This window comes from Notamacropus eugenii, chromosome 5 (assembly GCF_028372415.1).
Source record: "Notamacropus eugenii isolate mMacEug1 chromosome 5, mMacEug1.pri_v2, whole genome shotgun sequence".
Classification (NCBI taxonomy): domain Eukaryota; kingdom Metazoa; phylum Chordata; class Mammalia; order Diprotodontia; family Macropodidae; genus Notamacropus; species Notamacropus eugenii.
Genome location: NC_092876.1, coordinates 226,634,715 through 226,923,072, shown reverse-complemented (window position 1 = coordinate 226,923,072; position 288,358 = coordinate 226,634,715). Strand labels below are relative to the sequence as shown.

Here is a 288,358-nt window from a genome sequence, read left to right as displayed (position 1 = left end):
CATTGTAATATTCATTCTCTCATTAATTATTAACCAATCCGAGTTGATTGCCACCCTCAGGATCACCCCTCTTCCAAGGGCACATATGCCTTGAGCCTGCCACTATGATTCCCTTTGGCATCCATGAGTGTCACAGACCTCTTTTATTAAAATACTAGCATTAGTAATACAATGACTAATTACTCAGAAATTATGTCTCTCAAACTTTTTAAATGCCACAAATGTTTTGATTAATTGATGACGTAGTCATAAAATACACATGAAAGTTAGCATTAACCCAAAATGTCAAATTAAGGGAGATTTCTTCTGGGGCCCTCTCTTTCTTCCCTCCCATACCTTATGTCTCTGTGGCATGTCCAGGGTCCCCTGTTTCAATATTCTTTCCAGACCTTTGCTCCTTGTCTCCTTTACTCTGACTCATTTTATCTAACCTCATCTAATCAACACTTACTATGGTGCTTCTGCAGGGCACTGCTAACAGTATTGAAAGCTGCCCAGCACTATGAAAAAAGCACTGGATTCAGTCAGAAGACCTAAATTCAAACCCTAGTTCTGCCAGTTATTCCTTATGTAACCTTAGGCAAGTCACTTTACCTCTTCGGACCTCAGTTTTGCTATTTATAAAATGAGGGGAGCTGGCCTACATGACCTCTGAAGTTCCCTCTTAGCTCTAAATAAATCATAACCTAAGACAAACGTGACTTCAGAAGAAGAAGTCTCTTCCTCATTAGAGAGACCCTGGGTATGAAACAAGAGTAATGGCCATCAGAGGACAATGGAGAGATGGCCTCCTTTGAGAGTGGTGATGATGTAGAACGTAAGTGCCCTGAAGTAACTGGAATATGTGTAGACATGCTATAACTGGTTCTGGGAACTCAACCAAGCAGTAAAGAAGATGTTCTTTGATTGGTCATTTTTGTTGCCATTGTTGTTTAGTCTTCAGTCTTGTCCAATTTTTCTTGACCTTACGGACTATAATATCATCCATGGGGTTTTCTTGGCAGAGATACTGGAGTAGTTGATTCACTGAGGAGTCATTCAAAAAAGGCTCATCACCTTCATTTTCTATCTTTATTTCACAGGAGCTACATGACTAGTGAAGAGAATGCAATTTATGACCATGTGAGTTCAAAAATATCTAGTGGACTCTTTGACATGCTTTCATTCTAGAGTATCAGTCTGTAGCCTACTCAGCATTGATACCCTGAGGAACAAGGAGCAACCTTTGGGGGTGACTGTTGGACCCATAGTGCAGCAATAGCTGAGATTTGGATTTATTCAGCAATCATGTCACATCTGGAGATGAATTTGATGGGACTGAAATTACATAGGAAATGAGCTAAGTTAAACCTATTCCACCTAGAAACCCAGGTCATACAGGAGAAAATGCTCCCAAGGTGTTGGGGAAAGATTTGGATATTTGCTCTTCCTATATCTGAAGAAAATATCCCTTTGTCAAAGTCAATCAATAAGTAACTAAATGGAACTGGGCTACCAGTTACTAACTTCTTGACAGGAGATCAAAACATGATAGTAGAAAAAAATCCACTCACCATGATACCCATGCAACATAGCAGGCCTTTCTCTGGGAGATAGGGTCAGAGTGTAAATGTTACAGAAGCCAAATCACACTGAAGAGTTGTGAGGAGCAGCAGCCTGACACTTTGTCAAGCACCATTTTGAAGTGTCCTTATTATTCACTTGACACTTAACTGTTATGTGTCAGAGGCAGGATTCGATACCAGGTCTTTCTGGTCCCAAGACCAGGAATCTCTATACCACACCAAGCTATCTCTGTGTTCACACTCAGTAAAATGTAGAAAAAGCAGAAGTAAAATACAGTTTAGTAATATTTGGTTTTGTTTTCTTTTCCACCCCATTAACCTTTTATGTAATAGCCCCATCTACTGGCAACCAAAATAAATACTTTTCAGCCAATTTTTCAAACCAGCCTCAATCAAATTATACTCCATTCCTATGTAAACGTTTAATGTGTTCTGAAAGACGTAAATATGATTTCTCAATGGTTGCACAAAATATCTTCCTTTAAAAAACTCTCCTGTGGCATTCTTCAACTTAAAGACTTTGGTCAATGTGGACTGATTCCAGTGGACTAACGATGAACATTACCTACCTTATGACAGAAAGGATGGATAAAAATGTGAATGAAAAACACATTTTTGGACATGATGAGTGTGGGAATTCATTTTACTTGGATATCCTTTTATAATAATTTTTTTCTTCCCTTGTATTTTTTTCTAGCAGGAGAAAAGTTATTGATAATGGAAAAAATAAGGAAAAATTGTTTATGGGAAGAACACTGGATTTGGTCTCAAGTGACTTGATTTCCAATCCTAATAAATCCACCTGCTAGCTGTTTGATTCTGGGAAAGTCAGTTAATTTCTCATTTAAAGTTGTGATGATATTTATACATACTACTTCACAGAGTTCTTATGTAATAAAATAGGGTCAATAAAGATAAATTATACTATTCTACTGTATAAGGTACTATAGAAATGTGATTTACTATTATTGTTGTTGTTTTCTTATAGATTTTTTCATTGTTGTGGTGCAAATTTACTTAATCTCTGTAAGTTATGTAATTTATTAATAGCTACCATTTATGGAGAGCTTTAAACATTCAAAGCAGGACAGGCAAGCGAGGCTAGTTGAAACAAGAATGTCCCCTGAGGGAGAAACAGGAGGGAGAATGTGCCAGGCAAGTCAAAACACCACCACCTTGACTACCATCTTATCTCAGACTCTGATGGAGACAGGTCAGGGCCCTGGACCTGAGAACCTTAGGAACAACAATGCTTCCAGCCCAATGCCCTCAGCCTTCAACCTGGAAAGCAACCCTGATGGAGATGCAGCTGGGAAGCTGCTACCGTAGGTGCTCCAGCCCACAGCTAACTAAGATCCACAAAGGAAGTTCTGGCCACTAGAATCCTTTGCTGTGCTAGGTCCTTCACCATCGGAAAGTGATATAATATTTATCAGTGGGAATACCATTAAAGAATTGGCATTGATCTGCCTTGCTGCTGAGCCCCAAGTTACTGTGGAACCTCTCCATCTGATTCCATTTGGTAGTTACTAGCAGAAGCTCAACCCTTCCATATGTGGTCTTCCCCATTAGAATGTAGGATCCTTATGAACAGGAACTGGCTCCCTTTTCTACTTGTACTCCCCGTACTTAATGCAGTACTTTGCACATAGTAAGCACCTATTAAATGCTTTATTCTGTTGTAGTCATTCATATACAATTATCTTACATGAACCTTACAATAATCCTGGGAGGTAATTGCGACAAGGATTTTTATCCCCATTTTACAGATGAGAAGAACAAAGCTCTAAGTCTGTAACAGTAAGCACCCCAACATACACAGTGGGGCCTGCTACCACAGGTTCTTTGATCTGCTTCTCTAAAAGGAAAGGCAGCTTTTGAGGAGTTAACAATCATTTTAATCAAGCACAGGTTATCAGAGAAAATCAAAATCAAAATTTCAGAGAAATCAAAAATCAACAGACAGTACTTCCAAACTGCTTGACCATTAACATATATACATCTTTACCAGGGAAGGAAGCACTAACATCTGAGTTTTCAAAGCTGGGAGGGCTGCTTAGCAGCTTCCCAGAGTCTCATCTGGCACACAGACTTTCTTCCAAAAACTAAGCTCCAAAGTAAAACCTCAAAGTATTTATATACTTTTCAGAGCCAGAGGGCATGACCCTCTGACCCAGTGCCTCAGTAGAAAAAACAAAAGATACTTGGGACCCTCCTACAAAACGACTGTCCTAAACAAGCATCCCTCAATAGGTAGGCCCATCAATGACTGGGGAAGATATTTAATCACATCCAAATAGAGGAGTTATACTTCTTAATTATACTAAAACAAAAACAGTAAAATATCCTATTTTGCTTGGCGTCACAAAGTATTCTGCTATCCATCAGTGCTAGATATAGGTAAATTTCGAAAGTGGATAAATATGTCTTTGGTGTTTCTCTTTCACCTCCCTTTCACAGTTACCCTGCCCATTCACTGAACCCCATATGTGCCCTTCCCCCTACTCTGCCCAGTCCCCAGCACCAGGAGTTTCAGTACATTTTCATGACATACTTTTTATTTGATTTATTGTCTCTAACCAATAAATTGGGAGAACTTCAGTATTTGGTACACCTCTCCTCTCAACAAGAGCAAGCAGATTTCCTTACAAGTGTTTAAGCTCACAAAGCTTCAAAAGATACAAGTTCTATTTACACAGTGAAGGACACAAGAAGAACTCTCATCTAAGTCTAAATAGAGTTTAGAGATCCTTCAGTGGGCCACCCTACTCCCAGTTACAATCTCCATAACTTAGAGTATCCCCCTATATGGGAAAAATCCCTGGAAGTATAGCCAAGGGATCGGTGTTCACTCTCCTATGCCAGTGGGGTTCTACTGCCCTGCAAGTGACCTCAAATCTTCTAGCCTTGGTTACTTTATTGCTCCCCAATGTTTTGTTTTCCTCTAGCTGACTGTGCTTGTTACTTTTTCACCAAAGATTGGGGGAGCTGGCCTGTGAAAAAACTATCTTGACATGTTACACACATGTAGGATCTTCTTGCTCCTTCCTCCAGCAACTAGACATTTTGCAGACCATTCAGTCTGCAAAGTCTGAGCCTGCTACTTTGGAAGGGTCCTTGTTCTAATTCCTCTTTGTTCCATTTCCCTCTTCTTTCTATCTCCCCACCTTGCCCTGGGGTAGTTTGACTGGATTATGAAAATCACCAGGAATTAATTCTCAAAAAAATCTCTAAAAGTGGGAGCAAAGCCCTGGGCTCCTTGAGTCTCAAAGTCAAAAGCACAAAGCTGCCCCCAAAGATTTGTGCTCTATTTGTACTTCTCTTTCTCCCTTCTCATCAGAACTTAGATTCCTGATTTCTACAGGCCCTACTTTCAACTATCATTTAACTGATGAAGGAAAACCTTCCATAACATTGCTGCTAAAATGGCAATGAGAAAGTAATACATAAACCTTCTCAGGGATATTTGCATGCTATCATGGAACTCTCAAAGTCACCAAATGATGAACATTTCAAGTGTCATGGCATACCACTGATAGAGATCTTTAGGGCTAAAGGGAAGGGAATTAAGCTAGCAGCAAAGATGAGTTAGTTAAAAATTAGTTAACCATTATTAAATTATTTTAACTTAATTTTAAGTGAATAAAAATAAGCAAATCCAAAATTTAGTATATTCTTATCTTCAATAAGGGAAATTAGAGAAGGTATTTCTATCCCTAGCAACCCTACTTAATTATGACAGTAACCAACCTGTTGGTACATGTAATTCCTGCAACTTTCCTATGCTCATTTTCCCACCATGCTCCTATAACCTTTGGATTATGTAGTACTTGCTGCTAAAATATTCATTATTTTGTGCAATTATTCAATAGTTTGGGAATATAAAACTAGATAGTGGAATTAAATCAAATGGGAGACAGAAAATAATTTTTAACCCAACCACCAGATGAGAACAGACACTTAACAAAAAGGCTTATGAGAAACTGTATCTCCTAGCTATGTGTAATTGGTGTATGTAGATATCTGGTCTTTAAAAGGAGTTATATTCCACAAGTGTAGAACATTGCACACATTGTCAGAATTTTTTTCTATATATTGACCAGTTTTATGAATTAATTTTTCTCTTCCTCTTTAAAAAGTTCTTTATTTTAAGGGATGGCTCCTTGAAAGGAGAAAGTAAAGAATGTAGGTGGAAATCCAGCCAATGCCAAAACAAAATATATAAATAAAATATATTGTTTTTAAAAGACATCATACTTCTCTAAATAAGACATCTCTCAAAGAGGGTACACATAATGTGGAAGTATAGAAGTCAATCCACTGAGATACATGAAGATGCAAGCATTGAGGGGAGCAGCAGAGTTAGCACTACACAGGACTGTGTAGGCACTGCTTGCCTGTGCCATTCTCTGTCCCTGCCCTGAGCCTAGTACCTTTGTTCGGAATATTCTGTTATCTCATACTTCTTTGAAGACAGGCAGCCAAGAGGACATGTAATCCTTCCACACCTGCTCTACTCTCCCCACCCCACCCCAACCTCTCAATTTAACACCATTCTTCTTTTACCCTTTACCTCAGGAAGGGTGCACACCTTATAAAAACTCTAAACTTGGGCAAAAATGTGTTTTTGTACAATAAACTAAATTAAAAATACCTCTCCTCTATTATCTCTTCTATACACTCTCTTTAAATTTTTTCTATTTTGTTTATGTTTATTTCATAATGGTTGATTATTGTCCTTTGTTCTTGAGGAGGACCAAAATGATATCATTATGTTGGGGTCAAGGTATAGTGTGTCTGATTGTGGCTGATCAGACCAACATGAGTTCAGAAGATTCTACCACAGTGGGAACCCAAATAGTCCAGATGAACATTTGGAGTGAAGATGTCTCTAAATTGGCATATCTCACATTTCTTCTGAACTACTGTATGCAGGCACACCATGCTGGGCAGTCCTGTGCCAGTGTCTCCCATGTCAATTCCAAAGTTCTTCAGATAGACCTTGAGAAATGATTGTTTCCTAGCATGGCGCTGCATATTACCCAGGTTTCACAGGCATACAACAATGAGGTCAGAACAACAGCTCTGTAGACCTTCATTTTGGTAAGCAATATAATCCCTCTTCTCTCCCATGCTTTCCTTCAGAGTATCTCAAACACTGAGCTAGCTCTGTCAATGCATGCATCACCCTCATTATCTATGCATACATCCCTGGAAAGCATACTGCCAAGGTAAATGAACTTATCCACAGGATTTAAAATCTTTCCATTTGATGTAACCAATAGTTCCAGTGCTGGCTGGTGGAGAAACTGTTTCTTGGTGTTAGTTGCCATACCAAAATTAACACAAGTAGCAGAGAATCAAGCCATATTCTGTTGCATCTCAGCCTCAGAAACTGCACTGAGTACACAATCATCTGTGAACAAAAAGTTCCTCACCAACTCTCCCTTCACTTTAGTTTTGACTTTTTCAAGTTAAATAATTTACTATCAGTTTGGTAGCTGTCCTTGATGTTTTCATCCTTGTTGAAGGTTTCTGATAACATTGCTGAAAACATCATGGTAAAAAGCATGAGAACAAATACATAGCCTTGCTTCACTCCATTGGTGAATGGGAAAGCATGAGAGCATCATTATCCAGAACCCATGTAAGTATGTGGTCATGCAATTTACATCTAACACTGATGAGCTTCTCTAGGCAATCAAATTTTGTCATGATTTTCGACAAGATCTTATGACTGACAGTATCAAAGGTCTTGGTCAAATACCATATCTACCATTCTTTGGCTAATTCTGTCCACTGTTCAAGTAATAAAAGTAGGTCCATTGTAAAGATGTACTTCCAAGTATGAGCTACACTTTTGAGGGGATTCCAATCCAAAGAATTTTCAATACAGGATAGACTTCAATGTGGGAAACACAAGGGAGCAGGAGTGATCTTGGATCAATTAAGGAGAATAGTGTATTCCTTGAAAGCAACTTTGTATCCCTAGAGGAAATTTTACAATTAGATTTGTAAAATAATGTGATTAATAGAAAATATGAATTTTCTATTTGCATAATAATGCAATATGACAACAGAATGTCTTAAATCCATATTCAGAATTTGTCTTTGAATCAGAAACTGGCCAGTGTTTTACAAGCCACTGAGAAGCAGAGCTACCAAGTTAGATGTTATTCATAATGTAAAAACTACACACACACATATGAATATCCAGTTGATTATCTCAGTTAAGTACTCAAAGATTTCTAAACCAAATGGTAAATAATAAATAAAAAAAGAAGCTGAAAGGATCACTACCTGAGTTGTGATTGAAGCACGCTGCCCAGTTATTCATCAGAAATTTAAAACTCAGTTTCCTCATCCGTAAAATGGATATAATAATTTTAACAACCTACTTACTAAGATTCTTATGAGATAATCATGAAAGCTGCTATAGAAATGTGAACACATTTTTTTAAACTAGAGCAATAAATTGGCAAAAATATTTCATAAGTTCCTTAATTATCATATTAAAATCACAGTTCTCTCAAACCAAGAAAAATTAATGAAGGGGCAGGTAAATTATATATTCCTTTTTTTGCATATTAATTTCATTGCTTCTTTTGTCCCAAGAAATGATCAGTGCCAAGTTCACTGTGTAATAAATATATCCCTGACTGCAGGCTTCTCAGCCTGCGTGCCAAGAGCTCTCATGTCTTATTTAGAACCAGCAAGATCAGATTTTAAGTTGTTTCCTTGAGTTGGAGTCTTCTGACTGAGCCCACTTCAAAGACTGCACCCACTGTTCAGATACGGCTCAGTCAAGGGTATTTTATTTTACTTTTGAGAACAATAAGTATAAGTCAGAGAACAAAAATGCTTGATCACAAAGCAGTGCTGACAGGGAAATCAGAACTGCTGAAATGTGGATGCTTTATTGGCCCTGCCTGTGGTCAGTATCACCACAGAAAGACCTGTGTTCAAACTGGGCATCAGCTGCATAGGTAGGTGATCCTAGGTGAGTCACTTAAGCTCTCTTAGCCTCATTTCTTAGTCTTTAAAATGAGAGAGGCTCAGTGAGGAAATGCATGTCTGTCCATTTAAGACCAGTCCACCTGAGAATGAAGACTCTCCACCAGGTTAGCCACCCATCTGTGGATTCCTTTTGTCAATTTTAATTTAAGTGATGCATGAAGGAGCTGAGATCAGCACAGAGAGGACAGTCACACCGATCAAATCTCTTGAAGTCTAGAATTAAGATATATGCAACATAAGACTTTGCCTTAAATGCCTGCATTTGAAGGTTCTTTTTTTAACTTACAGCTTTACAATACCGAATCCTTTACAATTTTTTTGCTTCCACAAAATGAATACACTGAAATACTTTAAATATTTTCCTCAAAAGACTTTTCTCTCTTTCTCTTTTTTCTCTTAATATAGGTACTGAAATGTCAGTGTACTTCTTGACTAGCTATGATTTATTGGTTAAAAAAATCCCCACTGACTTCTAACAGGTTTCCTTCCTTCATTTGTGAGAACAAGTGAATGGTAGCTATTAAATTTGATAGCCTCTACTTTCATTGAACACTATTTCCTTAGAGGTTTTTAGATCATCTTAAAAACCATTTTAATAGTTCCAGAGGGGATAAGCTTGTATTGAAGAGCATTTTCAAGTTTAATTCCACGTAAAAACATTAACTAAAGTGTAGGCTAATGATTTCGCAACTCCCAATCACCTTCCTATAAATAAACAAAATTAATTCCACTGTGAGAAGTCTGTAGGGATGTTTAAAAATTCTGATATTCTGGGGTGCAAAGGATTTGCCAATTTTGTATCCAATTTCAAGGAAAACATGGTAGTGTTAGGGAATAAATCACTGGATTTTTCCCCCTTTTTAGGTTTAGTTCCAGAATATGCTGGAGTATAGGGAGGTAGATAAATAATGAAATTAAAATGTTTTTATAAGTGGTAACAGGTTTTTCCTCAATATTTATTTATTGTGGATGATATCTGCATGGATTTCTGAAACACTATGTTGCCATCTCAGTAGGATTCATAATCCTTCAATAAAAATCAGTTCATCAGAATAACAAAAAAGAGAAAAAGTAGATGACAAATGCATTGTCTAATTTATGATATTTAGTTGGCTGGTAGCTTGTTAAGTTATTTCATCAGTATACATTTCTTGGACAGGCAGTGTATATGGCCAATGATCTAAGTTTATAATGCAACAGGAATAAGGGGAGCAATCTGAATTATATTTGGGAAGTGGCACAAAGCTTTAAATGATCCCAAACAGTTGTTGATATGGTTCATGTTCCCAATACCAACATTTTCCAAGTAATGGCTACAAGGCATGGAATACCACGATCTAAGAAGAATCAAATTTGCAAGATACTAAAAAAAAAGTGGGAAAAATGCAAGGTAGCTACAAGTAGGCAGCAGAACGCTTGTGATGACAAGCACAATACCTGAAATATAGCCTGCCCTTAATAAATGCTGAGTAACTGAATTAATGAACAAATAGACAAGAGATGACTTACACGTGAGAAGTAGTATAAAAGGCATCATCAAGAAGTCATAACTGGACAAAGAGTTTGACTAATGGTGTAGCAAGAGTGAACAAACGATTAGCTTGAATACTGTCATAGGTTAAAAGTCATAGAGGAAATGGAAAGACATATGAACTGATACTGAGTGAAGCAAACAGAACCAGGAGAACACTGTTCACAGAAACAGTCAGTGCATGATGAGTGATTTGGATAGACTTAGTCGTTCTCAGCAATGCAAGGACCTAAAATAGTTCCAAAGGACTCATAATAGTAAATGCGATACACATCCAGAGAAAGAACTATGGAACCCGAATGCAGAAGGAAGCAGACTATTTTCTTTTTTATTTTGCTTTTTCTTTCTCATATTCTCTCCTATTTCTTGTAATTCTTCTATGCAACATGACTAATGTGAAAATGTGTCTAACAAGAATATATGTGTAGAGCCATATCAGATTGCATGCTGTCTTGGGAAAGGAGGGAGTAAGGAGGGGAAGAAAATTTAAAACTTATGGAAATGAATGTTGAAAACTAAAAATAAATAAGTTAATAAATTTTTAAAATTTTTAAAAGTCATAGAGGAAAGTTTCTTGATAGTTGGGTAGATCCTCTATCAAAGATTTATGGAAGGACATGGAGAAGGATTATATCTTACAAGATACATTGGTAGAAGTACTTACATATAATCAATGAATAATTGCAATAACATTTTCCCAAAGCTCCAAGCAAAAAAAAAGTGAATGTGCTGTAGCATCATGTCTTTTCTTCTAGTTTAATAATGTGGTAAGATCACAAAGTCTCTTAACAGTGAGGTGTAGCCCAAAGAACATTTGATTTAGAGTCAGAAGGACCAGAGTTTGAGTCTTGGTTCAATGAAGTTCATTAAGTTACATAACCTCTCTCAGTCTCAATTTCCCTATCTGTAGTTTAAGAGTATTAATATTTACACTACAGACCTGACAAGAGAGTTGTTATGGCGGGGGGTGGGGGGTGGGGGTGGAGGATGAGATTATATATGTAAAGAGTTTTATAAAAAACAAAAGGTTATGAATATTTCAGTTGTTATTTTAACATTACAACAACTAAAGTACATGTGATTTCATCTGCTGTATTCTTCTGGCACAGCCCACAAGGACTCACAGTCATCTCAATGAGACATTAGAGTAGGTCTTTACTGGACCGTTAAGATTATTATCACCAATGATACCCTCAAGTCCATCATATCAATAAAAATTCCCCACCATCTTATTTCTTCTTTAATTGGTTGGTTCACCTTTCATGACTCTTTGCATTCTCTCACACCTATAAATTCTGAAAGTTCTAGGTTCAGTCCCTTTTTTTCTATAATCTTCTCAATGAGACTCTGGTAATGATGTATTGGTCAATTAACATTTATTAGGTACCTATTATGTGCCAGACTTTGTGCTAAGCACTGAGTATATAATGAAAAGTTAAGAAAAAGGCCCTGTTCTCAAGGAGCTTACAGTCTCTCATGGGGGAGACAACACATAAGCATCCAGGAATAAACAAAATATATACAGAATAAATGTGGGAGGGTAGTCTCAGAGGGAAGGCACTAAGATTACAGAGGATCAAGAAATGTATCTTGCATGAATTGTATTGCAGGAATGGGAGAAAGTCAATAAAAAAATCTCAGGGTTAGGAGATAGAATGTCCTATTCTAGAAACAAGGAGGTCAGTGTCACTGGATCACAGATTTCAGAGAGAAGTGAGTATAAGAAGACTGGAAAGATAGGAAAAGGTAAGGTTATGAAGGGTTTTAAAAGACATATTTGATCTTGGAGGTAATAGCCACTGGATAAATTAAATTGGGGGGTAGAGTTTAGTGACATAGTCAGACTTGCACTTTAGGAAGATCACTTTGGTAGCTGAGAGGAGAATGGACTGGATCAGGAAGAGACTTGAGGCAGAAAGAACAGCAGACCATTATAATAGTCTAGGAGTTGAGGTAATGAGGTCCTGGACCAGGGTGATGGCAGTGTCAGAGGAGAAAAGAGGAAATGTATGAAAGATGTTAGAATGGGACTTCACAACTGATATGTAAATAGCACTAGTAGGAAAGAAAATCTCTATTTCAGTGCATCTGGAGATGGACATGGGAGAGAGTTAATTTGGTTGCCATTTACATATTTGCTGCCTAGACAAAGTATAGTTTTAGCTTTCTCTTCCACTGCTTAGCTTATTGACCCATCTGAGTTTTTTTCAGGAAGTACCATTTACATTTTCAAGGGGAAAAGTAGTCTTTCAAGTCTTTGATGACTATTTGAGCTTATCAATATGGGTATTCCCTTTACTGGTACAGAAGCTGAGAAACTCCTGTATGAATCCTCCTGAAATCCTTCATGGGCAAGTCACCGACAAAACACTGTTTCCACATGAACTCACTTGATTCTCATATTAAACAAATGAGGAAAGTGGTCTACAAATTATTATTCCCACCTTGGAGATTAGAAAACTGAGGCTCAAAGAGGCTGAGTGATTTTGCCCAAGGTCACATAGCAAGTTAAAGATAGAGCTGAAACTTGGACTTAAAATTTAACTTCTATGACACTTCTAAACATTTTTATGACAATCTTGCAATTTTAGGAGATTCTTAGGTAATTGGGAATGGGTAATCCAAGAGATTGTTACCTATAAAAGTTCTGAAACTTAACATGTATTTCTAACCCCAGGGTAGTGGAAAGGGCCTTTGAAAGCCCAATGCATTTAAATTTCAGCTTTGTCTCTAAGAACTGTGTGAACTTGAATAAGTCACAATGTTTCAACTTGCTAAATTTTAATATGAGAGGATTGAAACAGATAATTTTTAAGGTCCCTTCCAACTGTAATATTTTCTAATATTGGGTGTTTCACAGCCAGGAATTTTAGTAAGGGTTTTTTGTGATGATAGTCACGGAAAATCTCTTTTATAAAAATAAGACAAGACTGGGTTGAAATCTATAATATCTTCTGATGTCATTTTCCTTCTTGTAGAATATCAGATGATGTCAAATTACTGATGACGACGTGAGAACAAGGGTAATATTTTAGACTTCAATCTAAGGAGAGCAATTGACTTCCGAATACTTCTTTGGGTTAAAGGCAGTCTTATTTTTTGTGAGAAAATACCTCAAGAAAGTAGAAACTGATTTTAAAGAAGGTCAAAATGACAATTTGAACAAAAGTATAATAAAATCTTTCAAACTTCAATAATTGCTTATATATATTAAAAGTCAACATGTTTTAAGTAGATGAGTCATTTTGGAAATATTAAAATATTCTCTATTATGAGCAGAAAAAGATTAAAGCATATATTAAAATTGTATTATGAGGTAACAACAGGCTTTTAAGCATTAGAGAATTCTCAGAATCCTATTGCACTAATTTTTCAAGAAAATATGCAGATATTTAATTGCTTGATAGAATACTTTGAAGAAGTTATTATCTCCAAATGATTATATGTGTCATCTAATGATTATTCTCTCATAGGCAAATTCTTCCCATAATTTTAAATATTATTATTTTAAAAGAACTAAGGCATATGTGTATAGGTTCCCTGTTCTAAAAAAAATAAAAAGCCTCACTTGAACACCCATCCCTCCTAGCTATCAAATATTTCCTCCTTTTTGTGAACTTTTCCTTGAGGTCATCTACAGTCAGTGCCTTCACTCTCTTTCCTCCCATTTTCTTCTTCATCTCTCTACAATCCAATTTCCAATTTCATCATTCAAACTGTTCTCTCCAAAGTTACCAATGATTTTTTAATTGTCAAATGTACTAGCCATTTCTCAGTATTCGTCCTTCTTGATCTCTCTTTAGCCTTTGATGCTGTTGATCATTATTTTCTCTTTGGTATTCTCTTCTCTCTCAGATTCCATGACGCCAATCTATTTTGGTTCTCCTCCTACCTATTTGACAGTCCTTTTCAGTCTTCTTTGCTGGAACTTCATCAAGGTCATGTCCATTAAATATTCATGTCCTAAGGAGCTCCTTCATAAGCCCTCTTCTCTTCTTCCTCTATATTATTTCATTTAGCTCTCTCATTAACTCCCATGGATTTAACCATCATCTCTCTTCTACTCTGTTACTGTCTTCCCAAGCACCCAGGCTTGCAATATAGGTGTCATCCTTATATCCTTATTCTCTCTCATCCTCATATCCAATTTTTTTCCAAGTCCTGTCAATTTTACCACCATAACATGTCTTGTATATGCCTCCTTTTCTGCTCTGGCACTACTAACACCCTGGCCTAGGTTCTCATCACTGCACACCTACACTACTTCAAAGACCTTCTGGTCAGTCCCTTCCTCAACTCGCTTCCCATTCCAGTCCATCCTCCACTCAGCTGACAAGTTGCTCTTCATAAAACGTAAATCTAACCATGTCACATTGTATTCAGTAAACTCCAGTCATCCCCTGTTACTTTGAGTATCAAATATAAAATCTTCTATTTGGTTCTTCATAATCTTATATTCTTTTACCTTATTCCTCTCATACCAGGAATTCTCTCCTTCCTCTTCTCTATCATCTGACCTCCCTAGATTCCTTCAAGTCCAAACTAAAATTCCAACATTTACAATAAGCCTCCCTTGATCCCTTTTAATGCTAGCATCTTCCCTCTGATGACTATCCCCAATTTATCTTATATATCTTGCTTATGTATAGTTGTTTGTATAGCTCTCCTGCCCCATTAGACTCTGATCTTCAAGATCAGGGATGGTCTTTGCACCTGGAAGCTGATAATGCTTTGGACAGAGCACTGGGCTGGGAGTCAGGAAAACCTGAGTTCAAATCTGGCCTCAAACACTACCTATGTGACCCTGGTCAAGTCATTTAAATTATGTTTACTTCAATTTCCTTAACTATAAAATGACAATAATAAGCCCCTATCTTGCAGAGTTGTTGTGAGAATCAAATGAGATAATATTTATGAAAAAAAAGCCCTTGGTACAGTACCTGGAATATAGTGGGCACTATATAAATACTTATCTCCCCAACACACACATTTTCTTTGTGTCCTCTATGCTTAGCAGAGTGCCTGGAAATAGTAGATGCTTAATAAATGCTTGTTGAGTGACTGACAAAATTCCACTGCTCATTTTACAGAATACCAACTCTATCCTTAAAGTAGTTCTACATTTTTATTTGGAGTAAGAGTACAGTAACCTATTACCTATGGTAATATGTAGGATTCTTTTATTACAAACATCATTTTTTTTTTCTTTTCACCATTGCCTTTTCAAATCTTCAGAAGGTCCATAGGGAATGGGTCAATTTAATCATTCTCCTCTTTAATGATAAAATCTTGGGATTTTGGTCTTAAAGGGGTTAGACTTCTGGTAAACCACTAAAATGCATATTATCCTATAATTTCTTTTATCAAATAGTTAAGAAATTCTAGTTTCAGAACCATTTTAGGGAGCATTTTACAGCAAAAGGCTAGAAGCACAGTTGGTCAGGCTCTGGAAATTTTTAGATGTAGCCCTGCTTAGCTTGAGCCAAGATTGTAAGCCCTGACTCTTCTTCTCAACCTAACTAGGGAGAATTTCAGGCAGGGGAAGGGAAGTGAATGGAGGGGAGGAAATGGATGGGGAGGAGTTTGAATGCTGCTTTATGAGTTGTTGATAACAGAATATTTTAGGACCTTGACTATACTAGGTACAATGTTTGTTGAGTTGGATGTTATCTAGAATAGGTATCATAACAAGAATTTTGAATTGTCTTAGTGATCTGATGATTCTTGCCTATATAGAGAGACTATAAATTGGGCAAATAAACTGGGTGACAACTGGGGTACTCTGTTTGTTGGAGAAAGAATGAGTAGTTCTAGTATTGAGGTAGGATGGATTCCAGAATTAAGATATTTCTGTTACACTTTGAAAAATAGATTCATTGCCAGGGTTCTACTGTAACTCATTATTGAAAGAGCACTAGAAACTTAAAGAAGGGTTAACATATTGTAAGAAAACAGATCATAATTCCATCTCTGGGATCTCTGAGATCTACATCTCTGTGAGTACAAGGGGTGTTGCTCTTTAAATAGAGGGCATAAACTTCATCAAAAAAAATTCCTTGTCTACACATGAAAAATATCAAAGAGTGAGAAAAAGGATCCATAGTAGACAGCATCTGGGCAAGTCAATTGGAGGCTCTTAGCCACAGCACAGATCAACAACCTAGAACTCTTGGTCTTGACTCAGCAGGTAAGAGGCACAGCAGGCCAGCTTGGAAACCTCCAGCATGAGCACATAAGGCAAATTGGCAGTCTCAGAACCCTGACACAACAGGTACAATTAGGCCAGGTCACCTCAGTGCAGTGGATGTGCCACAAGCAACTGAAGTCTCAACGTGAAAAGCCAATATCCAGGCCCCTGGTCAGCTGCATAAGAATCTTGGGACAGTGCCCCCTGTGCCTCAGGAGTAGAGCAAAACTTTTTAAAATGAGCAAACAAACTAAAAGAGCCCTGAACATAGAAAGCTAGTATGATGACAGAAGATCAAAACAGAAACTCAGAAGAAGACAACAATGTCAAAATAAATGTTTACACATGAAGCCTCAAAGAGGAATATGAATTGGTCTTAAGCCCAAAAAGTCCTCTTAGAAGAGATCAAAAAGGATTTTAAAAATCAAATAAGAGAGGAAGAAAAAGTGGAAAAAGAAATGAGAATTGGGGGGGTGGGAGGAAAGACTCAAAAGGTTGTAAAAGGAAACACAAAAATTAACTGAAGAAAACAACTCCTTAAAAATAAAATTGGCCAAATGAGGAAAAAAATCCACTGAAAAAAAAAACTCCTTTAAAAGTAGAATTGGCCAAGAAGGTACAAAAGCTAACTGAAGAAAATAATTCTTTAAAAATTTCTTAAAAATTAGAATTGGGCAAGTGGAAGCCAATGACTCTTTCAGACATCAAGAATCAGTCAAACAAAATCAAAAGAATAGAAGAAAATGTAAAATACCTCATTGGAAAAACAACTGACCTGGAAAATAGATTCAGGAGAGATAATTTAAGAATTATTGGACTACTTAAAAGCCATGATAAAATGATGTCTGGCAGTATCTTTCAAGAAATTATCAGGGAAAACTGCCTTGATATACTTGAACCAAAGGATAAAAAAGTCATTGAAAGAATCCATCAATCACCTCCTGAGAGAGATACCAAAATGAAAACTCCAAGACACATTGTAGCCAAATTTCAGAACTGATAGGTCAGGGAGAAAATACTTAAAGTAGCCCCCAAAAAGCCCAATTAAAATATTAAGGAACTACAGTTAGTATTACACAGGACTTATCAGCTCCTACATAAAAGGACTGAAGAACTTGGAATATGATATTCTGGAAGCAAAAGGAGGTTGGATTGCAACCAAGAATCAACTACCCAGAAAAACTGAGCATAGTCCTTTGGTCAAAAAGATGGACATTCAATGAAATGGGACACTCTCGACCTTTCCTAATGAAAAGACCAGAGTTGAATAGAAAATACAACCTTCAAATTCAAGACTCAAGCATAAAAAGATAAACAGGTAAGAAAAAAATAACGTTATTAAATAATATTAAACTATTTATGTCTATACATGGGAAAATGATACTAGCAACTCTTAAAAACTGCATCTCTATTAGGACAGTTAGAAGAAGTATGGTATGAGGGTATGGGTATAACTTGACTTTGAAGAGATGATATAAAAAAATGAAAATTTGAAAAAAAAAAGGATTGCACTGGGAGAGGAGGAAAGGAAAAGGAAGAATAGGGCAAATTATCACATGAAGAGGTGTAAAAAACCTATTACATTCGAGGAAAAGAAGGGAGGGAACATTGTTTGAATCTTAGTCTCATCAGGTTTCACTCAAAGAGGATAACATTCACACTTAATTGGGTATAGAAATTTATCTTACCCTATATGGAAGTAGGAGGGGAAAGGAGAAAGAAAAGAGAAATGGGCTGATAAAATGGAAGGCAGATTTAAGGAGGTGGTGGTCAAAAGCAAAACATTGGTGAGGAAGGACAGGGTAAAAGGAGAAAGAAAAGTATGAATGCGGGGTGAGGAATAGGATAGAGGAAAATACACAGCTAATACTCACAACTGTGAATATGAATGAGATGAACTCTCCCATAAAATGGAAGTGGATAGCAGAGTGGATTAAAAACCAGAATCCTATAATGTATTGCTTATAAGAAACACATATGAAATAGAGAGATACACACAGAATAAAGGTAAAAGGCTGAGCAGAATCTATTATGCTTCGGCTGAAGTAGAAAACAGCAAGGGTAGCAATCATAATCTCAGGTGAAGCAAAAGCAAAAATAGATCTAATTAAAAAAGATAAGGAAGGAAACTACACCATGCTAAAAAGTACCATAGTCAATGAATTACTATCAGTACTAAGCATATATGCACCAAGTGGTATGGAATCCAAATTCTTAGAGAAGTTAAGTGAGTTACAGGAAGAAATGGATAGAAAAGCTATACTAGTAGGGGACCTTAACCTCACACCCACCCTCAGAACTAGATAAATATAACCACAAAATAAAGAAGTTAAGGAGGTGAATAGAATTTTTAAAAAGTTAGATATGATAAACCTCAGGATAAAACTGAAGGGGGATAGAAAGGAATATACCTTTTACTCAGCAGTACATGGCACCTAGACAAAAACTGACCATGTATTTAGGGCATAAAATCCTCACAATCCAATGCAGCAAGGCAGAAATATTAAATGGATTCTTTTCAGATCATAATGCCATAAAAATTACATGTAAGAAAGGGCCATGGAAAGATACACTACAAATTAATTAGAAACTGAATAATATAATGCTAAAGAATGAGTGGGTCTAACAACAAATCATGGAAATGATTAATAATTTCCTCAAAGAGAATGAGAATAATGAGACAACATACCAAAGCTTATGGGATGCAGCCAAAACAGTTCTTAGGAAATTTTATATTTCTAAATGCTTATATTAATAAAACAGAGAAAGAGGAGATCAATGAATTGGGTATGCAATTGGGCAGCTTTCTAGTTTTTTTTACAAATTAAAATCTCCAATTCAATACAAAATTAGAAATTCTGAAAATCAAAGGAGAGAGTAATAAAATTCAAAGTAAGAAAATAATTGAACTAATAAACAAAACTAAGAGCTGTTTTTTAATGAAAAGCCAATGAAATAGATAAAAGTTTGGTTAATTTGATTAAAAGAAGGAAGAAAATCAATTACCAGTATCAAAGATGAAAAGGGTGGATTTCACCACCAATAAAGAAGAAACTAAAGCAATGGTTAGGAACTATTTTGCTCAGCTGTATCCAATTACTCTAACAATCTAAGTGAAATGAATGAATATTTACAAAAATATAAATTGCCCAGATTCACAGAAAAGGAAATAAAACACATAAATAATCTCATTTCAGAAAAAAGAAATTGGACAAGCCAGCAATGAACCCCCTAAGAAAACAATCTCCAGGGCCAGATGGATTTACAAGTGAATTTTACCAAACATTTAAAGAACAATTAATTCTAATGCCATATAAATTATTTGAAAAAAATAGGCAGAGGAGCCAAGATGGTGGAGTAGAAAGATACACATATGATAGCTCCAAACCCACAGCCCATAAAATACCTGTAAAGAAGAACTCCCAACAAATTCTGGAGCAGCAGAAGCCACAGAACAATGGAGTGGAGGAGATTTCTGTTCCAGAGAGACCTGAAAAACCAACACCAAAGGTCCCTCCTGCCCCAGACCCAGAGCAGAGCCCAGCCCTCCTTGGCTGCTAGGCACCAAGAGGAGCAGATACCAGCAGGCTTCAGGGACAGAATCTCCAGAAGCCACGCAGGTCCCTCCACCCACAGGCACCAAAGGTCAGTGAGAGAGTCGTTTTGGCTGGCCCACAGAGGAGTGGGGTGTCCCCATAACTAAGGCCCCCTTGGCAGACAGCAGCAGAGGTGGCAGCAGACAAGGGTTCCCAAAGCAGGCAGGAGCTCGGATCCATTGTGGAAGGTCTCAACATAAATCCCCTGAGGGAACTGAGCCCCATAAGGAGGCCCTGCCCCCACCTGAGCACCTAAACTTAATCCCACACTGAATAGCAGCCCCACCCCCTCCGAAAGCCCTAAGGCTGGGGAGCAGCATTTGAATCTCACATCCCAAGTACTAGCTGGGCAGATCTGGAGGAGAGGTGGGTGTGGAGAAGACACTCAGTAGTCAAGTCACTGGCTGGGAAAATGCCCAGAAAAGGGAAAAAAATAAGACCATAGAAGGTTACTTTCTGGGTGAACAGATATCTCCTCCCATCCTTTCAGAAGAGGAAGAACAATGCTTACCATCAAAGAAAGACATAGAATTCAAGGCTTCTGTATCCCAAACATCCAAAATAAATATTCAATAGGCTCAGGCCATGGAAGAGCTCAAAAGATTTTGAAAATCAAGTTAGAGAGGTGGAGGAAAAACTGGGAAGAGAAATGAGAAAGATGCAAGAAAAGCATGAAAAGCAGGTCAATACCTTGCTAAAGGAGACCCAAAAAAATGCTGAAGAAAATAACACCTTGAAAAGTAGGCTAACTCAATTGGCAAAAGAGGTTCAAAAAGACAATGAGGAGAAGAATGCTTTAAAAAGAAGAATTAGTCAAATGGAAAAGGAGGTTCAAAAGCTTACTGAAGAAAATAGTTCTTTCCAAATTGGAATGGAACAGATGGAGGCTAATGACTTTATGAGAAAAAAGAAATCACAAAACAAAACCAAAAGAATGAAAAAATGGAAGATAATGTGAAATATCTCATTGGAAAAACAACTGACCTGGAAAATAGATCCAGGGGAGACAATTTAAAAATTATGGGACTACCTGAAAGCCATGATCAAAAAAAGAGCCTAGACATCATCTTTCATGAAATTATCAAGGAAAACTGCCCTGAGATTCTATAACCAGAGGGCAAAATAAGTATTCAAGGAATCCACCGATCACCACCTGAAAGAGATCCAAAAAGAGAAACTCCCAGGAACATTGTGGCCAAATTCCAGAGTTCCCTGGTCAAGGAGAAAATATCGCAAGCAGCTAGAAAGAAACAATTCAAGTATTGTGGAAATACAATCAGGATAACACTAGCAGCTTCTACATTAAGGGATTGTAGGGTGTGGAATATGATATTCCAGAAGTCAAAGGAACTAGGACTAAAACCAAGAATCACCTACCCAACAAAACTGAGTATAATACTTCAGGGGAAAAAATGGTCTTTCAATGAAATAGAGGACTTTCAAGCATTCTTGATGAAAAGACCAGAGCTGAAAAGAAAATTTGACTTTCAAACACAAGAATGAAGAGAAGCATGAAAAGGTAAACAGCAAACAGAAATCATAAGAGACTTACAAAAGATGAACTGTTTACATTCCTACATGGAAAGACAATATTTGTAACTCTTGAAACTATTCAATATCTGGGTACTGGGTGGGTTTACATACACACACATGCACATGCACACACACACACACACACACACACATAGAGACAGAGTGTACAGAGTGAATAGAAGAAGATGGGATCATATCTTAAAAAAAATGAAATTAAGTGGTGAGAGAGAAATATATTGGGAGGAAAAAGGGAGAAATGGAATGGGGCAAATTATCTCTCATAAAAGAGGTAAGCACAAGACTTTTTAGTGGAGGGAAAAAGAGGGGAGGTGAGAGAAAAACATGAAGTTTACTCTCATTACATTCAACTAAAGGAAGGAATGAAATGCACGCTCATTTTGGAATGAAAACCTATCTTACAATACAGGAAAGTTGGGGAAAAGGTGATAAGCAGGGTGAGGGGGGGATGATGGAAGGGAGGGCAGTGGGAGGAGGGAGCAATTTGAAGTCAACACTCTTGGGGAGAGACAGGATCCAAAGAAAGAACAGAAGCAATGGGGGGCAGGATAGGATGGAGGGAAATATAGTTAGTCTTACACAACATGACTGTTATGGAAGTCATTTGCAAAACTACACAGATATGGCCTATACTGAATTACTTGCCTTCCCAAAGGGAATGGATGGGGAGGGAGGAGTGAAGAGAAGTTGGAACTCAAAGTTTTAGGAACAACTGTTGAGTACTGTTCTTGCTACTAGGAAATAAGAAATACAGGTAATGGGGTATAGAAAGTTATCTGGCCCTACAGGACAAAAGAGAAGATGGGGACAAGGGAAGGGAGGGATGATAGAAGAGAGGGCAGATTGGTGATAGGGGCAATTAGAATGTTCAGTGTTTTGGGGTGGGGGTTGGGAACAAATGGGGAGAAAATTTGGAACCCAAAATTTTGTGAAAATGAATGTTAAAAGTTAAATAAATAAATTTTAAAAAAAAAGAAAAAATAGACAAAGAAAGAGTCCTGCCAAATTCTTTTTATGACACAAATATGGCACTTATGCCTAAACCAGGAAGAGTCAAAACAGAGAAAGAAAGTTATAAACCAATTTCCCTAAAGGATATTGATGCATTAAAAAAAAAAAATATTAGCAAAGAGATTACAACTCATCATGAGAATAATACACTGTGACAAGGTCGGATTTATACCAGAAATGCAGGGCTGGTTCAATATCAGGAAAATTATCAGCATAATTGACCATATAAATAACAAAACTAACAGAAATGATGTGATTATCTTAATACATACAGAAAAAACTTGACAAAATATAGCACTGATTCCTATTAAAAACACTAGAGAGCATAGGGATAAAAGGAGTTTTCCTTAAAATGACAAACAGTTACTATCTAAAACCATCAGCAAGCATGGTATGTAAAGGAGATAAGCTAGAAGCAATCCTAATAAGACCTGGGGTGAAACAAAGAAGGCCATTACCACCACTGTTATTCAGTATTGTACTAGAAATGTTAGTTTTAGCAATAAGAGAAGAAAAAGAAGCTGAGGGAATTAGAAAAGACAATGAGGAAACAAAACTATCATTCTTTGCAGATGATATGATGATATACTTAGAGTATCCTAGAGAATTAATTTAAAAACTACTCAAAAAAAATTAACAACTTTAGCAAAGTTGTAGAACATAAAATAAACCCAGATCAATCACCAACACTTCTATATATTACAAAAAAAAAAAGAAAAGCCCAGCAGCAAGTGATAGAAAGATAAATTCCATTTAAATCACTATAGACAATATAAACTATTTGGGAGTCCACCTGCCAAGACAAACCCAGGAAGTATATGAGCACAATTACAAAATGTTTTTCACATAAATAAAATCAGATCTAAACTGGAAAATATAAAAATTGCTCATGGATAGGTCAAGCTACTACAATAAAAATGACAATTCTACCTAAATTAATTTACTTATTCATGCCATACCAATCAAACTACCAAAATAAATTTTTGTAGAGCCAGAAAAATAATAACAAATTCACCTGGAAAAACAAGAGGTCAAGAATATCGAGGGAATTAGTGAAAAAAAATGCAAAGGAAGGTGACCTAGCTCTACTAGATCTAAAATTGTATTATAAAGTGACCATTATTAAAACTCTCTGGGCCTGGCTAAGAAACAGAAGGATGAATCAGTAGAATAAGTTTGGTACACAAGACACAGTAATAGATGACCATAGTATTTACTTTTTCATAAACCCAAAGACTCCAGCACCTGTGCTAATAACTATTTGACAAAAAATCATCTGGGAAAACTGGAATACAGTATGGCAGAAACTAGACATGTACCAACCTGTCACACCCTATACCAAGATAAGGTCAAAATGGGCACATGATTTAGATATAAAGAGTGATACTATAAGCAAATTAGATGAGCAAGGAATAGTTTACCTGTCAGATCTATGGAGAGTTGAAGAGTTCATGACCAAAGAAGAGACACAGAACATTATGAAATGCAAAATGGATAATTTTGATTACATTCAAGTAAAAAGGTTTTGCACAAACAAAGCCAATGCAACCAAGATTAGAAAGAAAGCAGAAAGCTTGGAAACAATTTTTGCAGCTAGTATTTTTAATAAACGCCTTATTTCTCAACTATATAGAGAAATGAGTCAAAGTGGTAAGAATAAAAGTCATGCCCCCAAATGATAAATGATCAAGGATATGAATACACCATTTTCAGATGAAGAAATTAAAGCTATCTATACTCATATAAATAATGCTCTAAATCACTATTAATTAGAGAAATGCAAACTCTGAGGTACCACCTTACATTTATCAAATTGGATAATATGACAGAAAAGGAAAATGACAAATGTTGGTGATGTGGGAAAATTGGAACATCAAGGCATTGTTGGTGAAGTTGTGAACTGATTCAACCATTTTGGAGAACAATTTGGAACTCTGCTGAAAGAGCTATAAACCTATGTACACCTTTCAATCCAGCAATACCACTACTGGGTCCGTATCCCAAAGAGATCACAAAGAAGGAAAAGGACCCATGTGTACAAAATTATTAATAGCAGTTCTTTTTGTGGTTTCAAAGAATTGGAAACTGAGGGAATTCAATCAATTGGGGAATAAGCTGTGGTATGCTATTGTTCTATACAAAATGATGAACAGGTGGATTTAAGAAAAACCTGTAAAGACATACATGAACTGATTCAGAGTGAAGTGAGCAGAACCAGGAGAACATTGTACACAGTCACAGCAACATTGTGCAGTGATCGACTCTTCAATACAATGATCCAAGACAATTCTAAAAGACTCATGATGGAAAATACTGTCTACATCCAGGGAAAGAACTACAGTGTCTGAATGCAGATTGAAGCATACTGTTTTCACTTCTTTTTTTCCTGTTTTTTTTTCCTTCTCATGGTATTCTCTTTTATTCCGATTCTTCTTTTACAACATGACAAATAAGGAAATATGTTTAACATGATTGCATGTGTATAACCTATATCAGATTGTTTGTTGTCCTGTGGACAGGGGAAGGAGGAGGGAAGGGAGGAAAATTTAGAACTCAAAATCCTACCAAAATGAATGCTGAATACTATCTTTACATGTAATTGGAAAAAATGAAACACAATTCAGTGAAAAAAAGTATCCTCTGATTTTTATTATAGATAATATTATTACTTCTATTATATTAAGTTTAATAATAACAGTTAACATTTATAGTGTTTCACAGTTCATAAAGTACTTTGCAAATATGATCTCATTCTGTCCTCACAACAACCCTGGGAGGAAGATGATATTATTATTTCCATTTTAAAGAAGAGGACACTGAGGCAAACAGATTAAGTGACTTGCACAGGGTATACAGCTAGTATCTGAATCTACATTTGACCTAAAGTCTTCCACTTACTGGCTTGTCTAACTGTAAACAGTGTTGACTGATAACTGAAAACATTATATTTTGCTCATTTTTTTTTGCAGTACTTTCATTTTTTTAGAAGAGTTCTGGAGTTCATAGAGAAATTATTCTATCAAAACTGGGTTACTACACCAATTGTTTTTCTGAACAGACTTGGGGCACATCAACCAGTTAGTTTGGTAAGTATAACACACAATGTCATTCATCTTCATTTTCCCAACTGTTACATCATGAGTAGTGTACATTTTAGTGTGTGTGTGTGTGTGTGTGTGTGTTTGTGTGTGTATTTAGGGATAATGGTATATTTTCTGAAATAAGTATTTAGAGAGTGTGTATTTATTGGAGAACACACCAGAAACGCCAATAACCTATGCATATTCTTTGATCTAATAAACCTACTGCTGAGCAAATGTACTCAAGAAAGATAAGAGTATAAGGAAGGGTTCCATACAAATAAAAATATTTATAGCAACCCTGAGTAGTAGCAAAAATAAAAGTGAATATTCAATCAATTTGAGACTGTGAATAAATTGTGGTGTATATGAATATCATATGGTGGTACATGAACTCATGTACCATATAAGTCACAGAGGAGTTAAAGATGTGCATAGTACGGTAAGTTTCCTTGCTGATAGTTCTTTACACCACTAAATAACAGGATGAGATCAAAAAAATATAAAACCTCAAACTACTCACTTTTTCTCTTGCTCTCACTACTGACACATATAATCTCTCACAATATAGCTAATGACCTCACTTTTTGCTGAAACTGCCTGCTCTAGGGTTATAAAAAATCTTAAGTGCTAAATGTAACAACCTTTACTCAGCCCTCATCTTTGTTGACCTCTCCATAGATAATAGGCACTGCTGATTTCTTGAATAGAAAATGACCTGGGTAGTGTAATGGATGGAGTGTTTATTTTAGAGTGAGGAAGCCCCAGGTCTGAATCCCACCTCAGATACTAGCTACGTGATCCTACACAAATCACTTAAACTTAAACAGCCACAGTTGCCTGATATGTACAATGGGGATAATAATAACACTTACCTCACAATGCTGTGAGAATCAAATCAAGAGAAAATATACATAACGTGCTTTGTATACCTTAAAGCGCTACACAAATGTTAGGTATCATTATTAGTCTTACTTTGCCTTCATTTTCTTCTTCAGAAATAGTCCGTGGCCCTTTATTGCCTTTATTTTTTTCTTTTTTGGAATAAAACAAGCATTTCCATAACAGTACAGTATAAAGATGATTGCACATGAAATTGCAAATCCATTATGTACAACTTGCTATTCCCTTCAAATATATGATAAAACTATCGTGTGAATTTTCCTTTCTTTCTTCACTTCCCTCACCCCCACCACAGAGATGGCTACCATTAGACACAAATTGGTATAAATATGTAAAATTATTTTAGACATACTTCTATTTATCAGTTCTTTCTCTGGATGTAAATAGTGTCTTTCTTCATATGTCCTTTACAATTAATCTTTATTACTTTTAGAAAAAAATTCAAACTTTCTTAGATTGGCATTTAAGGATCTTCATAATCTTCCCAGACATTTCATATCATTATCCTTTACATATTCTATATTCCTGATAGATTACACATTATGAACTGTTCTTCTGACTTAGTACTCTATCTTTTGCATAGCTATATTCATTTAACCGGTTTCCCCTACCTAGAAAGTAGTTCCTTCTTTTCTCAGTTAACTTCATTGTAAACTGTCCTTCCTCATGTTACCTTGTACTGATTTTTGTTACATATTGTATCTCCCAAGTGAATGTAAGTCTCTTGGATACAGGAACTATTTAATTTTTGTCTTTGCATGAAACTTGATAAATTAAATTTAACTAAAAAGTCATTTTATTTAGCATTTGCAAGGACAAAACTATAAAGGCCTTCCTATCAATCAATCAGTCAACATTTATTAAATACCTGCTATGTACTAAGTACTGTGTTAAGTTCTGGAATTACAAAAATATACTTTCTATCCTCAAGGTCCTCAAGGACCTTACAATCTAATTGGAGAAGCAACAAGCAAAGAAATATGTACAAATAAGTTTGTTACAGGAAAAAATTGGAAATAATCAAATTAAAAGAGATTGAGAAAAGTTTCCAATAGAAGATGAGATTTTAGATGAGACTTAATGGAATCCAAGGAAGTCAGTAGGTGGAGATGTGAGAGTACAGCATTCCAGGCAAGAGGGACATCCAGAGAAAGTGCCCAAAGGCAAGATATTTGAGTGTCTTATTTATGCAGCAGCTGGGAGACCAATGTCACTGGAATGAAGAGTATATGGCAAGGAGTAAGGTGTAAAAAGACTGGAAAGGTAGGAGGTGGCTAGATTATGAAGCACTTTGAAAGCCAAACAAAGAATTTTTTGTATTTGATTCTGGAGACAATAGAGAACAAATAGTTTTGTTGGTGTTGTTTTATTTTTGTTTGTTTGTTTGTTTTAGGGAGGTGATGGGATTGGACATGTACTTTAGAAAAATCACTTGGGTGGAAAAATGGATTATAGTTTGGAGTAGGGAAAGACTTGAAGCAGGCAGACACATTATCCCTTCACAGTAGTCTAATCATGAGAATCCTGGGAAGTAGGAGCTATTATAATTCCTATTTTCCAGATAAGAAACTGAGTTAGAGATCAAATGACTTGCCCAAAGTCACACAACTTGTAAGTGTACAAGGAAAGATGTGAATTTGAGTCTTCTGGATTTCACGTTGAGTGTTCTAGCCACTGTACCACATAACTGTTTGATAGCACTGTCTCAGGGCATTCTTTGTCCCTCAGCAGACACGTATCAGGTGAGTTTCTTCCTTTTCAAGTCTGGCCACCTTGTCCCATGATTCTTCTCCATTTGTGTCTTCCCACATATTCCTGGAATTCTCATTTACTCACTGAGAGTGGTCTGTTCTTTGGCATCACAGAAACCTCAAGATGTCTTGGGAATATGTTTTCTCCTCTTGATGTCCATGCCTCAAGTGTGTTGTCTATCTCAGATGTAAAGGACTGGTTATGACTCTGTTGGCTGAGACCTGTGATTTCATCAAGATAGAGAATTCCTGGTATGAAAATTCTATCAAAGCAAAACAGTAATGGTACTACGATTTAGAGAGGTGTCTGGGACACTGAGATTAAGTGACTCAGTCATGGCCATATTACTAAATGTTAGTACATGTCAATTGTTGGACTTGGAAACAGGAATGGATGACTCCAGGGTTGGTCTTTCATGGGTCCAGACTGTGAGCATCACTAAATGGACTCATTAACAAGCTGACCAGATTGTCAAGCCCTGGGAAACAAGACTCTGAGGCAATAGGAAATAGAATACAAAAATTTGATAGCAAGAAGAACAAAGGATATAGACCATGGGATACTTCCGGAGGAGAGAAGAAAAGGTCCTGGTAGGACTTCACAGTAGAAGGATCTAGTGGGCAGCATGGATACATTGGGAACCTAGAGAAAAGCAGAGTGGAGGGGAGAGAGGAAAAGGAGTGATGGGGAAGCATGAAAGCCCACCTTCATCTACCTTTAAGTTTTGCCTGGAACCAGGTTTAAAGACTATGGTCATATAATACATAATATTACTCCAACAAAGAAATTTCATGATAAAAATCTTTAATTATATTTTTTAAAAATCACAAGTAACATTGGAGAACCTTTGTTGGGATTCTATTTAGCTCACTATCCATTTATAATATTTATCCAGTTCAATAAAGTGCCTTCTGTATTGTCATTTTGTCTATTGTTTTATAACAGGGACTCTTTCTTTTATTTTTTTCTTCCTTCCTCTACCCCCTTACAGAATACAGGAAGAGAATATGGCTCCTTTCACTCATGCTACTTTACCCTGGATTTAGAAGGAATCAACCCCTAGTAATTTGAATAATTATGCCCACTTCATCCTCAGGGAGACTCAAGGGGTTTGAATGACAGTTGAAAAGAAAAATTTTTTCAAGTTTCTAAGCAAAAAAGAGGGCGGCTAGGTGGCACAGTAGATAGAGCCCTGGGCTTGGAATCAGAAAGTCATCTTCATAAGTCCAAATCTAGCCTCAGACACCTACTAGTTGTATCACTCTACACAAGTAACTGAACTCTGCCTCAGTTTCCTTATCTGTAAAATGAACTGGAGAAGGAAATGGACAACCACTCTACTGTCTTTACTACAGAAACCACAAAAAGAATCAGAAAAACAAAACAAAAGGGAAGTGCTCACTCATATAAAATATACCATCTTGATACATAAGGAAGAGATTTTCAGTTATCAATGGCTCCATCAAAAAGCCTTTTTATGTGGCTACTATGGATCTGCCTAGGTAGGGGATACAGAGACAGAGTCAAGAGAGAGCCAAACTGCCCAAAGACAATGAAGTATAGAGGAAGACAGCCTGTTCAGTGATATCAATATTGCAAAGAAGTCAAGAAGGATAATGATTGAGAAAATGCTATTAGATTTGACAATGAAGATATCTTTTGGTAACTATTGTATTGCCAATGGTCATCCTGGTTGGTAAGGGTGATAGAAATCCTTGGAGATACAAATTATGCTGTGTTACTACCCTCCAGATGAACTTCAGTGAATTCAGAGGCTGGTAGGTACCATAGTGAATGGTAGAGCCTCCAGAGTGAAGGTCTGCTAGTGTGGTACTGCATTAGAGTTATAACACAGAACTGGGCTTTTTAGCAACACAGGGAAACTCCAAAGTATGAATTCTGTAGTGGTGGAATGGCAAAGGAAGGCTGGTAGAATCATACTGCAAAGGACCAGTGCAGAATTTGTGACAAAAAACATGGAGAAGTGCCAATGATGAATAAAACTGAGAATTATTTACTGACAGAAAAGTCTAGGGAGCCTAATAGAGAATGACAGTAGGCACTAAATGGTCGGAGCTTGTGGTTGTTATTATTGCTGTGTTTGCCCTTCATTCTTGAAGAGGACCATGACATCCAGATGATGACATGACTTGCAGTTGACGTTGATTCAAGTGAGGGAAGGCTGTGCAAGGTCACCAGCTTCACTTTCTTCTCCTGAGCCATCTGGGTCCAGTGACCTGATATTCACTTAGCCTTTCAGGCTAAGGTCTTATCATATTCTCACTTTGAATGAAACACACTCATTCAATGAATAGGCTTCTTTAAGTAGTTGCTGAAGGGATGGCCCCTTTAATTTAAAAAAGAAAAAATCAAACTGACAGGAGAAGACAGTCAGGGTTCCTGGGTAAAAGAGAAACAATTAGTATTTAGTATTTAAATCCACTCTGTGCTAGGTGGGTGGGGACATGTGGGAGTTACTAACAACTACAGGAAGAGCTTCATGGCAAAGAACTATAATAAGAAATATTTCCTGGGAGCCCCACCTGGTTCATAGCTGTTAATAACTGGAGATATGTAAGTCTCTGGAAGAATACTGCTCATGGGTAGATATCTTTGTTTTCCATGAGGTCATATGGTTTCCCAAAAATCTTAGTGTAGTTTGAAGTTTTCACAGTAATAAAATACCTATTTAGTACCTATCAAAATTTAAAACTGCACTAAAATTTTGGGAACATGCTCTATTATCTACTGACCTCAATTTACTTTTTAATTTTTTTAAATTTTAGACAAATACTAAAACTTAAAAACATAAGAAGAAAAGAAAAAAAGAAACATTATAAACTTAAATATAAAAAAAGGAAAAAATATCGCGTGCACAGCAGAACATAGGAGAGGATTCAAAATATATAGCAATAACTTATCATTTCAAGAAAGTCTATGGATTAAATACTGTGTGTTAAGTTGAAAGCTCTCCATCTTTGCTTCCTTGTAGGTTTCCTTTTGTTCTCTGCTGAACACATTTTCCCCCACTTCTTCCCCCCACATGCCACCTCAAGGCTACAATTGAATATGGATATATTTATATATAGATATTAATATATACATAAACATATATGCACATACATACATACATATATACACACACAAAAATACACATATTAACATGTACTTTCCCTAAGAGATTCTACTCCTAATCTTGTTTTTATATTGTCCATGCTTCTTTTTTCTATCTCTCCTAACTCCTTTACTTCAATCTGCAACCTTGCCCTCTTATTACTTAACCTACCCCCACCTCAGCAATCCCTGCTTTATCCTCCCATTCCCCTAAATCTAAACACCCTTTTATACACCCCTTTGACCTATTCCATACCTCTCCCCTCTAAAGCTCCCTTCCTAATCCTCTCATTCCTCTAAATCTAAAGACCCTTCTAAGTCCCTCTTTTAACCTATTTCCCTACCCTCCCTTCTAAAGGTCTCTCCTTTATCCTCCCCTTCCCTCCCTATCCCCTTAGATTTGTATTTCTTTTTGAAATTTAGAAGACTTTTATACTCTTCTAGATGTATATGTATTTTCCCCTCTTAAACCCATTCTCAATGAAAGTAGGTTTCCAGAACTAACAGCTCCCTCTCCCATCTAATTCCTTTGTATTTGTTCTTCCTCTGGTCCTTCATTTGTGTAAGATAACTACTCTTTTAGTTGTTCTTGAACGGTTTTACTTTTTAAAGTCTTATCATATTCATGTCTACCCCAATCTTTCTTATAAACTACCTAACTACTAGTAACAATCTTAGACAAAGATTTTACATTTTCCATACATAAAAGGTAAACATTCTATACTTATTTAGTCCCTTGTAATTGGTCATTGGTACATACTTTATATCTCTGTTGGTTCTCATATGTCAAATCTTCTATTGAGTACAGGTTTTTTTTGTTTTTTTTTTAACAGAGTCCTAAAAAGTCTGACAGTTGATCAAATGTCCATTTTTTTTCCATTTAAAATTATGCTTAGCTTTCCTGTGTGTATAATTTGGCCAGAGGCCCAGTTCTTTTGCTCTTTGATATATGGTGTTCCAAGACCTGTGATCTTTCAGGGTCTCCAACTCTAGAGTGATTCCAATTGTGGTACTATCATATGTACATTGTTTTTTTCTTGTTGCTCATAATATTTTGTCCTTCCTAAAACATTTTCAAGGGACTCATGAGGCAAAATGCCATCCACATCCAGAGAAAAAACTATGGAGTCAAAACGCAGAATGAAGCAGACTATTTTCTCTTTTGTTACATTTTGTTTGGTTTCGTGTCTCTCATGCTTTCTCCCATTCACTATAATTCTTCTATGCAGCATGACTAATGGGAAAATGTGTTTAATGGGAATGTATGTATAGGGTCCATGCAAGATTGCATACCATCTTGGGGAGGGGGGGGAAATTTGAAACTTATGGAAATGAATGTTGAAAACTGGAAACAAATAAATTAATAAATTTGGGGGGAAATAATATTTTGTCCTTGATCTGGGAGTTTCAGAATTTAAGTAATATTCCTGTGAGTTTTCCTTGTAGGATCTCTTTCAGGTAGTGATTGATGGATTTTTTTTTTCCTATTTCTACTTTCCCCTCTTGTTCTAATGTTTCAGGACAGTTTTCTTTAAATCTTTCCTTATTATTTTATCAAGATTCTTTCTTTGATCAGAACTTTCAGGTAATTCAATTATTCTTATGTTTTCTCTTCTTGATTTGTTCTCTAGATCCATTGTTTTTCTTATATGTCACATTGTTTTCTATTTTTTCATTATAAATACATATATATCTGTATGGATACACACACACATTTTTATTTCTTCATCTCATAACAACACTGAATTGCTTTTGCTCAATTCTGATTTTCTTCCCTAAAATTCTATATCTCTTTCTCTAATTGGCTGACTTTCTTGTCACAATCTTGTTTTTTCTTGTATTATTCTTATTTTTCTTTTTAATTTTTCCTCAATCTCTCTCATTCTATTTTTCAAGTCTTTTTTAAGTTCTTCAATGAATTGTTTTCAGCAGGTCACCATTTGACATTACTCTTTGGAGTAGAAGAGGATTCTTTGCTTCAGCATCTAGGAAATAGAAACTTGGTCTTCCCTATTCCCATAGTAGTTCTCTATGGTGGTACTCTTTCTCCTTTGCCTGTACTTTTTGGTAATAATTTAGTTTTTATAATCACCTCTAGTCCTGGAGTACGGGGTATGGTGTTTGTGGCCTCGAATCCTCTTCAGCCATGAACTCAAAACAAGACTCCAGGCTCCTGTCAGTGCCCACAAGCCAGCAGTTTCCCTACCACACTGCTTCTGCACTCACCGGGAATGTGCTGGTTGCTTCTCCCCATCACCAACACCCCTGCTTTCCACAGCACAGCTGGGTCTGACGTTCCTTGTCAGAAGAGGTTTCCTAGATTTTGCCCAGGTCAGATGCCCAAATGCCCTCACTTGTCCCACGGTTAAAAGTTCCTGTGGCCAGGCTAAGGCAGTCAACCTCAGGACTTGCCACTTGCAGTTTAAGCAGCTTGAGACTTGTTGTTAAAGCTGACCCTACCCCTGGAGGTGTTTACTCTTCCCAGACAGGAAATCTCTGGGATTTTTCTTCTGGTGCTCTCCAATTGTCCCAAGAGAACCCCTGTTCTGTTTGTCCAAAGACACTCTTTTGTGAAGGAAAATCTTGAGAGCTTGAAATTTTCTGACCACCATCTTCCCAGAATCCTCTCCCTCAATCTACTTTTTAAAAAAGGTTTGTTTTTTTTTTAATTTTGTAAACTTTGTTCCTAGATTTTCTGGATATATATAACAAGCCAAAGAGATGAGAAATCCCCCAAGGTATACCTGATCTTTCCATGCAGTGTGGGATAAAAAGACCTTTACTCAAAATTGTAAATAAATAAAGAGGCTTGTCAATAAGAACAGAAAGAAGATTTATTACAATTCTCGAGAAAGGGACATCCTTCCACCAAGTCGGGGAACCTGATAGAAGGAGGCAACTTACAGAATTTGAAGCACAATTTTTACCCTAACGCAGAGAATCCCACCTCACCACTATCCCACCTCTCCATTGGCTGGGAGGCGGGCTCACAATCTAAGAAAGGAGAGGAGGGGGAGAAGCAGGAACTGGTAGTGTTGATGTGGCAATAGTACAACAAACAAAGGGGAGATTTGAGTAACTTCCAAGTTTCCGCTACAGTCCACAGCACTTTCACAAAGAAAGCTGGTAGCTGGTAAGGAGGAGGAGGGGCAACTGACCATCCACAAGCCCTGGATACCTGAAACTCAGGTATCCAGGGAGAGAGGCCTTATGGAAGAGAAATTTTATTTAGAAAATCCAATATTCCCCATATTTTTATTATGAAAAGCCTTCACAATCCCCTCATCACACTTAATGTCATGAAAAAAGCCTTTCTCACAAGGGTTAAAATGTGTTTCCATGCAACTAGAGCTACCATGGTAAAGTAAAAAGAGTGAGAGATTTGAAGTTGAAGAACCTTTATGACCTTGAGAAAATTGCTTCCCCTTTTTGGGGCCCTAATTTCCTTATCTATAAAGTGAATGGATTGAACCAGGCAATCTCTGAGGTCCTTTCCAGTTCTGAATCCTAGGTGGGTTTTGCTGATATGGGACCCATTTGGGGTTTCCTCCTACTCTGTTCAGAAAAATAAGTTTGCCGTTGCTGATCTCAACTTATGATTTATTTATTTATAGTGTCTTAAAGCTGGGATGAATAGATATGAAATTGTACTGCTTAGTCAATCATGCTGACCAAGCAGGTTTTGCTTTAAAAAAAAAATCTCTTTGCACTGAGAGTGTGGCTGCAAAGAAAACAGCATTTTTAAATCCAGAGAAATGTGCAGCTGTTTGGCTAGTTGACTAATCACTTCTGAGACTTTCAACCCTCCAGCATAAGTCATTTTGGGAATGATAGCTATTTAAAAGAATTGCAAGGCTGCGCACTTCTGAAGACCTTTTCATCATTGAATTTTAAAGAGCAGAACAATTATTCACTCATCCTAATCTCAGCTCTGGGGGAAACAATGGCATGGTATTTTTAGAAGAGCCAAATGTTGTACCAGAATGTTGAGTAAGACAAAGGTTTCATGGCAAGTTTGTGGTTAACAAGCAGCTCTTCCACAGGCCACATGCATAACGTTTGAATATTTGACAGAGGCTTTGTTTCTAAGCATGGTATTGTACTTCTCATCATTTTCTTCAGATGCGTAAAAAGTGTACTAAGAGGATAATTTACCATATCTATGGTCACTGTGGGGGAAAAATTGTTATGTTTAAATTTTCACTAAATACAGCATATTTGCATTCTGAAGTTGCATGAACCAGCTGTGTAAAGCCTGCAGCTAACTGAATACGGGAGTTCTAGTGGGACATCAGAAAGTAGGGGGAAATGGAGCTAGAAATTAGAACAAAGCTGGCATACGAGGAACAAGTAAATCCTATAGATTCTGCTGTTTGCTTCTACTGAATTCTAGTTCTGGTTTCTGAAGTGTCTGAGTTCTCTCTGTTGCTCTTTCACCTAGACTCAACTTGGTTGACAGCTTCTGATCATGGGGAATGACTTATTTATTGAACTGGATTCTGCATTCCCACTTAATGTGTTATTGTTAAATTAGTTAAATTATCCTTAATCTAATCCAGTTTAGGAAGCCATTTGTTTTTTCATTTGCATTTTATGGTTAACATCTCCATTTCATGACTGGGATACCCTTTAGAGTATGATTTGTGGATGACAAATTATGGTGTCTTCCGATTGTAATTTCAATCATGGTCTCTTTCAGTGCTAATGACTTTTGACAAGTTACATCTATACAGAAGTATTAAATTGATTATTTTAAATAAATGAATTATTTTTGTTAAATTAAAAAGGAATCTTGATCTGCAAATAGCTGCTAAATGCAATGGAACAAAATCTGAAAGGAGAATAGAAACTTAAATTAGTGGATAAGAGTGTGATGAGAGTGAAAAGAACACTGCATGAGGGCACAAGACCAAGATTTTAATTTTGCTTTTACTTTGATGTCTGGGTTTGATGACTCAGTTTCCTTATCTATACACAAGGAGTCAGAGGATAATCAATCAATAAACATTTATAAAACAGCTACAATGTGTGCTGAGTGCTGGGAATACACAAAGAGGCTAGGGATAGTTCCTTTTTTCAAGGAGCTTAAAATCTAATGGAAGAGACAATGTGCAAATAAGTATGTACAAACTATATAGGTAATAAATAGGAAATGATGAATAGAGAGAAGGCACTAGAATTTAGAGGGGTTGGGAAAGGTTTCTGGAAAAGAAAGGATATAAGGTGGGACTTAACAAAAGTTAGGGAAGTCAGTAGACAAAGATGAGAAGGGAGATCATTCCAGGCAAGGAGGACAACTAGTGAAAATATCTGGAGCTAAGAGATGAAGTGTCTTGTTCAGTCCAGAGTCCAAGGTCACTGGATCAAAGAGTATGTAGTAGTGAATAAAGCGTAATAAGACTAGAAAAAAGGTGTGGAGAGGAGCAAAGCTATGAACAGTTTAGAACACCAAACAGGGTTTTTATTTTATTTGGGAGAGAAGATGGAGACTAGTGTTTGCGTAGGAAGGTGACATGGTCAGCCTTGTACTTTAGGAAAATCACTTTGCTGGCTAACTGGAGAAGGAAAGACTTGAGGCAAGCAGAGGAACGCACTAGGTGGTGCAGTGGTGCAGTAGTCTAGGTGTGAGGTGATGAGAGCCTACACCAGCGTGGTGGTGGTGTCATAGAAGAGAAGGGGGGCATATTTGAGAGATATAGCAAAGGTGAAATTAACAGGCTTTGGCAACAGATTAGATATGAGGGGTTGGTGTGTGTGTGAAACAGTGAAGATCAAGGATGACTCCTAGGTCAGCCTGACAGACTGAGAGGATGGTTTCCCTTCTAATAAACTTAGAGCATAGTTGGTCTAATAAGCTTATACCCTTACGGGTTATGTAGTATAACTCCCTGTTTTCCTCATTTTACAGAAAAAGAAATGAAACCCCAGAGAAATGTAGACTTTCCCGAGGTCACATAAGTAGTAATTAGTCAAGAAAGGAAAAGAAGAAAAGAGAACAAATTTGGTGACCATGCAGGTGATTATGCAGGTGTATCTTGTCTCCCCTCATAGATTTTGAGCTCCCAGAAGGTAAGGAACATGTCTACTATCCACTTTCTTGAAGAAATTGAAATCTCTTAAGTGCATTTTTACCTTTGATTTCCTTTCCTTTCCTTCCCTTGCCTTGTCTTTCCTTGCCTTTTCGTTTCCCTTTCCTTTTTTCTTCTTTTTTTCCTTTCTTTTCTTTTCTTTGGAGTGGTTAAAGCCCAATCTCTGGAATAAGCAAAATTTGAGTTCAAATATGACTTCAGATATCTACTATGCACAAGTGACTTAATCTCTGTCTACCTCAATTTTTTCATCCGTAAATTGGGAGTAATAATAGTGCCTTCTTCCCAGGTTATCATGAAGATAAAATGAGATATTTGTAAAGCACTTTGTGTCCCTTAAAGTGCTGTATAAATAGCAGAAATTTTATTATTAATTACAGCACTATGCAAAAACAAGAGTAGCTCTCTAATTCATTGCCCTCTCCTCCTACTATTACAATATCTTCACACTTTTCAATCATAGGCTAACAATTGTGAATAGAAAGTTGAATTTCGAATAGTGAGTTCTAAGCTTCAATAACAAGGTGGAATACTGACTTAAACTGTTTAAGGATTTTTCAGAAACAATAAATTAAGGATGATGCCCAATAAATATTTCTTGATGATTGATTGGTTGATTGACCAAAAATCCATGGACCTCATAAATGAGACTAATGTCCTGGTTTGGAAAAAACTGTAGTGTAGTGGGGGGAGAGAGAGAGACAGAGACAGAGACAGAGAGAGAGAGAGAGAGAGAGAGAGACAGAGAGAGAGAGAGAAAGAGGAAGGGAGGGAGACAGAGACAGAGAGACAGAGACAGAGACAGAGAAAGAGAGAGGGAGAGAAAGAGAGACGGAGAGAGAGAAAGAGAGAGAGAGGGAGAGAGAGAGAAGAATAGTCCATATTCATCTAATACTTTCAGGGTTAGTAGGCTCTTTGTTCACCATAGTCTCATAAGGTATTATAATTATTATCCACAGTTTACAAATGAAGAAACTGAAATTCAGTGAAGTTAAGGGACTTGTCCAAGATCACATAAGAGGTGTGGTGTGTGTGTGTGTGTGTGTGTGTGTGTGTGTGTGTGTGTGTATCAATGAGGTGGGTACAGTGGAGAGAGTACCAGGCTAGAAGTCAGAAAGACATCTTTGAGTTCAAATCTGGTCTCAGACATCTACTGGGTGACCCTGGGTAAATCAATTAACCTTGTTTGCCTCAGTTCCTCATCTGTAAAATGAGCTGGAGAAGGAAACGGCAAACCACTAAAGCATCTTTGCCAGCTTTTTTTTTTCTTGGCAAAGATACTGTCATTACTTTCTCCAGCTCATTTTAGAGATGAGGAACTGAGGCAAAAAAGGTACACACACACACACACACACACACACACAAATGCACATGCATGCACACATGTGTACATATATTTTATTTTATATGTGTGTATATACACATATATGTATGTATATATACGTGTGTGTGTGTGTGTGTGTGTGTGTGTGTATTCCCTGTGAGGCCTCTCTTGGAACAATAGTTAAGTGAAACAAAAGACCATGACTTCATCTGATAGCATATAACACGTTCAACAGCCGTAGACTCTAGTCTCTTGTCTGAGCTGACCTAAGCTTACCTAAGACTGGTCATTTTTACCATTTATATAAATTCAACTGATTTTTAACATTATTTCATTTTATGCTGTTGTCATTTTATATATTGTTCTCATCATTCTGCTCACTTCACTGTATATCATGTCATACAAATCATCACATGTTTCTCTGGAGGAATTCACCAATGGAAGCAAGAGAGGGACCTTATAGAGGGATGCTTCGTGTTGGGAAGATCACAGGAATAGTTGGATATTCTAGGATGAGGAGACCTCAGCAACTGAGAGAAGTTCAGGATGAGAAAATATGGTTTTGAATTCAAGAAGCCAGGAACAGAGCCAGAAAGAGGGAAGAGGGATGAGTATCTAAAAGAAAATTTCTCCTTAATGTAATCAATCTCCTTGATGTGATCTTAATGTGAAAGGACACTGAAAAGGAGGAATTATGGAGAGCAATAAGGTTTTTGTGCCAGAATATTTTAAACACTAATGTCCACATTGTGGACCCACAAATTCTGTGTTTCCTGTATAATAACATTATTTGTCTAGGTATATCTATGTGGGAGGGAAGGAAAGTGAAGGTGCATGATGGAAGGATCATGTGATTGGATGGGTGAACCTAAGAAATCTGTGAGAGACTAAAAATGTGGATAAACACAGCTATAAATCTACAAACAATTTGTTGGCTTGGATCCAGGCTTACCAAATGAAGCTACTTCTGGGTTAGTTTTGTGATTTTTCCCCTACCACCATTATCATAGCCCACCACAGTCTACCACCAGAGGTTCAAGTCATACTAATAAGTACATTCAGGAGTTTTTAAGGATTAACTCTACCCTAGAAGAACCCAGGACTAAATCTGGCTGGTCATATCAATCAGTTTAATTGGACTTAAAAACGTTAATCAAATTTTAATTTTTTCATAAATTGATTATTCATCTTAGCATTCTACCAACAAAACCTTCAATCTGCCACTATTCCCTGGGTCTAAAACTGACATGAGAACAAAATGATTCCACAGAGGGTCAGAATTAGAAATTATTTCAATAAGCCAGTAGAAGTTTGTCAAAATCAGACACTTAAGTAACGTAACATATCTTTCTCCAAATTTGGATTTTTCTGTTTAGAGCTCATGCATTGTCCACATATTCCATTCATCCCCAGTTTCATTGGTCTTTTTTCTGTTTCTTGAAAAATGTTATCCATATCCTGACTTTATGCATTTTCAGTGGCTATCCTCCTTACCTGAAGTGCTCTCCCTCCTCATCTCAGGTAAAATCCTACCTTCTGCAAAAAAGACATTCCTAACGCCTCTTAGCTCTACTACCTTGTGTATCAGCAAGGATCCCAGCATACATAGGAGAGCCTGCTATCACAGGTTCTTAGGTCCTCATTTTTAAAAGGAAAGAAACTTTTGAGGGTCAACAATCACTTTAATCAAGCACATATATATCATTCACTTAGTTCAGAGGAAAACTTCAACACCCTGAACTTCAGAGAAAATACAAAGAAATAATAATCAACAGACAGGGCTTCCAGCTGTCTGACCATAAGCAATACATACATCACAGATCAACAGACAGATCCACCTGTCTGACCATTATATACATACATAGTTACCAGAGAAAGAACACCAACATCTAGGTTTTCAAAGTAGGGGGTGGGGGTTCTTAGTTGCTACCCAGAGTCTCATCTGGCCAAACAAATATCTCCAATGAGTAAGCCTCAAAGTAAAACCTCACCTCAGAAGATTTATACACTTTTTCAGAGCCAGAGAGCATCACAACCCTTGAGAATTAGTGCTTCATTAGAAAACTAACAAAAGGTCCTTAAGGCCTATTAATGAGTAGGGAAGATCTAATTAACATTACATCTTCCCTCTGACATCATGCCCAATTAATCCTGGATATATCTTGTTTATACCTAGTTGTTTACATGCTTTCTTCCCCATTATACTGTGAGCTTCCTGAGAACAAGAGTATTTTTGCCTTTCTTTGCATCTTAGCACAATTCCTGGCACATAGTAGGTAGTTGATAAATGTTGTTGATATATTGACTTGCAAATGGTTCCTAATTTTGAATAATGAAAACTGTCTATTTTGTTTTTTATGATCACTCATTCCATTTATGGTCAAGAATATTCCTCCTAGCCATGGCTGTGAATGGCACCTCCACATAACCTACTATAAAGTCAGCAGGGTGATGCAGTGGGCAGAATACCACATATGGAGTCAGAAAGACCTGAATCAAATACAGTAACACATATGATCCATGTGACGCTGGGCAAATCACTCAACCTCTGCCTCAGTTTCCTCAACTGTCAAATGACAATAATAATAGTACCTACCTGAGGTGTTTCTGATCATGAGTATGTGCTGAATAAACATGCTCATTTTACCTGTGCACAAGTAGCCTCACAGGAATTCCCTGAAACATACCTGAACTTTGACAGTGGCAGACTCCTTTGAAATTTGACCGAAACTGAATTCAGTTTGAAATTCTGAAAAATAGGAGTCTGAAACTCCCAGTAACTGTCCCTGCCTCCCAAGACTTCTCTCAGGGGGACTACACAACAAGATCTGGGAGTGTGAACTCTGTGACCAAGGGTCTGTCCATCCTCTGTCAGATACCTACCTAATGACTAGGGAGCTTACCCTGACCCTTATGTCTCTTGGTTCTACTGACCCTTGACCTCATCAGCAGAGCCACCAGGCATACCTTCTGATCCACATTGATTTGTGGTGAAAAATTACTTATAAAAAACCTTGAACTCCATCTATTTAGTCAATGCAACAAATTGTGGTAGAACCACTTTAGTTCGGAGCAGAAATGAGTATAAAATATGGATTCCTTCTATTAAAAAGGTTATTTCTACTCAATTCATCAAATAGCATTAAGTGGCTACTATGTATAGAAATTGTACTTATTTCTGAGGAGATAAAATTATCATCTAACACATTTTCCTTGCCTTCATGGAGTTTACTGTCAAGGGTATAGGTTTAAATTGGATTCTAAAGTCCTCGACTAACTTCTATAGGAAACAAAGTTTTACCACTTTACCGGTCTCCCTCCCCCTCTCTTTCTCTCCCTCCCCTCTCCCCTCACTTCTCCCTTCTTCTCTCCTCCCCTCCCCTTTTCTCTCTTTCTTTTCCCACACATTCCCAGGTTAGCATTGAGTAGAACAACAGGTCTGCATTCTGAAAGATGGGAAACTTGTGATAGTCAACCAATCAAGAGTTCTATGAACTCTCAGCAAAGCAGGCCAGGCTTATACTCTCATGAGGATGTGCCCCTTCACATATCTCCAAATAAAATCTCATGCTCTTCAACAGAATCAGGTTGGTTGGGGAACTCATTCATTAAGAATGTTCTTGCACTAGTGATACTCAGATTAAAATTGGACTAAATAGTCTCTAAGACAACATCAAAGTCCAAGATTTGTGTGGATCTTCAAATATGGAGTGGGTGGAATGAACACTGGCTTTGGAGTCAAACAACCTGGGTGTGGGGCAGGAGGGGAAACTAGGTATGATGGAAAAGAACTTGATTTGGAGCCAAAGGATTTAAATTTGACTTGTAACCATTCAACTCTTTGTTTGTGTGGTCTTTAGTAAGTCTCTTAACCTCTCCAGGTGTCGGTTTCTTCTTTTGTAAAAATAAAGAAGCTGGATTAGGTAACCTCTAATTCTAAACCCTATTTTTTTCTAATCCTGTCTCCACTACTTATATTCTGTAAAATCTTCAACAATCCACTTAACTTCTGATAACTAGTTGGTTTGCTGAGGTTCAGTCTACGTCCAACTCTTCATGACCCCATTTTGGGTTTTCTTGGCAAAGATACTGGAGTGATTTGCCATTACCTTCTACAGCCTGTTTTATAGATGAGAAAACTGAGGGAAACAGGATTAAGTGACTTGACCAGGATCACACAGCTAATAAGTATCTGAGGCTAAATTTTAACTCAGGTCTTCCTGACTCCAGACCCAGCACTGTATCTACTGTGCCATCAACTGCCCACTTGTTGGTTTATTCCCTCCAAAAACAGGATAATGGACAAAATATACTATATTCCTCAGAAGATTGTTATAATGAAAATTCATTGTCATGCTTATGGAGCTAATCTAAATATGAGTTCCTATTACTCAGGTAACCTATTGAAAATGATTCCACTGTGGGAACCAAATTTGAAAAAATCTATATCTCAATCATTGAATTCTGAAGTTAGTGGTATAGTCTGAAATATGATACAGAAAATTTTATAAAGTTGTCAGTGTTAGAATTCATGTTAAGAAAAAGTAAAAACTAGAGAAAAGGGAAGTATGCATATACCATTTATTATGATTCTATATAATCAATGGTAATAATATTTATGTAGCATCTTATATCTTTATATTATGTATGTATATTAATTATTATTTAACATATTCAGGTTTACCTGACTCCAAGTCCTATGCTGTATTTACTATATCACCTAGCCTCCCCAGTACTAATCCTACCTGTGGAATCTAATTTTTTAAATTGACATTTAAATATATGTATGTGTTATTGATGAGTTCCATTTAGTGATGGCAGAGAGGCAGATCTGATGGTCCCTTGGATTCCTCTACAAACTTATCACCTTCTGATTTTATAATTTCATTGTATAAACATGTCAAATAACTATAATGTAACATTTTGAAGAATGAAAAACATCATCTCTGTGCAACTGTGCTTCATATGAATATATAATAATAGCACTCTCTGATGGGTTTATGGGACCTGGACCCCTAAAGGAAAAGACTATGGCACTGGAAGTAAGCCAGTCCCTGAACTTTCCTATTCATTTTCAGCTGCTCAGTGCATCTGGCCCACTCCAGGCCACCTTCAATACTTAATTAGCTTACTTGATACTCCTTAATCCCACCTAAATCATCTAATTAGCCTAGTTGATCACCTTTCACTGTTGTACCTGATCTACCCTAGGTTATTCACCACTCTTTAATCTCATCCAGATCTTCTCATTATCTTTTTTTGTATATAAGTATTAGTCCCATTCTCATCAAACTGGAAGACTCACTAGGAATCTCTGTCCCCCTCCTTAATGGTTTTACAATAAACCTTGCCACCTTGACTGAAAGAAGGTTTGAGTGCATGGATTCATGCCAAGTAGACTCGCCCTCTACCTTTTACATTTTGCAGTTCCCAGAATCCCAAACTGCATCATATCCTCACAAGAGTTCTGTGAAGGCAGGTAGCACAAATATCATCATCTAATTTTTCAAATTATAAAACTGAGGATTAGAAAACTTAAGTACATGTCCAGTGATCACAGTCAATAAGTGGCAGAATTTAGCTTTATCTCATGTTTCCTTATATCAGATCTAGCACTTTTTCAATTATACCACAAGTATACTTCTTACAATAACTCCATGAGGTAGGTAGGAGAAATTGTCTCATTTTTATGCATGAAGAAACTGATACCTAGAGGAATCAGGTAATTTACCCATGACAGCAGTGAATTCAAATCCATGTGTGCTGATCCCAAGCTTTCTACTACACCATGGTGCTAAAAGTTACTGTATACCAGACTACTTGGTTGGCCTCAAATGATACATATTCATTGTGGTGTGGTCGGAAAAGATCCTCATTGGGGCAGCAGATATTGATGTATTCAAATCTCCATTGTCCCATAATGTATTGATGAATATGTTACTTAATATCTTTTTGCCTAATTTACTTTCAGTATAAAATGACCAAGTTGAATAATATAGTTTCTTCCATTCCTCAGATCTTATGATTCTATTTCCATTTACTTATGATAATATTTCCATTTGGCCAGATTATAGGGGAATTTCCAGAGGGAATAACAATACACTACCACTATTTTTAAATGGTTCATGGCTCCTTCTGAACATCTGTTGACTCATAAATTATAAATATGATACAATATCCATATTAAACTACAGTTGCTTTATGTATCAAGGAAAATATAATTCCTTCGCATATCAGGGTATCATATCAAAAACTATTCTCACAAGCTATTTTTTTCACATCCTTTCATTGAATAAATTAGATATAATGAAGTGGGAAAATCAGTGGATGAGAGCCTGCATGTCAATCTGTCATCAGTCAGTATTCTCTAGGGATGAACACACTGATTTCAACGAAGGGGATCTATAAGTTTTGCTTCTTCTCCCTCCCACGCCCCACAAAATACTTTTAATGCACGAAAAATGCCTATTATAATTACAAATTTAAATATTGAAGCATTCTGAGTAGATGCAGCATAGGCTAAGGATGCAAGCAATGCTTGGGACAGTACTCTAATACAAATGCATAGTTGGGGGTTTTTTGGGGGGGTAGAAGTTTTGGTTCTTTTTCTGTTTGCTTTTGCCATTAACCACATAGGAGTGTTAGCCTACCTACTTCTGGATCTGATCCAAAAGCTCGCAAACACTATTGTCTTGCATTCGACAAGATAATTTACTCAAGAAAAGTGAAGTAAACCTTTAGGAAAGTGTACTTCTTGGGAATGGTTCCTTGCCCCTGTCTCCCCAGTACTCACCATGAGGAGTTAAATGTAGACAAAACCGTGCAGCCGCAGGAGTCTGTGTGTCTGAGCCAATACTGTGCCCCTTCCTTTGAGGTGTGGATGCTAAGCCCTTTCGAAGCAATCGTGTTAGCTTTCCTTACCCAGCTGCTCAGAACTTGCTGACAGCTTTACCTTTTTGCGGCTTCCGGTAATTCGGACCAAAAGAATGAGAACAGCCCCTCTGAGCTGTTATTCTTAGCGCTCCTTCCAGAACAGAGAAGAGGAAAAAGAGTCCGTGATCTCCACGCAAAGTAGCAGCCTGCCTGCGTGCTCGCCCGCTGTCAATACCCCTTATTCCTGCCAGTGATGACATTCAGCTAGCTGTACCGCACAGGAGCCAGCACTGATTTCTCCTTATGTAAGGCGGGCTAGGTCAAGTGTAGGAGATACGCGCTGCTGACCTGCACGAGCTAGTAGGACTGTTCCTTTCTAGTCACACTGGGCTATGGAAACTGGAGGAGACTGATTTTTTTTTTTGCTACATCTTTTGAAGGTAAATATGTGTTTGCATGATTCCATGATTAATATACTAGAGTCCTGGCAGATGACTGTCAGCCATGCTGCGAGCTGCAGGAGAAATGACCAGGAGAAACCAATAGTGTCAGCATACTTCAGTAAGCATATTCATTCTTCTAGCAAACCAGCTTTAAGTCACTTCATGAATAAATAAACTGCAAATTAGAGTTTGCTTAACAAACGTCTCTGTCCATCTGGGATTATTGCTGAATTGACTGATTAAAATGTGAGTGAAATGCATTTGCTTGAAGGTGTTGTGGGAGAGCATTAGTAGATGTGACTATTAACTCCAAAGGATTCACTGCAGCTCTTGGCTGTTGAATTGCCTTTTCCTTTGGACTACAGATATTCTTTCTTTAAAAATGGGCTATTTGTTTTCATGTGTTTGGTTTTCTTATTATGTCGTGTCAATTTGGTAATAAAGAGCACAGAACTTGACTATTGAGTGACTTCATAAATTGAGGAATACTCAGTAATATTTATAGTGAGCACTGCAGTAGAGCTACATTTCATGGAAGCTCTGAATTAATTTTGGTTTAACTGCAGTGACCAAAAGCTTGCAATGGTCTAAGTTGTTAGAGAAAAAAAATTCAAAGAGAAATTATGAGATGGAATTAATTTTAGCAATGAGTGAGAAATCATAGAAATTATTCTTTTATAAATCATCATCATAAAAATTGATCAGGGGGTATGGGGAGGAAGGGAATTACTGATGGAATGTGTTTTTTTTTTTTAAAAGCTGTAAGAAATATCAGAGCCATGTTACTGCAGAAGTCTGATTTTGTCAAGAAATTATAAGAAGATCCAACTAGAGGAGATAGTGCATGATTGTGACAATACATGACTATTCAAAGTGTGTGTGCAGCACATTTGAAAGTGTTTTGGCTTGCCTAGAGTCCTTTGCAAATTAAGTTAAAGTTGAGTACCCTGGATAGAATTGAGGCATTCTGACTGAAATTAAGCAATGCAGAGGTGGAACTAGTTGAGAGAATGTGATAAAAATCGAAGATCATTTTAAATATGATGTCATTTCTGGTAAAAAACAACGACAACAACAAAATTTTGTCTAACCTCTAGACATTTCTAAATATTTAGGTTATTTCATGTTAATTAGCTTTACTATATGGTCTGCTACCCAAATTGAGAAGAAACTTTTAGAATATGAACTTTTAAAAGACACTTCTGTATATGCTTTTATTCATGTTAATACAAGTAATGAATAATGTATTGGTATACATTGATGTAGACAAAACATTCTTTTCTTGGGGGGGTAAATTTAATATTAGAACAAGATTAAAATGGAATTAATTATTTATGAGGAAAATGTATTGCTTATCATTTTGTGTTTCACTTCATTGATTAAAATATACATGTTTCCTCAAATAGTTTGATTAGGCAATTACAGTCCACTGGGATCTTATTTTATGCTGTTGATGTCAGAAGGAATTTGCCCTACAGAAGGAGATAGCTGTAAGGGTCCTGGTTAAGCAGGTTTTGAAAAGTTAGGCATTTAATATTTTCCTCATAATATCTTGATGGAAAGTAATGAAAAATACCTTAATTGACATTTATAATCTTTAAGAGTTTCAGTTCCCTTGAGATAACGTTGTCAGGCTTTTATGATGATCCCTATTGAATGATGTGGTTCCTGTCACGTCTTTTGTTATACAGAATTTGTTCTTATGGTGACACATGAGGCGTGGCAGGTTATCAAAATCTTTCCTGATTATACTTTGTTAGAGTGAGATTGTTTCCTCCAAAACACTGCTCAAGTTTAATACTGCAAAATATGCGTACATATGTGTGTGTGTGTGTGTGTGTGTGTGTGTGTGTGTGTGTGGTTAACTCTAATACATTCATAATAATCCAACCAAATTTTATTCTTCTCAATACCCAGGTAGTAATTAATTAAGCTGTATGGATTCATTAGGATTTATTTTATTATCATATTTTACCATATGAAATACAGTTGCACAGAAATATTTTACATTCCCTAAAATATTACAATATATTTATTTGCTATATACAGTAGAATTGCACATTCACAAGGTGATAAGTCCAGAGGGGAATTCAGGGGGCCATCAACCTTGTCTTCATATCATCACTGCATTGAACCTAACCCCAAAATACAATTGTGTATAATTTTCCAAAAAACATCTAGAAAATGAGATTCCATATGTAGGCTTAGCATTGGGGAAGCTAGGTGGCACAGTGAATAGAGAACAGGTCTTGGACTCAGAGATCCATATTCTGTCTGGGGCATTTAACTCCCTGTGTGACACTGACCAAGTCACGTAACCTTTTTCAGCCTCAGTTTCTAATAGCAGCTACCTCATAGGATTATTGTGAGGATCAAATGAGTTGCTATATATACAGCATTTTGCAAACTTTAAAGTGCTAAATAAATGTTAGCTATTATTATTATTGTATTTTCACACCTCAAAACCCATAGTCTATGTCTACCAGTGCTAACTGGCTTAAATGTTCCTATGGAAAACTTTATATATATATATATTCTTCCACACAGAAGGAAAAAAAAAATTTGAGCTGTATTATTCTGCACAATTAAAAAAATAGATTTCTCCCTCCTTGGGCCTTGAGTTAATTGTAAAACTATAAGACACAACCTTGGATATAATAAATTATGTTAATATAGCAGCATGTGGCTGGCAGTGTATTTTATTATTTGAAGTTTATATATAATTTACATTAAGTTCTAGTTTTTCATAGTTATAGTTTTCAAGTTATCTCATAATATCTCAATAAGATTAATGTAAATTATATGCAAATATTATTTCACTATATTTACAGTGGACCTCAGAGAAATGAAGTGATTATGCTAGCATCCATTTCAGAAAATATTGATAGTAATTGGGAGAATGGGCATTGTGAATCCCTCCCATCTATTATATGTCTATGCACGTATACTATCTAATATAGTATAGTATAACTCTTGATATAATCATTGGGATTTGAAAGATCTTTGTCTTAGGGATTATAGGTAATAGATAACTATGAAAATATTGTACTTAGATGTTTAAATGCATTTTAAAGTATTTAATTTTAGTACAGGTACTAAATTTTCATAGCCACCACATGACCTTTGACCAAATCGCTCCCTTCATCACCACCATAATTTTTGGCCTAGAACTGTGATTTCTTCTGTGCAAAGAATTCCCTGATGTAGACACTCCCTCCACAAGTGCAAATAAGCAGCTTTTCTCTAACTTCCAGTTTTAGACAGTTCACTTTTCAGTAAAATGGCATGGACAGGATGACTAGCTATTGGTTACACAGTTAGTAGGTCTTCCGGACTTCAACTCCAGCCCTTTATCTACTAAGTCAAATTCCCTCTCACCACAGCTTACCCCATATAAATATTCTATTAGCATAGTCATGATATTCCATAACAAGGATTTGAGTAGACTTTGTTCATCATTTACATGACTATCATTAGTCAGTCAGTTGCCATTATAGCAACAAATTCTGAAGCTAAGCAGTAGAATAAGTATGATCTTAACAGTCTAGAACATTGGGCTAAACTGAATAAGATGTAATTTGATATGGACAAATGTAGAGTCATGCAATTGAGTTTTAAAAAATTACTTCACACACATAAGATAGAATAATTGTGGTTAGATGATAACTTCTCTGAAAAGTGCCTGGTGTTTTAGTGGACTGAAAACCCAGGGTGAGTCAAGTGAGATATGGCATTCAGGAAAGCTGTGATCTTGGACTACATTGAAATGGGCAAAATTTCTGGAAATATTCTGGTTAGCATACAAGTAGGATATTACGATTAGTTCCAGGAACTACATTTTCTTTTCAGTTTAAAGAGCCATGTGAGATATCCCAGTTTAGTGAGCAGGATTCAGATGAAGATACACAAAAGGGAATGAGAATGGGTCATCTAATGTGAAAGAGGAAAACCAGTAGAGAGTAGTATTCCAAAAACCTAGAGAGAATATTAATGTTATTTTCATGAGTGGTCAACAGTGTCAAAAGCCATAGAAAAGTCAAGAAGAATGGGCACTGAGAAAAGACCCATTAGTTTTGGCCATTAAGATATCACTGGTAATTTTGGAGAGAACAACTGGAAGAGGTTTGCAAGTCAGATTGTAAGAAGTTAGGAAGACAGTGAGAGGAGAGAAAATGGAGGGGCCTATTGTAGATGACCTTTTCAAGTTTAGTCAGGCAGAAGATATATAGAATAATAGTTAGCAGGGGTGGAAGGATCAAGTTAGGAGTTTTTGAGAATGGTATGGAAAGGAGGGCATGTTTGTAGGCAGTAGGGAAGCAGCTAGTATATTAGAAAGAGACTGAAAATGAGTAATAAAATGGAGGTGACAGGGGGGCAATCTGTTGGAGGAAATGGTGTGTAGGTTGAAGCATTAGTCTTGGTAAGAAGTAAAGTCACCTCTTCATGTGAAATGGAAGTGAAGGAGGAGATAGTAGAAAGCCTCTGAATAACATGAGATGAGGAAGAGTGGATAAAAGGGAGTTCATAGCAAATGACCTCAATTCATTCTGTAAAATATGAGTCAAGACTCCCAGATGAGAGTGTGGAGGAAGGGAAAGCAATGGGAGATTTGAAGAGGGATGATTATATTTGGAAAGGCTACTGTGGTCAGTGATATAATGAGTTAATAAGAGAGGCCTAGAAGGATTGCCTAGCAGTGCGAGCCCAGCTGAGGCTGAGAAAAATAAATTATTAGTGGATTCAGTCAGGAGAGTTGTGTGATTTTCTCCAATTTCATGCAGTGGCATGTATTTAGGAATAAAGTAGTGGATAGGGGGAATGATCCAAGGCTGAGGCTTGGCAGGTCACAATCAGTAAGATGATAAAGTGGCTAAACAGACTAACCAGGTCAGTATAAATTTGAACTAATTCATCAAAGGCCCAAAGATGGAGAAAAGAGCAGAGAACGCCTAGTGTAAGACAGATAGCCTAAAATGGAACTGAGGGTTTGAGAGTGATTAATGTGTGGATCTTGAAGAGAATGTTTGGTAAAGGGAATTCACAGGAAGACATGGAGAACCAATATATTATGGTCAGATAAGGGAATTTTTGAATTCTAGAATCCAAACGTGGTGCATTTTTTATCTTAAATCCCTTCTCACCCATTACAGATTATATTGCTAACCTGCTTTCATGGGAGTGTACTTCAGTGGCCCCTTCACACCACCGAATTTGAAGATTTTCTCCTTTTCCCATAATTTCAATCCTTTTCTTTACTTTCTCACATATTCTCCTATAGAGCCTACTTCTTCCTGAGAGGTTATTTAGTTCCCTTTCACTGTTTATCATTGACTTGATAAGAGTATCCTTTTTCCTCTCCTCTTCTCTTCTATGTTTACTCTCATTCTTCAGGTTAGGTTCACAAAAAAAATTAATTTACATGTAGGTAGAGTATTGTGAAGTTTAATACATGGCTTTTCAAACCTGTTTTTCCACAGTCCCTTCTATTTAAGTTCCATTTTTATTTTTATCTCCTCTACTTTTAAAGAGAAATTTCTTACTGGTCTCTCTGTTGTTATTTTGTTGGTTTCTGCCCCACTGGTGTCTTTCTCTTTCTAGCATTTTTCCTCTTTTTTTCTGGGGTAGTTCATTTCATTACTTGTGCCTTTCTTGGTAGCTATATTTATCTTTCTGCTATCTAGGATTTTGCAAGAGAATAATCTTCATGCATTTGTTAATCTGTCTGCATATCTACACACATATACACACATATGAATGCTTCATATGACTCTTTTTATTGAACATACATCTTTTTTTTTTCCCACTGATAATTAGATTCTAATTTATGTCATTGTTACCTGAGGTTGTATTATGACTTCCTTTGCTTTTTGGAACATTTTATCAAATTATCTTTTGCAGTTTTTATTGGATGCAGAATGGTCTTGATTATTCAAATTTGCTTACCTTTATAACTGAAGGTCTTTCTCCTGGTTACTTGTAAATTTAATTGTTCATCTTCAGAATTGTCCAACTATTCAATCAACTCTCTGACTCAGTGTTTGCAGCATAAGATGTTTGGGGTTTTGGATTTAGATTTTGTTTATAGATTCTTTTCATTGACACTTTGTTTTCTGCATCAAAAGTTCTAAGTAGGTCTCACATTATTTCCTACATTATGGTATTCAGTTTATTTTACTTAACATGTTCTCTTGGGAAATGTATGACCCTTAAGTTATGTTAATGCATGATGTCTTCAAGATAAATGTGTCTTGCATGTATAGAAAACATTCTTTTAATACTATTGCCTTTTACCTTTCTTCTTCCAAATTTTGCTTCACGTCTGTGTATTTGTATTCCCCTTGAAGAGATTTGCTCTGATGGACTAAAGTTTTACTATTTCACTAATTACTTCTGTGCAGGCCATAAATTCTGCTTTTATCATTTTTATTTCACTCCCAAACCATTCTCTGTGGAGAATTCAAAGGGTCTTCTGCCTCACCAAGTGTTGGTTCAATTTCCTTTGTTCTGCAATGTTTATTTAGAGATGTTTGGACTTGCTTAGACATCCTAGTAACCATCTTCCCTTCTCTTTTAACATCTCCCCTTATTGTTTCTCTCCTTGTGCTCCAGGTTTTTAACTGAGTTTTCTTCATCCTGAGATATTTGCTAACTTCAGTGGGTTTTTTTTTTGCTTATATCCCCCTACTGCTCACTTTCTGCCTTTTTCCTTCTTAGATGGCAGATACCCATGAAAGATGGACCTCAGTACTATCTTATCCCTCTCCACCTTGAGGGGAATTCACTTTTCATCAACCTTAGTCACTGCCCCAAGTGACTTCTTACTGGACAGAACTGATCCCAGGTACAGGTCAGTTCCTTTTCCTTCAGCCCCAATGTAGCACTGTACACATTTTGGTCCCCTGCCTCAGTTTCCTCTGTTCTTTAATTCTCTGACTGAGCCATGCTTCTGCTTTTCTGCACCTCTCCTCTGCGCAGTAGACAGGAGTGGAGTGCAGGTTGAGGTCCAGTGTTTGTTGCCAAAAAATGCTACCATGAGGACAAGGGTCAGCTGACAGAGACAGCAGCATCAGCAAGGGAGTTGCTTAGTGGATTCCTGAGAACAAGTTTCTGGTTTATGTCAGAGTAAGGGGGTTAATGCAGAAAAGGTGCTGATTTAGTGTGTTAGAAATTAGGAATTAACCTTCTAATCTGTTATTTTATCAGCTTTTTATGTCATTAGATTTATTGGTTTCCTAGCCTGAGGAGATAGATACCCTTACCCTACTTCTTGTGCATGATTCTTATCTGGGAGAGTACTGAGAGTTCATGAAGATTAGAGAAAATGTCTAGTCCTCCACCACATTGGTCATATCAGTTTTGACTGGTGTCAAGCATGTCTTTTCCTTCACTATTCTTTGCTGTTCTGTGAGAAAATACTACTCACAGTCTTCTACCTCACACTTCCATAATGTTTTGCCAATATTATTTGCTTATATTCTAAAACAGTGTGTCCTTGGTGTCTATGCCTCTCTGTTTAGCAAAGGAATCAAAAGTTTTTTGGCTTGAGCAATTGTGGGAGTTCTTTTGATCTTTTAACTGTAGTGGATATTTTTTTTATTGTTCAGACAGGTTAGATTTACTACTTTATTTCAGATGAAGCAATCCTTTCAGATTCCATCACTAAACAAAAAAATTATATTGATCAATTTGGTCAAAAGGTATGGAGCGAATAGTTCTTGAAAGAATGATGTCATCATACAAAGTTAATTTTTTTCCAAGAAAAGGAAATAACAAGCATCAATATCTGTATCTTTTGTCATTTTTCATTGTCAATAGTCATTTTAAATAGTTTGGTTTAGTGTTTAATCATATGAAGTGTCCCCTTCATATCTTTCCTTCTAATTTGACATTAATTTTGGCCTTTGCCCTAACTAGTTAATTTCACATAGACAGATGAGTCTGAAATGACACCCATATCGGTTGCCAGCTATGTCTGGTCTGTTGGAGGTTTTCTGATCTTGTTCCTTGCCAACCAAATCTATTGTCATAAAATCTCTTCTTCAAGAAATTATTCATGGTATACAGGCATTGGTCTTTTGAGAAATATATACACTTTTAGACTCATTTATTTCCTTATCCTGAAACATATTTTGCAACATTTTCTATTGTTCTCCTCTTTCCCAACTTCACATTGAAATTGTTGAGCATCAAAGAATTATTTTTGAATGCATTAGAAAGATTTTGTCCAATTTTTATAAAATACTTCTAATTTATCTTCTCCACCAGAGAATATTACAATGTTCATTTTAGAACATTGATACCATAGACTAAAATTATATAGCGTACAGTATTTCTACTATATACTTTATCCATTTTACTTATCTGTTATTTTATGGATCTTTCAAATATGGAAATTCTTTAACTTTATTTAATAACTATAAGCCAAAAATATCAAAGAAACATTCAAAATAGGAGCAAAAATTATGCTTCCAGTTCTCTAATAACAAGGCAGAACCAGAATATGACCATTCTGTTCATGGTTGAAGGTATCTAGAGACAAAGGTCATGAGAGTTGAAGAGAATCTGAAGAATAAAATATTTGTAGCCATAGTTAAGGTGGCAAAAACTGTGTCCAGTAGTAACTTTCAAAGGGAGAAAGGAAAGTGACCTAGATGTCTATTGATGACAAGAACACGATAGTTGGGTTACTGAACAAGGATGGCAAAGGGAAGGTTTAAAAACAATATCATCAGCTTTTCTTCCTGGCTCTGTGCAACAAGTAATGTCACAGAAGGAGCTGCCATCTTGGAAAGGGTGTCAAGAGAAGCAAGAGACCTAGTATCTTCAGGACAAGCTTAGTTTCAATGAGCACCAGAGGATGGAAGGAATATGGTAGGAAGAAACCTAGGATAAAGGAGAGTTTGTTAGAAATAAAGGAAAGTTCTGCAGGGCCCAATAGATAGAAAAGTCAAAGAAGAGGAACTTAGGAGGGGCTAACCCTGAGTTAGCTAAGGAGATAGTCAATGTCTAGTAGGTTCTAATTTTGCTTTTATTGATGCCAATTATGGCATAGGTTCTTAGGCTAAGGAGTGTAATGTGGACATTTAGCCTCAGTGAGAAGGTAGGCCCCAGGAGAAGATCAGGACAGAGATACATGTGACATGAAGGCCTGGGTCCCTGAAGGCTGGGAAGGTGTCAGCCTTGAGGGTAAGCTAGGTAGCAGTCTGGTTAGGTTCTCAGGAGATGAGGAGATATGGGAAAAGAAATGCATCCGTACCATGGGTAAAACCTCAGTTTCACAGTGCTAGATCTAGTTCTGCTTTATTGACAGTATATAGTTCCTCTGCGATAAATTTTCTGTTAAAATATTTTGACCATTCCTCCACTGGATACTGTATATAATTCCTCTAAAAAATATATCATTTTCTTACAGATTCTGTATTTAAGGCCTTAAGTGATATATTCTTTGTAAATATTTTCCTAGTTTTTTATTTGAGTATTTTAATGCACATAATTAATATACTCTTTATTAAAATCACTACTTTAACACTATGGCTTCAAAGACAAAAATTTTTGTATTTTTTTAATTGAATGCAGTATATTGACTACTTAGGAGAAAAAGAAAGGATTTTGATGAATTTAACCAATAACAAGCTATATTGATGGATCTATTTAATTGTCAACTAGTTTGGGTGGGAGTGTACAGAACCTGAAAAGCATTTGTTATTAGAATTTAACATTATTTCCCCTTCCCTTTCACATAGAAACATTTTGTCTATACAGTCACCCTACATAAATGTAAAATGGGTCACCTTCCTCAGCATTCTTCTCTCTGTCAGGATGGTATTCAATAAAAGGAAGAATAAAACTGGAGCTAAAGTCTAAATTTAAACATGGAGGTTATTTAGGAAGCAGAAATTCCCCCCAATACAATGTAAGCTCTTTCAGGTCTGTGGTGGGTGAATTCATGTTTTTTGTATCCCATGAGCCCACCATAGTGCCTGACATATAGTAGACATTTAATAAATGCTTGATGATTTGTTGATTAATTGATTGATTGATACTCCAGTCAAAGCCTAGATGCTGGCTCAAAAGATCTTCAGAATCAGGATGCTTGGTTGGTTGCTAACTTCATTTCTTCTTGATTACTGGCAATAAGGGTGAGCATTAATAATGATAATAACCAATATTATATAACACTGTATGCTAGGCACTATGCTAGGAACTTGACAATTTTCGTTTCATTTGATTCTCTCAACAATTCGGTGACATTGGTGCTATTACTGTCCTCATGTTATGATTAAGGAAACTGAGGCAGACAGTCTCATACAGTAAAAAGCACTTCGCCCAGTGCCTGGCACATAGAGGCACTTATTAAATGCTTGTTGATTTGACTTGAAAAGATAGTTGGATTTGGAATCAAAGAATTATGGTCTAAAATCATAATTTTTCTATTTACTACCTGTATGAGTGGAGGCAAATCATTTTTGCTCTCTAGGCCTCTGCTTTCTCATTTGTAAAATGAGGGAGTTGGAATTACTGATATGTAATATCTCTTTCAATTCTAAACCTAGGATCCCATGATCTATAACCCTATTGTTAGAGGAAGCAGGCAGCACCAGTAAGAGCTACCCTTATGAAATTTTTATGATGCATAATCCTTACAAATTAAAAATCAAAAGGATGAAATTAAAAAAACCAAAAACTTCTTTTGGATGTGGTATATAATCAAAACTTGAAATCTCACAGGAAGGTAAAAGGAATGTATAAAATGTTCGAAATAGTTATGGACATAGTCTAGTTATTGTCTTTTTTATCAGATTTCCTTGATCTAATGTAAATTCATATTAACAGTTCTGCTATTAAAATTTCTGAAGCTATTGAAGCCTCAGGTAGGAAAAATGTTTTGTTGGATCATTTTTGCCTGATTAGTTAGAATGAGGGGAATAAGCACTTGGGACTTTTCACTTTCGTCTCTGTGTCCCCAATACCTAGCAAGTGCCATAAACGTAATAGTTACTTAATCAGTGCTTGTTGACTGATGGTTTGGGACAATCTGCTATCCCAAAAGACAGAAGAACAGAGTTATTCATGACAATTTATAAAATATCCTGTAAGAAAAATATCACCAAGTGCAAAAAATGGAGATAAATAAAAAGTCAGTGATTCCTTATTTTGGATCTCTCACTTTCCTCATTTTCCCAGGTTTCAGGAAAAGAAAGGCAAAATGATCGTCATTCTAGTATTCCTAAGGGGTATAAGGAATCTCCCAGTTTCTTGCCAGCTAGCTCAATGCTGAGTAGGTTGGGTCCAGTTGAATATAGAATGTAAATCACCAAAATACTTCTTTTCACTGTATGTTGATAGCTGACAATACTAGGTCTTCTTCTTTCTGACTTTTAAAAAATTATCATTCTTTTTCAATGTTGCCCTTTTGTTCTTCTTAATGAATTTCATGATTCTTTTTTTCTAACTCTATAAAATAACCCTTTGGTAGTTTGATTGGTATGGTGAATTAATTTAATATCATAATTTTTATTATTTTGGCTCAACCAACCCATGAACAATGAACATTTCACCATTTCTGTAGAGTATTTGGTGTATCTTAGTAGATAGACTCCTAAATAATTACATATTTAATAGTTAATTTGCATGCAGTTTCTCTTTGTATCTCATCCTACTGAATTTAATTGTTAGTTACAGGATTTTGATGGTTTATACAAACTTATTTTATATCCTAGAACTTTGATAATTTGAATTATTTTTGTTGACTTTTAGAGTTCTCTAGATGAACCATAAATATCATCTGCAAAAAGTGATAGTTTTGTTTCATCTTTGCCTATGCTTACCCTCTTCTTCCTGCATTTCTAGTACTATGTGAAATAGCAGTGATGATAATGGGCATCCTTGCTTTACCCAATCATGTTGGAAAGACCTCACACTTTTATCCATATATGTTTGCTCTTAGTTTTAGATAGATGCTATTTTTTATATTAAGGAAAAGTCAATTGTGTTCCATTGCTTTCTTGTGTTTTTAAGAGAAACAAGTGTTGGATTTCATTAAAAAATCTTTTTTTTAGCATCTATAGATAGAATTATGTGGTTTTTATTACATATGTTACTAACAAGGTATATTGTGTTTATAATCTTCTTGATATTGAACCAATATTGTATTCTTGTATAATTTCTACTTGGTCATATTGTATACTATTTTTAATATATTGTTGCAGCCTATTTGCTCATTTTTAATTTAAAATGTTAGCATCAATGCTCACTCAACACATTTTTTTGACTGGTTATTGTTCCCTTTCGGCCCAATCCATTACAAAGGTTGATGTTAGAAAGGAGATTCAGTGATTTATTTTTAATGAATCTCCTTTGTTATCATTAATTCACAGATTGGATTCACAGAGCTATCTCCTATCTCTATAGTCCACAACTGTTTCATTGCATTCCAGTTGTTGAACTACTGAATTAACCTGGTAGTCCTGGCCATTCAAATGGCTACCATTCCAGCTCAGATGTTTATTTACTTTTTGATGCATTATTATAATAGTCCTCCAACTTGCCTCCCTGTCATTGCTTCCAACCCTGTCAAATCCATCCTTTATATCTTGCCAAAATAATCTTCCTAAGGCATAGGCCTGTCTCTGTCACTCTCTTATATAAATAAAATAGAGCAAAGCAATCCCTAAGTAGCTCCCTATTGCCTATAGGATAAAAAAAATAAACTCTTTAGATTGACAATTAAAGGCCTCCAAAGTCTGGCTCTATCCTACCTCTCCAGTTTCTTTTTCTTTTTCTAACCTCTCCTGTTAGTCTCCTTAGAACTTTTCTCTTCTGGCCAAAACTTAACTGTCCACATGCCATCTCCCCTTATTCATCCTCCTGCTATCCTTATGCCTTGGAATGAATTTCCTTTTCATCTCTCCTTTTCACAGTCTTTTTGTACTCAATTTTGATTGTTTAATTCAATTAAAAAGTTGTCCTACCTAGTCAAGTTCCTGGAGCCAAATGCAGTGGTTTCAACCCACCCTTTATACAAAATATATAGGAAAAAAAATGCAAAGTTGTCTTAGGGGGAAAGTAATTACAAATTGGGGAAGTAGGGAGGAAGAGGACAGGCTTCATGCAAAAGATAACACTGGAGTTACACAATTTTGCCTCAAAGTCTTACCTTCTAGTGAGCTAATTCCTTCCAGAACTCCAAATTAAGGGGGAGACCCAGGCCAAAGATGTTTTCATGCTTCTCCAGAATGAAATGCTGATTTTCATCTCCTCTAGACTTTCTACCATGCCCCACATTCCATACCTTCCTTTCTCACCTTGTCTTTTTGAGCAATAAAATATGTTGTCTTCCCCCATAAGAATGTAACCTCTGATGTTAAGGACTGTCTTTCTTTATACTTCTATTTACATTCTCAGCATTTAGCATAGTATCTGGCATATGGTAACGCTTAATAGATATTTGTTAACTAATAATTAACTGACTTCAGTATAGTCATAAATGACTACAAATACTGACTGGTACATGAAATTTCTTCCTTTACCCTCTTCCCCTGGTCCATCATTTTCAACTGACACTTGAGAAATTCTGGGATGGGAAGCTAAGACTATCTTACCCTCAAATTCCTTGGCCAGCAGTGGCTTGAACCACCCCCAGCCCATAACCGGTCTATTTTTTCCTACTCAAACAGAGAGCCTGTTGTGGACCAAATAAGACTCTTCTTCCCCAGAGTAGATATAATATAATATAGAATGACCATATGCCATCTAAGAAGTTGGAATTGCTGGGAATATAGGGTTGAGTACCTCCTTCTGGAGGGATGTCTAACTTTTAGGCAAAAAACAATACCTAACCCTATTATCAGACATGGCCAGAACTTAAGTTTCAATCCTCTTAGACAGTTGTCAGTTGAATCCTTTCTTGAAACATCAAATGCTGTGTTTTTATAAAAAAGGAAAAAAATATTGGGAACAATTCAGTAGGGAATCAGGAACTTAATATTTGTTTGTGATCAGTTCTGGAAAAGGTCATATCTTCATAAAGCACCAGCTAGTGTCAATATTGTGGAAAAAGCCACCTATATAAAACAATTACCCAATTGAATTTCTTTATCATGTGTTGAGCAATATAAATTATTTAAGGAATTAAAATAGCAATCCTGCATTTTGTTTCCATATAATGCTATTCTCTACAAACAGAACTACTTGACTGGCTTTTGTTCCACCCCAAAATATAGCTAACTGAATGAAGATGGGTAAAATTCATATTTTCCACATATTACATAACAATATTCCACAATATTACATACAGACTGACTTCAGAAAATTGGGAAGAGCATATTTTAGCCCAGAAATATCTAACATTTTCTTATTATTTCCATTTTATTAGACAGTAAGCTCCTTCTTGTCTTTGTGCCTCTAGAATTTTATAGAGTGCTTTGTATGTAGCTGGCATTCAATAAATGTTTGTTAAATTGAATTGAAATATGCCTCTCTATTTTTTCTTCTCATTCTTCCATGTCAGTGAAACTAGATTAAACATTTTGAATAACAAAAATTATCTTTATCCAGGTACAATGGCCAAAGCTTCAAGAAGTCATGAATATTATGGACCAGAAAAGTAATAAATGATCCATCCACTTCATTATGTTCAAGCATCTGAAGCATTTAATGTATTGGTAGCTGAATGTTCGGTCATTTCAGTCACATCTGACTCTTTGTGACCCCATTTGGGGTTTTCTTGGCAAAAATACTAGAATGGCTTGCCATTTCCTTCTCCAGCTCATTTTCCAGATGAGGAAACTAAGGCAGAGTTAAATGACTTGCCCAGGGTCATAGAGCTAGTCAGTATCTGAAGTCAGATTTGAACGCAGGTCTCCCTGACTCTAGGCCCTGTGCTGTATCCACTACACCACTTAGCTGACCCAGGTAGCTGAACTGTAGTTTGGATATGTAAAGTCTTTGTACTTCAGAATTTAAAATGAAAGTTTTTATTGTCTATTTATTATCTATAACTATATAATACTGAAGCAAGTGTTAGGGATGCAGTGATAGAAGTAAAGAGAAGCTTATATCTTTTCTTACATTTCTATGTGTTCTAGTTTTTTGTTTGTTTCTTAACATAAATGGGTATTGTATGTCATAAAAAAGAACTTTTCTGCAACTGCTGATCTCTAATGATCTGATTTTGAGAGATAGCACACATCGCTGAAAGGTAACTATGAAGGTACACTTTGGTCAAGAAATTTAAAGGAATGGTGAGTGGGATCACCAGGGAGTAGAGAGACACACCACATCCAGGAAGAATGGCAGAATTTATTTGATTACAATACATCCTTCCAGAAGGAGTGGAGGAATAAGTCTCCTGCTTTTTGTTTACACATTTACCACCCTAATTTAATCTCTTGTCATCTCTTGACTGATCTTCATGCTACTATTTTCTCCCTTAGCCAATCCATCCTTCACACAATTGCCAGATAATGTCATGATCATTAGCAAGTTAAATCTTTGTTCTGTTGCTTATAGGATAAAATACAAGCTCCCTCCTTTTAAAGTTTCCCTTAGAATAACCCCAATCTATATTTCTAGACATTTTTCACGTTCCTCCTCTTCACTCATTCTGTTGCACTCAAACTGGACTAGTCTTGTCCTGCATTTTGCTGACTACACATTTATGAAGGCTGTGCCACATGTCTTGAATGCTCTCCATTACTGTCTCCACCTATCAAAATCATTCTCTTCTGTAGCTCATTGAAGATCTACCCTTTCTATGAAAATGTCCGTGATCACCCAATCAAAATTCTGTCTAGATTTCACTTTTGTCCCTGAAATAGTCTTCCTCATACTGTTTATTTACATAAATGTTATGTCCTCAACCTCTAGCAAATTGTAGCTTCTCTGAAGGCAGAAACTATCGGGTCCCTTTTTATCTTTCTAAATCTGACACCCATGATAGGGCCTAGCACATAGCAGGTGCTTAATAAAAGTTTGCTGTTTTCTGTTGCAATTTTAATAATTGCATAGGTTTCATCTTGGTTTCTGATTGTCCACATGAAAAGTTCATCGTTGCATTCAGTGATGGATCCAGAGGTGTCCTTTAATGTTGATATTTAGTAGAGAACTGCATAAAAGTACATGAACTTTTCCTATATTTTGCTAAACTAAGTGTTAGTTAATCTATCACCTTCTTAAACAGTAAATGCACTCATAAATTCTAGCACATTCATCACCTGTCAAACTCTGAATGAAAATCAATTGAGATATTTCTAGAAATACTCTACATGCTTGCATTTTTCTTGGTATGTACTTCCTTAAGTACTCAATATTAATTTCCTTCATTGGACTGACAAGGCAAAGAATTTGAGAGATTTTTGGCCATGTTACAAAACTTGATTCTAGTCCCAATTCTGCTACTAACTAGCTGCATGATTGTAGAAAATCTTCCAAATACCTAAGTTTTCTCATCTATAAAATAATAAGTTTGATTTAGAGTACGTTTAAGATCTATAAGACTCTTCTACACTTTTATGTAGTAAAATGAGGATAGTCACAAAACAACGCCATTCATTTTCATGAAGTTTTTTTCTTGGTTGATCATATTTTTTAAAATAGTATTTTATTTTTCCCAATTACATGTAAAGACAATTTTTAACAATCATTTCTAAAAATTCGAAATTATCTCGTTATCTTCCTCTCCACCCCATCCCTAAGACAGTTAGCAATTTAATATAAGGCTATGTATGTGCAATTGGGAGCAGCTAGGTGGTGCAGTGGATAGAGCACCAGTGCAGGAGTCAGAAGGACCTGAGTTCAAATTTCACCTCAGACACCTGACATCACTAGCTGTATGACCTTGGGCAAGTCACTTAGCCCCAGTTGCCTCATACTGGGTCATCTCCAGTCATTCTGATGAATATCTGATCACTGGATTCAGATGGCTCTGGAGGAGAAGTGAGGCTGGTGACCTGCACAGCTCTCCTTCACTCAAAAAAAGTCAAGTGCAAGTCATGTCATTACTTCTCTGATGGCATGGTCTTCTTTGGCAACAATGGACAAACACACATATATGTGCAATTATGTAAAACATATTTCCATGTTATCCATGCCATGAAAGAAACAGGCCAAAAGAAAAGTGATTTATCATATCCATGAATATTTTTGAAGAACCATCTATAAATCAGTACTCATTGAAAGCCAGAGTTCACCTCCTTCTTCTACCTTTGACATGTGCAAAGGATTATTATTTATTTATTATGTTTCATATATAATATATAATACATATTCTATTACTATATATTTATTACTATTTATTAATCCAAGAAAGGAACCTAAAATCAGGCTCTTGGCAACTAAGCTTTTAAAGTAGAAAACCTGGAGCACTGGTACTTTTCTTTATGATACCACTGGTTACTGCTATCAATTATGGTTTCATTCTAATCTTGGTAAGAGAAGGTATGATGAATTTTATGAACTAGTAAATATTTTTGTGAGCCAGAAGACCTTTGAATACATTTTACTTGTTTCTAAGCTTACTGAATTAGACATGATATGTTAACTAAAGGGAAAAAAATCACTTTGTATTCTCAGAACAGCAAGTAGGTGTACAAATGTCCATATAACACATTTCTCAGACCTTTAATAAAGCATTGAAAACTTGAAAAAGTCCATTTCAGCCTCAGTTTCTTCCTTTCTGATATAAGGAGGTAGTCTCTTCTGACTCTAGATCTTGTATAATCAATTCTTCAGTTCCTATATCCAACAGAACCACTTTAATTTAGGAAAACTTTTCTTCTCTAAGGATGAGGACTTTCTGTACAATTCAAGCAAGCTACAGCATTCAAATGATGTTTTATGGGGTTGGAAGAAAATTAAATTGGAACGATGTAGTAAACATGGCAGGAGGGAGGAGGAATTGAATCTGACAAGGCAGATTAAAATGCTACACTCTCCGCAGTGATGTGGTAGTCAAGACGGAGAGAATCTTACTATTAATTCTTTCTTCATAAAAAAAAGAAGCTTATCATTTGGAAATATAGTACCATTTTTAGAGGTTTTGAAAAAAGAAAATATCATATAAAGTTTCAAACTAATAATTATAGAGATAGAGCTATAAATATTGCTTTAACATTCTCTCAACAATGTGATTTTGTGTTATTTTGACCTTTGGTACCAGATGATGACATTTTTGTTAGATCAAGAAACCCAGTTTTTGAAATTGTTTAGGCCTTGATTGGTATCCTGGAGGAAAAACATAATCCATGACCTAAGGTAACATCTGTAGAATCCCAAAACAGTTCTGTGAGGGAAAAAAATAGTTTGATATTGTGTATATGAAACATCTAGGTGACAGAGCTTTTCACTTTAAAAAGTTTGGGGGACATATAGAGAAAGCACAATTTCGCAAAGCAACATTTGAACCTAAAAGATGTTCTACAGTTAGTGGGCCAGATTCAAAATATGTGTAGACTGGAACAGATTATATGTCCTGTATAAAACTATAATATGACCCTTGCTGGGAAACTATTTGGCTCAAGGCCTGAAAGGTTTTTAATTACACTCTGCACATGTCTATATTTATCTAGGAGGAAGTAAATTCCACATTCAATTTTAGTTGTTTTAAATTGGATAAAAGTTATGTGAAAATGTTAACGTAAGACCATAGGCCAAACTCATTTCTTTTGCTGCTAAAGTTTCACCATTGCTAAAATAGAATCCATTATGTCTACAGCTAAAGAGTTTTTTTTTTTCATTTTAGGGAGGCAGATACAAATGTTTGTTGGATGCCATATATGTATTATGGTTAGAAAATAAATCATATGAAACAAAATACTTAAAAAACTCAAGTGGTTAAATTATTCTGTCTCTCTAACATAAGCCTTTCTAGTTCCCAGTGCTTTATAAGGCCCTGTGAAATGTGTTATATGGAGATTTGTATACCTACTTGCTGCCCAGAATTAGAATGATATACCACATCATGTGCTGTACTTGGAGTGAGGAAAGTCTTTGTTCAAGTCTCTCTTCTGACACTGGGTACGTGACCATGGCCAAGTCAGTTGAACCATACTTTCTTCATCTTTAAAAATGTGAAGAGTAATCATCTCGAGTACTCACTTCATATGAACTTTAATGTGCTATGTAACTTTCAGTTTTCACAAAGAGATCATCTGATTCGCTTTATTTTTGAATGAAATTTATTTAACCTTAAAAATTGGTCATGTTAGCCAATAGCTTTTTTCCCTAACATTTTTAATATACTCTAATATAACCTATTCTGTTGTTAGCAAGTTAATACTACTATAAGAAAATGGCATGAATAAAGACCTGCAAAAAATCTTCCTTCTTCCTAATACATGTGTATGCTTTACAACTTATAGTTCTTCTAGAGCCAGATCAAAAGACCTTTTAAGCTTAATTTGAAATCTTCTCATGTACCCTACGTTGATCTCTCCCCTTTCCCAAAACCATCTATTTATAATTTAGCTTGTGATCAGGGTGACTTCTTGGTGATTAATTGATGTGAATTTTTAATATTCCAATGGATACTCATAGCCCAGTTGTTTTTTTATTATGCTTTAGGACTATTATCAGCTTTTTAAAAAGTCATACCTGAAATGGAACCAACCCAGATGTCTGGTGTTAGGAAACATTGAAATGTTGACTTCCTTTTTATATTTCTATGTGGTTGTTTGGGGTTTTTTTTAAGTTACAGCCAAAAAGAAGCCTTAAAAGATACCCTTAGGGTAGAAGTGTAAATTAGCCAAAATCATGACTGTTGCATATATTACTGTTTTTAGTTTCAGAATAGATCATATTTTGGGAGAGAGTAGCTGATCTGACTTCTTAATCATGTTTTGCTTAGACCCAATATAACTCACATACAGAGGTACAGAGATACAGAGGCAACAAGGATAATGAACAGAGCTCTCATTAGTCCTGGGGTCAGGAAGATTTTATTTCAGATATTGCCCCTGACACTTAATAGCTGTCTCATTTGCCTATATAACAGGCAAGTCCCTTAACTTCTTTGATCCTTAGGCAACTCTCAAAGACCTATTTACTAAGTTATGTCAGGGGTGCCCAGAGGTTCACCAATGGAACAATAAATCCTTTACATATCTATCAATATCTTTGTTGATCTTTTCATCATAGGAATCTTGAGGTAGGTGATGTTCAAATTAGTTTGCATTTCCTGATCACATAGTAGTTGACAATGGTGGAGAGAAAGCTTAGAATATATTGCTTGGAGAAGTCAGCCTGAAACCAAATATTGGCTACAAGTAGAAAATACACACATAGATAAATTGGGAGTTGATTATACATCCAAAGCTATAGACTTGTACAGTTTTAACCTATTACTAGAGAAAACTTTATTCTAAGACAGTTAAGTTATATAAAGGTGGCATCTTTGGTTCCTGGGTTGGCATTCCATTATTTCCGTAAGTAACTGTCATGTACAATGTCTGTGGCCACTTCATTGGTTAACACTTGTTCTGACTTGACAGGACCTTTTTTTAAAAGTTGGAATGACACCTATCACACATGGAAATGTGTTTGGATGAGCCATACAAAGGGGATTACAGTTACCGTATGTGTAACTTACTTTTTTTTTTTCTTTAGGAAAAGGTTAGGACCTCATATTTTATTAATTAAAGTAACTCTCACTTTGGAATTCCTTTTACTTATTCAGTCTAGCAATTTTTCTGTTAACTTCAAGAGTGGCCTGGAGTACTGAAAGTTATGAAACTTGTCCTTAGTAACATAACTAGTTTATATCAGAGGCAAGCCTTGACCCGAGGCTACCCTACCATCCACTTTGACATGACGGCTATTTCCTTGGAAAAGTCATCTAACCCCCCTGGGCCTCAATTTATTATCACTTTTTTTGGTTTTAGGATAGATCATATTTTGGGGGAGATCTGACTTTCTAATCATATTTTGCCTAGCCCCACTATAACTCACGTACAGAGTCACAGAGGTGCAGAGGAGACATGAGTAGTGAATAGAGCTTGGACTAAATGGCCTTTGTAGCCCCATTCAACTTCAGATATGATTTCCTATGCACATAATTTACCAAGGAAAAAATTGGTGGCAGTTCAAAACTATGAACTTCGAAGTGTGGACCTAAGAACTTACAGTGTGACCTAGAGTAAGTTGTATGAGTCCCTTCCAAATCTAATGATCTAGGATTCTGTGAAAATTTCTAGATGACTTCAAAACAACTTCAAAGGTCCATAAGGTCGAGTTCATCATATTTTTCACTATTCTAGAGGTAAAGATTCAAAATAGTGAAGAGGAACAAGATCATCTAGCTTGGATCTGTCTTGACAATTGGAACCACTATGGCAGTCAGACTTATGAAGTTGCAAGAATGCTTACGAGGCAAAATGTTATAGAATGTAAAACGTAAATATCACAGAATTAGAATGAAAACATAGAAACTATAAACTTATTTTGACAGTGTCCTACTATTGCTTAAACTATTTCAGATTTATGAAAATGTAGAGCTACTCGATGTAAAATGGCAAGAGTGCTCAGAGTAATCTGTTTTCTCTTTTTTAGAAAGTTGTTTTGCTTTTTTTTTCTTTGCTTAAGTGACTATTTTGTTCAGCCTGGTTTTGACAATAGACATGAGAAAATGTTCATGTTTACCAAGACAAAATTCTAAGTCTGTACCAGTATGACACAATGGAAAAAGTTCTGTATTTAAAGACAAGTTCATATCTCAGTTTTGTCACTCACTACTTGTGTGACCTTAAACAATTGTTTTAAGCTCTCTAGACTTCAATTCCTTCATTGGAGAAAATGAGAAAATTGGTTTAGTAGACCTCCAAGATAGGTCCCTCTTAGCTCTGTCTATGATCTTATATGATTCTATACCCTTGAACAGGACTGTGCATTTTTGTTAAATTTTTCTCATTGATGGAAGATATATGAGATTGGAGAGGGAAGGAGGGAGGGGGGCGGAGAGAGAGAGAGAGAGAAGGAGAGGGAAAGGGAGAAGGAGAGAGGGAGCAGGGAAATTAGTAGCATATAGAACAGGGAGGAGGAAGAGGAGGGAGAAGGAGGTGAAAGAAAAGAACAGAAGGAAGCTGAGAAAGATCACACAAATCCAGTTGGTGACAAGATCTTTAACTTTTGCCCAGTAGATGGAGCTGTTATGTAAGGTGCTGGCTTCTGGCTTTTTTTTTTTTAAACAAGCTATTTGCTGATTTGTATTAGGTACCATAGAGTGAGCCTCAATACAGGAAGCCGAGGATGAAGCCGAGAGGATACTGCAGAGGTCTCTTTGGTGTATGTGTGAGGCTTTCCTCCCAGAGAGAATGCAGCAGTTGTAAATAGTTGGTAACCCTTTGCCACAAGAACAAAAAAAAAAAAAAATCAGGCCAATTCCCACTAAGGGCACGCTATCCTCCAGGCTCTAGGAGATCCTGTCATCCCTCACTGCAGATGGGTGATTTTCCTCTTCCTCAGGTAAGACAGCTGAAGGCTTGTTTCATTACAGTCCTTGGTCCCTATGTGCCAGCTACCCTTTTAAAAAGAGCCTGTCGTTGTTGGCAGAGCAGGAAGTCTATTTTTGCATGTGAATCCCAACTAGTCTCCCCTCCCCTCCCTTCCTTCCCCCTCCTCCCCCTCCCACCAGCACCCCCTTCCACCTTCCCCAGGCTGAAATCAGGGCGGTTTTGCAGATCAGCATTTTGATCCAAGATGGGTTTTTGTCAGCCTGGTAGACCTTGGACATTTGCCATTTCTTGTGTTTTTCTTTTTCTTTTTCTCTCATCCCCAAGGTCCCTTTACCCCACCCCCACTTCCACCCTCTCCCCTTTCTTCACTGTTGATTTAGAATGGGAAGCGCTAGGCTCTAAATAGAGGTCATCTTGTTCCTGAGGATGAAGCAAAAGCTGGAGCCCAGGTTTCAGCCCATAGGAGGAAGGCGGTGGGATTGCTTGAGAAACCCAGCACTGCAGGGGTGTCCCCCTTCTTGAGGCCGCCGCTCCGCTTTGGACATATGCCTCTTCTCAGCTTGGCCCAGGTTGGGGGTCTTTGATACTTGGGCCCACCCCCACCCAACACAAATTATGTGTCTGAGGAAAATAACAAAACAAGCTCTTTGCCATGGAATACCTGATTGGAAAGCCCGACTTACTTTTAATTAGATAGAGGTCATTGCCAGCAATGATACTGCGGATGCTGCCCGGTTCATAATCTGAACCGTCTTGCTTTCCCAAACAGCACAAGTGGACATGAAGCTTTTTCAACATCTTTTCTAATATGGATTCCTTCATTCCTACCTGTTTGAGGTATGTGTACAAAAAGACTTGCTTCCTGTTCTATGTTCTCTGATTTATTTGTATTTTTTTTCAACGAAAGGAGATTTTCATTGGTCCTTATGAAGGAGTTTCAGATGGAGTGTTTTTTTTTTAATTAGGTTAGAGTCAATTATTTAAATTGAATTCAGTGTGTGTGTGTGTGTGTGTGTGTGTGTGAGAGAGAGAGAGAGACAGAGAGAGACAGAGAGACAGAGAGACAGAGACAGAGAGACAGAGAGAGACAGAGACAGAGAGAGACAGAGACAGAAAGAGACAGAGACAGAGAGAGACAGAGAGAGAGAGATAGTGTCTTAAAATATTTCTGAGGTGCAGTAACAAACTTGTGGATTAACAAATGTTGTTAGGATCACACCCAGGAAATCTGGCTTCTTTTCTGTGGATCCCTGGGGTGGGTTTGCAACTGTTAGATGCATTAATATTGTCACATACAAAAAATTCCTCTGGAAAGTACTTGAAAATCACCCCAAGAGGCTGATGCCAAAACAAAAAAAAGGGAAAATTCCACATAGAACCTTGGCTGCTTCTGCTTGATTAGTTTCCTGTGCCCAATTCCTGCTTCTCAGAGCAGGGGCTGAGCTTACCTTTAATGTTTGCTGCAATACCTAGGCACACCAGGGTGATGCAACCCGAACTCTGAGCAGTCTCACATTTGTGAGCTGTCTGCCACTATGTTCACATTGAAGATGTACACTAGGAGCAGTACAGAAAATGGAAAAACTATTTCAAATCTCTCGATGGCCGTTATTATTTTTGTAATTTTATCTATGGTACTATATTTCTCTTAGAATAGGAATGTGACCATTCAGGCCTTCCTTCCCATAGCTCCTTGAAGATATTTATTGGACTGTGTCTATTTTAGGAACATCTTGTATGGATGCAAATGGATGACTTTATAGAGATATACAGGAAAAGAATTTAGTTGTGAGGGTCAGGTGACATTATCAATTACCAGAACCAAGCTTAAGTGAACTTTTATGTCATCTGTAGTAGAATAAGTTTTTATTAAACTCATTGAAGTTCAATCTTTTGTGATTTCTGTTGCTGTTACATTGTTTAACTGTTACTCAAATGTCAATTTGTGTTGTGCCCATAACCAGGACATTGGTATATTCAAATTAAAGTGACTTATCAAATCCTAATGCTAGTAATAAAAACTTGGATTTATATAGCACCTTCTCGCTAAAATAGCAAAGCATTTTAAAATCTCCTTAGTTGTTCATTTTGATAATGAGTCTTTGAGGACTGGCCAGAAAAGAACCTTATTATAAGAAGGATAGGTATAAGAAATAAGGTAACTAATTACACAGTATTGGAGAAGTAAATGGATTGTATCAAGCAGTTGATTTGGTGGTAAGTAAAATGGTAGCCTAGCAGGGAGTGACAGACCAACTTGTTACTCAGGAAATCCTGCCCAGACACGCAGACCAAAACAAACAGACAAACAGACCCACAACTGAAAATGAACAACAACAACAAAAAAAAACTGACTAGAAAACCTGATATTGGTTGATTTGGCTTCATGCTAGGAATGGAGTGTTCTGAAAACCATAGAAGAGTCTAATGAGAATCACTCCATCTCTTTATTTAGAGGTGGAACTTTGGGATACTAAGAAAAATAGAGAGAAATGAGTTGTTATCTCTCATCATTGCCAGTAAGGGAGTCAGGCAACTGAGGAGCTGCACCTGAACCACAGTATCTCCTATATGTAATTATTTCTTAGACATTATAAATTAGGCCATCTTGACATGGTTGTATTAGAATGGGGCTCTAGAATGTGAATAACTTATTTTAAGGACTGAAATGTCCATGCTTTATGTTCCAAGTGTGACTTTTAAAACTGTTATTCCACATTATTGACCTCATTTTGCAGCTGGAAAAATGAACCCCAGAGAGTGATATTTTCATGAAGGTCATATAGCTAATCAATGAAGGAAGAGTTTTGCTGCCCATTCTATTGCTGGAGAAGTAGGGAGAAACAGGACAAGACAGCCAGATGTGCTAGCGTGCTCACACACACACACACACACACACACACACTCAAAGAGATAGAGGGACCCAGAAAGAAACAAAAATGGTTGAGAAGCTTCAATAGATTCTTAAGTTAAATCATATTTGCCACACGTTAAGTTCACTGAAACTTGGGTTTTGGAGTATTATTGCTGTCCTTTGTATTTATAATTAGTTGAACTAACCACTGTTCAAAACTTTTCTCTGATCAAGACATCCTGTAGGAAAATTATTCTCAGGCACTCAGTGACCAAAACTAACATCCTAACATTAGCTGAACTCTCACTAAAGACCAAGGCTCTCCACACTTGCTCAAAATTCTTACAAATTCAGTTCAGCACATATAATATCTATAGCCAACCCCTCTATTATATCTCCTTGCATGTCAACAACATGCCCATTTTTTAAAAATCGTACCAAGAAGTGACTTGCATGAAAATCTACTTCCTTTAAAAACAATACAAAAACATTCAGAAACAAAGAAAATATCTTTATAAAAAAAACAGTGAAAAATCAGATTGAACAACTTTTAGAGCGTCCATTATACTGCAGTTCCTCGAATGCCATGAAGTTGACTCTCATTTAAAAATAAAAGTCACCATTCATTTTGATAGGAAAACAAAATACTGTTCAAAGTAGCAGATTTTACTAGAGTCTATGGAAACATATGTAATCATTGAAAGATGAAATGTTGACTCAATCTATTGCTTGTTGGAGTGATAAACTTCTGAGAACAAGTAATGGCTTCTCTCCCCTGCCTCCCTTCATTGAACTGATTGAATTGTTGAAACATTTTGAAGTAAAAAAAAATGTAGGCATTGATTTTTTATTAACAGTTTGTAACACTTGGCTCAAAGGTCCATTTGCATGGGATCATCCTCATTGGTGGAGATATACTCTTCAATGATTTGCTCCTGAGTGAGGGACAGATTTGGTGAGACCTTGGGAGAAGTGAGAGCCTGCTCTTCTGGCTTCCAGCTCTGAGAGAGATGGGAGGCTCTAGACTCTTCCTTAAAGGGAGAGAGACTCTTGAAACAAACCAACACATAGAGGAACAGGAGCTCAATCTTGTCAGCTTCTTCCCAGAGTCTCTTCAGTGACTTAAAGAGTCAAGTCAGAAGCAAAAAATCTCTTTTCCCCCCAACTTTGCCCTTCATTCAATGTAATTGAGTTAGCAGTTGATTATTGATTGAATGATTAATTGAATAACAATTGAGTAATCAATCTCCGCCAATAGAATCCAATACAGATGGGATTTGAGGTCCAGATTATAAGTTTAATATGTGATCATTTATGTAGGCTACGTAAATATTATATCTCAAACAACAGCTACTTTAATACTTCAATACTCCAATGGAGTTATAATGTCATTGATGTGGACCTGCCCCCAACATTACATATTGCATCCCATCCTTGCCTACCTATTTCGTTGCTACTCTTACCCATATAATCCTGTAAGGGCACCAGAGGAGTTCGTGACATCATGCTTAGTGGCCTTTCTCACATTCTCTTGACATTGCTTTTTCATTCATACATTCATTGTGAAAAAACCACTGGAGCCTGAGGACTGTCCATCGGTTATCTCTCAATTTCACTTCATTATTGACCTTCACTAGTTTAAAATTATTAAAGTCATATTGGTCCATAACACCAGAAGGAAATTGTCATGGTACCCAAGTTTATTCAATAATTAACATTTTGGAAAAGGATGTCAGTTTTGTAAATAATTTGAACCTCGAACTTCTCTATGAAATATTCTCAACAATGACTTTTTCAGGTAGTTGCATGTAGCTATTTTGAGAAGAAGTACCCAGTTCTATGTCAGGATGGATATAGTGGCCAACAGACTGAAAACCCTGGACAGAATCTTATCATTTCCAAAATGTTTGAAACAAGAATTTTAAGAATGAGTATGGCTCTCCACACCTTCCCATTCCTTTCTTTCCTGAACTTAGAAAGTTTATGTAATATGCTGGGAGCTTTTGTCATGTAATTAATTAAAAACAAATCTATTTATTTGGTGCTAGATATTCAGAATTACAGAACCTCAGTGTTGGAAGGGAGCTCAGTGACTCTCTAGGCCAATTCATAACTAAACCAGAATTCTTATTATAACATATCAGACAATTGACCATCCAAACTTTGCTTAAAGATCTTTGTTTAAGGAGATAGATCTCCTTAGGTATCCCATTTCCCTTTTGAATAGCTCTCATCTTTAGGATTTTTTTTTCTTATATCAAGGCAAAATTGATCTCTTTATAACTTTTAGGAAATTACATTCTTTAAAGATTTAACTTTTTAATTTGGAGGTGAGAGAAGGAGAATAGGCAAGGAGATGCAATATCCCTGTAAATTTTAAACTGATATAGCTATGACTTGAGTATGTTTTTCGTCAATCTGTTATGTTGTTCCTTTTGTTAGGATGCACCATGAACAAATGGAAGGAATGCTGGATTTGTTGTAAATCCTATCTGTTTTACTCAGTAGGTGTGTGAGCATGGGCAGTTTGTTTAAACTCATTTTCCTGGGTGAGAATAATAATATTTGCATTACCTACCTAGCAAGACAGTTGTGAGAAAAACATCATATAAAGTGTTCCAAAAGTCTTAATTCAGTTTTAAGGTCTAGTAGTTTAAATTTTCTATAAAAATATTATTCCAAAATTTTCCACAGTTATAGAAAATCCCTATCTTTTTCCATATCATTTTAACTGATTGTATATCTTTACTTCAGAATCATTTAAGGAAGGGGAGAGATAAGATTGAGAGCTGCCAAAACTGGAAAATTATTTTTTTTAGAAAATCTTGTTTTAGGACAGTATGGTATAAAGAAAAGGGTCTTAAACTTAAAGTCAAGAGGCCTATTTTCAAGGCCCATGTCCAATCCTATTTATAAGACTACATCAATGTCCTTCATTATCTGTGTAACCCCTGACTCAAAACCTATTGGTATGGAGCTCTCTCCTTATTGGTGGAGATGAAGGCCCTGCCCTTGTTGAGAGATGGGGCAGAGTAGGTCAGAGGCAAGATCTTCAGTTCTCAGCAGTCTTCCTTTGGGCACTTATTGTTTGGGTACTCCTGGTTTCCCCTTTCAAGAGAGAAGATGGAAGAGATTGCTGAAGGAAAAGATAGGATAGATGTTAGAGCAGTCAGTCTCTATCATGTCCCTTATTCCCAGCTTGTCACTGTAGAGACTTTAGTTTCCCCTTCAGTGACATCATAGACACTCTCTCAGTTGAGCTGAGTTATCTTGCTCCCAAAAGGAGACTTCCTTTATTCTGTATTGTCTAGTATATATTCTCCTGTGAATGCCTCCTCTGATTTTTGTTTTGTTATGATTTAGCTAATTGAGCTTCTTTGCTATTCATTATGTGTCTTCATCATGGAACTGGTACTAGGTAGGAAAGGAGTCAAGCCTTGAATATAGAGCTTGGGGTCCCCTTTCCCCCTAAAATGACAAAGTGATCAAAAGCTAGATGGAAACAGACCATATCCCCCATAGTAAGCAATATTTAAGGGAGCAGATAGATATATTTTTAGCCCGGTACCCCGTCTCTCTTTGGAGAGTAGAGTAGTGGCCCTCAAGTTCCTGCTTGAGGCAAGAATGAAAGTCTCCCTTCAGAAGATGGAGAAGGATGGAGGGGAGAAGAGGCTAGAGATTATACCTGTCTTCTTTGAGTCATACAACAGTCACATGTGGGCCTTTCTTGGTGTGTGGGTCTCACCACTCTTATGGTTACACTTGTAAAATGGAAAAATAATATTTGGACAATCTACCTCCACCTCTCACCCCAGTCCCAGATTTGGCATGAGGAAAGACACAGAAATGCAAGTTACTTTAAGCCATTATTTGTTTTCAAGCTCCCATTCTTTTTTTCTCTTCTTTCCTTCCTTTTTTCTTTCTCTTCCTTTCTTTTTCTTTGTCTTGTTCTTCCCTTCTCTCTCCGTCTCCGTCTCCCTCTCCCTCTCCCTCCCTCTCCCTCCCTCTCCCTCTCCCTCTCCCTCCCTCTCCCTCCCTCTCCCTCTCCCTCTCCCTCTCCCTCTCCCTCTCCCTCTCCCTCTCCCTCTCTCTCTCCCTCTCTCTCTCTCTCTCTCTCTCTCTCTCTCTGTCTCTCTCTGTCTGTCTCTGTCTCTCTGTCTGTCACTCTCTCTCTCTCTCTCTCTCTCTCTCTCTCTTTCTCTCTCTTCCTTTCTCTCCTTCTCTTATAACTTTTCTTTCATTGACGATTTGTCCTGAGTTAATTCTCTATGGTATGGACCCTGTTTCATAGCAACTCAGGCTTTCTCTGTCTCAATTCAGCAAATACCTACTATGTGCTCAGTGTTGCTGTGTTTTGCCAACACCATGGGAACACAAAGTAAGTATAAGAAATCAGTTCCTGCCATTGTTTTCACCTAGACATGGTCTTAGAGTTTCATGCTCTATCCATGATTTTTCTGCATTTCATTTTTACCATTTATAAAAAAAATCACATTAGACATTTAAACTTTTAAATTGGTATTTAAATGTAATTAATTAATTAAATTTAATTAACATTTAAAATAACAAGGCAAGTTAAGAATCATCCATTTTTGTACATTGCTTAAAAGCTATAGAATCAGACAAAATCTCGAAATGGTATTATCAGAATTTTCTGTTTTGTTTATTTGTTAATGTAGTTATTTTTTAAAGAGATTTATTGAAATGTTTTAGCTTCTATATTTCTTACTCTTACAGATTACTCCCATTTCACATCTATAGCACCTCCCTACCTCCACTGCTCTCTTTAGAAAAAAATCTATTTTCTCTTTCTCCCACTTTACCCCAAAGGTAGGAAAGCAAAGTGAAAAATAAAATTGTTGTAATAAATAGGTATAGCCAAAGGTTTCTTGACTGCATAGCACTTTGTTTAATATGTTATCTCCCCTACCAGAACCTCTTTAAAATCAGTGATAGTGATAATGCCTCTACCTATAGAGCAACTTGATGTAAGGGTTTATGGCCTATATTTGATGTCAAAGGACCTGTTTCAATTCTAGCTTTATGACTTTTATTATCTGTGTTATCATGAAAAAGTCACAATTTTTCTGAGCTTTTCTCCCCTATAAAATGTGAGGGCTGAACTAGACCTATGAAGTCACCCCTGGTTCTAAATTCTATCATCTTTGTATTTCCCATAGAACTTCAAAATAGGGGCTCAATAAATGTGTGTAAAATGAATGAATTTCTATGTTGAATCTCATGTTACTTTCCAGTTTCCTTTCTTCTAAGAATGCAATTTCAGTTTTGTGGTATTCCTTTATCTATAGCCTGTTCCCTGTTGCAGTAGATAGAGTACCATGCCTGGAATCAGGAAGACCTGAATTCAAATGTAGTCTCAGACACTTGCTAGCTGTGTGATCCTGGGCAAGTCACTTAACACTGTTTGCCTCAGTTTCCTCATCTGCAGAATGAGCAGGAGAAGAAAATACCAAACTACTTTGATATCTTTGCCCAAATAGGGTTATGAAGAGTCTGTCACAACTGTAAAGACTGAACCACCAACCATCCACTTTTCTTCCAACTTTGACTGAGTTTCAACTTTTAGGATTTCCCTTTTAATGGAAGAACTTTTCTCTTGGTGCTGTCTCATTATTCCTTTTTTTACTTATCTCTTCTATCTTTGCTCATTGTTGCCCTTTCTGTGACTATGGGCAATTTAAAATTGACAATTTAAAACAGCTGATTGGAGTACAACTTGGAGTCCTGAAAGAAAAGAGGAAAACCTATTTGATTGTGGTTAGGTTTCTATCAGGGTTTTCAGCAATGTAACTGTTCAGAAATATTCTAAGCCACAACAGGACTTTTCTTCAGTTCAAAAGAGCTGATATGTCATGGAACCTTTCAGACTTTGGAAATCTGAGTGCATTTTAAATCTTTGAAATTTGAGAACATTCCAGATGTACTGGAATACTTCTTCTATCCCTGGACATCATTTTCTCTTTACTCACTTTTAATGGTGTTTGCTTTATGACCAGCTTTTTCAGTTGCTAAATGTTCTTCTGCAGCCCAACCATGACATCTTTAATGATCATGTATATTTTTAGCATAAACCTATTTGCTTCTCTGGAAAAGGGAAAGAAAATAAGACCTTTATAAGACATGGAAGTAGAGTTTTCCCTTCTTGGAAACAAAAAAAAATGAAGGGAAGAGGAGGATAAAGTAATCATTTCTATTAGATGATTGTAATTACCTCTTAAACTTCCCATGGATTATACCAGAGTCTACTAATTACCCAAACTCCACATTTCCATTGTCAAAAATAACTCTGTTGGGGCCAAATGAGTCCAATTATTTTAGAACAGGAAGATGGTACACTAGCAATACAACTAGTAAACTCTAGCCAAAGAGATAGCAAGGAAATGTCCTGGTCACAACAATATGTGTCTGTGGTATACAGCTTGGTTTATATCAACAGGAACAAAAGCCAAAAATAAACCCCTAAAATCTCCTGAAAATATCTCAATGGATCTTTATTGTTAATACTTTATTTTGCTGAGCAAAATCTTTATAGGTGCACAATTATCACACTAAGGACCTATAAAAGATAAAAAAGGATATATACTATATTAAATCAGGAGCTTGAAAGTCTTTATATTTTTTAAAGACTCAAGCACCCTACTCAGTGAAATCTGTACCAACAGATTAAATGAGACCTATAAATCAAATAGTAAAACATTTAATTAGGATTTATATCAAATAACCAGGGAAGATTAAAGAGTTAAAATCACTGTCTACCCCCATCCATGATGAGATATACCCTAAATGATAGTTATTAATTAGATTCAGAAGTGGTTGAATGGCTGGATGAACTCAAAGAGCATTCAATAATGGTTCAATGATAACTTAGTAGGTCTCTAGTGAAGTGAGGTAGTGATTTCTATTCAGTCCAGTGCTGTTATCAGTGACCTGGATAATGGTGGTATACCTACTAAACTTTCTAACGGTACAGCACTGGAAGAGTTAGTTAAAATATCAGATGACAGAATCAGCATTCAAGTAAAAATCTTGATAAGCCATAACATTGGGCCAAATTTAATACAATGACATTCATAGGGATAAATGCAAATTCTTACACTTAGGTTTAAAAAAAATCCCTGACCTCATAAACACAATGTGGTGGTAACATAATTAATCAACAGGTTGCCTGAAAAAGATCTAGGTATTTTAGTAGACCTCAAATTCAAAGTGAGTAAATAGTGTGAAAATGTCATTATGAACACTAATTAGGTTTTTGAGTACAGTTTTTAAAAAGGATATAATTTCCAAGAATGAAAAGATAGTAGTCCATTTAATTTCCTGCCTTAGGCAGACTGTATTTGGAATCTTGGGCTCAGTTTTTGATATCTCCTTTTGGGGAAAACATTAATAAGCCAGAGAGAACCCAGAGGTGGGGGAACTGAATGGTAATGGTACTGGCCCTTGAGTTCATGCTATCAGTTAAAAGATTTGTGATCATTTAAAAGAACTGGGTATGGTTTTTTTTTTGACAGAATAGAAGGTTTAGAGGACATGGTAGTCATTAGCAAGTGTTTTAAAGACTATCATATAGAAAAGTGTAAGACAGGTAAACTCACAGGAGAGCTGCTAGCAAGGCTCACCCTTGATCTGGTCAACAGGAAAGATAAGAAGACAGTTTTGGAGCAGTTAATAATCTTACTTTATTCTAGTCTAGTCTTTTCAAAAGAAGTTGTGATAATGGGAGTACCAGCTCCTACAGCATTCCCTAATCTCGCAGGGGCTGGCATGAAGAGAGAAGGTAACTACCCCTTTGTCTCAATGGGGTCAATTGAGACAGGCATAGCTTCTGCACTCCTTTAAACCCCTCAAACCTCAGTGGGGGCCACTTGAGGAAAACACAGATTCCCCCTAAGGCTTGATGGTGGCAGATCAAGGCATGTACAGCATTCCAACTTGTGCATTCAACCCTAAGGGTTCCCCACTCACTTACCAGTGCCCACCTGCTTTATAGGGCAACAAAGAAAGCATCTTGCCACCAATAGCCTCACAAGTTTACGTTATCTCACTATTATATCTTACTGCACAGTCACAGTGCTGATTTACAATTTTAGCACAAATGTTTACATTATTTTTCATTATATAATGCTGCACAAGAATGGTGGAGAGGTTTTGAACCATGATCGTGAGAACTCACATCTAACACTTGGGAACAAGAGATTGTTATGACTATGAATCCTGGGAACTAAACTATAAGAAAGAATAGCACAAATCTACCTTTCCCATACTAAAACCCACCTTACTTACAAAAAAGGGATTAAATTTGTTGTTTGACCTCAGAGAGCAGACCTAAGAGCAGAAAGGACAAGATGAAAAGGGACAAGTGAGACTTGATGTAATTCAAAACTTCCTAACAATTAAAGCTTTACAAATGTGCAATGTGCTGCCACAAGGGGCAATGAATTCCCTCTCATTGGGGGTATCTCAGAAGAACACTGGAAGATAACTTGTTGAGTGTGTTGACTTGAGGGTTCTTTATGGGTATAGGTTACTACATGTCCTCTAAGGTCCCTTCAAAATTTTATGATTCTAGAGGTATACTCTGCTACAGATGACCATGCCAGTGGGAGAGACAGTACTTGGTAACTCATAATCTTGGGTTGGTGTTATGACTGGAAGACTTCTCACAGATCTAACTCTTGGCAATGTCTTGGTGCTGTTTATCTCTACCACTATGGTCATAAGTTTCTGCTAGGTAGTGCAGTGGACAGCACACCAGTGCAGGAGTCAGGAAGACCTGAGTTCAAATCTCAACTCAAACACTTGACACTCACTAGCTGTGTGATCTTGGGCAAGTCACTTAACCCCAACTGCCTCATCCTGGGTCATCTCCAGTCATCCTGATGAATATCTAGTGATTGGATTCAGATGGCTCTGAAAGAGAAGTGAGACTGGTGACATGACCAGAAATGGTGACATGACTTGCACTTAACTTTGTTTTGAGTGAGGGAGAGCTGTGAAGGTCACCAGCCTCACGGCTCCTTCTCACTTCACCTGTTTCCAATAAAGAGAATGTTAAACTTGAGGTTTAAAAACAAAAAAAAATCCTTAGAGATTGAAGAGAGCAAAACATTTTATAAATACCTTTCCCCTACTCCCCACTGCCCACATCTACCTATTGAAATTATGTCCATCCTTCTAAGTCCGGGCTATATGGCCTTTTCTCCATGGAGTCTTCTCTGATCCCCAGTACAGAAACAGATTTTTATATCTTGTGAAGCCTGCTCTATATACATCTGATGCATTTATCACAGTCTAGTTTATATTTGCACATGTCATATCACTCCTGAGATGCATGTGGGATGATAGGAAGCTGGTTTGGGTTTCAAGTTCCCACCTCACACACATACTGGCTATATGACCATTAGGTAGTCATTTAAACTCTCAGTGATCCATGCTCGATTGAATTCTGACTGACATCTCTCTTCCTGACTTCTGACCCTCTACCGAGATGCAAGAAAACTACCAAATATCCATAGGCTGGTCCCCTTCATGCTCTCTAGCATTCATTAATGCCACAGCAGAAGTGAGGGGCAAGCAGCCATTTCCTGCGTTGGCCACAAGTTATAGGATCATATATCTAGAACTAGAAGGGACCACCTAGTCCAAGGGTGGGGAAGTTGCAGCTCTGAGGCTACATGTGGCCCTCTAGGTCCTCAAGTATGGCCCTTTGACTGAATCCAAACTTCACAGAACAAATCCCCTTAATAAAAAGATTTGTTCTGTAAAACTCCATCAAAAGGTTACACTCAAGGACCTAGAAGGCCACATGTGGTCTCAAGTTTGCAGGTTCCCCACCCCTGATAGTCCAACCTCTTCATTTTAAAGATGAGAAAATTGAGATGCAGAGAAATTAAATGAGTTACCTACATAATAAGTAGTAGAGCAGAGATTTGAACACAGGTCCTTACTCCATGTTTTGTCCGCTCTCCATTCATCCTTCTTCATACCATACACAGTACCACATACCCTTCCTTCTGCCTTCATTACAATATTATGAGCTCACTACAGTATTAACATAAGGCACTGTTCCAATCAGAGTAACTTTACTTACTGGGCACAGTAGGATGTCAGTTATATGGTGTTATTAGAACAAGTGTGGCAGGGGATCATGGATCTTGGGTCAGAAGCTGCCATATTGCTTTGCACATTAGGTAACTTTATATGATTTAACTAAAATGGTAGCAGGTGGTTATGTATCCAAGTTTATTTTTTTGCCTACAATTCACAATTCCTTATAAATCTAAAAAGAGCTGCTTTCAAAAAGATTTTAATATCTTGCTTTTTAGAAGAATTTAGCTAAACTTATAAGATCTGGAAATACAAAGACACAGTAAGCATTTAAGTACCTACTATGTGCCAGGCATTATCTAGGTGCTGGGGATACGAAGATAAACTCAAAAAAGCATCTGCACTTAAGGAGCTTTCAGTGTGCCATTGAAAGGACAAATAGATACAAGATAATATGGGAAAGAAGACCCTAGCATCTAGGAGGAATAGGAAAGCTTCCTTGAAGAAGACGGCACTTGAACTAAGTTACCCATTCTACCTAAAAGGTGGCACTTAAAGGGAACCCTGAGGTAAAATAGGGATTCTAAGCGATTGGATAAGGAAGGATGTCTTTCAGGCATATCCTCCAGATAACTGGAAAGGCATGGACACAGGAAATAGACTGCCCTCTATTGAAACAGTAAGAAAACATTAATTTTCTGGTTTTGGAGAGGTTTTTCTAGGAGTTTCAGCACTCTATTCTTTCATGTTCTAGGAGAAAAAAACCATTGGACAAGGGCACAAGGTTACAAGGGAGAGGTAATTTGGTGCTGGACAGAATGCTAGAATTGAAATCACTAGGATGTGGGTTAATATATGTGACCCTGGATAAGTCATTTAACCTCAATGGGCCTCAGATCCCTCATCTATAAAATGAAAAGGTCAAAATCTATGACCTCTAAACACCCTTCTAGCTTTAAACCTATGAGCCTAGGAATTGAAGTGAAGGAATTAAAAAAGCACTGTATTGATTGTGTTTTTTAGTTATTCGGGTATGTCTGATTCTTTGTGACCCTTTGGTATCCATGGGATTTTCTTAGAAAAGATACTGAAGGGGTCTGCCATTTCCTTCTTTAGTGTGTCCCCATTTTGCAGATGAGAAACTGAGGCCAATAGGAGTTAAGTAACTTGCCCAGTATCACACATACTTACTGGTATCTGAGGATGAATTTGAGCTCAGAACTCCCTGGCTCCAAAACTCTATCCACTGTGCCACTCAACTGCCCCAAATTCTGCTGATAGTAACCTCATTAAATGAATCAAAGGGCTCAGTTGTGTCTACTTGAACAAGTGACTACTAAATTAAAGTTCAGAACAGTTCCCTTCAGTTTTTCCTCTTTTATAAGAAAAAATTTAAAAACTTATAACTACATAATTAAGGCTTACAAGCTGATTCCTATCTGAAGTAGGTAGTAATAGTATTATACTTCCTACCTACTAAACAAGTATTATGATTCTCATTTTACAGATGGGGAAGATGAGGTCTGAGGGTAAAATTTTAATACAAGTCTCCTGAACCCAAATCTTCTTGACTTTCTTCTATGCCAAATTGTACAGTTTAGAAGTAATGGTGAGATTATAAATGAAATTAATTATTGAAATTTCTTGAGGATGCATTTGGAAAATTTGAATGTCATCATTCCTAACAATCTGTCATTTTCTAATCTGTAAGAGTAGCTTTAATCATGATACTGGTGAAATTAGCTACTGAGTTTTCTACAGTATAATTGTCATTTCTTTTAAAAAAAATCAGGAGATAGAACAAAGAATCAAAACATTAAACAAGTTTTGAAATAAAAAAATAGCATTGTCCTGAAAATTTTGTGTAGCATTCCAACTTTTTCCTTTAGTATAATTGACCTAGCACTAGGCATTAATAATAACAATAATTAAGTTCATAAAGCATTTTACTTGCAATATTTTGCTTAAGCCTCACTATATCCTGGTGAGGTAGGTACCAGAAATATTATTATCCCCATGTTACAGATGAAAAAACTGAGATTTAGGAAAGTCTGATGCCTCACCCAGGGTCACACAACTAGAATCAGACCAGGGATTCAAGCCCTAGTATTCTTAACCCAAGGCTAGTACTGTATTCCTACACTAGAATGCTTCCTAACCTGGGAAAGAAAGCAAGAAAGAGAGAGAGAGAGAGAGAGAGAGAGAAAGAGAGAGAGAGAGAGAGAGAGAGAGAGAGAGAGAGAGAGAGAGAGAGAATATAGGTTGATAAACAGCTTAGTATGATCCCAAATCAGTTTTATTCTTCTGGAAATCAAATTATACGAGTAGAAAATTAAATGACTATATAAGATGCAATATACCTCTATCTTAGAAACTATGCAAAATGTAATATACCTTGATCTTATTTGTGAATTAAACTTTATTAGTTTTATCAAATTGACTCATACTGGTGATAATGGTGGTATCATGTGGTTTGAACACTTGCCAAAGACCCCAAATAACAAAGTCAGGCATTTGTGAACCATATTTTTGAGCCAGTACAAACTGTCAGAGACCCCAGGCTATTGAAGTATGGAAAACATATTCCAAAATATGAACATGTATATTTGGGAAAGAGTGAAATGAAAGTACTTTGAATATTATATGCCATAATGATTTGGGGTGGGGGAGGTCCCCATCTGTGACATAGGGAATGATAATGACATACAGAACTCCCAAATGATGAAACTTTCTATAATAAGGCAGGTTAAGAAGTTCTCTGAAATGTCTTAATAGATTATCTGTGGCATGGAAAGGGTTCAGTGATTTCTCCAGGGTTACACAATCAATATGAGTCAAAAGCAGGATATTAATACTAAAAAGCAATTGGAATTACTTGTGAAAATCCCACTGAAAAAAGTTAAAGGACAAAATCAAAATTTAGAAGTAGAGCTTGAAGTCACCAAAAGTGGGTTTGGGGAGGGGGATGGGAGACTCATAGTCATGTTACTTATAGCTTTCAGCCCTAGACATTCAGTGAATTTGAAAATCCTGGAAAGAGTTATGCTGAGACTTACAAATTATATTAGACAGCAAATTTGATATTGTCCTGGAATGTGATATGCCATTAAAAAAAGGCTGATGATATTTTGGGCTCTATATGTCAGTATGTCATTACAATACCAAAGAGGCAATATCCTGATTTCCAATTCTGGCAAAAATCATAGCGCTGTCTGAGAAACGAAGAGTTGCAGGTTTTAAGTGACTTTTGGAATTGGGGGGACAAGAGCAAAACCAGTGCAAAGGCTAAAAAACCTAGTTTTGTAAAAAAGATATCTGAACATAGTTAAAAAATAGCTAAAAGGCAAACAGTAAGATGAAAAGTAGAAAAAAAGTAGGAGTGGTTCCTCACTCTAACTTCTCCATAGAATACTCAATGTAATGGTTCCAGATAGGATACTCTCTCTGTGGAAAAACCCTTCAGATCAGAAACTGGTCTTTAAGAGTTGCCTGCAGTGCTAAGAGGTTTTAATGACTTAGCCAAAGTTGAAAAACTAGCATATGTCAAAGTAAGAACTTGAATTCAGGTCTTCCTAACACCAAGAATGGTCCTCTATTGCCTGTAGTACATTGAATATAAATATATGTGTCAATCAATAAACCTTTGTGTGTGTCTACTATGTGCCAGGCACTGTGATAAACACTGAGGGGTACAAAAAGAGGCAAAAGGTAGCCCCTAACTTCAAGGAGCTTACAATCAAATGGGAGAGTCAATACACAAATCGGTCTGTACAAAGAAAGCTATAGACAACACTGTTGAGTTTGTCCTTCATTCTTGAAGAGGACCATGACATCAAGATGATGACATGACTTGCAGTTGACTGATTTGAGTGAGGGAGGGCTGTACAAGGTCACCAACCTCACTTTCTTCTCCTGAGTCATCTGGGTCCAGTGACCCGATATTCATCAGGACGACTGGAGATGGTCCAGGAGGCAATGTGAGATCCTGGCCTTTTCAGGTTTAGGTCTTATCATCATCTTACTTTGAGTGAGATACACCCATTCAATGAGTAGACTTCTTTAAATTATTCAAGGGATGGCTTGTTTTATTAAAAAAAAAAATATTACACTGGAAGAGGAAGACCCTCAGGGTTCCTGGGTAAAAGAGAAACAATTACTATTTAGTAATTACATTCGCTCTGTGCTAGAGTGGGGACAACATAAATAAGTAACAGAAGAAGGCACTGGAATTAAGAGGGGTTTAGGAAGGCTTCCTATAGAAACTGAGATCTTAGTTGGAATTTAAAGGAAGCCAGGGAAGTTAGTAGTTGGAGCAGAAGAGGTAGAGCATTCCAGGCATGAGGGACAGCCAGAGAGAATGTCCAGAACTGAGAGATGGAGTGCTTTGCTCAAGGAGCAGCCAGCAGGCCAATGTCACCAGATGGAAGAGTACATATTGGGCAGTAAGGTATAAGAAGACAGAAAAGGTAAGTTTAGACTAAGTCATAAAAGGATGTGAATGCCAAATAAAGCATTTGTATTTGTTCCTGGAGACAATAGGAAGTCATTGGAGTTTACTGAGTTAGGGGGTGACATGTTTGAACCTGTGTTTTAGAAAAATCATTTTAGTGGCTGAATGGATGGTGGATTGGAGTGTAGAGCAAGGAGACATTTGAAGCAGGTAGATATACCAGTAGGCTTTTGTGTGTAATCAAGGTGTGAGGTGATGGGGGCCTGTACTAGAGGGGTGGCAGTGTCAGAGAAAAGAAGGGGGCATATTCTAGAGGTGTTGCAAAGGTGAAATTGGTAGCCCTTGGCAATAGTTTGAGTATGGAAGATGAGAGATAGTGAGGAATGAAGGATGACTCATAGGTTGCAAACCTGAGGGACTGGGAGGATGGTGTTACCCTCTTCAGTAATAGGGAATGTTGGATGGAGGAAGGGTTTAGGGGAAAGGATAATGAGTTCTGATTTAGGTGTATTGTGTTTAAGATCCAGTTTGAGATATCTGAAAGGCAGTTGGAGGTACAAGATTAGAGGTAAACAGTGGGATTGGGACAGGAAAGATAGATTTGAGAATCATCAGTATAGAGATGGTAATTAAAACCATAGTAGCTGATGAGATCACCAAGTAAAGTAAAGGAGAGGGCCCAGAACAAAACCTTGAAAGATACCTGTGATTAGAGGGTATAATCTGGAGGCAGATGCAGCAAAGGTGACAGAAAAGGATTTGGTAAACTAGGTAGGAGGAAAACCAGGAGAGAGTGTTTTCCTAAAAACATTTTACAGATACAGATATAGATATATACATATATGTGTGTACATATATATATATATATGCATACACATATACATATATATTTGTAATAATGCTAACAGTGATTTTATGGCTTTTTGAAATGACATATTGATTTGTGTTTGTTTTAGACTCAGACATAACTTTTTTAAGGATGAAAAACTTCTAGGGATAAACTTCCTGTACCAGTGTACCTTTTCTGTAACTTGTAAATTTAGAGTTGCCCGGGACCTTGAGAGATTAGATGACCTGCCCAGAGTCACATAGCCAGTGTGGTTCAGACTGAGGAGTCAAGGACAGCAGCAAGGTTTTGAGCCTGGGTAGCTAGCAGAATGGTGTGTTAAATGTGAGTCATCTAAAAGGAAGTTGGTGATGGAGACTAGAGCTCAAGAAAAGCACTAAGGTGCTGTATATGTAGATATGGGAATTATTTGAAGAGAAATGATCATTGAATTTATGGGAGCTGATGAGATATCCAAGTGAGATAGTATATAGGGAGAAGAGGGTCCATGAAAGACCCATGGTTATGGATGTAACCTGAATCAATTCAACAAAGGACACTGAGGGAAAAAAATAGATAAGAAACAGGAGAACCAGGAGAGAGTAGTATCATAAAAACATAGAGGCAAGAGAGTACTAAGAGGAGAAAGTGATTAACTGTGTCAAAGGCATCAGACAAATCAAGAAGGCCAGGTATTGAAAAAAGACTATTTGATATTCCAATTAAGAGACAGTAACTTGGAGGGATTAGTTTCAGTTGGATGATGAGGTGAGACACCACATTGCAAACGTTTTAGAAGAGAAGAGGAAGCAAGAGAAGTAGAAGCAACTAGTGTAGAATTCTTTCTTAAGAAGTTCAGCCAAGAAGGAGAGAAAAAATATGATGCTAGCTAGTGGAGACGGTCAGATCAAATGAGTATTTTGTAAGGATGGAGGAGACATGGGCATTAGCCCCAGAGAAGTAGCCAATAGATAGGGAAAGATTTAAGATTGATGAATGGGGGTGATAGAGGGGCAGTCTACTGGAGAACATATGAGGGGACGAGTTCAAGAGGGCATATAGAAGGGTTTGACTAGGCAAGAAGAAGGCCCACCCATGTGATACAGAAGTGAAGGAGCAATTAGACTTCTGAGTGATGTGAGATGAGGAAGATAGAAGAGAACATTCTCAATAATTGACCTCTTTTTTTTTAAGCAAGTATTAGGCAAGGTAAGGCAGCTAGGTGATGAAGTGGTTAGAGTGCCAGGTCTGGAGTCAGGAAACTCTCTTCCAGAGTTCAGATCTGGCCTCAGACACATTCTAGCTGTGTGATCAACCCTGGCCAAGTTACTTAACCCTGTTTGCCTCAGTTTCCTTATCTGTAAAATGAGCTTGAGAAGGAAATGGCGAACCTTGCCAATATTTCTGCCAAGAAAACCGCAAATGGTGTCATGAAGAGCAGACACTACTGAAACAACTGAACAGTAACAAATTAAGCAAGGTGCTTAGCTGAGAAGTGAAGGAGAGATGATGTGGGGGACTTTGAAGACAAATGAGAATGTTTGGAAAAGCCACTGTGGTAAATGGGTTAGCAAACTGATTATAGAATTATAAAAGGATTGCCTTGCTACATTGAGGACCCAGTTGAAATCTTGCAACATAAATGTGTAATGGACTCAGTCAGCCCAGTTTCATTATTTTTAACTAACACATTGATAAGAGGATATTGGGAGTAATCCGAAATTAGGCTTGGGCAAGGTTGGGGAAGAAGACAAGGGGAGAGATGTCAAACTCAAATAGAAAAAGAGGTCCACCAAACTGTACACAGAAATTCCTGTGGGTCACACACTGACTTGAAAAGCCGCATTGAAACACTATCTATGCTCTATTATATTTTTGTTTACTTTGTTAAATTACAATTACATTTTAATTTGGTTTGGGCTGTGTTCCAAAGTATTATAGGCCAGCTGGCAATGGATTTGACACCTCTGGTGCAGAGAACAGTGGAGTTGAACTGATTCATCAAGAAGTCAAGATAGAAAAAGGAAGAGAGTGTTGTTACTGCAGGGAAATGAAATATGGAAGGGTTGGAGATCATAGTGATGGTGAACAAGCTTAAGGACTGTACAGTACGGGATAGGATGAATGATAAAAGATCATGGTCAAATAAAGGAACTTCAGTGGTGAATGTGGAAGTGGAAGACTTGTGAGGTAATGGCAAGGTCACGGTTATAGTCATTGATGTGTGCAGCTGATGTGGAAGGAAAGAATAGGTCAGAAAAGTTGAGTGGACTGAGGCACTGTGAGGTTAGGGTATTTGAAGGGATATCTATGTATATTGAAGCCTCCAGTATAGGAGTAGGAGTTACGCAAAGAAAAAAATATGTGAGACAGATACTGAATTATTTGAAGAAGAAAGGAGAATGTCCTGAGGGTAGCCATTATTTGGGTAATGAACTTAAAGAGGGTGGACTACAAAAGAAGGAAGATTATGGAATGGTGGAGGTAAAGGAGGAGTCTAGAAGTAGCAAAGGAGAGCAAAGATGATCTCAATTTCTTCACCATGACCCATGACAGATGTCCAGGGATGCAATGTCACCAGGAAAGGGCCAGGTCTCAGTGAGAACCATAAGAAGCAAGAAGCAAAAAAAGGAAAAAAGTTTAAAATGAAATTAAGTCTTTTAACAAGAGATCAAAGTAAGTTTTTTAACAAGAGCATGTTGGAAGGACTGGGTATATCTAGAGTGTGATATTGTGAGAATAGGTAGGGATGAGAGGAATGGAATTAAGAAATGTAATATGAAGTAAGAAATATGATAGGTAATAGAATTTATACATTAGCAACCAAGGCTTCAGAATCACTGGAAATGAGACTGGAAGAGGATGAGAGCATGAAAAAAAAGCTAAGCATTGAACTGAAGAATGAGTTGAGGCAAGAATGTATGGTTGGAGAGAAGTCCACTGAGAGAAGCAGATGCTTAGATTGTTCAGTTCTCCTTCAAAATCCAGCCTCATACATCTTTCCTGGTGGGAAGGGAATGATAGTGCTTGCCTGTACCAAGAAGACACAGAACTGCAAATCTGCATCTTTAGGGAGCTGGATTTTGAGCATTTTAATTGCCTAGTCTCCCATTACAAGTATTTTAAATGGTTTTTAGAGTGCTTTTCCTCACAAGAATTCTGTGAGGAGGGTAGCAAAAGGTTGGGTTTTTTTAATGTCCTTTTTACTGATGAGGGAGCTGAGGCTTTAGGGGGTTAAACGAGCTACCTGTGGTTACACAGCTAAGTAAATCTAAGAGAGGCTTTAAACCTAGGTCTCCTGAGACTCCACATCTACAATTCAACCATACATAAGCAGAGATAGAAAATAATAAGTAAAACAGTAGGGAGGGGATGACCTGGTTCTCACATTCTTCCTACCTCTGTAAAGACCACTGTAATGGTACTAGGATTGAATCCAGGAACTGATTAAATATTGCCCTAGAAGTGATTCCACTGCTAGCTTTTTCCCCCATCACTAACTTTAACCTTCATAATGACCTTCATCATTTTATTCATCTCTGAAAATTTTGTCAGGATACCAGTTGGTATTACATGATTGGCATCTGGTATAAAAATAACTTTTCTTTTTTCATGGCATGTATTATTATCATTGAGAGTTTTTATAGCACAACATAATTAGCCCATCTGTGAGAAGTAAGAGGTTGGACTAAATGATCCCTAAAGTCTCACTTCTTATAGTCTGAAGCTATAAAATTCAGGAAGCTATGAGGTAACCAGGTAGCACAGTAGAGAGAGTACTGGACCTGAAGTCAGAAAGACCTGTGTTCAAATTCAGTCTCTGACACTTACTAGCTCTGTGACCCTGGGCAAGTCACTTGATTGCTATCTGCCTCAGTTTCCTCAACTGTAAAAATGGGATAATGGCACCTACCTCTGAGGGTTTTTGATTACCTTACCTTTCAGGGTTTTGATTCTCATGAGGATCAAATAAGATAATATTTGTAAAGCTTTTAGAATAATGCCTGGCACATAGGAGATTTTAATATGTACTTGCCCTCCCTCCCATAACATATTTCTCAATTGCTTTAATAGTCAGTACATCATTCATTTTTTGGACCATACTTTTGATTTCATGGGGAAGTTCCTAATGAGGAGTTTCCTCTACCCATTCAATTTCACTCTTCTCAGAATCTTACAGTCTTGACAGCTTAAGTGATTTATCTGTGGTCATATACCCAGTAGGCAGCAGAGACCTTAAACTCAGGATTTCATAACTCCAAAGTCACTCTCCATTATGCAGCTTCTTCCCTTCTCATAGATTAAAAATGGAGGTCCAGAAAATTTCAGGCCATGAATGAGGGAGATAGAAGGAAATGAGACACAAACTCAGAGATGTTGACTTCAAAGCTACTCACTTTTATTCTCTTGCTCTTGTCCCCTACCCCCTGCCTTCATGTCCCGTTTTGGTCTATATCTGGGAAAAAAGACCTCAGATCACTTCCTCTGGGTCTTGGATTAAGGCTGCAGGTCACTTTTCCACTTCTAATACAGTTTTATTGAGAGAAAATAGCCTTCTGTGTCAATCTATTACTATTCTCAGTCAGTTTCATCTTATTTTTAGAAATAGATGCTAAAGAATTAAAGCACATTGTGCAAATGTCTGCCTAGAAGTTATTGCCTAATCTCTTTGCTATTACCAGCATTTTAGAATGGCAATAAACTCCCTCATATTCTCTTTTATTTTAAGTAAATTATAACACAGTCATTCTAATCCAGAGTTTTCCAAGGGGCTATAACTGGCCATTAAAAGTGCATCTATATTAAGCACATTTCATGCCATACACTGTCATTGTTCATTATCAAATAGTGCTTAGTCTTCCTTGAAATAATACTATTAAGTGGATTGATTCTTATATAACATGGTTCAGTGTAAAGAGTGCCCATTTGGGATTCAGAAGATCTGAGTCCCAACTGCTTTGCTACTTACAGTGTTACATTATATTAGTCACTTAACCTTACTGGACCTCCGTATCTTCATCTGCAAAACAAGGGGAATAGATTCTATGTTACTCAAGTTTCCTTCTAGCTCTAGAACTGTGATGTTATATAACCCTAACAAAGAAGCATAGATTCACTGGGCATTAGAATCACAAGGGAGTGAAGAAGTCATCTTGTGCGATTCCCTCCTTTTATAAATGAAGAAATAGTCTTAGGGAGATGAAATGATTTGTCCAAGGCCATCCAGTTTCAACTCATGGTCCACCTCTCCTCCTCCAACACTCTGAGTTCATAAGTCTGATCCTGAGTAATAATCCACCCTGCCAATCCTCAGGGTAATTTTTTTCTCTTCACTCATTGCCCCGATCTAGAGGTTACTCAAGGAAAATCTCTTACATATAGCTTGTGTCTGTATTTCCAAAAATGTAAGTAACAAGAACATGGTTCCCATACAGGCACTTGAGGTAGCAATGTCTGCCTCAAGGTAGGAGAAACCTTATTTTACCATGCAGAAAATGCATAAGACCCAAAGACTCACAAGAATCCATAAACATATGAAAATACATAAATTTCTCAAATAGCCAATAAACCTCTCTTGTAAAGGAATAGAATGTATGGTTACCATCAAAACAACTGGCATTCTAATGAATCCCTCTTTCCCAAATGTTCCTATCTATACCCTCACTCTTCCAACATGCCAAGACTCATAGTACCACCTATGTTTAGATTTCTGATGAAAAGTAAACATATTTCAATGACTTCTTAACAAGTAATGTACTTTTTCATGAGACTAGCACTGTCTAAATAACTCATTCTACTCATGGGAGAGGGCAAAGCCTAGATCCCTTGGAGCTGGCTGGTGTAGAGTGATGGGTCTAGAGTCAGAAAGACCTAAGTTCAAATATGGCCTCAGATACTTACTAGTTGTGTGCCCCAGGGCAAGTTACTTAACCTCTGGTCTGATTCCTTTTTTCCACTTATGAAATTGAGATAATGATAGCACCTATTTTCCAGGGTTGTCTTAAGGATCAAATGACAGAATATTTATAAATCATTCAGCACAGTACCTGGAATGCTGGTGCTTTATAAATGCTTCTTTGCTCCCTCCCTTCTTGTTTCTCTCCCTTTTTTTGCTCTTCAATGAGGGTGCTAACAAGGACCAATAGGAAATGTTCCTTTTCTTTCTTCAAGAAGAATGATGTTTGGAAGTGTCCCTCTCTTTAGAACAACCAATACCCAAACTCTTCACATTTGGCAAATTGACAACTTGTGGTTACCCATAAAATAATCCTAGGGGTGATACTTTTCAGGAAATCTTCTGTCTCCAACTAGAAAGCTAGACTCCTGGATTATACTGCATAGGAAATCAAAATATTCCCTCCCCCACCCAGATTGTTGGGGTTCAGAAGCATCCATGGCCTTCATTCTCAGGCAGGGAGTAGGAGGACAGTAGTGTCCTCCATGGGTCACCTCCCTCCTAACATTACAAGCATGATTCTCTACTATAATATGAACAAGGAAAGAGAAAAAAGGTTAAAGGGCTAAGACTTGTCTCCAAGTTCCATTTATAAGTAGATACAAAGAGGTGTCATTTAAGACAAGTCCTATCTCCTAAACCAAACCAACCAGTCATCTTGGGGGCAATCCTAAGCACTGGAAATTAGTAATTGGTAGCAGTAGGTCAGTGGATATGACCATGCTCTTTAGGGGTGCAAACATATAGAACTTTTGCCCTTTACTAACTTTTACCTTTCTTTATATCCCCAGGAGGTAGAACAATTCCTGGTACTTAAATGTTTATTGATTACCTAATTTACTGTCCCAAACCTCACTCAGGAAAGTGGAAATGTCATGTAGTTGAGACCCTTCTTTACATTTAACAACATTAAAACTGGAACTCAGGTCTCAGGACTCATAGTCCAGTGTATTCTCCACTCTGCCATGGTGCCTCAAGTGAAATATCTTTTCTAAAATATCAGAAAGACCAAGAATCTGATCATGTTAAAATCTAGTATAAAATTTCCATTTGAACTCAAGGTTCATTAAGAATTGCTTGGCTTCTCTTAGTGAGAGAAGGGAAAGAGAGGGAAGGAATATGCATTTATATATACCTACTATGTGCCAGGCACTGTGCTAAGTGTTTCACAATTATTATCTCATTTAATTTATCTCTACTAAATTCAGTACCTAATATATCAACTTCTCATTAATCAAAATGCATCTCTCAGTGCTCTGAAACAGTGAACATTTTTTCAAGTTTACTTCAAATAAGGTATAAAAAAAAAGGTTTCACAGACCCAAATCTTATATTCAGAATTATTCATGGTGAAACTGAAAGCTGTATAGAAAGCTGTCTGGAATGGTCTTACATTAGACCATTTGATAAATGAATAATTAGTGCATACTCTGACATATAAATACATGTTAAAACAGAAAAAAAATCAAAAGAGAGCATGTGTGTGTGTGTGTGTGTGTGTGTGTGTGTGTGGGAGGGTAGATTGGGAAGGGGAGAGAAACCTACACTTGTGGCCATTACAACATTGTCCCTTTCCTTGGACCCCATAAGAATTAGCAATATATGGACCGGTGGTTATATCCAGTGATTATACACCTAATCAGCTACTATTGCTAATTTCTGTATTATGTTATCCCCAGTGATTGCCAGGACACTCTGAAAAGAGTAAACACTTAACAAATACTTTCCATCATTCATTCATCCATCTACTCAATCAGTCATTCTGTGGTACCTTTAATAAATAGCATTACTACTCTGCCTCAACATTCCCTAATCTGTAAAATAAAACAAAACAAAACAAACAAAACCCAATACCAATATTACAATCAGAATCTTTCTTCAAATACTGAACCATCCTTCATAGGTTTATGCCTAGACTCAAATGTCTGACATTGATCATCATTAAAACTAATAAAAGGAGGCATTCCTTGCAGAGCTGTTATGACTTCACTACTCCGATGGATCTGTGATCTCACTGATATGGAGATTTCATGCTATCAGTACATCTGTACTCTCATATATATATTGTAGCACTGATGGAGGTACCCATTATTAATAAATAAAAGGTACAACAACCCTGAAACACCTGGAAGAATCATAGGATTTTGAATGAAAAAAGTGATAAGTTGGATGCAGTAGTCTGTACAATTTAGCAAAATTATTGATATATGAAACTTAGAGATGCATCATAGAATAGTAGAAAGAGATTAACATTTGTAGTCAGAAGATAATTTCAGTCCTGTTTATAGCACTTAATTGTTACTCAACTCTAAGTCGCTTCATCTCTCTAATTCTCTATTTCTTCTCCTATAAAAATTAGTATTATTATTACTTGCATTTTCCACTTCAAAGGACTTTGTGGAAAGCATTGTTGTTATCTTAAAATACTATGTAAATGGGCATTATGATTATACAAGAAGGAATAGTGTAAAATGTATTTGGTATATATCTTAGGTATAACAACAAACATCTCAGTTTTTAAAAATCTGCTTGATTCATATGAAACTGTGATATTTTAGAATAATATCAACACTCCTCACTTGGGATTCAAGGCCTTTTGTAAAATGGAACCTTCTTGTAATTTTAGCCTATGTCATCCTGCTTTCTGCATGGATCCAAACTGAACTACCTGGATAACCTCTGGAAACTTCTAGTACTTTGCCATTTCTGCTACATTGCTCTGGAATACCCTTCCTGCACCTGGAATACCCTTCCTGCACCTGATCTCTGCTTATGAAATCTTATCTAGCCTTCAAAATCCAATTCAAATGATAACTCTTCCAGGAAATCTTCCTCAACTCACTTCTGTTAAAATTATTTTTTCTTCTGACTCTTGTATCCCTTATACTCTTATTCTATTCTACAATATATCTATTGCATTTTTTATCTTGTAATAATGCATATTTTTGTATTCATTGTCCAACTCTTATTTTCCTCCCAATAGAATCTAGTTGTATACATTATAAATTCCATATGGACTCAGTATTGTCCTCCGTGCTTTAAATAGTGCTTTATATACAGAAAATAGTGGGTACTTGATAATAAATAGTTGTTGAATCAATTAATGAACACAGATATTTTTATGGCTCAATTTTGAACTCTTTTATTGATGTGCAATATAAATCTCAATTTCCTTCCCATCCCAAAGATCACCCCAAAACTACTACACTAATCCAAAGTGAGAGGTATAGAGAGTGGTATTAGCAAAACAGTAGAAGTAGCAAAGTGCTAGTTTACAAAAGCTATCCATGTAGTTTAGTGAGGCTGTATGTGTAGAGTGGGATGAAACAGGCTGAAAATGCAATACAGAGGACTTTGAATCCCAAGTAAGGAGAATGGATGTTATTCTAATCATAACAATGAGCCCTTGAAAGGTTTGATGCAAAGAAATAAAGCAATCAGATATGCGTATATGGAAGATGGATTAGACAGTATTGTGACAGATAGATCATAGGGGAGAGAGACTAAGGTGGAGAGATCCATTAGAAATTCACTGAAGTAGACCACAATGTTAATGGAAGCCTAGATTTGAGTGTTGGCAGTCAGAACAGAACTAAGAAAGGGAGGAGATGAATGTGAGGATTTATTGGACAGGTACAATTACTAGGACCAGACAGCTGATCAGATATGGAAAGAGAGGAGAGAATTAATAATATTAAGGTTTTAAGAGAGAAAGGGTGACTTTGGGAATAGTGGTGACAATGATAAAACATTGAAGTCAAGGAGAAGAGGTTTTGAGGAAAAATTATAATTTTAGTTTAGCTATGGCAAATTTGAAGTATTACCAGGACAGCCAGGTGAATTTTTATTGAGAAATTAGAAAATAAGTAAATGAACTATTAATATAAAGAAATATCACCTTCAGGAAGTTACATAAATATTTACTATTCATTTGTTTAGTAGGAATTCTGTTTTTTTATTAACAAATTTTTTCAAGCTTATCAGCAAATGTTTAAAAAGGTTTCTTTTTATTTGTGTCAATAAATTATTCTGAAGAATGCCAATAAATATCCCTAAAAACTGAATTGAATAAGAAACATAATTAGCAGGAACCATAGAGGTCATCTAGTACAACCTGCTTCCTTTATAGATGAGAACACAGGTACAGAGAAATGAAGTGACTTTCAAATAGTTTACATTATCATTAGAACAGATTTCACACAAATAGAGTGTGTATTTCATTTGTGTTTGCCATTCTTGGCTAAAGACTGAACTAGCTACTGTTCCCATCAGGAAGAACAATTAACAAATACACTGAGATCAGCATTTCTTCTCAGTGCCTTGGCATTCAATGAATGTCTATGCACTTCTCTGTTCCATGATAACTTTTGAAGGAATGGATTGAATTTTACCTAAATTTGGCACATTGATAAAAATTACCAGGATACAACTTTAGTTCAACTTGTAGTGTGATGTGCTTCCTGAACTAGAATGGAAAATGATAGAAAACTTCAAATTGTCACACATTGTTCAAGTTTTAATATCTTTCAGGTGAAATTCAGTATATGAGCAGGTATCACATAGATGCTTTTGCACTGGAGATCCAGAGTTCACTGAATAGTGATTCTAATCATAATCATATTTGGAAGCATACTTGAAAGTTGTCTCTTTAAAGAGCTGAATTTATCCATTCCTTACTTCTACGTATGATTCTTTTGTCAAATGAAAATTATAAGGGAAATCAAATGGGTTATTTAACATATCTTACATATCTCAATGATATTACAGCCAGGGTTCAACTTAATATAAACGTAGGATATTTTGAAGTTAAAAATATTTTAAAATATCTCCCCCTCACAAAAGGGTCTTCATAGACACAAAATGAAGTTAGCATAAGTGATATTAAAATAAGTGTGTTTAACATTCTTACCTCCAAACTGACTTAATGTCCTAAAAAATGAGAATTAGCAAGAATGAGTTTTTCCATAGTTGGGATCAATAACTAACTTCAAGGGAATATATATATATATATGTATGTATATATACACATACATATACACGTACATATATATGTATACACACATATATAGCCTAATATCTGATCTGCAAACATTCTTCCTTTTCTGATGTGCATAAGTGAAGACAAATTAGTCTGTATCTTCTCTGGGGGGACCCAGCAGAACCATTCACTTTAGGCAATCTATGTTATGCTTTCTTAGAAAAACTATTTGCATTTTGATGTGCTAAAAACAATCAAGACATGTGGGGATGTTCTATTCATTGCCTCTTTAGTAGGTGAACCTGAACCATGTAAGAATCTGAACTTGTAGTGGGTGTCTTTTTATCACTGATGTACAACACTGAGTTAATATTGGTGAGTAAGTTAGTATTGTGCTTTTTTAGTAGGAATCTCTTGCTACTGAATTCAGCACCATGGTCAGGGGAAGTGGCCAGTTTGATTTCAGATCTAGGCCTGAAGTGGGAATTCTTTTTTCTGCTTTGAGCCACTGCTTCAGTGAATGAAAATCTAGTGTCATATTAGGAAATCAGCTTAATTAAAATACACAATGTTCCCTTCCTCTTAAGTTAGGAACAAGGGCTATAAAATTCATCTAGAAATGTGTGTGTGTTCATCCTGAAACATATTAGGTGCTTAATAAAATGTGGATTAATTGATTGACTTAATTAGTTAGCTCTTGCCCATTTTAAGCTTAATATTTCTAGTCTTTGCAGTATAGTCAAACTCTGATTGATTAGATACTAAAATTGTTTGATAAGTCTAATATTGTACTGTGTATGCCACATTGAGGGCAGTGCAAAGCATATGATGAGTTCTCAATAAACATTGATAGTTATGTGATTGATTGGAGCTTAGAATTTTTGTTGATCCACCATGGCACATGGATCATTATGAAGAACATGCCATTGATAACCAAAAGATTTGCAGCAATAACATTATGGAACTTGGAATTGAGTTTAATGTGCCAGCCACCTAGAATTTGATTTCAGAACTGGAGGAATTGAGACTAGTGTTATTTGAATTGAAAAAAGATCAACATGACTTAGCTTGTGCAAAATTTAAAAATACAATATCTCTCAGGACTTATGACCCTCCTAATACCCAGATAAAACCTGTAAATTTTGCACTTTGTTCCATAAGTCAAATAATGTTTTGTGCAGATTTTATTTTTCCCATATGATTTTATAGTCATTTTATACTTTCAAAATGAACCTTGTTTTCATCTCAAACCAAATGCCCTGTAAATTAACCAGTTATTTGTTTAATACAGTTACTAGCATGAATAATGCCATTCTCTTGGTTATTAGGCAATGTAAAAAGATCAATATGACTATCGATGGTTTCTAAAATGGCTATGCTGTTTCCTGGAGTAAATACATTTCCTTGTAACTACTACTAAAAGAAATTGATGTTAAATAGCAATGTAAATTTTGCAGATGAAGGAAAATCTTCCTCTTGGTCTCAGCTGAGAGAGAGTGCTGCTGCTCTGGAAAGAGATGATTTTAATTCCAGCTTCTCTACTGCATCTATTTGCTGCATTGGGTGCATTGCAGTAAGCTGTACACAGAAGAACTCGTCCGTTATTCACTCAGCAGTTTTGCAGTGCAAATTTATAGTCTTCTGTTCTTACGATTGCTAATGAAGAATAATTATGAAAATCAGACATATTAAGTGTGCCTTTGCTTTAATTCTGTGTTGAATATGATTCTGTAAAAGACTTGAAATAGAATATAATGTTTTGGAAGAAATTAATTTTAAGAAAGCATGCTATTTTATGTAACTCCCTTCAGGAAACAAATGTTATGGTTAGTTCTTGATTAGTATTTCCCTATAAGTCAAAGAAAAGATTCCAGATCTGTATCTACGTCTCTATTAGTTTTGTAATGTATTTATATATGGAAGCTTGAATGAAGGTGTATTTGACCATTTGAAATTAGATATCAGTGATTATAAAATCTAAGAGCTGAAAGGACCTCAGAGGCCATCTAATCCAATTCATACCTGAACAAAAATCTCTTAAACAATATCCCCCAAAAATGATCATCCATACTTTACTTGAAGACCTCCAATGAGGAAAAAATAGTACTTCCTGTTTTGGGAAAGTTCTAATTATTAGGAAATTGGGATTTTTTTCCCCCCTTACATCTATTCTAAATCTGTCTCTCCCAGATTCCACCATTCCATCACTGATCCTAGTTCTGGCCTCTGAGGTCAAACTTAAGAAGTATCATTCCTCTTCTAAATAAAATCTTCCAAATAGTTGAAGAAAGCTATCATATTCCCCCTAAGTCTTTTCTCCACTCTAAACACACCTATTTCTTTTATCCAGTTCCACCATGGCATATACTTTAGTTCTTTCTTAGGTGGCCTATTATAAATATGCTCCCAGTTGTTTGTGTGAGATAATCAGAACAAAACATGATACTCCACGTGTGACCTAAATAAGACAGAGGTCAGCCAGAATATATTGCCTTCCTCATTCTGAACACTGTCCCTTTCTTTTTTTTCTTTTTAAAATTTATTTATTTTTAGTTTTCAACATTCACTTCCACAACATTTTGCGTTCCAAATTTTCTCCCTATCTTTCCCCTCCCTCCACCACCAAACAACATGTATTCTGTTTGCCTTTTCCCCCTTCTATCACCCTCCCTCCCTTCTCTTATCTCATTCCCTTCTATTTTCCTACAGGGAAAGGTAAATTTTTATACCCCATTGCCTGTGTATCTTATTTCCCAGTTGCATGTAAAAACGATTTTTAACATTCGGTTTTAAAACTTTGACTTCCATATTCTCTCCCTTCTTCGCTCTTCACCCACCCTTATTGAGATGGCAAGGAAATTGATGTAGGTTATATGTGTGTAGTTATGCAAAACACTTCCATAACACTATCCCTTTCTTAATAAAACCTAGGACAATTGCTGTCTCATATGGTTGCCACTTACTGAGGTTGCAATTCACTAAAAACTCTTTTCACATGAAATGCTGCCTAGTCATACTTCTCTGTCATGTATTTGTACAGTTGACTTCTTTGGAATTTACATCTATCTAAGTTAAATCCCATCTACTTTGACTCAACTTAATATTCTAGCTATTAAGATTTTTCTAGATCCAGACTCTGCCTCTAAGCAAATTAGCTGTTCTATGTTTTGTGTTTTCTGCCTATAGCAGACTTAGGTTGGAGTACCAAAGGACTGATCATTATCTTCTCAGGGCTCTAAGGGTGGCCTTGAAAGGTTATGACTTCTAGCACTTTAACTCCTGAGCCCCCATTTGATGTGCTTCCCATTATCAATCAACCAGTTGAACTTCATTAGAATTTAGAAAAGAGATTTACTGACAAGGTATAGCAAGAAGAGTTGAAACAAAATATTCCCCCAAAACTGGGGTGTACACTGCTTTACACCCAAAACATCCTTAAGGAGAATGGGTTCAAATTTAAAATACTATTTTAATGAGCTATAGCTATAGATAACACATTTGGTAAAGGGGGATCTTCCAACTCTTGGCCCTGGAAGGGACCTTTTTCCCTTCATGAAATTTTCATAAAATTCTTCTAGTTAACTCTTTGCTGTACTCAAAGGATCAGTTTCTTTTTTCAGTCCATAACCAGTACTTCTCTTCATCAGAAGGAGTTATGATCCATAACTATTCCTGCTATCGTCCTCTGGTGACAGTCTTTCTTCATCTTTGTAGGTACTGCCTCTATTATCAGCTATGCTTCTCTAGCAGCCACTACTACCTCCTCCAGTCACTTATGGGGCAGTCTTTACACATCTATCAATAGTGTTTCTTCTGCCATAAACCATAGCCACTAGTGACCACTGCTGCCAGCTCCACCAACTTTGAAACCAATTCAGTTTGCTGGTGAGAACTCTTGAGGGACCTTTGGATTTTTCTCAACTCTTACCAGTTTGTCTCAGCACTTCCATCTTAAAATATTGATTCACCTAAGGTCAGGAAAGAATAAACACACACAAAAAAACAGCAATATGTGCTCATGGGCACGGAGTGGTAAGGTGGAGTCATCCTGACTCTAAGCCATCAAGGAAGAAAAGTGGCCAACAGAAATAGATCGCTACTTATGTATGCCTATTCTGTTCTAGCCTAGCAACTTCTAAGTCAGCAAGCCTTCCAACAATTCAGCTAACAAGAATACTTTCTGTCATCACAAAATATCAGCCCTCAGTCACAAAAGTCTGGATGTGGACTTCCAAAAGTTCACATGTTAGATTGGAGCCAAGTAAAGAATATCTGTGCATGTGGAGGAGGAAGGACAAATCAGAATATGTTCCCTCTGCTACATGGAAATTTGAAAAGCATATTTCTATGCTGTCACTCAAGTAATTTGGTAAACACATTAAATGGCACATGTATAACAAAGATCCCTGATGTATGTGTGTTTACAAGAAAGATACAGACAGAGAATGAGGCAGAGATAAGAAGAGAAAGAGAAAGAGGGATGAGAGGTAAGAAAGGCAATAATTGTTACTGGAGTGGAAAAAAGGAGAGATCTCTCTCACTGTAGATGAGGTTGGGGAAGGCTTTACTGAGTAGGTGGTGCTTGATCTTGACTTTAAAGATTCTTTTTAAAGAGAGCTTTAAATAACAAAGTTTCCTACTTTCCTAGTGTGTGCTCAAAGCCAGAAATGGAACTCTTCTTAGAACAAATTACCATTCTACCTCTCTTGGCTCTTATAGCAGGCGACTTGAGTTCAAATCTCATCACTGTCACAGTAGCCCTTGGACCTTGGACCAAATTCCTTCTGGTCTTCAATGTCTTTGTCTTGAAAATGAAGGGATTGAACTAGATAGATGACCTCTAATGTCCTGTCCAGCTCCAAATCTGTGATCACCATGCCTCATATCTGCTTCCTTGTAGATATTAGAGCAATAATATTAGTGTTTAAAGGTCATTGTTACATGTAGTGTAACATACGCTAGTGGTTTCTTAAACCACTTTCCTTCTTTTTCTTTGAAGGGATAAAGGCTTCATGTATCAGTTAGTACAAAAAAGTGAGAAGCTAGTGATTGGAGAAAAAAATAACACTTCTTGGTGAAAACCCATAAAGAAATGCTTCAAGCCAGGATAAAAATAGTTAAGTTGGGATGTTGTTGATTGTGAACAAAGAGCAAAATGACTTTATCCATAATTTCTTTCTACCAACCCCCTACTCCCAAGAAGGGAAGGTCATATATCCCAAAACTTTTTCTGTTTGTATTAAAGTAATAAAGACTGAAATAGAGACATAATATACACCAATGTGTTTTGGTGGGACCATGAATCAATCTATTTTATAAAGCAGCTTGGAGGGTAACTATTCCCCTCCACCCCACCAAAAAAAATCACTAACTGTGCTATCCCTTGATCCAATGATACTATTTTTAGAAATATACCCCAAAGAGAACAAAGAAAAAGGAAACTATAATCTTTTTTTTTCAATATAAAAGAGTAACTAAGAGGATGTGCACCTATTGGTGAACAGCTAAACCATATTTTTTTTGGAGGTGTGAGGCAAGGCAATCAGGGTTAAGTGACTTGCCTAAGGTCACACAGCTAATACTGTCAAGTGTCTGAGGCTGGATTTGAATTCAGGTCCTCCTGATTCCAGGACTGGTGCTCTCTTCACTGTGCTACCTAACTACCCCTCCCTTTTTTTTACACATGGGACTGTTTTTATTCTTATTTTCCTCCTGACTAAGCTGCCCCACCACTACCACTGTCACCACTACTATAAAGGTCATCTTCATGACCCCCTGGGAATTCACCAGCACTTCTAGCTTAGGCTGCATGATCATTTGTCAGGAATGTTGGAAATGAGTCAAACAAGATGCCTCTCCTGAGGCAAACTAGACTACAGGGAACACCAGACACCTGAGGGCAGGAGCAAACAAGTGGATGGCCTCCCTGGCTGATAACTTCCAAGGTGATGTGTGTCTGGGAGCCAGCCTTCATTCCATTGAGCTTTGCCCCAGGGGTCACTGGGCTACCATCATTAATGTCCCAGTGACCCAACAGGATACGGACAGTGCCATCTGGAGGGATCAGCCAGGATCCTCTGCAGGTCCCACACCACCCTGACCTGCTCGCCAGGCCAGTCCAGTTCCCTGAGGGGTGCAGATCCCCAGTATGTCTATACTGATCCAAGGCTGGCTTTAATGCAGTGATGAGGATGCTGAAGGCTAGGTGAGGATAAGTGGTCCCTGTGCTGTTATCTCTATCACTATTGGTGACAATACCAAGGTGTTCCCCAGAGCCACCAAAAGAGGCACCTCCCCTGGAACTCCCATGCGTGGCACATGACATCTACAGTATCACATGTGCATCCTTCACCTCCCTACAGCAGACAGGATCCCCAAGGTCACTGAGGGACCACAGGCCTGGCCAAAGGCCCCAAAGCCGACTAGTATATGAATATAATGGAATATTGTTGCACCATTAAAAAATGACAAAGAATAGTTTTCAAGACAACTGGGAACTCAGATCACCAAACAGTTATTGAAAATTTACTATGGACCAAAAGCTATCTTAAGTGCTGGGGATAAAAAAAAAAAAGGTAAAAGACAATCCTTGTTTCAGGGAGCTTTCCGTCTAATAAGGGAAATAACATGCAACAACTATGTACGAACAAAATATAGATGAGCTAAACTGAAGATGACTAACAAGACGGCCACTAGGGGGCGCAGTGAACAGAGTGCTGGGCCTGGAGTCAGGAAGACTCATCTTCCTGAGTCAAACATGGCATCAAACACTTACTACCTGTGTGACCATGGGCACTCAGTTTCCTCATCTGTAAAATGAGCTGGAGGAGGAAATGGCAAACCACTCCAGTATATTGGTCAGGAAAACCCAAATGGAGTCATGAAGAGTCAATCAGGGCTGAAACAATTCAACAACAGAGGGAAGGCACTGACATTAAGGGGAATTATGCAAGACTTCTTGCAGAAAGGGAGATTTTAGCTGTAACTCAAAGAAAGGCAGTGAAGCCAAGAGGTGGTGAGGAGGAGGAAGAATATTCTAAACATGGGGACAGGAGGAAAAATGACTGAAGGCAGCCCATGGAATGTTTATTTCAAGGAATGGCAAGGAAGCCATTTTGTTACATCATACCACATATGGAGGAGGGGGAAAGAAGACTAAAAAGATAGAAGACAATGGATTATAAAGGGCTATAAAATGGCAAATAGGATTTTGTGTTTGATACTGGAAACAATAGAGAGACATTGCTATTGATTGAAATGGGGTGTAAATGCCCTTCAGGAAAATCAATTTGAAAGGGGAATGGAGGAAGGACTGGAGGGCAAAGAGACTTGAGTTAGAAGATGAATTAGAAGATTATTACTCTAATTCAGGCATGAGGTGATAAGAGCTTGAACCAGATTAATGTCAGTGTCAGAAGAGAGAAGGGGATATATACAAGAGGTATTATGAAGGTAGAAACAAACAGGAATTGAAAACAGATTGGATAATAAGGTTAAGAGAGAATGAAAAGCCAAGGATGCCACCTACACTGTGAACCTACATGAACCACAGGAGGCTGTGAGCCTGGGGATAGTGGTACCCTCTATAGTACCAGATGGGGGGGTTTAAGCCCACAGGGGTGGGGAATCTGAGGCCTTGAGGTCACATGAGGCCCTCTAGGTCCTTAAGAATAAATTTTATCTGTGAAGTTTGGATACAGTCAAAGAGCTGCACTTGAGGACCTAGAGAGCCACATGTGTCCTCGAGGCCATAGGTTCCTTAACCCTGGAATGATAGATTTTGATTTTGGACATCTTGAGTTTAAGATGTCTATGAGATACCCAATTTTAAATGTCCAATGGGAAGTTGGATAGGCAAGACTAGACTAGGTCAGGAGAGAAGTTAGGACTGGACAAATAAATCTGAGAATCATCTGTATTAAGATGACAGTTGAAATTATAAGAACTGATGAGATCAACAAGTGAAATAGAATAGAGGGAAAAGAGAAGAGAATCCAGGATAAAACCTTGGGGTTCACAGTTAACAGGCATAACATGGATGAAGATACAGTAAAGGAGACTGAAACATCACACAGATGGGAGAAGAACCAGGAGAGAACAGTGTCATAAAAGCCCAGAGAAAAGGGAGTATCAAGGAGAAGAATATGACTGACATATCTGAAGACTGTAGAGAGATCAAGAAGGATATAAATTAAGAAAAAAACCATTCAATGTGGCAATTAAGATGTCATTAGTGACTTTGGGGAGAGCAATTTCAGTTGAATGTTAAAAGTTGAAAGTCAGACTGCAGGGAGTTAAGAAATGAATAAGAAGAAAGTGGAGAAATCAATGGTAGGGAGCCTTCTCTCGTAGCTTAGCCAGAAAAGGGAGATGAAATGAAGGATAATAGCTACCAGGGAATGGATGGATCAAGTGAGGGGATTTTGAGAATAGAGGAGGTCCAGGGATGTTTGTAGGCAGTAAAAAAGCAGTCAACAGTCAGACATAAGTTGAAGATAAGTGAGAGAGTAAGGATGATAGAGGAGTCAGTCTAAAAAGGAAGATAGAATGGAATAGGATCACTTGTGAATGTGATATGGTTTGTCTTAGAGTGAAGGAGAAAGTAGGAGAAGGCATCTTAGTGATGGGAGGTGAAGAGGAGAGGAGAAAAAGGAACTCATAATGGATGGCCTTAATTTTTTCAATGAAGTATGAGGCAAGGTTCTCAGGTGAGATTGTGGGTTATAAGGGAGCCATGGGATTGTTGGGGAGGAATGAAAGGGTTTAAAAGAGCTGCCATGATGAATGAGATCCTTAATGAGTTAGAAAGGTGAAAAAGAATTTTCTTTCTTTAGTAAGGACTCGTTTGAGATTATGTAATATAAAATTATAGTGGACCCAATAAGCACAATTTCATTCTTTTATCCAATTTTTTTTTAGCCATGCACATACTGGAATGAAGGCAGCAGATGGTGAGAGTTATCTAGGACTAAGACTTGGCCAAGCAAATTCTTCAATAAAATAGAGGGGCAAAGGACTTGAGAGAAGAGGACAAGGTACAATTGAACTGGAAAGATTAAGGTCATAATATTTTTGTGTATAGCTAAAGGAGGGAGAAGGAATGAATCATGTGAAATGATTAAGTTGAGGAACTGAGATGTTAGGGTGTTTGAAAGAGTTTCATGACATATGTTTGAATCCCTTTGTATGAGGGCAAGAGTTGGGAAGAAAAGAATGTGATCTAAGCATCAGCATCTTTATTGGGTGATTAATAAGGATTGTATGAACCTCAAAGGTGGAGAGGTAACTGAGTGATGATGATAGAAAGACTCAAGAGGCAGTGGGGAGCAAAGAGTATTTTAACTCCCCCACAATAACCGATGAGTCAAAGGTATGAGTGAAGGTGCTACTAGTTCTTGAAAGGTTAGCTAGGGAAATGATGTCATCTGTAACAAGTCAGGTCTCTGAGAGTGCAAGAATATGGAAGGATCAGGGAAAATAAATATTTGAAGATAAAAGCTAATTGGTTGCCTATGGAGCAGATATTCCAGAGAAACAAGTGGGTAAAGGTAGGGCATGGTATTGGAGGGGTTAGGTTGAGGCAAAGGTGGATGGGAATAAGAGAATAGTCAGTGGAGGATGGAGAGCAGGGTTTGTATAAGGAGAGCCAAGGATTCAGGGACACTAGGATGGGGAGGGTATAGGTAGAAGTATGTTGGCCACTGGCAAATATGTTTGGGTAGGTTTAGGTTCCATTGAGGTTCATCTTTGGAGTGGAATAATCCCAGGGCATCAGGCAGTAGTGTGCAGTTGGAAATGGGGTCGGAAGTGTCAGGGGAGTTTTCAGGGTACAGGCAAGCTTACTGTTGTGGAATTTGTATAGTCAAAGAGAGTACCTAAAATGCAAGACAGTGGCTTCCCTGGTAGACCAGAAAGCCCTTCAGGTCAGGCCTTGGAAAATCACCTGTTGTGGATATTATGATTCTAGAGGCTATGCTTCTAAGGCCTCCCTAGGAAAGCCACTTGCTCTGAAAGTTCCTCTGTGAACCAATGATGAATGAAATAAGCAAAGCCAGGAGAATTTATATAACATTGTAAAGAAAAAAACAGCTTTAAAAGAGAAGATGAAGCCTGCTACCCACCTCCTGACAAACAGACGATGGACTCAAAGTGAAGAATGAGACATACATTTGAGGACGTTGGCCCAGAGGGAATCTGTTTTGCATACCTCTGCATATTTGTTAAAAGTGTTTTCTTTTTCTTTTTTTCAGCTAGAGAAAGGGAAATGGAAAGAAAAGAAAATAAACATTTGTTATTTGAAAAAGGTAACAAAATTTAAATTTAAAAATGTTTAAGCCTAATAGAGATTACTTCTAGCCTGGATTCATTAGTACGTTGTTCATCGTATAGATTTTAACTACTAGAAAATATAGCCCACGAAAAAGATTCATCTTCTGTGTTGAGGATATATTTGTTCTTTATTCTTTCTCCTCCTACCCCCAAGTATCAGTGATTTTAGTGGTCTGAAGCATGCATTGAATATGGTCAATGCCAAAATTAAGTTCTTGCTTACTATGTATGTTCCTGAGTATATTTGTTCATGTAGTTAAAAAAAAAAACTAGAATAAAACTCCTAGTGATAAACAATGCCAATAGGTTAGAGTTGAGTTTCAGTGTTAATTGTACTGGCAGTAAATCAAAGAGACAGAACTTCAAAAGACAATAGAACCCTACAAACTCCATCTGTAGCCACACACATATGCATGCAGAAAACTGTTATCATCAGTGCTGTTGATAAGATAAGATAAGGTTACAGTGATCTAATATAATTGTCTTGTCAGGTCATATCAGTTGATTAGTTAAGGAATCCAGAGATATGGATACAGTCCTTTGGTGAACGAGCTGGCTTTACCCTATTCCATGGTAAAGAGACTGAATGTATGTCCCCAATAAGCCAATTTGCTAATATATGGAAGAATCCATACAAATCTATCATCACTGTGCATTACCAGCATCTTCCATCAAATCCTATAATTTTCCATTACATAATAATTTAGAAAAATAATTTAGATATAGACCTTACTGATGGCTTCTGGGTAAGAACTTCATTTATGATGAAATATTTGCAAAGTGCTTAGCAACCTTAAAGTATTGTTATTATCATTATCATCATAGGTGAAGATATTATCATAATAGCCCCTCTTTATACATGATATCTTAATAGGTCACATTTATGAAGGTGTGCAGTTTGCAGAACACTTTCCATAGTACAAGTCCATGAAGTATGTAGTATAAGTATTATCTCCATTTCACAAATGAGGAATTTGAAGCTCAAGGAATTTGATCAAGGTCACAATATCAATCAAAAAATTCAATTCTTCTCTTTCCAAGACAAGAGGCAGTATAGCTTGGGTGGAGATAGGGCCAGCCTTGGAATAAGGACTTGAGTCCAAGTCCTGTCACTTACACATACCTGATTTGTGACTGAATCAATAAGTGCTTCATGCAGCTCTTTAAGACTATAAATTGTAGATGATTTACTCATCTGCCTCAATATAATAGTAGTACCACACCGACAGTGCCTCGATACCATCTAAGGGAGAGGTAACAAAAAAGCAAAGAATGTTAATTACCAGGCATTCAAAGATCAGTCAATCAAAAAGTATTTATTAAGCACTTACTATGTACCAAGCACAGGAGATCAAGTACAAAGCATGGAACAATCAATACTTTTAGGGAATTTAAATTCTAATGGGGAAGACAAGAATTGAATGTGTGTATATATGTATATGTGTTTGTATAACATAAAGAGAAAGTAAAAATAAATTAAATACATATGTAATAGTTAAATACAAGGTAGTTTGGGAGAAAGGGTTCTAGCAGTTGTGGGGGACAGGAAAATATATGTGTAGACAGGTCTTACTGAAATTAGATTTTGAGCTGGCAGGCCTAAGAAAACAAGAGACCATAAAGGCTGAGCAGTTTTTTGCTGTTCCACAAATGCCATGAACAACAATAACTGATATCACTTTTAAAATTAACAAAGTAATTTATATATGTAATCTAAATGGAACCTCACCTCAGCTGGTGGGGTCAGAACTACCTGTATTATCCCCAAAGACACTGTGGCAGAGTAGACAGAATACTAGCCTTGGAGTCAAGAAGATGTGGCTTTGATTCTGCCTTAGAATGTGTTTACTGAGTGACTCTGGATGAGACCCTTAGCATCTTTTAGCCTCAGTTTCCTCATCTATATGATGGTAACAGCTCCTCTCTCACATATGTTTTGTGAACATCAGTGTATGTAAAGTGCTTTGCCAAGCTTAAACACTATATGAGTTTTATCTTGTTTAATGCAATTCAAGCTAGAGACAGGCTTGAGATAAACTGCTGTTCTCCTGATTCTTTGATGTTTCATTTTCAACAGGCAGAACAAATAATTGATTTTTTTAGTTGAATGAAAGAGTCAAGATGCAAGCTTATCTTCTGTAGAATCATTGAAAGTATATTTGGAACAATTTCAGTAGCACACTAAACAAAGGGATGATATATGCTTCATTTTTGTTTCCACTTAGTTTTAATTTCTTCCACTAGATCTCTGTATTTTGAGAGATTTCATTTCATGTAATTCAGAGGTTCTGAACATTTGGTTTAGTGATTTCTATTGAAAATATTGTTCTTAAATTTTTGTCATATGTTATGTTTGGGTGATTATAAGCAGCACTCTTGTCTATAATTTTTTATTTAATTCTTTAGGGTTTTTTGGAGTTACTTCTTGTAATACAGTGATTTGTCACCTGATACTTTATGAAAAGTAGCAAGCTTCTGGTGCATAATTCTAGGTACTTGATTTTGTCACTCTAGGTATCAATTGATGCCAAATTTTTGCAGCCTACACAAATGTATAGTTTCTTCCATTTCCTTGTAAGGTCTGGATTGATCAATAAGTACAAGCATCTTATGAAAGATCTCACTGGTAGCAATAATCTAATCTCATATTGCTGTCATGAACTCCCTGCATTTCTTTAAGTAAATCCAATTGACAGCTATTTTTGCTGCTTTTTTATCAGCATATTACAAGGATTGGGCTATTTAGGAAAGAGTGAAAAAGATAGTGATCCATGTGCCACTTCTCCCCTACAACAAATCCCAAATCAGTTTCTCTTTGGTCTCTACCAGACCATATTTTCCTTTAAAATGTTTCACACTTTCCACATTAACCTTCCCCTCCTAAATCTTTCCCTCTCCCTCAAACTTGAGTCAAGTAAAGAAATGCTGTATGTGACTAAGGCTGAAAATCTTAAAAACCTTTGAGAACACTAAGTCCAATAAAATACTTTCAGGTGCCTGTATCTGCACTCATAGATATTGGCTACAAAAAAAGATCATAAATTGAGTCAATTGGACTGAGGCATTTTCATGTTGTAGATGAGGGATCAGCAACCCATGTGGCATGTGTACCAAAGATGGCCCAGAGCCAATTTTCTATGGCACAGAAGATAGTCACAGCTGCCATATTCCCCTCCCTGTCACTTATGAATGTCTGCTTGCCACTGCTTTTGGCAGCTGCTGCTCATTAAAACATCCACGTTCAATATACACCCTTCACTGCTGCTTTCAGTTGGTAGTACTTCACAAGATAATGGTTGCATAAATATCCTTCTACATATACTGCTCAAGAATAAAGCTCTATACTTGGGTTTTGCTATATCAGTTATTCAGGTACCAGAAAGGGCTACACACCAGTCCATTTGAAAAATACACTGGGTGTTGCAGTATGTGGCAAACTCACAACAGTATGAACTGGCCGTTATAGACTTAATGTGATTTAGGCTGCATTGATATGATGGTGTCCAGAACAAGAGAAGTGATATCCCCATTGTCCTGTGCCATAATCAGACTACATTTGTGGTATTGTGCTCAGTTCTTTGCAGCACATGTTAAGAAAAATATTGATAAGTCAGAATATAGCCTAAGGACAGTAACAAGAATGTTGCAATGACTCAAAAACAAATCATAGAAATATTAGTTGAAAGTATTTTCCAAGACACGTCCTAGGGTCAGTTAGAACTGTCTCAAGTTAAAATGGATTTCCTTGATGTAGGCAATGAATTCCCCATTACTGTCCACCTTCAAGGAAACTGAATGAGAACTTAGGAACTTACTTATAAAGAGGATTCCTGCTTAGGTATAGGTGAGACTAAATGAACTCTGATGTCTTTTCCAGGTCTAAGATCCCTTTTTGCTTTGTTCCCTTCTCACCTCTGTTTCCATTTTTTAAATGCAGGATCTCCTTCCTCTATTGTAATGCTGAAAATTTCCTTCATGCTACCTCCCACCCCACCCCAACACAACACAACACACGCACACACACACACACACTTTGGTACCTCACCTAGATCTGCACTACAAAGGAGATTGCACAAAATTATCTTTTCTCCGTCTCAGAACTCGTAGTGCCTCAGCTATCTTGAAATTAGGCATTGGAAGGGAAGTGACCTGAGCTAAATAATTCTCACATAAGTTATAAATGAGAAATTTCCTAAGTGTGTTTTCATTTGTTTTTAAAAAAATGAATGTTTATTAACTCAAATGAATCTATGATTGATTGGGCTTCAAGTAGTGTGACAAAATGAAAGGAAGGATTGCCATCGGTGGGAAGGTGAAACTCTTACTTCACTGGGAATCCTTGAAGTTACTTATCTCTCTTTAACCTCACTTCTTTTATTTGCAAAATTGAAATAATAATGTCTACCAAATTTTCTTCATAGGCTTGGTGTAAAGATCAAAATAAGTATATGAAGATATTTTTGAAAGTGAAATGTTATAAAATGTTATGATATTCATCTTTCTTATGACATTGTTTTCAGCTTTGCATTATAGCTATTTTTTTACAAGTAATATCTGCTCAACTATATTCTAAGCTCTTTGGGAGATTAAGTCTTTTTGAGATAATGAATAAAACATTGAAGCAGAGTCAAAAAGAACTGCATTTCATTCCATATTTAGACACATTCCAGCTGTGTAGCCCCTGGATAAGTCATGTGATTTCTCAGCCTCAGTTTCCTTAATCTTTAAAATGAGGATATTAATGACACCTGCCTCACAAAATTCTTGTGTGATCCAATAAATAATGTCTGTACAGTATTTTGCAAACCTTAAGGCACTATTTATATGTCCTCTATTTTTATTAGTCCACAACTCTGCATTCATTTCAGTTTTTAGCATAAATGCTTTGTAAGAGGCAGCATACCAGTGTAGAAATAAGAATCAGGAGGTCTGGTGATCATGGGTATAGGTCTTAAGTTTCTGAGACTCACTGTCCTCAGTTTTAAAATGGGGTACTCCCTACTTCAGAGGGTTGTAGAGAGAAAAGTGTATTGCAAACCTTAAAGTTCTGTGTATGTCTGTCTGTCTCTGTCAATGCGTGTGTGCATGCATCATTATTTTTATTTATAAAAGGTGGACAATCAGCAGATGCTTGCTGCATGACTGAATGACTAGTCCAAATAAATTCTTTCCTTCCTCCTTCCTTCCCTTTTTCCTTCCTTCCTACCTTTCCTTTCTCTTGTATTTTGCTTAAATTTTATCTTTTTTACAGAATTTTAGTGTCAAGAAAAATAAATTAAGTGGAAACTCTACCTTGTCTAGTCTGAGAGCTTTAGAACTGGAAGAGTCTTGAGATATATTCCAGTCCAGGGGTTCCTAAACTTTTTCTTTCATGGACTCTTTCTGTCAATCTATAATACCTAAGGACCCCTTCTAAAAAAAATATCTTATTTCCTATATTTCTACTTGAATAAGGTGCTCAATTTCAGCTAGAGATTAATAAAAATAAAGATGTAACCTGTTTTGCCATCCAAGTAATCTATCCACTGATAACTTGGATATATATTGGGCTCCAAGCTCCATAGAGCCCTTGCTCCAGACCTTGGTTAAATGAAAATAGTATTAATATGCCAGTTTAAAATAAAATAGATCATTGAACCACTTACTAGGCTGACTTAAAACTAAGATAAAGAACGTATTTCCAGTTTTGGAGAAATGTGATATCTGGAGACATATTGCAACAGAAAAGCAGAAATGGATCCAGAACAATGCATTTCCTCTTCAGGAAATTGTTCTTTAAATAAACTCTTTTACTGGTTCATAATTGACATGCTGTAATAGCCACATGAGAAAAGGGCATATGGCAAGGGGAAACCTGACAGGTGGGAAGAATGCGGGAGAGATACTGGCCATATTATGTTGGTATTTAATTTGTTTAATATACTTAGTTCAACTTACCAAAAGCTATTTTAAAATTATATAAGCTTTAAAGGTGGGACTACATTAAAGAAAAAGAATTTTGGTTTTATGTCATGAAACCCTAGATTATGAATGTTGTTGGCAGAATAAGTCAACCAGTTGTAATAAAATATGCTTAGTTGAAGGAAGATTCAGCAGGGCTATGCAGTTAGTGTCATTATGAAAAATGAAGGTTTGTGGGATTGAGAATTTTTTTTTTTTTTTGGTGTAGGCATATAAGCTCATTTTACCTCCAAATTCAGGAGTAAATAGGGCCATTAGGAATCTCTGAAATATCAAAAACACCAAGATTGAACAGCTGAAGTGGCACAGTTCCTGGCATAATAAATGCTTTTTTCAAAGACTGATTTCTTTCACAAAACAAATCAGAGTACCTCACTTCCTCTGTCAGTTTACCCTAGCTGTTCTTTTTCTTCCTCCCTTTTTATTTTTACTACCAAGCCTATTAATATGAGTATGTTCAAGAGAACTGGATCAATTCCTGTCTTTAGTGACAGACAGACAGACAGACAGACAGACAGATAGGTAGATAGATAGATAGATGATAGATAGATAACTAACCAAGTTTTTAAAGTAACAGCTGAAAGGAACTCAAAATATCTGACTATCCTACTATTACTTGAAAAAGTCAAATAGTTTATGTAAAAAAAAAAAAAAGATCTGAGAAAGTTAGAGGACTGCAAGCTCAAATATGAGGCGGTGGTGTGATGAGGCACCCCCAAAAAGCTGATGTGATCTTAAACAACATTAACAAAAAACATAATGGTCAGGACTAGAGAGGTGATGACCTCACTGGATTCTTATTTGGTCACACATCTGTAGTATTCTGTTTACTTCTGGGAAGGATATTGATAAAATGGAGAGTGCCCAGAAGAAGGTGACCAGGATGATGAAAGGACTTAAGATGATGGCATACAATAATTAGGTGAAGGAAATATAGGTATTTGCAATGGAAAAAAATAGGGAGAATAGGATAAATTTCTTCCACCATCTGAAGATTCATCATATGGAAGAGTTATATTTGTTCTGCTTAGTCCTAAAGTGTAGAAGTAGGAGCAGTGGGTCAAAGTTAACAAAGAGGCAAATTTAGAACATTTCCAAACAATTAGCTGTCCAAAAATGGAATGAGATTGCCACATGAGGTTGTAAGTTTCCCATCATTGAAGGTCATCAAACAAAAGATAGATGTATGTGTCAGCTATGATGTAGGTGAAAATTATATTGGGTTAGGGTTGAAATGAGTGACCTCTGATGATCTTTCCAACTTTGAGAATCTATGGCCAATCTATGACCAAAGAAATGTGTCTTGCTTCAGGAGAATTATAAACAATGCAAAGACTGCTGTCCTCCCCATGTTAAGAACTCCAGGAAGGTTCAAAAATTGTTCAGAAATTGTGTTTGATTGAAGCTGCTAGTCATATACTGAGAGAAGAATCATTTATTTTTTCTATCTTGTTTTAAAATACTAGCATTGTTTTTTTTTTCTTTTCTAAAGGAAAGCACTGAGAACCTTTTTTCAAAAATTCATCCCATAGCTGTAAGAACAAATGCTGACTGCAGCACTGTTTCCCCTAGCTGCTTCTTATAGCTGCATTATACCCACCTTTAAGTGACACCATCAGCACAAATGCCTGGACTCCACGAGAGTATGCAGCAATAATATTGCCATTAACTCTATAGGCTTTGGAGAGCTGCTGTCCAACTACTTTAAGCCAGTGCTTTGATGATTAAACAGGACAGGTTTTATGAATCTCATAAGAAAAGAGAAAGAAGAAAATGTAGAGGGACAGAAAGACAGAAATGGAAGAGGAGAAAGACAGAGAAGAGCAGGGAGAGTCAGATGGAAAAAATAAAGAATTTGAGAGGAAATGGAAGTTCTTCCTTTCTTCCCTTCTGGGTACAGTAGGTAGAAAAAGAGAATACAGAATGGAAAGAAACAGAGTACTCCTGCCTTAACAACTCTGCCTATTAACATTATGGCTGTTCAAGCCCTGGCCTAGTCAATGTTGCTCTTAACCTCTTGTTTGACAAAGACATGTCTAAGCCCAGGAAGCCCTCAGTTATGATCAATACCTATCTGGCCTTCTGGTCAACTTCTTCTTTGGCTACTGCACCTACAAGTTCAGTACTAAGAAAACTTTAACTTCCATTCTATCTAACCCCGCCAACTCTTTTCAGGGTGAGGCCAATAAGCCACCATGACTTCTGATGAATTTTTTAAAGAACATAGCCAAGAGAAAAGTAATTGCCTGCTAATATATGCTGAACCAGTAAGTTTACTACTAAATATGTAACCCAGTGGGGTAAAAATAGAGTAAGAAAGGCCATATACATGAAAAATATGCATTGTAGAAGTTTTAGTGCTAGCAAAAAAAATTGAATAAAGGTGGGTGTTCACTGAGGGTGGAATAATTCAACAAATCATGGTATAAGAATGTAATGAGATATTACTTCACTGTAGGAAAAGATATATGTGACAAATTCAGAGAGACAGTAAACAAGTACAGAGAATGCTAATTTGATTTCTGGAAGGATATACAGTCACTTGCCCTTTCAGTGTTTTCTGCTTCATCCTGAGAAATCTCACCACATGGTTACATGGCATTTGAAAGCAATTAGAAGCAATATATTATTTAATTATATTTTATTTATATTTATGTATTTTATATTTATTTAATAAATTTTAATAAATAGTAAATTTAATGAATATTTAAACATTTGTGTATTTTATTATACTTATATTGTTTAATTAATATTTTATCTCTAAGTAAAATAAGAGTTTAGATTGATAAATCCAAGTAGTAGCATGATAAAAAAAATTCAAAGTTACAGACTTAAATTGCATAAGGGCTTTTCTAGGCAGCTGGCTAGGTGCTGCTGGTTGAGATATGTATCAAAAAGGAGCTAAAATAGCACTTAGGCTGTAAGCTAAAGAGGTGACAAACTCTTCCTTCTCTGAGGAAGAAGCTGAATTGCAACTGAAAACCATATCCCATCATGAAGCAGCAGAGGCTGCTCAGCAAAGACACTCAACCAGGAGCAGAAGGTAATGGTATAATATCGCCAGGGAGCATTAGTGCCTCAGTAGCACCAGGGACACGAGTTTTCTCTCCCATTTTTCTTCCCAATCCACATGTGTTTCATGAGTATGTCCCCTCCTTCACTGATAGTAGGGTAACCTGTCTTTCTTATCACTTATTCTGTTACCCAATTTGCCAAATGCTTTTTACTTTAAAACAAAGTGTTCTTTAATTTGGGCTACTAAAATAATACATATAGCAATGTGTGATTATGAGCTGTGGTTCTGAGCCAAATACGACCTACAAGATATTTTGAAATTGGTTTAGATTTCTAGAAATCTATATGTGAAAAAAGCAATGGGCATCACGTTTGTATAAACTGATAGAGATAAAAAAAAATTTTTAAAAAGTATTACACAGTGACACAATAATGTAAATTGCAACAAAACTAAAAGACATCTGAACTCATATTAAACGATTAAGTATTAATTTAAACACCATTCTTGAGATGGTGTGGGATGCTATGGATATTAAATTCTACATATACCAACGTGTGATTACAATGTTGGTTATTTTTTTCTTGACTTTTTGTTCTAAAAAATAGTTTTATGGATGGGAGAGTATTGCAAAGAGAGATATATCAGGAAAATTATTGTTAGAAAAACAAAAGGCTTAATAATTTTTTTAAAAGCTACCATATGACTAATCACTATAAAGCCTTTTGGTTTCTAAATACATTAAAGATTTTAAGAATACCTCATAGGACCGAAATGTTTGCATCAAGTGAAAGACATGGTTGTAGTGTTAATAAAAATGCCATATCCCTTTAAATCCTAAGACAACAATGGTTAGGTTCATGTTTATACTCTTGTTCTAAATAAAAAATATTTGTTGTTATCAGGTGGGGCTTCCCTATTTTATTACATGTGGTTGTATCTCAAAAGTATGCACAGTACATTTTCATGCCAGGAGGATATCCTCAACTGATTTTTTTAACAGAAGTTCTCCAGAAGATGAAGGGTCTTATTTCATGTTCTTTCTAACAATTCAAGCAGGACCTTGATTAATGAGTTTTCTAATAGTCATTCCTGGTTTAAGGGGTATCAGCTCAAGTTGTGTGTGTGTGTGTGTGTGTGTGTGTGTGTCTGTGTGTCTGTGTGTGTCTGTGTGTGTCTGTGTCTGTGTCTGTGTCTGTGTCTGTGTCTGTGTTGGTGTGTATTTTCAAAGCATATATATCTAGGAAGATATAAAATTCAGTGACCTGTTGCATATGTGAGACAATTTTACTAATGAGTAAATTAATTCAGTCCATATGAAAACTTTGAGGTGCAGTTGAGATAAAGTGAAGAAAATTAGCATTTTCTTGTTAAACCTGACCCGAAAGATTGTTTTGCCAAGGTAGAATGCATCCATGGTCTGAAAAAAAATAGCACTGAGGATAAACACTGTATTTAATACTTTAAGTGAAATTATTATTAATAACCAATGATTTGGGAAGATCCAGAGTCTTTTCCCTTTTTTTAAACTCCTAGTTTTAAGGCTCAGTCTCTGAAGGACAGAACTGATGTTAACAGATAGTATCAATATTCTCCTCAATCTAGGTATTGCTACCCCACCCAGCTTTGGGAGGAATTTAAGGTGAAACACTCAGCACATTGTACTCTGTTTAGGCTTGGGTTGGAAATATAGATCCTTTGTCTAGATTTCCTCTGAGGCTGGGGTGATTTGGAAGTAAATGACATGATCAAAGTTACATTGCCCTCCCCAGAGTTCCTCATTAGAATAGGTCCATTTCTAATTGTGATTTTCATTCTCATTAATTGTCAGCCAATCATCAAAGTTGATTGTCATCCTCAGGAACATCCACTTTTCCAAGAGTGTATAAACTGTGAATCTACCACCATGGTTTGTCTTTGGCATTCAAGAGTGTCATTGACCCATTTTATTGGTAATATGCTAGCATTATTAATAAAATGATTTATTACCCAGAAACTATGTCTATCGAACTTTTTAAATGTCACAAAACACTTTACTGGTGGTTATTCTAGTTGTCACATGCCATTAGTTCTGCAGTCTCATATGGAGGTGTTCCTTATATGTGTCTACCACTAGTATGACTCTATGGCTATCTTTTCTAATGGTGTCTTCAGTTTCTTGTGTTTTGAATTATGTTAATTAATTGTGTTCTTACCATTGCCATTGCAGCAATTTATAATGCTGGCAGCCCAGATAATAGGGATCAAGAGTTGAATTCTGGTAGGCTGAAATTAGGTCATAGACAAATGGGAGTATGGCTGTTTAGGTAGCAAACAATCTCTCCATATACCTCCATTATGTGGAGTATGGGCATGGGCCCTTTTCAGGGCTGTCAGCTGGAGGAGACAATCTTATAGTTGCTGCCACTTGTCCCTCAAAGAGCAGTTAAGATCTAGTCAAATCATTGAATGGTTGCTTTTATATGGGAATTCTGAGGAAACCTTGGAAGTCCAAGGGGAAAAGAAAAGAACAGACATTTAAATAGTACCTACTATGTGCCAGGTAATTTAAAAAATATTATCTTCTTTAAACCTTGCAACAACTCTAGGGGGTAAGTACTGTTATCATCCCCATTTTAAAGTTGAGGAAAGTGAGGCAAAGTGATTGCCCAGGCTCACATAACTCACAAGTATCTGAGGTTAGATTTGAACTCAGGTCTTCCTGATTCTAGACCAATGCTCTAGCCACTGTGCCACATCACCCCTCCATACAAATCCAACATCAATATAACAGCTGCCTTAATCAGGAACTATTATAGTAAATGCTGAATAAATGCTGCCTGCCTGTCTGTCTGACCAAATCAGGAAGCAACTACTCCCACCTACAACAGGAGGCAAATATTATTTTCATTTTAAACTTAGGGATTGAATTACTTCTTCCAAGTCACATAGCAATTAAGTAAAGAGATAAGATTCAAATCTAGGACTTTGGACTCCAAGACCAGTACCCTTTTTGCTAAAGTAGATTGTGTAGTATATAATCCAAATCTAGTCTCACCATAATAATGTTTTAATTTAGTTTAGTCAAACCAGCTGTTTATTGTGGTATAGACAAATGGCCAGATAATTGACTGAATGTTTCACTTTTCTGCCAATTGGTTTATCCTTTAGAAATAACCATTATGTACACATATGCAAATACAGACATATGTATTAAAACTAATAGTTTCATCTAAACATTTTTAATCTAATGAATGACTAGAAATTAGTTTTCTTCCTCTTAAATACTTTTACTAAGTATATTTTGGCAAGTATATAAGTTGACAAAGAAAAAAAGCATAATGATATATATGTATATGTATGTGTATATGTGTGCATGTATGTGTGTACAGTTGCATTTTTGAAAAAAAGCACTACATTTTGGTGTTTTATAAAGGCCTAAATAAAATCAGGGCTTATATAATTAATCCCTCTAAAACTTGTTATGAAATGCATACTATATTGCACCGCGGTCTTGAATATGCAATTGAAATGCTAAATAAAAATGATTTTTCTCAAGTGTTTAAAAAAAGATGTGAGACCACAACTGTAAGAATAACATTTTGCTTTGTTATTTTTACTAGTTGTTGGCAGTGACATTCTTTGGAAAGTGGGTGGCAGGAACACCACTGAAATGAACTGGAAATGTTGTATCACGAAGCAGCATGCCCAGATGGTTTATATCCCTGGAATAGTAAGGGAGCTCAACAAGGGTCTGGCAACCTTGTTGGCAGATGTCTGTTTGGTTTCTCCCTTACAGTGGGCATTGTACCAGAAAACTACTGGGTAGCTTAGGTTATCGCAGTACTGTTTTTGTTTTTGTTTTTTTTTCAACAGAACCAGGATTTAACATGGGTATCCGTGTTTAGATCTGTGATTTTTCTGTATCATCATTCCTTTCCTTTGTCAACTTCTCCTTCTATTACTTGCCAACTTATACTTAGCCTACTATTTAAGAGGGAGAAGATTATAAGTACAGTAGAGTTGTAGTTAAACTATTGTTTGATACTAATACTACTAAAATAATAGTAATAAAAGTAATAAAAAAATAATTATGATGACTGATATTCTCAAAGCACATTATGAACAGGTTAAAATTTTATAGAAATACTTCTGGAGCCAAGAGGCATCCTTTCACAGAGCAAAAGTCAAGGTTAACAAGAGATATGGGTAACTACGTGGCACAATAGATAAAACATAGGACCTGAGTTCAAATACCACCTCAGAACCCTCTTTGCCTCAGTTTGTCATCTGTAAAATGAGCTAGAGAAGAAAATGGCAAGCTACTCAAGTGTTTTGCAAATAAGACCCCAAATGGGGTCACAAAGAATCAGATATGACTTAAATGAATGAACAAAAAGCAAGTAAGAGATACAGAATACTGCACCTATGAAATTAGCTAACAGTGGCTTACTTTGTGATGGAGGCTTTGAAATGGCTAAGATCCAAGAAAGTAGAATCAAAAAAGTTTTCCATGGGTGACAGCCACATGAACTCAATCAATTATATGTTTCCAAAAATGTGTTAAACAAATGAGTGGGTTACATGGATCATTTACAGAGAAGCAGGAGTTTATGATAGTGATACAAGGGTGTCATTGCCACTAGAAATTACAGAAATTACAGAAATTACCTTTAAGGATCACAGATTTCCAGTTCAATGCAGATTATGCAAGGAAATGGTAGATATTGTACAATATATCACTGTAGTCTTCAAAAATTTAGGACCTATCAAATACCTGAAAAGATAAATTAAAGCATTAATAATTTTACCCCAGAAGCTTACTTTCTATCCTATGTAAATGAATAGATGATAGATTTATATACTATAAAAACAGTTTCCAAAATATCATGTGAGACTTCAGTAAATAAAATTACTAGAACCTGAGCATTATCACATAAAAAAGTCTGCTGCTTATAATCACCCAGATATAATATTAACCCATAAGAATTAAAGAACGGTCTTTTTAGTCAGTCTAGCCATATACCAAGTCCTTTAAATCTCCAAAATAAATGAAATTAAAAGCTTTAAAAATATAGGAATTTAGCTGAAAAAATCAAAACTAGATGAGACCAGGATGAAACATACATTATCCCCATCTTCCTGTCTGCCACTGCAGCTGTCCTGAAGAGCTTTCCTTAAGTCCACAGAGGATGAATTTGTATCCCAGAATTTTCATTCAATTACAAAAAAGCAGTCCTTTCAGCCCACCTACACAATAATCCATAAAACATCAAACATAAAAGGGATTTTTGCTCAGTACTATTTCTATCTAAATTCAATCAAACAAGATAAAATATGACATAATATCACATTTATGTTAGTTTTAAATAATAGCTAGAATTTGTGTAGATCTTTAAAGATTTGTAAAGTACTTTGCAAATATTATCTCTTTTTATCCTCACAACAACCCTGTGAAGTAGGTTCTATTATTATCTCCATTTTACAAATGAGTAAACTGAGGGAGATAGAAGTTAAATGCACAAGTCTCATACTTGGCAAGTCTGTGAGTTTGTATTTGAACTCAAGTATTCCTATCTCCAAGCCCAGTTAGTTCCCTTGAAGTTTACAAAATCTTTTCTTTACAATAATCTCTTGAGGTAGGCAATGTAAGTACAATTAATACTGTCTTATACCTAAAAGAATTGAGGCATAGAGACATAGAGTGACTAACTCAAATCATGTGGCTCATAATTCTTGGTGTCTGGGTTTCAATTTACCTTTCCTCTTAGCTCCATAAATCAATCACACAGCTCTGTCAAAAAATAAAGGTAATATCTATAATGTAAATATTATATATTATAATCAGGGAGATCTGTGCATATCAAAATAAACACAGGAAATATGTATTCTATAATTTGAGTGAATCTCTGGAATAGAAAGAAATAAGTTGAACACACATTAGTTCTTCAGGTTTTTAACACAGTTAATTTAAATTTTCAAATATGACCTCTATATTTTAGTATATAGAAAAATAGTGAGGTGGGTACTTCAGGAGGTCCCATCTTCAAGTTATTCTTTTTCCTTTACCCCAGAATAAGACAGTGTGACCAAATCTGGACTTGTACCAGGGTTGTCTATATGTAACCATTTCAAACTTTTGGGTCTCAGGACGACTTACATTCTTACAAATTATTGAGGATCCCAAAAATCTTTTCTTTATGAAGGTTATATCTATTGATCAGTACAATATTAGAAGAGAAAACATCTTAGTAATATTATGAAGAGTTTGGGCCTCACAGACCTAACATACTTGGAGAACCATCACTCTATATCATTACTTATAACAGTGGTGGTAGAACTATCCCAAAGCTATGAAGCACTTCCCTCTGGACTTTCATTATAGACTATTATTTGCCCCTCAGATACAGAATGGAGCCATGGTATGTTATGGGACACAGCAACCTCTTCTTCCTCTGAATTCATAACACTTATTGATTACACCATTTGTGTAGGTCAGACCTAACTCAATCAAGTCTTTTAGTTCAGTTTCAAGATTGTTAAGAAATGAGCCATTGATAGACTAATAGTTAACAAGCCCAGGTCTGGCCATGTCATCCCTCTATTCAGTAAAATCCAGTGGCTCCCCTATTATATCCAGAATCAAATATAAGATCCTCTGCTAGTAGATAGATAGATAGATAGATAGATAGATAGATAGATAGATAGATAGATAGATAGATAGATAGATAGATAGATAGACAGACAGAAAGATAGACAGATAGATATGCACACCTTACTACCTTCTGCATACTCTACAGTCCAGTGAGACTGTACTTGTTACTGTTGCTTGCATGATGTAGAATATCTCCTGATTCCATGCATTTTCACTGGCTGTCCCAGAAGCCTATATTTCTCTCCTTCCTCATCTCCATATCCTGACTTTCCTGAATTCCTTCGAATTAGCTAAAAATTCCTCTTTCTGCAAGAAGCTTTTCCTAACCTCCTTAATTCTACTACTTTCCCTTTGAGATTACTTCCAAATTAACACACACATGTGTATGCATACATATATATTTATATTTTTTTCATATGCACGATAATTTTTTGTATGCTGTCTCCCCCCAATAACCTGTAAAGTCTTTGAGATCAGGGGCTGCTTTTTGCCTTTCTTTGTCTCCTTATAGCACTTAACATAATGCCTAACAGCAGCAGACACTTAGTAAATGCTCTTTGACTTGACTTCTAACAGTAGAAACTTTACTTAGCCATAGTATGGAAAGCATACTCAGCAAGGATTCAGTGGAAATGCATTGTTGCAAAGGGTGTGGTCAGCAGAATATGGTGATTCACTTTGCCATGGGATACTTATAGAATTTGAGAAACACTGCCTTTTTTTTTGATCTAGCCACTTTTATACCCTTAGGCAAAAAGGAAGCCAAGTCAGCAGTTTAAACCTTAGCCCTCTGAACAAGTCAACTTGTGGGGATAGCTTCCTTAGCTTTTATGGGGGGGAAAAAGTAGCTGGCCTTACAATATACGATGAGCACCCTGGTAGATATTCTTCCTACCACATAGATCTTTTGACGACTGTTCCACATGATATTGTGATAACTTTTGTATTTATTTAGTTCATATGGTTGTATAATTTTCATAGATTCATGTTAATAAGAAAAGACTTCTTAAAAATCATCTGTTCTAACTCTCCCATTTTACATATGAAGAAATAGTGCTTAAAGATGTGAGAGGATTTACTCAAGGTTACAAATCAAGAGAGAGAATTATAATCTTATAATTACAATTAAAAGAAGGGATTATAATTTCAATTTTCTAAGTCCTTATCATATACTTTTTCTGCAATGTAATTCTAGTCTGCCTAATGAAATTGTAAACCCCTTGAGAGCAGAGCCTGTCATATTTCTTTATACCTTACCTTGCCCATAGTAACTCTTACTTAGGGTAGAAGATGTTTATTAATATTAAGTAATTGACCAATCAACATTTATGGGACTTACTTTGAGATTCTGTTCTTTCTAACTGATATAAATGAAGAATAGGAAACTGCTACTTTGTGACCATCACCTTACTTTCATACCAACATCTAAGTATGCGTGCATGCATGTATATATACACATATGTATGTATATTTATATATACATGTATATATGTGTATATATTATATTGCATATTATTATATGTATTCTATATTGTGTCATATCCATAATGCATATAGACAAAACAGGCCTACTTTGTCATATATCTTTCTTTGTTGTCTCTTCTCTGAAGTCAGTTTGTCTCATGTTCCTTGTATGAGTCTATATCTGTGTTGTGTTTATGAGCATTCTTCTCTTTACATACTTTTTTCTCTTAAATAGGTTTTTAATATCTTTCCTTCTTTGTCTATATCTCTCATTGCCTCTCTTTACCTTCGTTTGTATCCCCTCTCTTCTTCCCTTTTTTCTTAACAAAATGTATCGATTATATTTCTTATTTGTATTTACTTGTTCATTTACTGAGTAATGTTTTGTATTTCTTGTTCATTTTAAACTTTCAACAGGAAAAGTTTTGTTTGGGATCTTCTTGATCTGAACCTGTAACTTCTTCAGTGTAGGGAACTCCTAGTAAAATAATTCATTCCACCCATGAAGACCATATCTATTCTGCAATTTATAGCCTTCAAGAGCTGCCTGGGACACTGAGACTTGCCCAGAGTCAAGTTCCCAGTATGTATCAGAAGCAAGCCTGGAACCTAGATTTTGCTGACCTCAAGGTTGGCTCTTCATGAACTACATCAAGCAGCTTCTCTAAGATTTTTTAAAAATATATAGTGGGAATAGGATGAAGCATAAAAGACATGGACCCTGTCTTTAAGAAGCTTACTCTCTAAATGAATGCTAAGACACATAAACAACTGTAATACATAATAGGTAATAAACATATCAGAGAGGTGCAAGTGTGGTATGCTGGGAAAAGGACTGAACCTGAAGTCAGGAAGAACATAGATTTGAATCCCGCCTTAAACACTTATTAATTGTATGGCCGTGGAAAAGTCATTTAACTTCTCTGATCTTCAGTTTCTTTATTTGCAAAATAGAAATAATAATACCTAGCTCACAGGGTGGCTGTAAAATGAGATAATGTACTTTGAAAACTTTAAAGCTTTATAAAATTGTGAGCTATCACTAAGAGAAGTCTGAGGCTATCAGGTTGTTACTAATGGGGGGCAATCAATGAAGCAGTAGTATTTTAGGACACTAAAGATAGGTAGTCTAGGGCACAGCATGAGCAAAAGCATAGAAATAGAGGGATATACCATAGGGTATGTTGGGTGGCTGCAGTATAGCATGCCCAGAGGGAATGATGCAAAATAAATCTGGGAAAATTGGTGCAGGAAGATTGTGGCCAGCCTTGAATGCCAGATAAAGGGTTTGGAACATAGCTTGGTAAGAAATTAGAGCAGCTGAATTATCTTTAGGCAAAAGATCCATCCGGCCAGACTGTATACATAAGAAAATCTAGTTTGGCCATTATAAGGTTGTATTAGAGGCCAGAAGAGAATGGATGCAGGAAGATATGCAAGGAGGTTATTGCAATAATTCAGAAATAGGTCATGAAAGTCTACATGAGGACAAAGGCAGAAGGAGTGGAGTAAGGACATAAATGATATTGGGAAGGTAGAACCAAAAGTCTTTGGTGCAAAAGATAATGGCCCATTCAATAGTTACCAACTTACTAAAGCCAGTTTTCTTAAAATAAAGCTATGTATAAGACTACGCATGTCTTTATTTTATGAAAATTAAGGGTACAGAGTAGATCACTTTTCTATGATTCTGTGAAAGAGTGTATTTATATAAAGGGATCACCATCCTTCTTTAGGATGGAATCCTCCAAGCTGAGCTGTAAAAACCCTTTTACTGAAGTACAATGCAAGATGAACTGCAAGAACTCATGAATAAGTTTACCTTAAATAAAGGCATGCCAAGGGCACTAGAAAGATAACCACAATCATGTGGTTTGCCATTCATAGCCTCCTTCTTACTGCAGGATAAACTTTGACTTGAATAACTGCTTCCTGACAGGTCTGGTAATGAAGGTTATGCATGAAATTTTCTGCAGAAAGGAAAACATTTATGACAAACTATGTAGTGGGAATGATACATACTACATTTATCTCTTGGTCTCCTTCTGTTAGCATTATACTGTAGAATCCTATGTCAGATGTTCCTTGATAACATAATTGACTGATTAAGATAATCTCTTTCTGCATTCTTTTTTTTATGAACTTATTTATTTTTAGTTTTCAACATTTACTTCCATAAGTTTTAAATTTTCTCTTACTCTCTCCTCTCCCTCCTCTCAAAAATGGCATGCAATCTGATATAGGCTCTACATATACATTCCCATTAAACATATTTTTACATTAGCCATGTTGTATAGAAGAATTAGAATGAATGGGAGGAAAATGAGAAAGAAAGAACAAAACAAAAAGAAAGCAAATAGTAGGCTTCTATCTGCATCCAGACTCCATGTCTCTTTTTCTGGTTGTGGATGGCAATTTCCATTATGAGTCCTTTGGAGATGTTTTAGGTCCTTGCATTGCTGAGAAGAGCTAAGTTTATCAAAGTCCGTCATTTCACAATGTGGTTGTAACGGTGTACAATGTTCTCCTGATTCTGCTTGCTTTCACTCAGCATCAGTCGATAGAAGTCTTTCCAGGTGTTTTCTGAAATCTGTCTGCTTATCATTTCTTATGGCACATTAGTATTCCATTACATTCATGTCCCACAACTTGTTCAGCCATTCCCCAATTGATGGGCATCCTCTCAATTTCCAATTCCTGGTCACCACAAAAAAAGAGCTACTATATTTTTGTACATGTGGGTCCTTTTCCCCATTTTTGTGATCTCTTTCAGATACAGACCTAAAAATAGTATTGCTGGGTCACACATATTTACAGCCCTTTGGGCATAGTTCCTAATTGCTCTCCAGAATGGTTGGATCAGTTCACAACTCCACCAATAATGCATTAATGTTGCAGTTTTCCCCGCATCTTCTCCAACATTTACCATTTTCCTTTTTTGTCTTGTTAGCCAATGTGATAAGTGTGATGTGATACCTAAGACTTGTTTTCATTTGTATTTCTTTACTCAATAGTGATTTAGAGCATTTTTATATGATTATAGATAACTTTAATTTCTTCCTCTGTTCATATCCTTTGACCCCTTCTCAAATCGATGACTTGTATTCTTAAGAATTTGACTCTTTTCTCTATATATTTTAGAAATAAGGCCTTTATCAGAGACATTGATTGTAAAAATTCTTTCCCAATTTTGTGATTCCCTCCTAATCTTGGTTGCATTGGCTTTGTTTGTGCAAAAACTTTTCAATTTAATGTAATCAGAATTATCCATTTTCCATTTCATAATGTTCTCTATCTCTTATTTGGCCATAAATTCTTTCATTCTCCGTAAATCTGACAGTTAAACTATTCTTTGCTCTCTTAATTTGCTTATAGTATCAGTCTTTATATCTAAATTGTGTACCCATTTTTACTTTATTTTGATAAATGGTATAAAATATTGGTTTATGCTCAGTTTCTGCCATGCTATTTTCTAGTTTTCCCAGCAGTTTCTGTCAAATAGTGAGTTCTTATCCCAGAGACTGGCATCTTCTTTCCATATTCTTAAGACTTGATCATCCTGTCACTTAAAAAAATAAATTTACTTTGTACATTGACAAAAGTACAGTATAGTTTTCTGTAGAATATTCTCAGGATAAATTTCAGAGCCAGAAGACTAGAAATCAAATCTGTAACTTATTCCCCTAATCAAATCCAGAAAGTTGTCTAGAGATAAAAATATAATCGAGGAATGACAAATATATTGCATCAGGTATCAAGAGTCATATTTAAAATTATTTCATTTCATATCATTATATAAAACCTTTCTATCACATAATCACAGAATTAGAAAATCTGAGATTGGAAAAGACTTTAGCTGACACCTATTCCAAAGAGCTCTTGCTTTTTGCTTATAATGGAAGCACCATAGTTTATAATCGACCCAGAGTCAGAAAGATCTGGGTTCACATCAAACCTGGGACACTGAGTGCTGTGAGGTTATCGAAGCCTCTTTCTTTACCTGTAAAATGGAGGCAATAACATTATAGTACAAACCTCATAGAATTTTTATGATGCTCAAATGAGATAATGTATGTAAAATACTTTGAACTTAAAGTTCTACATAAATGTCAGTTATTATTTACAAACTATTCTCCCTATGACATCATGGGTGGATGGGCCAATATGTTTGACATAAATATTCAAGAACCCAGGGTTAACTCAATTGATAATAAGGTATCAGAGTTGAACTTCAGTGAAGGTAACATAATAATCTACACTTATAATATACATAGACCTTTCAAAGAAATTGAAAGAACTTCCTCAACATGCAGATTTTTCTAGTCCTTAGTTTTCTTGGCTATCACTTAAACTCAGGTAATCATTTGAAGTCTCCAGGTAATAGTGAGTTTTACTTTGAAGTAAAAATGGACCTCAATCAATCAGCAAAAATTATTCATGAATAACAGCTATGTGTCATAGCACTATGAGAGTTACTATGAGAAATGTGAAGTTTATACAACTGAAGACTAGAATGGGGAGAAATTTGAGGCAAGAAGACCAACCAGCCAGCTGCTGTAGTAGTCCATGCATAAAGTAATGAGGTCATGGTGGCTAGGAGAGGTTAGAGGAGAAAAGTAGGCTTTATATGAAATGTTATGAAGATGTTTGCAACAGATTGGATATGGGGGTGAGTGTAAATGATTAGAGAAACTGAGGATTTCAAGGATTATACATAGATTATTTGGGTAGCTAGGTGGTGCAGCGGGTAGAGCACCAGTGTAGGAGTCAGGAGGACCTGAGTTCAAATCTCACCTCAGACACTTGACACTCACTAGCTGTGTGACATTGGGCAAGTCACTTAACCCCAGTTACCTCATCCTGGGTCATCTCCAGTCATCCTGATGAATATCTGGTCACTGCATTCAGATGGTTCTGGAGGAGAAGTGAGGCTGGTGACCTGCACAGTCCTCCCTTACTCAAAAAAATAAAGTCAAGTGCAAGTCATGTCATCATTTCTCTGATGGCATGGTCTTCTTTGGCAATGAAGGACAAACACAAACATAGATTAATTGTAACAAAAACCAAAAATTGATAAGATTCATCCAAGTGTTTTGATTTTACAAATAGATTCCAGGTAAATAAAGATAAGGATGACTGATGTCCTTTTGCAGAGATGTTCCCATTTCAAAATTTTTACTTAATTGCCCATGAAGTCTTTGGAGTAAAATATTAGGGGGAACTTTTTGTTCTTTTTTCCCCCCAATAATTGTAACAACCACCACAAAGTCCTCTGATCTGAAATTGGCCCACTCAATGAAGTCCAACTCTTTCAAACTCCCTGTTTACTAGGAAGCAGAACTTTTAAGATATTTGTTGGCATACAGAACAATAAGGACTGGGTCTCAAAATATAAATAAACTGAGGAGCACTGATATATTTTTTTTTACCAACTTTTTGAAGCCCAATTCAAACATCACCTCCTTCATTGAATTACCTGCTTGGTAATGACCTTCCCCACCATACGTCATAATACAAGTTGCTCTATATCTCACTAGTATATACAATTGCATGAAAAGTAAATTATTGTTATCATGTCTCCCCAGTGGATTGTTAAGTCAATGGGAACAGGGACTACATCTTATCTAAACTTTTTTGTCATCTCTCCTAGAAGCAAACATAATGTTTAGGCACATAGCTATTGTCTAACGGATATTTGCAGACTGATTAAGTTCTATTAACACCTTAAGGAAAATTCTCCTGTATAATATGTAGGTTTTAAATTGTTACCAGAGTTTCAGTGATACCACCATAGGTAACAATAATGCATTCTTCATGTAATTGTATCTATTAGTGAGTTACAAAGCAACATGTAATATGAAATCTGACATGGAAAGTGATTATCAACCAGATAAATCACTACACGTTTTTGTATCATGCAAAATGAGATGAGGGAGGATATTCCAGGTGTAAGGAATGATATGTGGGGGAGTGGGGAAGCAAGAACAAGGGGTAGAAAGGCATCCTGGTTGACTCTAGTTTAGAATACAGAAGGATACGTTATGAAATAAGTCCATAAATGTATGATGGTGCCAGATTGTGAAGGGCCTTGAATGTCAGATAAGAGAGTTTGAACTTTACTCAATAGGCAATAGGGAACCTTTGAAGATTTTTGAGCTGAGGACTGGCATGACCAGATTTATGAGAAAGGTTATTCTGGTATGAAAGGTAGTTTAAAGAAAGAAGCAATAGGGGGGAGGGAGGAATCAATAAGTCAAGTTTAGACCTAATATGTGTCAAATACTGTTGTCGTCCCTGGGTTTCAAAAGAATGAAATAATTCCTATTCAGAAGTGATTGGGAGAATCAGGAAAGGCTCATGAAAAAGATGGATGATACATGAGAGGAATCTTAAAGGAAGACAGAAGTAAAGAGGGAGTACATTCCAGCAATGTGGGATAGCCAGTGCAAAGGCATTGAGACTGTAGATGGCATGCACTGTACAAGGAACAGAAAGAAGGCCAGTTTGTCTAGATTACAGAGGGAGGAAGGGAAAGTAATGTCCAGTGAGGCTAGAGAGGTTGGTGCCTGGTTGTATAGGGCTTTAAAAGCAAAACTCCTTTAAAAGGAGTTAATATTTTATATTGGAGTCAAAGGAAGCCACTGGAATTAATGGGGTAGGGGAACCACAGGGTCAGAGTAGGCAGTAGACAGATCTGCATTTAAGGAGGACCCATCAGGAAGTTATTGCCTGTTAACAAACAGGTGGCAAAGAGGACCAATACTTGAGTGATGGCAATAGAAATAGAGAATTGAAGACTCATTCAAGAGAGAAGTGGAACTTAGTAATTTTTCCAATTTTAAACAAAATAGTAGAAAACTTTATTAAATATTACATGTTAATAATTTAATATTATGTATGTAAAACATAATATTCCTAAATACTGAATATTTTAGAGACTAGTTTTGTAAGTAGTACCTGTTCCTGCCAGAAAGTTGACTTGAATTGGTTATTTTTACTCATTTAATAGTTGTGTTATTATATAATTATTTTAAGTAGTAAAATCACTAATCACATAGTAATTCTTATATCAATTCATATAAGATTTATCATGTGGTACTCCTTTGAACTGTAATTTAATTAAAAATATATTCGATATACTGCTATATTTGAATGAAAATTCTGTTTTGATCTAAGGATGTTTTTTTCCTAATTCCTCTGAATTGTTAATAAGGAAAGACTTTATGAAAAGAGTTTTGTCTCTGAAAAGTTTTATGAGTACACAATACTTGAAAATGATTAGAGATTTACAAACTAAGAAAAGTAGCACCTTTCCTATAAACCAACTTCTTGTTCTCTGACACTTTCACCACCCTGGGGCAGGCCCTCATCACCTCCACCTGACCTGTCTGTAAATTAGAGGCACAAACTGCAGCAGTTGAATGCTCCCTGAGTTCTAGAAATTCAAAACTGTAGAGGAGATTTGTTTAGTTTGTCCTCCCTATTTTAATTCCTTCATTTGATGCCAAATGCCTCTCCAAAAGGGTGAATCTCTATATATGCACAAAGGAACAGTAAAGGAAATACAAAAAACTTATGTATCCAAAAGTTATTTATTAAAGTATATATTTTACAGCTGGCTAGAGAGAGGAATGGGATGCTACAGGATTTCAAATCACATTCACACTGGGGTGATGATATAGCAGTTCCCCCGATTCAGTTCATATGGTAGTTCCTCCAGAATACGATTTTGCAGATTTTGCTGAAGTGTGTTACATCTCTCTCCTATGGGGGTTCCAGGACGGTGATTGGTAAAAACAAGGTGTCATCTCCTTCCTACACTTTCACATCAATCCTTTAGGACATATGAGTTTGATAATTTGATGAGGGGCATTATCATATGAGACTGGTAACAGTCTTTGAATTGTTCAACATTCGCTAACAAGAGAATTGTGATGTCTAGGTGCTATGGGGCTGTGTGACCCCGTTCTATATATTATTCAGATTATCTATTATGTCATAATTGTATGAAGAATGAAGAGAATTCAGTTGATCCTATGAGTTAAAGCAAATAAATAAGGGACAATTAACACTTAGTGTTTATATTCCGAATATCTGGAAAGTGCCAAGAAAATTACTTTAGATTGTTCTCTCCAGAAAGTCCTTACAAACTTTTTACATTAAAGAAAGACCTTACAGAGGTCCTTATGATTCTCCTTATCCTGTTTTAGTCTTCTACATGTGAAATGCTAACTCAGATTTCACAGGGGAGACAGGGAAAACAAACTCCTAATATATCATAATTCTAATGGGAATAAAGAGCCTTATTTACTAATTTAGCTATGTATAAATGTGTATGAATATATATTCTATAGCAAACAATACTGGTTCATTTATGTCTTTCAGAGTATAGAAAGATAACATTTGCACTTACAAAATTCTAAGATGCAAAATCAAAATCTTATAAGCATAATAAAAGGGGAGGCATAGAAATACAGAGGTCAGATATTACTGAAAGCATTTCAGAAAAATGTTTGATCATCCCTGACACATTGTGAGTTTTTAAGATTCTCGTGCCTCAGTTTCTTCTTCTGTAAAATGAGGGAGTCGAACTCCATGTCCTCTAAGGTCCATTTCAGCTCTAGATCTCTGAGGCTAGGTACTGCTGGATACCTGAGTTGTGTGACTGAGATTGGAAGCTCCTGATGTTTAATAAAAAAAAACCATAAGAATTGAGGAAGGTAGTTTATTTACAGTAATTTTCATTAAACTAAATTCACTTTCATCTCCTCAGTGATGAGAGTGCCCCAAAGTCAAGTTTGGCAAAAAGGTCCCCTTTCCATCTGCTTTTCCCCCAAAGAATACACACTTCAGCTATAAACTCTGGTGGAGAGAAGGTTCTGAAATATCAGGGGGATCTATTATAGGCCTATTGTAGCATTTACTTAAACTGAAATAACATTCCCTGAATAATGTTCTGATGGTATGAAGGAGTTAATGCAGCTTTCCAAGGTTCCTGACTTGCAGAATGGAAGCAGCTTAGGCACTGCGAAGATTTGGCTCAGTAGCACCTGTGAAACATGAGCTCAGATTAAATGTCCCTTAAAACAACACACTTGGGACCTGGCAGCTGGCATCAAATCTGATTCAGTTCTGTAATGTGGAGCTCAGAGCTCAGACACCTCTGGTCCCCATAGTGTTTTTAATACAAGGGGGAGAACCATAATAACCTTATCATAGTGAAAACACAAATTCTCCAATTCATGCAGGAGTTTATGACACCGTGGTTTCATTCTGCTCACCTTCCATAATACAGGAGGATCCATCCTACAGTCTCCTGATACTGATACCATCCACCTTACCTCTCCAATCCTTGTTTTATTTTTCCTTCAAACTGCTGGATTCTTTTCTTTCTAAATTAGTCCTCTTCTATTATTTTCACCTTTAGCATTTTATCCCAGCCTCGTGCCATGCATCTATGTGGTCAAATAAATAAAACCCAGCACAGGAAAACTGGTCAATGTGGCCAATTACCTACAATCAAGACATAGTGTAAAAAGCATTGTATTCAGAATTAAGAGGCTCATGTCCAGGTTTTAGCTTTGACTCTTGTTCACTTCATGACCTTGATACAAGTTGCCAACTTTTTGAGCTGCACTTCCCACATCTGTCGAATGGAGCTAATAATACTTGGGCTACCTGCATTACAGAATTGTAACCTTAGGCAAGTGACTTAACTTTCCTGAGACTCAGTTTCCTAATCTGTAAAAATTAGGATAATAATTCATGTATGATCCACTTCATAACTTGTGAGGAAGACACTTAGTAAACCTTAAAATACTGTAGAAATGTGAGCTGCTGTTTTAAATACCATCTCAACATTCAGTGTTGATGAGGTCATGGTCAGTCCAGCTGTGGAGATAAAAGCAGTGGTAAAGGCTGACTATGCTAAACCCCACCTACCAGTTAGAGTGTGGACATTTTTTTTCAAATCTAGGCTTCCCTAGCTCACCAAGCAATGGACATTCATGGACCTGGTCTACTCTGATCAAGAAGGAATCTTTGACATGCTCTATTTCTGACCTGGGCCAGTTCACCCTCTTTTGGTCCTTCTGTCCTGAAGGCTCACCATGTTGGTACCAGACTTAATGAGGTCCCCTTAGCTTTGCTATTGCTCAGAATTCTCCAACTAAAGTAATGAACCAGGCTCTGCAGGGGTGGGGCCTACAGGCATGCCCCACCAAGGCCTGCTGGCTACAGGCATTCTGACAAGCCAGCTCGAGATGCAGATTTTATCTTCTCCCACTTTTTCTCGGCTGACTGATTTGATTTGTCTCTACATAAGCCCATTTTCCTCTTTTAGGTGGGTTGCAAAGACAAAAAGAGCGTGTCATACAACACATAAGCAGTCATTTTTTTGCAACTAAATTTAGCCTCATTTATTTCAGTTGAAACTATAATTAGTTTCTCTTCTTTGTTTGAGGCCATCTCCTGAATCCAGAAAAATTATGGTCTGATAAAAATCACAACCTATTAAAATTTAGCCTCGAAAGTTATGTGTCAAGAATAAACTAGATTCACTTACATCTACTCAGTGATGAGAATTTAGATTCCAGACCCTAAAGCCAAGTTTGGCTTCAGACACTTAAAGTTAATTTTTTAAAAATATCATCAGCAACAATTGAATCCTGTGGAATCCTTTCCCTTCCCTTCCCTATCTATAGCAGGGAAGGGAAAGGAAAGAAGCATGTATTAAGTTCTTTCTATGTGCCAGGCACTATGTTAAGGGCTTTATAAATGTTATCTCATTTAATTCCTCACCATCTCCCTAGGAGGCAGGTGCTATTATTATCCCCATTTTGCAGTTGAGGAAACTGAGGCTATACATAGTATATGAGTGACTTGGTCAGGATTATACAGTGGGTAAGTGTCTGAGGCTAGATTTAAACTCGAGTTCCTAATTCCAAGACTAGTACACCACTTAGCTGCCCCATTATCTATAGCTGATAACATCAGGCCTGTATACTTACTACCATTGCTACTTTTCATAACTGTCATTCTAAAGACTTGTTTTCTTGTTTCTCTCAGCACTTTCCTATGCAGAATAAATGGTAATTAAAATGTGCAGGATGACAAGATGGAGCAAACAGTGCTTGTACCACCGGGACCTGACAGCTTCAACTACTTCACCAGAGAATCTCTTGCAGCTATTGAACAACGCATTGCAGAAGAGAAAGCCAAGAATCCAAAACCAGACAAGAAAGATGACGATGAAAATGGCCCTAAACCAAACAGTGACTTGGAAGCTGGAAAGTCCCTTCCATTTATTTATGGAGACATTCCACCCGGAATGGTATCTGAGCCCTTGGAGGACCTGGACCCATACTATATCAATAAAAAAGTGAGTGTTCTTGACCAGGCTTATTCTGAGATTTTTAGCACGTTGCATACTTAGGATTGTTACAGCCACAACACATGCGTTATTGTCATGAGAACTATAGTATGTTGCTGCTTAAGAAATGACACATGTTGACATATTGATTAACAGTGGATAGGATTTATAGTGAAATATGGAACTCTCCAAAATGCATTATGATGGATATATAAAATAAATACATAAAAATGTGGCTGTCTCAAACAGCAGGCAACTTAACATATTAGGAATTCTCCCAACAGTTTAGTTCCTCTCTGGTTATCTGATATATTTTCTATGTGCACAAATGTTGAAATCATTGCAGATTATAAGTATTTTTCATAAATGTTAGTGTTATTTAGTTCTTGACCTGAGACCTAAAGTGTTCTTCATAGTAATCATATTACTTCAAGGGATCCATGCTTTCATTCACATGGGTAGCTTCTCTACTAATACAGGTTGCATTCCCTTCTCACTTTAGTGAATAGTCTGATGAGTTTCTATGGCTAAAAAACAGTGATGATGTGCTGGTTCCACATTGAGTGCTGATCCTCCGAAATTGAGCTTGACTGATTTTCAGATGACAGTGTACCCACAAGACCCACAATGAAGCTTTCCTAGCTTGGTAGGACTGCCAGAAACTTGCACCTCATTTGAAAAGCCCTTGAGAACTCAGTATCACCCCCAACCATAATGACAATGAGACCCTGAAGTAGGATATGAGGTTACACTATATTTATCTAATATAAGCACTTGTTTAATCCACAGATTAGAATATTTCCTTCTTTTTCCCAGAGAAGCCTTATTTTACTTGACAGAACTCATACCTATCTACGAAACACATCACTCAATCATATAATAAACCATAATATATTCAAATGAAGTATCTGGAGATGAAATCAAAAGATGGCTATAGTCTTTTTCTATTAACTAAGTAAATTGGTTAGTCAAACTAAGTTTTTGCTTTTTTGTTTGTTTAGACCTGTGATTTCATTGGTGTAAATAGTTTCCAATAAATAAACTCTTTCTCCAACAGAGATGAGCAGGCCTTTCACAACACATAGTCTTAGAATAGCTTAGAGCACTGAGAATTTAAGTGACTTGCTCAGGGTCACATAGCTGGCACATGTCAGAAGAAGGACCTGAACACAGACTTTTTCTTCTGACTCAAAAGCTATCCCTGTACTCTACTGCTTCTCAATCATACATAGTCCTAGTAAATTTATTTATTTTTATGGTCTTTCATACAGCATAGGAAAGAGTAAACAATTATAAGTTATAAGTACAAGAGAGATGGTAATAAAGCAAATGAAGTTTTTTGGTTGTAGTTCACTCATGCCATAAAATGACTGAAAAACCTTGAAGAGCCTTGTTTTACGCAAGCCCTCCCCCACTCCCAGCCCATGTTGTGCGTTGAGTAAACTCCTGCCAGTTGAGCTCCTTTGTTTTCTTTGGTCCAGAATCCTTAGAGATCATTATGACTCTAGTAATACCTCAGGAACTTCAGAGCTAATGTTTCACTCACATGCAATTGACAACTTTACAGAATATAAATATAGAATCAGGACTAAACAGTAGTTTAAATCAAGTAGATTTTTTGCCTTGAAGATTTTACATCAAGTGAAGGGATAATCATTGTCTATAGTTTTTCATTTCTCTATTTGCATGTTTGTAGTCTGTTACTTTGCCATCAAGTCATGGTAGTTTAGAGCTTATCAATTTTATAACTCTGTTCTTTTAGTCATTAATATGGATAACCAATTTTACCATTAAAATCAATTTTTTGGCAGAAAAGTTAATGTGACCTCTAAAAAGACAAAGTCCAAATTAATCTAAGTAGAGTTGCATGGGTATTTAGGTCATAGGAGTAGTTAGAACTCATAATTAAATAATTAAATTCTGAATGATTGAATTTTATTAAATTTGTATTTATTTAAATGTGAATCTAAAGATTTAAGACACATACTCTATGTATTTCCAGAAACCAGCTGTTTACTTTGTGCAGTGTGTTTTGCAATGAAAGTATATTAAATGTCTTTGAGATCTGTGACACCCTTCCTTTCTTTCCAGCCCTCTGCTGCTATTCAAGAATCCCTATTTCACACCAATATAGCAGGGCAAACATTATCCCTTCACTTTTCACTACAAACAAGCTTGGAATCTCCAGAATTCCAATATTTCACTGTATCTCTGTCATTTGTGTAGACAGTCTCTCCAATAATAGGGCATGAAATCCATCCATGACTGCCTTTCCTGTGTAACCATTGTCCATATCTTTCTATAAACCCCTGTCAGGAATGACACCCAATAGGCTGGAAGACTTCCTTGTATTTTCTTACCATGTAATGAATACCAGTGGAGCACTCAGTATATTCACCATTTATTCCTCCCTTTTGCTACATGACTTGCCTCAATTAGCTAAAAAAAAAAAATTAGAACTGCCATTGCTCAAAACTGCAGAAGAAAATTGGCATTCAGCCTATGTACTGTTCCCAAGATTATATAACAACAAATTAACATTTAGGAAGGAACAAATTCATTCTTGTGGATAATTTAGAAACTAAATTCACTCCAGGAAATATTCCTTTTAAGGAACTTTTTCAGGTGGATCTGTGTTGCTGTATTGAGAGGGAATACCCATTGATGATGGATATGGCAGTAGACAGACTTAAAATCCCTGAAGAAAGTCTCAGCCTTTCTAAGATGTTTGAAATAAGAATTGTAAAATCATTTGGCTATTCAGCCTGATTTTGGTGCTGGAATTGTTTCTACATTAGATTAGCATCATTTCTTTAATTTCCTCTAGTTTTGTCTATAGATACACACTTTATGAACAATTAATAAAAAGCCAGGAAAGTAGTTGGTCAAAATAATAGAGGAAATATGTTTAGAAATATGTAATTGTGGCATTGATGTAATACTTTGCATTTTAAAATCCTTATGTAACTAGAGTGATATACAAAGCTCATCTAAAGTGCAAGAATGCTTTATGTAGGTAAGTTTATGTTATGCCACTAAATAGAGTTAACACTTGCATTCTCTTCCTACAACATTTTTACTTGTGATAGATTCCTTGAACTTTTTATTTGCCAATCTCTACATCACCTTGGACTGTTTTACAAATGAAGTTATTTCATTACAAAGAACAAAAAACTACCTTAAATGCTCAAGTTATTTTTTTCTCTTTAAAATTGGAATCTTGACAGTATTTTAATCTTTAAAAGTTAATTGCATTTTATATTTTGATGAGTAATGTCTTTTCAGTGATGGGTATTTGAAATTGACTGCATGCTTTTTATTTAAACCAAGCAATAGGGACAGATTGTCCTTCAGGTTTTTCATCCCCTTTTTATCTGAAGGGTGAATGGTGGAGTTGAGGACCAATGAAAATGGCACTGATTCTGATGTTCCCAGCTAGTGCTGACATCAGGGACAATCTTATTCAGAGTGAAGGAAGCAGAACTGGGACCAAAAGGATGCAGTTCTATATAAGTGTCAGGGATGCTGTGTTGCTTTCTCCAAGACTACAGTGCTAAAATGAATAATGTGCCATTGACGTCATCACATTGGGTTAGGGCTTATTCCTGATAATATTCTGAGTGAGAAAAAGTAACTATATCCTTAACACCATTGCAGAATTCAACATATATCATCTGAGAATAAAGTATACTTTGTAGCTGAGGAATTTAAAGGGATGGCCTCAACACAAATCACACTGGAGTATTTGTGATGTTCCACAATCAGTTTCAGTGAGTTTACAAATAGGTTGATATTGCCAGTATATAACATGTACCTGTATCTTTTTAACTTTTGCAAATTATGTAAGTTTCATGCTCTGCACCCCCCCAAAAAAATATCATTACCATCATTAAAATGGTTTAAGCCATCTTCAGTGAGCCTATAATGGTGACTGTGCTTGATAGAGATTTTCTCATGCACATTCTTTTTTTTTAAAACTATTTTATTTTTCAGTGTTGTACAATCACTTCCATATATCTTAGATTTTTCCTCTCCCTCCCCCTCTTTCCCTCCTCCCTCCTCACTCCCTCTCCGAGATGGCGTGCCTTCTTATATATGTTCTACACGTATGTTCCTATTAAATACATTTTCACCTTAGTTATGCTGGAATAGAGGAATTAAAATGAATGGGAGAAACCATAAAACAAAACAAAACAAACAAAACATAATACAAAAGTAAATGGTCTGCTTCATTCTGAGATCCAATTCCATAGTTCTTTCTCTGGTTGTGGAAGGTATTTTGCCTCAAAAGTCCATTGAGAATTTTTTTGGTCCTTGCTTTGCTATGAAGGACTAAGTCTACCATAAAAATTCCTCACAAACTGTGGGTGCTTCTGTGTACAAAGTTCTCCTGGTTCTGCTCCTTTCGCTCAGCATCAGATGATATAAATCCTTCCAGGCCTCTCTGAAGTCTTCCTGTTCATCATTTCTTATAGCACCATAGTATTCCATTATGTTCATTTACCACAACTTGTTCAGCCATTTCCCAGTTGATGGGCATCCCCTTGATTTCCAGTTTTTGGCCACCACAAAGAGTGCTGCTATAAATATTTTTGTACATGTGGGACCCTTACCCATTTTTATAATCTCATGCACATTCTTCCCAGAAGGAAAACATGGAAACCTACATGATCCACAAAGAGTTTAGGATCTGATAAACACAAAGTAAGAACAGTAAGATAAAATAAGGGCCAGAAGGCAGTAACACCAAAAAAAGGATTCTATGCCCCATTGTGATTAATCCAGTGATATTCAGAACTTAGTGTTGAACTACATTTTCTTTTACGTTAAACAGAAGGGCACATTTTAGTGAGTGAAAATATTTTTTCTAGTGGTAATATTTTCATAACTCTCCTGTGATTGAAAATTTAATTTTGTTACTTTTGATTTTCAGTGAATTTTTTTACCTGCTTCTCTGTTTGTTATGCTTCTGGAAATTATAGATGAAGCATTAATTCCACAAAAGGAAATTGATTTTAGTAATATGTCATTTTATAGGAAAGAAAATGAGATGCCTGAAGTCTATGTTTTTTAAAAAATGGTTGTTATAATATTTTAGAAAATTTCCCATACATAGTAAATTTTATTATTCTCTTTGTTGTAGGGTAAATGATTTTCCATACTGTTTTATATAAACATGTTTATATTTACAAATTTACAAAGGTGCACATTTCACATTTAACAGTAGGTAGAGGGAAAACAGCATAACTAGACAGGCTTTTTAAAGTGAATTCAAAGAAATAGCAATTCTGCCAGGCTGCATCTTGTAGTTCTATTTTTTTTTCATTCTCAGTAGGATTTCAATAGCTTCTTGTATTTTTTTTTATTCTTCCCTTGAGGAAATTATTTAATAAAGCAGGAAAAGAATAGAGCAAGGGGCTACATCCGGGATCAGACAAGCAAGAAACGAGCTGGTTTTCATATCTTCCAATGACAGTTCTTTTTTTTTTTTTTTTTTTTTTTTTTTTGACCTTGTTAGGCAGTAGGGTTCTTGCTTTTCCTAGACTGTTGGGAAAATGAAACATGTTTAATCTCATGCCTAATTCTCATTTTAGAGATGTTTGAGAGGTCACAGGGATCAAAGAAAGTGCCTACTTCTTCCTCTTGTTGGTCAGATGACTAAGTAATCTTATTACCACAGAAAATTCTAAGGAAGAAAATCTAATCCTTAAAATTCTACAATTATGGGGAATTCCAAAAGAATAAAATTCTTAACATTGTGATACAATGTTCCTAGAGATTAGGGATTAAAATACCCTTTATTAAAACACTTTTTAAAAACAAGGAGTAGCCTTTTGCCAGGGTATTTCTATATTATGCTAGTGGAGGAAGAGGGCAGGAGTATCAGGTGATTCCACTGCAAAAGTGAAGACAATTATTGATTGTTTCCCTTTGTGGCTCTGGTGAGCCTTTAAGGAGTGTGTCTGAGAAACCAATGTCAAAATGACTCAAAGAGATGCTTGTAAATTTTCTGCTGCTGTCAGGTCACCCTTGGAGAATCACTTTTGCCATTAATGTGGTGATATCATATTTGCCTATGAGCACCCTGACTCTTGTATAACATAGTTCCTGTAGCCTCTCTTATAGTTCAAGATCATTCTTTGGCAGAGCTTCATGATTCCTAGAAAAGACTAAAATTAAATAACAAATGATTGTAGATAGTGCAATATCCAGAATATGGCTATCTTTATCTTTCATTTGCTCCCATATATCTGGATGCAAAGGGTCAAGGCAAGAGTTGAGACTTCACTTCATGAGTATTCAGTAGGATAGACTCCTGTTGTTGAACATGGAATGAATATTCTCATAAACGAGAACCTTAGGAAGTCTCTAGTCAGTCTTCTCCAACAATCAACTTCAGGACAGCCTGAGTAATACATTTTACCTTTTCAGCCTGATCTTTCACTTTAGGGAGTCTAGAGACATAATGATCTAAATAAAAGTAAATGGGAAGTAAAAAACTTTCCATCAACAAATTCCTTAAATTAAATTAAAGTAAATGAAAATCCACAATTAGAAACATGAGTGTCTGGCAAGTTCTGTGTTATAAACAACTGGCCCAAAGCTATGATATTGCAGTAGAAATGTGAAATGGAATTAAGAGACTTTCTAGTAATTTTTGAGAAGTAGGACACCTCCTAGGGATTTTGAGAAGGAGAAAAATAAAAAAAGTTTGGAGAAATCAATATATATCCTTGGCTGAAACGTCTTAGTAACATCCCATATGAAAATGGGCTCTTTGGGAGGTAATACCAGGTAGCCCAGACTATGCTATATTTCATTAGAGTTTATTCAAATGTCATAATCCAGTTTGGGTCACCACAAGATATTTTCATGTTAAACAAGTAACACATGTGTTTCCTGAAGTTTAAGCAAAAGATAAGGTGATCACTACCTTCTGTCTTACTCTGAACCTTACATCTATCATCTCTCTGTCAGGAAATAGAATATTTTATCATTGATGCTCAGGAGTTCTGGATGGTCATTATATTGATCACACTTTTTATAACTTTCAAAAATTGGCAATGTTGTTATATAAATTGTTCTCCTGGTTTGCTCATTTCATTCTTCATCAGTTTATAATCGTTCATTTTCATAATATTAATGTTAGAATATAAATTGTTCTAATCCTATTTACTTCACTCTGAATGAGTATACATGCCTTTTTTGAAATCATCCATTTTCTCATTTGTTACAGCACAAGAGTATTCCATCACATTGATATACCACAACTTATTTAGTCATTGCTAAATGGATAGGAACTCTTTTAGCTTGCAGTTTTTTGCCACCACAAAAAGAGCTGCTATAAATATGTTTATACATAAAGGACCTTTTTTTCCTATTCATTGTCTTTTGGCTATAGATCTATTGGTGATATAGCTAGAGCAAAGAATATGCACTGTTGAGTAATTTTTTGGGTGTAATTCCAAATTGATTTCTAAATAGGTTATACCTATTCACAGGTCTGCCAACAGTGCATCAGTATGCCTGTTTTTCTCCAACATTTATCTTCCCCCTCCCATTTTTTTTAGCATTTTTGCCGTTCTTATGTGTATGAAGTAAAACCTCTGAATTACTTTAATTTGTATTTCTTTGTTAGTTATATGGATCATCTTTCAATATGACTATAAATAACTCATTACTTTGCTAGTGAATGGACTATTCATGTACATTAACTATTAATCAGTTGGGGAATGGCTTTTGTTGTTATAAATTTGAATCAATTCTTTATGTTTCTTGGAAATGAGATGTTTGAGAAATTTTGAGACAAACCTTTTTCCTAATTGTTTTCTCTCTAATCTTAGCTTTATTGAATTTGCTTGTGCAAAAACTTTTGAATTTTATGTGATCAAAATTGTTCAATTTGTCTTCTGTGATCCTTGTTATCCCTTGTTTAGTCATAAATCTTTCCCCTCTCCATAGATCTAATAGATAATATTTTTCATGTTTCTCAAATTTATTTATGGTTTAACCTTTTATATTTAGGTCATGAACAGGTTGGAGTTTATCTCCAAAATGTGAGATGACCTTGTCAAATGAAAGGATCCTGACTCCCCTTTAGAAGATTCAGTTCTTTAGTCACTAAGCATTTATTAAGCACTCACTACAGGCAGGCATTAATGAGGATTGGGAAAGTCTTGTGGAAGGTGAGATTTTAGATGAGACTTGAAGGAAGTCAAGGAGTTAAGGAGGCAGAGATGAGGAGGGGGAGAATTCCGAGCAGAGGGAAGAGTCAGTGAAAAATGCATGAAGTCTGGAGTATCTTGTGAGAAGATGTGTTATTGAGTTGCAGAGTATATGGCAAAGGAGTAAGGTACTGAAAGAATCAGAACACCTTAGGAAGTCTGTGGACAAATTTCAATACTCAGACTATTCTAATGATATCAATGTATTGGATGATACCTTTTTAGTGGGATGGATCCTTTCCTTCCTAAGGTTCTTTTGCACTTTGAATGACTGGACACTTCCAAAAGAACAAAACATTAAAGAAATTCCAATAGAATAAAAATAGAAAGATTCCACTACTTTATCTTCTGGCATATTCAATACACAATACAATACTTTATCTTACTCCTTGAATTGAGGCCCTGATTTTAATTAAACAAAAATGAATGTCCAATTTTTAGATCGTTGCACATTTTCCTCTCTTTTGACCTGGCTTTGATAGTAATTCCGTACTACCACCAGCAGAAGGTACACAAGTACAGCGGTTGAAGCATTTTTCCTCCTTAGCAAAAAATAATTTAGGTGAAATAGGAGATTTAAACCAATGTCTAAAATAGTAATTCAAAAGAACATACCTCTTATATAAGTGGTTAAGGTAATGCCTATATTTAGAAAAGGGAGCCAATCATCCTAGAAACTATAAAATCTAAAAAATTACTCTTTCCAATGCAGAAAGGATCCTGGAAAAAAAAAATCACAACCCAATCATATTCTGAAAACATAGAAAAAGAAAAAAACTACTAAGTGGTAACCTAGTTTTAAAAAGAATAAATATAGAAATGAAGAAAAATAGTTTTGTAAGAAATAAATCCTACCAGAATAAAAAGTATAATACCATAGATAGAGCATCAGACTTAAATTGAGGACTTAAATTTAAACATTGACTCTTGTCATCTAACTAGATGGCAACGTGAATAGAGCAGTAAGGCCTGGAATCAGGAAGACCTGAATTCAAATCTGACTTTAGACACTTACTAACTGGGTGACCCTGGACAAGTCATTTCACTTCTGTCTGCCTAAGTTTCCTCAGCTGTAAAATGGGGATAATAATAGCATTTATCCCCAGGGTTCTTATGAAAACAAACGAAATAATATTTGCAAAGTGCCTAGCCTATAGTAGATATTTAATAAATGCATATTTCCTTCCTTCCTTGGTCCAGCCACTTGAGGCCTCCGTTTCCTCATCTGTAAAATGAGGAGCATTGACTAGATGGCTTTAGTCTCCTTCCAGCTTTAAATATATGATGCAGGATAGTGATCTGATCTCATTTTTTGACTTATTGAGAAGCTAAATAGATATAGGGGAAAGTTCTAGTTAAATAAAACAAAACAAAACAAAATGAAAACCTTGATATTAGAAATCCTTTGATTCTGTCTTCTGACATAATTATCAATATTCAAAATATACAAATGGATTGATGATCTCCTTAATTTGGATAGTTCCTCCAAAAATGACAGTTTAAACCCATACATTCTTGCTCATCCTGTGCACCTCATGTCTTTGTCTTCCACAAGCTTGCCACAGAAGGTCTATCTTCTGCCCTGGATGCCTTCTCACTTTCTCCTGGAATCACCAGGATGGCAGCACTGAAACTGTCCACTAATCATTGCTCATAGATTTCTCCAGTAAAACAAGCATTTATCAAACACCTAATGTATCAGGCATTGTGCTAATCACTTTACAAATATTATCTCATTTGATCCTCACAACAACCCCTGCTACGTAGGTGCTATTATTCTCCCCATGTTGTCAAGGAAACTGAGGTTAGGTCACTTGCTAAGGGTCACACAATTAGTAAGTGTTTGAAGCTGGATTTGAACCCAAGTCTCCCTGACTCCAGACCCAGCACTCTAATCACTACACCACCTAGCTGTCCCTAAAAATCCTTTACTCAGATTTTCTTGGAAGTTCTTTTTTTTGCTTTGCACTGCACATGTTAACATCTACCACACACTTCTCCACTGCTTTTTATATCACATTTATTTTAAATTTTATAGAGATTATAGTGTTCTAGGAATCATAGTCACATAACAATACCGACAGGATTTGGTAGTAGAAGACCAGTTTCTTATTTCTGGGAGAAGTTGGGGACCATTAAAGAATACTTATTGATAAATTGAGGAAATATTTGAACCACACATCTTTTAAATGGGACCCCTACACACACAATGGACATCCCACTTTAAAAGATAATATAATTATGAATGGTGTAATTCAGTGGAAAGAGGAAACTGTGCATCTGTGATCTATTAGGAAATTTGGTTGGAGAGGAGAAAGCCATTGCTACATACAATAATTTACCTCCAAACATAATCTATTCTTTTCTTAATTTCAGGCATTTTATTTAATTTGTCCATTACATTATTTTATTGACAGTTGCTTTGGTCTAGAACCATTGAGTCTCCCTACACCTTGGATCCTACTTACTTAAATCTGCACATACAAAGTAACACAAGGTATAAAAAATGTCTTCTTTGTGTCTGTCCATCATAAAAACAGACTATATTACTGTTGACCTTTCTTTTTGGTTTGAGCCCTTCCCTGTGGCATCATGCCCCAAGAGGTATCTACCAGACCTCGGAATATTACCAGCAGGTTAAAAGGAATGACAACAGAAGTAAGGTTGGGTTTTAAATAGGTACACATTTCTAGTAGAAAGTTGTTGTACTTCTATGTTTTTTCATCTGTGATTTTGGCCACATTGCTTTATCTGATATATAGCTTTGAAATGTTTTTATGTAAAATTTTTGTAAATCTAATTATATTTCAAAGATACTATAGAACCTTGCAATCTGAAATACTGCAGTTAATTCAGTAATTTGAATAATGACACAAATTGATCTGTTCTTTAAGTCTGAATTTCATGTATCAGATTTAGAACTAGATACCTCTGTATTGGTGTTTTATCATATGCTTAAAGCTAAAAGGGACTTTCAAGACCATCTAATGTTGCAATGGTCTCATTTTATGGAAGAAGAAACTAAGGTCCTAAGAAGATGAAGCAGTTTGTCCAGATAAGTTGCAGAGGAAGAATTTGAACTGAGGACTTCTAGCCCACAAATCCAGAGTTTACTCAACTTAACCTCTCTCTCTGTTTACAGTGCAGTTAAATCTTAGCTCAGGAAAGCAAGCCAGTACTGCAGAAAAAACTCTCAGAGGTTCTGAGATCAACTCTCACTTCTAAAGCTTACTACTTGTGTGACCACAATCACAGTTTAACTTCCTTGGACTTCATCTATAACCAAGGAACCTGCCTTGAATTTATCTATAAAGTGAAGGTGTTGCACCAGGAGTCCTTTGGAGTCTTTTCTATCACTAGAGTTAACGAGGGTCTTAATCTTTTCTAGTGTGAATTTTTCCTTGCTAACAAAATGGAGAGTCTGAAAAACCTTAAGCAGTATGTGAAATCTCTATGTAATTTCCCCTTCATTTTATCTTCTTATTACCTCCACCACTCTCATTGGAAGAAATCAATGCTTAGAATTTCCCAGGAGCAGATCCAGAGGCAAGTAACCTCTTAGCAATTCTTACCATTTGTAAATTGAGTTTTGGGTTTCTGACTGTGTGAACATAGCACCAAGGATTAGCAGAATTGATGAAAAAAAAGAAAAAAAATGGATTTTTGTTGTTGAGTCAGTTCAGTCATGTCTGACTCTTCATGACCCTATTTGGGATTTGCTTTGCAAAGATACTGGAACCATTTTGCCATTTCCTTCTCCAGCTCATTTTACAGGTGAGTAACTGAGGCATACAGGGTTAAGTGACTTTCCCAGGGTGATACAGCTAGTGTCTAACACCAAATTTGACCTCATGAAGATGAGTTTTCTTAATTCCAAGCTCACTGCTCTATCCACTACACCACCTAACTCTGCTCCTTCTCCCAAAAAAGGATTATGTGTTACAAAATTTTAAGTGTGATTGTACCTAACATTTTAGGAATTCTCTGACATAAATTCCATTGATGCAAGATTTTGAAAATTAGGTGGCTATACGGTAAAGGGAACATTTTGTGGGCACTACTACAAAGAGACAAAATAACTCCTTAAACAACATTATAATTACTGGGATAGAACTTTGCAAATTGCATTTGTATGATACTATAAGACTGAGAAATCATTTGCCTCACAGTCATGCAGTGAAGTAGGTAAGGTAGGAGCTGTTACAGACCTTCTTTTTTTGTGTACTCATGCTCCTAACTCAGACCTCTCTCCCTAACTTCACCTCTTCTCTCAGGAGATGACCTTACGCATTCTTTTACCAAGTAAATCAAAGCCATCCACCAGGATAGGTTCGTCTCCACCACTCAAACCATAAAACTTTTCCACATCCTCACCTACTCTTTCCTGCTTCATTCATCTCCTTGCCAAGACTAATTCCTCTACTTGTATCTTCTACTTCCTCTAACATCTTACCTTATAAACTATTCCCTTTCTCTTATGTTGTAGCCTGTTAATAGGCTACTTCCCTGCCTACTACTACTCCTATCCCTATTACAAGAAATAATCCTATCGATAGTCATAATTATAAAAGATAAGGTCATCGCTTCCAGAAATTGTAAAAGTTCTGTAAAAGTTCTTGTTAAAATACACAGACATTGATCAATTCAGATTTGCAAGGAAAGGACAGAAATTGTGCAACATAGTACAGCAGGCTGCAAAAACTGCTAACATCTGAATATTTACAAAGACATCATCAAGTAGCCAAAGTCACTTATGGAAATTATTTCACATCCTTTATAAACTAACAGATAACACATCCCTGTGCTATAAAAGCAAATCCCACAATACCCTTGAGATCTCAAGAGATAAGCTGAAGCATTATCACAGATAAAACTGTTGCCCTCTGATTGCCTGTAACAATGGCCCATAACCATTTTGAAGTATTGTAAATAGATGTTGACTTAGGAAATATGCCTGCTCTTTAAACTGCACAGAAGAAAAAAACCTCTCAAAACACAGAAACTTGCTGAAAGAAAATAAACCTGGTCATCATGTCTGCTACCAGAGTCATCCTAAAGATGATTTCAGTGAGCCTAAGGAAAATGAGTCTAACATTAAAACACATTGATTATTCAATTACAAAAAACAAATTCATGGCCAATTCTAGTAATTTGGATGGTTCTAACAGCTTCCCATTTGATAACAAGCCCAAGGAGGGTAAATTATTTTGCTTAAGTCAGGTAAATAGTAAACTTCACAAGTGAGGTTTGAACTTGAATTCAGAAACAGTGCTCTTTCTGCTATACTGGGCTCCCTTCCTGATCTGAGAATTTAGTGTACCATAAATAGAGTCTAATTTCTCCCCTCTCTGATCCATTCTCCTCAAAGCCACCAAAAATAGTCTTCCTGAGGCAGTCTGATCACGTCATCCCCTTGCTCTAAAACTTTCAGTGGTTCCCTTGTGCCTCTAGTGTTAAAGGCAAACACCTCAACCCAGCCTTTAACAATCTTTCCAATCTTGCTCTAACCTTTCTTTCAAGCCTTATTGCATATGACACCATTTCATATACTGTATTCTATCCAGAATGGACTCTTTCTCTAAACTGGATATTCCATTTCCTGACTTCATGGATTCATTCAGCCTGATTCTCATGCCTGAAATGTACTCTCCTCATCTCCCCCATCCCAATCCTTGTCTTCCTTCAAGATTTAGCTCAGAGGCCATTTCTTCCATGAAACCTTCCCTAAATCAACCCAGTGGCTAGTAAGTGTATTTCCCTCCTTCAGTTATCGTGAATCATCCTTGTATTTGTACATATTATCTCTATGTCCCATAATAGTCTTCTTAGAGGAGCAAGGTGGCACAGTGGATAGAGTGCCTCTCCCAGAGTCAGGAAGGCTCAGTTTCCTGAGTTCAAATCTAGCTTCAGACACTGCCTCACTGTGTGACCCTGGGAAAGTCACTTAATCCTGTTTGCCTCAGTCCTCATCTGTCCAGAGAAGGAAATGGCAAACCCTTCGATATCTTTGCCAGAAAAAAAAAAAATTAAATGGGGCCACAGGGAGTCTGACATGACTGGAGAACAATTGAACAGTTTCTCCAGATTTCTCCGTAATTAAAGTTGTCTTAACTTTCCCTTTCTTTTCCCTCTCCTTCCTTCTCCCAATAATTCTGAATTAAGCTTTTTACTACACTTACTGTTAAATAAGGGAAACACTGAGAGCCAGATCTAATAATTGAAAAAAGATTAGAAGTCCTGGTATGTTTTCCCTAAGTCTAGGCTACACCAGGTTTTTTGCTGTTTTGCTTTGTTTTTCTGAGTCTATGTTCCCAAACTCCCATGGGCAAAGGCATTGTCATCACACTGAACAGCACAAGTCTGTTCATGTCGCTTACTGCACAATGATCTCAAAAGACATTTTGGAGACAGGAGTACTGAATGAAAAGGTAAAAAAGAGAAAGGATACTCACAATTATAAGTTGTGGTTACAGTCATGCACAAATGTCAAACTTCCTCTGCTCTAAATAGCATCTGTTAAAGCTTTTTTATATTCTGCAATTTCATTCCTGAAAAAGAAAATGGGAAAGAAATATATGGTAAAGGACTGGATTTAGACCTTGTCTATCTTCACTGAGTAAATAGCACTTAGTCCTGTATTATTTGTCCAGGAGACACTCAGTAAATGTTTGTGGGTGATTCCTCTATCCTTATTTAGAAAATGAGAGAGAGACAGAGAGAGAGAGACAGAGAGAGAGAGAGAGAGAGAGAGAGAGAGAGAGAGAGAGAGAGAGAGAGAGAGAGAGAGAGAGAAAAACAGTAAATCAATGAGCTGAACCCTTTCCAGAAAAAACCCTTGAAAAGAATTAAAAGAAGGAAATGTGTAAAGTCAATAAGCTCTGTCCAAAAGAGACACTATCTCATTAAAAAAAAATCCTTACATAAATATACATTTTAAAAGGCTAGAAGAGAAAGATTTTAGCCTCCTTGTCTCAAACCATGACCTCTGGGGTACACTTTTGAAGGCTGTATAAAATAAATAGAACAAAGAGAGTATTCCCATTGCTTAGCACAGCACTGAGATATATAATACATGCTAAATAAATGCTTGTTGATGATTCAGTTTTTAAGCTTCCTTTCAACTCCAAAATGCTATGAATATCCATTATTACATGCCTTCCTTAAAAGAGGTCCTACATGGAGACAAAGGTTTTTTTCACCCCTCAGTGGCTTTGTTCTGAAGATTAGGGTGGGGAGGTGGGAAGAACACAATTCTGGGTCTACACATCACCTTTGTTTTTAATCTGTTCAAGATTCATTGCCCAAATAAAGCACAATTTGTGAAAATCAATTTCATTCACTTTGGTTGAGAGCACACAGAACATGCATGTAGACCAGCACAACTTGTGGTATTGGGTTATCCTTATGTATTCCTAAAGACTTTAAGCTTTCCTTCTCTGCAGCATAAACACTGCATGAAATGGGGAGTCAGATGGGATTAGAATTTTGTCAGCTAACTCAGAAATCCAAATACAAAACTCAGCACTCCAGGACATCCGACACTCTCCAGGGAATTCTGGTTCCAGAAATCAATGATTGGATTGCACCCATCCAACTGAAGAGTGGGTTTTGCTGTTTTATTCTGCAACACATTGAGATAATGTTTATTTCATAAGCATTGATGGTAGAATTTATCTCAGGAGAAAAAGTTATTTTTCTATTGAAAATTCTTTGAAATTATTTCTTATAATATCGGAATGGTGAAATTTGGTACCTCAATATAAAGTAAATTTTATGTGAAAGATTTTTTTAAAAAAAATAATTACCAACCCTTGTACATATTTGAACATTTCCTTTCTCTTTCATACACATTTACCATCCTAGCCCTTTGCTTGATCTCTCCAGATTTATGTGTTAGGATAGGATAAAAGAAAAAAACCTACTACCTCCAATATCAAGTATAGATGTACTACAAGGAAGCAGCAGGTAAGTGGGGCTGCCAGATTTCTTTAACAAGTTTAAAGTTGTTATGGCATTATATTCATAGTACATATGGAAATTTCACATACTTTATACTGGCTTATCTTGCAGAGAATGGAGATAAATTATGATGGCAAATTTAGGATGTTCAATTTAATTTTTTAACTGCTTATACTTTGATACTCTCCTGTTGTGTTCCTTTCTTTACAGACTTTTATAGTATTGAATAAAGGGAAGGCAATCTTCCGATTCAGTGCCACTTCTGCCCTGTACATTTTAACTCCCTTCAATCCTCTTAGGAAAATAGCTATTAAGATTTTGGTACATTCATATCCTTTTTCAGTGTGTTGATTTCCAATATCACTTTCTGACTTCTGCTCTTTGTAAATGTGTTTTTTAAATTGTAGTTCATGAAGTTTGGGAGAAATTCTCATCCTTTTGGGTTAGTTGATATATTAGACTATTTGCCTTCCCAGGAACCAGGAGATTTCAAATTTGGTCAGTCACATAAATGCCATGGAAATAAATAGAATCTTTAGAAGTTACTTAGACATCTGACCTCACAGACTTACATTATGTGTGTGTTCAGAAATTGTGACTTCTAAGCCAAAAGATTTTGTTTGTTTGTTGTGGACTTGGACCTGTGATAGGCCAAATTCCAGCTTTGTCACTTATTACCTATGTGAACTTGAAAAAGTTATATAACCTCTCCAGTCCTCAGTTTCCTCATCTGTAAAATAAAAATTGAACCAGATGAACTTCTAGCTCTAGAAATTGCTGAGATGAAAAGCCCTTTGGCTAAAATCTATTGAGCAGCTATATCTCAGTAATTTTCAGTCTTAATCTATAGTGTGGGGTTACCTGAGGCACTGGGGGGTAAAATGACAGTGCTCATAGTCTGATCGGGACTAGTTACAGAGGTAAAACTTGAACTCAGATCTTTCTGATTATAGCACTGGCCGACTCTCTGGATATTATACCATATTGCTTTTCAGAGTTTGCTAACACGAATTTTGTGCAGGATTATGCTGTCTGTACTACCTTTGTGGGATGTTCATCATTATTGCATAAAGTCTGCCTTGATCTTGGCAAACTTTCTTATGCAGTGTCCCAAAGGTCTTTGGGAAATTTTAAGCTATTTCGGTCTTCTAAAGCTTTTGTTAATAAGAGCCCTTCTACTAAATCTGTTTGTACTCCTGTGGGAAAACTCATTTTCTCTACGTGCTAAACATTTGTCTCACAGTGACTCAGTTATCAATCATTTCATGGTTAACTTGTTAACATAGAATTATAATAACTTAAAAGAGAAACTTTAGAGGTCAGTTTTCTGAATTTATGTTTTTTCAAGCAATATGTGTGAAACTAAAATATTTGCCAAATTAAAAACCAAGAAATATTAAAAAATAAAATTTGTCATAGCTCATCTCTTAATATTAAACAGCTTTCTAGGCCTCAGTTTCCATATGTAAAAAATTAGGGTCATATTAAATGACCTCTGAAGCCTGTTCTCTAAATCTATATCTCTAAGTCTATCCCATAGTATTCACATTAAACATTCAATTTCATTTTAAAACAAATGGCTGTGTTATTTTATCAATTACATGAATATATGTTTCATAAAGCTATTAAAACAACTTTAAAGTTATAAAGATCATGTTTGGGGGAATATTGGTGCAAATGGAAGATTTGTCTTTCAATAATTCAGCTCTTGGCGCCATCATGTGGCCATATTCTAAAAATTCTCTTTTTCTCTAGGAAAAAAAAAAGAGTGAAACAAAATGGTAGGAAAAGAGTATTGGTCCAGGAATCAGCAGGCTATGTTTTAGTGCAGACTCTGACACTAACTACCTCTGTCACAATAACCAAATTATTCACTTGACTTTAGTTTCCTTTAAAACATGAACACTTGTTTTAATCTTAGACTAAATGATCTCTAGGTTCCATTTTAGCATTTTTGTTGCCTCCCTGTTACTATTCTAAGGGTAGATCACCATGAATATAGCAGAATTGGGTGTGACTGAAATATGGGCTACTACTCATTTAGCTGAATCTGTCATTCACCTTCTTTTTGTTTGTTCCCATTGCTGCAGACTTCATTTTTTTGCATATGACTCTCATATCTATGTATCTCCAGCACTCCTCTGAGCTATATTTCCAAGTTCCTACAAAACATCTTTACCCATATGTCTCACCAATAACATAAGTTCAACATCAATCAATAAGCATTTATTAAGCATCTTTTATGTGCCAAACACTGTGCTAGGCACTGGGAATACAAATGCAAAAATGAAATGTCTTCCCTTTTCCCCCTAAACCTGATGCTTCTTCTGACTTTAATATTTTTATCAGTTTCTATTACTTACTCAGTCAGTAATGTTTGAAACATTCTTGTATATAACCAGTCATCAAGTTAGGTCTGCTCCATCTCTGCAGCATCTTTCATGTTCATCTTTCCTCTTTATTTCTACTTCTACCAGAAAGCTACAAATCCTCATTTTAAACTACTTGGATTATTGTATAACTGTCCTGCACCACCCTCCTCCCAATCTGTCCTTCATACATCTTAATATGTCAGTCTTCCATATGCATAGAGAGGGACATGCCCCTTTTCTGTTTAAAAAAAAAATGGAAAAAAGTCAATATCCTATTGCTTCCTGAACAAAATTCAAACTACTTCCTAACATTTAAAGCCCACCATAATCTAGCATCATCCTGCAATTCTGATCTCATTTAATGTTACTCCACTCAGTGAACTCTGCATTGACAAAACTCAACTACTTGTGTCCCCCAGATATGCCTTGTATTTTCCTACTTCTGTATCTTTTTTTTTTTTGCTTTCTCTATTTGCCTTTTCTATTCCCACCCATCCTTTAAAACCCAAGTCAAGTGCCATCTCCTCCACTAAGCCTGCCCTTAGACCCCTTCTCAGTAACATCCTTCCTTTCACACCTCACACAGCACTTTGTATTATGACTCTAAGATGCACTTCTGATATATAATTGTATATTAATGTTGTTATTATTATTATTATCTATGTATCGTATCCCCCTATGAGAATGTAGTCTCCTTGAGGATAGGAAAACTCTCTTATATAAACTTTATATCTCCCCTTGCACCTAAAACAATGTTTTACACATAGCGGGCCCTTAAGAAATACTTATTGAACAGAAGTAAATGTAATTGACAGAAACGAACACAAAGGAGTCATTTCCTCTATCTGCCGTGGTAGTTTGTTGGTTTGGTTTTTTTTTTAAACAAACTAAAGGTGGAATAGGCTCACCCTATCTCAGTCATATCCAATCCTAATTTATTTGCATAAACCTGACCTAAAAAATGCATCCCCAAAGCTAGCATCACGCTACCCTTTGACTGTGGATTACTTTAATTTATCAACCCAAACAGGATAAATCTTAATTCATAAACATCAAGCTTGAGGATGGGAGAGGTGGTGTATTTTCAGCAATTTTTTTTTGTTCTCTGAATGAATTAAAGCTATTTCTTTCTGATGGAAAACTGCCCAACTCATTTCTGCATGTATAGTCTCCACTAAAATGCCTTGGGAGTTTGATGTAATAAATTACTTCCACTTTGTTAGCTTTATGTAAAAGATATTCTTGTATTATTTCGTGTTTTCCTTAACTATTACCTACATTATTCAGCATGCTTATCATGTGCACTATTTTGACAAACTGCGTGTTCATGACAATGAGCAATCCTCCTGACTGGACCAAGAATGTAGAGTAAGTTAACAATGTTATCTTATATCACTTCCATAACTTGAGTATATATATTTTAAGACATCATTTGGACCTTTGTATTATGGGTTTTTTTGAATCACTGAACTTAGTCATTTGGGAAATGTGATTACACCCCTAAACTATCAAACAATAAGCATCTAATAAGCACCTAGTATGGGTCAGGCACTGTGCTAGGCACTGGGGATATGAAACAAAGGTAAACCAATCCTTGCCTCCAGGAGCTTACAGTCTAGCTGGAGGAGACCATACATACATGCATACATACATACATACATACTTATGTACCTATGTATGCATACGCATATATATATATATATATATATATTCCGAAAATTTTAGTGCAAACTCAAGCTATTAAAGCTGTATCTATTAAAGGTAGATACAAAACAGATGAAAAATAATTTTGAAGGAACGGTAAGATTTGCTTACCAATGGGCCTGGTCATATGAGAACTAATCATATGGGCCACTGTCCTGTGCTGTAATTCTCACATTATAGGAAAGATGGTAGTGAGGATAAACGAAGGGTAGAAATCTTTGGCAGGATCCTAGAGAGCTGAATTTCCTTCCCTAGAGCTTAGGGCCTCTGTGGGCATCCCAGAACTGATGCAGTAAGAAGCCAGGGCTAACTGTGGGCACCTCAAAACCAAAATAGTAAAAAGCCATTTTCTTTAGTTTCAGGCCTATGTCAGTTTCAAAGGCAAGAACTATTTCTCTTGTGAAATTTATGGAAACAATTTAGATCAGTTGCAGTGGAGGCTGAAGTAGCAAAGGTTAATATCAAAAAATTTAAACTGAAAGTTATCCAAGATAGTGGCAATTTTGTGGGACCTACTTTGTACAGCATAGGTCTCACCACAGCCTTTCTTTTATCTCATGGTAAGGGAGACCATAAGACTGGTCTCATGGGAGGGAAACCTCTCACCAGAGGTAGGCAATACAGTCTTCGCTATTTTCCCTAACACATCTATTGTGTTGTGCTATTGAACTTAAAAGAGAGGGCAGAGAAAATGTCTGGTGAAACCCTTGGCTTCTTTCTAGTAGTTAATTCTAAGAGAAGTCATCATCACATTTATATAGCACCTGCTATGTGCCAGGCACCATACTAAGTGCTTTATAAATATTATCTTTTCTAATCCTCACAACCACAATTGGAGGTAGATGTTATTATCATTCCTGTTTTACATTTGAGGGAAATGGAGCAAACAAAAGTTAAGTGATTTACCCAGACTCATACAACTAGAAAATGTCTGAGGCAGAATTTATACTCAATTCTTTCCTGACTCCAGGTCCAGCACTCTGTCCACTGAACCATTTACCTACCTCTAAGTGAAAAAGAGTGGAAGAGAAATCGGTGCAATCGGAATGTTTAACCGTTGTCTTTACCTTTTTGGATCTAAGCTCTACAAGTTCTGACCTGAGTTTGGGTCTGAGCAACAGGGCTATGGGCTTGTCTCTTTGGAATTCCAATAAAATGCTACTAGAGTTAGCCACTACTAATCAGTTATAAAGCTCTGAAGTTTCAATGACAAAATTGCAGGTTCCCTTTTGAAATGCTTGGCCTGTTTTTTTCACTGCAAGAATCAGACTAGGCTGAGGGATAGAACTGAATCCCTACTCTACTTCTAGGGTCAGGGCCATCCAGAAAATGCTTGCTTCTGGGCTTGCTCTGTTCCTAGATATACAATCCTAAGGCCCACCACCTAATTCCCTACTCATCCTAGAGTGCCACTCCTAGTAATAGGTCCCTTCCTCCATCTACCCTAGATCTATGACTTTGTCCTCTGACTGTCAAGCAGACAGAACTTCCCAAGTGAAATGGATAAAAAATGAATAAATTAAAAGATGTTGTCCACATCTAAATAGAACGGTATGCATTGGAAACAGCATTGAAAACCCAACACTATCTCAGGCTATTTTTGTCGTTAAATGTTAATTTTTTATCACTCTTTGCTCAGTGACTCAGTGACTTTATGACTCCAAACCCAGTGATCATTCAAGTTATTGCCAATAAAATATGCCTAACTCGTCAGTTTCCCTGCTTTCCATGATAGAAACACAAGTAGGAGAAAAACAAAAATTAAGCTGTTTTGGCCTTGCTCTTTTCATGAAACATCAATGAAACAGAATTTTGATACTCTGAAGGAAAGTATTTATGCTTTTGATATATTATTGATTGACTGATCTGTTCTATGAGTACCCTAAACAATTCTTAGGAGGTTCTATTTGTTTATGACATTACCACATCATATTAGAACATAACAATACAGTTAAGTTCTACCAAAATCCCATGAAGTCATAGATTTCGACCTAGAAGGGATCTTAGAAGTCATCTAGTCCAACTTACTCATTTTATAGGTGAGGAAAAAATCCCCAGGGAGGTAATCAAGTTGCCAAGTCAGGATTCATCACCATACTCTTCGCCTCCAAATCCAGTTTTCATTCCACCATACCACAAAACCTCCTCATACTGTTCTTACGTAGCTGAAACTTGATGTTTTATTTGTATTTGTACACTTTATATTGCTTTATCTTTATTATTACTGTTGTTATTTTTGAGATTAAGTTCTCACCCAGGCTTGAAGTACAGTAACTACTCACAGGCCTGACCCCACTATTGCTTGGCCCAGAATCAGGGTTAGTTCATCCTTCCTTAGGCATCCTGTGGATCCCTCCCCCCGACTCCCAGAGACTTATATTGATTCTGAATTTAGTTCATACACCTGGTTAGTTCAGTCTTACACCTGCTCATAATCTGCCATTCTCAGCTGCCTCAGTTGCAAGGACTGCAGACATGTGACTCTATAGTGGCTATCATAATCATTCCTAAATATACTCCCCACCATATACATTCAGAAACACACACACACACACACACACACACACACACACACACACACCTCCCTTGTAACAAAGAGTTCAGCAAACTTAATCAATATAGTCATTATATTTGAGATTATATCAATTTATCATTTAAAGAATATTAGCATAGCTAGTTTACCTAAATGTAATTTAGCAATATTATCTAAGATAAATGCAAATTTGAACTAGTTCCATTTCTTTCCAGTTTTATATATTTATTTCATTAATATTTGATAAGCAATTAATGTTCTATAAAGGAAAAAAAGTCAATTTATTACGATTTTGGATATTTGCTTCCAGGTACACTTTCACTGGAATATATACATTTGAATCACTTATAAAAATCATTGCCAGAGGTTTCTGTTTAGAAGATTTCACTTTTCTCCGGGATCCATGGAACTGGCTTGATTTCACTGTCATTACATTTGCGTAAGTATTTTTTGAAACTTAATTGAGAGTAAAATTTGCCTTTTGTTTTAAAGTCTGGACTTCCCACATCTGAAGGAAGGAATCAGATTCAGATTCACATGTTTTAGGTTCATACACATAGGTACCATCTTAGTAACAGCTGAGAACATTTGAAACAATTCTCTTTCCATCAGTTGTATAACTAAGGAAAATTTCAGTTACTGAAAAACTCATTCATGACATTTATTTGACAGTCATTGATTTAAATGCACAGATACATATATGTACATAACCACCTACATTCTCAATTTCAGCCTTGTAAATTGATTTAAATCATTAGCACAACAAAAGTTGTGCTTTCCCCTTTCTGCCAAAATTTTCTACTTCTTTCTTTGAGTTAAAGGAGAAAAGCATTGGACAAAGTTATTTTATGATGTCCTGGGTATGAGATGGAGAGATACTGATGAGATGATGGTACAGTTTAAGCAGACTCAGAATTGAATGAATGACTAGACCCAAAGAATAGTAAGTTATGGTTCACTTCACTTTTAGAAGCATGTCTCTAGTAAAGAATCCTATAGTTCTGTCCTTGGTTTTGCTGTTTACCATTTGTAGTAGTGACAGGGGTAACAGAATAGGTAACATGTTTATGAGCTTGGCAGGTGATACAAAGATAGAAGGGATGCATAACAATGGATACCTGTAGGATCCAAGAATAATTTGACAGGCTAGAATTTGGAGCTGGCTAATCTATGAAGATAAAATTTAATAGGGATAAACATAAATAATCCACTTGGGTTCAAAATTTCCATTTCATAAGTACAATGTAAGGAATGTGTTGGACAATTTATCTGAAAAAAATGGTCATTTTAGTAAATCATTAGGTCAGTATGAGTCATCATTACAATATACTAGTCCATCCCTCCCCCTACCCACCCAAAAAATCTTACAGCCACCTTGGATTGCATTAATAGAATACTATCCGGAAATCATGAGATTATAATTCTATTATATTCTTCTCTTGTTAGGTCTCCACTTGAAGTACCATGTTCAATGCTAGACCCCTCATTTTAATGACATTGATCACTTGGAAGTGCCCAGAGGAGGGTGATCAACTCATTGTTTAAGGACTCAGAATCATGCATGTTAAAATGAATTGATGAAACAGGGGATGTTTAGCCAAAAGAGGAGAAAACTGAGAGAGAAATTGCCAGCCAACATTCAAGTAATAAGATTGTTATGTGGAAAAGGGATTGGGTTTAGTCTGTTTAGCCTCAAAGGGCAGAATTAGAAGCAATGGATAGAAGATGGAAAAAGACAGGTTTAGGCTTTGTGGCTGCTCTTTAAAAGTGAAATGAACTGCCTCAGGAAAGAATCAGTTCTCTCTCCCTAAACCCTCAATTACCACTTGTTTGGGATGATAGGAGATTCTCAGTCATATTTGATTTGAATTACATGATCTCTGATGTCCCTTCCAACTCAGGGATTCTATGATTCTGAATGCATGGGCATCGGCCTACAATAAATATACTCTGATCAATCCAATCAAAGTAAAATCAGAAGGAGAGAGAAATTATATTACATCTCTATTACATTACTTAATTTTCTTCAGCTTTTGATTTCATTTGCATTAGTTCTTATTTCATTCTCTAGTGATTTATTTTAGACTTTGGCACAAAGACAAGGATGTACTTCCTTGATTATAATTCTCCTTTCCTCCTCTCCTCTTCTCCTCTCTTCTCTCTTCTCTCTTTTTCTGTCTCCATCTCTCTGTCTCTGTCTCTGACTCTCTCTCTCTCTCTCTGTCTCTCTGTCTCTCTCTGTCTCTGTCTCTCTCTGTCTCTGTCTCTCTCTCTCTCTCTCTCTCTCTCTCTCTCTCTCACACACACACACACACACACACACACAGACATGCATGCAACACAAAAGCATCCTATATCCTTGTAATCTGCTTCATCATTTCTTCAACCTATCCTTTCTTCCCAAAGAGAAAGAGATCTATGAGAACAATAAGAGGCAGTTCAGGAGTAGTCTGAAAGTGATAGACATGGGTACTCCCTCTGGTCTTAGATTATAACACTTAGAGTTGGAAGAGGCCATAGAATTTATCCAGTCCAATCCCAACATTTTACAAATGAAGAAACTGAGGCCTAAGAGGGGAAGTGACTTGCCTAAGATCACAAATGCCATCAATAGAAAAGCCAGGATTCCAACCCAGGTTTCCTGATCGCATATCCATCATGCTTTCCCCTGTACCATACTGACACCTTAAGTGTGGGTTTTCTTGTTCTCGCTGCAATTTAAAAGAAGAATTGAGGAAGAGGGGAAAGGTGATATGTGACAGAGTTGACCAAAGGAAATTTCAGAGGAAAAAAAATAGAGAACCATCTGAATTTCTCTTTCAATTTCCTTCAAATTAATAGGAAGTAGTGATAGGGCAACCAGTAATAAGGACTTATTAAATATTTTATCTTAATTTATCTTCCTATCTTCCAAATGTTTATACTCGTCAAAAAGAACATTTATATATTCATGGTGACATTTTGCACCTTAGTTACTAATAAACTAGCTTCATTCATTGCCCTCTCTCTAACCAGAGTTAGATCCCAATGAATTCAATTCAACAAACATTTATTTAGCACTACTGTGCACAAGGCACAATGCACTAAGTCCTGGGGATGCAGAGATAAAAATGAAACATCTGTTAGCCTGTTTTCAAGGGATTTACATTGTCCTGGAGCCAGGCTTTTTTTACTTTACTCTATTGAGTAAGGAAAGTTTTTTTTTTTTAATTCTTATTATTTTGCAGTTTCAAATGAAGTCAGTGATATATACTTCTGTGAAATATACGTTTAGCCAATAGCCTGAAAATATTGAAGGTGAACTGTAATGACAGTAACTTTAATCTCTGATTGCTGTTTTTTAAACTTCTTGTAAAAGTACCAGAAAATGTCTTTTTAAGAACACCCAAGCAAGTAGCATAAACCCTGCTTAAATCCTGAATAACTCTGATTTAATTCTACAGGTATGTAACAGAATTTGTAAACCTAGGCAATTTTTCAGCTCTTCGAACTTTCAGAGTCTTGAGAGCTTTGAAAACTATTTCTGTAATTCCAGGTAAGAAGTAATTAGTGTAAAGCATAAGGCCCCTTGTACCTATAGTTATTTCTTCTATCCTGTTATTGTTTGTGTGTGAACTCCCCTATACAGATATGTGACAGAGTTTGTGGACCTGGGCAATGTCTCAGCGTTGAGAACATTCAGAGTTCTCCGAGCATTGAAAACAATTTCAGTCATTCCAGGTGAGAGAGAGGTTAATCACTGAGGCTGATTATCTCATCCTAAATTTTCAACATCAGCCTTTGCTTGCCACCGCTCAATGTTACAAGAAACCGGGAATCATATGAGAGTGTGTTGGACTAAACTATGATTCTTGGGGGTTTTTGACATAAGCTTTTTGGCTTTCATTCTGAAATCAGCCTCAGAGTTTAATGAATTCTTGCATGAGACATCAGAATATATAATCATTGTGGTTTTGCATCTTATGATGCAAAAAAAAGCTCCTCTTCTATTACAGTCAGTACAAAAAGTTGCTTATCATGGTAACCTACCAATATGTTGTAACTTCTCATGTACTGCAGACATTGATGACTAAGGACTATAATCAGTTGAAAAATATGATTTTGTTAGCAAAAGATTAAGTTCATAAATTAATAAAGAATAGCATGAGCCTGCATGGGGAATTTGTTTTAATAAATGTCTTCTCTAAATCATCTCAAGTTTTATAGCAAAATCCTTTTAAACTTCCTGGACAATATTTGCTGTTTTTCTATAACTGGGATTTGTTATAAAACTGATGCCAGTATGAGTTTGAAGCAAGTAGCATTATAAAAGGGGAGCACCATAAGAAGATCTGTCTTGCCACGGGGCTCATGAAGAACTTGAACTTCATTATCACTTGCTCAACCTAAATGCTATGTTATCATTCATTTCCTTTAATTTCAAGTGACCATCAAGTTTCATCAGTTCACATTCATGAGCTTTTTCACCTCTCCATAGCGTTGTTCTTTCACGAACATCTTTCATGAACCATTTACTTAGGTTTCTGCATGGAATATCCATACCTTAGAAAAAAAGAAAGGAAATCTCTTCAGATTCATTGGTCTTTTGTAATAATATACTTTTCCATTTACAGGCCTGAAGACTATTGTGGGGGCTCTGATACAGTCAGTGAAGAAGCTTTCTGATGTCATGATCCTGACTGTGTTTTGTCTGAGTGTATTTGCTCTCATTGGACTACAGTTGTTCATGGGCAACCTGAGGAACAAATGTGTACAATGGCCTCCCACCAATTCCTCTTATGAGGAACACACCATTGAAAAGAATGTTACTAAGGATTACAATGGCACCCTTGTGAATGAAACCATCTTTGAGTTTGACTGGAAATCTTACATTGAAGATGAAAGTAAGAATTACTGCTGTGATTATTTTATACAGTAGATAGATGGACAGATGTATAGATGATGCTAAATTGTTAGTCTGCTGATTATCCAGACAAAAAGTAAAAAGGTAGATAACATAACAGGATATATTCTTTTAAAGGTTAATTCATCTATTTGAAAAGCTTTATGAAGAATACTCTTAATTTGTTTTTTTTTTCTTCCTTTGGATTGGAGATTACAGATATGTTCAGACTCTCTAATTATATTTTGTGATCTCTAAGGTTTACATGAACATCTAAATCTCATATATAAACACTGGACCTGGGATTTCATTAGTATAGGAAACCTCTGGCTGAGGGAATCTCCTCTCCCATTCAGGTTGTCGCCTTCTCTTTAACGTAGTGCCTTTGAGTGTGGCTTAGGTCACCAAGTTCAAGCGGCTTGCCATAGTCACACAGCTAGTAGGTGTCAGAAGTGGGATTTGAGTCCAGATCTTCTTGGAGCTGATGCTAGCTCTCTGTCCAGTATCCTAATCTGCCTCTCCCTTATATAAAACCATCCCTTTTCTGGCTCCTATATGTTGCTTGTGTCATTTCGAGAATGATGAAGCAAGCTAGGCATGAATTTAAATTCTAGTAGTGATTTACTCATATTTGTATTATATTGATTTTGATTATATCATGGTGTGAGAAATATAATACTGTGGTATGGATGTAGAGGAAAAAGATGTCTCTAACTGTAGAATCAAAGAAAAAGATGTCTCTCACTGTAGAATCAAAGCCAGGAAGAAAATCACTTTGGATTTTGTGACTCTATCCTATAGATGGAAAAGTATATATATATATATATATATATATATATATATATATATATATATATATATATATATATATATATATATATATATATATATATATATACACACACACACACATATACAATCTATAAAGAAGTCGCTACATTCTACACTTGGAGTGGTAGATTATTTCAACAATATTTCAATACCAGTTATTTAAGAGGGACAGGACATGGATGATGATCCAGCAAAGGAAACTGAGATGGACAACAAAATATGAAATGAACCAGGACAGAGTAGTGCCAGCCAACCAGGCAGGAGAGAATATCATAAGGGATAGAGTTATCAGCATTGCAGAGAAGTCAAGGCCAAAAAATGCTAAGAAAACATATTGACTTAGAGTGAACAATTCTAGTTATATGATAAAACTTGGAAGCCAGACTGGAATGGATTGAGAAGTAAGAGAAGAGGAAATGAGAACAATACCAGTTTCCTTTTAGAGAAAAAAATACCAGAGATAGCATTTCATTTTAGTAAAGACAGCATGAGGATGACTATGCTTGTAAAACACAGTGATGGATTTGGGGTTATTGATTTTCTCTTCCTTTCCCACATCCTTCCATTTGACTCCCTGTACTAATGAGCAAGACTGTAAAGCCATAAGGTAATAATAACCAGGCATCCATTTATCAGGCATAGTAATAGGATTTACTCCCAGAGTCTCAGTTTTTCCTCTGGTATTTGTAATACTACTTTACAGTACTGCCATATGGAAAGTTTATTCAGCAGGTTGATAAAGTGTTACATAAATGTGAGCTGCTATTATAAGACTTCTTTGAGTTTTGGTAATTTACAATGTAGCAGAAAGGTGGTCCAGTTTGTAGAAAGCTAGAATTGTAATAAGAAAGACCTATGATTAGACCCTACCTGGGATAATACCTGTGTGACCCTGAGCAGGTCACTTACCTTATCTTTTTCAGGCAAATCCCTAGGATTCATTTGCAAGATCACAGTAGAGAGAGTTTCCATTCCCAGATTCTTTATCTGTCAGATCTTGCCTAGATTCTACCTAACAATGAAATATCAACATTAAAACAAAAGAGCCATAAATAAATAGCACCATATTTACCAATGAATTGTAGTTTGCTTATACTGAGTTTACCTTTGCAACATATAAAGCTTGAAATTGATACAACAAAAAAATGTGGTATTAGTTTTTACATCTCTGATGCATCATCATTTTTTTTCAACCAGTTTCTTGTTGTATGGATGATTTAGTTAATATTGATACATGAAAAATCTTGCTTTAACTTCTCAAATATCCAATATCATGACCAGAATGGCTAGCTAATATGAGTTCTCAGAAAACATTTATTCCATGGCAAGTAGGAAAAACGTCCTTTATTAATAAACAATGTCTTCTTATGACAACACCATACATTCAAGAAGATTTTTCAGTTCTGCTTGTATACCAAGTAGTTCTTGCAAAAAAACAAACAAAAAAAAAAAACAACGAAATATTATGAAAATGACATTTCACAATGATTCCTCAAAGAAGCATGAATAAATTGGGTTTTACTATTTAAGGAAATGTAATTGCAATAATTTTTATAAAGTTATCCACTCTTCTACTAAAAGAATTGCATACTCTTAGAAGACAACTGGGTGGTACAGTTAACACAGTGCAGGGCTTAGAGTCTGGAAGACCCAACTTCACATCCAGCTTAAGACATTTTACTAGTGGTATGAACCTGGGCAAGGCACTTAACCTCTACCTCAACTATACAATGTGGATAATGATAGCACCTACTTCCCAGGGTTTTTCTGAGGATCAAACAAGATAATCTGTAAAGTGCTTAGTACTTGGCATTTAATAATCACTATATAACTGTTAGCCATTATTATTAATATTGTTAGTTGCCTTTATATTTTTATTACATTTGCTCCAAAGCAAGAATAACATGTAGTAAAATCACCAAAGACAAAAATAAAGCTCACAGCTGTAGTTACTTAAAACTTAGACTTGTAAGCGTTTATTGATGAAACAAACTGTCACAAAGTAAGTGCTGCATACATATTGGGTATTATTAACTATTATTATCATGTAGCTTAAGTTGAAGTATAGTTAAAATGATGAACTGAGAGAACAACATACACCCTCAGTTGGACGTAGAAATCTATCTTACCCTATAGGGATGTAAAAAAGTAAGGAGATAATAGAAGGGGGAGGGGAGATTGATAAAAGGGAGGGTATATTGGGGAAGGTGGTGATCATAAGTAAAACATTTGTGAGGAGGGACAGGATGATGAGGTAAGGGAGAGAGGGTAATAAACAAGAGACAAATAGCATGGAGGGAAATGTACATATCATAATTATAAGTGTGAATGGGATAAACTCAACCATAAAACAAAAACAGATAACAGAATGGGTTAAAAATCAAAATCCTACATTTTATTGCTTACAAGAAACACATTTGAAGCAGAGAGGTATTTACAAGGTGAAGGCAAGGGGCTGGAGTAGAATCTACTATGGGTCATCTGAAGCAAAGAAAGTAGGGGTGGTAATCATGATCTAAGACAAAGCAAAAGCAAAAATAGACCTAATTAAAAGAAATAAAGAAGAAAACTTTATCTTGATGAAAGGTACCATAGATAAGGAAGTCATATCAATACTAAGCATATATGCACCATACATGCATCAAAATTTTGAAAAAGTTGAATGAGTTTCAGGAGAGAATAGATAATAAAACTATACTAGTGGGGGACTTCAACTTTCCTCTCTCAGAACTAGATAAATCTAACCAAAAAAATAAAAAAGAATGAAGTTAAGGAGGTGAATAAAATTCTGGAAAAGTTAGATATGATAGATCTCTTGAGACAATTGAATGGGAATAGAAAGGAATATACTTTTCTTCTCAGCAGTACATGGCACCTACACAAAAACTGACCATGTATTAGGACATAAAAACCTAACAACCAAATACACGCAGAAAAGCAGAAGTAATAAATGCATCCTTTTCAGATCATAATGCAATAAAAATCACATTCAAGAAGAGACAATGGAGAGATTTAAAATTAATTGAAAATTAATCTAATCCTAAAAAAACAAGTGAGCAAAAGAATAAATCATAGAAACAATAATAATTTTTCATCAAAGAAAATGATAACAATGAGACAACATACCAAAATTTATGGGATACAGCCAAAGCAGTACTTAGGAGAAAAATTTATGTCTCAAATTGCTTATATCAATAAAATAGAGAAAAAGCAGATCAATGAATTGGGCATGCAAATAAAAAAAACTAGAAAGAGAACAAATTAAAAATCCCCAATTAAGCACCAATTTGGAAATCAGAGAAGAGATTAATAAAATTGAAAGTAAGAAAACCATTGACCTAATATATAAAACTAGAAGCTTGTTTTATGAAAAAAGGACACAATAAAATAGTTAAGCTATTGGTAATTTGATTTTAAAAAGGAAAGAAGAAAAACAAATTACTAATATTGGAAATAAAAGAGGTGAATTCATCACCAATTAGGAAATTAAGACAATTGTTAGAAGCTATTTGCCCAATTATATGCCAATAACTTTGAAAATATAAATGAAATGGATGAATATCTGCAAAAAAAAAATGTTACTCAGATTAACAAAAGAAGAAATAAAATACTTAAATAACTCAATCTTTGAAAAAGAAATTAAACAAGCCATTAATGAACTTCTTAAGAAAAAATTCTCAAGACCAGATGGATTTACCAGTGAATTCTGCTAAACATTTAAAAAGTAATTAATCCTGATACAATATAAATTCTTTGGAAAAGTAGGTGAAGGAATCACACCAAATTAATTTTCAACACAAATATGGTGCTAATACCTAAACCAAGAAGAGCCAAATCAGAGAAGGAAAATTATAGACCAATTTCCCTAATGAATATTGATGAGGAAATTTTTAATAAAATACTAATAAAGAGATTACAGCAATATATCACAAGGATCATACACTATGATCAAATAGGATTCATACCAGGAGTACAGAGCTGGTTCAATATTAGAAAAAATATCAACATAATTGACCATATGAATAACAAAACCAACAGAAACTGTATGTTTATCTCAATAGATGCAGCAAAGACCTTTGATAAAAAACAAGCCTCATTCCTATTAAAGACACTAGAGAGCATGGGAATAAATGGGTCTTACCTTAAAATGATAAGTAATATTTATCTAAAAACCATCAGCAAGCACTGTCTGTAATGGGAATAATCTAGAAGCCTTCCCAATTTTATCAGGAGTGAAGTATGATGCCCATTATCACTGCTATTACTTAATATTGCATTAGGAATGTTAGCTGAAGCAATGAGAAGAAAAAAATGAATTAAAGGAATTAGAATAGGCAGTGAGGAAACAAAACTATCACTCTTTGCAGAAGATAGGATGGTACATTTAGAAAATTCTAGAGAATCAACTAAAAAAGTACTTGAAATTATTAAATTTAGCAGAGTTGTTGGACACCAAAAAAAAAAAGTCCACATAAGTCATCAGTATTTCTGTGTATTACCAACAAAGTCCCACAACAAGTGGTAGAAAGAGAAATTCCATTTAAAATAACTGTAGACAATGTAAAACACTTGGAAGTTGACCTGCCAAAATAAACCTGGGAACTATATGAACACAAGTATAAAACATTTTTCATTCAAATAAAGTCAAATCTAAGTAATTGGAAAAATATTAATTGCCTACAAGTAGACGAAGCCAATTCAATAAAAATGACTATTCTGCCTAAATTAATTTATTCAGTGTCATACCAATCAAGCTATCAAAAATTTATTTTAGAGAGCTGGAAAAAATAATAACAAAATTTATCTCAAAAAACAAAAGCTCAAGGACATCAAGGGAATTTTTTTTTTAATGTGAAAGGTGATTTAGCTGGATCAGATCTCAAATTATATTATAAAGTGGTAATTATCAAAACAATGTGGTACTGGCCAAGAAATAGAGTGGTGGATCAGTGGAATAGATTCGGTACAAATGACATTATAGCAAATGACCATAATAATCTCATATATGATAAACCTAAAGACCCAAGCTTTTGGAACAAAAACTCATTACTTGACAAAAACTGCTGTAAAAACTGAAACAGTATGATAGAAACAAAGTATAGACCAACATCTCACACCAAGATAAGGTCAAAATGGATACATGATTTCTACATAAAGGGTGATACCATGAACAAATTAAGAGAGCATGTAATAGTTTATCTGTCAGATTTATGGATAAGGGAAAAATTTAGGACCAAAGAAGACATAAAGAGCATTACAAAGTATAAAACAGGTAATTTTGATTATATAAAATTAAAAAGTTTTTGAACCAACAAAACCAATGCAACCAAATTATAAGAAAAGCAGAAAATGTGGGTTGGGGGAGGATTATCTCCATTTTACATATGAGGAAACTGAGGCAGACAAGTTGAGTGGCTTGCCAGTGGTCACACTTAGAAGGGTTTGATGCAGGATTTGAGCTTAAGTCTTCATGATGCCAAGCCCAGTTCTCTATACATGGTGACACATAGATGGAAAGGGAAAGTGGTAGTTTTAAATAAATCAAAGAAGTTGCTTAAAGCAGCTTGCTTATTTCAAGCATTGATGCAAGTTCAGAATATTTTTGCCAATATTCATTCTGAAAAGAGTGAAAGAACTGGCATTGAAATCCCTTTTCTTTTGATAGGAAAAAATAACTAGACCTTCCTCTTTAATCTTATCTTCAGGTGTTTACATTTGAAAAGAAAAGGTGAGTCAGAGCATGATTCATAGAGAAAGGAAAATACTTTTAAGAGAAATTATGAATACATCTAATGATTTTTTAACTGTAAATACTCTTTAACTCTAGCTTCCTACTATTTTCTGGAATTACTTAGCAAGCAATTACATTTTTTAAAAATGGTTCATAGTGTATAAGTGTGTGACTAACACAAGATTTGTGGTTAAAAAATAATTATAATAAAGTACCAGAGGGCTTATACTTTTTTTTCACATTTCAATTTAATTATTTATTTTAGTTTTCCACATTCACTTCCACAAGATTATGAGTTCCAAATTTTCTCTCTATCACTCCTCTCCCCCCACCCCATGACAGTGTGCATTTCAATTACCCCTTCCCCCAATCTGCCTTCCCTTCTTTCACTACCCCTGTTCTCTTATCCCCTTCCCATTTCTATTTTCCTGCAGGGTAAGATAGATTTCTATACCCCATTGCCTGTTGCAGGTAAAAGTAATTTTTAACATTCTTTTTTTAAAACTTTGAGTTCCAAATTCTCTCCCTTCCTCCCTTCCCATCCACCCACATTAAGAGGGTAAGCAATCCAATATAGGTTGCATATGTGTAGTCTTGCAAAACACTTTCATAATAGTCATGTTGTGAAAGACTATTTCCCTCCATTCTATCCTGCCCCCCACATATTCACTTTTTCCTTTGACCCTGTCCCTCCTCAAAAGTATTTGCTTCTGATTACACCCTCCCCCAATTTGCCCTCCCTCCTATTACCCCACCTCTCTTATCCCTTTCACCCCTCCTTTCCTGTAGGGTAAGATAGATTTTCACCCCTTCTTTCCTGTAGGGTAAGATAGATTTCCATACCCAACCAAGTGTGTATGTTATTCCCTTCTTAAGCCAAATCCAATGAGAGTAAGGTTCACTGATTCCCTCTTACCTCCCACCTCTTACCTTCTACTGTAAAAGCTTTTTCTTGCCTCTTTTATGTGTGATATTTTAACCCATTCTACCTCTCCCTTTCTCCTTCTCCCAGTACATTCCTCTCTTACCCTTTAATTTTATTTTTTTAGATACCATCCCTTCATATTCAACCCTGTGCCCTCTGTCTATATATATTCTCTCCATGAGAAAAGTCACACAAGTTGCAACTATCATCTTACCATACAGGAATGTAAACAGCTCAGCTTTAATAATTCCTCTTTCCTCTTTATCATTTCATGCTTCTCTTGAGGCTTGTATTTGAAAGTCAAATTTTCTATTTAGTTCTGGATTCTCAAGAATGCATTAAATTCCTCTACATCATTGAATATCAATTTTCTTCCCTCATTGATTACACTCACTTTTGCTGGGTAGGTGATTCTTGGTTGTAATCCTAGCTCCTTTGCCCTCCAGAATATCATATTCGAAGCCTTCCACTCCCTTAATGTAGAAGCTGCTAAATCTTGTGTCATCCTGATTGTGTTTCCACAATACTTGAATTGTTTCTGGCTGCTTGCAATATTTTCTTCTTGATCTGGCAACTCTGGAATGTGGCTACAATATTCCTAGGAGTTTTCCTTTTGAGATCTCTGTCAGGAGGAAATTGGTGAATTCGTTGAATATCTATTTTATCCTCTCATTCCACAATATCAGGGCAGTTTTCCCTGATAATTTCTCGGAAGATGATGTCTAGGATCTTTTTTTGATCATGGCTTTCAGGTAGTCCAAAAATTTTAAATTCTCTGTCCTGGATCTATTTTCTAGGTCAGTTGTTTTTCCAATGAGATATTTCACATTGTTTTGCATTTTTTGATTCTTTTGGTTTTGATTTTACAATTTCTTGATTTCTTATAGAGTCATTAGGTTTCATTTGCTCCATTCTAATTTTTAAGGAATTATTTTCTTCAGTGAGCTTTTGGCTCTCCTGTTCCATTTGGCTAATTCTGCTTTTTTAAGGCATTCTTCTCCTCATTTGCTTTTTGGACCTCTTTTGCCTTTGTCCAGTCTATTTTTTAAGGTTTTATTTTCTTTAGTATTTGGGGGGATTTCCTTTATCAAGCTGTTGACTCATTTTTCATGATTTTCTTGCATCTCTCATTTCTCTTCCCAATTCTTCTTCTTCTTCTCTTACTTGATTTTCAAAATCCTTTTTGAGCTCTTGCATGGCCTGACACGAATTCATATTTTTCTTGGAGGCTTTGGATGCAGGAGCTTTGACTTTGTAGTCTTCTTCTGGTTATATGTTTTGATCTTCTCTGTCACCAAAGTAAGATTCTGAGGTTTTTTATGCTGTTTGCTCATTTTTCCAGTCAATTACTTGACTTTTCAACTCTTTCTTAATGTAGGGCTCTGCTTCCAGTATGGAGGCTGTATTCTACCAAGCTTCAGGGGTTTTATGCAGCTGTTTTCAGAGATACTTCTAGGGACCTGTAAGTTTTCAGTTCTTCTAAGGTGGTATGACCTAAGGAGAGGTGTTTACTCCTCTCTTGACCTGGGCTCTGGTCAGTGAGTGGCCACAAGTACTCTTTTCTGCCCTGGAACTGGAGGAGGGTTCCCTCTCCACTGCTGCCACAAGCTCTGCTATTCCAGTGCTCCTCCTCACCCTAGGATTGCATCCCAGATCAGAGTATGCACAAAGCAACAGAATCCTGCCTCAGTGCAAATAAAGAGATCCCTGTAATCTCCTTCTGATCAGTTGTTCAATCCCTTTCCCATCTGGGTGCTGAGAGCTCTGGTAATATCTGTAGCTGCTGTCACTGACACCACTAGGGCTGTGCAAGGGCTGAGGCTAGTCTATGCTTCTCTCTCACCTCTTTCTCATTGACCTTCTAAATTGTGTTTACTCTTTGTGGGTTGAAAAGTCCGGAAACCACCTTGTCTGACAATGATTCAATCTCCTGTGGCCAGCTCCAAGTTTGCTGGGGCTTATTCTCTGTCCATGTGGCCCATGTTGGACTGTACTCCTCTCTCGCCCAGCACAGCAGACCTTTCCTGTCAACAATCCAGGTAGTCTTAGGCTGGAAATGTGCTTCATTCTGGCTTTTTATGGATTCTGGTTTTTGTGGGTGCTCAGGAATTTTTTTAGAGTCATTTTTTACAGGTATGTGGAGAGGTTTGGGGGAAAGTTCAAGCAAGTCCTTGCTTTTACTCTGCTATTTTGGCTCCACCCAGACTGATACTTTTTAATCAATGGTTAAATATACGAAAAAGGGAAAGATTTAACTGATATCTTTTTAGTCTAAGGAAAGGCATTGGTTTGAGACTATATCTTTCATAATATACAGTAATGTATTAACATTTTAATGCAGTTATAACTTAGCTTTTGTTAAGAATGACTGTATTCGAAGAAATTGAGGGAGAGGGGAATTAAGTAGGATGTACTTTTGTTGCATGTGTTCTTGTGGCCAGGATACTGGAAGGTGTCCTCTGTCAAGATCTTGTAGTTAAATAGTTGAATACTAAAGTATCATTTCAGGGTTTTTTTCTCTAATGAGAACATGCAAGATATAATGCTAATTAATCATTCCTATATGAAAGCATATGGTTCTGAACGAAACAAAACATGTGTATAGTAGTTCAGTTTAATAAGCACTAATAAATAATACTCATCAAAAATCAGTCAATAAACATTAATAAGTGCCAGACACTATGCTAAGCATTAAGAATACAAAGAAAGGTAAAAAGACATTCTCTATTCTCAAGGGCTTTTGATCTAAAGGGGGACATGACATGCAAACGAGTATTTACAGATAAGTTATATATAGGATAAATGGGAAATAATCAATGAAAGGAAAACACTAGACTTAAGGGGATCAAGAAAGATTTCCTCTAGAAGGTGGGATTTTAACTAGGACTTCAAGGAATTCAAGAGGCAGAGATGAGGAGTGAAAACGGTCCATACTAAAGATTATTTAAATGGAAAACTAAAAGATTATTGTACCATTCTAGATTTGGGCATCTTTAGATGAAATGAATAAATGTTACAAAATATTTTGACATCTACTCTTGACAATTCTTGTACGATTCATAAAAATCCCCTGACTCTGCTTTTCACTTAAAGTTATTTACTTCTGAGCCAATATTTTTATTTCTATGCAAGAAAATTAAACAATTAGAAATTTTCAAGAGTTTTCATGATACTCCCAAGAGACATGTCTAAGAAAAACCTTTAGTGTTTATATTTAAAGATAGGGCTGTTTTATAAAGTCAAAAAATGCCTTTTATTCTTCCATTTTGACATAGTTGTACTTGTTGCATTGTGGGAGAAAACCAATTCTTATAAAGAATTATATAAGTAGCTGTAAGTATTTATCATCCTTATAAATTCATGCTGAAGAAATAAATGTAGGTGATTTTAAAAATCTAACCTGCTTGGTATAGTTTCTAAAAACTTTTGATGGAGGAGGGAAAGAAGTTTCACTTACATGCACAGTATGATTTGAGAATGAGTACTGTGTAGTAGAGAATTGCTCTTAGTAAGTAAGATCCAGTAAGATGTGACTTCAGGTCCTACTTCTGAGAAATACTTGCTGTTTGTCACTGGGCCAGTCACCAGTCTCTAGGTGCTTCAGGCCAGAGTAGTTAAACTTATTGCGGTGGAATGGAATGTAGTCTGAACCAGATTAAAGTATAACTGGGAAATGTTTAACAAAATAAATGAAAATGCAGCACAATATAGATAATGCTAATTTGTAGTTTTCTAAGTCAACATGAGGTCACAGAAATTTTCTATGAGTTCAACATCATGGTTCTAGGTAGCTCTTTAGTTTGCAGAGAAAGTGCTGACCTGCATTGGCTAAAGGAGTTTTCTTATCCAGAAGTCCTCCACACCAAAGAAATCACAGGTCCATTCCCTATCTTTATGACTAGATAATTTTCACTTAATCTTAGCAACTGACTGATACTCCGTTTTCCTTTTAGTCATTTTGTAGCTATGTAAATTTTCTCCATTTAAGTTTTTCTTTCTTTGAATCTTTCAAAACAGAATATTTTTATGTTCTGGAAGGATATATGGATGCGCTTCTTTGTGGCAACAGCACAGATGCTGGGTAAGTCAATATTATACACAATATACAATATTATACACCAAAAATTGGTGCAGTTTTAAGCTTATGGTTTAAATATTTTTCTTTTTATAGAAATAGAGAAATATGGTATACTAATTTTAAAGTTTTTTTATGTGTTTCTTATTTTTTCCCATGGAAAATCATTTTTAAAGTTCAGTATTTAACTGATATATGATTTTGAACTTTATTGGGTTAGTTGGATCTTTTTAATCAAGATGTTCTTGAAATAGGTAGATAAGAATTGTTAGCTGACCAAGAAGCATCTCTGTTATCTCTAATAGAAGGTGAACTTTATTTTTAATCTCAAGATATTACGATAACTGTGATCAGATGTCAGTGAAGCAAGAGTATAGCTGGTTAAAATATTTTTTTTGGATAAAAAAAAATGGTTAAATACAATGTGTTTGGATTCCATGGTTTACATTTTTAGATAACATGATAAATTGATAGTATTGAAGTATGACAGCAATACAGTGTCGCTAAAGTCTTAGGGCCACTTTAAACTTTACCTTTAATTTAAAACAGCATTGAGACTTTTTGAACTACTTTGTATAATGTTCTATTTTGCTGCAGTAATTGGTTCTCAAATATTTATTATTATTTTCAGTAATGCATACATATTTCTAACCAAACTGTTGGCACAGTGCTTTATCAGTATAGAGAGATAGCAGAATCCCCACTAATGCTTCCTTTTCTTCTCCATTTGTAGCCAGTGTCCAGAAGGATATATGTGTGTGAAAACTGGCCGAAATCCTAATTATGGCTACACAAGCTTTGACACTTTCAGCTGGGCTTTCTTGTCCCTGTTTCGACTGATGACTCAGGACTTCTGGGAAAACCTATATCAACTGGTGAGGACCTAGAGAGACAAATGCTAAGATTATCAGATTCAGCTAAATCTATGTGCTCTAAATGACACCACAAAGATAATTGTGAAATAATTTAAAAGAGAACAAACTGGGAATTTGATGGAGTTAACATCATGACTCTCAATGCTATTTTTTGATGGATAATTCACTCTATGTCTCTGAGCCCATTGTCTTCATCTCTTAAATATGAGGGGCTGGGACTAGGTGACCTTGGAGGCTCCTGTCAGCTCCAAAGTTTAATTTTAAAGGAAATATTGTGCTATTTAGGCCATTGATGAGTTAATCCAGTGAAATATCACATACAAAAATATCTTGGAAATTTTTTGTCTACACCTGTGATGCATCTCTTGGACCTCATGGTATAGTAGTGCACTGGACTGGAAGTCAGGAAGATCTGGATTCAAATCCTGCCTCAGATACTTACTAACTGTGTGACCTGGGGCAAATCACTTAACTTGTCCAGATCTTATATCCCTACCAAAGAGTTAGATTCAATGGTGTCTGAAGTCCCTTTTAGCTCAATATTACTCATCTTATGATCCTAACAACCATCGAAAATAATCACTCTCATATTTTTGTTTCTAGACACTACGTGCAGCTGGCAAGACATACATGATATTTTTTGTGCTGGTCATTTTCTTGGGCTCTTTCTACCTTATAAATTTGATCCTGGCTGTGGTTGCCATGGCTTATGAGGAGCAGAACCAGGCCACCTTAGAAGAGGCAGAGCAGAAGGAGGCTGAGTTTCAGCAGATGCTGGAACAGCTTAAGAAGCAACAGGAGGCAGCTCAGGTAAATTCTCTCTAGGAAATATCCCATCAGAGTGACTTCATTCTTCTTCCCCTTCTTCTAGTTTAATGCCACATCCTCTATAACTCTCCCAAAGGAGTGAATTGGTTGTATCCAAGAAAAAAAGGTAGTGACTTGGGGGAACTACAGTAGGGACAATGGGAAAGTCTGGTCCAGAATTAGACAACATTGCTAGCTACCATCGCTGTGATTTTTGAGGTAAATCGTATCAAGACTCAACGTCTCAATTTGCTAGTCTTATATGACTTCGTTCAAATTTCAGCTTTGTTGGCTAGTACTATGTCATTTTTTGAGGTAAGTCATATTACATCCCAATGACTTGGTTTGTTCTCTATGATTTCTCTGAATTCTATGACATCTCCATCTGGACTTGCTCTTGGTGATTTTGCTTTATTATCCTAATTCCTCAACTACCAAAAAGAGGTTTATAATACTTAAAACAAACATTTCTCAGAAGAAGGTCAGAAATATGAAGGAAATGATATGTGTAAATCACCTTTAGATTCTGAGAAGAAAAAGGATGAAGTAAGAAAGTTTAAAACAGTATTTTTGTATTCATTTTACATGATAGGAAAAAAAAGCATTGTTGACCCTGCATGTTACCATTAGGAGAATATCCAAAATAAAATCACCTTTCATTTGAGATAGAACTTCATTGGGTATGAGAAAGGAAACTGTTTTCCCCATTCCTGAAATTCCTATTCCTTTTCAACTGAGAGTCTTCTTGGTTAAAATGTCATTCATCAAACTTCTGCCTTACTTACATAAGCAAGGAATAGATAATGTAATAGTACTGTCAATTACACGGGTATCCCAAAGGATTTTGATAGGAATAAACATTTTCCATCACTGTGTCTTTGAATATGTTGGCCTTTTGGTCTCTCTGGCTTCCTGTAAGATTCAACTCAAATCCCACCTTCTTTGCTGGTCCCCCTCAGTGGCTAATGCCTTCTTATCTGAGGCTACATTCCATCTAGCCTGTATATACCTTGTATAAGCCCACTACTGTGTCTCCCATTAGACTGTGAGCTTGGTGAGAGGAGAGACGAGTTTTGGATTTCTTTATATCCTCAGTGCCTAGCACAGTGCCTGGCACATATTGGTACTTAATAAATACGTGTTAAATGACTTGCTCACTAGTTGAAACTATGTAACCAATCATGTTATCCCTGGTAAACTGAATAGATTAAGTTCTGTGACTGTATTTTAGGCAGAGTACTGTCAGAGCCAATGAAAATCTTCTAGTTTGAGAAGATTTTAGTGAATCTTGATGGGATACCATAACTTATACATATTACTATGTATAACTAGTGTCCAATCGTGGTCTGGCCACTTGAGAGAAGGCCTTCATTCTATTTTTTTCAATTCTTCCATTAATTTTAGTGGGAAATATTAATTATACAACATTCTACAATTTATTGTCTTTTGAAGAGAAAGAAAGAGGTGTTAATTAAATACCAATCTTAATACTAAGTAACATGCATTCATGTTCTTGCTGATGTCTAAATGATTCTCTTTGAACAGTATTTTTCCCTGGGAACTAAATAGAGACATAATAGAAGTTGACACAGAAAATCACATTAGCCTTGAAATCCTTCATTAAGTGGGAAATAAAAAGCTCATTTCCTCTTATACTTATAAGGCTACCACAGCCTTAGACAGACTTCAATTAACAACTGTTTAACTAAAAAAATACTTGAGTAATTTCAGAGAAAAAACAAATATCTGCATGTGAAATACTAAAGGTATATTTAATGTAATATGCTTCTAGTGAGATAGAATTCTAGTATGTCTTACCATCAGTCCTACATCTATACCCAGCAGTGTGGATGCCCAGAACCACCATCTCACTTACTGATTAAACTTAAGGACTTCTAGACTTTGCCATCTGCACCTCTCCTGAACCCTTACAATTTCTCCACCGTATAGTTGAACTTTCTGTTATTTTTTGGTTCCCCAATGAAAGTATCAGCTCCTTGAAAGCAGAGATTGTCTACCTTTTTTCCTTAGTATCCCAGGATTTAGCATAGTGCTTGACACATTGTGAGTGTTTAATAAGTGCTTTTTAATTCATTTATCTATTTAATGTGGCAGGCAGCAGCAGCCACTGCCTCTGAGCATTCCAGAGAACCCAGTGCAGTAGGTGGACTCTCAGAGAGCTCTTCAGAAGCCTCAAAGCTGAGTTCAAAGAGTGCAAAGGAAAGAAGGAACCGGCGAAAGAAAAGAAAACAGAAAGAGCAATCAGGTGGAGAAGAGAAAGACGAGGATGAATTCCACAAATCTGAATCAGAAGAGAGTATCAGGAGGAAAGGCTTCCGATTCTCCATTGAAGGGAATAGATTGACCTATGAAAAGAGGTACTCCTCCCCACATCAGGTATGGCAATGCCTTCATTAAAATGATGTTAAGTAAATGTGTAGAATATTTTACATATTAACCAGAAAGTGAATCAGACTAAAAACACTTTAAGTGGCCTCATTAACTTTCATCCTATGATGTAAGATTTATATTATTTCCTTAAATCTATCTTTTTATTTAGAAGAGATTTTGATTTAGATTCTGTATAAATACTATATGGTCTAGCAGGAAGAATCCTGTACTTTGAGTCAGAAGATCTGGGTTCTGATTCTTGCTATGTTGTGTGTCCATAATCTTTCTAAGGAAATTCCTTCTCCTAGATATTGGAATAATAACACTTAGGCTACCCACTTCACTGATTTGTTATTTAAAAAAATAAATGAAATAATGCAAATAAAATATTGTCTCATTTAGTAAGAAATTAATCAATAGTTATTGAATTAAAGTATTTTTGTATAAAGCTTTATATAAGATCATATTTTAGTCACTATATTTTTTATTATTATTAACTGATTTAAAACTTTGAACATATCATACAACAACATTTTATCCAATGAGTAATATGAAGAAGATAATAATTCCTTTATATTTACTTCCAAGTGACATCTGAGACATCCAGGTAGCTCAATGGAAGGAATGTAGACTTGGAGTCAGGAACACCTGAGTTGGAATCCTACCTTAAACACTTATGTGCTATGTAACCTTGGGCAGGTCAATCTGCCTTAGTTTCCTCATCCAACAAATGAGGATAATAATAGGCCCTATCTCCTATGTTTGTTGTGAGGATAAAATAAAGTATAATAAATATAAAGCTCTTTGAAAACCTTGAAGTGCTTTATAAATTTTAGTAGTGATGATGAAGATGAACCAAAATGAGAAGTGCTTGAAATTCTTAGGGAAAAGGGATGGGGTCATTAAAAACATATTTGACTTGGGAGGAATATGCAAGGAGAAGCCAGTGGATCAACAAGTATTTATTGGCTGTCTATCTACTATCTAAAAGGTTACATGCTTTTTCTGTTTGAATTTGGAGAATACATTGGTTCAGGTATCTTTTTTCACCCAAATTGAACACGGTATAATCTAACTCTCCAATTCCTAATCCAGACCCCAGTGTCTTCCTAACCACATAAGCACACATACAATTTGCAATTATAAGTGAAAACATTAGAATATGAGCTGCAATTTTTCCCTGAACCTGAAATTTCCTTCAAATTGACTTCTCTTTTTTAAATATCAAAAAGGACATTAAGAAGTACTATATATGATAATTCTCATCTCTTGTGTCAATTTTTTAGTCCTTGTTGAGCATTCGTGGCTCCCTGTTTTCTCCAAGGCGCAACAGCAGAACAAGCCTTTTCAGCTTTAGAGGGCGAGCAAAGGATGTGGGATCTGAGAATGACTTTGCTGATGATGAACACAGCACATTTGAGGACAACGAGAGCAGGAGAGATTCCCTCTTTGTGCCCCGTCGCCATGGAGAAAGACGCAACAGTAACATAAGTCAGGCCAGTAGATCATCCCGGATGCTGGCGGTGTTTCCAGTGAATGGGAAGATGCACAGCACTGTAGATTGCAATGGTGTGGTTTCCTTGGTTGGTGGACCTTCAGCTCCTACATCGCCTGTTGGACAGCTTCTGCCAGAGGTGATAATAGATAAGCCAGCTACTGATGACAATGTAAGGAAGTTTTAAATAGTTTAGGCATGGCTGGCCCATTCCTTCTGCACCAGCCAGTGTTTCTACAGAATGGAATCCCTTGAGAATGATCCCTGGTTGGTCAAGCTGTGAATGCAAATGCATCTTGTAATACCTTTAATTGACTAACCAACTAAAACTAAAAATCTAAAGCTTTACTCCCTAATATAGCAACAATGAATTCCTTTACTTAGCAAATATGCTTATGACAAATGAGGCATTAAAATACATTAATACTCTCAAATGAAATGTTTGTTATATACCCATGCTGGAATTTAAAATTTAGAAAGTTCTGTGTGGCCCTGTCATACAAGAGAACAAATAACTATGATGCACAAAAATAAAGGGTATATAATAAATCTTACCAACTGAATTTGGTCTTTAAGAATCTGCTTCATTTCGGAAGATTTTTAGAGAACACTGTGCTTAATTTTAGATAGTTTCATTCTTCTATTGATTACAATTTCTAGTGCTCATTCATTCTCCTTATGAAAACTGCTGATATGGGTCACTTCAGAAAGAAAAATTAAACAAAATGGAGAGGGCCTTGGAAACCAAAGAACATATTTCTGCAGAATGATATGAAAATATGCCTGATCTAAATGTACATTATATGTCTTATATGCATATGCATATAGGATAGTACTAAAAATGATTTTGTCTCTTTCCAGGGTGCCCACTTACTTGGAATTATATCAGCATGTTGAAGCATGACTAAGTCAGGCTTAGATTACTTATTGCTTTGCCATTTTGGATGAAACTGTTAAGCATGGCATTGCTTTGGCTCCTCCACCCCTCACCCCCTTCCCTTATGCTGATTAGTATTTGGTAAAAACTATCCACCCCTATGTACAAAAAAATGAGAATTAACAATCCATCATGTTTCTATCATCTGTATTTGAAAAAGGAAGAAAGAAAAATCATCAGAGAGATAGAGAAGAAAAAAAGAAGGGAAAGAATGAGGGAGGAGGAGAAAGGGAAAAAGACAGAAAGGAAGGCAAGAAGAAAGGAAGTAAGGAAGGCAGGTAGGAAGAAAGAAAGGAAAGAAAAGGGAGGGATAGACAAAAAAGAAGGGAAAGAAGGAAGGAGGCAAGGAGGGAAGGAAGGAGGTAGAGAGCAAGAAAGGTAAGGAAGAAAAGAAAGAATGGAGAGAAGGAAAGAGGAAAGGAAGGAGTAACCCTGTTAAAAGCTGATGTACCAAACCAATTATATGTGAGAAATACTGGACATGGCCTTTGAGTTATGGACATCTTTTTTCCTATTTGCTTAGAAATGCTTTGAAATTTGATTATCAAAGAATTTTGGTTCAATGACTTTGTATCTCATTTAGACCCTTTTCTGTATTTTTATGAATTTTATCATACTCCATATCATACTATATTCTTCATGGGCTCAAAAAAGTATTGTCACCTGCTATCATTATAAAGCTAAAGAACAATTTAGACCTTCTAAGTTAATGACACAATAAAAGATCTAGAGACACAAACTGATTACATATGAAGGTGCATGGTGCATGTGCTCCATGAAACCTGTTGCATCACAATTTGGTTACTGGATTATTACTTTGCTCAAAATTGTCATTTAAACATCATCATTTTCGTTACAGGGCACAACTACTGAAACAGAACTTAAAAAGAGGAGGTCAAGTTCTTTCCACGTTTCCATGGATTTTCTAGAAGATCCTTCCCAAAGGCAAAGAGCAATGAGTATAGCCAGCATATTAACCAATACTGTGGAAGGTTTGTAAAAAGTTTCCTTCACATTTCTATCATTTGTATATTCCCTCATTTGGTTAGCAAATATTTACTAAATGTCTATCTTGTGCTAGATCGTGAGATATATTCAAAGATTAAATAATACATGGTCACTGTTCTTTAAGCATATGTAGTAAAAGAGATATGGCAGAACACAAATAACTATGATATCAATTAGAGCATAATAAGGGACCATCAAAGCACTATGAGAATTCTGCACTAAGAAATTATTTCCAGCTTAAAAGATCAGGATAGATTTCTTGGAGTAATTGTTAACTAGGATACATGTTGAAAAATTGGGCAGATTTTGCTCTTCAGAGAGAGTCATTGTTGTTCAGTCATGCCCAACTCTTCCTAGCCTCATTTGGAGTTTTCTTGGCAAAGATACTGGGGTGGTTTGTCATTTCCTTCTCCAACTCATTTTACAGATGAGGAAACTGAGGCAAACAGTTGAGAGAGCTGTCCATGGTCACATAACTGGGAAGTATATGAGGCCAGATTTGAACTCAGGAACATGAGGCTTCCTGACTCCAGGTCCAGCACTCTACCACACCACTTATCTGCCTTCTTTTCAGGAAAAGAGAAATGGAGTTAAAGGAAGTTATTTTGGATAGAGAAAAGTGTGAGAAAAAGTAAAGGGTCCAAAAAGCATTAAGTATGTTTTAGAAAAGCAAGTAATACAGTTTGACTGGATCATAGACTATGTGGGAATGTGATAAGGGAATTTAAGATGAGGCTGAAGTTGAAAGCTAGCCCCCAATCCCTGTCAAAGAAGTTCAGATGTTATTCAATAGTCAATCATCAGACCCTAAAAGTGCTTGAGTAGTTGAGTGACATGAGAACATGCGAACACACTCAATTTATGGAAATGTTGTGAAGGAATAGTGAAATCAGAAGGAAGAGAAAGTTATCATAAATATTGAACAACAACTTAATGTTTTATCTTGCTATAAAATTTTTCACTTTTCCATTAATATCATCTCAAAAAATATCACAACCTTTCAGTCACTTCCTTGAAGGCTCCATCAGGTTTCTTTGTTTTTGTTTCTCATTCATTTTTCCTATTAATATGATCATAGTATATACTCTTTTCTGGTTCCACTTTTTTTCTCTTTCTCTGGTTTCATATATCCCTCTGGATTTACATGTATTCCTTATACTTATCAGTCTTAGACGCATTATACTATTCTGTCACATTACTGATGGAACTTGATTGACGGTTCTCCACTTGTTGAACCTTTATGTTGCTTCTATTTGCTTACCGTTACAAATAAGGCTGCTACAAAAATCTCTGAACAGATCAATCTTTTGATGTTTTCATGTTTAATAACACTTTCATTGTACACTTCCAATAATGGAATTATCACCTCTCACCTCTCCTATTCCAGTAGCCTCCTAATTTACCTTCCTGTCTCCAGTTTCTCCCATCTTGAAACCAAGACAGCTGCAGGTGCAATATTGTTAAAACATAGGTCTGATTATATCATTTCCAAATTTAAAAAGCTCCAGTAGCTCCCTATTGCATGTACAATAAATAAAAACTACTGTTTGTCATTTAAAGCTCTTTACAATACCAATCTAGTCCTGGCTCATTTCATGCTATTTTCCTATACATAGTCTAAATTCTAGGGTTTGCTTACTTATTGACCACTAGGCATAGCATTCCATCTCTTGTCTCTATGCCTCTTTAAGGCTTTCCTCCCATTCCTCGAATGCATTCTTTCCTTACCTTTTCTCTTTGAATCCCCAGCTCTGTTCAAGTTCTGCCTACTTGAAACTTTTCCTGATTGCCACAGCTATGAATGCTTCCCTCCATGGTTTTTCATTTGCTGGGCATATACTTTGTCTTTACTTACATATGCATGAGTTGTTTCCCTGAAGAAAGTATTCATTTACTGAAGGCAGGAACTGTTTTGTTTTTATTCTCCGTATCTGAATCACTTAACACAATGTCTGGCAAGTAGTAGGTCATTTGCTTGTTGACTGAGTTGCATTCTCTGACATTACTCTCTTTAAAAAAAAGATTCTACAAATTTTCAATTCAGTCAGCTACAAAAACATGTATCTGTCTTTCCACTACCATTTAAAGATTTTTGTTTCTGAATACTTGTGTGTGAGGTACTATGTTCCTCATTGATTATTATGAAGTGATTATTAACAATTTTTGTTTCATCTTTTGCACATTGCTCATATCTTTGATGATTTGTCCATTGTAGATTGGATTTTGACTTGTTGTTGTTGTGTTTGTCCTTCTTTGCCAAAGAAGACCATGCCATCAGGGAGATGATGACATGACTTGCACTTGACTTTGTTTTGAGTGAGGGAGGGCTATGTAGGTCACCAACCTCACTTCTCCTCCAGAGTCATCTGAATCCAGTGACCAGAGATTCATCAGGATGACTGGAGATGACCCAGGATGCAATGGCTATGAATGTTTTAAATAGTTTTTATGTATTTAAATGATCATTTTAAATGATATATTTGCCATGAATATTTTCCTAATCTGTCCTTATTTTTCTTTAAGTTATAATGGTTTTACGTATTGACTTTTTTTAAAATTTTAGTCATGAACATAAATCTTGTTCTAGTAATTCCTCCTATATATATTAAGTAGTGAAAGTCATCTCCTCTCTGCAATGGGATAATTGTATTATTCCATTTTCTTCCATCCTTTTTTTTAATATTTAAGGTTTTTTTATCAATTCTAATTCATGCAGTATAAAATACAGTATAAAATTATACAGTACAAAACTGTTTTTATGTACATGTTCAACTATGTTTTTCTGCAATTGTGCCATCCTGGAAGACCTCTTCTCAACCTCTCTTAAGATTTAAGACTTTTAATAAGTTTTCCACCAAAATTTGAGGGATCCTTGGTTTATATTTCTTTGCAATCTCTATTCTACCTAGCACCCCAGAGTCACAAGAATACTAGAAAGAACAGCTCAAAAAATTACCTCCCTGCGTCCATTAGTCATACTTTGGGGACTTTAGGACTAAAAGTTTACAAAAACATTAAAGGCTATGTGTAATCACAGGATTATTGTATGAGAAATAACTGTTCTCTCTAATGCAATGGGATAGAGTGTATGTTTATTTGAAATTGTCTAAAATTCATGGAATTCCATAGTAACATCTATAATCAAATCCTATATTCAAATCCTAGTGGAGAAATAGAATAAGAAGGCAGCTTCCTTTTTTTTTACATGGCAAATAGAACTGAATCAGTTAGTAAAGAGAAAATCCCAACTGTATTTTTTTGTTGTTGTTTTGTTTTTTGTCTCCAGAACTTGAAGAATCCAGACAGAAGTGCCCACCCTGCTGGTATAAATTTTCCAACATTTTCTTAATCTGGGACTGTTCCCCACATTGGTTGAAAGTGAAACATATCGTCAATCTAATTGTGATGGATCCATTTGTTGACCTGGCAATTACCATCTGCATTGTCTTAAATACTCTGTTCATGGCCATGGAACATTATCCGATGACTCCTCATTTCAATAATGTGCTTTCAGTAGGAAACTTGGTAAGCATTTTGAAAAATAAAAGCTTTCTTTCCTTAAAATTATTGTTTCAACAATCATTTTCCTTCAAAAGCTCATAGCAAGGAATTATAAACTCTCAGAGTTCAAAAATTAAAAAGGAAAATAATGTTTCCTGAGAATTCATCCATGAATCATGAATAGTCATGTTCACATGAGATATGTGTTGAACCTCCTACCTCATAGCAGTGTTGTGAAGGTCAAACAGTATTATGTTGCATACCTTAAAGTGCAATATAAATACTAAACATCATCATCATAGCACTTTGAAAATCTTAAAGAGTTGAGTAAATATCAGTTATTGTAGTAGTAGCAGTTGTTATTTATTCTCATCTTTCTAGATGGAGATCAACTGGGAATGGTCTGAGTACAGGTATTCCCCTATCAGTCTTCTATATTTAATGTTTAGCATTTTAATCCAAACATAGAATAATCTTGTGCATGTTTTGATGTAGAGATAGTTCATTGATAAGCTCTTTTAAATCTCTAATAGATAATATCTGCTTTCCACTAGAAGGGATAGCCCTTAAAGTCAAAGGAAAAATTGAGAAATGAAATGACTAATATATTCAAAGCTAACCCTATAATCTAGTGGCAAAATAATATTTCCACAGCATTGATATAGTTCTTATCAAATCTGAAGGTCCAATAGCTCTCCTTTCATTCTTATAATCTCCATTGTACATCTGGTATTAATGATTCAGTTGAATGCTTTTGAACTTTGCTTATACAGTTTGCATTGCTACAGGAAAACACAAATCACATTCTCCCCTCTCTCCAACTTTTTTTTAACCCAAATAGGTATTGTTGCATGATAGGGTTCTACGGTTAATCAAGTATACTTCCATTGTACATAAATTGACAGGCTTTTCCTCTTAAAGGGTTTAGTACTTGTGTTGTTTTATCTTTTTATATTAAAGTCATGAAATATTGATAACCTACAGTACACTGTGTATCAGATATTTAGCAGTACCCTTTTTGGCAAAGGTTACCACTTAGTTTTTTTTTTCTATTTTATGTTTCAGAAAAAATAAATTATTTAGGTGTTTGTCAATTGAATCTGGGTAACTTAGGAATATTATACTATTATTTGCTTAAGAAAACAGACAACCCTCTAAAGCAATTTTTATATTTTTCCTTGTAGTTTACTTTGGGGTTTGAGAGATTTAGAGTAGAAAAGAAGTTTTCTGTTTAATGGTCTTCGTTTTGCTTTGTGTGTGTGTCCTTCCTTCCTTCCTTTTTTCTTTCTTTCTTCCTTTCTTTCTTTCTTTCTTTCTTTCTTTCTTTCTTTCTTTCTTTCTTTCTTTCTTTCTTTCTTCCTTCCTTCCTTCCTTCCTTCCTTCCTTCCTTCCTTCCTTCCTTCCTTCCTTCCTTCCTTTCTTTCTTTCTTTCTTTCTTTCTTTCTTTCTTTCTTTCTTTCTTCTTTACTTCCACAACTCAGTCAATTTATTGTTAATCCATAGATGCTGGGGATACAAATCCAAAAGTGAGACATTTTATGTTCTTGTCAAGGAACTTATTAAGTAGTCCTTCAAGAGAGATGGAAAAAGACATATGGGGAGAGGGATGGATATTGATATGAACTGATATGGATAGACAGAATAAATGCCAAGTTATCTTAAAGGGAACACTAACAACTGGGGAAGGGATGACCTAAAAAGGCCCCTTAAAAAGTCAAATGTTTTTCATATGTTTTTTATAAGAAAAGTCATATGATTTTTGAATTGTATGTTGATATGAAATTACTATAGAAATTATATATGCCCTCTAGGAATATAAACCTGGAATGACAATTATACTATTTACTAGAATAAGGAATATACTACAGATGGTAATGTAATTGTTGACATATTCCATCAAGGAGTGTATTGCTTGAAGTCTGGAGAAAAGAAGTAACACAAACATTACAGGGCAAGAGAACTTCTGATATCCTTACCTAGCAATGTTGACAGCACATTAACTTTATTTCTGGTCGTAGGTCTTTACCGGGATCTTCACAGGAGAAATGTTTCTGAAGATAATTGCCATGGATCCCTATTATTATTTTCAAGAGGGTTGGAATATCTTTGATGGTTTTATTGTGACCCTTAGTTTAGTAGAACTTGGACTGGCCAATGTGGAAGGATTATCCGTTCTCCGTTCTTTCAGATTGGTAATTGCTTTTACATTAGTTTTACACAATGCCTTTTCTCTAAAGAGGGCAGTCATTTGTATAGTGTAGTATGTTAGCCAATTGCCTTTTTGTCTGACTACTTATTGTTTTAGGGGTTATTTATCTTTGGTCTCCAAATACGGAGAGGGAAATGTGAATGAAAACATCACTTTCTATTACAAGCTTTAAAAAATATTAAGATCTTTGTAAGAAAGGATGACAATTTCATGCAAAGTGGTTTACAAATATTATAGAAATATAAAGTGATGTGTTTGTTCTCATCCAACCCAAGCAGAAAGCTTTTGAAATTATTACATATTTGCAAATTTATGCATCAGGCTGTTCTCAGTAATGGAAAGAAGTATGGACTTTCTTCATATTTACATTAACCATGGTCTTATGATCCTAGACCATGTAGTTGTGGGGAAAAAAATATCTGGCACAGAATAGGGGCCCAATGACCCCTAAACATCATGAATAAATATGGGAATTGTGAAAACAAAACATGATGAGGTGGGGGGAAAAGAAGTGTCATATTAGATATCGCTCTCCCCCTTTCTAGGTCAGCTAAAAAAGAAAAGCCTTAGTGTAGAAGTTAGAACACCACACCCCCAAAAAGGATAACAAAATCCATGGCACCTAGATTCAGTTCATGGTTTATACATCTGACCTATCTAGAATGTTAGACCAAAGGGAAAAAAAGAGGGCAAAAGAACTATCCCCATACCTCTATCAGGAAAAACAAATAGAACTTGGGGATAAATTCTTAGTACAGTCAGATGCAAATCATAGTTGAATAGCTTTAAAATAGCACATAGTAACTATCATCTTTTGTTTTCCAGCTCCGAGTTTTCAAGTTGGCAAAATCTTGGCCAACCCTAAATATGCTGATAAAGATCATTGGCAACTCAGTGGGAGCTCTGGGAAACCTGACATTGGTGTTGGCCATCATTGTTTTCATTTTTGCTGTGGTTGGCATGCAGCTCTTTGGTAAAAGCTACAAAGACTGTGTCTGCAAGATTGCTCCTGACTGTGAACTTCCACGCTGGCACATGCATGACTTCTTTCATTCCTTTCTGATTGTGTTCCGGGTGTTATGTGGAGAATGGATAGAAACCATGTGGGACTGTATGGAAGTTGCTGGTCAAGCCATGTGTCTTACTGTTTTCATGATGGTCATGGTCATTGGAAACCTAGTGGTAAGTACACACTGAGGATATTGTAGATATTTTTACCTGATGCATGACATAATGTGGTTCAATAATAAGCAGCAAACACAAAACTGAGAAGGACAGCTTACTTATTGGATATGTCAGAATCCTTAAAAATCTTGATGGGTTAGAACATTGGGTCAAAGAAAGGAGGTTGAAATTTTTTAAAATGATAAATGGAAACTCTTATACTTAGATTCAAAGAAATCAACTTCAAAATTACAAGATGACACAGCTAGGCAGTTTGTCTAAAGAAAATCTGTGGGTGTTAGTAGATTGTCAGCTCATTATATGAATCAACAAGCAAGATATGACAAAGTAAATGAGATCCTTGACTTCAGGGGGAGAAGTCTAGAAAACAGGAATAAGGGGGAAGATAGTCCCATTATACCCTTTCCTGGTAAGGCCTCTTTGGGAGCTTTGTGTTTAGTTCTAGAACAAACCTTTATAAGATGGTGAGCATCTAAAGGAGGAAGGGCCTCAAGTTCATGACTTGTGCAGACTGGTTGAAGGAAGAAGGCATGAGAAGACTGGCAAAAAAGAGTGAAGGGGAGAAATAATAGCTGTTTTCACGTGCAATGCTTGTCTCGCTTGTTTCCAGAGGAAAGAACTAGGAGAAATGCACAAAAGTTGCAAAGTGGCAAACAAACAAAAACCCTTTCTAACAATTATAGCGATACAAAAGTCAAAGATAATGGTTTCTTCCTCACTGAAAGCCTTTTAGGAAAAACTGGCTAACCACTTGTTAGGTATGTTGTAGGGGGGATTTTTTTTTCCAGGTATGGGTTAGACTAGAAGACTTCTGAGGTTCCCACCAACTCTGAAATTCTGTGATTTGTTAAAAGACCGACTGTGTGCAGAAGTCTGTGCTAGGTCTGGGAATACAAAGACAGGAATTGAAAATAATCCCTGTCCTCAAGGAGCTTACATTCTGTTAGGGTGTATAATATGTACACAAACAAGTGTAATATAAGATAATATGATGAAGAAACAACACTCACGAATAGTGAGCATTTTAAAAGTAATTTTTGGATGCTCGTGGGAAAAAATTTAGGTCAGGGTTCTTTCACCTTCCTGCTATAGTAAAATAGGTTAGTATAATAATATCCAATTACATTTTAATGCTCTACAACCTTGTAGCAATCTGTCCCCTGCTTTCGCCTTAGGATATCCTAGAAGACAGCTTAGAAGTCACTGAAACCAACCTCCTGTTTTACAATCAATGAAATAGAAACCCAGAAAACTGAAAGGACTTGCCCGAGGCCAAAGATAATAGCAGAACTGGAATTCAAGCACAGGATCTCCTATTCCAAATCCAAAGCCCTTTCACTGCACTATACTGCCTCCTCCAGTCCAGGCTTGGGAGCAGAGCGTTGGTTATATACTGGAAGCAGAACTGGGGAAAAGCTAAATTGTAAAGTGGTCAAACAGCACTTTTACTTTCCCAGGCCATGACCCAAAGTAGTTACTATGTGATTTTCTCCACCCTAACAGCCCCCTGCAAAAAAATTCACCCCCAAGTTTTATACTCTCACCACAAATGGATTGCCCTAGACACCAAAATTGCTAATTACAATCTCTTCTCATCATCAGGAGCCAAACCTAAGAACATTAAAATCAGGGAATGGATGCCTTTACTTCTTTGCCAATATAGGTCTAGGAACTGGAGATATTGTATATATGCATACACTGTTATTAGCACTTCCTGCCCAACCTGCCCCCAATATCTACTTGCCAAAAATGTCATATGGCAGATATATTAGACAGTTCTAGGTTACTGAGTGCTCTAGCTATAAGTCAAAACAAAAGAAGACTTTTAATGCAAACAGAGAGTATGCTAATGGAGTAAATGATCAATCTTTTCCAACCCTCTAATGTGAATTTGGATTTTTTCTGTTTATCAAACAAAATTATATAATATACAATAAATTGAAGAGGAAGAGCATACATTACCATACCCAAAGCTCATAAAAATACTAATAATGAAATTCTTTTTGTAAGTAGCCATTTTAGCTGAAATTGACAGACAACAAAGCAGTTTAGAAAAACTTAGAAAATTGGGAAAATTAGTCTAAATGTCTCAACATTAATTTCAGATTGAATTCCTAAGTTATTCTTAGCATTTTTCTAATCATAATTTTTAAATAACACAAAACAAAGTTTGTAGTTGTTTTTAGCCATAATTGTAAACTTTATTATTTCCTGGGTTTATTGTTATATGTATATATAGAGTGTCCCAACAGACTTAGTATAGCTTTAAGCTTTAATAGCAATTTTAAGCTATATGATGTGTGTACGCATATACATGATGTATACATACACACATATATATGCATATATATATATAATATACATATATTTTTCCCCATAGAATCTTATGAGCTTACATTTTGAAAAAAAAAAAATTGAAGGTCATTTTGTTCAATGCTCTTATTTGGCAGCTGAGGAAACTAGCCAGGGAGAGTCTAGTGAATTGATTAGTGATAAGATCATACATTTGTTAGAAAAACTTAGTTGATACAAACCAGTTGCCATGTCAAAGAATCTAAAAGAGCAAAGAAAGTGCCTTAGCCAGCAATCATTTGAATCTCTTTACTAAAGAGACACAACAGAAGACAAAACCAGTTTAAAATGAAAGCTTATTTGCAAGACATTTCAAAGAAGAACTGCAGAAGATTGAGTGGGAAATTATCTTGCAAAGGAGTAAAAAAGTGGAGGGAAAATGAGTCTCAAAAGACAACACAAGGGAAAACAATTCGACCTAAAATCTAGCAAGAACAGAGGCAAAGTGGTGATATGAAAAGATTGCTGGGACTGCAGTCAAGAGATTAGATCATGTTCTAGCTCTGATACTTACTAGTTATCTTAGTAATCTTAGTCAAGCCACTTCACTTGTCTCAGGTTCCTCATTAGTAAAATTAGAGTGACATTAATAGAAATAAGCATTCTCTGCCAAAAGAGCACCCGATAATTTCTTGAATTAGAATGATATTTTCATCTTAAAGAGGTATTTGAATCAACAAAGGGAAATTCTATTCTAGATCTACAGTTTTCTTTCCAACAAAGAACAACTGGTTACTAGGGTGAAAAAAATATATAAGAATATTGTGGGGAAATGGCCAGCCATACCATTTTAGAATTTCTGATATAGGAGAGAAAAGCCCAAACGTTTTGACAGGAACCCTAATAATAATAATGACAGCTAACATTTATATAACATTTATATGTGTCAAAGCACCTTACAAATAACTCATTTGCCCCTCACAAATTAAGCCATTTTATTAATGAGAAAATTGCATCAAAAAGAGGATAAGTAGTGCTCAGGGTCACACCACTAGCAATTATGAGGCCAATTTAAACTCAAGTCTTCCCAACTCCAGGCCCAAAACTCTACCTGCTGTACCACCTAGCTGCTGAGAGATTCCAAAGGATTCAGATAGAGGATAGAAATGATCCCATAGATAGAAATCCTCCAGGGGAAATAAGCCTAAGAGGGATGAGATATTCTCAAGAATGACATTCTGAAAATATAAAGAGACGATTATGACATGGAAGAAAAGGGGGGGCGGGGTTGTCTAAACACTGCTATGTATGAATAAGGAGTTCATTCACCAATCAGCTTATATCTCAAAAGACACATACAAAAGATAGAGGAAAGGGGATTAATGAATGAATGCAAAAGTGTGTATTGTTATGGTAGTGTAAAAATAGTTTAGGAGTACTAACATTCAGAAAAAACTGAGTCTAAAGAAGCTAAGAAAACAATGGTTTTATGTTGTTTTATTGGGGGAGGGAAAGGAGGATCAAAGCCACTTGGGCTGGTAAGATTGATTATAAAAAACAAAATTGAGAGAGAGAGACAGAGAGAGACACAGAGAGACACAGAGAGAGACACAGAGAGAGAGAGAGAGACAGAGAGAGAAGGCAAAGCATTCAACTCTTTTGTTTGTTTCTGTGGAAAGGTTTGAAGAAAGGATCATGCAGAAGAATGATCTGTGCCAAAAATAAAATGGAAAATAGTCAGAAAGCTTCTATCTCCATTAATGAACTCAAGTTATTAGATACATCTTTAGGTGCAAAAAGAATTGGTGGCTGTTATTGTTTCCCATGATTATAGAAAAATCAGAGAGAATAGTATTGAGATCATAGGATTAAAAACGTTGTCCTAATCTTTAAAAAAGAGAAGAGAATGGAGTTTGCAAACTATGGACCAGTGTATTTGATTGAGATTCCTGACAAAATTCTTAGACGAATTCTTTGTTTTTCTTAAAGAGATCATTTGTGGTTATCTAGAAGAGAAAATAGTCACAAAGAACCAGAGTTGCTTAATGAAATCAGGCCATGCCAGACTAACCTCATTTATTTTTTGGGCAAGGTTGCTAGACTGGTAGATCAGGAAAATGTTATAAATAAAATTTACCTAGATTTTAGGAAAGAATTTGATGAATTGTGATATTTTTATAGAGAATAAACAGATATGTAGGTTTAACAATAAAGTAATTATGTAGATTAGGAACTGGTTAAACAGCAAAAGGGTTATCATTAACACTTGATGTCAACCTGGAAAGAGGTCTCCAGTGGAGTACCCCAAAGATCTATGCATGGCCTTATGCTGCTTAGCATTTTTTATTAATAACTAGGACAAAGGCATTGATGGCATGCTTGTCTGATCTGCAAATTACACAGTGTTTACAGAGCTAGCTAACATAGAGGCAGGTCTAATAAAGTGAATTTAATAGAGAATAATTTAAAATCAAATTTTAGCATGAAATATTTTCACAAGTACAAGATTAAGAAGAAATAGGATTTTCAGTTCATATGAAAAGTAATCTAGAGGTTTTTGAGGCTCTGTGAGCTCAATATAAATTTTAAAAACTAATGCAATTTTAAACTGTTTTAAAAACAAATATAGTGTTTTTTTAAAAGAGAGTGATAATTACACCATCATATACTCTGTCCTGGTCAGAACAATCTGGATTATTGTGCTCAGTTTTTTACTTTCCTGGCCATAACTCCATCAGATCTTACCTACTGTGAGCCTAGCCTTTTAAAGTCTTATTGGACACAATATCACTATCTTGAACTGTCTAATCATCTGCTCCCTCAGTGGATAGCTGCTGAACCATTTTTTTTTTCCTAGACTCATTCTTTAATGGCTAGCATGCTCCCATTCTCTTATACTCTCCCTATTCCACTGATTCTGAAAGCATGGCAACTGATGTACAAATCCAATTGTCTATCCCTAACCATCTCTTCCCTTAAGACCATCCATTTCTGCCTCAGATCTTCCCATCCCCTCCACTGTGCCCTCTGGATCTCTTGCTCCATAATTAACAAGCTGCCTTTGATATTAAATCTCTTGCTTTCTCACTCCTTCTGTTTTCTGGTATTCACTGAGTCTTGGTTCCCTCTTGATGATTCATCTTCCTTCACCATCCTTTCCATTAGTGACTACAATTTGCCTCATGTATCCTCACACTGACTATGTTGGAAAAATCAGAATGCTCCTTGCCCTCCATTATACCACCAGCCTCCCTGTATCACTCAGAAACTTCTCTTCCATTAAGGTTCACACTCTTCAAATGTATGATATAATCTGGTGACCATCATCTATCTATGCCTCCCTACTCCCAACCTCCTTCACCCACCCAAGAATATTCTCCTTCCTTCCTCAATGAGTTCAGGGACTGGATCACAGCATTTTTATCCACCACAACTCTTGCTCGCATAAGAGGTGACTTCAACATACATATTTATGCCCCTTACAAGTACCCTAACTTTCCAGTTCCTCTGATTCTAAGAGATCTAAGTGGTTTTCATTTATGCTTTCTTGAAAAGAGTATGTTTTGTTTTGACCTGGTTTACTACATCTTCCCTTTTATTCTTTTTTTCCAGTCTTTTCATTTTGTTTCAATATTTCTTATTGTCTCATGAAATCATTAACTTCTATTTGACCCTATTTCACAAAGAACTCGGGTAAGATTTTATGCTTTTTTGACATTTCTAATTCTATTTTCAATTTTTCTTCCATGGCTCCTACTTCTTTTATACTTTTTTCATCTAGTGTTCTCATTTCATTTATAAAAACTTATTTAAAAATTCCTGTTTTGTTTCTTCTAGCAATTCGAGTTAACATGCTCAAGATATGTTTTCTCTTGGGATTTTGATTGTTTGGAATCATTCTTTTCTTCTGTTTATCTTAAGTGCACCTGTAACCATAATTGCTTTTTATGGTGGAAGTCTTTTTTTTCTTTGTTCATTCTTCCACCTTACCTCCTAACTTTGTACTTCATTTTAGGTCTGGACTCTGTGTGCTTCTAGAGGGAATATATAGGCTATGTTTGTGTCTGCTAATGTCCTTTTGTGACTTTCTTAGGGTACTGAATATTGTGTTATATTCTGGGATCTCAGAGGTTTGTGATTTGTACCTTCACAATTTGTCTTGCTTATGTCTCCTTCTCTCTACTCAAACAGTAACCACCCTCTCACAGGCCCGTATCACCTGCAACCTGGACTATTACAATAACCTTCAAATTGTTAACCCTACCTTAAGTCTATTCTAACTGTGTTCCAACATCTATGCATCTGCCAGAGTGACTCTTCTAAAGTATAGATTTGACCATGTTAAGCCTCCCCCATAGTCATACATTTAGATACAAAAGGAATATTTGAGACCTGTTAGTCCAACATTCATTTTACATATAAAAAAACCGAGGCACACAGACAGTAAGTTACATGCCTACTTCATATAGCTTCCAAGTGTCTGAAACAAGAATTGAAACCAGATCTTCCTGACTCCAAGTCCATTATTCTATCTATAATTCCATGCTGCCTTCTAAATAAACTACCAACTATTCAACAAGTATCTCCCCAGTTACTTCTATGATCAAATATAAACTTGATTCTACATTTATGGTTCTTCACAACATGACTCTTCCTACATTTTCAGTCTTCTTATATTTTACTTCCTTTCATACACTCTACCATCAAACTACATTGGTGTGTTTGCTGATTCTCTCGCATAATACTCCATCCTCCATCTCAGTGTCTTGGCATTGGTTGTCCCCATTGGCTGAAGTTTTCTTCCTCCTTCCTTCTATGTCTTTGTTCCTCTGGCTTCGTTCAAGACACAAAACAAAATTAATCCCAGCCAGTGCCTGGTGCCTTCCTCACTGTGATAAACTTCCACCTACTCTCTAATTTTATTGCATGCATTTAACTATGTTCATGGTGGAATGTAAACTCTTTGAGTGAAGGAATTGTTTTTTTCTTTCTTTCTTTGAATTCCCAGTCCTTATCACAGTGCCTGAAACATAGCAAATGCTAAGTGAGTGCTTGTTGCCTAACTGACAGTTTAGGAAGGACATGAATAAGTTGGAAAGCATTTAGAGGAGAGTACCCAAAATGGTGAATGACTTTGATTGAGTTATTGCCAAATGAGAATGGTTTGATGGAATGAGGAAGACATGATAGCTGTGTTTAAGTACTTGAAGTATTTGAAAGGCTGTCATGGAAAGAACAAATCAGAACTGATCTGATTAGTCCCAGAGGGTAGATTTAAGAAAAATGGATGGAAGTTGAAAAGAAAAAAAGGTTTTGGCTTGATGTCTGGAAAAAAAAAAAAACTTCCTACAAAAATTAATTACCCAAAATGAATTTCCTTGGGAAATAAGAGAGTTTCTTCCTCAATGGGAGTCCTTCAATAAAGGCTGAAAAACTGCTTTTTAGGTTCAAATATGGGTTTCACTAGGTGGCCTTTTAGGACTGTTTTAATGAAGAATTAGGAAGGCTTAACATACAAAGATTGAATATAAGGAAACATGGAGCATACAACATGACAGTAAAGCAAGTGGTGTAAATAGATTCAGCCTTCTGGAGCCTCAGGTGGCATTGGATTAGCCCTGCTGGGGCCCTGGAAAGAGTGAGATACTCTTCTCAGATGAGGTCAGTTTTTACAGTATGCTTATCTAGGTCCAGCTGGACCATGCATTGATAAAAAACGAATGAGAAATCTGAAACTAGGAACTGATGCCAATTCATGCTAGCAACTCCCTAGTAGATGAAAAAGAGATTTGGGACAGTTACTGCTGGTCTTAATCTTACAGCATGATCCCAAGGTTTTTGAACTTCCCTAGGGCCTTCTTCTATTAGTGCCTTGAGGATGCTGCTGGAGTCATTACAAGGTCCCTTCAAAGCCCAAAATTTACATTACATCCATCACCTGTTGCTTTGAGGAAAGCATTTTATGTCATGTGTTCATCCTTTGTTGCCAAAGAAGACCATGTCATCAGAGAAATAATGACATGACTTGCACTTGACTTTGTTTTGAGTGAGGAAGGTCTGTGCAGGTCACCAGCCTCACTTCTCCTCCAGAGCCATCTGAATCCAGTGACCAGATATTCATCAGGATGACTGGAGATAACCCAGGATGAGGCAGTTGGGGTTAAGTGACTTGCCCAAGATCATACAGCTAGTGAGTGTCAAGTGTCTGAGGTGAGAACTCAGGACTTCCTGTTTCCTGCACTGGTGCTCTATCCACTGCACTACCTAGCTGCCCCAAAGCATTTTATAAACCTTACAGCATTATGCAAATTTAAGTTATTATTATCATCTCCATCTTATCTTATGTGATAGAGTTCAGATAGAGGGTCCTGGGATAAATCACTATTCTGTCTTATTCTTTCATGTTTGCCATTCTATAGATTGTGGTACAGATGGATAAAATTATTGTTTCTATAGTTAGATAAAAAATGTTAGGATGTAAGTTCATCCTCTGTAGACTCACTAAGAACATCCTTGGTCAATACCAGGACAAAACCATGGGAAAACTTCATCCTCTACCCACACAACTGTGACTTCTTTTGGTAGACCTCTATTTTGGAAGCTTTTTATTCTATTTAGCTTGAAGATGATTAGATATGGTAACATCTATGAAAATTTTTGTTTTAAATTCTAGTGGATCAATGTTGTTACATAATTTTGGGCAACAGTCTGCTCTGTAATAATGGTCCAATGCAGTATAATTTATGATAATTTTTAACATCCTGGGAGTATAAATAAGTAAGTGAAACTGGAATAGGATTCCAAACTGAAATAAAAAGGAATAGATTTGTTTATTGATTCTATACCAATCTATACTTATCATCAATGACAATGAAATCACCAAGTTTAGACTCCAGAAACTCCTTATTTAACCCTTAAGAAGTAAGGAAGTCAAAAAAGCCTTTAAGAAGATGAAGTCAGGAAAAGCAACTCCAAATATATGCAGAATAAACAGGTGTTAAAGGCAAGACAATTTTAAGGACACCCAGAATTCAGTACATCTAGAAACAGAAAGATTTCAAAAAGAAAAAAAATTAGATTTAAAAAAAAGTACTGGAACATATTAGCCTTGACTTTTCTGCATTGGTAGAAGAAAGTTCTTCACCAGAAATTCCTTAACCAGATTAAATCACAGGTCCACGAAAGAAAAAAAAAATCAGTTAAAAAAATTACAAGTGTGGATCACTTGCCGTCTGTACTAGAGTAATAAAATCAGGCATATCACAGATCCATCAAAGTATCAAAGGTCTCACAAATTATTTGGAGTCAGAACTAATTTCACAAACCCTAATTTCACTAATCTCACAAGCTGTTTGGAGTCAGGGCTTCTAATACCCAACTGAATGCTCTTTCCACTAGATTATGATGCATCTGGTTCAATTGTTGAGTCTAATGGGGCAAAGTGTTATATACTAGAAAAAAATTCAGTTTCTTCTTATGATTTTCCTAACTGTGTGAGTATGAAAATGTCAATTAATCTCTCTAAAGCTCAGTTTTCTTGTCTATAAAATTGATATGACAACATTTTGCACTACTCACTTTACAAGGTTGTTGTGAAACACTTGTAAATTTTTAAGCACTCTTAAAATGTGAGGTATTTATGTGCCTCATTTTTTAGAACATATAGTCCTAATATATTTTCTTTAACCTGAAGAGTTGTAATTTATGTATTTGCAATCCTTTAAAGGTACTGAACCTGTTTCTGGCCTTACTACTGAGCTCATTTAGTGCAGACAACCTTGCTGCTACAGATGATGATAATGAAATGAACAACCTCCAGATTGCTGTGGATCGAATGCATCGAGGAGTAGCTTATGTGAAAAGGAAAATATATGAATTCATTCAGCAGGCTTTTGTCAGAAAGCAGAAGGTTTTAGATGAAATCAAACCACTTGATGATCTGAACAACAAGAAAGATAGCTGCATGTCCAATCACACTACAGAAGCAGGGAAAGATCTTGATTATCTGAAAGATGCCAATGGGACTACAAGTGGAATTGGGACAGGCAGCAGTGTAGAAAAATATATAATTGATGAAAGTGATTACATGTCATTCATAAACAACCCCAGCCTCACGGTAACAGTGCCAATTGCTGTTGGAGAATCTGACTTTGAAAATTTAAACACAGAAGACTTCAGTAGCGAATCAGATCTGGAAGAAAGCAAAGAGGTAAGTCTTATCTGGGTAGCTATAGACACATATACCTACATAATGTAATATGTATCCATGATGAGAAATGTTGATGGAAGATAGCTCTGTATCAATCTTTGTCATTTTATATCAGTGAAAAGTGCATGGAAACAGTAGCAAAAAATTAAAAAATGGGGCAGTGGTTGTGTTTTCCCATACCAAACAGCATAATGTATGGTTTAAATTTTATCATTGTTTACCCAAAAGGACAATTAAAAATCAAATATAGTTATGTGTAGGTGTCAAATGATACCCATTTTTTATTGGTCACCTAATACAGAATAATATATGTTTTTCAGATCAAGATGACAGTGACCTAATTAGAATCATGGAACTAACGTGATATTGGATAGCATGTTTAGAATGTATTTACTGCTCAGTCTGTGTGGCATGGCCCAAAAAAGGGCTAGCTTCCCTCATAGTATGTATATAATGAGGACCTTGCTGAGCAGTATATAGGGGAAGTGAGGCAAAGACCTATCCAGGGGACTTATTTGCAAAAGGTTTTCCATGTGTTCTAAAATTTAGTCATAAATGTATTAGCATTTAATAGACATTCACAAAAGCTAAAGTAAAAATATGATATTCCCATTATTTGCACATTATACACATGAGGCAATTCTGCATTTTGTTGTGAGGAAGCTACATTTTTGTTTTATTTTTCAGTCCTTTTGGAATCATTCTTAATTAGGCAAAATCAGTAAATGGATGGGAACTGCTATCCCAGCTCCCTCCCAACAATTGTTAGGTCATTGAGGATTCTGCAAGGGGGAAGGTAAGGGAAAAATACTGTAGTAACTTTAACATATCTCCTTACTTTGAATCCTCATGTGCTGGACAGGGCAACAACAAATGTTTAGGCAATCATCTTTAAGGTTTCCAGATAATCTGTGCATCTTCTTATACTCACCCCTTTCCCCATAAATGACCTTGCCATGGACCTTGCCACTTCACAATGGGAGCTAATATGCTTTGAATTATGCTTCACTTCAAAATTGGGTAGGGACTTCTACTAAAATAAATGTGGTGACATTTTTCATGGTCTGGTTGCTTGTCTGACTCTTTAGTCATTATTAATATTTGATGAATGCTGATAGGTACTGAATGTTACTTGGTTAAGTTTTCTTTAAAAAAAAAATACTGTATTCCAGTACAAATACCCCAAATGCAGCCACAACAAGGATTTTTTTTCTACACTTTTAGATATGAGCTACTCCAGATACTGTATTCTTTTGAATAGATCAGGACTAAAGGACCACTGATCTCTCTAAAATATGACTACCTACTTGAACAAACAAGTCTATCTATTCATAGTCAAATTTTTGTATTATTTCTGGAAAATTTCAGTACCATCTTGAGGAAAAAAATTTCTTTCAGTCAAATAGATTTTCCCCCATAAATTCTTATTGTATGCATCTTTCTAAAACCAAAGTCATCATCATCCTAATTTTTCTGGGTGCCTATTCTTGTCAATCAATCACGTTCTAATGGCTTGTCTCAGAGGGATAAGAAAGGTTATGTCTCCAGAGATTGTCCACTTTTGCTACATTCAGGACAAAGAAAAGGCATCAGGAAGATTTATGTAAGATCTAAGAAAAGAAGGTGAATCCCTCTCTGTTAGCTCTTTCTGTCTCTCTGTGTGTGTCTCTTTTTTCTTTCTCTATCTTTCTGTCTCTGTCTCTGTCTCTGTTCCACTGTCTCTATATCTTTTTCTCTCTCTCAGTATTTTCCCCACACAACATTGTCTCTCTGGGCTTTGGTTCTGTCTCAATATATATTATTGCTGTCTCTTTCCTTCTGCGCATTAGTGGTTGTCCCCCAAAAATGAAAAGATGTGCAGATAAATACCCAGAACTTGGAGGTCATACTCTTAAAGAAAAAGAATGCAGACCAAACTCATAGGATCAGGTATCCACTCCAGTGATAATCATGAATCCATACTTGGAATGATGAGTATGTTGTCATTAATACTGGCAATTAAAATAACTCTTCTTAATTTCTTTTTTTGTTAGTAATCCTATATCTTTATTCTTGCCAATGTTATGACAATTATGTTGCAAATTGTTATATAAAATTCAACAAATATTGAATTAAGTTCACAATGTGTGCATGGCATTATTCTAATAATACAAAGATAAAATTGGAGCAAATTGTACTCTCAGGGAACTTAAATTTCTATGAAAAAATATTATACCCCACTACATAATATACTGAAATTTTATTTAGTCACACCAGGTGGCTAATGTAAATATTTGTAATACCTTGAGGTTACTTATGACATATATGTTTGGCATAGGGGAGAATTTGATCAGTGACTTCTTGGAAATTCAATCTTATTCTATCTTTTTGAGGCAGATTGGTTTAGTGAAAAGAACACTGATTTTGGTTGGAGGCAGGAAAACTTGAACTAAAATTTTACGTCAGACCAGCTGTGTGACCTTGGTCAAATCACTGAACTCTGGGCCTCATTTTCACCTTGTGTGAAATATAGATAACAATAGCTCCTACTTCAGAAGCTTGCTGAGAGAACCAAATAAGGTAATATATGTAAAGCATTCATACATTGCAACTGTGAGCTACTACTACTATTATTATTGAATTTTATTATGTTTCTCTGACTCTACAACTGACTAATCAATCAAAGGCAACAAAGAGAAAGAGAAATGAAGTTACTTCCGTCTGCAGAACAATGTCCTTGTTTCCCATTAGCATGAAGCTCTTTGTGAGCAGGGAGCGATTGCTTCACAATCAATTAATCAGTAAGCATTTATTAAGTACCCAATGTATGCTAGGCACCATGCAAACCATTATTTTTAATGCCTAGCACAGTATCTTGACACAGTAAAATCTTAATAAGAACTTTTTTAAAATTTGTTGAAAGAGTGAATTTGAGATATATCTAGAAATAATAATAAATAACATACATATTATAAAGTTTACAAATTTACATATATTACATATATTTTGATATAATGTATCAACCTTCTGATTTATATGAATCATATGAAGCATCAATTGTTGTTCCCATTTTATAGAAATGAAGAAAGGAAGGTCAACAGCATTTGTGATTTGAAAAGGGTCTCTCAGATAATGTTCCTGAGTTAGGATTGTAACTTAGGTCTTCCAGACTCCAAGTCCAGTCTATCTTTTAAGCAACATAGCTGCCTCTGGGTAGATAATAAAGTACATAATATGTGCATTCATAGCTTAATCGCGGCATTATTGCAAAATTTTGTTGCTGTTGTTTAACAGTGAGTGGTTAACTTTTTTGTTTTTTTTAATTTATTTTTAGTTTTCAGCGTTCACTTTCGTAAGATTTTTGAGTTCTAAATTTTCCCCCTCTTCCTCCTCTCCCCTTCTCCAAGAAATCATGCATTCTGATATAGGCTTTACATACACATTCATATTTAGCATATTTTCACATTAGACATGTTGTAAAGAAGAATTAGAGCCAATGGGAGGAACTATGAAACAGAAACAAAACAAAATGAGAGAGAGACAGAGAGAGAGAGAAAGAGAGAGAGCAAATAGTATGTTTTGATTGCATTCAGACTCCATAGTTCTTTTTCTGGATGTGGATAACATTTTCCATCATGAATCTTTTGGAGTTGTCTTAGATCCTTGAATTGATGAGAAAAGCTAAGTCTGTCAAAATTAGTCATTGCTTGATGCTACTGTGCACAGTGATCTCCTGGTTTTACTTACTTCACTCAGCATCAAATCATGTAAGTCTTTCCAGATTTTTCTGAAGTCAACCTGCTCATCATTCCTTATAGCACAACAGTATTCCATTACAACTTGTTCAGCTATTCCCCAATTGATGGGCTTCCCCTCAATTTCCAATTCTTGGATACCACAAAAAGAGCTGCTATAAATATTTTTGTACATGTCAGTCCTTCTCCCATTTTTATGACCTCTTTGGGATACACACCTAGAAGTGCTATTGCTGGGTCAAGAGTTGTTGACTTTTGCCAGAGATGATGAACTTAAAATGCAGAGAGACATATTTTTGGGCATGATTGAATTTGTTTTGCTGTACTATGTATATTTATGATGATATTTTTGTATTTGTGTTCAATAGGTAAGAGAATAGTAGGAGAGGTAAATTACAAATGCTTATAAAAGAGCCATTTATTTTTTAGTTAAATAGTGTAGCCCCAATGCTGTATTCACAGCACCTGTGGCAGCTATGAATATGCTAGCACAGTTCTGAATCTCAAAATACAACAGACTCTCCTCATGGGAGACAGAATCAAAACATTTATTCAAACACCAGAAAATCAAATCCATCATAGCCATAAAGAAACCAATACACAACAACAATGCTGGAGGCACTACCATAGGCTTCCCACAAACCAACCTCCTTAAACAAATCACAAACAAGCTCTCTCATTCACTGGAGCTGCTACCTGCGCTCTCTTTTCCAGCTCTGACTGCCCTGACTCATTTCTTGCTCCACCCTTTCCTGTTCCACTTGTTCAGCAAACTCCTCCCACCACAGGCTCCATGTGACTCAGACTCCCGTGTGACCCAGGCAGATCACATGGACCTATTAATGCATGGGAAAGATCTTCCCATTTAAATTACCATTACAAATAGATAAATTAACAAATAAATTAAAAAGTAGATAGATACAGATGAAACAGTAGATTGTTAGAACTTTACAAAAATTGATGCGCTAAGTCAACTTTTCCTCAAAAATCTCATTATTACCAATGAGTATTTTTGTAGCCATATAATATCATAAATGAAAGAATGTGAAATGGGTTTTTATTTTGTCTAACATGTTAATTACTTTATATTTATATATATATATATATATATATATATATATATATATATATATATATATATATATACTTACTGGTGATTTTAATCAACAAAGGGTAAGAGTTTTATCAACCCAATAATTATTTATTTTATTTATTATGTGTCTAATACTGCTGAAGAAACAAAACTAACAATAATAAAAGTGTGCTAATAGCAACAAAAATAACTATTATCTTAAACTTACATAGCTATATAGTTGTTTCAAAACTAGAAGACAAAAGTAGTTGTGACCAAATTGAAACCTTAACTGAAAAAGTGATATGGCTGTATGTCATAGAAGAAAGGACTTGAGAATTGGCATTGGAGAACCTAGGTTCAAATCTCACCTTTTCCCTTTATTATCAACATGACTTTGAGCAGTCATTCAGTTTCCTCATCTGTAAAATGGCAGAGTTGGGCTACATGATCCTTAAAGTCCTTTCTCTTAACACATCATCATTATCAGCTGATGAGAACTCTACTGCTACAGGGTAGAATTTCCACTAAGATAATCCTCTACACAAAAAAATGCCCTGTCTCCAAACCCTAAAATGGAATTTAGTAGCATCATGGGTCAGTAATAAGAAGTGCTGGAGTGTTTCCCAAAGCAACTTATTCCACTTTTCCTGAGCCCTTTCCTTTTCTCCCTCAGCAGAATTTCAATATTCTTTGATGTAAACTCCATGCAAAGATAATTAAAATAGCTCTACCAGAAGGAGTGCTGAGAAAAATTAAGATCAATTTTACTGAAATTGAGGGCATTCACTAAAAGCTCCCTCTTCTTCCCAGTTCCTCATCTCATATCACTCAGATGACTTCTGCTATTATATCTTCCTAAATTCCTATTCACATAAAGAGGTGGTCTTTTTCCTTGCCAAAGCAAACCCAACTGATCCTATTCAAACCCATCTTCTCCAGAAAATTGTTCCCTCTATCATCCCTATTCTCTCACTAATATTTAATTGCTTCCTGTGTACCAATTGCTTTTCTGTTTCTTATAAACATGATCATGACTCCTACATCCTTGAAAAACCCTCACTTGATCCATCCTTCTCCACAATCTATAGTCCTATATCTCTCCTCCTTGTTGTGGTTAAATTCCTTGAGAAAGCTATCTACAATGGATGCTTCCACTTCCTTCCCCCCCCCCCTCTCTCTTTTCTCAATTCTCTTCAATCTGTTTCTGATTTCATTATTCAACTGAAACTGCTTTCTCCAAAGTTACTAAAGATCTCTTAATTGCCAAATATAAAATCTGCTTTCAATCCTCATCCTTTCATCCTCATCTTCAGTCTTTGACAGCATCAATTACTCTCTCCTCCTTGATAATCCCTTCTCTCTTTTTTCATCATGCTGCTTCCTCCTGGTTCCCCTCCTATCTATGTGACTGATCTTTCTATGATTCCTTTGGTGGATCTTCATCCATGTCATGCCTGTTAACAGTGAAAGTCTCTCTGGGAGAAGCCTTTTTTAGTTTTCCTTAATTTTTCTATGAGATTATCCCTAATTTATCCTGTAAATAGATCTTATGTTATGTAATTTGCATTTTGTGATTTACATTTTATCTCTTCCCCATTAGATTTTTGAACTCCTTGAGATCAGGCACTAATTTGCTTTTCTTTGTATCTTTAGCATTTAACACAGTGCTTAACAAATGTTAGCTGACTGATTGATAGGATACCCTTATATACAAAGAGACACCCAGTTCAGTAATAATATTACATTTATATAGATATGAAGTTATTTAAAGCACATAAGGTAGAGGCAGAGTCAAGAAGTCAGAGTGTTAGGGAGCACTGCTGAACCCAAACTTCTCCAAGCAGATCTACATAATGTACCAGACCAAATCCAGATGGGTAAATCCAGAAAAAGTCACAGTGAGTCATTTGCCTGACCCAGTTTGACACTGAGGACAGGGTACATGCTGAGCACTCTTGCACTAGCACAAAAGGAGGTCCCATACCTAACTAGGGCTCCATTAGAGTCATAACAGGCACCATGATGGGGACAGGTGCCAACTTGGCAGCTTTATTGCTCATTTTAGAGTTCTGGGTCACTGATCCAGAGTGAAGTGAAAAAGGGGCCTGTTCACAGAGGTAGTATCCCAGGGTAAAGAAGAACTGGGACATATACCAAGAAAGGAGAAAGAATAGCAAGGGGGATGGGAGAGAGAGAGAGAGAGAGAGAGAGAGAGAGAGAGAGAGAGAGAGAGAGAGTGTTGGGTGTAGAAATACATTTTACTCAACAGAGAAAGTGGAAAAGGAAGGAAAGGAGAATTAGAGAGGGTAGATAAAGCGAAACAAACTCCAAGGAGCTATAAAAATATTTATAGCTCTTTTTGAGGTGGCAGAGAAGGGGAAACTGAGGGGGTGCCCCTAAATTGGGGAATGGATGAACAAGTCATGGTATATAAACAGGATGAAATACTATTGTGATGAGCACTTATCAATGTAATGACTAACCACAATTACAGAAAACTACATGTTACCCTTCCTGATAAAAGTCTCAGACTGCAGAATGATACAAGCAATTTTTGGACATGATCAATATGGAATTGTTTTGGTTTTTTTTTATTGACTATTCAGGTTTATAATGGATTTTGTTTTTCTTGTGTTCTCAACTGAAGGGGATGGCATGAAGGTGGATCTTGACTAATAAAATCAAATACTGTTTTTAAAAAGAAATAAGGCAGACATAGGGAACATTTTAGGTTACCCCTCTCCTTCTTAGGGTAGTGACTTTGATATTAAAAAGCAGAGCAAAGAAGAGAATGAGGATAGTATTTGGGTGAATAGATGTATGGAATTGAGAAGGAAGTTGTTAGGACCTCATTTCTTTTTCAATATCCTCTACTGAGAAGGAAGAAGGGAAAGGTGAAGACAGGAGGGGTAGTAAAGATAGCTTGAGAAGAAAAGAACAGGTTTCGAACAGATGCTGTAGGTGGGGTTATATGAAGTCATTCAAGAAAGTGTAAAAGGATATGCAGTGGCAAGTGCCCATATGAAAATGGATAACAAATTCAGAAGTGGATTAACTCAACACAATTGTATAACTTCCCCTGGCAGCATGAGTACATAGAAATGTATAGAAGGAAGATTGTGGGAATAATTCAGGTCTGGAGTTTAGTAAGGGATGAACTGCAATAGAACAGTGAGACAAGAGGGGGAATGCAGTATTTGAACTTGTTCAACCAAATGGTTAGGATTTTGGAGGGTAAGTTCCAGAGAGAATTTGAAGGACAGAAATTTTGATCAGACAGAGGAATTACAGTTATAGATTGTAACAGAAGAACATTTGTGAGTAATGATATGTCCATGGTCTGATCATCCCTGTTTGGGGCTGAGGTAGAATTAAGATCATAAGAGTTGAGAAGCTTGGAGAACTGAGAAACAAGGGTATTTAGAGAGATATCAGTGTGTCAACAGAAATCTCCATTGGTATGGAGAGGAAAACTGTGAACCTGGTACTTAACTACTTGAGAAAGAAGGAAAAATGGCCCAACTAGATTTCTGTTGTTGAGTCTTTTTTCAGGCATGTGTGACTCCTTGTGATTCCATCTGAGGTTTTCTTGGTAAAGATACTGGAGTGCTTTGTCATTTCTTTCTCTGGTTCATTTTGCAGATGGATAACTGAGGCAAACAGGATTAAGTGACTTTCCCAGGATCACACAGCTAGGAAGTGTCTGAGACTAGATTTGAACTCCGGAATATGAGTCTTCCTGACTCCAGGCCCAGTATTCTATCCACTCTACCACCTAGTTACCCCATAAATCTAGATTGGATACTATAACTGGATCAAGTGAAGCTCAAAGAAGGAAAGGTTATTGATTGAAGGTGGTAGAGGAAAGCCTGGAAATGTCAAGGAAAGACAGAAAGAATATCTACTCCCTCCTTTTCCTTCTGGCCCATTATGATGAAATAAGGCCTATATAATACTGGAGAAAATAGTGTTCTCTTCTTAGACAACCCACATTTTTATGATTGCAAGATGAAAGGAACATGAGAGGAAGAGGTCTAATATGAAAGGTAGTTTGTCAACAATAGAATAAGGGCTGCAGAGAAATCAAAGGCTTAAGTTGAAATGAATGCCAGAAGTCATTTTACACATGAGAAAACTAAGGCCTATGGAAGTTGACTCACCCAAGGTCATGTAAATAACAAGCATCAGAGACAGAATTTGAACCCAGATCTCCCAACTGGGAGTTGTATATTAGTTAATATATTTTCCATAACACTATGTTACCTCCCCATTGAAAAAGGGATGGAGGAAAGAGAGTTGGCTGGGGATCTAGGAGGGATTGGCTACTATGGATGAATATGAAGGAAATGGGAATCGTGGCTAGGGAAAGGATCCCAGGCCCAAACTCCTAATCACAGGAATTCTGAGAAGAGTCCTAGAGCAAGAGATTGCCACGCCCTTCCTAGTAGCACTGTTAATGTTGACAGTATTCTGCAAGGAAAAGATAGAAAAACCTGAAGCAGGAATGGAGATTTTGAAGTATGTAGACAGCATTAGGGCAGATGATAAGGTGTTCATGCTGATTAGGTTCCTGGTGGGATATCTGGATAGAATGAGGCTAAATCTGGGATCTAACCTCTGACCAACAACTGGAACAACTCTTTCCCAGGGTCAGACCCAAAATTAAATTAATTCCCAGTATGAAGATAGGATATATTCAATCAAAGGGTCATTGGTCCCAGAGATAAAGGGGAATTGGTGGTAGGACAGATGACAAGAACATATTATGTGATCAAGTTATATGTTGGGATGGGACTTAGATCATGGAGGCTTGCAGGCACAGAGTGGAAATAGAACCAATGCAAAAAATAAGTAGTACGTGCTGGTTAGCTTTGAACCACATGCTCACAAGGAAGCTTCACTGAAGACTGAAAGAATATTGTAGGGGAGAACTTAACTTGGGTGAACTCTAATTGGGACACAAAGGACAACAATAAGGAAGCCACAACCACTGGACAAGAGTTGTTGTTGCTATGTTCATCCTTCATTGTGAAGAAGACCATGCCATCAGAACAATGATGACAGGACTTGCACTTGACTTTGTTTTGAGTGAGGAAGGGCTGTGCAGGTCACCAGTCTCACTCCTCCTCCAGAACCATCTGGATCCAGTGACCAGATATTCATCAGGATGACTGGAGATGACCCAGGATGCACCGGGAGACCTTGGCCCCTTTAGGCCAAGAGTAATAAGAGTGGAAAGCAGCTTCTCAGTTCCCTTCCAACTCTAGGTCTCTGAACCTATGATCATAAGTTACTCTCTGTTACTCTAGGGTAAAGAGTTTATCCATTTACCAAGGAGACCCTTATATAAATGTCTTGGATTAGAATTTTCTCCCAGGCAAATTCATGATTAATTCTGGATTCTGAAGTGAATAAAATAAACAGTTAATTTGGCATTAGGGTCAGGAAGTCTTGGGTTTTAGTTCTCCCTCTCACACATACTGTGTGACCATCAGGATATTTAACTTCTCTGTGACCCAGGCAACTCTCTAAGAATGTAAATTATTGACAATTTGCCAATCTGCATCAGTGAAAGAAATCACCATCCTGAAAGTTCCTTATAGCAGTGAAATAACCCCTCCAGACCACATCACCCCACCCAAATGAACTGAATATGTATATTACTTACTAAATATCAGTAATATACTGAAATTAACCTGGAATAAAAAAAAACTTGATAGATGTTGTTTGTTGTTGTCATAGGGATGATCTTTAGATTAGTGAGTCAGTAATACTTCAGTTTATTAGATTAAAGGCTCTGTAGAAATGTAAATCTGACTAATTCCTTTCTTTTGATATTTTATTGTAATCTTACTGACAATTTCTCATAGAATTGAATTTTAATTTTTAATATGTATACATATGACCTAGAATGAAATATTTGCTGGTTTGCATTGGACATAATAAAAATTAATATTAATGTTTTATAAACTTCAGTGAACCTCATTAATTCATAATATGCAAGTATCAATACATTTTTATATGAGAGCATGCAAAGCTTTAAGGTATTCCTATAATGATATGTTTAACTTTTTTGTTAATGTTTTAAACCAACTTGAAACCATATCATGAATAAATACTGAGACATTTCAGAACTCTTTAAATTTCTCAATCTTATGTCCATTTTAATTTATTTTATTTCTTATTATGTTTTTAGTTTAATTCATAGTTTTAAAATTGGACTTATCTAAGCTAGTAGTGCAGTGGCCACTCATGGCCAGATCTCCCCAGAACATTCCAGCATTCCAGGCAAGGACATAATAAAAAAACAAAAAAACAAAAAACAAAAAAAACACCCGTCTTCCTATCGTGAACATAGACCAAATTCCTGACCACACTGATGCAACATGGGAGCTTTTACCTGCTCACTTTTGATCCTGGACTGATTCCTCCTTCCTTAGGCAGCCTGGCATACTAGGGTCTCACCATATTGGGCCCAGATATAGTACAGAAACTGAATCAGCTTGTTCGTTGCAGCCCTGAATTCACGAGTTAAAGCAATCCCTCCAGCATCAGTCTTGCAGGAGGAATTTCATGAACATACTACCAAGCCTAGTCAAAACATTGGCTTTAGAATAAAAGTATATGAGCCAATTCAGAGGATAGGAAAAATGGCTTAATTTTGCTTTTTGACTATTGGTGAGTGAAATTATCTTGCATCCACCTTGAGGTTAAAATTATCTACTAGAGTAGACAACTTTTATTTTTCATTGTCAAATATAAATAAATTTATTCAAGGGGAATAATTCAATGATTCAGTGATGACAGCACCAGTTATTGTCATTGAATATTTGTTGACTGTCCGCAGGGTATGAAGCCAAGTATAGTCCATAGATGCAACTGCTGCTTTCTGAAAGTTTACACATTAAATCAGTCTGTCACAAAGATTTGTACAGTAGTGCTAAGGGCCATATGCAAATACTTGTCTATTTTCAAATGGGTCAGCCCACCTGGGAATTGTCAGCTAGGACTTTTCCGCAGTTAATATAAATCTTAACTAAAGATCACCAAAACAGTGAAAATACTTTTTTTGTTGTAATTGTTGAAAACAGGTGAATTAAAAAACTATTTCATCAAACTGACAGGAAGTTTAAGTCAATGAAATTATATATAGGAAAAAACTGACTAAATTCAAAAAAAGTAAAACTTTTAGTGACAATTTTATTTCAGCTCAATAAAAGAGCTTGGTTACTAATAGTTTTGGTTCACTGTTTCTGATCTCTTCAGGTATAACTAAAAGTTTAGTATTTCTGTCTAAACATAAATTAGTTAATTTCACTTTCTAATACATATGGAACAAATTTTAGAAAAACAAAAGAGCCTAAGTACAAATAATGCACCTTTCTATTATCTTTACCTATGATCAGCCCGTTCTCAAAACAATGGGTTTTGTGGTTATCTTTAAATTTCTCTACCTTCAGTCAGTCCTAAGTTATTTTCACATCTTGGGTAATCAATCATCAATAAACATTTATTAAGTGTCCACTATGTTCCAGGCATTGTGCTAAGAACTGTACTAAGAATTTTTTTTTAAGGCAAAAGATAGATTGTCCCTTCCCCCAAGGAGCTTGCAATCTAATGGGGAAGACAACATGCAAATAAATATATACAAAGCAAGCTATACACAGAAAAAAGAAATTGTTAACAGAGAGAAGGCATTGGAATTAAGATACTGGGCAAAGCTTCCAAGTAAAAGATGGAATTTTAAATGGGGCTTTAAGGAAGCCAAGTCAAAAAGAGTCATCATGGATAGTTCAGAGCAAGATAGAATATAAATGTGAAGTACCATATTGTCTCCTTTCTCCTAACCACTCTACTACTAAATGCCCTTTGAAAGAATTTGATCTATAAGAGAATCTTACTTTTTATTTCCAACATTCTTCAAGTGATCTCCACTCTCTTTTTTCTGATTCTAAATTGTTTTTTTAATCTAGAAAGTCCAGGCATTTCAATTGACAAGGGAATTTATTTGAAAATAAGTATTTTTTCTCCTATCTGCACAAATGCAACTTAAAAACATAATTGCAAGCAGATATAATTGTATTTTGAAATGAAAATTTCTCTTACTATCTCTTATTTTCTTTGTTTTATGAATAAAAGCCACTGAATCAATTGATGCAGCTTGGTCCCTTCCAGATATTCTAAATTCCAGTCCTCTAAAGGAGAGGAATGCAATAGTGCTATTTATAACACCCATAGTTTTCTTTCTCTTAGGAATCTTTCTTCCACTCTGAGCATGCAACATTATTTCTCGAAGGACACAGAAATATGGACCTTCTATGCTAAGTGAAAAAAAAAAGAGGTCCAAATAAGATTAACAAGGTTGTTTTATTTTTTTAATAGCCCAGTTTTTGAGACTTTGGGAAGACTTATCTGCATGAATGGAAGGATTTACTTTCAGCAGTATGATATTAGCTAGCACTTATATATGGCAGTTCAAGGCTTGCAAAGCACTGTACAAATATTATCTCACTTTGTTCTCACAACAACTGTGGGAGGTAGATTCTATTATTAAAACCCATTTTCTAGTTGATGAAAGCAAAACAGAAGTTGAGTGACTTGGCCAAGATGATATGGCTAGTAGTTATCTGAAGCTGGATTTGAACTAGGGTCTTCCTGACTGTAGAGGAAATGAGATCAGATAGATGTGGGTTCAATTTTTGGGAAGCCATGAAAACTCATCTGACTAATTTGAATCCTTGATTACATTTGCTCAATTTTTTTTTTTTAATTCTATTCTGATTCTGTTTTCTAAAACCTGAGAAATGGAGAGAGAGGGAACCAACCTCCAGTGAGATGGAGCTGTCCTCCTTTTCTGAAGTATTATTGCTCAATCCAGTAAGAATGAAACAGAATTAACCCATATATTTGCCTTGAAACTTTAGATACAAGGTGACTCTGAGATTCCTTGGGATTCTAACCTAAATTAATCTGAAATCTGACCAGTAACTTGCTCAGTTGTTTTGAGAATGGATAGATTTCTTCTCACATTCGCTCAGTTCAGATAAAGATCTATGTACAAAAGAAATTAAATATTCCTTCATCATTGAATAGAAACCAGTAGTTGTATTACTGTCCGAATCTCTTAATCAGTTCTGTTCTATCTCTGATTTGCCTCAGAAAGTGTTTTCTCTGGATGTTGCATATAGCCAATACTATTGTCATATCTGAAGAGTATTAGACTATCTCAACTATTACTAAAATTATAATGATATCATATTGTTTGCCTGCTCAGTGAGGAGGGGAGGGGCTGGTGGGAGAGGGGGAATTCAGGATTTGAAAAAAAATGTAAAAGAAAGTTAAAAATAAATACATAATAGTTCTTTCTGAAGAACTATCACCAAGGTTCAGACTCCTTTCTATCTAAATGCTGGGAGCCATACTGAGAGGGATCATAGATAGATTACAGGTCTTGGCTTCAAGAAGATCTGTGTTCAAATCCTACCCCAGACAAGCACTAGCTGTGTAAGCCTGGGAAAGTCACTCATCTCTGAGCCTCAGATTCCACATTTGTAAAGTAAGAATAAAGCCTCTATCTCTAAGGATTGGTGTGAGGATGAAATTATATATATTTATATATATGTATATATATATATATATGTATGTATATATACATACATATATATACGATTATGTGTGTGTGTAATATATACACATGTACGTACATATGTACGTACATGTATATTTATATATGTACCTAAAATTACTATAGGAATATAATCCCTGCTCAAGTATTCCATCTTTTAGCTCTTCCACAGAGCAGGCTTTCCTCTTAATGCCCAGCCAAAGACCAAAGACCCTTGGGGGAGAAGGGGTGTCTAAAATCACTGTCTTCTTTGACCAAATGCCATTTTCTAAGAGCTGACTGTGGCAGGTTCCTGCTTTAAGGTCTCACAAAACACTGATTTGTAATGCTCTACTGCACATGTTGGGTGATATTGTATATGCCAATTATCTGTGTTTGTGCTTTAGTCCTTACTAAATTGTCAGCACCATGAAAGCATAGATTATAAATTAACTACATTAACTAAGTTTTGGATCTCCTTCTGGCCTAGCGTGAAGCTTTGTATGCAGTGAGGAATACGGATAGGGACTGAACCTATAGCCCAGTCAGCACTTAATAATATATGTTGAATTTACATAAAGAAAGATTGGCTTTCCTGTTTAGTCCCTTCAGATGAACAGTTCTGCCCATTTCTGTAAGTATATCCCATGTAAATGTCTCCCAGAAAGTAATTTTTCATATTAGTTTTTTTCCTAACGTTTTGGAAATTCTCCATCTTTATATCTTATATCAAAACTGACTTGTAACAATAGAAATAAGAAGTGGTCCTTTACACCGAGTCATAGGTTTTTTTCCAGTTACAATCTGCAAATTTAGTTTGCCACCAGGGAACAAGTTCTGCTTTCAAGTCAAACTCAAGTGACAGCCCTAATAACAGACCAAGTCAGCTGTCTGAAAGATAATTGAAGTGGAAAGGATCAACCTCAATATGCCAGCTTTTGGGTATTGAATTCTTTGACTGTTCTTTGGCTTTGATTTCATGACAAGCCATGAAAACAAAGACAAATTTTAGGCTCCATCTCTGTAATTCTTCAATAACAATGGCAACGGCAGAAATGGAGGTAGAGGATGCTAAGAATCATGAGTTCTAACCATTGATGAAAATTTGTATAACTTTTATTACTCTAAAAGTAAGATTTTGTCCAATGACCAATGAGTTGGAATTAATTAAAAGAACTGAATTGTCAACATTAGCATTCTCTTAATATATGAAACAAGATAACATAACAAGGTTGTAACTAAATGGAAGGATGGCTTACAAGATCTCCTTGGAAAGAGGAAAGTGGTCAGTGAAGTTGGTTTTCTAATGCAACTGAAGGCAATCATAAGCATAATTCCAATGGGTGGTGGAACATCTTCCTATATGTACATGTATATATGCAATATGTGTAATATATGTCATATGTGTAAGCAAAGAGACCATTGTAAAGATAATTTTAGTTTATATGTCAACCTCTGTTGTAAAGGATGAAGAAGCAGAGAAATTCTGTGAATATTTGACAAAATTCTCCTAACCAAGTCACTTGATGATTTCAGTGGTATTTTGGGCACAGGGGAGAATGAGAGAAAATATATTAGAAAATACAAACTTCAGATTAGATACATATAATGGAAAGAGTTCTAGATTTGGGGTTGTGAGAGACCTAGGTTAAAACACCACCTCTTACATTTACTAGCCATGGCAGTATTAAGCAAAATAAACATTTAAAGAAACACAAAAAGCAGAAACTTTAATACATATATCTACGTAGTCTGACAAAACAAATTCTCACATTAGCAATATCTAAAAACGCGGGTCTCTTTTTGCACTTGAAATCTATCGCCTCCATCCCTGACGGAAAACAAGTATATTTTTGTCCATGTAGATCCTTTGCCTCTATCAGCTTACATTCTGATGTTCCAAGTTTTAAAGGATACAAATGTATTGGTAACAGTCCTCTTTTCTCTGGGAAAAGTCAGCCTAATCTAAAGAGCATCCCCAAGAAGATCTAGCATAACTTATTCGTAACACTTAAATTCTACACTTATCTATTTTGCCATCATCAGCAAAGATAGTAGGAGGGACTTGGCAATATTTTCCCTGTTCTGAAAAGATTCATATCTTTTTTTTTTGGCATTTTCAAATACATATTTTTAAAGAATGTTGTCATATTGCTATTATTAATATTATTAATTTTCTTTATGTGGTCCTGCTTTTAAGTTCTGTATACATTACCAAATCTCTATCTACCTACCATGAGCATGTGCCCCAATGCAGCAGGTGAGATTTGGAATTCCAAAATGCTGTACAAGGAAGGATGGAGCCTAAGCCAGAACAAAGAGTCAGCAGAGAGAAAGTAAACCAAGCCAAGCTTTATTGAGGGAGAATATTTACAACAAGAAAGACAATCAGAGATAATGGCAATATTGGAAGGGGGCACTGAGACTCATCCAGTGTGTTTTTATAATATACTTATCTGGATCAAGAGTGACCAGCTATCAGGAAGTATTGCTGCTACAAGCCTGGTGTATAGATCAAAGTTCAGAGACTGGTGCTGATTGGCAGGCAGGGAGGATATCTGTGTGTAGTGGATATACAGACTGTTCTGCCATTATTACTGCAGACCTCATCTTAGCTGATCGGGGATTTGAGCTTCCCCTGTGCTTTCTTCATTTAGCAGGATGGGGAGGCCACTGAGGTGCTTCCACCATGTACTCTGGTAGTCTGTATTTTGAAACAAATGCATTTGGGTTTGTGTTATTTAGCAAGGCTACAACTCATTATTTCCCAGGAGTATCTCAGACCTATGCCAAAGAATAGTGGCAAAGAAGACAGAGGACAATGACTGCAGCAAGGAAGACCTAACTTCAAATCTGGCCCCAAACACTTATTAGTTATGTGACCTTGGACAAGTCACTTCACCTCTGTTTGCCTCAGTTTCCTAATCTGTAAAATGGGAATATAATAGCGGCTGCCTCTTAGGATTGTTGTGAGGATCAAATGAGATGATTGTAAAGTGTGCAGCATAATGCCTGTTCTGTAGTAAGAATTATATAAAAATATCAGCTACTGTTATTATTATCGTTAGTTACCTTCATATTTTTATTACATTTGCTCCAAAGTAAGGATACAATTACATTGGCAGAATCAACTAAGGCAAAAATTTAAAAGAGTTCACTTCTACAACTACTAAAAACCCAGACTTGTAAGAGTTCATGAAGTAATATTGATAAAGCAACCTCTCACTTTGGCACTCAACTCTGATCTACCATTTTTGTGAGGAAAATTGACTCTTTCTGGTCTTTCCAAAACTTGTAAAACAATTCAGTTATACTTCCACAGTTTGGCAAGTAGGCAGTTTAGTGTTTTCAATGGAATCAATGTGGGAATTGGAGTCAGGAAGACCCAAGTTTGAATCTTCTCTGAAATTATTAGTAGCTGTATGACTCTAGGCAAGTCACTTAACCTCTGATTCAGTTTCCTCATCTAACACCTCCCTTATACAGGTGTTGTGCAGATAAAATTGCATAACAAATATGAAACATTTTTCAGATCTTAAAGCTTTCTGTAACCGCTAACTGTAACTACAAGTCCTTTTTTTACTCTTTATCAGTATTATGCATTGTCTTAATTTTTTAATGCTATCCATCATGTTATCTATTTAGATAGTAACTTCTGAAATTTGTGAAAAGTTATCAAGGAATATGGACAGATTGGTTCAATTGCTTTATTTACATTATTAAACGGTGTTTATATTTAATCAGCTTTCAAACTTTCTTTTACTTAATTTTCTTCTGCATAATGGATGTATTTGCAACAAAAATGTGACAGTCACATAAATAGTGACTATCACAGTGTATTTAAGCTGCTCCTTCAGGGAGCAAAACAATTTGCCTCACTAAAAGTTTCAAAGTTCACAAAAAATTTTTAAATTCTATAATCCAGGATTTTTCATATTGTTTCCCATCCAAATAGGTGAGTGCATATGCCATTCAGTTCAGACATTATTGGTCTTTTTAAAAGTTCTAGAAAGAACCATGTGTATTTCATTAGTGCTATCTAAAATTAACGAAAGTCATTCTAAAAGTTGTTGGTTAGCCTATTTCTTATATTCTAGTTCCACAAAACACATTGGCATGCCTTTGGAAACTTACTGTCTTCTGTATAGATAACTTGTCATAGATTTTTACAACATAGAATTTTCTCATCCACTATGCTTAGCCTTCCCAGGTTTATGTCAATACAATCTTTATCCAGGGCAGCTAGGTGGTGCAATGGATAGAGCACCAGTGCAGGAGTCAGGAGGACCTGAGTTCAAATCTCACCTCAGACACTGGACACTCACTAGCTGTGTGACCTTGGGCAAGTCACTTAACCCCAGCTGCCTCATCCTGGGTCATCTCCAGTCATCCTGATGAATATCTGGTTGCTGGATTCAGATGGCTGTGGGCAAGAAGTGAGGCTGGTGACCTGCACAGCCCTCCTTCACTCAAAACAAAGTCAAGTGCAAGTCATGTCATTATTTCTCTGATGGCATGGTCTTCTTTGGCAACAAAGGATGAACACACAGACACACACACACACACACACACACACACACACACACACAATCTTTATCCTGTAGGTAAGAGAACTGGGCTTAAGCAAAAGAAAACAAAACCAAAAAAAGAAACCTAGATGAACTTTGCAGAAAACCATTATAAAAGTCATATTACATAGGAAAGACCTATTGTGCGGTGTAATGATGAGAAAAGGGAGGGGAAAACTGGACATAAAGCTGTTTTAAAAAAATCCTGGGTTCAGGTATAAACTCCACTGTTTATTTGAGCAAGTCACTTAGTCCCCGTGAGTCTCAACTTTCTCATCCATATAATTTAGAACCTGGACTAAATAAATTCTAATGTCTCTTCCAGCTCTATCACTCACTATAAGGTTCTATTCATCCATCTAAGGACAGTGAAAGTAGGCCACTGTATTTATTCATGAGATGAAGGAGAAATTCATAAATTAATCATTGAAATGTAAAATAACATAACCAATGTCATTCTTCTCAAAAAGAAAACAGTCTTTCCTCCTTCCAACTTACCTTCCTACTCCATCTGTCTCTCCTCTCAGTCTCATATGTTTTCCTCTCTGTCTGTATCTCTCTCTCTTTGTCTCTATCTCTCTTTTCCTCTTTTCCCCTCCCCCAATGTTTCTTAATACAATCTATTCTACATATGGGCACTGAATAAATGATACTAACATTTGTCCCTGACACCACTAAATTTTGAAATAACATCTCTCATATTCTGATTGAAAATCGATCACTTTCTCTTGTATACCTCTGAAGTTTTATTCCTTCCTTGAGCTCTCTTAATTTCCAGAAAACTCCTAGAAGAGGATTTCACAGCTTGGTGCTAGATCACATTCATAGCAGTACACCTTTTTGTCCAGGTCCTTTGATACCAGAAATAAAGGGATCTCTTTTGTTATGTGCCCCTTCAATGTAGAAACTCAATGAGAGCAGCAGTTCATCTGAAGGCAGCACTGTAGACATTGGGCTTCCTGAAGAGGAACAGCCTGTAGCAGAACCTGAAGAAGCCCTTGAACCTGAAGCCTGTTTCACTGAAGGTAAATGAGTCAATCATCTGTTTTACTGTATAAAAGAGAAAAGAAAAGAAAGGAACTGGGTTCATGGTAACCTGGGATATTTAAATGATGGCAATTTAAAAAATGAAACTATCCATCTGTCTACCTCCTTTCTCACAAAGCCATGAACTACTTATGTTGCAAGTAGAAAAACAATGCAATATTTATCAACCATCTACTGTGTGAAGCACACTGTTCCAGGTGCTGGGGGAGATACAAGCTTTAGAGAAGACATTGTCTTATCTCTGATGGATCCAGGAAAGGAAAAACACACAAACAATAAAATAAGAGAGGAATAGGAGCTTGAACTGTCATTTCCTTGACCTAGGACACTGCCAGATAAGGAAACACGCTCTACTAGAGCAGGTAGACATTTCCTCCTCCACAACATACAGTCTAAGAATAGGGAGCTCTTAACTTTTTGTATGTCACTACTCTTTGGTAATTTGGTGAAATCCTTTCTCAGAATAATTTTAAATGCATAAAATAAAATACATGTAATTAAATTAAAATGTGGTTATCAAAATATTTTTTTAAAACAAGTTTATAGACTCCAGGTTAAGAACTCTAGTTAGGGAATTGCCCAGAGCACTGAGAGGTTAAATCACTTGCCCAGAGTTACTCACAAAGATAGGACTTTCTACCTCCAAGGCCAGCTATCTATGATAGTGTTCAGGGGAGGGGGGGCAGGGGGAAGCTATACCATATTGTGTCTCATATAATAATAAACATCTCATAAATATTATATAATAGCATGCAATATTTAAATATACATTTATATTACATGAATTCAATAAGCATCTGTAAAACACCTAATACATTCCAGACACTATACTGGGCACTAAGTTTATAAAAACAAAACCAAACAGCCCTTTCCCTTAAAAGAATCACATTCTAGTGGGGAAAACAGTGCACAGAGATAAATAAATGAGAAATATATACAAAATAAATGCTAAATAATTTGGAGGGGGAGAGAGAAATACTAATAATTGGGGAGGGCATCAGGAAAGGCATCCTATAGAATATGACACAAAGGGAATATTAAATGAGGATAGGTATTGCTAGAGGCAAAGGGGAGGAAGGAAAACATTTGAGGATGATGAGCAGGGTTTTAAAGGTCCAGACACAGGAGATGGAAGGTCATGTATAGGACACTTAAAGCAGGCCAGTGAGTTGGAGTCAATAAGGGGGTGGGAGGTAGATAAAGTGAAATAAGACTGGAAAGTGTGGGTCTAGCCAGATTGTAAAGGGTTCCCTAAGCCAAAAAGAGAAGTTCACATTTGATCCCAAGCTACAACCGTCCTAGGTAATGTCAGAAGGAGCCATGATAAATTACAGACATCAAACTACATGGAGCAATTTCCCTTTGATTGAGTTTTAGAAAACAGATAGGAATTTAGTAGGGAGAGGGGGGATTTCAGCATATGAAATAGCATGAACAGAGGAGGAGAGGCAAAATGACCCAAGAAATGCTTGAGGGACAAAGTAGTTCAGTTGTCTAGAGTACAGAATAATATGAACTAAGATTGATCCATAAGGAAGATGAAAGCTAAATTAAAGAGAGAAGTGTGGAGAGGCAGATAGACCCACTAGAATGCTTTTAATTGGAGCTGCTGTTGTATAACTAAGGGAAGTTAAAAGCACTAGGAAAGAGGTAATGAGGACCTACACTATGGTAGTGGGAGTAGAAAGGAAGCAATGGATGGAAGAGGTATTATAAAGGTACAACCAGTATACGGGGATTGGTGACAGCTTGGATGTGGTAGCAGAGGGAGTTGAAGATTAAACACCAATATCTCAAATATAAAAGATTAAGTGAAAGAATGATGTATAGAATATTGTCAAAAGGAAGAACATATTAAAAAGATAAAAAACATGGTTATGGACTTGTTGAGTTTGAGACACCAGTGGGACATACCTAAAGCAGAGGAGTATATTTGGGCTAAAAATAGGGGGCACCATTTGCAGGTGCATTCCAAAGCATTTGTCATAGTATTGTATCTCAGAATACATCCTGCTGATATTGTTGAAAGTCAATCATTTTTTAAATTGACATCTATCACTTCAGTTAAAGCAGGAACTGATTTAATTATAAGTGCCTAGAAGGAATCTTAACTATCAATCAAGAAACATTTATTAAGCACCCACTCTGTACCAGTCATTATTTAAGTGCTAGACCAGCTATTAAGCAAACATGTTCTCTTAAAGCAAACAAAACAGATGTTTGATTTAATGTGAGAGAGCTTTAGGCTTTCGGCACTTTGAAGAAAAGTCTAAATTCTTATTTACAGAATCTGCTTTATAGGCAGTTGATTATACATTAAAACTGGACAAAACACTTGCACCCAGTTTTAGTAAAGTTTTTAAGAATGCTTGTTTTGTCATTTTCCTTAGATGAACTATGAAAATGAATACTAATTAATCCTAGCAGATAATAATAGCTAACATTTATATAGCACTTTAAGGTTTATAAAAAAACTTTACAAATATTATTTTACTTTATTTTCAAAATAACCTAGAGAGGCAGATGCTATTAATATTGCCTTTATACAAATGAAGAAATTAAAGCAGACAGAGGTTAAGTGACTTGCCCAGGGTTATATAGCCAGTAAATGACAGAAGCAGGATTTGAACTCAAATCTTCTCGACTCCAGATCCAGAACTCTCTCTACTATGCACCAGTTAGTTGCATCTGAAGAGATGAGTGTTTTGAGCCTAAGACAGTAAGTTTAAGATAATGTAATACACCATGCCCAGAATTTTTGATCCCATTTTGCTTGGTTTTCATGGAAATCTGAGTCTGTTGAAACTTTAGAGTTTATGAACTAGCATTTTTTGTAGTATTTTCTACTTCATGCTATTTTATCAGCCTAGAATGCCCTTTCTTTTCAACCTCAAAACCTAACCTTATCTGTATGAACTTTCCCTGATATTCTTTTGCTGTTTTCTTCCACTCATTTAAATGAGATAGGTGACATAGTAGATAGAGCACTGGATTTGGAGTCAGGAAGACCTGAATTTGAATTCTACCTCTGATATTTAGTAAATGTGTGACCCTGGGCAAATCACTTCACTCTCTCTGATTCAATTTTCTCATCTGTTAAAGGGGGATGACAATAACACTTACCTCACACGGTTGTTGTGTATTGTCCTTCATTGCTGAAGAAGACCATGCCATCAGAGAAATAATGACATAACTTGCACTTGACTTTGTTTTGAGTGAGGGAGGGCTGTGCAGGTCACCAGCCTCACTTCTCCTCCAGAGTCATCTGAATCCAGTGACCAGATATTCATCAGGATGACTGGAGTTGACCCAGGATGAGGCAATTGGGGTTAAGTGACTTGCCCAAGGTCACACAGCTAGTGAGTGTCAAGTATCTGAGGTGAGATTTGAACTCAGGCCCTCCTGACTTCTGCACTAGTGCTCTATCCACTGCACCACCTAGCTGCCCCACACAGTTGTTGTGAGGATCAAGTGAAATAACATATCTAAAGCATGTTATAAACCTAACAGTACTCTATAAATGCTAACTGTTGCTACTATTCAACTTTTTGAGTCCTTGCTCCCTGCTCCTCCCATCATTCCAATCCCCAAGGTGTCTAGTATGTAGTAATATGTCTTTATATATAGTATATGCTCCACAAATATCATATTGACTTAATTTTTATATAATATTAAAAGAAACAGGAAGAAATGAGGGTTTATTGACAAATGTGGGCTGTACCAGCACCAGTCATACTTTTCTGAACCATGCAATTTTGGAAAATCACTTACAATGCTGCCCTAAATTCTACTAAGGAAAACCCAAATAGAAGAAAGAGCACTAGCTTCAGAGTCACAAGACCTGGGTTCAAATCTTGTCTCTGTTACTTCCTACATGTGTTTTAAAGTAACTTCTCTCTGGTCTTCTGTTCCCTCATCTCTGAAAATGAGGTGGGACTAGATGTCTCCTCCAGTCCCTTACAGCTATGAGGCTATATGTCTTATGTGTCAGGAGAAGCTATTATTGGAAGTTTCTCTTGGTAACTTGCTTTTGATAATTTGTGTTAATTTTAATTTTTCTCCCATATCAAAAGCTATAGAATTTATGGTAAGGTTGAAAGTGCAAAGAGAATTGCATCCCAGAAAGTTAATACTAGTCAAATGATTAAGAAGGAAAGTGTCAAAATTATTTACTTTGCTATGAGATGTTTCAGCTCTGCATATTTGAATCCATTCCCTCTAGGGTGTGTACGAAGGTTCAAATGCTGTCAAGTCAGCGTGGAAGAAGGCAGAGGAAAACAGTGGTGGAATCTGAGAAAAACCTGTTTCAGGATAGTTGAACATAACTGGTTTGAGACTTTCATTGTTTTCATGATTCTCCTCAGTAGTGGTGCTCTGGTGAGTGAAATATCGAGGTAAATTATTTCATACAGAAGAAATTTCCCAGAATTTTCAAATTAGAAATTTGTTTCCAAATTAATTTCACACCCAAAACATCTTAATATAACCACACTTAAAATTTTTCATACTATAAACTTACAACCTACAAATCCATTTCTGGACCTATATTTCCCATAGTTGCTCTTTAAATGAACTAATTCTTTATTTCTGTGGACTTTAAGTAATTAATCCTGAAAAATTATGCCTAAAATGTCTTCACATTCACTCAGTGGATATGTGATTAGTTTTTTTCCTACTTTGTTAGATAAATAAACAAAACTGTGACATTGTGATAATATATGTAATAATATTTATGTTATGTGAAGTTCTGTGTTCAAGAATATATTGATTTGTGTTCTTCTGTTTTTGAACAATTTAGGAGACAGAGTCTCTAAGTCCTTAGGGACCATTTCTCAATCTATTTGGTAGTGTGCTAAATATTCTCCTGCTACTCAAGAAACAATAAATGTTGATAATAAACAATGGACAACTTGCCTAAGTAGCTCATTAAAAGATTTTATTTCCCTTTTATATGTAAGTGTTTCACTCTTATCAAAGTCAATCAACATTTTGAGTGAGTTATACTTTTCCTCCCTAAGAAATCCAAGGTATAGTATTACAGAAAACATTAGGGAAGAAAGGACCGCTAAATAAAGATGGAATGATTTTAATTTCTTGATCTGTAAATTTAAGGAGTTGGATTAGATGATCTCTAAGATGCCTTGAAGTTCTAAACCCTATGATCCTGTAAATGACATCTAAAAATGTGGTTCTGTTTCACTGAGGCCCAGCAAAAAAAAAAAGCCCACATTGTTACACAGGCAGTTTCTCCATTTTAAGGTGATCTTTGTGATAGAGACCTATGATTTCAGGACTTCGATCTGACTGCATGTCTCCACATTGAATGTAATCCTATCTGAAAATCATATCTCTAGGGTTCCATCTCCTACCAGTGACTGAAATAAAATTACTCCTATATAGAAGACATGAAGGAGAGATTCCCAGAAGTAGATACTATACTAAGGATTGCAAATAATGTATAATTCCAATTCATCATGGCAAGTCATAAAAACTATCAAATACACTAAATGAATAAAAAGGGACCAGGTCAAGTCAGTATTTAGCAAAGGTGAATGAGGGAGGATGGGTCAAAATATTGCTTGATGAGGACATGAATTGCAGGATATTTGTTTCCTTTTACCTTTTCTATTTACTTTATGGTAGTACTAATAAGCCTCAAAACAACTAAGAAATGGGCAGCAAAAGGGGGGGAAATGATAATCCTCCAAGTTTAAACCTGAATTGCTGAGCTCTGGTCTCATCTCTGTTAATTAATTGGTAGCAACTAATCAAAACCTAAAATCTAGAGCAATCTCTCAAATAAAACTGTTAATTATAAATTGATTTAGTGAAAGACTACCTTTTTTCTTATTTCTTGGCTTCCCTAGTAATAAGCACATTTCACCCAAAATGTTTAATGCTGGACATCTGTAGGCCTTTGGAAAGAAAAGAGCAGTCGCCAGCATTAGCAGGCAGCCTTCCTACATCCCATCTGTTAATGAAGTAAGTGGAGGCCAAAAAGTAATCCAAAAGGAGAAATCTTTTTTTTATGTCAAAAAGTTGCAGACTCTATATTCTAAGCTATATGACACAATGTAATGTCATCCTATGGCATACCATATCCTATCCCACCCCAGTCCACCTTATCTTACCCTGCTCTACTCTAGCCTACTTCCACCTACTTCATCCTACCCTACCTTACCTTAACCTACCATACTATACTATACTGTACTATACTGTAGCATATTGAATCATACCATTCCATGCCATATAATATCACATGGGTAACTAGATGGTACACTGGATAGAGTACTGGTCCTAGACTCATCTTCCTGAGTTCAAATATGACCTCAGACACTTACTAGCTGGGTGAACCAGAGTAAGTCACTTAACCCTGTTTGCCTCAGTTTCCTCATCTGGAAAATGAGTTAGAGAAAGAAATGGCAAACTACTGCAGTATCTTTTCCAAGAAAACCCAAATAGGGTCATGAAGAATCAGATGGGACTGACTAAAGTAATACCATACTGTGTACTGTAACATACCATGCTATAATATACATATTTATATGTATATGTGTGTATACACACACACACACACAAACATAAACACACACACACTCTAGAGACAGTGGGTAGTGAAATAGACTGGAAAACAGAAAATTCTTGATTCAAATTCCAACTGAAACACTATCTGTATGACTGAACAAATCCTATAACCTCTTAGGGCAAACCAAACCTCAATTTCTTCATCTATAAAATGGTATTAATAATAGTTCCATCTTCACAGAGGCATAATAAGTATTAACTGAGCTAATGTATAAAAAGCACATTATAAATTTTGAAATACTCTATCAATATGTCATTATTAGTGGGAGGGATTTTATTTTTCTCTTAAGCATTCAATCTAGTTTACAGATTATAATATGCTATGAATGCTAAATTATATATCTTTTTTTTTTACAGGCATTTGAAGACATTTATATTGAGCAGCGAAAGACTATTAAAATCATGTTGGAATACGCTGACAAAGTTTTCACTTACATCTTCATTCTAGAAATGCTTCTAAAATGGGTGGCATATGGCTATCAAACTTATTTCACTAATGCCTGGTGTTGGTTAGACTTCTTGATTGTTGATGTAGGTATTCTATGTATTTATCTTTTTATCTATAGAGTTTATAGTTGAGCTTGGCACAAATCTTACTTTTTTTTCATTTTTTAATAAGTGTTGGAATACTCTATATTGATTGGCTGAGGACAAGCTTAACTAAGGATGGTGAGACTTAGGTAATGACTTTTCAGTCACAGCAGGTCTCAGAATGACATCTTCCAAATCATAGAGAGAACATTGACTGTTGGTGTAGGAAACACTCACACAGTCAGTTTGCCCAATAGTAAAATGAAAATAATAATATTTATGCTACCGCCCCTTAGGATTATTGTCATTAGAATGTTCCTTTGTTCTTGTGGTCCTTCATAATTAAAAAAGACCAAAATAATACCATGAGATTGGGGTCAGAACGCTATGTGGAACTTAAAGCACTATAAAAATGTTATAATTAAAAGACAATTAAAATGTCATAATTAAAAGGCAAAGTAAACCAGCACTTAGAGGCAGAGTTTTATCATTTCCTTTCTTTAAAGGAGATTTTGAAAATGAAAAGGTATATAAAAAAACTTCCACCTGACTCAGAAAGCTTTGTGTTTTGACTTCTCACTCATTAATATGGAGGAATTTAAAGCAGATTTTCATGTTAGGTTGCCTTTATGATACACTGTTAGAGTTTATTCTCTCCATAGGTTGAAATGAAATGCCAGACATAAAGGTAAGGTCAAGTCACATGTGGAATTTAGTCACTTAGAAGACTGGACTAAATGTATTTCCAAAGAAAGGTAGATTTGCATATACTTGATTGTGCCACAATCAAGTTGATGAGATTTGATCAGAATTTGAAGAAATAAGAAACAGAATGGCACCTACCTTTTTAAAACAAATTATAAAACTACAGCTTTCACCTGTATTCAAAAATTTTTTTCACTTTTTTCTTTTATATAGATGACTTCCTCTACCAGTAAATGTCAGTGGAATATTTTATAAGATACAGACATATCAAGCATTATTAATTAATTGATTTTCTTTACCAAGTATCAATGAATTCCTTTTTCTTAAAGAAAAAGTCCTTTTCTTTCATGGCTTCCTAAAAATATTCTACATTTTTTTCTTTTTTAGAAGCCAATAATCATCTTATGTTACATGTGCAAAAGTCATTCTAAATTAAAAGAAATACATTGCTTTTCTCTTTTGTGCAGGTATCTTTGGTTAGTTTAACAGCAAATGCCTTGGGCTACTCAGAACTTGGTGCCATTAAATCCCTCAGAACACTAAGAGCTCTGAGACCTCTTAGAGCCCTATCAAGATTTGAGGGAATGAGGGTAAGACAAATGAAGGAAACTAGGGTAATGCATGCAGTAGAAAGAGCTCATGCATGCAAAGGAATGGCAAATCTTTGCAGAAATGCTACACTCTTCCTCTTATCTGTTGCATATTTAGCATTCAGAGATATGCAAAAGACTAGACTTTCCTGGTACTAATAATGATCACACATCACTGGGCTCATCCAAATTGCTTTACCTACATCCTAGTCAATGTCAAGAGTTTTTCTTGTAGTCAATACAAATAAGAAGAGTGTTACACTTGCTATTATAGTTACTTATCCAGCCCTAGTAGTGAATTAAAGAGAATTCTAAACCATATGCTTCTTTCTGGTCAGTGATCAATAAACTGGCTTTATGTGCATAATACCTGAACTGGATGAAATGTAAAATATGTCATTAGGGTGCTGCTTTAGGTTTTTGTTTTTCTTCTTCTATGATCTCAAATGAGAGACAGAGTCATAAAGTAGTGGTTAGGAAGCCAGCCTCAAATTCAAGAAGACCTGTATTCAAATACTGCCTCTGTCCCATAGTGACTCTAGGAACCTAGTATGGCTATGACCTCTTAGTATCTACGCAACGGAGGGAGTTTCCTCACCTGATGCTTCCTACATCAAAGTAATCATGGCTGTAGACCAAAATTTTAAAACAAGCCAAAACCAAAGCAACTGATGATTGGAAATATCTAGGTGTTAACATAGCTAGACTTAAATACTGCCTGAGAGTTTTTTTTTTTTTAACTTTTTCTATTGAATGCTTTGATGGTGGATACAGAATAAGTTTCCAACTGAAATATTATGATTCATAAATATAAAAAATCTAAAATTTACATGCCTTTTTGGAAGTACCCATATTTGGCTGTCACAAACTTATTTTTTAAAATATGTCTTATTATCTCATCAGCAAATAACAATAAAATAGTTCAGATTTTTTTTAATCTATTACTGAATGATGACTCTTAAATAACCCAAATTTACATTCTCATTTACCAAATATCATATAAGTAAACTGTCATTTTCCTTTACATTCTTTTTTGGAGACTCTGTCCAAGATCCTGGTTGGAAAAAAAAATCTATTACATTTTTACTTGTGAGTGTTCCCAAAGTCCTTTCATTTATTATAAAGGTATAGTCTTTTTGTAAATAGTTTTTATGGTGTTGTAAAAATCTATTCCACTTTAAGAAATTAAACTTACAATTCCATAAAGCACAGTTCATGAAATAGATTGATTTTCTGTGGACCAATCTCTCTACTCTCTAAGGCTTAGTATTTTAAAAACTAACGGTGTTTTTTGTTTTCAATTTGTATTTAATTAATAGTTTAGAATGTGACTCTTAAGGTGTCTTCAAAAGTTAATCAAATAATACTATGAATGCTAACTGATTAGATTCAAGAAGGTAGGATTTATCTTATATTCATGATTCATGATAAACTCATGAACAAATTTAGTCAGATCAGGAAGATACTTGCTTTTCAGCACAGTACAGATAATAGGAATGTCTTACTTTTCTACAGAGCTAGTCATTTTTCATAAAAAAATTTGTATAGGAAGTTCTGACACTAACTTGTGTTTATCCATGAAAAACAACTGGCATTATTTATACTTAAAATCTCTGTCACTTATTTTATTGTGGGTTGACAATTTCTTTTTGTTCTGAAGATATATTTTCCACTGGGGAAAATTTCAATTTTGTATAGAATCTGAGTTTTGTACAACACTACAAATTTGAAGCTGTCTCATCTTAAATTGCCTGGGATTTAATAACTTTGTTTAAAACCTCAAATCATTTATAAACTTATGAATCAAATGCTTCCCTTTTATGATGATATCGTTGCTAATAGTATATATGTTTAGATATTCACAGAAATTCAGAATTCTATTTTATTTTTAAAACACTGTCTTTAATCCTGGCATAGTGGGTAGAGTTGAGCTTGAGTTAGGAAAACTTAGATTCAAATCCTACCTCGGGCACTAACTAGCTGGGGTATTCTAGGCAATTCTTTTAACTTCTATGTGCCTTTCTAGGACTTCTCTGCTATACCAGATGGCTGCTGACCTGGTTCTAGGGAGGTATTGCCCACATTAAGATAACCATACAATCTGTAGGGTATGTTTGGTTACATTGTTTTCAATAAAGAACTCTCTAAAATGCATCTGCTTTTAATGATTTTATACTTTTAACTAATGAAAATAAAAAACTTAGCTCTTAGTAGCCTCTGGTAGGAAAAGTGGAGAAATTATTTAGTTTCAATAAATCAGGAGAAGACATATATGTAGTCTCATCTTGCAACAGGATCTTCACACCACTAAAACTTCCATCCACTTCAGTCCAGCACCATTTGGCATTATCAGTTGACTGAAGTTTTTTCTCTTTTCAACCATTTGCAATTGTTTTCACTGTGGAGACCCAGATAGAGACAATGATGATTGATGATTCTACCCAGAAACTGAGCTTTGAATATATTCAGATACTTTCTTTTTAATTCTAATTCTTGTAGCACAAAACTTGAGTAACTGCAAAATTGTATGTTAAGCATAAAAAAAGCAGCCTTTTTTGTTTGCTTGCTGAATTACACTTTGGTCATTTCAAAGCATGTGCTTATGTGTAGCATCACTGAATAAAGCATGTTTTACAGTGCTCGACAAGGAGGCATAAAGAGATTTATCAAATATCATCATACTCGCACTTTTAGTTTTGCATGATTGATGCACATTTCTGGCTGACAGCTTTATACATTTATTGTATTTCAAATTTCCAGTCCAAATTCTTTAACATGTAAAATTGAACTGAGAGAATTGATGTCTTTAAATATCTATAGTACCATTAAATTTGTATTTCTTTAATTTCCTAATCTAAGGAATCTGTTAAGATAAATGCCTTATTTTTCAAAAGTACTCTAGACTTCATTGATAGGGAAACTGACAGCATCATATACAACAACTAACACCAAATGTTCTGTCATATCAGGTTCCTAATAACAAACTATATATTTCTATTTTATATAGGATAATCTTTCTCCAACTTGGATGGGGTGGAGCGCTGGTTCCTCCCCTCAACCCTTTATAATGGGTACTGTATTTCCCCTTTTGCTACCTTTAATCCTTTCACTGTGACTAGTTAATGTGCAGTGGGGTGGGAGGGAGTGGAGAAGTTAATTTGAGTGTCACAGTAGGACATCATAGTCAGACTTTCCATTCCAATTTCCCCTTTCAATTAATTGCTTTACATTTTCTCCAAAACTTGTTTTGGGGCCTGAATTTGGTCTGTGTGATCCCTGGTCCCAGCTATCAATTTATTTGGAAAAGTTCATTAACATTGATTTAACCATTTACAAATTAAGTACTCCACACTTGGAGAAAACGGGTTCAGCTGCTTTTTGGGGGTTGGGGGAACTCTTGGACAATTCAGATAAAATGGTTGTTTTAAAACCTCAAACTTGCCATGAAAGGATGACCTTTGCTTCTTAGAAAGTTGAAGTCATGGAAATTGCAAACTCAGGAAATATGCAGTAGATTTCTTGTCCTGCTGATTTGAGCAGACACAAGTGTGCAGTGTGCTAGGCTTCATAGGAATGGATATTGATTGTGTAACCATTCTCATTCTTTGTTAAATGTATGTTTATTGGAGATTCTTTTCAAAATATAAATGTAAGAAAATAGAGAAGTGGTCAGCGAATTTATGAGGTTAGTGTTTTGAGAAAGTGAAAAAACACATGGAGTCATAAAAACCTCCACTCTCTTGGGTCCACACATACATTTCCATCCCATAGTTTTACAATTTTAAGTCTTTAAATATCATTTTTGTTGTCAATTAGGCAGAAATAAGATTTCCTTTCTTGAATGAAACTGGAATCCTAACAGTCTTGGTAGGTTTTAGACAAGAAATTATTTCTTCTGATTAAAGAGAGATATGTCATTACTAATTGACTTTCTAGTCTTTAGAAGGCATATGTATATGAGTATATACAAACACATATTTGTAAGTCAAAACATTAATAGCAAAAGAATCTAAATCTTGTCTAAACTTGAAACAGAAAAGCATTAGACAAAAGATAAAATCTCTGTTTTTAAGAAGGAGGCAGGACTGGATTTCAATTATGAACAAAGTCATTTCTTGAAAAGAAAATACTGCCACTCTGCTCCAGACATTTTACCAAGTGATCTCTTTTTAAAAATACCATATTCCATAAAAATTGTCAATCTAACATTCAGTTTCCTCAGTTTGATGTCTTTTGATTTTGATCTGTGGCACTGATCAATTCAGTACTTCCTCTCTTTTGAGATTACAGAATTATTGAAACCCATGAATGAAACTGATTTAAAGTTTAGAAATCATTTATTCAAGGAAAAGGGCCAGATAACCTTTAAAGTAGAATCACTGCCAATATCTATTTGTTTCTTTTATGTCATTTATGTTGAAATTAATGATTGAATGACTTTAAAGTGCAGTATATTGAAAAGTATTCTGAAATGGGAATAAAGAAGTACGGTTTTTAATACATGTCTCCTATTCATTTTGGTTTCTATCCTGGTCAATTCATTCCAACTCTCTTTCCTCATCAATAAAAGGAAGAGATTCAACTAGATGGTCTATAAAGTCCTTCGGACCCTTAGATATTATGATTATAGGGTTTTAATTATGCCACTTTTGTAAATTAGGCAGAGATATTTATTTTAGAGGGATCAGAGGCTATATACTTGTACCATTTTCTGTTTCTTTGAATACCAAAGCAACAGGCAATCTCTTAAATATGATGATTGAATAATAATTCCCTGTCATTCAGAAACTTTAGTATATATTAATATATATATTATTAGTATATATATTTAGTTAAACATTTATATAAATAAATATGTCCAGTTAGCCTAGTTAGATTAAACATGGCAGATGTTATTTATCTTACTTATTCAAATTATAAACTGTTAGAATATGGGGTTATAAAAAAAATTGGATGATGAATGTTTTTTATTTTCAAATTACACATCTTATAAAATTTTCCAGAAAGTAGTAGACTAAAGAAAACATATGGTAACATTTAAGAAGTCACAGTATAAATCCTGTAAAGACAAGTATACGTTCTATTTGTCTTTTTTGTTTTATTTTTCTGTTTGTCTCATTTAAGATAGCTTCTTTCTTGAACCTCTTCTTTTTGTAGATTGAAACCTAAATCTACTTCTTTAAATTTATTGAGCCACCTTCTTTTGTTTTCCTTCCTTCCTTTCTTCCTTTTTTCCTTCCTTCCTTCTTTCCTTTCTTTCTTTCTTTTTCTTTCTTTCTTCCTTTCTTTCCTTCTTTCATCTTTGTATCCACAGTGCCCAGAACAGTGCGATGACTATATATACAGTAAAAGCATACTAAGTGTTTTTAATTGAAATGAATAGGTCTTCCTCCAATTGAAAAAAAACTTCCATTTCTTTTATTTCTTACTTGGAACTATACAGATAACTGTCTTTTATGAGTTTCCTGGGATTATTTCTAAGATGATGTTTGGTTAGAGAATTGAGAGTATTAAATTTTTACTTTGTGATTTTTGTAATAGTATTTTTTCCATTGCTTTCCCGATAGGTGAGGGAAGGAGGTAAAATAGAGAGAATTGGGGACTGAAAACAAAATAAAATTGAATTTAAAATAAATAATTCTACCACGTAGAGCTAGGTAGTGAGAATAAAAGGTAAGTGATAGATCTTTGAGACAGTCATTATCTAATTCTACTGGTCTAACTTGGAACTCCTTAGAATATATTGGTTCAGAAGATATTCTTCTCTTTACATATTTTAATAGTGTACATCATAATTTTTCTGTTCTCCAGATTGGTACATTTTGAAGATAAAACTTCATTAAAATCATTAAAATTAGAAAGGATTACAGGAGTCATCTAGTCTAATAAATTTCCATGTCACCTCTCAGTCAGTATGACCCCAGAAGTCAAAGGGAGAATCTGGATACAAATATGTGTTTCAATAGAATTCATATTACAATGTCCCTGAGTGACAGTCATTCAGAATCTACTTAAATATTTCCAGGGATTTTGAATTTAGAATCTCACAGGCAAGTCTATTTGGTTTGGCAACAACTATAATTATTAGAAATCTATTTTAGTTGGATAAAATAAACTAGATGATCATCCTGCTTACTCCATTAACATTGAACAGCATGCCCACTCTGGTGAGATCACAGATTCAATGGTATTTTAGAGAATACTTTGTTGTAACTACCATTCAGTTCTAGAACTGGACAGGTATTAACATCATATTAGTTAACATCATATTTAGTTAAAATTAATTAAAACATACTCGTTATAATTTTGAAAACATGGATATTTTCTAAGGAAAAAATGACAAAAATATTAGTTTTTAAAAGTTATTCAAAATAAAGCACAGAGAAGTTAAATGATTGCCTTAATATCAAACAAATAATGGCATAGTTCAGATATATTATATGGGCCCATATGTTATGAGGATGTCAGATGTAGCAATATAACATTCCCTCAAACCACCCTGGAGACTCTACCTTGGCCCTGGTGTCTTCAAGTCTCCGAGGTTCATCTAGGTCCTGTGGATTATCTGAGGGAATTTAGACCAAGCTAAAAAAACAAAAACAAAAAAAAGGTTGCATTCAACTACATTCTTAAGGTTATACTATTGCTTAACTCTCCTTATTGATATAGTTAACTCTCATGAAGTTTGGTAAAACAAGTCTCTGAATGATGAAGAGACTTCATTTGACAATATTTGTGGGCCCTTCCTATTCTGTTTGTGATTATATTAAGTGATAAAAATTTTGCAAAAGCTATCCTTTCTTTAACCAGCAGAACAAAAAATGTTTTTCAGATACTTTCTAGTTATTTCCAGATTAATTTGTCTTCTATCATATTCTTAAAGCTTTACTTTCAAATACCTCCCATTAGGAGTAAAAGATACCTACTTTTCTTCATTACAGCAGTCATTACCCTGAAAATCAAAAAATCCAAAACTCATTACAAGCAATTTTTTGGCAAGCAATTTTAGGTTTATCAATATTTATTGAATGCCTACTATGTGCTAGGCTTTGTGCTAAGCATAAGGTATACAAAAAAAGGGGAAAAAATCAGTCTCAAGCCATAAAGAACTTATAATCTGATGAGGGAGACATGCATACAAATATGTACAAAGCAAGCTATATATTATTTTACAAAGCAAGCTATTATATATATATATATTATTTTCTATTTACCTATATATGTATACACACACACACACATATATATATATATGTAAATAGAAAATAATTAACAGAATTAAGAGAGGTTGGGGAAGGATCACAGTAAAAGATGAGATTCTAGTAGGGATTTAGGGGAAGCCAAGGTGGTCAGTAGTAGAAAGAGTAGAAAGGGGAAAGCATTGTAGATACAGAGCCCAGAGATAGAATGTCTTATTCACAAATCAACCAGAAGGCCAACATCACCTGAATTGAAGAGTATTTGTTGGAGAGTAAGGTGTAAGACATAAAGGTTGAAGGGAGCTTGGTCATGAAGGTCTTTTTTATTTGATCCTGGAGTTAATAAGGAACCCTTGCAGTTGATTGAGGTGACATGATCAGATGTGTGCTTTAGGAAAACCATTCTAATACTTGGATAGCATGGAGAGACTTAAGGCAGGAAGATCTATGAGCAGGCTATTATAATAGTCCAAGTATGAGGTGATATGGGCCTGCGCCAGATTGGTGAGTGTCAAAAGAGAGAAGGAGACCTGTAAGAGAGATGTTGTAAAGGTGCAATGAAAAAGTCTTGTCAACAGTCCAGTATGACTCCTAGGTTGTGAGCCTGAGGGACTGGAAAGATGATGCTGTCCTCTAGAGTAACAGGAAGAATAGGAGGAGGAGTTTACAGGGAAAAATAATTGTTCCTTTTGGCATATATTCAGTTTAAGTTGTCTGCTGGACATCCAATTCAAGATGTCTGAAAGTCAGCTGGAGATGTAAGTAGAGAGGTAGACTTGAGAATCATCATAGATATGGTAATTTAGTCCATGGAAGATAAGATCACCAAGTGAAGTAGCACAGAGGGAGAAGGAAGGCTCAGAACAGAACCCTGAGGGACACCTGCACTTGGAAGTTAGAAGTTAGGAGAGAATCTACCCAAAGGAGTGGTCAGATAGGAATGGTGAGAACCAAGAGGATCCTGAAAACCTAGAGAGCTGAGAATATCAAGTAGGAGAAAGTGATAAACAGGTCAAAGGTTGCAGAGAGGTCAAGGAGAATAAGGATAAAGAAAAGACCACTGGATTTGGCAACTGAGAGAGCCTTAGTGACTTTAGCGAGAGCAGCATTAGTGCAATGACAAAGCCAGAAGCCAGACTGTAAGCGGTTTAGAAAGCAGTAGGAAGCGAGAAAGTGGAGGCACCTTTTGTAAACCTCAGAAGTCATACGATAAAGCCGGAGGTATATTTATCCATAGTTTCTATTTGCTTTGGATTAAGCTGTTCATCTTACTGAAGCTCCTGTATTTTTTCTGTATTCTGTATTATCTGTAAATTCACATGGCATAAGGGATAGAATACTGTACATGAAATTCGTAAAACCTGAGTTCAGATTTCCCTGTGACATTGACCAAGTCACAACTTTTCTTGGTCTCAGTCTCCTCATCTATAAAATAACAGTGAGGGACTAAATTACTTCCATAGTAACTTCTACACTCTGAGTTTTTAACTCTCTTTTCTCTCTGTTTAACTATTATCTAGATGATATGTGTTAAACTCAGAACTCGCTGAAGAATAAAATATAACTCAAAAATGTTTTTAAAAAATTTGTAAATACAATATAACATATAGAATATTAATTTGTGATTTTCTAAGTCAATGTATAGATAGCCCATAGGGACTAATCTAGACAATTGTTCAAATACTAAGTTGAGGAAGAAATAAATAACACGTTAACTTAAAGGTTAGAAAAAGAATTCATTAAATTCTAATGCTATTATTTTGTGGTGACAGTAGAAGTGATGATGGGCTCTCAGAGACTATGTCAATGATTTCTAAGCTCTAAGTGGTGAGACCAAGCTTGAAAGGCTTTGAATAGGGTTTACCAATACAATATATGGTTGTTGCCCAAAGACTAGCTTAAGTTCAGTGAGGCTTATCATCAAACTGCTGACCAGTGATATTTTTGAAAGTTCACAAATATTCATGAGGATCTTTTCCAAAGATATTGAGGGGTTATAATCAGTGTCAATGGAATGGTCTCACTGATATAGTCACAGACCTTTCAAAGTACTAAAAAAGTTGGAGACAGTGAACATAAAAGAAGTCTGGGATTCAAATCCCCAGATTCAAAATGAATTGGAGATTGGGGATTTTTCCAGTCTGATGATAGCTGTACTATTAACTTAAAGCACTGGGCTAGTTTAGCAGCCTGCATAGGTCCACCTTACCAGACAACTATCCTATGTTTATCACTTGATCCTCTCAAGGAGGCACAGCCTAGATTTTTTCTTCATATTCATTCTGCATCTGTCTTGGGTAGTTTTAACATGTCTGTAAGGTCATTTCTCTCATTGTTCAACATCCTCAAAAGTATTAATCCAATCATGGACATCTTATCAGATTTCAAAGAGATCATAAAGTGGCTCAGGAGCATTACAAAGAGTTGGCAAATAGATTCTTTTTGGAGACACTTTCAAAAACCTTACCCAAATAAGAGGAAGCTAGCAAAGGAGCAAAAATGATAGTAGGAAGACATATAAATAGGTGCCAGTGGTATTCTTTTGATGTGATTGATTCCTAGCATTAGTAAAACTGGAGACACATTGCTTAGCTACTAATGTTCAATTCTAAGGCCATCTTCTGTTTTCAGTTATATATGCCCACTTCAAAAACCTAATTTAGCTCACAGCAACTCACATGCAGCTCCCTTGGAAATTGTGTGTGAGCAGCCAAGGGCAGAATTTAATATACTACAGCCCCCACAACAGTGCTAAACATAAAAATTCAAATGCATTTTATCTTTTAATAAATTTTCTGGAAGGAAATCAAATTTCTACAGGGAAAAATGAGTATTATCATGGAATAGATCTTAATGTAATTGCTTCAAATTTAGGAACACCTTACCACATACCAGCCCCTTCTCTTATCCTCTTTGCCCAATAAGGCTGATTTTATGATGTTTCATTTAAAATAAGTTTATTGAATTAAACTCAGTAAATGAAACAAATGACATGACTGGAGCTTGAAATAAACTGTTATGATCTAATGAAATACATAACGCAAAAATGTCTTGCTTTTTATGCAAAAATTATTATTAGTCTTAATAATAATGCATGAATAATTAAGGTCACAAATATGTTAGGTTTTTCAGTTTTCAATAATATTTTGAACCAGGCACATAGGTTTTAGATCATGATATTTGCATTTTTTTAATTTTACTTAGGAAAACTACGTTGATCAAATCAGTCCATTGTCAAATTTTTTTATTTGTTTTAATTATTTGATGTGTTGCCTCTTTAATGAGTTAATTTTCTATATTATGTTTTCCCATTTCTCTTTTTTCTAGAAAGCACCAAATATTCTGACTTCATCTATCTGCCAGAAGGTTTTTCTGATTTTGCTTTCCATTTACATTTTTCATACTTGTTTGTTACATAACTTGTTTGTTACATTCCCTGTTTGTTTCCCTGAATGGATCTATTCTGTTAAATGTTTTAAAAAGAGTAAACCTTTTTTGTTCATTTAGTTTTTCAAAGATTTTTTTTATTTTACATTTTAAAAGTCTCAAGTAGCCTTGAATAGATCAAGTTAGAAGGACTAAAACTGGATTGGTAGAAAAATGTTTCATTCTTTGACTGATTAAACATTCTGACATTTCTTTCCTTTCATTTGTATGCCAGGTGGTTGTGAATGCCCTCTTAGGAGCCATTCCCTCCATCATGAATGTGCTTCTGGTTTGTCTTATATTCTGGCTAATTTTCAGCATCATGGGAGTCAATCTATTTGCCGGCAAGTTCTACCACTGTGTTAACACCACAACTGGTGAAATGTTTGACATCTCAGAAGTCTATAATCGGTCTCAGTGCTTTGAACTTATAGAAAGAAATGAGACTGCCAGGTGGAAAAACGTTAAAGTAAACTTTGATAATGTAGGATTTGGGTATCTCTCTTTACTTCAAGTAGTAAGTAAATACTTTCTGTCAACATTTCATTATTGTATATGTTAATGAAAAATTTTATTTTACTTATTTGTAATTTGGTCACTAAGAAAAAGAAAACATTGTTAATCTCTTTTCTCTTTTTTTTTTAACATATTAACATAAGCTAATAAGGAAGCGACTAGTGAGTGGTAGCCAAGATTTGTAGCACCTAAAGCAGGGTGGAGAATCTACAGGCCTCAAGGCCACATGTGACCCTCTGGGTCCTCAAGTATGGGTGGCCCTTTAACCTAGTCCAAGTTACACAGAACAAATCCTTTTATTAAGAGAATTTTTTCTGTGAAGTTTGGATTCAGTCAAAAAGCCACACTCAAGAGCTTAGAGGGCCACATGTGGCCTCAAGGCTACAAGTTCCTTACCCCTGAAAAGAGTGATTTAGCTTTCTATCTCTTCCTCAATTTATCTTCCAGTTTGAATGCTTTAACTTTTTAAAAATAATTTGAAATTTTAAAATTTAACAATTTTTTTCTATTTTATGTGTTACTTATGCTAATATATGTATATTAATAAATTTTACTAATAATAACAGTTCACAAATTGCAGAAGATTCCACTAATGAAATGGGAACTACATATTATCTTATTAGCAAGTAGGAAGCTAGACGGATGGATAGATAGATAGACAGACAGACAGACAGACAGATAGATAGATAAGTAGATAGATAGATAGGTAGGTAGGTAGATTGATTGATTAAGCTTGTTATATAAAAAATGCACTGTGTTCATACTGACTGTGTGTTTTGAATATCTATCAATTTCTCATTAGTGTATCTATCAGTATATCAAGTTCATCTACAAAACATCATGTTCTTAATAGATTGACTATGCGTTTTAAATATCTATCAATACATCAAGTTCATCTACAAAACACTGTATTCTTGACAGATTTTAACATTGTTTTTATAATAAAGTTAGACATCTTTTGTCATATTTACAGGCCACATTTAAAGGATGGATGGATATTATGTATGCAGCTATTGACTCAAGAAATGTAAGTACCATTAATATACTGAAGCAGTTTTTTATTGTTGTGTAAGTCCTTAGATGCAATTACTAGAACTTGGATACTTAACTGAATTGTACAATGAGGAGAAAAACTAATATAGTTATTATTAAGAGAAGATTTCATGAAGTACATAAATTAAAGAAGTTAAAAAGACAAGAAAGCACCACTAAAATTATATTCTGAATTATTTTACATGTTCAAAAATAGATGACAAATATGTCACATTCTATTTAACATTTATGTGGAATGGACCTGGTGACAGATTGTATGTCTGATATCCAAGGACCTGGCTAATGTCAGAGAGATCCATCATCAGACTGTCTAAAAAGGAATAAAGTTTTTGGTCATAGCAATTCTTGAAGATTATCTATCAAGTTTTAAAGGAGTTTCATTGTAAATCATTGGAGAGCACCTATATAGCAATCATCCTTAAAGTATTGATGCTATACTTCTACTTGCGTAATATAGATATATGCATTTGTTATATAGTCACATCTGTCTTTGCATCTAAACATGGCCGTAATTATTATTATCTTCATGGCCAAAAAAAATGAGGGAGAGAATGACAGAGAGAAGGTAACAGACAGAAACAGAGAGAGGGAAGGAGAGAAAAATAAAGAGACAGAAAGAAAAAGAGAGTGAGGTCATAGTAAGTCAGATAAATGTTCCACTGGATCCAGCAGTCTCTCTCTGGTAACTGCTTAGGGAAATTTTATGGAAGACTGTACCTGCACACTGGGGATAGATTGTAGATAATTTAGATAATCCCTATCATCTTTATCCTATTTTAATACTCAAACAGATCTGTGATTTCATCAACTCTCATCAACAGATCACAGTGTGTATTTGTGTGTGTATGCATGTATGTGTGCATATGTGTATATACATATGCACATATACATATATATGCTGTCCATTCTGGGTGACTCTCATCCTATGCTGAAGGAGTTCCTCAATTTCTCCTAATATTTCAAGGACACTGGTGAAATACTCTGGCCAGCTAGCTCTAATCCCTTGCTCTAACTACATAATCAACTCAATTTTTATTTCTACCATATAATTCTTTAACATCGTTTTTTACTCCCACTCCTTTTGGAGTTTGGAGTTGGTTATATGCTGCAGCCTACTCACACCCACCATGTGCCTTTGTATTGCCGTCTGTGTGATGTTCCTCTTTTATCTCTTTGAAGGCAGTGTTGCTTGAGGTCTTGTTCCTATACAGCAACAGCTTTCTTTTTTATACTGTCCTTAAAGTCCTTAAAGAATTCCTTAGAACTTTACCAACTTTTAAAACTCATTTGTAAAACACTAACGAAGAAGATGGAAGATTATGAAGTATTATCTGTATCAGTAAGTACTCTGACATAACACGGGATGGGGGAACTGCTATCACAGGTTCTTAGATATGCATTTATAAAAAAAAAAAAAAAAAAGGCAACCTCTGAAGGGTCAACAGTTACTTTAACCAAGCACATGTATCATTCACCTAGTTCAGGGGGAAAAGTCAGCACCCTGAACTTCAGAGAAAATACAGAGAAATCAAAATCAACAGACATGATTCCAAATGTCTGACATAAGCAATATATACATCATAGATCAAAAGACAGATCCAACTGTCTGAACATAGTTAACAGAGAGGGAAGCACCAATATCAGGTTTTCAAAGCTGGGGGGCTCCTTAATAGCTTCCCAGAGTCTCTTTTGGCCAAACACTTCCAGTACATAAGCCCCAAAGTAAAACCTCACCCTCAGAGTATTTATACATTTTTTTAAAGCCAGAGGGCATCACAACCCTCATTAACAAAAGGTGTGGTTCTTCATACAAATCTTCCCTAATCAAACTCCCCTTAATGGGCAGTCCTATTACTGGGTTAGGAAGATCTTGAATCACATCAAAATAACACTACACCAAGCTATTAGTTCCTTCTCTAGCTGAAGAAACTCTTGTTTCCAGCTAAAGAAACTCTTGTTTCTGTACTTTATTCCTAGGAAAGACTCTTGGTTGTTAAAGGTAAGATTCTATCTGAGGCACTTGATTATACTAAAACAAAAACAGTAAAAGATCCTACTTTGCTTGCCACACCATCTCACAAAATAATGAAAAGCCTCTAACAGGAAAATGAGCCTACAGAAAGTTTGTTTAGATATCCAAATAAATCAGATTATTGTAGAGGAAATTGGGAAAAGGACAACAGATAGTCATGAAAGAGAAAAAATCTGCTAGGAATTTGGTTCTATGGTAATCTGTTCTCATCAGTAGAGATAAATGGAATTGAATTTCTCACATTTCTCAATACCTGATGAACCATGCAAGAGACTGAGAGTAACCCTTAAGATTAATTTGGGAATAGAAGCTGCTTTAGTCAAATACAAAGAGATGAACTCCATACTAAAAGGAAAACAATTTTGAAATAGGATGGGGGGAAATGACAGGTAATACTATTATGTTAGAGGAAGAGATAAAAGCACTTGCATCTACTGACCATGTATCTTCTTTCTCAGGGCCACAAAGTCTTTATGAAAGTATTCTTTGCCCATATCAAGGGTATTTTTGGTGAAAACAAAAGAAAGAAACAGGCAAGATCTCAGAAATTGTTTTCCGTACCAGACTACTTCATTATAATCATGCATCTGTCAAAGGAAAATAGAGAATAACGTCCCCAAATATCTGTTGTTGTTGTTTTTTTTTTTAAGTCATTTGACTCAGTGCAGCAAAGTGAAATCTTTAAGAGTCTTTTCCACAATCTCTTGAATAATAAGACTGGCCATTAATCACCACAATTGTTTGTCAGTATCATTAGTCACTCAACAAGTTTTTGTTTTTCCTCCAAAAAATGTTTGTATTGTGTGAAAAAGTATCTCTGCACTCAAGGATTTTTAATTGGGAAAAACAAGTGTACATCTAGGAAGTGGGACAGAATCTATGATTTCATTGCTGGAAGGAACTCCTGATAAGGAATTTCATCTACCAATGTATATTGATACCTTCTCCTCAATTTATAATCTTAGAGAGTTGCCTAGAGAACTGAGAGGACTTGCCAAGGTCATATAGTCTGTATGTTAGAGGCAGGTTTTTCTGGCTACAAGTCCAGTTTTCTCTCCATGCTGCCATACTGACTCCCATACACACATCAGTATATGCAAAATAAATATAAGGAATTTAGAAAGAGAAGGAACTATTAGCTTGGTGAAAAAGTTATCAGGAAAGGACTACTGTAGGATTTGATATCTGGGCTAAGCTTTGCAGGAAGTTAGGGCTGCTAAGAGGCAGAAAAGGGAGGGGGAAATAAATTCCAGAAATTGTGACAAGTCTATGCAAAGGTACAGAGACAAAAATTGAGAAGTCATGTGCAAGAAACAATAAGCAGACCAGTTTGTGAAGGGAATGAAAATTAATGGTAGGAAATTAAGCCAGATTATGAAGGTCTTTAGGTGATAAACAATAATCCCGGAGATAATAAGGAGTCAAGACAGCTTTTTGAGGAAGGCAATAACATGATCAAACCTTTAGATGCTTTAGATGTCATCTTGACATTGTGTGAAGCATGACTTTGAGATTAGGAACTGAGTTTTGATGTTTTTTGTATCTCTAGCACTTAGTATCCAGTCTAGAACATAGTAGGTACTTGATAAATACATATTGACTTGCCTTATATTGGAGAAGGAAGTGACTTTTAAGGTATACAGTCCAATAGAAAATTATTGTAATATTCCAGGCAAGAAAGGGATATAAACCTGAACTAGGCTGGTTGTTCTGTGAATAGAAAGAAGGCAATGGATGAAATAAAAATTGTGGAGTTAGAATCAACAAGGTATGGTAATTGCTTAGATATATGGAATAAGGAATAGAATGAAGGGTAAAGGATGACACCAAGGTAGTACACCTGGGTGACTGGAAAGAGGGTGGCACCTCCCCAGAAACAGAGAAGTTCAAAAGAGGGGTTGGTTTTGCTACAAGGAAGATGAATTCTATTTCTAATATGTTCAGTCTGAGATGTCTGTGGGGCATGCCGTTCAAAATATCTCATAGTAGTTGGTAACACAACTCTGAATCTCATGGGGAAAAAGAGAAAATGAAGGCTGGATTCATAGCTTTAGGCATTACCAGAATAAATCTGAAAATTAAACAAAGAGAAACTGATGAGGTCACCAAGAGATTAGAGAGAGAATCAAAAAGGGCCCGGAGACAGAGCCATGGTTGAGGGAAGGATATGTATGATGATCCATCAAAGGAAAGTGAGGAAGAATAGTCAACCCTGTAGAAAAAGAATAAAGAGAATAAAGCAGTGTCAAAAACTGAGAGAGGAGTATCTCAGGGGAATGAAGGGGTAGCAAATATGTCAAATGATGAAGACTTCTAAAAAGACATTAGATCTGACAATTAAGTGATCACTGGAATCTTTGGAGAGGGAAATGGCAATTGAGTGATAAGATTACTTCAAGAAAATAAGAAGCAAATGGAGGCCAAAAAGGAGGCAACAAGTATAGGCAACTTTTTTCTAGGAGTTTGGCTGTAGTAAAGGTCTAGTTGAGATTAAGTAACATGAACGTGGTGTGGACCTCATCAGAACAATTATGTGACTTCCACAAGAGTATATAAGTAGAAGTGAAGGAGGAAGGTGATGGGAATAATCCGTGAGAAGCAATATCCCAGGGGAAAGGATGTTTTTAGAGTAAAAGATACTATAAATTAGAACTTGGCACATCTAGGTGGTATAGTAGATAGAATCCTGGGCCTAAAGTCAAGAAGACTAATCTTCAAATCTGGCCTCAGACACTTACTTGCTATGTGACCCTGGGCAAGTCACTTAACCCTGTTGACCTTAGTATCCTGATCTGTAAAATGAGCTGGAGAAGGAAATGCAAAGCACTCCAATATCTGAAAACCTCACTTGAGGTCACAAAGAATGGTACACAACTAAACAACAACAAAGTAGAACTAATTAACTATAGGGTCAGATTTGAAAAGGAGGAAAATGAGTAAAAATGGGGGTGGTAAAATGTCCAGGAAAGTATGCAGGGATGTAGTGATTAGAAGTCATGCAGGATATCCTAGTCAAAGTCTAAATACAAGTGGGATTCCTTACTGAATACATTTTACTGATTGCATCAATGAAATCTAAGAAAACTCCTTCAAGGAGACTGCCCCTTAAATCTAAGTAGAAAGAATGAAGCAGATTATGAGTGCCCTTAGTAGACGTTGTGTAATTGTGATATGTAGTTGGGCAGGTAGCCCACTGAATTGATCCATGACCCAGAACTGAACAACAGGACAGAAGAGATCACATCTGAAAAACTCTGTGGTTCTTTCAATAATCCCAAACTATCCATTCACTGCCCAAAAGCCTACCTTTTTGCACACTATTTTCCCAGGGATTCCATGTGAATATGAATCATGGGTCACCACAGTCTGGCAATAACCACACTTGGGTGACCCAAAAGACAAATGGAAAAATTTGTGATGGTTATAAGCAGATTGCTATGTGTTAGCAACAACAATCTGCGCAAAAAAAAAATAGCCCTAAGAAAACACTGTCCAGGGCAAGGTCAAAGACAGAAAAGGATGTGGGCTTGTCATATTGTGGTAAGGATAAATGAATAGACAGCCCAACCATGATACTGATATCCACAAAATAGAACAAGATCTCCAGTGTTTTGGGACACATGGACACAAGTCCCCAAAAATGAAAAGGAGTCATCTGACCAGTTGGGGGAGTGCTCAAGTTGATGGGATCATGTATCAATTGAAGTATTGAATAATAAGTAGTACTTCACTATCTTTATCCTAAAACTATCTTTTAAGGTTCAAAGTAGGTCAGAAAGTACATGTTCATCTTAATCATAACCCTTATAATTTTAATAATAGCTTTCTTTTGTAAGATAGACCTGTGACTTCACTGGCATAGGGAGAAGAACCCAATTAAGAATTCTATTTCCCAAAACAGATGAGCACCTTCTAGACAACTTAGTCCAAAACCAAAAGGCTCCATGTAAATATTTTTATTCAATTCAATTAGCACTTATTCATGACATTCTATGTGTAAAATACAGTATAAAATTGAATTCATAAATGAAACTAGGACTTGAATTTATGAAAAAATAATAAAATAGATAAACCATTGGTCAATTTGATTTTTAAAAAGAGAGAAAATCCAAATCATTAGTATTAAAAATGAAAAGGGTGAATATACCACTAATAAAGATGAAATTAAAGCAATTATAAGGAGTTATGTGCCTATAAATTTAGCAATTTAAGTGAAATGGGAAGAATATTTACAAAAATATAAACTGCCTAGATTAGCAGAAGAGAAAATAGAATATCTAAATAGATCTATTTTAGAAAAAGAAAATGAACAGACCATAAATGAGCTTCCTAAAAAAAAGCACTAAAATGAGACAGATATATAAATATTAATTATTATTATTTTTCAGACAAATTCCTTGAAATTCTTTCCTCCCTTCCTCTCCATTTGCTCACTTCTTGCTACCTGACTTTTGGATTCATCATTCAACTGAAACTGTTCTGTCCACAGTTGACAATGAGATCTAATTGCTGACTGTCTTTTCTCAGTCCTTATCCTCAACCTGCTATATTTGGCACTGCTGGCTACCCTCTCTTGAATGCTCTTTCTTCTCTAGGTTTTCATAACACTACTTTGTCTGAATTGAACTCCTCCTTGTCTGACCAATTTTTTCAGTCTCCTTTGTTGGTTCATCATCCATATCATGGTCCCTAAATATGGGTGTTTGCCACAGTTCTGTCCTATGCCCTCTTCTCTTGACCCAAAAGAGAAAGAGATAACTTAATAACTTCTATGGTTATTTGATAATTTCATCTTCTTCCATGAGTTTAATTATCATTTCTATGCAGATAATTCCCAGAGCTATATATATATATATATACACATATGTAGATAGATAGATAGATAGATAGATAGATAGATAGATAGATAGATAGATAGATCCAGTTTCCTGAAAGGGCCAGAGTCTCACATTGCAACCTGGGCCATCTCCAGTTATCCTGATGAATATCATGCCACTGGACCCAGATGGCTTAGGAGAAGAAGGTGAGGTTGGTGATCTTACACACTGAAATCAAATCAAAGTCAACTGCAAGTCATATCATCATCTTGATGTCAGGGCTCTCTTAGAGAATGAAGGACAAGCACAAGCCAAGATTTAGTCCCATATCATCAATTGACTATTATACATTTCAACTGGATGTTCAAGGTGACTTATTAAACTGAACATGTCCCAAACCGGATTCATTATCTTTGCCCCTAAATTCTCCCCTCTTCCAAACTTCTCTGTTTCTATAGAAGACTTCACCACCCTTCGAGTATCTCAGGTTCATAATTTTGGCATTATCTTCAACTCCTCATCCTCCCTGATTCCATATATCTATTCAATTGCCAAATCTTGACATTTCTACCTTCATGACAACTGTAACATCTGATACTATATTTCCACTCACATATTTAGTGCCTTAGTTCAAGTCCTCATTATCTCTCACCTAAGATTACTACAGGACTCCTCTAATTAACCTGCTTCAAGACCATCCTCACTGAAGTCTATCATCCATTCTGCTGCCAAAATAATTTTCCTTCAACACATTTGATCATGTGACTCCCCTATTCAGTCAACTCCAGTGAGTTCTTAATGCACCTAGAATAAAATACAGAGTATTCCAAAAATCCATGTTAAGCTGTTTAATAAACTCCCCTGTTTAACCACTTTGCTTCTGACCACTGCCTCCCTTAATCTTCTCTTTCTTCTATCAGCCTCCCCCATTTCTTTTGCTCTTCCCCTCCTACTGCCTGATAAGGTAAGATAGATTTCTATAGCCAACTGAATTTGTATGTTATTCCCTCTCTGAATCAAATCTGATGAGAGTACAACTCAAACAATGCTTACTCCCCTCTCTTTTTCCCTCCACTGTAATAGGTGTTTTGCACCTCTTCACCATTCTGCCTTCCTTTTCTTCCAGTACAATCCTTTTTTCACCTCTTAATTTTTTTATATCATCACATCAAAGTCAACTTATATCCACTCCCTCTGTCTATGTATACTTCTTCTAGTATACTACTACTGCCCTAATAGAGATACAGTCCTTAAAAGTTACAAGGATCATCTTCCCATGTAGGGATATAAGCAGTTTAATCTTATTGAAGAACATGTTTTTATTTTTTCTTTCCTACTTATCTTTTTATGCTTCTTTTCAAATTTTCAGTTCAGTTCTGGTCTTTTCATCAGGAAAGTTTGAAAGTCCCCTATTTCATTGAAAGCTGTCTATTTTCCTCCTGAAAGATTATGTTCAATCTTGCTGGATATTTCCTTCTTGGTTGCAATACAAGAATATCATATTCCATGTCCTCCAATCCTTTAATGTAGAAGTTGCTAAGTCTTGTGTAATCCTGACTGTGGCTCCTTGATAACTGAATTGTTTCTTCCTGACTGCTTGCAGTATTTTCTCCTTGACCTGATAGTTCTGCAATTTGGCGCTAATATTTCTTGGAGATTTAACTTTGGGATCTGTTTCAGGAGGTGATCAGTGGATTCTCTCAATGACTTTTACCCCCTAGTTCTAGGATACCAGGGCAGTTTTCCTGGATAACTTCTTGAAAGATGCTATCCAGGCTTTCCTTTTTGATCCTGGCTTTCAGGTAATCCAATAATTCTTAAATTATCTTTCCTGGATCTATTTTCCAGGAAATATTTTTCAATGAGATATTTTTCATTTTCTTCTATTTTTTCATTCTTTTAATTTTGTTTGACTGATTTTTGATATCTCACAGAATCATTAGCTTCCATTCTCCCAGTTCTATTTTTTCTAATTTATTTATTTTTAGTTTTCAACATTCACTTCCATAAGTTTTAAATTTTCTTCCCCTTCCTCCCTTCTCCTTCCCCAAGACAGCATGCAATCTGATATGGGCTCTACACACACATTCCTATTAAACACATTTTCACATTAGTCATGTTGCATAGAAGAATTATAATGAAGTGGAGAAAGAAAAACAAAACAATATAAAACAACAAAAAAAGGAAATAATCTGCTTCACTCTGCATTCTGACTCCATAGTTCTTTGTCTGGATGAAGATGGCATTTTCCATCATGAGTCCTTTAGAAATGTTTTGGGTCCTTGCATTGCTGAGAAGGCTAAGGCTATAAAAATCAGTCATCACACACTGTGGCTATTTCTGTGAACAGTGTTCTCCTGGTTCTGCTCACTTCACTCAGCATCAATTCATATAAGTCTTTCCAGGATTTTCCAAAATCTGCCTGTTCATTATTTCTTTTAGTATAATAGTATTCCATTACATTTCCAGTTCTAATTGTTAAGGAATTATTTCCTTCAGTTAGCTTTTGCATTTCTTTTTCCATTTGGCCAATTCTGTTTTTTCAAGGATTTATTTTCTTCAGTGAATTTTCCCCCCAATTTGGCCAATTATACTTTTTAAGGAGTTGTTTTCTTCAGTCAAGTTTTATACTTCCTTTTCCAACATGTTGACTCTTTTTCTCATAACTCTCTTGCATAACCCTCCTTTCTTTTCGCAATTTTTCTTCTACCTCTATTATTTTATTTTTAAAATCCTTTTTGTCTCTTCCAAGAGGACTTTTTGATTTTCAGACTAATTCATATTCCTCTTTGAGGCTTCACAAAGGCATTTTGACATTGTTGTCCTCTTCTGAGTTGGTGTTTAAATCTTCCCTGTCATCATGATGGCTTTCTATGGCCAGGGCTCTCTTTTTTGGTGTTTTCCTCATTTTCCAGCCTTTTTCATGACTTTATAATTGACCTCTGTTTCTGGAGTAGAGAGGCACTCTCCCAAGCTTCTAGCGCTGGAGGTCATGGGTTTGGTTACTGGCTTTCTGTGCCAGGTCTACTGGGGCTGGTAGCTAGCCCACTGAGCTGGGGTGGTCTGGCCTAGTCATGCCTATTGTACCAAGGGTTCCAGAGCTAGTAGTTTGCCTGCTGTGCTAGGGCTGGAAGCCTCATAGCTAACCTGCTGTGCTTCTGGCCTGCTGAGTCAGGACTGCAGAACCTTCATTGCTGATATATGCTGTGGCTAAGAGCCTCCCACTGAATTACCCAGACCCTACCTGCACTGATCTGTGTTCCCCTTTTACCAAAGTGAGAAAGACCTTTCCTGCAGTCCTTCTAGGTTATCTTGGGTTGGAAAATTATTTCACCCTGTATTTTTATGGGTTCTGAAGCTCCAGAATTCATTTAGAGACTTGATTTAATGTTGTTTCAAGGGAAATTAAGGAGAACTCAGGCAATTTTCTGGCTTTTCTCTACCATTTTGGCTCTGCCTCCCACTGTCTAACTGTTAAACCCTATGTAATCTGGCTCCACTCCAGCCTCCTTAAACATTCGTTTCCCTTCTTCACTCCATGATTCAGCCAAATCATCTTTCTCTCTGTACCTCAAATAGGTTACTCTCTTTATCTTTGCACTGACTATTCCAGAGGCCTCAGATTCACTTCCTCATTACCTCTATCTCATAAATCCTTTATCTTTCTTTGAGACAGCTCAAACACCATCTTCGGGAAATCTTTCCTGATTCGCTCCCCTAACCACTAATACCATCTTCCTCAGACTTCTTTATATTTCACTACTTTTGTATTTATGTATATTTATTATCCTCATGCTATACATATTTTAGATATGCCTGTTATCTTTCCCATTAGAAAGTGAGCTCTTTGTGAACAGCAATTGCTTGCACTTTATCCACCAAACTTAGCACATGTGGTTAATTTCATCATGTAAGTATTACCACCACTGATACCTTTACACACATATTTAATACCTCTCTATTGCCTATGGAAGCAAAGAAGGAAACAAGGATTTATTAAGCAGTTACTATTTTCCAGCCACCGTACTAAGTGCTAGGGACATAAATACAAGCAGAAAAAAAGACAGTCCCAATCCTCAAAGAGACAATATTCTGTTGAGGGAAGTAAAAGCACAAGCATTCAAACAACAAAGAGGGAGATAAGGTTAGGGGAGAAGGACCATGAAGAAAGAGGAAGAAGCCAGAAGGGAAAAGAGAAAAAAAGCACCTGAAACAGAGCAATAATTTTGAAGTTCAGAAACCAAGAACCAAGGTTCAGGAGAATTAAAGACAGCATAGACCCCCTCAACAAAATGGATTTCTTCCAGGAAGAACTCACCAGTAGGAGTAGAGTATGAGTCTTACGGAGAGATGTTCCAGGTTGAGAAGACTAGAGAGGAATTTGGATGTTCCAGTGTGAGGAGGCACTGAGCACTGAAGGCAAGTTCCAGATAAGACAGTGACAGAGGCATTGTTTTAAAGTCTAGAAGCCAAGAGCAGGGGCAGGAGGAGAATGATATTAAATACAAATTCCTTAGCCTAGCATTTAAGACCTTCCACTTTCTGACTCTAAACTATCCTTCCAAACTCATTTTACATTTCCTGTCCACCTCATATGTATTCTATAGTCTAGCTAAACTGGATAGTTGTTCTTTCCTAAACTCCTAAACCATTTATATGAACCACTCCTACCTTGAAAATACTTTTCACTGCTGCCTGCCATTACATTTGTAATTACCCTTTATATCTCTGTTGATGTCATCTCACCAATAGAATATAAGCTAGCTGAAGATTAGGACTATTTCATTTTTTGTTTATACTGTACCTAGCACAGTGCCTTGTCCATAGTAGGTCCCTAGTAAATATTTGTAGAATTGTTTGTTGACATAGATCTCAAACCCCCACCCCATGCCTTAATAGATGATCTTTGTGAGATACTATTTCACTCCCCCCAAAAACAATGTATCACCCAGTGACTAACGTTCTCTCGTTGATTAACTAGACTGACCTTCATCCCATATAAATACAGTCCATGGAGAGGCTCATTCTCTAAGCCTTTCTAAGTTAGCATGTCAAGTGTGCTCTGCTAATATGACCTTAAAGATTCTACAGTCATTTAATTATTATATGTGCAAGTAAGATTCTAGTGGAGGAAAAGAACAGCATTAATTTCTCATGAGATAATTTAAGAAATTGAATTTTCATTAATATCTATGCAAACATCTGGATGAAGACTAAAACATTTATCACTAGTTTAGATGGCACAGTGGGTAGAGAGCTGGATGTAGAGTCAGGAAATCTGAGTTCAAGACTGGCCTCAGACATCTACCAGCTGTGATCCCAGGCAAATCACAACTCCTCTCTGCCTTGGTTTCCTCATCTCTAAGATAGGGATAATAATAGTACCTACCTTCCAGGATTGTTGGGAATCTTAAAGTACTATAGAAATCCAGGTATTGTTATTGTCAGCTTTTTTTGTACATCATGCCAAACATCTTGGCATTTCTAAACATACCTTATACATATTGGAATTAAGGCATTAGCTTTTATTAGTTAAAACAAATAAAAATATCAGAGAAAATTCCTAAAAAGTTTAAAATGTTCTAAGAATAGTAAATAAGGAGAGTTGTCACAATATTATTGAAACTATGCTTACTGACGGAAAGTAGATATGAGAACATGAGGACAAATTGCCTCTGTTTGAAATAATTCTTCACAGTCATTTGTTCCCGTTGAAAATGATTAATACTAAGAGATTCTTTAAAAATTTCTTTAGCAACAATATATTCAGAGATATCTTTTGAGTAAATAATAAATTAAATTAAATAAATAATAAACATGTCCATCCTTATTCTAGAGTGTTCAGTATTTCCAACATCAAACTATGTCATTAAATTTTATAAATTCTTCTTATTTTGTAGGTGGAATTACAACCCAAATATGAAGACAACCTTTACATGTATCTTTATTTTGTTATTTTCATCATCTTTGGGTCATTCTTCACCTTGAATCTGTTCATTGGTGTCATCATTGATAATTTCAATCAGCAAAAAAAGAAGATAAGTATTCATAGCATTGCCTAGCGCACTTGTTTTGAGGGTTGTGGGGGAGGGAAGGTGGGAATGTTGTGTTCTGGGACTTCACTGGGGCAGAGAATGCCTGGTTTGGAAGATTCTTCCACCACTGCACATCAGCAACTCCTATGTAATTTATATTCTCAGTAGATTTCCCAGGTCACCAAGAGGTCAGCCTATACAGCCAGTATATCAGAGGCTAGCGTTGAACCTCAATCTTCCTTCAAGGGTTATTGACCATTTTTTGTATGATGGACCCCTTTGGCAGTCTGATGAAGCCTTTGTACTCCTTCCCAGAAGAATGTGCTTAAATGTGTAAAATATATTAGATCACAAAGAAAACTTTTTAACTATAGCTACAAAAGAATTTTTTTTAAGTTCACAGACTCCAGGTTAAGAACCTTTGTAACTAATCCAAGGTAATTCTTCTGTCCACTATACCAGTGGTGTCACATTCAAATAGAAATGAATCCATTAATCCACATATTAACTTAGAAAACCATAAATTAACATTATCTATATTGTATTTTTATTTCTTTTGTTAAATATATCCCAATTACATTTTAATCTAGTTCCCAGTGGAGTTTTATGAAGAGTTTGACATCATGCTACTTCTTCCTAATCTGCTAAAATAGAAAATTTAATATTAGTAGAGAGTTACAAAATTCCAGAGTTGGAGGGAATCCCAACCTGTACGTTGTAATGATAATGAGAATAATACTTACAGTTATCATTCATATAATACTTTAAGGTTTGCAAAATACTTTACAAATTTTAATCTCATTTTATTCTCACAAGAACGCTGAGTCCTTGGTGCTATTATTGTCACATTTTGCAGATAATCAAGTTGAGGCTTAAAGAAATTAAGTTGACATGGCTAGGGTCACACAGCTAGTCTGAGGTCACATTTTGACTCGGGGTTTCCAGACCCTAGGACCAGCACTCTATGCATAATGCCACCTATTTGCCTCATAATGGGGGAAAAATGTGTGTTAAAAAATCTCTTTTGGTACCTGACAAGTGGTGATCCAGTCTTTTTAAAAATCTCCAATGAGAAGGACTATATTACTTGCTGAGGTTACTCATTTCTTTGGGGGGATTAATTTTCTAGAAATGCATAATTGTTAGAAAGTTTTTTCTAAAGTCAAATCTGAATTTGCCTCTTTCCAACTTTTACCCCTTTTTCCTAATTATCCATCAGGGAACAATCAGAATAAGCCTAATCCATGTGAGTGACCTCATGAGTTTACCACCATAAGCAGTGGTCCAGTCTCTTCTTGATCTTTAATTCTCTGGTAACTTTAAACACACATACACACACACACACACACACACACACATCCCTTATTTAGTATTCCTAGCTTCCTTCTTCAGGTCATTTAGACTTCAAGCAATATTAACATTCTTACAATATCAGGTCACATTTTTATATTTGTTTTTTACCTGCCCTTGCTTCCATATTTTACACATCTTAGATCTCCATTGACTGGTGAATCCCCTGTGTATCCACCTGAATATCTTGAGACAAGTCCTATTTTTCTCTGCTTCTCAGAATTGTTTCTCTTTGAATTTTCAAAATTTCGTTCTTGAGAGCTTCGTATACATCCCAAGCTAACTTCCTCTACAGAATTTTAGTGCATATGGTCCTTCTTATCTGTCTTTCACACCTATTCTTCCTTTGAACTCTTTGAAATATGTTCTTCCAAAATCTTGCATTCACATCAGGCGATGCCAGATTTGCTTCTCTTTCTCTAATAGATTCTCAAAGATGGAGAACTCCTCAATTCTTATTGATTCAATCATCATCCATATATCTTCTATATCAAACATGCCTGGACTGTACTGCCTCCTCATCAGTGCCCTCCCTCCCTAACTACTTTGTAGTTATTCTTTCTATATATGTATTTTGTATGTATTATGTATGTGTCTCTACCATTATCATGTAACTTCTTTGAGAGTGACTGTTTCATTGTTTGTATTGGTATCCCTAGGGCCTACAACAGTGCTTTGAGCAAGTTGTCACTTAATGCCTATTTATTTGTAGATCTCTAAGTGATGTATAGACTCCTAAATCTATACAAGCAACCCTCATCTCCCTCCTAAGCTCCAGTTCTGTATCACCAACTAACTGCCTGATAGATATCGACCCCTAGATGTTCCATAGGCATTTCAAATTTAGCATGTCCAAAATGGAACCAATCTTCTTCCCCAAAATCCACTCTTCTTAATTTCCCTATTTCTGTTGAGGCATCATCACCTTCCAGTAACTGGGATTCACAGCCTCAGAATCACTAACCAATTGTTAGCATTACCTACATTAATGCAAAGCTTCTTTACATTTGCATTTTGGGGGCCCAGAACTATGATTTCATTGGTATGTAAAACTGGCAGGGAAGACACTTCTTTTACTAACGTTTGTCAATAACTGCTCTACAACTTAAGCTTTAGAAAGTTTTCAAAGAAACTAAAAGGTTAAGTTCATTAACTAGAGTTATACATCCCGTAAATTTCAGTGGTAGAACTTGAACCCAGGTTTTTCTGACTTTTTAAGACCAGCTCCCTATCCACTACACCAAGCTAATTACTTCATATATATTTATATGAATATGTTTCATATTGGAGTTCACATTATCTCCTCCAAGTAAATGAGAAGGTCCTTGAGGACACGTACTATTTCATTTTTATTGAATGGAATTCCCTCCATTGTTTCCACCCCAGAAAATAGCTCCTCCATATGAGTAAGAAATATGTCCAGAAGATAATTTCCCCTTTACCTTTTGAAAGATGACATCATTAAAGCAAATCAACAACTTATTAGTGCTCTGTTTTTGGAAGACAGAGTAAGTTTTAGGAGATAGCCAGATAACTAAAATCTTTCATTACTAATAGAGGACACATCTGTTCCAGGCTTGTAACTTCTTTCCTTAAGTTTTCATATTGGTGCCATGGCAGAAAATAGAAGAGCCATTTCTGCATCCTCAAAATTTCCAAAAGTATATTCTCAATCTCCTTCAAAATCTTTTAGACCTGAGATATCAAACACATGGCCTGAGCGTAGCCCACAAGCCTTCTAAGTGTGACCCAAACTAGACTAAGATATGATCTGGAATACTTTTAAAAATAAATCAAAAATACAATAAAAGGTAAAAAAAAAATTAAGGTTTAAAATTAGGTCAATATGCTGCCTGAAGAAACTCTGTATGGATTAGTGGTCTCTGTCCTTACATCAGTTTCACATCACTGCTGTAGGCCATGTGCCTTTATGGAACTTGACTCTGTTCAAGAAGTTAAAAGGTTAACACATGCTTGCATATTGCCTGTGTTTTGTGCATTTGTGTAGAAAAAATGTGAGATCATAGGTTTTATTACTCATTTATTTTTTTAGATTTTGTCTTCTATGTACTTCTGAGTATCTCCAAATTTTCTTCCTACACTGTAGCTATTCCCTATGGAGTTTAGCTTAATGGATATATTTGGGAGTTTCCTCTTCTTCCCCCTTATTCCATTTAAAGTCCTTTAAATTACATTTGCAAAATGTTACATATGTTAATGTACTCCACCCTTGTCTTGAAGTAGATCATTTCTATAATTTAAGCCATAATCCAGAAATATGAATCTCATCTTCATTCTTGACCATTCACTTCCCAAATCTGATTTTCTCTCTTCCATCCCTTACATTAATGCACAGCAGAGATGAAGACACCATCTCTTCCCCATAGTCTTTTCCTTCTTGCCCAATTAATCAATAAACAATTCTTAAGCCCTGACTATGTAAAACATTGCCATCTTTGTCAGGACTTTCTAATTTCCTTTTAGCAGTATCATCTGTATCTCACTTGGAGCTGGCCACCATCAGGTATGACAAGTCTTAGGAAGATCTCTATCCAGTCTTGGATATCTGCTTCAAGGAGACAGCAGTTGTTCCTACTGTCACCAGGTCAACAATAACTGTCTTCGTTGTCCTCTACACAAGGTCATTAACCATTACAACTCTTTTAGTTGCTATCTTAGCTTCAAGGGCTGGGGGATCCATTTTATCTTTGCCCTAAGGACAAATATCTGCTCCTCCTGGCATTCAGTTCCCTTCTCCTCAATAAGAGCCTCAGATTTATTTGGGAATTGTTGTTGTTGCTGTTAGCACCAGATGGGTAACATTGTTTTCCCTTCATCTTCTGTATGACCTTCTTCCGTTATTCCATCTTCTGCCAAAGTTCACGATTCACTTTTGTGTTTTCAGATGCTTTAACTTCTTTATTTTCACATTGAAGTCTTAGTTTTGGTTTTTGGCATTTTTAAAAAAATAATCTCTTCTTTGTTCCTGATAACTTGGAGCATGGAGAGACATTTCTCAGGCCCTCCATCTTGTCTTCTAGGTTCTAGAGCAGCCTGCAGTTTGTACACATATAGCAATACTATGAATCTGGAACCATATGGTAAAAAAAGACATTTAAAAATGTAGCTTATTTTATCTGAGTAATAGAAATGTTCTCTTGAGCTCTTGGGTATATTTGTGGGACAAATAAAAAACTTACTAGATCATTGTCTTATCCCAGGAAATTGATTTTTTGTTCTTGTTGTTAAAGACTGTACAGACCCAGGCTCACTTGCTAGTCTGGGGCAATGTTAATACATGAAACTTTTCAACCTCAAGGTAAAGCCTATATTTACTTTTAAAGTTTCTACTTCTGTTTGCTTTTTCATAGCTTTCCTATTGTAGATCTGTAAGTCTCAAGGATTAAATTCTGAATGGAGAGACAATATTAACCAGTTTTTATTTCATTTCTATACTTTGGAGGCCAAGACATCTTCATGACAGAGGAACAGAAGAAATACTACAATGCAATGAAAAAATTGGGGTCCAAGAAACCCCAAAAGCCAATACCACGGCCAGGGGTGAGCCATGTGATGACTTTTATGCAAATAGAAATAAACTAAAAAAAATGTTTTTTTCATAAGATTTTAATGAATATTTCAATATTTTTCAGTTCAATATATTCAATATTTCAAGAAGACATGATTGCATTGGTATGGCCATTCTGTCCCATCAATTCAGATAACACACCCTCTAGCTACTCAGTGCACCATCATCAGATAGTAACTGGCTGAAAAATGCACTACCTATAGCCAAAATGGTGCTGAGGCTCTGAATTTAGTTTGTCTGGCACTGTGGAAATAGACCTACAGTTGTCCTTCTCTGCCCTTTTGAAGCTGTTAGGTCCCAACAGAGCTTGAATTCTCCTGGGCAGTCTCACTTCCATATCACAGTAAGGCATCTGAATAGAGTTTGAGTAGAAAGTTACCATCAGACAATTCCAGCACTAAACAGTTTCCCTGAATCAATGATAATTACTGGGAGCTTGCAGTGTGATGAAAATTATTTGGTACTTTGAGAGATTATAGAAGAAACACACACACAAAAAAATAGTCCTGCTCTCAAGGAGTTTATAATCTAGCTAGTCACATAAAAAATCCATTGCAATAGTTACATTAGGCACAAAGGTGCTGTTGCTGCTTGCTCAGTAACCACTCCTGACAATTCACACTTATATATCTTGTTATGAATGCTATGACAATTCAGTAAAATGATAATTTCTAGTAATAGCTAAGATTTATATAGTTCTTTAAGGTTTACAAAAAAATACTTTACATTATATTATCTTGCTTGATCTTCACAACCACTTTGTGAGGTAGGTGCTTTTATTATAACCCGTTTTAAAGATAAAGAAACTGAGGCTCAGGAAGGATACTTGCCAAGGGTCACAAAACTTGAGAGAAGGGATTGGAATATATACCTTCCTGACTCCAAGTGCTGCACTCTAGCCATTGTGCCACCACTTAATATACCTCTAAGGTTTTTAAGTCACTGATGAGAACAACCCTGCAAACATTATTACCATTTTACAAACTATCCTGAGGTTAAGGGAAATTCAGTAACTTGCCCAGCATTAAATACCTAAGCAGAACCAAGATTTAAACCTGGATCTTTTGATTCCAAATCATATGTTCTTACATGGAAATTTATAGTGATTATTTAGAAAACTTTAGAAATGAATAGTAAGGCAATTTAGAATGTCCCAAAGAACACTAGACTTGAGATCAGAATATTAGTTTTCAAGTCCTAGTTCTTTCACTTACTATATTATTTTCTCCAAGACATATAACCACTCTGTCTAGTTTCCTTGTTTGTAAATCTCAGATAATCATACTTGTAATGTTTTCCCTACAGTAACACATGAGTGCTATCTGTGGTGGATAAATATCTAGCAGCCACAGCTAAAAATTCAGATTCATATGACATACTGCATAAGTTATGACAGTGCCTGGCCCATAATAAGCACTTAATAAATACTTATTGATTGATTAATACAGGATTGCTATGACATGAACATTTTGCAGACTATAAATTTTTCAAATGTTCCTAGTTCCTGCTACAAAGGTTTTTCCTCTATTAACACAGGTAACAACCATCTAAACCTTAGTAGAAGGTGCTCAAGAGTTGCTATGATAAGGCTCTCTGCAATTAGCTAGACTGTTCCTTAGACAAAGGATATATGGTTCATCACCTGACTCAGACTGGAAGCCTTTCCAGCTTGAAAGGATGTACCAAAACTTGCACCAAAGTTATCCTTTTGAAAATCCAAGATCATTCTCATAACTTTTGACAGTGAGGACTTCAGTAGAGGGTAGACAAACAAAGCCCGACTTAAACGTGAGCTTTCATTAAAGTTACTGCTATTGATAAGTAAATAATAACTCTCTTATTTCTGTGAAGAACTAGGTAATCTACTCTCTGGGAGTAAACTTGCCACCTGTAAAATGTAAAAATGTACCCAGTACCTCAGGGAAAAATTGGTAATCTAGAAAATCATTCACCTCATATCAAAGAGAGGGGAACTCCTTAAAAATAAAAATAAGAAACTTAGGTTATTCCAAACAGTAATAAGAGAAACAACATGGTACCATGGAAGAGTGCTTGACTTAAACTCAAAAGACTTGGTTACAAAATGGTTGGTCCTGACATAGCATATTTGGAAACTTATTTTCTGATGTGCAATTTGGAATGACAATACCTGTAGCACCCAATTGCTGTAAAGAAAGCACTTTATCAATCTTCCAGTGCTACATAAATGTCAGCGATTATTATTATGGTCAGTTTTTTAATTAAGAACCAGGAATAGAATGCAGCTCTCTGAGAGCTGACAAAATGCTCTAGTACATCATTCTGCCTCCATAATGCCATGCTTCTTTGGGAACAGTTGTATTAATATACACATGCAAGGCTTGATTACTAAAGTGATTTCTCTTTTTCAGAACAAATTCCAGGGAATGGTCTTTGATTTTGTAACTAGGCAAGTCTTTGATATCAGCATCATGATTCTCATCTGCCTCAATATGGTCACCATGATGGTGGAGACTGATGATCAAAGTGAAGAAATGACTAGCATTCTGTCACGGATTAACCTTGTGTTCATTATCCTCTTCACTGGAGAATGTGTGCTGAAGATGATCTCCCTCCGGCATTACTACTTCACCATAGGATGGAATATTTTTGATTTTGTGGTGGTCATTCTATCCATTGTAGGTAAGAAGGGGTTGGTTTCATCTTATTTTAGCATTTCAAACAAATGAAAGATAAAATTATCAACTGCAGAGTGACTGACAATAGATGATAATAAAAATTCATCTTTGATTCATATTTAACCTTGAATACTATAAGGTGTCTTCTGAGGAGACTTGAGAGTTTTATATTTTCTTCATATCTGAAACATATTTTTCCTAGAAAAAAAGGTATTTATGTAATGCATTTATGCTTTTTTTGTTTGTTTTAAAGGTTTTGTATGCATTTTACTTCCATTTTAAAAGATTAAGGGTTTGGTTAACCATATATGTACAAAATTCCGTTTTGTCCATTTAAACAACATATTTCTTATCCTGTCATCTTGGGTTTAGCTGTCTACCTCATGGAGCTGTCTGATTCTGGAAAACATTTTCCCTTAGAAATTCTGTCATCAGGGTCTGGCCTTGACCACTCTTCACAGAGTATTCAGGTCAGCTCATTGAAACTCACCGATATGCATCCCTGAGTCAACAACCTAATATCCATAATTGGGGTTTCAGTTGATTACAAGATCTGAAATGGGTGTTTTTTCTAGAGTGGTTTTAAAGAAATGTTCCTCCCAGTAGACCCTCTTCCCAGGTCCCAAGTCACTTGCAGAGATTCCAAGAGGTAATGCTGCTTAAACCTGCTAGTGATAATACTATTCAAATTGACCTTTCAGTAATTATTTTATGTGATGAAAGCCAGTTCAGACCTCATGGAGTTAACATTATAAATGACAGAAATTTAGGAAGAACATCAAATTAGGCTGCCGATAACTTACCTGAAAGTTAAGGGAATTTCAGTCTTCATTTATCATTGTTTTTTTCTATGTGTACCTGAATCCTGTACATGACATGATTAATGCTATTTAGAGGTCAAAGAATTAGACTTTGTTAAAATAAGCCTTGCTGTCTCTCTTGATATTATCAGAGAGAGAAAAAGATCTCAGAAAAAAATCAACTCTTTTTTTAAAGTTCAGAAAATAAGACATAAATCTTTTTTAATTATTTGAAGTTTTAGTAAGGAAAAAATAGCTGTGATATTAAAAATCATTCTTTATAATGAGTAACTCCATAGTGTTGTCCTAACCTGAAAACTGTCCTATTAACGAAGCAATTAGACTTTATTATTATTATTAGATGTTACAGACTTTATTTTTTTAATTACATGCATTTAACTATCTTTCTTGTATGAAATTTTATTGACAACCAGTCTACCTAATGTATGAGCTTCAATAAATTAAGTCAAACATTTTTCCTAAAGTTTAGTGCTTTAAAGTTTTGTAACTGTTAAAACTCATCATGTAGTATGATAAGGGGCTCTCTACTTCTTGTCATCCTGAAAACCACAAGTATTTTCTTCTCTCTCCCCAATGTATATGCTTCCAGGTATAGTAGTTTTAAAAATTTCTTGACAAAAATAATTCTATATGTGAGAGTTTCTATCCAAACAAACTTTATCAATAATTATGAAAACATATCCAAAAGCCAATCACTAAAAGATATCTAAAGCCTTTTAATAAAACACATTCAAAACCTATTACTATAGCATCTGTGTGAATAGGCATCTGTGAATATTCATATGTACATGAAAGAAGTCCAGAAGTTCCCTATAACCTCCAGCGTAAAATTTAAAAGTATATCATTTAAGATTTTCATCATTACTTTGCCTTTTTGTGTTGTTTTTCACTGGCACGACAGCAGAAGTTTAAGGATACTGATACAATTACAGCTATTTCTGGAAGTTTAAGCCATATTCCTTTAAGCAATGAAACATTTGAGAGCCAATAATGTACATCCTAGTTCTCAAGTGGAAACACTAATTTTGTTGCCTTCATCAAAGTAAAATTTACTACCACGTTAAAGAATGAAATAAAATTTTTCTGTCTTTATCACATCACATCTTTATTTTATCCCCCTTTGAGGATGTCTATGTGGGGGAGAGGGAGAGGGAGAGACAGAGACAGAGACAGAGACAGAGAGACAGAGAAAGACAGAGAGAAAGAGAGAGAGAGAGAGAGATGTGTGTAATCCTGTCCCTCTTTGAAGGTATATATACCATCATATTATCCAGAAAGATATGATACTATGTAATCTTAGCCATGAATATATAACTATTAAAATATTGTGCCAATCTAGGAACAGATTTTTCCGTACTCACACAGATTAGCAAGTTAACACAAGAAATGGGCACAAAGATAAAACAGTAAAAGCAATGCAAGAGGGTCTTTTGTGCTTGTATCCCACTATAGCAGTTCAGAGATGCTTGCTGATTATAATGAAAAGATCCATTATAAAACATTTGTAGTTCTCTTGCCATTGCCAGAGAAAGCTGTTAAGAAATGAGAACTGCAAAAAAAAAAAAAAATCAGGACTATTTCTTTAGGTTTAAGGATAGCCATAGACTACCTATCATGAGTATATACAAGGAGGAAAATATCCCATACCTCTGTTTAATTTTAGGCAAAATCACAGATACCTTTGGAGCAGCCAATTGTTCAACTGAGTACCACATTATCAACAAAGTATCCCAGTCCGACTCAGAATCAACCAGATAGGAAACATTTATGTTCAGAAAGGAAACAGCACAATGGGAGAAATTGATTCAATAGGCTCCTTTCATTCCTTTGTAAATCCATCTTCTCAACCTTCCTAATCATTAGTATCACCAACAAAAGTCTCCAGAAGACAACTTTTCTGAGCCTTTACCTTGAATAGTGAGGCACTGGCATAGCAAAAACAGTTATACATGAATTTAAAATTCAGAGCAAATCAAATTACAGTTCTGTTCCACATAGCAAGTTCCACTGCATAATTGTTTTTTTAATCAAGAAATAACAGTTGGTTAAAAATTAATAACACTAAAAACATTCATAGAAAGTACTTATTGAGTGCATACAAAGTCTTTCAAAAAGCACTCATTCCTCATTTTACTTTTCTAGTTTAAATATATCCTGACATAAAAATCAATTAAGAAGAAATTTTAAGATTTTCCCATTTTGGTGATTTATATATAATGTGAATACATAATAATTCACTAATAACTCAGAACAAACATTTGGTTTTCAAAAATTGCCATGGAAGAAATTAAGCACAATAGCACAATATCACAAATTTAAAAGACAGACCTAAAACAAGCTTATTGCCAAGAAAATGACATTATAGTTGAATACATTTCTAAATTATCTTACAAAAAAAAATTCATTAGTCCATCAAGTTTGGCATTCTATACCAGGTATTCAGAGATCAATACAGAATAATTATAGTTAAACCTATGGTTACAAAAGTGATTCTTATTCTTGTAGTCTATAAACATTTTACCTTACTGCCAAATTTCAAATGTATTTTCCATCAAGAGCTATGTTACTATAGAGGGTCAAATATCACAATCATTCTAGAAGGAAAAAAAATCTCACTTTAAATGAGATTGCATTACAATATTGTTTCTAAGGTTCCTTGCTAGAAACTAGCACAGGATATAGAAAGACAGGTAAACTGCAGTTTATTCACCCAAGAGTTCAACAAACTCCATCAATAGGTGAGAGATGTATGTGTCAGTTTCAGAGATGATATGCCTATACTTCCTCCTCTGGAGCTGTGTGAATCAGAGAGTGCAATAGCTTCTTACAAAGCAAACCTTACATTCTTACAAAGCAAAGAGAACAAGAAGCTGGAGAAGACCAAAAAAGTGCTTACATTGTTACAAAGAAAAGAATGTGTTTTAGCATAGCTACTTACTCTAGACCAAAGGAAAAAGAATCTTCTTTATCAATCAAACAGTATTTGTTAAGAGTCTACAACATGCTTTATCAGATAAAACAAAGAGAAGACGATGATATTATTGGAGTTATTTGACGACTTTCTATTGGTTCTTCAAAGAAAAAAAGAAAATTTAGAATGTTATGCTGAAATAATTCCATGCTACAAATTCATTTTGAAAAATTTCACTTGCTAAATGTTGTTATTAAATAGAATTGTGTTCATCTTAAATCATACTATGATTCTAACCATTTTCCTCTAAATCTAAATAGCTAAAATAAAACTCAGAGATCCTGAAAAGGCTCAAAATTAATTATAATCATCATGACTCCAAATAATGTTCACAAATTTCTAGGCATAGAGTTTTCCTGATTCCCCTCTGATCACAGTGAGATTCAAAATATCCTGAAACTTTCCCTTTCTCCCTCTGGATTCTGATTAAATCCCTCAGTCTGTATATTTCCAAATCACATCTAAAACCTAGCCTCAGAACTAGCCTCTTTCCTGACATTAAATCTCTCCTTTGCAAATTAGCACCATACCAATTCAGCTGAAACTTTTAACACTTTTCCCTGACTTAAATTGGAGTTCTCATGACTTTGAAGACCTTAGAGAATATTTCAAATATTCTTCCTTCTCTCTCAAGCCAAATCCTACCTTTTTTTTTTTTGAGGCTAAGTTTTGCTTAAAACCCCTCTTATAATACAATTCCAACCTATAAAGATGCTTATCTACTCTGAATTCCTACAGAACTTGTTCATATAGTTCAACAGTTCTCAAATTATATCTTAGGACTCCCTGAAGATTATTGAGGGTCTCCCAAAAAGCTTTTCTTTATATTTACCATATTAGAAATTAAAAGTTCTTAATCTTATTATGAAAATAGTTTTAACTTTATAGAACCCCTGAAAGGGTCTTGGGGACCCCTAATGGTCCCAGACCACATTTTGAGAACTACTAGTAGTCTATAGTACTATGATATGTTTCATATGGAGTCTTGTAACAGTAAGCACTCCAATATACACGGGGGGCCTGCTATCACAGGTTCTTAGATCTGCATTCATAAAAGGAAAGGCAACTTTTGAAGGGTTAACAATCACTTTAATCAAGCACTTGTATCATTCCTTTACCCAATATATCATTCTCCTAGTTCAGGGAAGTCAGCGCCCTGAACTTCAAAGAAAATACAGAGAAATCAAAGATTAACAGACATATCTTCCTCTACCTGAATTCAACAGACAGGTCCAACTGTCTGATCATAGTTTCCCAAAAGAGAAGCACCAACATCTGGGTTTTCAAAGGGTGGGGACCTCCTTTAGCAGCTTCCCAGAGTCCTCATCTGACCAAACAAATCCTCCTCCAAAGTAAAACTTCACCCTCAGAGTATTTATATACTTTTCAGAGCCGGAGTGCATGACCCTCTGACCCAGTGCCTCAATAGAAAAAAAAAAAAGCAAAAGGTATTTGGGACCCTCCTCAAAACAACTCCCCTAATCAAACTTTCCATTTGAGTGGAGAAGATCTTCCTTAATCACATTATTCAATCAGAGGCACGTTTAGTAAAACAAAACCAATAAGAGATCCTAATTTGATTGCCATCACAAACCTTCACATAAAATCATTGTGTACTTTTAAAATATTTAGATTTCTGTTAAGTTAGACCATAGGGATAATGGAAACAACCTGAAAATTACAACTCAAGACAAATTGAACTTTTTCCTCACAACTAATGTAGCTTGTGATTCTGCTGGTCAGACAATAGTCAACTTCTTCATCTATAATAATCATTTTTTCCTTTGTATAAGAATCAGACATTAAACTTAATCATAAGCAGGTGTAGAGTATGTTTATCATAAAGCATAATAGCCAACAAGCTGTTATTAAACTTTTGAAGTGAACAAGAAAGTTTTGTGTATTGTATTGAGCTGTTTTCTAGTTGTTTCATATTCATGCATCTTTTTTCTATCATTGGATGGTAAGTTCCTTGAGAGTAGAGACCAAGACTACTACTTTTGTTGACTCTTCCCTTGGCACATATTAAGTGCTTAATAAATGCCTGTTTTCTTCCTTCCTCTGAAGGAAGTATGTCTACAGCAGGCATTTAATAAATTAATAAAATGACGTGATTGTACTTGATAAGTTTTTAAATTCTTCCTATCTTTAATTCAATTCAGTTTAATAAAAAAAATTTGTGAATGCCTTCTGTGTGCAAAGTACTGTTAGATGCTCTAATATTCTGAGTCAGTCAACCTAAGAAATGCTAAATAAATGAATGGTTGTTAAAATTCATTCACTTGTTAAAATTAAACTGAATTTGAAGTTATATTAATGAGCATTGGTAACCAGATCAATAGGTCAATATTTTGTATCCTTCAGAGATAAAAAAGAATTTTTATATTAATGTTTTTCCTACACATTTAATTTTTTAACAGGTATGTTTCTAGCAGAGCTGATAGAAAAATATTTCGTGTCCCCTACCCTATTCCGTGTAATCCGTCTTGCCAGAATTGGAAGAATCCTTCGTCTCATCAAAGGAGCGAAGGGAATCCGAACACTTCTCTTTGCTTTGATGATGTCCCTCCCTGCTCTGTTTAACATTGGGCTCTTGCTCTTCCTAGTCATGTTTATCTATGCCATCTTTGGAATGTCCAACTTTGCCTATGTCAAGAGGGAAGTTGGAATAGATGATATGTTCAACTTTGAGACCTTTGGCAACAGCATGATCTGCCTCTTCCAAATTACCACATCTGCTGGTTGGGATGGTTTGCTTGCACCTATTCTTAACAGTGGACCACCAGATTGTGACCCTCAAAAAGTTCACCCTGGAAGCTCTGTCAAAGGAGATTGTGGGAACCCTTCGGTTGGGATTTTCTTTTTTGTCAGTTACATCATTATCTCATTCCTGGTGGTGGTAAACATGTACATTGCTGTTATCCTAGAAAACTTCAGTGTTGCTACAGAAGAGAGTGCTGAGCCACTGAGTGAAGACGACTTTGAGATGTTCTATGAGGTTTGGGAAAAGTTTGATCCTGATGCCACTCAATTCATGGAATTTGAAAAACTTTCTCAATTTGCAGCTGCTCTGGATCCACCTCTCAATTTGCCACAACCGAACAAAATTCAACTTATTGCCATGGATCTGCCCATGGTAAGTGGGGACCGAATTCACTGCCTTGACATCCTATTTGCTTTTACAAAGCGTGTTTTGGGAGAAAGTGGAGAGATGGATGCCCTCCGAATACAGATGGAAGAGAGGTTCATGGCATCTAATCCTTCCAAAGCCTCTTATGAGCCAATTACCACAACACTGAAACGAAAACAAGAGGAAGTGTCTGCTGTTATCATTCAGAGGGCTTACAGACGTCACCTTTTAAAGCGAACGGTAAAACAAGCATCATTTACTTATAACAAAAATAAACTGAAAGGTGGGGCAAACCTCCTGGTGAAAGAAGACATTCTTATTGAAAACTCTATCACAGAAAAAACGGATCTGACCATGTCCACAGCGGCTTGCCCACCTTCCTATGACCGAGTAACAAAGCCAATCCTGGAGAAACATGAGAGAGAAGACAAAGATGACAAGGCCAAGGGGAAGTAAACTAAAGCAAATAAAAATGTGTGACAAATTGTTTACAGTCTAGGAAGGTGATGTATTTTTGTCAACAGGACTCCATTTGGAGGTCTATGCCAAACTGACTGTTTTTACAAAAATATACTCTAAGGTCAGTGCCTATAATAAGACAGTGACCCCTCGTCAGCAAACTGTGACTCTACATAAGGGGAGACCACCTTGACAAGAGGTTACTGTTCTCACTACCAGCTGACACTGCTGAAGAGGAGAGACAAAATGGCTACTCAGACTGTAGGGACCAGTTTAAAAGGGGGTGCAAACCTAAAATTTGGGTGGGGGCAACATAAAATACTTTAGTATAGTAATTGTATCCACTGTTTGCATCTCAACTGCCACATTTGTCATATTTTTACAAAATCTGTTAGTGGATTCATCTTTTTTTTAATTCATATGTTTATTATATGTGACTGTTATATGTGACTATTTTTGTAAATGGGGTTTATGTTGGGAAACGGGGTTAAGAACTGCTTTACAGGTATGACCTCGGAGGGTTCTACCCTATGGGTCCTCCAATATACACAAAGAAATGGTTTGCATGAAGGCATGCTGCACTTAGAGATCATGCATGAGAAAAAGTTACAAGAAAACCAATGGATTTTTCAATTACTTCGGTGTTTCTGGGAGGGGAATTGGGTAATAAATTGGAGGTGCTTATCTGATTGTGTTTGATCAAAGCCAGATAAGTCTTTTTATACCCAGAAAGCCTCCCCCATCCCCACCCAAGAACATAGTAAGTGGATCATTTTTAGGCAGGCCATTATATCTCAGTAGGTGCAAACTTCATACAAACGTCTGGAGTCACACATGTTATGTTTTTCTTTATTGTGTAAAACAGAACACTGAATAACTTAATGAGGCTGCCCCTGGAAAACAGAATTGACCAAAAGAACCCTTTATAAAGTTCTGCTTAATCCTGTACTTTGTTTAGCCATCTTCAGCTCTCAACAAGGTTGACATGTCCGTGTTAACAAAATGCCCTGTGTTATGTAAATAGACATTTTACTGTGGTGCATGTTTGAGCAAACAAATAATGACCAGAGCACAGTATTTATTGCATCAAATATGTACCACAAGAAGTGTAGAGTGCAAGCTTTCAACAGGTAATATAACATATTCTGTACCATTAGAGATAGTTTGGATGCTATCAATGCATGTTTATATTGCCTATGCTGCTGTATCCTGCTCTTCCCACTGTTAAGAATCTCCTATATGGGAAACCATATATCAGTGGTAAAGTCATGGAACTTGTTCAACAGAGCTCATTCCTTTAAATCATTAAGCAATAGTTTGCAGCACTTTAAGAGCTTTGGGGTTTGTATTTTTAAATTTTAAGTAAATAACTTATGGTGTATAGCCAGATTGTACAGACATGATACAAACTGCTTAAACTGTTAAAAAATGTGTTTAGAATTTTATAACCAAATATAAATACTGTAAAAAAACATTTTATTTTATTTTTCAGCATTATGTACATAAAATGAGAAATGAAAATTCACTTCAGGTTGATGTCATAGTCAATTTTCTTACTTTCTGTCCATAGCACTTTCTCATGGAAGAAATTTGCTAAATGGGAAATGAAAAAAAGGATGGGTAGTTGTAGATTTCTGCTTTTTCAAATTACATTTGCCAATGTTAAATGATTTAAATTTTAAAAAGAAAACAATGGGTTCATCAGTTGCTTCCAAGTTTGAGATTTAAAAAAGGTGTGCATTTTTGTTGAAAATTTCTGGAACTGCGCACATCAACAGTTTAAGGTGGTCATTCCTTTTGGTTCTAATCTTTAACCTTCCATTCTTTCTATTCCTTTGGAGTTATGCAGCACTAGAACTGTCTGAAATATAATATGGGTTCCACCATATTTTCTTTTTCACAAGAACCAAATAGCAAACTTGTATGATCACATCAGAACATTTTGTATTTCTTACACAAACTGTAGACTCCTTTTCCCCACTTAAAACTACTTAAGTAAACTGTATTCGTGAACTGCATGCAGGAAAATGCGACTATTACCCTAAATGATGCTAAGCAACATTACAAATGCGCCAAAATAATAAAGATTACTTTTTTATTGTATGTTTAGCTAACCTCTTTTTATCACTTTAAGGAATGTCGCTTTATAATTACTTTAGGCACTTTATAATTATTAGAAAAGCAGAGAAGCTTCCACCTCAGAAGAAGGAAAGAGACAGAGCAAGCTTTTAAAGCAAGATCTGGACTTGGCTGGACACACACACACACATGCACATACACACATTCAATATGCTGTATACTATATCATCAGCGTTTAGACAGGAAATGAAGTATCACAATGGATATGAATAGAGTGCTGGATTTGGAGTTTGGAAAACAAGTTTGAATTCTGGCTCATTTATTAGCTATGTGACCCTTAGCAAATCACTTAACTTCTCTCAGACTTAGTTTCCTCTTCTATAAAATGGAGATAATAGTAATAGCACATATCTGACAGAGTTGTCATGAGAGTTAAATGAGACAGCACAAGTAAAGTGCTTTGCAAACCTTGAAGTGCTCTATAACTGGTAGTTAATATGATTAGCATCTATTAACCTCAGCTGGGCAGGAGAAATGAGAAGCATGACCTGAGCATGTCAGAAGAAAGACTTAGGTGCGTACAGCATATTCCCACTCTTTTTGGCCACTGTGTTTCTCCGCAACACAGAAAAATCAGCTCTTTTGCTGGTGGAGATATTCACTGATTTAACCAAGCTAAGCCAAAAATATGAGAATATCTCCAGTGGTTTCTGTATTCCACACAAAGATTACTGTTTTCTGATTTCTTCCCAGAAAAAAAAATTAAGCAGATTGTGAACATGTCATTTTATTAAGAGCTTAGAGTAAAATGATTTAGAAAGCTACTTATTCATTATAGCTAATAGTGATATTTATCATAATCATCTTTAGGTCCCACTGAGATTTGAATCCTAAGAATTATAGAATTTTAGCCCTGAGAGGGACTGAGGCAATGTGATGGAGTGGGAAGAATGCCAGATTCTGAGTCAGACAGAGGACTTGAGTTCAAATGCCAGCTCAGTCCCTACCTATGGGGCCACGGTTGAATCATTAAACCCTGCTTGCTTCAGTTTCTTCCTCTATACAACTGGAGAAGGGAATGGTGGCCTGAATGATTTTGCAAGTACTTTCCTACTCTAAATCCATGGTCTTGGGACCCAAGTTCAGCTCCCTCATTTTACAGATAAACAAGCTGATGGTCATTTGAATTGTTGTCCTTAATTGTTACTCAATGTGACTATTTGATTATAAGTCCTGTAACTTCCACTTTGTACATTTTCTACTTCCCATTTTATACATATTTTACTACAGTGATGATATATGTCCAGACATAAAACAAAATAGCAATCGGTGAAAAAGATTCTTTTTTTCCCCATTCAAATAGTTCCTAATCTTATATTCTGATACGACTGAGATTTGATAGGGACCCCAAGTTATGCTGATGGGTCATTCCAGGTACAAAGGACCTCAAAAAGCATTGGTCATTTATTTTATAGATGACATAACTGAGATCCAAAGAATTTAGATAATGTTTCCCTTAACCAGAATGAGTTCAGATCCCCTGATTCATAGTCTAGAGCTCATTTCCCTTTAGTACACTGACATCTTGGTTTTGTCTTGACATAAAAAGGCATTAATTTTATACTATAGCATGAGGTTTCATTTTTAAAATCATAAATGTCAGGAGACACTTTTCATTTTAAATTACACAGTAACCTATTTCTTCACATAAGTCCATAGTAGCCATTCTCTCAAAGTCATTTTGCGGCTACTACAAATTAGAAAACAGTTATAAGTTGGACTATTTCAGTTACAAAGTAGGTATTTGATAAATATTATTGCTTGGTTGATTTGCCTCTACCAGTAGAGGTGCCTGTAGTTTTCTTGAGTGATTTCTCTGTACTCAAGCAAATTGCTATCTAAATTAATAGTTATTTTATTGTCTTCAACTCCACATCAATGGTTCATTCTCTATATAATTTAGTGGAGTCATGATCTCACAGATGTGAGTCCTCCATACAATAGGAGAATGGCAATCTACTCATTCCTTCTAATATCATGTGATTCTTATCCATGTCCTGCCATAAATCTCCCATGGGAGGCATAGGTGGATTAAAGACTTTTCCCTAGGTCTTTAAATACTCTGTAATCACCTGTTTTGTAGACTATTAATCTGTCATCTCTTGCTTTCACTGTATGACCAATACATCACTACTTGCTTTTCTAATAACAACATTTATTGATATAGTTATGCACTTATGTACAAACCCTTGTTAGTTCTTTGCTACCCTTTTTAAGCCTATCACATAGTTCTCCATTGCCCTTTGATCACCTATGCTTTTGATTCTTCAGGATGATTTTGCAGTTTTGGAAGGATCTGTTGGTTACCAGCAATTTTCAGACAGCCCCCAAATAAATGGGCTTTATAATCCTCTCCCATTCTCTATAATTCCTCCAGGATCAATAATCACACACAAAATATTAGCAATCCCATATGCCATTTTTTTTCAGTTTATTGGGAAGCACTACAGTGAATATGGTTTGACACAGTGCAGAGTTTAATTTTGAGTCAAAGGGCTACTGTACTTAGATACAGTACAAATGTATCTATCAAAATTTATTCATAAACTGAGAATAATTCTTAACAATAATTTTTAAAATATACATATGAAAATATATCTCCAAAACAGATGGAATTAGAATACAAACCTACCCTTGTCCTAGACTCTGTTAAGCATATTTTGTTAGGCCACTTCACACACAAGAATATAGAGGAAGAACTGTGGCTTACCATCTTTCTACCCCAATGGAGAAATTGCAATACTTTCTCCAATGAAGTCACTAGAAAAGAAAAACAGATGAAGAATAGAGGATCTATATTCTATGGCTTATTCTTATATCCTTTCCACCATTTCCAGTGTCTTGCTACACCCTCTCTACCCTAGAACTATCCCTGAAGACTATAGGTAAAAATCACACCTTTTGCTTTCTAAATTCTGCCAAATGTAAGGGTCATCAGGATGTTGCTTCTTTTTTAAAGTGAAAATTTCTTTCAAACCAAAGAATTTCAGTTTTATTAAGAAAACAAAGCCACTCATATGATTGTGCTGCCTCTTTTATAAGGCCTGTTGTCCCAGAAGGAATCAAGTAGGAGAGGAGTTCCAGATAGCTAAGAGAAAATAGGTTGGGGGTGGACCCAAGATGGCAGAGTAGAAAGATGCATATACTTTAGCCCTTCTCCCACAGCCGACAAAATACCTGTAAAAATGACTCTCAACAAATTCTAGAGCATCAGAAGCCACAGAATGACAGAGTGAAAGAGATTTCCAGCCAAAGGTAACCTGGAAAGCCGACAGGAAAGGTCTATGCCATGGGACACTGAGCAGAGTGGAGCTCAGCCCTAGCCACACAGCATGGGGAGGAACAGGACCAGAAAAGGACTCCAGGGCAGAATTCCCAGCAGGGAGGGTCCTAGATCCCTCAACCCACAAGCGACAAAGAAAGCTTCAAAGGTCAGTGTGGGAGGGCTTTCCCACCTGGGCACAAGGAGAGTGGGGTCCCCCCAGCACTGGCCCCAGGCAGTGGTAGAGGCAGCAGTGGCAGCGGCAATGGGCAGCTACAATGGCCTGGAAGCAGCCTGAGTCCATTATCCAAGTAGCATGTCTTAAAGCCTCTGGGGGAACTGAACAGTTGATCTGACCTCAGCTCTCAGTGGAGTCCCTGCCCCCACTCAAAGCCCCTGGTGGAATTGAGCAGCTGATCTGAATCTCAGCCCTAAGCAAGGTCCTGGGTAGGAGGAGCACTAGCACCCTCCTCTTGACAAAGGATTCAGAAGTCACGTAACTGGCTGGGAAAATGCCCAAAAAAGGGGGAAAAATAATACCATAGAAGATTACTTTCTTGGTGAACAGGTGTCTCCTTCCATCCTTTTGAATGAGGAAGAATAATGCATACTGTCAGAGGAAGTCAAGGCTTCTGCCTCCAATACCTCCAAAATGAATATGAAATGGACTCAGGTCATAGAAGAGCTTGAGAAGTGAGTCAGTAGGTTGCTAAAAGAAAACCAAAAAAATGCTGAGGAAAATAAAACCTTTAAAAATAGGCTAACTCAACTGGAAAAAGAGGTACAAAAACTCAATGAGGAGAAGGCTTTAAAAAGCAGAATTAGTCAAATGGAAAAGGAGGTTCAAAAGCTCACTGAAGAAAATAGTTCTTTAAAAAAGAGAGTGGAATTCAGGGAAGCTAATGACTATACAGTAAACCAAGAAGATTGAAAAAACCAAAAGATTGAAAAAATAGAAGATAATGTGAAACATCTCATTGGAAAAACAACTGGCCTGGAAAATAGATCCAGGAGAGACAATTTAAAAATTATGAGACTACCCAAAAGTCATGATCAAAAAAGAGCCTAGACATTATCTTTCATGAAATTATCAAGGAAAACTGCCCTGATATTCTAGAACCAGAGGGTAAAATAAATATTGAAAGAATTCATTGATCACCTCCTGAAAGAGATCCAAAAAGAGAAACTCCTAGGAATATTGTGGCCAAATTTTAGAATTCCCAAGTGAAGGAGAAAATATTGCAAGCAACTAGAAAGAAACAATTTGGATATTGTGGAAATACCATCAGGGTAACACAGGGTCTGGCAGCTTCTACATTAAGGCATTGAAGGGCTTGGAACAGGATATTCCAGAAGTGTAAGGAACTGGGATTAAAACCAAGAATCACCTACCCAGCAAAACTGAGTATAATACTTCAAGGGAAAAAATGATCATTCAGTGATATAAAGGACTTTCAAGCATTCATGATGAAAAGACCAGAACTGAATAGAAAATCTGACTTTCAAAACACAAGAATCAAGAGAAGCATGAAAAGGTAAACAGGAAAGAGAAATCATGAAAGACTTTCTAAAGCTGAACTGCTTACATTCTTACATGGAAAGGTAATATTTGTAACTCTTGAGACTTTTCTCAGTATTTAGGTAGGTTGAGAGATTATACACACACACACACACACACACACATATATAGACAGAGAGTACAGGTTGAGTTGAATCAGAAGACATGATATCCATAAAAAAAATAAAACAAAATTAAGGGGTGAGAGAGGAAAATATTGGGAGGAGAAAGGGAGAAATGGAATGGGGCAGATTATCACTCATAAGAGAGATAAGAAAAATATTTTTCAATGGAGGAAAAAAGGTAGGAAATGAGAGGGGAAAAGTGAAGTTTAATCTCTTCTAATCTAATATGACTTAAGGAGGGAATAACATGCTCACTAAATTTGGTATTAAAATCTATTTTACACTACAGGAAAGTAGGGGAGAAGGGGACAAGCATGGTGAGGGGGATGATAGAAGGGAGAACAAATGGGAGAAAGAAGTAACTAGAAGCAAACACTTTTGGGAAGGCACAAGGTCATATGAGAGAACAGAAAAAACAGGGGGGACAGGATAGGATGGAGGACAATATAATTAGTCTTACACAACATGATCACTATGGAAGACTTTTGCAAAATGACACATATATATAGCCTGTATTGAATTGCTTGCCTTCTCAGTGGGGATGGGTGGGGAGGGAGGGAGGGAGGAACAGAAGTTGGAATTCAAAGTGTTATAAACTAATGTTGAGACTTGTTATTGCATATAACTGGGAAATAAGAAATACAGGTAATGGGGTATAGAAAGTTATCTTGCCCTACAAGAAAAGAGACAAGATGGGGATAAGGGAAGGGTGGTGTGTGATAGAAGGGAGGGCACATTGAGGGAAGGGGTAATCATAATGCAAGGTGTTATAGGGTGGGGGGAGGGGAGAGATGGAGAGAAAAATTGGAACTCAAAATTTTGTGGAAAGGAATGTCAAAATCTAAAAATAAATAAATAAAACTTAAAGAAAGTAGGTTGTCACTAGAGAGTTACAATATTATCAAGGAGAAAATATCAACAATCTCACATATGCAAACAATACCACTCTCATGACAGAAAGAGATGAATTAAGAAGCCTCTTGATCAGGGTGAAAAAGAGGAGAGTAAAAGCTGGTATGAAGCTTAACATCAAAAAAACTAAAATCTTGGTAACTAGTTCCATTGCTTTTTGGAAAAACAAAGGGAGAAGAAATGTAAGCAATGACAAATTTCATTTTCTTAGACTCAAAGTTGCTCAGCAGCTGCAGTCAAGAAATTAAAAGACATTTGTTCCTTGGAAGAAAAACTATGGAAAATCTGGACAGCATACTAAAATGTAAAGGCATCACCTTGTTGACAAAGGTCCATATAGTCATAGGTATGGTTTTTTCAGTGGCAATGTATGGCTGTAAGAGTTGGATTATAAAGAAAGCGGTAAGCTGCAGAATCAATGCTTTTGAATTTTGGTGCTGGAGAAGACTTTTGAGAGTCACTTGAACAGCAAAGAGATCAATTCAGTCAATCCTTAAAGAAATTAATTCAGGTTACTCACTGGAAGGTCAAATACTGAAGCTGAAGCTTAAATACCACATAATGAGAAGACAGTCCTCACTGGTAAAGATCTAGATGCAGGAAAGATTGAAGGCAAAATGAAAAGAGAACAGTAGAGGATGAGATGACTAGATAGTATCATTGAAACAATGAACATGAACTTGGACAGACTTCAAGAAATAGTGTAAGATAGAAGGGCCTACTGTGCTATGGTCCATGGCATCACAAAGGTTGGACAGAACTCAAGAACAACAATGACAAGGGATCCTGCTTTGAATACTTAATTAGCTGTGTATCCCTGAGCAAGTCTCTTAGCCACTATCTGCCTCAATTCCCTCATCTGTAAAAGGAGAATATGATCAGTATCTACTGTAAGGATGAAATGAAATATAATTTTTAAAGTAAAAAGTAAATCTTAAAGTGCTATAAAATGTTAGCTATCACCATCACAATCATCAATTATCATTATTAAATCAGGCCTGAAGCCTGAAGATGCTCTGAGTTGGAACACACCAGGATACATGAAGCCAGTATGACCTCCAATAAATAAGACCTAAAGCCATATAATCTTGGCTCTAGACCGTCAAAAATAAAAAGGATTGGGATACACAGCCAGCTCCCAATAAGTCATCGTGCAGAAAAGTAAGGCAAGGACTACCCTGGCTCTATGTTCCTTGGAGCATTCAAAGACAGGGCCAATTTAACAATCTGGCATGCATATCAAAAGACTTTTCAGTAGGTCTGAGACTAGTGTGATCTCTGATTCCCTATTAAGAACTATCAGAAACTGAGATCCTATTATAGACTGGCTATAAGAGAAACAGCAACAATTCTCCAATGGTCTGTGCAAGGCAAAAGGGACAAAGATGGACCAAAAAAAGAACGTGTGGAGCCACCAAGAGACAGAGACATTATCCAAGTATTATAGAAAAAGGTAGAGATCTAGTGGCATACACTCAGAAATGCAGCAGCAAGAAACTGAGAAGAGATGGGGCATCCCATCCCAGAAAGGTGGAAAGAACAAAGCCTGGCCTTGATATCAAGTTCAAATCCAACAACTAAGGCTGAAGATGAAGGAGGACAAAGAAAGCTCAAAATATAAGAAATAACATTTAAAGAGACATGCCCACAATAAGTATATGTCTTGGCCACAAATACTCCCAAGTGACTGGAAGAAATAAAATGAGATTTTTTAAAAATGAAAGTAGACTTCTTCAGGAAAAAAAGCAAATAAATAGTTTAAAAATACATGGAAAACTTTATCCAACTAATGGACTCCTTGAAAAACAAAATGGAGTAAACAAAACTCAATGATTCTATGAGACAAGATACATTAAAAGAAATTTAAAAAGCCAAAATCTTTAGAAGACTATGTAAGGTATCTACTGCAACTGCAAAAAGAAAAAGAAAAGTTTTTAAATAAATATCCTGACCTGGAAACCTAGTTGAAAAGAGATAATTTATCATTAGTCTTCTTGAAAACTGTAACCAAACAAGAAACTTGGATATCAGATTTTAAGAAATCATAATATCACAGAGCTATTAAAGGCAAAGAAAAACGTGGTTTTTAAAAAAATTCGCTACTCACTTCCTGAAAGAAATTTCAAATTAAAAACACCTAATAATGTCATAATCATAATCAAAACTTCTGAGTCAAAGAAAAAAAAAACTTCTAAGAAACCAGGAAAAAGAATTCAAGTACCAAGTAATTACAATCAAGAGCCCACAAGAACATACTATAACTTCTATAAAATGAGAGGAAGTCTGGTTCCAAAAAAAAAGTAAAACATCCCCTGAAAAGTGGGGTCTACCCTTGTTTTTCCCTAGAGGAAAATATAATCCTTTAATAGAATAAAAACTTTCAAGTTTTTCTGATGAAGGAACCAGAGCTGGGTAGAATCATCAAAATATAAACACAGAAGATAAGAAAAACTTAAGTAAATACTATAGACAAATTGGAAAAGGCTTACTAATGATGAGTTGCTTATGTTCAAATGGGGCAGATTAGATAAATGTGCCTTTCTAAACTTGACTATTGGGGGATAGAGAGAATAAGAATACAGAGCCTGGAAGTGATTTTGTTTTATCTTGGCTAAAAAGGATGAGGGGAATGATGGAAGGAATATACTAAAGAAGACAGGAAGAAGAAAGAGGAAGAATTTGTTATTTCTTACAACTGTGGTATGCCAGAAGAAAAGATATAAACATGAAGGAGAAAGTGAAGAGATCATTCAACTAGGCAAAGAATTACTGAACACACATATGCAAAGAATTTACATAGACATACATTAGATTTCATACAGAAAGAAAGGACAGGAAAAGGGAAGAGAGAGGGAAAGTAGAGTCAGAAAGTAACAAGAGGAAAATCCTCCAACTTTAGGGAGTGAGTCATAAAAAGGGGATTAAAAAGAGAAAAAGAAAATGTAAGACCCAATTGGTGAGATTTAGGCTACGTGAAAGGAGGAATGGTAGAGGCATTGAAACAAGCAGATTACTTCAATTATAGATTACTAGTGTGGATCATATTCTTTTTTTTACACTACTTTTTCTTCTTCATAAAATGGGGAAGGGTAGAGCAAAGAGAATTTTTAAAAGTATAAGAATGTATGATGAAGAAAAATACAAATAACTGTAAATGTGAATAAGATGAATTCTTTAATTAAATGTAGAAGTATAGTAGTATGGATTACAAAACAACAGCTAACAATATGTTGTTTGCAGGAAACATACTTAAAGCAAAAACACTCTCAGAATTAAAATAGGGAAAGGGAGCAGAATTTATTTAAACCTCAGATGAATTCAAAAAAGCAGGTGCAGCAATAACAATTTCAGACACAGATACAATAAAAATAGACGTAGTCAAAAGAAATAAATAGGAAAAGTATATGGTAGATAATGAAATAAAATCAATATTTAATAAATAGGAACCAAGTTGCAAAGCATCTAAGTATTTAAAGGAGATGCTAATCTAAATGTAGGGAGAAACTTAAATAGTTCAGGATCTTAATATGACTTTTTTCACACATTAGCACAGTAGACAAATCTGACAAAAAGGTCAAGAACCTAAACAGAATTTTGTAAAAGTTAGATATGATAGGTAGACTCTGGTGAGTAGTGGAAGGGAATTGAAAGACGTATACATATTTTTGAATATACTTAGCACCTTTATATGTTAAGTCATAAAAACTTTATAAGCAAATGCAGAAAAGCAGAAATGTCAAGAACATTTGTTACTGGCTACAACACAATAAAAATTAAAATAAGTAAGTATGTGGGTTAAAGAATAAATCATAAAAGCAGTAGATAATTTCATTGAAAAAATGGAGGAAAATGATATAACACACCAAAACTTTTATAAGTAGCTAAAGGAGTCATTAAAGAGAAATTATATTTCTAAATATCATCATCAAGAAAAGAGAAAAAACCTTTAGAACAAGTTTGCATATAAGTTTAAACATACAAGTTTAAGAGAATTTAAAATGTCAACTTAAAAAAACATAATTACAGAAATTTTGAAAATCAAAGAAGCAAAATTGGAAACAAAACCTTACTGAATTAGTAGAGAAAATTAGCTTTTTTTTAAGTACTAGGAGGGTTGAATTTTTTATAGACCTAATAAAACAGAAAAACTATCTAATTTGATTTTTAACAAGACAGAAAAAACTCTTAACCAAAATCAAAATGAAAAAACAAATCACTACAGATAAAGAGGAAATAAAGCTTATCAGAAAAATACAATATAATTTTAGTAAGCTAAAACATATGATTTTGCCCAATTATATAGTAAGAAAACAGATTTTAAAACAGAGATAAATATTTACAAACATATAAATAACCAGATTAACATGATGAAGAATGGAGGAGCCACAGAGATATAATAGTTACTAAAACTTTATTACCACTCACTAGGGGAGGAGGACAGCAGATGCCAACAGAGAGCAGTCTCAGCATGGGCCCTCCTGTCTATTGTCCTTGGCCAAGGGCAATATATAATGGGACAGTTACACATGTGGAACTATACAATGGCTTTCACACTTTGGTCAAAGACCAAGAGCCCCTCAGAAAAAAAAAATCACCTTATATAGAGTTTTAGACAAAATGCTAGCACTATACTAAATAGAAGACCAGTGGAATGAGGATATTTGCTAAATGAAATAAGGAGAAAGGATGGAGAGGCAGGGACATGAGGAACTTAACAACTGTACCATCTGGTCAAGGAATGGAGATAATGGATAATGCCTAGCCTCTGGGTTTATTAGCTTTAATATGTACAACCCCTTTGGGGCTGGGACCATACCTGCAAAACTAGTTTTCACTGGTTCACAAAGTCACAAAGAAATTCACAAACTGGGAGAAGAAAAGATGGTGGGTGAGAACCAGGAACAGATGGGAGTATAAATGAATTCTATGAAATATTCAAAGAACAATAAAGTGAAATGTTACATAAATTATTGGGAAAATAGAGTAAAAAGGCTTCTTACCAAATTACTTCCATGATCCTAATATACAAACACTGACTGAGAAAGGAGAGAAAAAAAAAACTATAGACTAATACATTTAATGAAAAGCTATGAAAAAATATTAAATTAAATATTGCCAAAGAGGCTGCAGTGAAATAGTAAGATGATTATACATCATGACTAGATTGGATTCATGCCAGTAATTGAGAGTTGATATAGTATTGGGGTGGGGAATGAACATAATAGATCATATTAATGATGAAAAAGCAAAAATGTATGATAGCACCAATAGACAGAGAAAAGATTTTTTTAAAAAATCTAATGTTCATTTATGATTTTTTTTTTAAAAAAAGGATCAGTGCAAACTTCTTTCGTGTGGCAGAGAATATCTAAAAACAACAGTTAACATTATTTATAAAAGGGAAATGCTAGAGACTTTTCTAATAAGATCAGGGGAAGAGCAAAGATGTCCATTTACAACTTCAAAGGCATGCCAATTAAACTATCAAAAGATTACTTTATAGAACTGGATAAAATAATAATAAAATTCATATGGACATTGATAAACTGAAGGGAAATGATCAAAGAAAAAAAAGGAGGGAAGAGAACCAAGCAATACTGATATCAATTGAATAATAAAGAACTAATGATCAAACAATTTGGTAAATTTATCAATGGGATGGTTTAGATACACAATGCCCAGAAGCATTTGAGCACAGTCTAACACAGTGTTCAGTTAATAGAAGGGCATCAACTACATGGGTAAGAACTCATTATTCTACAAAGGCTGCTGGAGAAACTGGAAAGCAATCTGGAGAAAATTAGGCTCATAACAACATCTCCCACATTATACTAAAATAATTTCTACCATATATATATACATATATCCTATATGCACAAATCTATATATACAATGTATATATCTATATATGCAATGTATTAAAACAGCTTATAGAAGGAAAGGAAACACATCCCAACTATGGGAAGGGGGAGAATTCTTGATTAACCAAGTTTTGATTACAAAAAAATTTAAAGTGTTTGCATAAATAATATCCATAAAGTAATAATGTACAAGTTAACAGTTAACTAGTAAAAAAACAATCTTTGTAGCAAATTTTTCTGATAAAAATCTGATAACCAAGACACACATGGAATTACTAGAAATACAAAATAACAAGGGGGAAAAAGGAGGAAGAGAATGAGCATAGATCCTACTATAATGCTGGATACTGTGCTAAGCACTTTATAAATATTATCTCATTTGATCTTCACAACAGCTCTGTGAGGTGTTACTATTATTTCCATTTTACAAATGAGGAAACTGAGGCAGGCAGTAGCTAATTTGCTTTCCCAGGGTCACATAAGTGGAACAAGTTTAAGGCTGAATTTGAACTTAGGTCTTCCTAATTCTGTTCGCAGCACTCTATCCACTCCATCACTTAGCTGCCTCAAGCTATTCCTCAGGAGATATATGATAAAAGCATATGGCATGATCTTCTCTGGCAATGAAGGACAAACACGATGATAAAAGGGTATGAACAGTTCTCAAAAGAGGAGTTGCAAACCATCATATTTTTAAGAACTCTCCAGATGACACATAAGAAGGGAAATCAAAATTAAAGACAACTTTGAAGTTCCACCCCATCATCATCAGATTGGTAAAGATAACTTTAAAAAAAAAAAAAAAGGAAAATGGACAATTGTTGAGAACATCGATGCACATATTGGGGAGTTGTGAATTGATCCAGTCATTCTGGAAATCAGTTTGAAACTATGCCCTCCAAATCACTAAGGTCCATACCATTTAACACAAAGATACTTATACACCAAAGTGTCCTTCCCTACTCCCAACCTGTGAAGATTCAATTTGCAACGTGGCCCCCATTTGGTCCTAGGAAGACTGGCAAGAGGATGAGACAAGGGAAATAGCACATTGATGTTAATCCCTAGCAAAATTATAATGTGGACTATTAAACAAATCATTTGTGAGCACTTAAGTACTGGTTGTAAGGAGTCAGAATGGTTTCACAAAGAAAAGAGTATGTCCACAATAACCTTACATCTTTTCTTTTTCTTGTTTCCTCTTTAAATGATTAATTGATAGATAAAAGGTATATAATAAACGTGACATCTTAATTTTGAAAAGGTATTTTTTCAAGAGTTCTGTGGATTAGAAGGAAAGGTGTTAACTACTTTGATAATATATAACTCAAAGATTCACAGATCCAGGTCAACATGGAAGGAAAACTCATCACCACAGCACAGTGTTTTGTATATAGTCCTGTCTGTTCTAATATATTTATCAATGTCTTGGATAAAATTTAAAATCATTTGCTTATAAAATGTAATGGATGACATCAAGTTGGAGGGACAGTTAATTGACATTCAAAAAGATCTCAGAAGGCTAGAATGATGAGCCAAAGTTGATGAAATCATTTTAATGAAGATAAATACGAAGTCTTATTCCACAAGGACCAAATTTACCTCTTCTCATACTGTTCTCCATCCCCATTCGCCAGGCTCAGGATATCAGGGTACCTGCATCCTGAACTGATCCTGGGCAGGCTGAGGGAAAGTTTAGAAAATCAATGAAGGTTCAAGGTAAGCAGATAGCAGCTAACAGCTAGGGGCCAGAACATTATGTAAGATGATCCAGCAAGGAGAGTCAAACTGGAACTGGATCAGAAACTGGGGCCAATTCATAGGTCCATTAAGCAGGCCAGTGGGTCATAGATATCAGGGAAACAAGCCAGACACAAGGACCTAAGGTTGGCAGGTAATTGACAGTTTGGCTCGCTTTCCCCATTCCTGTCATCACTGCATTTTAAGTGAATTATTAGCTACCACCATAAAACCTCCCCACCCCCAAAGTGGAACACTCAATTCTTAGGCTCATACAATTATAGGACAGCATTGAACATCCAAGGAAATCCATGTGTAGGTTTAGAACAAATGATTCTCCACATAATGGTTTATTTATTGACTCAACTAAGTGAGGTCTGACCACTTGGCATTTCTCATTTGTTTATCTATCTGTCTGTCTGTTCAAGGATATCTTGCAGGAGTGCATTGATTTCAGCAAATCTTGTATACTACTAAAGAATCTCAAGATGTACCTTAAGTGATATTTATGGATTACTCTGCCATCTTGAAATAAATTGACAGCCAGTACAATTTTTAATTTGGTAGATACCAAATACTTCTATAACCAGGCTGAGGGATATAAAGAGTTGCACAGAAGTACTTGTTTCCCTCATGGCTGCACTCTTCATTAGGGGCTATCTGTGTAGTATTTGTTAAGTGTGACAGAGGAAGAAATTGATCTGATATGTTGTTTTTTCACCCAAAGGTTAGATTATGCATTTTAGCACCATAATGAGGATAATCAATCAGTTAACAGATATATTTATTCAGGGCTTACTATGTGGTAAGCACTATGGAAAGTGCTGCACATACAAAGCAAAGCAAAAATAGCCACTATTTTCAGTCATGCTACCATTCTAATGGGAGAGAGAATGTGCAATAGCATGTAAAACATACACATATATATAATGCATATATACATCTGTGTGTATACACTATACATCCTGATCCCCACACGTTCTTCATTGCTAATCCTCATGAGTTTATCTTCCCTTTATTCTATTTATAGACTATAGATTCTCTTCTCTTTAATAGTTATATGTGTGTATAGTAGATTATAGTGAGATTACCTTCCTTTTACACTATATAGAGTATAAAGATTCCCTTCCCTTTCCTGAGGGAAGGGAATCTATATTCTGTCTTCCATTTACTTAAATGCAATGAAACTTCATGGATGCACCCTCACAGCAAACGTTGGCATTTAGTAGACCATGTGATTGTAAGGAGAAGAGATAGACAGGATAATGAGAGTGACAAAGGCAATGTGTGGTGCAGAGTGCTGGATTGATCATTGACTTATCACTCCAAGCTAAATATTTTCATTCAATAAAAGTGGTACAGACATTGAGGGCCTTTCTCAAACTAAACTGCCAAGCATTCAAACTTGACTGCAGAGCATGCAACTCCAACGGGCTAGTATTGTTGTTTGAATGCCAAACATACACTTGCTTAAAAGATTATTTTATGGAGAACTCATACAAAGGAAATACTCACATGATGGTCAAAAAAAGCAATACAAGGACACTCTCAACGTCTCCCTTAAGAACTTTGGAATTGATTGCATAGCATGGAAGACATTGGCACAGGACTACCCAGCATGGTGTGCCCTCATCAGACAAGATGCAGTGCTCCGTGAGCAAAGCAGAATTGAAGTACTCAAAAGAAGTACAAAATGCCCAGATTTAGAGAATCCATCCCCAAGGTTCACATGTGGATTATTTCTGCCTGATCTGTGGTAGGGTATTCTGAGCTCATATCAGTTTGATCAGCCACAGTCAGACATGCTGTACCTTGACTCTGACATAGTGATGTCATTTTGGTCCTTTCAAGGACGAAGGACAACAACTTAACTTATAATATACAACACACCTCCCAGTTCTGTGCGTTGGCTGTACTCCCATGCCTGGAATGTTTTCCTTTCTCACCTCTAAACCTTCGCCTGACTTCCTTCAAGACACAGTTTTAATCCACCTTTGACAAGAGCCCTCTCCTGGTTCTCCTTCCCCCACCCCCACCCCAACTAATCCCATAGATAGATAGATAGATAGATAGATAGATAGATAGATAGATAGATAGATAGATGGATGGATGGATGGATGGATGGATGGATGGATGGATGGATGGATGGATGGATGGATAGATAGATAGATAGAATTTTTATACTTTATATTTTATAAAATATATATATTTATTAAATATATATGATTTAGTAAATATATATCAAAATGCTAATGCATTTGATATATATTAAATTTAAATTTGACATACAATATATTTACACATTATATATATTTGATACATATAATATAAATAATGTTGTATTGTAACTGTATTTTTGCTTATTATTAATGCATTTTTGTTTCTTAATGAGAAGATCTTTCCCATTAATTAATAGGCCCATGTGACCTGATTAAGTCACATGGAAACTTGAGTCAACATGAGTCAAGTCACATGGAACAGGAAGGGGTAGAGCAGGAAGGGGGGAACAGGAAGAGACAGAGCAGAGCTGAGAGGAAGTTAGTCAGACTAGAAGGACTCAGGCAAGCAGGCAGCTGGCTATGTGTTTTAGTTGGTGGGAAGGCCCTAGCAGGGGAAAGGTTTGAGGCTGGTATTGCTCTCTGCATTGTTATTGTGTATACATTTTTTTGTTACTATGGTGGATTTGGTTTTCTGCTGTCTGAATAAATGTTTTGGTTCTGTCTTCCATGTGGAGAGTCTGTTGCATTTCATGATTCAGAATTGTGCCTGCATATTCATGGCCACCACAGGTGCTGTGAATATTGTGTTGGTGCTACAAATGTGTAAATTTTACAAAATATATTTGAAATTTATATGTTTCATACATATATGTATATGTAAATATTTTAGGGCAGAAGTGTAGAAGCAGGAAAGGACTCCTGAGAAGGTGAATTCAAACTGTTTCTTAAAGGAAGTCAGATAAACTAGGGGTTAGAGGTGAGGAGGGAAAGTATTACAAGCATGAGAGGACAGAAAATGCACAAAACTGAGAGATATATTATCATGTGCAAGAGACAACAAGGAAGCCACTATCACTGGATGGTTAGTATTGCATGTAAGTAAGCAGACCAACATAATTAGATCACAGAGTGACTTGAAAGGAATAAAGTGTAAGACTGTAAAGATAAAAGAAGTAAAAGTTGTCAAGGGCTTTAAATGCCAAACAGAAGATTTTATGTTTGATTTAGGAGGCAATAAGGAACAGTTAAATGAATCGTTATGTTAAAATAAAAGTGTCAACACTAGTATAACATACTGTGATAGATATCACATAAACTATATATAAATAAAATGTGATATATATGTATATAAAGAGAGATTAAGTAAGGCATATTCCACATAAAACAGTCCAAGCATTGTAACAAAGCCAACAGATGTAATGAAATGCTCTTAAAAATGACTTGTCCAATTGCCCTTTTGTTGAAGCAGCTAGGTGGCACAGTGAACACTACAGTGGACCTGGACTCAGGAAGACCTAAGTTCAGTTACTATCTATGACACTCATTATGTGTTCCTGTGAGCAAATCATAGTTTCCTCTGTAAGCCACAGTTTCCTCAGCTATGAAATGGGGCTAATAATAGCACCTATCTTCCAGAGTCACTGTGAAGATAAAATGAGATATTTGTAAAGTACTCTGCAAAACCCAAAAGCACTAAATAAATGTTGTCCATTATTATTAATTGATTCTTAGCACAG

At 35.9% G+C, this 288,358-nt stretch overlaps 1 protein-coding gene and 1 long non-coding RNA gene across 2 annotated transcripts; one reads left to right on the top strand and one right to left on the bottom strand.

Moving 5' to 3' along the window:
• The first annotated feature begins 68,251 nt into the window (after positions 1–68,251).
• Positions 68,252–271,128, top strand: SCN1A (sodium voltage-gated channel alpha subunit 1). The gene is made up of 29 exons (XM_072612201.1): positions 68,252–68,491; positions 69,251–69,318; positions 136,082–136,394; positions 152,780–152,913; positions 156,229–156,309; positions 159,489–159,617; positions 162,807–162,898; positions 163,792–164,061; positions 175,565–175,628; positions 176,356–176,497; positions 177,101–177,307; positions 179,420–179,701; positions 180,982–181,362; positions 182,987–183,119; positions 186,422–186,660; positions 188,655–188,828; positions 189,671–190,027; positions 200,049–200,531; positions 220,417–220,537; positions 224,782–224,936; positions 227,502–227,675; positions 228,848–228,970; positions 239,497–239,535; positions 239,831–240,112; positions 241,085–241,138; positions 253,914–254,051; positions 258,855–258,959; positions 261,378–261,648; positions 267,857–271,128. The coding sequence occupies exons 3-29, from the start codon at positions 136,131–136,133 to the stop codon at positions 269,020–269,022; spliced, it is 6,060 nt and encodes a 2,019-aa protein (XP_072468302.1). The 5' UTR covers positions 68,252–68,491; positions 69,251–69,318; positions 136,082–136,130; the 3' UTR covers positions 269,023–271,128.
• Positions 219,731–252,479, bottom strand: LOC140505816 (uncharacterized). Its single transcript, XR_011967674.1, has 4 exons — positions 252,332–252,479; positions 235,483–235,555; positions 224,733–224,933; positions 219,731–220,562 (listed from the first exon to the last, which is right to left on the bottom strand). It is a non-coding gene; the product is annotated as an uncharacterized lncRNA (long non-coding RNA).
• Positions 271,129–288,358: the final 17,230 nt, after the last annotated feature.

Excerpts from the sequence above, each read along its gene's own strand:
- SCN1A (XM_072612201.1), top strand. The coding sequence starts at position 136,131 with ATGGAGCAAACAGTGCTTGTACCACCGGGACCTGACAGCTTCAACTAC. Across the intron at positions 183,120-186,421 it reads ATTAACCAATACTGTGGAAG|AACTTGAAGAATCCAGACAG; the intron begins GTTTGTAAAAAG and ends TTTTGTCTCCAG. Across the intron at positions 228,971-239,496 it reads CAAGATTTGAGGGAATGAGG|AAAGCACCAAATATTCTGAC; the intron begins GTAAGACAAATG and ends TCTTTTTTCTAG.